We start from the raw sequence: 288358 nt of genomic DNA on the forward strand, positions 1-288358 counted from the left end.
AAAGTCTCATTGTCTCCTATCATCTCTGTATGGCGGAGTAAACATTTGTTTACCAAGCATCTGCTTTTCCATCTCCTTGTGAATTGTTTTCCATCCCTCTGAGGTACCAAACCGATACCCCCAACGTCTTCTTTTGTCTTTAGCTGAAGAGGGCATTTAAGGTGAGGGCTTCAGCCATTTTGGTGAGTCACTCATTTTTCCTGAGTCTCTCCCATTGTACTTTACTAGTTGTTGTTGTTGTTGTTTTCTCCTGTTGATCTTTCTCACATCAATTTAACTCTTAGACCACCCTGAAGAATCAAGATGGGTAGAGGGAAATTTCTTCATCCTCTACATGAACAAATTCAGGATATTTCACTTCTAAAATAAAGAATCCTTACCTAAGAAAAGTTAAATCAATCTTCAGATTATAATATGGGATCAAACTCTGCCTGAAAACAATTTAAAAGCAATGTAAATTTATTTCCTGTAACCTTGTGGCACATGTTTATTAACATTATTTTGTAGCTTTAGCTCCATTCATTTGCGTTAGAGAATTATAAGAGTTTAAACCCTTCAGTCAGCCCTTTGACTTAGTTAAAGCCCTGAAAGCAATTTCCTCAGGTTAAGCAATCTGTGTGACAGATTTGAACTTAACCTTTTTCCCCTTTAACACCTGTGCCTTTGTCTTCTTCAGTACTTAAGTCACCTGAAAGAGTGATAAAGGAGGTCAGGTTATGCAATCTCAATTGCCAATTGCATATTAATGGCAAAATTCAAACTGAATGTTAATACAAATAACATTTTGTTTTGTGGTCTCTTAAATTTAGTAAAAAAAAAATTTAAATAGCAATGAACAACTTTGCCTATTCACTTTATTTATGCATTAAAAAAAAAACTGAACTGGGTAAATGGTAAATGCACCTCATGGAGAATTTTACCATTAGTAGTAAGAAGAGCTCTTAGGTTGAATATTCTGTTTCTAAACAATCATAGTTAGAAATCAAAAAGAAAAAAGAAGTCATTTGTAAAATGCTTTTCCGGGATGCCTTTTTTTCTTTCTGTAGACGTCTGGTTTGATCGCCCATCTACCAGGTATTTCGTTAACTTTTTCAGTTTGTTTTCAGTTGGCATGATCTTTTAAAGAAAAGTATTATAGAATCAGAGCACATCTGCAATCAAGAGGAGTTTTGGTGGGGGGGGGGTGGGGTACGGAGGCTGGGAAAGGTATCCAGAAAACCAAGATTTCTCACCAACCTGCGCGCCAGAAGAGCATCTCTGGCCTTAGCAGGAAAACCCAGCAAGGGCGCCCGGCGGCGCCTCCTCTGTTGTCTCCCGCTTCCCTCGTTGACTAAAGAAGGGGTCACCAGACCCGCGCCAGGCTGCGATTGGACGCGCAGTCGTCAGGCACCCTCCAGAAACACAAACGTTTCTGCAAGTGAAGGGCTTTAGATTTTTTACGTCTCCCCGCGCTCCCCTCCGCTCTCCATGCCAGGTCTCTCTGGCTTGCTTGGGCTCGTTCGCGCGGCCTGAGAGTTAGCAATAACCTCGCTGCCGCCTGCGCCTAGCTCTAATTCCTGCCCCAGCCTCTCCACCTTCCCTGGAGCCCTCTGCTCCCGCCATGGGGCCAACTTGGGGCTCCTAAGAGTTGTCGCCTCTTAGCCGCGCGCTCTTGGGCCAAAGTCTCCGAAGGCGGGATATGGCTTAGGGCGCTAGAGGGGTCAGCACAGAGGTAACTGGAAGGGGAACGAGCGGCTATCTGGGAGAAACGAGGCCAAACGATGAGTTTCCATAAGGAGGACGGAGTGAGCAGCCTGTGCCAAAAGGCGCTGCACATCGTCACGGAGCTGTGCTTCGCGGGCCAGGTGGAGTGGGAGAAATGCTCGAGCATCTTCCCCCCGGACGGGGGCAACCAAGGCGGAAGTAACACAGGTAACTGGGGAGGGCTCCGCTCGCGACCTCGCAGTCCTAGGGCACTCGCGCTCTCGGTCCTAAGCTCCTGGGTCCTGCGCCTTCCGCGCGGCGCGGGGATTTCTAAAGGACGCCTAGCCTTCCTATCTTACCCGTCTCCTTTGGTTAGCTCCTGGCGACTTCCAGTGTGGACTGTTCCGGTTTTGTCTTCTTACCTCCATTTGTCCGGGTTCTTCCACTTCTCTGGTCCGCTTCGTACCCGCTGCAGCCGTTTCTCGCTCCTAGGCTCCTGTACCCTCTTTCTCTGAGCTCTCCCACGCCTCCCATCTCGCTCCCGGAGAGGAGAGGAGAGCGCGGGCCGCGGCGTCCAGATCATTAGCCATTTGCCACCGGGACTCTGCTGCCCTCGCTTTTGTCCCGCAGGTGGCGGGTCGCGGCTTGGGGAAGGGGCCAGGCCGAAGAATCCGTACTTAGATGCAAAAACAAAACAAAACAAGCAAACAGAAAAACGCCTTGGAAATGGGGCTGCGTTGGTCTCCGAGAACAGAAAGGAGCCCGGTAGGGATAACCCGCAACCAATGTCATGTTGGCATTTGACAGTGTGCAAAACCCTTTAATACATATGAAACTCTGGGGCTTCTTGACAACGTTGGGCCAACAGCGGGGATGATCAACCCCATTTTTCGAGGCAACAATTACGGCTTAGAGGACAGACAGATTTAAGTGGAATAAGGAAAGGTTTATAAATCCTTTCTACACATGTGCTCATATAGCCCTTATTACAGGCATCCTCTCTGCCCCCTCAACAAACTTGGGGGTAAAAAACGGGGTGGGATGGAGGAGGTACACGGACCTTTAGAAATCTGAAGGTGGAAAGAAGTCTCAGGTAACAGATTTTTTGCAAAAGGAATGTGGAGCATAGCAGAGCCACTCCGGGTGATGCCTGGAGGGAAAGGATTTGTAACCACCTGCGCTGTAAAGTTTGTGTAGCCTATTGTGCCATTGATGGGGTCTAGCTGGATTCCTGGAGTTGCAGGCCGAGTTAAGAGTGCCATGGGAGAGAGTCCACATAGTTTTGGGAGATGAACACAGGTTTGGGGATTTTCGTTATCGGGCTGGAAGATTATCATTCCTTCTGTAGGTTTTGTTTCTTTCCTTTTACTAGCCTGTCATTTTAGTCTTCTTGAGGGACCTCGTGGGTTGAGGGTAGTTAGGGCAACAGATGAGAGCTGGACCTTAGCTCAGCGTGGAACGTTAACAGTGGAGAACCCTGTATGCTAGGAAGGAGACAAGGAAGGCATAGTTAGTGGGCTCCCCATCCACTACCACCAAAGACAAAGAGAGAAAGGAGGGAGGTGGGGAACAAATGTGTTTTAACCTTTACAGTACCATTATTTAAGTGGAATATTTGTAGTTTTAAAAATTCTCTGATCATGGTAACAGGAACCAAGAGAGGCTTCTGTCTGCCCTTGGCAGAACCTGAGGAGATGTTGCTACTTGGGCCCTGGAGAGGAATGATACATAATTGCTGCTGTACTTATGCTAGAAACATAGACATTTTGTGAATTTTAATAAACACAGCAGAGTCTTTTCCATTTGTTCAGCAGGTGTTACATTTCTAGGAGTGTGTGAAATTCAACTACTAGTTGAAGGCACTGGCTGAATATTACATATGTGCTTGTCTTGTGTATAGTTGCTCATTATGAGGTAAACACTCAAAATATTTTGAACTTAAAGACTTCTGTGGTAATTGGATAAGTTGTTCTGAAATGTCTGATGATACACATGCTAAAGATAAGACTCGGAGATGGAAGTGCAGTGAAAGAAATGAGAGTATTTAAAAGATCTGAACTTTGGTCATTTAATAGTTGATGCTGTGGATAAAACTCCTGATTTCCACTCCACCCCCACCCCCACCCCTTGTGATCATACAGCAAATAGTGGTTTTCTGGTCCTCAGATTGGCTAGTAATGAGGAAAATCTGAAGACTGGAAGCCAAATACTAGCTTTTAAATCTTTATAGATACACAATTATGGCCTTCAGGTGGGCTTCCCAGGTGGCTTGGTGGATAAAGAATCTGCCTGCCGTGCAAGAGATTCTGGAAGATCCCCTGGAGGAGGGCACAGCAACCCACTCCAATATTCTTGCCTAGAGAATCCCATGGACAGAGAAGCCTCTTGGGCTACAGTCCCTAGGTCTCAAAGAGTCGGACATAACTGAAGCAACCTAGCTCAGCACAGCTTAAGGTAAAACACAGCATATGAATTGTAGAGAGAATTCTGAACTTGTTCTAAGCATTATAGGAAGTAATTGTAATCCTAATTCCTTTCAGATTTGTGCCTGGGAACAAAAATGGAGCAAAACAAAATCTCAAACAATGATGTGGGTATTTTTCTTCCTTTAAGTGAAAATATGTACTATTCACATTGGGTATTCAATTTAATATATGAATATTTATTGAATGATTACCACTGAAAAAGATATCCTTCTAGGTTGTGTATGAGATATAAGGATGCAGAAGCTTGTTTTACACTTTCCATTTGTAAATCCATACAACAATTAAAAGTAAAATAATCTGCAAATAAGCTCCTATTACTAATAGATATCTATGAAATGTATCAAAGATTAATTATAAAATCTTTAGCTATATTAATTAGCTACTCAGCCTCACCTTGTTCTTTGTAGTAGATTTTCTTATGCACTTGTTCTAGTAAGTGATACTTGACTCACTGTTTGTTTAATGAGAAACACATTATGGTAAGGGGACATGGACATTGAATAGAATGATGGTTTTTTACTTTCAGCACTGCCCAGATGGTGCCAGTTATTCTAAGGTTGCAACGACAATTGCAAGCTTCCAGACTGTGCATGATTTTAGATTCCTTAATGCAGGGGTTGGGGGAGAGAAGTTCAGGTACAGGGCTTTCTTGGTCTCCTTGGGGGATTGAATCCAGGAGGCCCCACAGATACCAAGATTTATGATGCTCAAGTTCCTTACATAAAATGCTGTAGTATTTGCTATAGCGCTTCCTCCCATATACTTTAAATAATCACTAGATTACCTTAATACCTAAATCATCAAGAGGTACTTCTAATACCTCTTCATCTTCTTGATGTATATAATACCTTCATCAAGGTATTATAAGTACCTCTTGATGGAAGTGAAAGAGGAGAGTGAAAAAATTTAAGCTGGCTTAAAATTCAACATTCAAAAACCTAAGATCATGGCATCTGGTCCCATCACTTCATGGCATGAAAAAATGAAATGAAAGTTGCTCAGTCATGTCTGACTGTTTGTGACCCCATGGACTCTACAGTCCGTGGAATTCTTCAGGCCAGAATACTGGAGTGGGTAGCCTTTCCTTTCTCCAGGGGCTCTTCCCAACCCAGGGATTGAACCCAAGTCTCCTGCATTGGAGGGGGATTCTTTACTAGCTGAGCCACCAGGGAAGCCCACTTCATGGCATATAGATGGGGAAATAGTAAAAGACTTTATTTTCTTGGGCTCCAAATCACTGCAGATGGTGACTGCATATATGAAATTATAAGATGCTTGTTCCTTGGAAGAAAAGCTATGACAAACCTAGACAGAGTATTAAAAAACAGAGACATTACTCTGCTGACAAAGGTCCATATAAAGTTATGATTTTTCCAGCACGTGAAAGTCACTCAGTCATGTCTGACTCTTTGCGACCCCATGGACTGTAGTCCATGAAATTTTCCAGGCCAGAATACTGAAGTGGGTAGCCTTTCCCTTCTCTAGGAGATTTTCTCAACCCAGGGATCAAACCAAGGTCTCCCACATTGTGGGTGGATTCTTTACCAGCTGAGCCACAAAGGAAGTCCAAGAATTCTGGAGTGGGTAGCCTAGCCTTCTTCAGCAGATCTTCCCAACCCAGGGATCAAACTGGGGTGTCCTGCATTGCAGGCAGATTCTTTACCAACTGAGCTATCAGGGAAGCCCTCACGTATGGCTGTGAGAGTTGGACCATAAAGGCTGATCGCTGAGGAAGTGATGCTTTTAAACTGTGGGGTTGGAGAAGACTCTTGAGCGTCGTTTGGACTGCAAGGAGAGCAAATCAGTCCATCCTAAAGGGAATCAATCCTGAATATTCTTTGGAAGGATTGATGCTGAAGCTGAAGCTCCAATACTTTGGCCATCTGATGTGAAGAGCTGACTTATTGGAAAAGACCCTAATGCTGGGAAAGATAGAAGATAAGAGGAGAAGAGAACAACACTGGATGAAATGGTTGGATAGCATCATCGACTCAATGGACCTGAGTTTGAGCAAGCTCTGGGAGATGGTAAAGGACAGGGAAGCCTGGCACTTGTAGTCCATGGGGTCACAAAGAATGAGACACGACTGAGTGACTGAACAACAATGTCTAAATCAAGGTAAATGATATGTCACTCATTCATTTGGTGCTCAGCCATGTCTGACTTTTTTTGATCCCATGGACTGTAGCCCTCCAGGCTCCTCTGTCCATAGGTTTTCTCAGGCAAGATTACTGAAGTGGGTTACCATTCCCTTTTCCAGAGGATCTTCCTGACCCAGGAATTGAACCTGGGTCTCCAGCGTTGCAGGCAGATTTTCTTCCATTTGAGCCACCAAGGAAGACCTATATAAAGGCAATGTAGATAGTTACCTGTTTGACAATCCAAATTTTTTTAAACTTCCTGAATTTTTAAAAATACTTTCAACCTGTGGGTGATTGATTGCATGGATGTGAAACATGGATACAGAAGACTGATTGTAAGCCTAAAGTTGCTGCTGCTGCTAAGTCGCTTCAGTCATGTCCGACTCTGTGTGACCCCATAGATGGCAGCCCACCAGGCTCCCCCCGCCCATGGGATTTTCCAGGCAAGAGTACTGGAGTGGGGTGCCATTGCCTTCTCCGAAGCCTAAAGTTACTCTACCTTAAAGAAGTCATGAATCACATATAGAAATAAAATATTCTTCTACTGTTTTTTTTTAAATACCAATAAAGAACAGGCATCACCATTCTCTTTACCATTTACTGCAATAGCAGTAGCAGAAGCGGTGATAATGTTATTGACTTGAGAATCAAGCAGTCAAGTTGACAGATTCTATATTTTAGTAAACTTTACCGTAACTTAACTGCAGATGGCAATACTGGTTAATTTACTCTTTTGACAAAGTTTTTTTCAGAGACATTATTGATGTCAACATTACTAGTACACTAGAAAGTTCATTGTGTGCAGTTTTTTAGAAAATCAGATTTTTGCAGTCTTTTTACCACTGATTCTCCCCCTCCAAAATAGACAGGTCACCCACTAAATTCATTAACATAAAATAGAACTTAATACTCTAATACTTAGGGAATATACAAAACAGCATATTGGCCTATTGCCTTAAATGTAATTTTTCATGTATACTGTGACTGAATATACATAATATTTTTTGAACTCGATTTGAGTTCATTTCTGGTCTTTAATTGCTGCTCCATATCCAAATGCTTGTGAGATTTTAGGAAATTTCATTACTTGAGATGACCTCATAACTGCAGCTAATCAAACCCCCTTAAACTCATAGTCACATCACAATTGTGCAGACCTAACCATAATTTGAAAATTTTATATAAACATTTAATTCCTCAATGTTTTAAGTTTTAAATTTACATTTTACACTTTTAATTTAGTACTAGAATTCTAAACTAAAAATGTAAACAAATTCTTCTAAATTCATATATGTGTTCTTCATTTTCTTAAGATGTGGGAACAAGTAGGTATTTATATGGCAAACACTTTCGTTGAAGTTACTTGACTAATAAAAACAGAGATGGCTAAGTAAAAAAATCAAAATAACATGATTTCCTCTGAGAATAAGGCATTTTAAGTCTGTCATAGTTTAAAATGAGTAAAAGGACTTTATAAGTTTTCTCTACAGATAGAAAGCAAATGATTACCCAATTAATTTAATTATTTTGTATCACTAGTAGTAATGAGTTTTGCATATTCTAATGATTATATAAAGAATTACAGTTTGGAAACATAGTAGGCAGGTTAGGATTAGTAGAAATCCTTGAGCGTGTAGGTTTCAAAAAGTAACTGAATCACAGTGAATTAAAACCTGTAGGCACATTTGAAAAAGGATGCACTAGAGGGTTTTTTCCTTCTCCATATTGATACTCCACTGAAGAATGGCCAGCTTCTACTATTTCTAATCTCATATTTACATGATCTTCAGCACATATTGTGCTTGGTCTCAGTTGCTTCTAGGCAAATGGATGACTACCTTGGCTTCAAAGGCCAAGCAGGTATCAGCAATCATCCAGTACTCTTCACTGTGAGATATAAATATTTTGGTAGTATTGTCATGATTTATTTTTTGCCTTAAACTTTTTTCCACTTTGAGACAAATTAAAATATGTGTTTCCTCTCTATATGAGCTGTGAATTTGAGAAATCTGATTCTTTCAAGAGCAATTTAATATACAGAGTATATAGCTGTCCATTCTATTCAAATCAGATTTTCTTTAAAATTTAATTATCATTGTAATCTTGTTCTGTGGAGGAAAATTGTCATTATTGGGAATATATCTGCATTTATTTACAAATTGCTTTTGTCTAAAAAGTTGTCAGAAAATGAACATTATCATAAATGTTTAATGGACTTTACAATTTCAATTTCAATAATCTATATTTTGAAAATATAATTATGTTTTTCCTGATCTACCTTTTATTCTGTTGACAACATTAATTGAATAGGCTGTAAACACTTTGGGGGCAGTGGGTTGTTTATTGTTTTATCCTCAGTGCCTAGAAAAAAAACTGTGGCTTGTTAAGAGTTTCAATAAATATTTATTGGATACTGAGAGAATGAATAATTGAATTAACAACTTTATCCTCAAGAAGCCTCAATATCCTTAAGTGTATAACAGTGGGTGCTATTTAATCACCTCCCAATCCCTTCTGAAACTCAGTCAGTTCAGTTCAGTCACTCAGTCGTGTCCGACTCTTTGTGACCTTGTGGACTGCAACACGCCAGGCTTCTCTGTCCATTACCAAATCCTGGAGCTTGCTCAAACTCACGTCCATCCAGTTGGTGATGCCATCCAATTATCTCATCCTCTGTTGTCCCCTTCTCCTCCCACCTTTAAACTTTCCCAGCATCAGGATCTTTTACAGTGAGTCAGTCCTTCATATCAGGTGGCCAAGGATCAGAGCTTTCAGCTTCAGCATCAGTCGTTCCAGTGAATATTCAGGACTGATTTCCTTTAGGATAGACTGGTTTGCTGTCCTTGCAGTCCAAGGGATTCTCAAGAGTCTGTTCCAACAGCATGGTTCAAAAGCATCAATTTTTGGTGCTTAGCTTTCTTTATGGTCCAACTCTTACATCCATACATGACTACTGGAAAAATCAAACCATAGCTTTGATTATAGGGGCCTTTGTCAGCAGAGTAATGTCTCTGCTTTTTAATACTCTGTCTAGGTTTGTCATAGTGTTTTGTCCAAGGAGCAGGTGTCTCTTAATTTCATGGCTGCAGTCACCATCTGCAGTGATTTTGGAGCCCCCCAAAATAAAGTTTCTCACTGTTTCCATTGTTTCCCCATCTATTTGCCATGAAGTGATGGGACTGAATGCCATGACCTTAGTTTTTGAATGTTGAGTTTTAAGCCAACTTCTTCACTCTCCTCTTTCACTTTCATCAAGAGGGTTCTTTAGTTCCTCTTCGCTTTCTGCCATAAGGGTGGTGTCATCAGCATATCTGAGGTTATTGGAATTTCTCCTAGCAATCTTGATTCCAGCTTCTGCTTCATCCAGCCTGGCATTTCACATGATGTACTTTGTATATAAGTCATTTTTTAACTTCAGTTTTGAATTTCTGAAACTAAGTTGTATATATTTGTGTCTTTGTGTCTATGGTGTCCAATACAATATTCTATGTAGATAATATACCACTTATTTAGTTTCATGATAATGGCAAAAATTAGAGTATTTAGGCATTTACAAGCTAGAATATGATAAGCAACATACTCAAAGTAACTGAACTTTGGATGTCCATTCACTTCCTGAGTGTATTCAGGTAGAACTATGACTCCATGGCTCAACTTATGTGTTACATAATAAATATATTGAATTTATTGAAGTTCTAGAAAAATGGGAATGTCTGTTTAGTATACCCATTCACAATAGTAAGAGGAAAGTCTGTTCATTTGCTTATGTAAAAAGTAGCATAGAAAAAATAATCATATTATTATTCAAACTGCTGTTAGTCATTCCAGTAAGAACTAGAAATCATCATTTTGCAGTTGTGAAAACTAAGGCAGGAAAAGTTAGCAACTTCCCCTCAATCACAACTAATTAATGATGTGGCTAGGATAACAATGCTGGGCTCTATAGATCCTGTCCTAGGCTCAACAAAAAGTAGTCATAAAAAGAGATCCTGGGGCCATCCATGGTGCTAAAGCACACTAGAACAACATCAATTTCCTCTGTTGATATAATACCCAATCCCTCACAATATTAAATATCCTAGTGACCACTGAAGCTGTAAGAGCTGATATATATATATATTTATATATATATAAATTCTTTCCTGGAATTGTGCTGTGATGACCTAAGAGCTAAAAGATAAAATCATCTAGAGGGAGTGGTGAGGGAAAAAGGAACTGATATTAACTTTTTTCCATTCAGATGGGTCCCAAAGTGTTATAATCTACTGTTAAATATTCTGTTATTGAATAGAGAACATGATAGCTTTTAAAAACTTGTAAGTTTGTCCATACTGCAAGGTTATTTTAATTTAACAATGAGGAACATTGTTTTCTCTTCAGTATCCATTGTTCCTTTCAGCTCAGTTCAGTCGCTCAGTCGTGTCCGACTCTTTGCGACCCCATGAATCACAGCACGCCAGGCCTCCCTGTCCATCACCAACTCCTGGAGTTCACTCAGATTCACATCCATCGAGTCAGTGATGCCATCCAGCCATCGCATCCTCGGTTGTCCCCTTCTCCTCCTGCCCCTAATCCCTCTCAGCATCAGAGTCTTTTCTAATGAGTCAACTCTTCACATGAGGTGGCCAAAGTACTGGAGCTTCAGCTTTAGCATCATTCCTTCCAAAGAAATCCCAGGGCTGATCTCCTTTAGAATGGACTGGTTGGATCTCCTTGCAGTCCAAGGGACTCTCAAGAGTCTTCTCCAACACCACAGTTCAAAAGCATCAGTTCTTTGGTGCTCAGCCTTCTTCACAGTCCAACTCTCACATCCATACATGACCACTGGAAAAACCATAGTCTTGACTAGACAGACCTTAGTCGGCGAAGTAATGTCTCTGCTTTTGAATATGCTATCTAGGTTGGTCATAACTTTTCTTCCAAGGAGTAAGCATCTTTTAATTTCATGGCTGCAACCACCATCTGCAGTGATTTTGGAGTCCAAAAAAATAAAGTCAGCCACTGTTTCTACTGTTTCCCCATCTATTTCCCATGAAGTGATGGGACCAGATGCCATTGTTCCTTTAGTTGTGTTTAAATAGTCACACATTTATAGGTATAGTGAACAAAACAATATTAAGTGATATATTATCATTTTGAATATATTATAATATGAGTTGTTAATATACGTGAGAGGTAGTTTTAGCATTATGCTTTTTTTCCACAAATATTTACTGAGCTCTTACTATGTGAAAGCCACTGTGCCAAACATTAAAATGTACGGGTACCATTAAATGTGCATAGTTTCTCAAGTTAACATAACTAATGTAGAGTTAGTATATAATAATAGATTATAAATTATTTACTCAATTATGAATATATGTAAAGATTTAAAAGTAAATTTGGCTAATTTAAGGATATTTGATACCATGCTTGATACTGTCAGGCAGGCTTATTTCTCTCCCTTGATTGTTGTCTCCTCATAACACAGATTTGGAATGCAGACTAATTAAAGCTCAAGCAGGCAGGATTTCCCAGCCCCTGTATCTTCATAGTAAGCATTCAAAACAATGATAAGGTTACAGCTCAGTTATAGCTCAAGCAGATAGGTTTTTTATTAAACAAACGAGGGATAGTACACTCCTGAGATGTGGGGACAAGCCAACCCTGAAGTAGTGGCCATGATCCCTCTTGGCTTTCCCTTTTTATATTTCCTATCTCCTCTTGGTTCTACCCTGTACAAAATGCAAATGGGCCAATCAGGGAAGGGGCAGTATCTGGTCACATGCATAATAGGGCTTTTATGTATTCATCTAGATGGGTGCAGACTGTTTTGATAGACAGTTGCAAGTTATATAACAACAGACTGTATTGTGCATGTCTTTCCCATAACTCAGTCTGTTATAATCAGATGAGTGTATGTATAGAATATTTTTGAATACCTAATGGACTCCTTGGACTGCAAGGAGATCCAACCAATCCATTCCAAAGGAGATCAGCCCTGGGATTTCTTTGGAAGGAATGATGCTAAAGCTGAAACTCCAGTACTTTGGCCACCTCATGCGAAGAGTTGACTCATTGGAAAAGACTCTGATGCTGGGAGGGATTGGGGGCAGGAGGAGAAGGGGACGACAGAGGATGAGATGGCTGGATGGCATCACTGACTTGATGGATGTGAGTCTGAGTGAACTCCGGGAGTTGGTGATGGACAGGGAGGCCTGGCGTGCTGCGATTCATGGGGTCGCAAAGAGTTGACACTCAGTCGGACAGACTGAGCGACTGAACTGAACGGACTCCTAGGAGCCTAAGGTCACTTAAGGAAGTCCCTGTGGTTAGTTTGTATCCATTGTGTGCCTAGGGTACCTGTGCAGGAGTTGGAAAAGTTCCTGGGGTTATTTTGTAGCATATCTGTGAGCTCTCCTGGGCCTGTCTGGAATGGGATTTAGAGATCAGCTTGCATTCTTTTCAGTTAGGCCGCCTCTTGTTGCTCATGCCTAACTTCCTACCTAACAATACCATTTCATTGAATTTAGGATGCTGTTGATTACAAGGCACACCATTATTTTATATTACACCAGGAAAATAAACAAAAGAGTACAAAAATTAAATTATGACTTGGTGCTTTTTCATCACATAGAATTTTTAGTTTACACCTGTGGAAAAATTTCTTTTAGAACACACATAAATTTTAAAAATCATATATTACTCCTGTACAAGTATAAAAAGGGAAACGAAACAACAACAAAAAGGAAAACATAAAAGACAAATAGATTAAAATAATTTAAAATGTAAAGTACTGAGTCTGATTCTTCTGAATGGTGATACTTTCATTTATCCACTCATTATTGGACTCTATGGCATCAAAAATACTGTCAAGAGTAATAATGATCCATTTTTTTTCCTTCTAGGAATTCATTATTGTGCTAAGTTGTTTCGGTCATGTCTCTTAGCAGTCCCATTGTAGCATGCCAGGCCCCTCTGCCTATGGGATTCTCCAGGCAAGAAAACTAGAGTGGGTTGCCATGCCCTTCTCCAGGGAATCTTCCTGACCCAGCGAATCTTCTTGACCCAGGGACTGAAGCTGTGTCTTGTCTCCTGCATTGGCAGGCAGGTTTTTTTTTTTTTTTCCACCACTAGCACCACCGCAAAGTCCCAGAGGAGTTCAAAAGGGATATAAATACTAGCACTGCTGTGCTCTAAAGCTAGCTAACAATACTTTCTGCTGGGCAGCGCGGAGCGGATGCAAAGCACAGCGGTCCAGCGGCATGTTGGTCAGTAGGAAGAGCTGGGCCACTCTGTCCAGGTGAGCCGGGGTCCTGACTGCTCTGGGGGCCACAGGGTCAGGGCCACACCACACAGCCCCCAGGGTTCCGGCCCTCCTTCCTCCTTGGGGACGCAGGCCCAAGCAGGCTGCCTGTGGAGGGCTGTCCAGCCTGGAGAGGCTGCTCTGGGGGCTGGGGAGGTGTTCAAGAGGTAAATGGCCAAGTCACAGCTTCTGAGCCACCCCTGACTGCTTGTCTTTCTTTGGAGAGTCTGAGAGTCACCTCCCGGGAGGAGGCGGCCACACTGCCTCTCAGGGTCAGCGAGTAGGCCGAGGGGGCAGGTGCCCTCCCAGGGATGAGGCTCAGGCTCTGGGTGCAGTGTTTTAGGGGTGCTGTCGGGGCTGGGAAACCTCACGCTTTGCACTCTCCCTCTCTGTGCTTCAGTCTTCACTAACGAGTGGGGCCTTCAAAAGGTTTGGGGACTAGGTGTCTCATCCTTGTCTGCTGGACATCTAGTCAGGGTCAGAGAAGCCTGGTGGATGGGTATCCAGGAGGCAGCACCCTTATATAATTGGAGTGCCAGGCTGCCTTGGCACAGGAGCGGCTGAGAGGAGCTACCCCACGTCCAAGGTCAGGGCAGCAGCTGAGAGGAGCTACCACATGCCCGAGGTCAGGGCAGCAGTTGAGAGGAGCTACTGCACGCCTGAGGTCAGGGCAGCAGCTGAGAGGACCTACCGCACGCCCGAGGTCAAGGCAGTGGCTGAGAGGAGCTACTACAGGCCTGAGGTCAGGGCAGCGGCTGAGAGGAGCTACTGCACACCCGAGGTCAGGGGCGATGGCCAAGAGGAGCTACTCCACGTCCAAGGTCAGGAGGGGTGGCCATGAGGAGATAACCCTCATCCAAGGTAAGGAGCAGTGGCTGTGCTTTGCTGGAGCAGCCATGAAGAGATACCCTACCACCAAGATAAGAGAAACCCAAGTAAGATGGTAGGTGTTGCAGAGGGCATCAGAAGGCAAACACACTGAAACCATAATCATGGAAAACTAGCCAACATGGACCACAGCCTTGTCTAACTCAATGAAACTGAGCCATGCCGTGTGGGGCCACCCAACGGGCAGGTCATGGTGGAGAGGTCTGACAGAATGTGGTCCATTGGAGAAAGGAATGGCAAACCACTTCAGTTTTCATGCCTTGAGAACCCCGTGAAAAGGCAAAATGATAAGATACTGAAAGGGGAACTCCCCGGGTCAGTAGGTGCCCAATATGCTACTGGAGATCAGTGGAGAAATAACTCCAGAAAGAATGAAGGGACAGAGCCAAAACAAACAAAAAAAATACCCAGTTGTGGATGTGACTGGTAACAGAAGCAAGGTCCGATGCTGCAAAGAGCAATATTGCATAGGAACCTGGAATGTCAGGTCCATGAATCAAGGCAAATTGGAAGTGGTCAAACAAGAGATGGCAAGAGTGAACGTTGACATTCTAGGAAGCAGCGAACTAAGATGGACTGGAATGGGTAAATTTAACTCAGATGACCATTATATCTACTACTGCGGGCAGGAATCCCTTAGAAGAAATGGAAGAGCCATCATGGTCAACAGAAGAGACCAGAATGCAGTACTTGGATGCAATCTCAAAAACAATAGAATGAATTCTGTTTGTTTCCAAGGCAAACCATGCAATATCATGGTAATCCAAGCCTATGCCCCAACCAGTAATGCTGAAGAAGCTGAAGTTGAACAGTTCTATGAAGACCTACAAGACCTTTTAGAACTAACACCCCCCAAAATTGTCCTTCTCATTATAGAGGACTGGAATGCAAAAGTAGGAGGTCAAGAAACACCTGGAGTAACAGACAAATTTGGCCTTGGAGTACAGAATGAAGCAGGTCAAAGGCTAATAGAGTTTTGCCAAGAGAACGCACTAGTCATAGCAAACATCCTCTTCCAAGAACACAAGAGAAGACTCTACACATGGATATCACCAGATGCTCAACACCGAAATCAGATTGATTATATTTTTTGCAAGCAAAGATGGAGAAACTCTATACAGTCAGCAAAAACAAGCCCAGGAGCTGACTGTAGCTCAGATTATGAACTCCTTATTGCCAAATTCAGACTGAAATTGAAGAAAGTAGGGAAAACCACTAGACCATTCAGGTATGACCTAAATCAAATCCCTTATGATTATACAGTGGAAGTGAGAAATAGATTTAATGGCCTAGATCTGATAGATAGAGTGCCTGACGAACTATGGCCTGAGATTCATGATGTTGTACAGGAGACAGGGATCAAGACCATCCCCATGGAAAAGAAATGCAAAAAAGCAAAATGGCTGTCTGGGGAGGCCTTACCAATAGCTGTAAAAGAAGAGAAGTGAAAAGCAAAGGAGAAAAGGAAAGATATAATCTGAATGCACAGTTCCAAAGAATAGCAAGGAGAGATAAGAAAGCCTACCTCAGTGATCAATGCAAAGAAAGAGAGAAAAACAACAGAATGGGCAAGACTAGAGATCTTTTTAAGAAAATTAGAGGTACCAAGGGAACATTTCAGGCAAAGATGGGCTCTATAAAGGACAGAAATTGTATGGACCTAACAGAAGCAGAAGATATTAAGAAGAGGTGGCAAGAATACACAGAAGAATGGTACAAAAAAGATCTTCATGACCCAGATAATCATGATGGTGTGATCACTCACCTAGAGCCAGACATCCTGGAATGTGAAGTCAAGTGGGCCTTAGAAAGCATCACTATGAACAAACTAGAAGAGGTGATGGAATTCCAATGGAGCTATTTCAAATCTTGAAAGATGATGCTGTGAAAGTGTTGCACTCAATATGCCAACAAATTTGGAAAACTCAGCAGAGGCCACAGGACTGGAAAAATGTCAATTTTCATTCCATTCCCGAAGAAAGGCAATGCCAAAGAATGCTCAAATTACTGCACAATTGCACTCATCTCACACGGTAGTAAAATAATGCTCAAAATTCTCCAAGCCAGGCTTCATCCACAGGTGAATCATTAACTTCAGATGTTCAAGCTGGTTTTACGAAAGGCAGAGGAACAAGAGATCAAATTGCCAACATTCACTGGATCATTGAAAAAGCAAGAGAGTTCCAGAAAAACATCTATTTCTGCTTTATTGACTATGTCAAAGCGTTTGACTGTGTGGATCACAATAAACTGTGGAAAATTCTGAAAGAGATGGGAATACCAGACCACCTGACCTGCCTCTTGAGAAACCTATATGCAGGTCAAGAAGCAATGGTTAGAACTGGACATGGAACAACAGATTGGTTCCAAATAGGAAAAGGAGTACGTCAAGGCTGTATATTGTCACCCTACTTATTTAAGTTATATGCAGGGTACATCATGAGAAACAGGGGCTGGAAGAAGCACAAGCTAGAATCAGATTGCCAGGAGAAATACCAATAACCTCAGATAGCAGATGACACCACCCTTATGGCAGAATGCGAAGAGGAATTTAAAAACCTCCTGATGAAAGTGAAAGAAGAGAGTGAAAAACTTTGCGAAAAGCTCAACATTCAGAAATCTAAGATCATGGCCTCTGTTCCCATCACTTCATGGGAAATAGATGGGGAAACAAGGAAACAGTGTCAGACTTTATTTTTCTAGGGCCAAAATCACTGCAGATGGTAATTGCAGCCATGAAATTTAAAGATGCTTAGTCCTTGTAAGGAAAGTTATGACCAACCTAGATAGCATATTCAAAAGCAGAGACATTTCTTTGCTGACTAAGGTCTGTCTAGTCAAGGCTATGGTTTCTCCAGTGGTCATATATGGATGTGAGAGTTTGACTGTGAAGAAGGCTGAGCACTGAAGAATTGATGCTTTTGAACTTTGGGGTTGGAGGAGACTCTTGAGAGTCCCTTGGACTGCAAGGAGATCCATCCAGTTCATCCTAAAGGAGATCTGTCCTTGGTGTTCATTGAAAGGACTGATGCTGAAGCTGAAACTCCAGTACTTTGGCCACCTCATGCGAAGAGTTGTCTCATTGGAAAAGACCCTGATGCTGGGAGGGATTGGGGGCAGGAGGAGAAGGGGATGACAGAGGATGCGATGGCTGGATGGCATCACTGGCTCGATGGACATGAGTTTCAGTGAACTCCGGGAGTTGGTGATGGACATGGAGGCCTACCATGCTGTGATTCATGGGGTCGCAGAGTCGGGCACGACTGAGTGACTAAACTGAGCTGAACTGAAAGCTAGCTGTAAAGTTATGTTAAATCTGACAATGTTGCCAAACTCATTTGACCCAGCAAAAATTTGGGTTATGAAGGTTATGTGTATGTTTCACTATTTTCTCAACACTCTCTTCCAAGCCATTTAGACTCATTCTTTGACTTCTGATGCTGATGCATTTGCTTTAGCATAAACAGAGTGAAAACTATGACACACTTACTTAATTACTACTAGTCTTGTAACAGGTCATTGATACTGATACATTCTGATTTCAAACACTTAAATGTCTAAAAATATGCATTTTATAAATCAATTAAATATGATAATGATATAAAGTTTCTATCACTTACTGAAATTCAAGAAAAAGGCAAAAGTCAATAACAATTAAAATGGGAATTTTGAGAGGCATTGTTGCAACAGTAATAGGTTGGTTGATTATGTATTGGATTTATGGTTGAGGAAGAGACTGATAGTTGTTTCCTCGTATTCATTTCCCCTTTCTATTTCACAGCATTAGAATCCTTTATTTTTAGTTTGGTATGTGGCAGCATTATTAAAAAAAAAACTTTAAAAAGGACAGCTTTTTTCAGCATACATAGGTTGGTACAATCGCATGACTAAATTATGATTGTTGGAATATTAGCAGCAGTGATGTGCACTACTTCTAGATTTTTCCCTTAACGTGAAAGGACACACCATTACCTTCCTTTATCCCTTGTTATTTTTCATCCAGCTGCCTGGAATGTAGACATGTAAGCTTGCATCTTGGACCTTAAGGAAGAGGCAAAAACCTTTGAATAGGAAAGCAAAAACATGGAAAAAACAGGATTCCAGATACCTTAAGCTGATGTGTTTACACTGACTTGCTTATACTGGACCAATTAATTAAATGAGGGAGAAATAAACTTCTATTTTGTTTGTTACTATTAGTTTGGTCCCTTGTTGTAGAAATCAGAATTATGTGGCATTATAATAATAACACCATACTGTTGTTGTTGCTTAGTCACTAAGTCTTGTCCAACTCTTTGCAACCCCATGAACAGCAGCATACCAGACTTGCCTGTCCTTCGGTGTATACCTGACTTTGCTCAAACTCATGTCCATTGAGTCAGTGATGCCATCTAACCATCTCATCCTCTGTCACCCCCTTCTTATCTTGCCCTTAATCTTTCCCAGAATCAGGGTCTTTTCCAATGAGTCAGTTCTTAACATCAGGTGGCCAAAGTATTGGAGCTTCAGCTTCAGCATCAGTCCTTCCAATGAATATTTAGGACTGATTTCCTTTAGGATTGACTGGTTTACTCTCCTTGCAATCCAAGGGACTCTCAAGAGTTTTCTCCAGCACAGTTTGAAAGCATCAATTCTTTGGTGCTCAGCCTTCTTTGTGGTTCAACTGTCACATCCATACATGACTATTGGAAAAACCATAGCTTTGACTATATGGACAATGAGGACAACCAAATGAGGTGGATGAAACTGGAGCCTATTATACAGAGTGAAGCAAGCCAGAAAGAAAAACACCAATACAATATACTAACACATATATATGGAATTTAGAAAGATGGTAATGATAACCCTGTATGCAAGACAGCAAAAGAGACACAGATGTATAGAACAGTCTTTTGGACTCTGTGGGAGAGGGAGAGGGTGGGATGATTTGGGAGAATGGCATTGAAACATGTATAATATCATATATGAAATGAATAGCCAGTCCAGCTTCGATACATGATACTGGATGCTTGGGGCTGGTGCACTGAGACGACCCAGAGGGATGGTACAGGGAGGGAGGAGGGAGGGAGGTTCAGGATGGGGAACACATGTATACCTGTGGTGGATTCATGTTGATGTATGGCAAAATCAATACAATATTGTAAAAAAAAAAAAGAAATAATTTCTGATTAATTGAGAAGTTACTTTTTTGTACATTTTGAGAAATTAAAGAACTAGAATTTTTAAATTTAAAAAGTGGTACAGTAGTAATTGGAATCGAGAGAATAGCAATTGGTCTATGATTTTCTGCATCATTGTAGCCATCTGCATGGATAATACATACTTAGTCCTAACAGTATTTGCAATTTATAGTAATTAAGACCATGAAAATGTTATAAATTAGCAAAATTCTGGTTTATTAAAAGCTTATGAGGGCTTAGCATGTTTTTGCTAATTATGTTTTCTGATGAGAGTGTGTGTGTGTTTTTTTTTTCAGAACTCTCTGACTTTATTTTGAGATATTAAGGCATGATAAAAGAGTAAGATCTTTATAGCTACATATGAGTCAGAGATGAAGAGTCAGCCAGCCAGACAGATAAATAAGTAGACACATAGTGGTAGAAGCAATAGTTATGCATATGTATGTAATCAAATCAGGGTTTGTGCAATGTTAAACCTGATTATCTTTGAGCCTAATTTAATTTTTGAAATTTCATTAACTTCAATTCTTACCAAGATATAATTGGATGAATGGTATATAATGGATTATTTTTAATTATCCAGAGACATTGAAAGTTTGAGCTATAGAGATCCTACTCATCAAGTTTATTCATTATACAATGGGTAACTTCAAAGTCTGTGTGGAGAAGGAAAACCATTCATATTCATCTCCCTACAGTGACCTCGTCTCCACCTTACTTCATTTATTTCATGATCATGACCAAACACTTGTCATTATGTTAAAAGTACTATTTTAGAATTATAAATCCAAATATTCCAAACCCCAACCAAAAGCTCCTATGCTTTCTTCTTTTGCACTTGGAAACTCCATTCAATTTTCTACCTCCAGGTGAATTCCCTGTCAATAAATATTACATCGTGTTTATGATACATCATGTAATCATTGCAATCACTTTCTCCTGTGAGGTTTATTACATTTTTCTGGGAGGATAGAAGATGCTCATTCATGGATAAATTCATCTGCTTCTCTATTCCTACACCAAAGAACCTGAATATTTAGATTTTAAAACCAGGCAGGCTGGTATCACTCTTAGTCTTCAGTTGCAAAAGAACCCTCAATTCTGACCAGATGTCCTATGTTTTCCTATTCAATTTTCTCCTATTCTCTAAAGTTCATATATCAAAATTTCCCTATTGTATTTAAATATTCCAAATTATTTTCCAACATCCCAAAATAACTGGCAGTTGACTCTAACTCCTATTTGGAGAGAAAACTATAAACAAGAGTTCTCTTGAATTCCTGCCTATACCTATAAAATTTGATTTCAGAACTATCCTCTTTTTCTTGAAAAGGAAGAAGTGATAGAAGTGATCTTTGCTTCAGATTCCATCCATCATCACCTTTTATGCGACTTTATTGTTAATTATTCACTCTGCTTGATTTTTTTTCTGTCCTTATCTGGTACTATTTTCCCATAAATTATAAACCATGCTGAAATATTGCACATTTTAATTAAAAACACCAATTAAAAACATCAATTTCACAAGTGATTCTTTCCTCCTTTCCTAAATACAATATCTTGAAAGAACTATCTATACTCACAGAATCCACATCTTCACTCTCATTCATTCATTCAACTACATTCATCTGGTTAACAGTCTCTGCTGCACTAGTCTTATTGAATTCACTGCAGACTTGTTTAAGTTAATGTTTACTTATCTACCTTAGTTTTGATTGAACTTATTTTAACTTCTTATACTACTTATCACTTTATAAATACTCTCCGAACTTCTATGAAAGCAACTTGACCTCATTTTTTTCATAAGTCTTCTACTCTTTCTCAGTCTTATATGCAGGCTCTTTGTTCTTTCTTCAGGATTCTGTTGAGGAGCTTTTACCTTCTTTGTCATGGATTCGTCTGTTTAAAGAAGTCCTTCAATTTTTTCTTCAGTTGCAGTCATATATGACCAACAGCTTACTCAAAATTTCTGCTTGCATGTTGAGTATTATTATTAATATATAGTCTAAACCCAACATAGCTGAAGTCATGGTCTTCCGTACTTCATCATCCTGTTTGTCTCCCAATGAATCACATTCTTGTTCTTCAATCTTCACACTCCTCACAAGCCCCTTGCCTTGTCAAATACCGCTAAAATGTGCTCTTTTTCCTATTTTAGCCACCCTCGTTCAGAAATACTCTCATCTCTTATGTGGATGACTACTCTAATCGGTAACTGATGACTACTCTAATCAGTAACTATTTTTTTTCTTCTCATCTGGTCTCCACTTTTATTTTCTCCCCAGACAGAGTGTTATTTATGAAATGCATATTTAACCCTTTCATACCTTGGCATAAAAATGCTTCTGGGACTACATATTTCAATTTGAACTAAGTCCAAACTCATAACATCCTTTATGTCATAGTTAAATGTTGAAAAACAATCATTAAAGAAATTTTTTAAAAACATTTTGATGACTTTACAAATTCTCACAAATCCTCCCTTAATCTTTTTTAAACTCCATTAATCTTTTGATAGTCAGAGTCTTTATCTTGTTTAACAAATTTTGTTGAAAAAAATGTCATCAAGACCTAATAATTAAACTCTTGGTTTTGTTTTTGAAATACTCTTATTTGTCATAATTGCAATAATAAGCAATATAAAAATATATAATGCAATAAGCTTGTTTTTATAATTTAGTATTGTTTTTCTCAAAGAAATTCTAATTAATGTAAATCCTTTCACTTTTTCTTGTTGTGGGAAGAGCCCTTTCCCCTCGTTTTGCATTTCTGGATGGAAGAAGCTACAAGATAAGATAATCATGGAATCTTAGCTTACTCTGTCCCTAAGACATGACTTATCTGTTTCCCTCTTCATTGATGGATATTCTCTACTGCTTCATGTAATAAATTTTATAAGGTCAAGTACTCATGGAGAATACTTGTGGTTGTCCAGCCAGGCTTCTGGCTGTATCTGAAAGTCTAATTAATTCAAGGTGATATGTTAGCAAGTCAACTTTCTAATACACCTAAGAAGAGTTGATTCTTTTGAACTGTGGTGTTGGAGAAGACTCTTGAGAGTCCCTTGTACTGCAAGGAGATCAGTCCTGGGTGTTCATTGGAAGGACTGATGTTGAAGTTGAAACTCCAATACTTTGGCCACCTGATGTGAGGAGCTGACTCATTTGAAAATATCCTGATGCTGGGAAAGATTGAGGGTAGGAGGAGAAGGGGATGACAGAGAATGAGATAGTTGGATGGCATCACTGACTCAATGGACATGAGTTTGGGTAAACTGTGGGAGTTAGTGATGGACAAGGAGGCCTTGCATGCATGGGGTTGCAAAGAATCAGACGTGACTGAACGACTGAACTAACTAAGCTTATACTCATTTTTATTATAATTGCTACCTGGTTGAACAGTTTCTCTGAGCACAACTGGGTAGGAAAATAGAATGTTATTTATTAGCTTCTTGAAAAAATAATTTTTACTTAGAAATTTTGGTCTCTAATATAAACAAATTCACTCCTTTTAGTACCAAATAGTATTGGAAGATGTTTCTCTTCTTACTAATCTGTGAATCACCATTCAATCCATACTCATTCCATACCTATGCCTCTTTTCCCCTAGGTACTCTTGTTTAAAGAAAAAAAAAAGTTAATAATAGTAACAACCCATTGTTGCCCTTACTATGTTGTTGTTACCCATAGTTGTTGCAAACTATGGCGATTAATAATTTACATACATTTCCTTATATAAAACTCAACAGCATTCCTATGAAACAAAAAGGTAAATTCCTCAATTTTACCAAGATTCTTAAAGTCTAAACAAGTTGCCCGAAGCCACACAGTGGTGGGGCTGACATTTGAACCCAGGTCAAAATGATTTCACAGTATAATTATACTACTTTCCTAGGATAAGAATTTCTGCATATTCCTTTCATATCACTCAACTCTTAGTTATCCAGCTGTCTTGAAGTACATAGGCATATCTTTTGAGATAACTCCCCAAATATGTTTCCAGAAGCTCCATAAATATTTTTTGACTGTATGATGTATACTAAACACTAAAAAAGGTAAATAAAGGAAGTGAGTTTATTTTTAGGATGGGAACACTAGGAGAAGTAAACTAAACACATATCCACAATCCCTTATCCACGATTATGAAACCTCCAAACCTCAAAAAACTGAAAATTATTTTGTAAATTGTCCAATTTGGCACCAACATCTTACCTAAATTGACATTAAGTTGCCTACAGTCTTCAGTGAGCCCATTCAGTGTGCCTAATTCATATATTTCATTCAGTTCAGTTCAGTTGCTCAGTCGTGGCTGACTCTCTGTGGCCCCATGAATCGTGGCACGCCAGGCCTCCCTGTTCATCACCATCTCCCGGAGTCCACTCAGACTCACATCCATCGAGTCCGTGACGCATTACATATCTATTAATGTATTTGGTTACTAGATGTTATTCCTGATAATGTTTACCATAATACCTTTCTAATATCCAAAAGAAAATAATTTTGAAACCATTGTATCCCAAGCATTTAGGATAAAAATTATAGGCCAAAAAATTATTTATGTTACAATACTAGTGCTGTGGTGGTGGGTGTGGTTTAAAAGCCATTAGGAACAGAGGAGGCAGAAAGAGTTTCAGGAAAAGATACTACTGGATCTGGTTATTGAAGCATGAATACAAATTTGCCAGGCAGACAGATAGGAGAAAACACTGGAGCCACTTGAAATAGACTGAACAGAAATCGTGAGAGAGTAATATGTGGCTTGGAGGAGGAGAATAGGCAATAGAGTGGCAGACAAATGAAGCTGGGTCAATAGCCAGGGGTCAAATCGCAAGATACTGTGGAATGTTATGCAAAGTTTTAATTTGACCCTGATTGGCTAAGGTGACCTGGGAGGATGCATTGGGATGACCCAGAGGGATGATACGGGGAGGGAGGAGGGAGGGGGGCTCCGGATGGGGAACACGTGTATACCTGTGGCGGATTGATGTTGATGTATGGCAAAACCAATACAATATTGTAAAATAATTAACCTCTAATTCAGTTCAGTTCAGTTCAGTTGCTCAGTCGTGTCCGACTCTTTGTGACGCCATGAATCGCAGCACGCCAGGCCTCCCTGTCCATCACTAACTGCCAGAGTTCACTCAGACTCACGGCCATCGAGTCAGTGATGCCATCCAGCTATCTCATCCTCTGTCATCCCCTTCTCCTCCTGCCCCCAATCCCTCCCAGCATCAGAGTCTGTTCCAATGAGTCAACTCTTCACATGAGGTGGCCAAAGTACTGGAGTTACAGCTTCAGCATCATTCCCTTCAAAGAAATCCCAGGGCTGATCTCCTTTAGAATGGACTGGTTGGATCTTCTTGCAGTCCAAGGGACTCTCAAGAGTCTTCTCCAACACCACAGTTCAAAAGCATCAATTCTTTGGTGCTCAGCCTTCTTCACAGTCCAACTCTCACATCCATACATGACCACTGGAGAAACCATAGCCTTAACTAGACGGACCTTAGTTGGCAAAGTAATGTCTCTGCTTTTGAATATGCTATCTAGGTTGGTCATAACTTTTCTTCCAAAGAGTAAGCGTCTTTTAATTTCATGGCTGCAATCACCATCTGCAGTGATTTTGAAGCCCCAAAAAGATTAAGTCTGACACTGTTTCCACTGTTTCCCCACCTATTTCCATGTAATGCTCAAAATTCTCCAAGCCAGGCTTCAGCAATACGTGAACTGTGAACCTCCAGATATTCAAGCTGGTTTTAGAAAAGGCACAGGAACCAGAGATCAAATTGCCAACATCCGCTGGATCATCAAAAAAGCAAGAGAGTTCCAGAAAAACACCTATTTCTGCTTTATTGACTATGCCAAAACTTTTGACTGTGTGGATCACAATAAACTGGAAAATTCTGAAACAGATGGGCATACCAGACCACCTGACCTACCTCTTGAGAAATCTGTATGCAGGCCAGGAAGCAACAGTTAGAACTGGACATGGAACAACAGACTGGTTCCAAATAGGAAAAGGAGTACGTCAAGGCTGTCTATTGTCACCCTGCTTATTTAACTTCTATGCAGAGTACATCATGAGAAACGTTGGGCTGGGAGAAGCACAAGCTGGAATCAAGATTGCTGGGAGAAATATCAGTCACCTCAGATATGCAGATAACACCACCCTTATGGCAGAAAGTGAAGAGGAACTAAAAAGCCTCTTGATTAAAGTGAAAGAGGAGAGTGAAAAAGTTGACTTAAAGCTCAACATTCAGAAAACGAAGATCATGGCACCTGGTCCCATCACTTCATGGGAAATAGATGGGGAAATCTTCAATTAAATAAATTTATATTTAATAAATAAATAAATTTATATTAAAAAAGAGGTAGGAGCACAGTTTATCTAAGTTGTGTAATAATATAATATATAAATTAATAATAATTTTATTCCTGCTATCCTGGTATTACTGATAGTATAGGCTGTTACTTTCAAAAGTGATTTGGTTTGGATGAAATACATGACCAAGAATAGTGAGAAGAGAGATGTGATATTTTGCATATATATTTAGTCTTTGTCCACAGTTCCTGGCTCACAGTTCCCCAAAACCTTAGAATTTCTTTAGTGGCTAGAGCCATAAAGGTGTCTTGTTAGGTTAATGACATGACTTTTGGATCCCAGCTAAGGTTGGGTACTGCTTTCCAGAAGATCAACCATGTGATTAGAGGATTGGGACTTTTGTTCCACCCCTGCTGAACTTCTGGGAGGGGAAAAGGGCTGGAAGTTGAATCAGTTGGAGGCTGAACCAATGGCCAGTTTTTTACTTAGCCATGCCGGTATCATGAAACCTCTGTAAAAACTCTTTCAGATTAAATGACATTTTTCTCTTCTGTATTTGCTCATCAATTTTAGTGCTGCAGCAATGGCTCTAGAAACAGGCCGATTTCTGACAGTCATGTGGCCCACATCATTTTTGGAATTTTCAGAAATGCTTATCACAACATTGGAAATGAAAGAGACTTCTCTCCTTGTCTTTGTGCTAAGGGTTCATTTGGAATCTATTAAATTGATGACTGAGGTAATACCTGTGCCCTTGGGATTATTACCAATAGTGACCTTAAACTGGCTCCACCAAAGCCTAATCTGTCGCCAGAGAGCAATGTCCTTTCTGCCCTTGTAGCCAACAGGACATGTGGGAATCAGAAGCTTGTACATAGATATTAGTGCATGGATCTTAGTCATCATACTTAGCAAACACTTTCCTAAAAAACCTGGTGCCAAACAATTCTTAAAATAAAAATGTACATGCTTCATTGATTCAAAGAAACAAAAAACAAACAAACAAACAAACAAAAAACCCAAAGGATGGGGTTTGAGAGCTTCTATGTTAAGCATGTAGAAATTTGAAAACAGTGTGCTCTGAGAGGGCATGGGAGCTTTCTCAATACTTTGCCCAATGAACTCTTCAATCTGGCTATTCCTGAGTTATATCTCCTTTTAATAAACTGGTAAATAAACAAGTTTCCTGAGTTCTATAGGCTTGTCTGGCAAATTAATCAAACCTAAGGAGTAGGTGGTGGGAACCTCCAATCTTTTGGCAGTTGGTCAGAATCCCACAGCTGACAACCTGTGTTTGCTACTGGCATCAGAAGGGAGAGGGACAGTGTGTTGGGACTGAGCCGTTAACCTGTGGAATTTGATGCCACCTCCAGGTAGTCAAACATCAGAATAGAGTTGAATTTTAAGAACACCCAGTTGGTATCCAGAAAATTGTTGGTGGTTTGTGAATCACATCTCCTCCCATACACACCTTGAAATTGGATAAAAGAACCTAAAAACAGGGGGTATTTTCAGTTATAGACTGAAAACTGTGTGTGTCCTTTCTCCTACCCTGCATTGTCCTGCAGTCTCCTTATACCTTGGCTTTGGCTCCAACTGAAGAGAACTTAGCCACTGGAGAAGTTAACTGGGTTAAAATATCCAGAAAAAATATATAAGTGGGGCTTAAAATATAAGAAGATTATGAAGCAAATCATAGGCTTCGTCATTTTAAAATTGTAGTTAATAATCAGGAAGAATATTGATTATATATATTTTCTCTTTTACTCAAGTTATAGTGCTAAAAATAAACTATAAAATATAAAATATGATCACACATTCCTCACCAATGGAATATAAATAGAAAATATAATCAATATAGCTTTAGCTTCAATTGAAAAACAAAGGAAAAATTAGTTTCTGTATATCATAGCATGTTAAAATTAATTTTCATTCATATAATTAAGAAGCAATAAAAACTTAGAATTATTTCAATTTCTGAATGGATTTTCATCAGCAACAGATTGAGAATTAAACCAGAACCATTTTACCTCACTAATTACAGAAAGATAAAACTACCAATCTCTTGTTTGACCACTTCCAATTTGCCTTGATTCATGGACCTGACATTCCAGGTTCCTATGCAATATTGCTCTCTACAGTATCGGACCTTGCTTTTATCACCAGTCACATCCACAGCTGGGTATTGTTTCTGCTTTGGCTTCATCCCTTCATTCTTTCTGGAGTTATTTCTCCCCTGATCTCCAGTAGCATATTGGGCACCTACCGACTAGGGGAGTTCATCTTTCAGTGGCCTATCTTTTTGCCTTTTCATACTGTTCATGGGGTTCTCAAGGCAAGAATACTGAAGTGGTTTGCCATTCCCTTCTCCAGTGGACCACATTCTGTCAGACCTCTCCACCACGACCCGCCTGTCTTGGGTTGCCCCGCGGGCGTGGCTTGGTTTTACTGAGTTAGACAAGGCTGTGGTCCTAGTGTGATTAGATTGACTAGTTTTCTGTGAGCATGGTTTCAGTGTGTCTGCCCTCTGATGCCCTCTTGCAACACCTACCATCTTACTTGGTTTTCTCTTACCTTGGGCGTGGGATATCTCTTCACGGCTGCTCCAGCAAAGCACAGCCACTGCTCCTTACCTTGGACGAGGGGTATCTCCTTGAGAAATCTGTATGCAGGTCAGGAAGCAGCAGTTAGAACTGGACATGGAACAACAGACTGGTTCCAAATACGAAAAGGAGTACATCAAGGCTGTATATTGTCACCCTGCTTATTGAACTTATATGCAGAGTACATCATGAGAAATGCTGGACTGGAAAAAACACAAGCTGGAATCAAGATTGCTGGGAGAAATATCAATAACCTCAGATATGCAGATGACACCACCCTTATGGCAGAAAATGAAGAGGAGCTAAAAAGCCTCTGGATGAAAGTGAAAGTGGAGAGTGAAAAAGTTGGCCTAAAGCTCAACATTCAGAAAACGAAGATCATGGCACCTGGTCCCATCACTTCATGGGAAATAGATGGGGAAACAGTGGAAACAGTGTCAGACTTTATTTTTGGGGGCTCCAAAATCACTGCAGATGGTGATTGCAGCCATGAAGTTAAAAGAAGCTTACTCCTTGGAAGAAAAGTTATGACCAGCCTAGATAGCATATTGAAAAGCAGAGCATTACTATGCCGACTAAGGTCCGTCTAGTCAAGGCTATGGTTTTTCCTGTGGTCATGTATGGATGTGAGAGTTGGACTGTGAAGAAGGCTGAGCACTGAAGAATTGATGCTTTTGAACTGTGGTGTTGGAGAAGACTGTTGAGAGCCCCTTGGACTGCACGGAGATCCAAGCAGTCCATTCTGAAGGAGATCAGCCCTGGGATTTCTTTGGAAGGAATGATGCTAAAGCTGAAGCTCCAGTACTTTGGCCACCTCATGTGAAGAGTTGACTCATTGGAACAGACTCTGATGCTGGGAGGGATTGAGGGCAGAAAGAGAAGGGGACGACAGAGGATGAGATGGCTGGATGGCATCACGGACTTGATAGACGCAAGTCTGAGTGAACTCCGGGAGTTGGTGATGGACAGGGAGGCCTGGTGTGCCGCGATTCATGGGGTCACAAAGAATCGGACACGACTGAGTGACTGAACTGAACTGAACTGAACTGAAAACTACCAATCATTTCCCTATCAGGTCAATAAAAATAAAAGTAAAATAATATTTCTCTGAAATTGTAGGAACTGGTAAATTTACATGATGTTTTGTTAGTGAGTCTGAGTTCTGTTTTGAAATATCTGTTGTTATTGTTGTTCAGTCATTAAGTCATGTCTGACTCTTCGAGAACCCATGAACTGAGGCAAACCAGGCTTCTCTGTCTATCACTATCTCCCTAAGTGTGCTTAAACTCATGTCCACTGAGCCAGTGATGCCATCCAACCATCTCCTCCTCTGTCACCCACTTCTCCTGCTGCCCTCAATCTTTCTCAGCATCAGGGTCTTTTCCAATGAGTCAGCTCTTCGCATCAGGTGGCCAAAGTACTGGAGCTTCAGCTTCAGCATCAGTCCTTCCAATGAATATTCAGGATGAATTTCCTTTAGGACTGACTGGTTTGGTCTTCTTGCTGCCCAAGGGACTCTCCAGAGTCTTTTCCAACACCACAGGTCTTAAGCACCAATTCTTCAGTGATCAGCCTTTATGATCCAACACTCGTGGTTCAACTCTTATGGTCCAGCTCATTCAAACATGACTGCGGGAAAAACCATAGCTTTGACTACACAGAATGTTGTCAGCAAAGTGATATCTCTGCTTTTTAATATACTGTCTAGCTTTGACATAGCTTTTCTTCCAAGGAGCAAGTGTCTTTTAATATGGATACAATCACCATCCACATTGATTTGGGAGCCCAAGAAAGTGAAATCTGATCCTGTTTCCACATTTCCCCCATCTATTTGCCATGAAGTGGTAGGACCTAGGTTTTTGATGTTAAGTTTTAAGTCAGCTTTTTCACTCTCCTTTTTCACCTTCGTCAAGAGGTTCTTTAGTTCCTCTTCACTTTCTGCCATTAAAGTGGTATCATCTGCATATCTGAGGTTGTGGTTATTTCTCCCAAACATCTCAATTCCAGCTTGTGATTCATCTAGCCTAGAATTTTCCGTGATGTACTCTGCGTATAAGTTAAATAAGAAAGTTAACAATGTGCAGCTTTGTTGTATTCCTTTCCCAATTTTGAACTGGCCAGTTTTTCCATACATGTGGGCTTCTCTTATGGCTCAGTATAAAGAATCTGCCTGCATGCAGGAGCCCCAGGAGATACAGATTTGATCCCTGGGTTGGGCAGATCCCCTGCAGGAGGGCATAGCAATCTACTCCAGTATTCTTTCCTGGAGAATCCCAAGGGCAGAGGAGCCTGGCAGGCTACAGTTTCAATAGGGTTTCAAAGAGTCAGACACAACTGATGCGACATAGCATGCACAAATACATGGAGTTGTTCCAGGCCCAGTTCTAACTGTTGCTTCTTGACCTGCATATGGGTTTCTCAGGAGACAGGTAAGGTGGTCTGATATACCCATATCTTTAAGAATTTTCCACAGTTCGTTGTGATCCACGTTGTCAAAGCCTTTAGTCAATGAAGCAGAAGTAGATGTTTTTCTGGAACCCCCATGCTTTCTCCACAATCCAACAAATGTTGGCAATTTGATCTCTGGTTCCTCTGCCTTTTCTAAATCCAGTTTGAACATCTGGAATTTCACAGTTCACATACTGTTGAAGCCTGGCTTGGAGAATTTTGAGCATTACTTTGCTAGCGTGTGAGATGCATGTGATTGTGCAGTAATTTGAATATTTTTTGACATTACCCTTCTTTAGGACTGGAATGAAATCAGACCTTTTCCAGCCCTATGGCCACTGCCGAGTTTTCCATATTTGGAAAAGTGCTACACTCATAGCACTTTAACAGCAACAACATCTTTTAAGGTTTTAAGTAGCTCAGCTGGAATTCTATCACCTCCACTAACTTTGTTCATAGTAAGGGTTCCTAAGGCCCACTTTACTTCCCACTCCAGGATTTCTGGCTCTAGATGAGTGATCAAACCACAGTACTTCTCTGGGTCATTAACACGTTTCTGAGTATTCTTGCCATTTCTTCTTAATCTTCTGCTTCTATTAAGTCCTTACCATTTCTCTCCTTTATTGTGCCCATTCTTGTATGAAATATTCCCTTTATATCTAATTTTCTTGAAGAGACCTCTCATCTTTCCCATTCCACTATTTCCCCCTATTTCTTTGAATCATTCATTTAGGAAGGTCTTCTTGTCTCACCTTGTTATTTTCTGGAATTCTGCATTCAATTGGGTATATCTTTCCCTTTCTCCTTTACCCTTCACTTCTGTTCTTTCCTGAGCTATTTGTAAAGCCTCCTCAGACAATCACTTTGTCTTCTTGCATTTCTTTTTCTCTGGAATAATTTGGCCACTGCCTCCTGTACAATATTACAAATCTTTGCATTATTCAGGCACTCTATCAGATCTACTCCCTTGAATCTATTTGTTACCTCCACTCTATATCACAAGGGATTTGACTTAGGTCATACCATGAGTGACTAACATTTTCACTGAATGATCTAGTGGTTTTCCTTACATTCTTCCATTTAAGCTTGAATTTTATAATAAGGAGCTCATGATTTGGGCCAACTCCAGTTCTTGTTTTAGCTGACTGTATATAGCTCTCCATTTTCAGCTGCAAAGAACATAATTTATCTGATTTCCATATCAACCACTTGGTGATGTCCATGTCTCTTAGTATGTTGGAAAAGGGTGTTTGCTATGACCAGTGTGTTCTCTTGGAAAAATTCTGTTAAACTTTGTCCTGCTTCATTTTATACTCATAGGCCTAACTTACTGGTTATTCTGGGTATCTCTTGACTTCCTACTTTTGCATTCCAGTCTGATATAATGAAAAGGACATCTTTTGCTTTCTGTTCTAGAAGGTGTGGTAGGTCTTCATAACCAGTCAGCATCAACTTCTTCACCATAAATGTTTGGGGCACAGACTTGGATTACTGTGATATTAAATGATTTGTCTTGGAAGTGAACTGAGATCATTCTCTCTGAGCTTGCACCCAAGTACTACATTTCAGAATCTTTTGTTGGCTATGAGGGCTACTCTATTTCTTCTAAGGGATTCTTGCCCACAATAGTAGATATAATGGTCATCTGTATTAAATTTTCCCATTCCTGTCCATTTCAGTTCACTGATTCCTAAGATATCAATGTTCACTCTTTCCCTCTCCTATTTGACCACTTCCAATTTACCTTGATTCATGGAGCTAACATTCCAGGTTCCCATGCAATATTGTTCTTTATAGCATTGGACTTTACTTTCACCACCAGGTGCATCCACAGCTGAGCATCATTTCTGCTTTGGCCCTGCCACTTCATTCTCTCTGGAGCTCTTAGTAATTGTTCTCTGCTCTTCCCCAGTAGCATATTGGACATCTTTTGATCTTGGGGGCTCATGTTATGGTATCACATCTTTTTGCCTTTTCATACTGTTCATGGGATTCTCTAGGCAAGAATACTGGAGTGGGTTATCATTTCTTCCTCCAGTGAAATTCTATATTTTATTCTATATTTAAAATTCTATACTTTATGATTACTTAAGAGATATTTTTGTTTATTAGTGCTTGGACTGGACAGATTCACACCAAACTGAGGTTACTGGTTGCTTTCGAGGAGTGGTGTTTTGCAATGGTGATTAAAAGAAATTAGATTTTTTCTTTAGTTTGCTAGGGCTTCCATAACCAAGTACCACAATGGGTCACTTAAACAACAGAAACTTACTCCTCAGTTTTGAAAAGTAGAAGTCTGAGATAAGCTGTCAGGAGGGTGGATTTCTTCTGAGTCCTCTCCCCATTGGCTTCTTGATGGTTACCTTCTCCCTGGCCCTTACATGGTCTTCCTTCTATGACTCTCTTTGTCTTAATCTCCTCTTCTTATAAGGACCTCAGATATATTGCATTAGGGCTCATTCATATGACCTCATTTTGTCTTAATTACTAATTTTAAAGGCCCATATCCAAATACAGTTATATTCTGAGGTCCTGGGTGTTAGGACTTTAACATATGAATTTGGAGGTGGTGGAGGGACAGACACAATTCAGTCTATGTTATATCCCTAACATCTTTTATTTAAAACAGAGAAACAAAAGAAATTGAGTTATATTTGACACTGATGCTAAACAAAGTTATGAAATAAAAGTATATGGTTATCTAAGTCTAGAAAAGTTCTTCGTGGGATATCTATTCAGTCTTCCAAACTTTAAGAGTTCTGCAGCACCAGATTGCTAACATTTGTAATTTTAAGAAGGTGAAAATGGAAATTTGTAGAGGGATATTCTTAACATGTTTCAATGAATTTTACTTTTTGAAACTGTTGTTGATGTACAGAAAGTTGCTCCATGCTCAGTTGCTCCTATCATTAACATTTTACATTAGTATGTGAAATACTAATGTATTTGGTTATAGTTGCTGAACTAGTATTGCTACATTGTTAACTGAAGTCCATACTTTATTCAGATTTCCTTTTTCATAATGTTCTTTATTTTTTATTCCAGGAGACTATCTAGGATAATTCCATCTAGATTACCATATCGCATTTAATTATCATATCTCCTTAGTCTCTCTGAGTTATGACAGTTGACAGTTTCTCAGACTTCCTTTTTTTTAACAACATTGGGTTTTGAAGAGTACTGGTCAGGTGTTTTGTAGAATGTCCCTATACTCGAATTTTCATATTTTTTTTTCACGATTAGATCTGGGTTATTAATTTGGGGAGAAAGGTCACAGAGATAACGTGCCATATTCATCACATCATATCAAGGCTATTGACATGATTTGTCACTGTTGATGTTCCCCTTGATCACCTGGATGAGGTTTGTATATTTCAGATGTCTCTTGTGTAAAACTATACCATTTTGCCCCTTTTCATACAAAAGGTACTCACTAGGTACTCAGCAGGAGGAAGTACTCATTAGGAGGAAGTCACTTTGTACATCCCACAGTTAAGGAGTGGAGAGCTGTTTTCCACTTCCTTGAGGGCAGAGTATCTACATAAACTCCTGGGCATGATTTTGCATGAGAGATATGTGACTTCTCTCCCATTTATTTATTTATATAATCTTATTAACTTTTTATTGTATTCCTTTTAATTATTTTACACATATATTAATTTTGTAATTATTTTAAAATAAGAATATTCTAAAATTCCTTAGCAAATTATTAACCAATTTTGGACTTCAGAAGTTAGGAGCACTCGACCTTATTAGAAAGGACCTATGGAGTTTGAAGAGGGGTTTCCCAGGTAGCACAGTGGTAAAGAATCTGCCTGCTAATGCAGGAAGTGCAAGAGGTTCATGCTGGTTTGATTCCTGGGTTGGGAAGATCCCTGGAGTAGGAAATGGCAACCTGCTCCAGTATTCTTTCCTGGAAAATTCCATGAACAAAAAGGCCTGGTGGGCCCATGGGGACACAAAGACTCCAACATAACTGAGCAACTGAGTGCACACACACACATGGAGTTTGAAAATACAACTAATTGTGTACTCATTCTCTATTAGTAATGTGTCCCAGGTGGTGCTAGTGGTAAAGATGCTGCTTGCCAGTGCAAGAGACATAGAGGCATGAGTTCAGTCCCTGGGTTGGGAAGGGTCCCTGGAGAGGGGCATGGCAACCCACTCCAGTATTCTTGCCTGGAGAATCCTATGGACAGAGGAGCCTGGCAGGCTATGATCCATAGGGTCACAAAGAGTCAGACATGGCTGAAGCTGCTTAGCACACACACATTCTCATGTAGACCACAGAAAGCAGCTTATACAAATATTTAACCTTATTACTGCTTAGAGAGTAAGAAGGTTGCATCTGTAGATCAAAGATGAAGCCAACAGAAGGCTTTCTTGTTATATACAGCCTTAAAGCATGTTAAGCTTCATGACTTCAAGGTAGGCTGCAAGGAGCTAACCTTCATTTTGCGAACTCTTGGACCCCCTTGTACTATGCTTGGAAATAATATGTATATATCGTGCATTTCTTGTATACAACTGGAAACTTCCTGGGATAAAATTTTTCAATTGTTTCCTTTGAAAAAAAATATATATCGTTGGAGTATAATTGCTTTACAATATTATGTTAGTTTCCTCTGTACAATGAAGTGAATGAACTATATGTAAATTACATATTTCCTCTCCCTCTTGGACCTCCTTCCCACCTCCCCCCATCCCACCCATCTATGTCATCAATGATATAGATGAACCTATTTCCAGGGCAGGAATGAGATGCAAACATAGAGAATAAACATAATTATTAATATTTCCTCCTTATAAAAGTACTTAAAAGTAGATTTTTGAAACTCTAAATCAGCATACTATTAATAATAACCATAATATCACATTATCCCACAATTACTGCTCTACTATATACATTATCAATGACTTAATATTTCTCCTACATTGTAATTTTTTTCCAGATATTTCAGTCAGCCTGTTAGCAGTTGTTGTCAGCTTTTGTGGCCTGGCCTTGTTGGTTGTTTCACTTTTTGTCTTCTGGAAGTTATGCTGGCCTTTCTGGAAGAGCAAACCTATGACTTCCAATGTCAGTACCCTTCCGCAGAGCATGTCAAGTGCTCCCACTGAAGTCTTTGAGACTGAAGAGAAAAAAGAGATTAAAGAAAATGGAGAACCAGCACTAAAAGTTATTGAGCCTGCAATAAAAATCAGCCACACTTCCCCTGATATCCCAGCCGAAGTCCAAACTGCTGTAAAAGAACATTTAATTAAACATGCACGTGTGCAAAGACAAACAACTGAGCCTACATCTTCATCCCGGTAAGGAAAGATCAAATAAACAAAACTATCTGGGCTGTGTGTGTGTCTGTATTTGTGTGTATTGTATGTGATTTTCTAAGGGAGAAAAACTGAGGTGGGAAAGGAGAAAAGACAAACAAGAGAAATGAGAAAGACAGAGGAAAATAAATAATAGAGTAAGGAGGGAATTGATAGGATAGAATAAATAGGGATGAAGAGAAAGAAATTGAGGACAAAGTCAGACAGAGAGTGGTACCATGAAAGGTAGAGGTTTCATGAAAATAATCTAATTAGATATTTATTTATTGACTTTTTCCTTTGAAATATTTTTGGTTGATTTCCAGTCTCTCGATTTAGTTTAATACAACCAATAAATAAGTCAGCCATTTGCCTTGTGTTCCATTAAATCATCTACAAGTTCACAATCAAAACTGAGTAACAGAGGCTAATGTTTAGTTTATACTTGTTTAGCATCTATACCGTAAACTGCTAGAAAATTTCATTGCTTATTGAAACTCATAGACCAGACTATTATGGTAAATTGCACAACAGCTTTGGTGAGTATCATGAGCATAGTAAGAGTGTACATGAAGGGAAGGCAGAGGGAAGCCTCCTTAGAGTGACACATTTTAAGGAGGTATATTTTAATTCAGCCTGGAAAAATCAGCAAAAGTTTACTTGAACAAAAATAATTTGCTATAGTGTATTTCAAATTGTGTTAACTGTAAATGGGAAAAAGATTCTTATGAAAAGATTTTTTTCTACTGCAACCCACTCCAGTACTCTTGCCTGGAAAATCCCATGGACAGAGGAGCCTGGTGGGCTGCAGTCCATGGAGTCGCGAAGAGTGGGACACAACTGAGTGACTTCACTTTCACTTTTCACTTTCATGCACTGGAGAAGGAAATGGCAACCCACTCCAGTATTCTTGCCTGGAGAATCCCAGGGATGGGGGAACCTGGTGGGCTGCTGTCTATGGGGTCGCAGAGAGTTGGACACGACTGAAGCTACTTAGCAGCAGCAGCAGCAGCAAGGTCTTCAGTCTTTAACATGAAAAACCAACATGTTACTGTAATAGTAGCAGTGTTTCTGATAATAATGGTCTAATAGTAGCAGTATTTCTCTGATTCCCAGACGTAACAGTTTTACCTTGCTGCTGCTGCTAAGTTATGTCCAACTCTCTGCAGTCCCTTAGACGGCAGCCCATAGGATCCTCTGTCCCTGGGATTCTGCAGGCAAGAATGCTGGAGTGGGTTGCCATTTCCTTTTCTAATGTATGAAAGTGAAAAGTGAAAGTGAAGTCGCTCTATCATGCCCAACTGTTAGAGACCCCATAGACTGCAGCCTACCAGGCCTGTCCGTCTGTGGGAGTTTCCAGGCAAGAGCACTGGAGTGGGTCGCCATTGCCTTCTCCAGTACCCTAGGGACACGGTAAAAATCAAAAGCAATTGGGGTAAGTGATGTTTTCTGCTAAACAATTGACTTCCTAATCTTACCTTCCTATCTCTCTAAATCAAAGATGCATTTATGCTTTCTGTATTTTTTTAAAATATAAATTTATTTATTTTAATTGGAGGTCAATTACTTTACAATATTGTATTGGTTTTGCTATACATCAACATGAATCTGCCACAAGTATTGACATGACATACTTTTTGTGGATTTGGAAATCTATCAAGTTGAAAAACTACAAGGGTCATGTTTGCTACTAGGATTGAAAGAATATTCAATATTTCTTTTGTAAAATTAAAAAAAAAAGGATTGTATCTATAAACAAACCATCTTCTTTCTGAGATAAATTCCAGTGAGATAAGTAAGAATAATTGTTACTTCAGGGATGAGGAACTTTGGGGTAAGGAAGATGGATGGAAGTATTATACTTTTCAAGCTGTTTAAAGTCTATAACCTAGATGTGCTTCGTGTTTACTTATTATGTTGACAGGTTTTCCTGAGCGCTGCATTCATGCAATTTTATGATCCAGTATGCATTAATTTAAATTTATTTATAGATAGTTAATTCTAAAATAATTATTACATATGCTTCTTCTTTATACTTATAGGAAAAAATGCTTTGTTTATTTCATGTGGTTACTTGATTATCATTACTATCAAAACTTCAAACTGTGGCCAAATATGATATTTAATAAAGCCTTAACAGACTCAGAAATTTCAGGGTAAAAATATTCAATTAATCTATAAGACATTTTTTAAAAATATTGATACTGTCTGTGACTATATATAAACTTAGTGTTCAGAATTATTCAAATCTTTTAGTGGATAAGTGCACCCCAAATAAGGACACTCAATTAATGAAGATAACTTGGGCTTCTCAGGTGATAATCTGCCTACCAATGCAGGAGACACAGAAATAGTGGGTTCATACCCTGGGTCAGGAAAATGTCTTGGAGTATGAAATGATAACCCACTTCAGTGTTCTTTCCTGGAAAATTCCATGGACAGAGTAGCCTGGCAGGCTGCAGTCCATGGGTTGCAGAGAGTTAGACACAACTGAATGACTGAGCGTGTACAATAAGAATAACTTGCCTTTCTTTGCTCAATTTTTTTGGAAACTTCAGAAAAATAAAACACTATCTCCAAAAGATTATCTGTTGAATGTAAACATACAACTTATCCAATTATCACTAGCTATCCAATTATCACTAGCTAGGGGAGAATGAAAGAATACATACTGAGAACACATGTTTGAAGAATTGGTTTTGGATGCAGAATTGCTGTCTAGAAATAAAATACAGTAGAGAGTGACAACATGTCATTTTAGCACTAAATTTCTCAGTCAGTGAGTCACCGAGTCATGTCTGACTCTTTGTGACCCCATGGACTGTAGCCCTTGAGGCTCCTGTCCATGGAATTTTCCAGGCAAGAATACGGGAGTGGGTTGCCATTTCATACTCCAGGAATTTCCCAGTAATTATAGGAAATTAAATCAGAAAAAAATCCTTGTTTCTCTTAATCTTAAAAAACAAAAAGATGGCATTGTACATATGTCTCATATTTTTTAAGAGAAAAAGTATAATACAGATTCATAGCTTTTCTATAAGCTTGATATCATTGACCTCTTTGAATTTCCTTGTTTATGAGAGGTTGGGGAAGGAAGAAAATAAGATATCAGTTTTGAGTGCTTGCAGTTTAGTCACCATACCAGCATCCTTCCTGCTAATCCTCCAGCAGCCTGCATGAAATTAATATTATTAATTGTTCCTATTGCTTATGAGTTAACTGAAACCCGGAGAGATTTTTAAAATTTCCTAAAGAAATGCAGCTGCTGAAAATTAGAACTCTCATTTATCCAGATTGATAAAACACATTTTTAGAGTTAAAGCCAAGGAGATATGTTTTTTCACAATCAAAGATGTTACAAACAAGGACCTGCTGTACAGCACATGGAACTCTGTTTAGTGTTATGTGACAGCTTGGACAGGAGAGGAGTCTGGGGGAGAATGGATACATGTATATGTATGGCTGAGTCCCTTCACTGTTCACCTGAAACTATCATGATATTGTTAATCAGCTCTACCCCAATACAAAATAAAAGTTTAACAGAAAAAAAGATGGTTACAAAGTCCACTGAGGACAGGTAGCTTGGAGGTTGGAGAATGAGGGCATCTTCCTGCTCACTCTGCTCAGTTAGAAATGTAAAATTATATGTGGTTATCATGAATAGCTAGTCATATAGCTAATCTGTTTGACCTTGGGATGAATTTCTTGCAGAAAACTTGATTATTTCTGTTTCTCAAAACTCCTCATATATGTTAATTACTTCTCATATTAATTACCTTTATATAGAGAGGAAGGGGAAATTGCTGTTTATTATACAGACAAAGAGCTTGAGGGCACATTATTATAAATTGGATTATTCTGCTCAAATGCTAACTTTTCATTGAAGTCTGGCAATATCAGGAACTATACCCCACCAACCCACACAGTAATTTAACTTTAATGCTTGGTTCCCTCACCTTATTAGGATATCCCAGCTCTAGTCTGGTATCATACTGTTCATGGGGTTCTCAAGGCAAGAATACTGAAGTGGCTTGCCATTCCCTTCTCCAGTGGACCACATTCTGTCAGACCTCTTCATCATGACCCGCCCATCTTGGGTTGCCCTGCAGGCATGGCTTGGTTTCACTGAGTTAGACAAGGCTGTGGTCCTAGTGTGATTAGATTGACTAGTTTTCTGTGAGTATGGTTTCAGTGTGTCTGCCCTCTGATGCCCTCTTGCAACACCTACCATCTTACTTGGGTTTCTCTTACCTTGGGCGTGGGGTATCTCTTCATGGCTGCTCCAGCAAAGTGCAGCTGCTGCTCCTTACCTTGGACGAGGGTATCTCCTTACCACCACCATTCCTGACCTTCAACGTGGGATAGCTCCTCTAGGCCCTCCTGTGCCTGCGCAGCCACCACTCCTTGGGTTGCCCTCCTGGCCACTGGCCCTGGCCTCGGGCTCGGGGTGGCTCCTCAGGGTCACTGCCCATGGCTTTGGGTGCGAGGTGGCTTCTCTTGGCCACCACTGGCCTCGGATGTGGGGTAGCTCCTCCCAGCCACCACCCTGACCTCAAACGCAGGTTGTTTCCTCCTGCCGCCACCCCTGACCACGGACGCAGGGTAGCTCCTCTCAGCCAAGCCTGGCATTCTAGGCTGCTGCCCCTGACCTCGGACGTGGGGTAGCTCCTCTCAGCCTCGCTCAGTGGGCCAGCTCACAGCTGCCTGCGCTAGGTGAGCCGGCTCACAGCCCAGTGGAGATATAACTCCAGAAAGAATGAAGGGATGGAGCCAAAGCAAAAACAATACCCAGTTGTGGATATGACTGGTGATAGAAGCAAGATCCGATGTTGTAAAGAGCAATATCGCATAGGAACCTGGAATGTCAGGTCCATGACTCAAGGAAATTGGAAGTGGTCAAACAAGAGATGGCAAGGGTGAACGTCGACATTCTAGGAATCAGCCAACTAAAATGGACTGGAATGGGTGAATTTAACTCAGATGACCATTATATCTACTGCTGCAGACAGGAATCCCTTAGAAGAAATGGAGTAGCCATCATGGTCAACAAAAGAGTCCGAAATGCAATACTTGGATGCAATTTCAAACACGACAGAATGATCTCTGTTCCTCTCTAAGGCAAACCATTCAATATCACAGTAATCCAAGTCTATGCCCCAACCAGTAATGCTGAAGAAACTGAAGCTGAATGGTTTTATGAAGAACTACAAGACCTTTTAGAACTAACACCCAAAAAAGATGTCCTTTTCATTATAGGGAACTGGAATGCAAAGTAGGAAGTCAAGAAACACCTGGAGTAACAGGCAAATTTGGCCTTGGAATGCAGAATGAAGCAGGGCCAAGACTAATAGAGTTTGCCAAGAAAATGCACTGGTCATAGCAAACACCCTCTTCCAACAACACAAGAGAAGACTACACATGGACATCACCAGATGGTCAACACCGAAATCAGATTGATTATATTCTTTGCAGCCAAAGATGGAGAAGCTCTATACAGCCAACAAAAACAAGACCAGGAGCTGACTGTGGCTCAGATCATGAACTCCTTATTGCCAAATTCAGATTTAAAATGAAGAAAAATAGGGAAAACCACTAGACCATTCAGGTATGACCATATCAAATCCCTTATGATAATACAGTGGAAGTGAGAAATAGATTTAAGGGCCTGGATTTGATAGATAGAGTGCCTGATGAACTATGGAATGAGGTTCGTAATATTGTACAGGAGACAGGGATCAAGACCATCCCCATGGTAAAGAAATGCAAAAAAGCAAAATGACTGTCTGGGGAGGCCTTACAAATAGCTGTGAAAAGAAGAGATGTGAAAAGCAAAGGAGAAAAGGAAAGATATAAGCATCTGAATGCAGAGTTCCAAAGAATAGCAAGAAGAGATAAGAAAGCCTTCTTCAGTGATCAATGCAAAGAAATAGAGGAAAACACCAGAATGGGAAAGACTAGAAATCTCTTCAAGAAAATTAGAGATACCAAGGGAACATTTCATGCAAAGATGGGCTCAATAAAGGACAGAAATGGTATGGACCTAACAGAAGCAGAAGATATTAAGAAGAGGTGGCAAGAATACACAGAAGAACTGTACAAAAAAGATCTTCACGACCCAGATAATCTTGATATGTGATCACTAATCTAGAGCCAGACATCTTGAAATGTGAATTCAAATGGGCCTTAGAAAGCATCACTATGAACAAAGCTAGTGGAGGTGATGGAATTCCAGTTGAGCTGTTTCAAATCCTGAAAGATGATGCTGTGAAAGTGCTGCACTCAATATGCCAGCAAATTTGGAAAACTCAGCAGTGGCCACAGGACTGGAAAAGGTGAGTTTTCATTCCAATCCCAAAGAAAGGCAATGCCAAAGAATGCTCACACTACTGCACAATTGCACTCATCTAACATGCTAGAAAAGTAATGCTCAAAATTCTCCAAGCCAGGCTTCAGCAATACGTGACCTGTGAACTCCCTGATGTTCAAGCTGGTTTTAGAAAAGGCAGAGGAACCAGAGATCAAATTGTCAACATCCCCTGGATCATGGAAAAAGCAAGACAGTTCCAGAAAAACATCTATGTCTGCTTTATTGACTATGCCAAAGCCTTTGACTGTGTGGATCACAATAAACTGTGGAAAATTCAGAAAGAGATGGGAATACCAGACCACCTAACCTGCCTCTTGAGAAATCTGTATTTAGGCCAGGAAGCAACAGTTAGAACTGGACATGGAACAACAGACTGGTTCCAAATAGGAAAAGGAGTATGTCAAGGCTGTATATTGTCACCCTGCTTATTTAACTTCTATGCAGAGTACGTCATGAGAAATGCCGGACTGGAAGAAACACAAGCTGGAATCAAGATTGCTGGGAGAAATATAAATAACCTCAGATATGCTAATGACACCACCCTTATGGCAGAAAGTGAGGAAGAACTGAAAAGCCTCTTGATGAAAGTGAAAGTGGAGAATGAAAAAGTTGGCTTAAACCTCAACATTAAGAAAACGAAGATCATGGCATCCAGTCCCACCACTTCATGGGAAAATAGATGGGGAAACAGTAGAAACAGTGTCAGACTTTATTTTGGGGGGCTCCAAAATCACTGCAGGTGGTGACTGCAGCCATGAAGTTAAAAGAAGCTTACTCACTGGAAGAAAAGTTATGACCAACCTAGACAGCATATTCAAAAGCAGAGACATTACTTTGCTGACTAAGGTCCATCTAGTCAAGGCTATGTTTTTTCCTGTGGTCATGTATGGATGGGAGAGTTGGACTGTGAAGAAGGCAGAGTGCCAAAGAATTGATTCTTTTGAACTGTGGTGTTGGAGAAGACTCTTGAGAGTCCCTTGGACTACAAGAAGATCCAACCAGTCCATTCTGAAGGAGATCAGCCCTGGGATTTCTTTGTAAGGAATGATGCTAAAGCTGAAGCTCCAATACTTTGGCCACCTCATGAGAAGAGTTGACTCATTGGAAAAGACTGATGCTGGGAGGGACTGGGGGCAGGAGGAGAAGTGGTGGACAGAGGATGAGATGGCTGGATGGCATCACGGACTCGATGGACATGAGTCTGAGCGAACTCTGGGAGCTGGTGATGGACAGGGAGTCCTGGCGTGCTGTGATTCCTGGGGTCACAAAGAATCGGACACGACTGAGCGACTGAACTGAACTGAACTGAAGTCTGGTATCAGGACTCCCTTTTATTTGGCTTAGACAATAGATGACAAGCATCATAGTCTCTCAACTTTTAGTTGTCTCTATTTTGTTAAATATAAATTTATTTATTTAAATTTAAATTTTTATTTTTACTGTATTTTACTTACAATACTGTGTTTTTAATTGGAGGTTAATTACTTTACAATATTGTATTGGTTTTGCCATACATCAACATTAATCCACCATAGGTATACCTATGTTCCCCATCCTGAACACCTCTCCCTCCTTAAGTGATATCCTAATTAGTTAACAGCATGCTAGAAACTATCACATTTCTCAAGTTCTCATCTTCCTTTTTAAATATTTGGGCATTTGACCCCATCAGCCTCCTGGTAGTCCAACAGCCTAACAGACGTCTGTGTATTTCTTATTATTAAAATTATTCTAGCATCTATCTTGATTGCTTTTTCATTTATCCAGTAGTCTTACTTAGTAGATATATTCAGTAGATATAACTTTTAAGTATGGTCAGAATATTCTGCATACTCTATCTGATCTGCAACTCTAGGGAACTGAGGAAAACATCCACAACATAATGCGGAAAGATAAGAAACATAAGAAATTACAATATTCAAAATTACAAGTACATACTGTGTGATGGAAAATGTGGACTTAAGAGAATAGAAAAATCATGCCAGTTGAGGTATGGCTCTGAGGCCAAAGGAAACTAGAAATTCACATAAATGGCAATTCGAAGAGGATATGAATTCCAGATGGAAACATTTTATATGGAAGGACACAGAATAGGAAATCTTGCTATGAAAACATCGGGTAAGTTACCTTGATCAGAAAATAGAGGTCTATTGAGGAATAATTGAAGATAAAGTCAGTTGGAATTAAAGTCTGAGAAGGCCTTGAAATCATGGACAAAATGTTCAAGGTCTGTCCTGTCAAAAATATTTGTGTCCGAAGAGTCTCATGGTTAAAGTGCTGTGTTTTAGTAAAATTAATTTGACAACATTTTGTAGGGCAGGCTGTAGAAAAAGACATCTATTTTGAAAGTAATATAGTAGTTCAGGCATGATAAAAATCAGGAAGTTGCAAACAACAACAAAATGAAAACTGAGAAATGTTATAAAGGAAAAATCTAAGATTTCATAAAAAGTATTAAGTGACACTTCTGTCATTCCAAGTCTAGTACAATCCTAGGCTAAAAGCTTGACATTCAAACTTTTGATGTTTGATGTATGTGTCTGATGATGCCAACCTGCCATTATAATATTTTAGGTCCATATTGCCCCACACATATAGCCCTGCCTTCTTAGGCAGAAGATCTGCTGATTTCACTTCTGCATTGCTCTTGAAACCTAGACAAAGCACTGTAGGAATTCAGGATATATTTGTTGAATTTAAAAAATCAGTAAAAGAATTTGATGACTTCATCTTATCTATCCAAATGGGCCTTTTATGGTTACCAGTTAGAAAGGTGCTTGGTCTTTTTATCATCCTCCTGTAGATCTCAACTTTATTCTGTGCTCATTTCCCTTGTCTAGAATGACAAACTCTCTTATTCACTATAAGATCTTTAAGGAAATGAATCTTTTTCTATCCAGTTGTCAGTTATTGTCCTTTAAAGTCATATCTACAGTCTAGCAATTGTTTATTGTCTTAATGTTGAGCTCTAGCTGATTGCCGTATCTAATAGGATAACTTCTCAGAGAACCAGTGTGTATATAACCTACTTTAATGTGCTCTTTTTTCCATCATTGAAAGACACTGAGAGTGTTAGTTGCTCAGTCATGTCTGACTCTTTGTGACCCCATGGACTATAGCCTGCCAGGCTCCTCTGTCCATGGAGTTCTTCAGGAAAGTATACTGGAGAGGGTAGCCATTCCCTTCTCCAGAGGATTTTCCCAACCCAGTGATTGAACCTAGGACACCTGCATTGCAGGTGGATCTTTACCATCTGAGCCACCGGGGGAGCCCCAATTTCCATCACTGGGTAAGTGCATAAAAAGCATCAAGTGAATGATTTTCATTGATTATCTCTCCACTTTCCTCCTTTAAAGACATCATCAGCTGGTGAGATAATAATGATGGTTAATCCTAGGTCAACTCCCTAGGATGAGTATAAGGAACAATTTTCTATGCATTCATTACTATTGTGAAATGAGGTGAATTGTAAGTGGCAAAATAATTTGTTGAGGATGAGAAATTATGTTGGTTAATCACTGTTAGGATTCTAAGTACCTTCTTAAAATAATTAAAGAAATCATTGACTTATATGTGCTGTTGAATTCACATTAGCCATGGTTTCTTAGAAAAGTAATTCTTAAAGTCATCACAAATAAAGTTAGAAAGAACACTCAGAAATAAATTATGTAAAAATATTTTTTAAATGTATAAAACTGGATTGCATAGTTTTCTTTAAGAGATTTTTAAACAATTAAATCCTTCTCAAAAGATAGCAAAAGTTGCAATTTTCATTCCAAGATACCGAGCAGAGTGGGAAACAAGATGTTACAGAAATGGAGAATTTAGAAGATATTTAACTAGCTAGGATATTGTGATCAGAACAGTACGAGAACCTCAGATCTGTTGTTCACTCACTCAGTGTGCTCAACTCTTTGTGACCCCATGGACTGCAGCACATCAGACTTCGCTGTCCTTCACTATCTGACGGAGTTTACTCAAACTCATGTCGATTGAATTGGTGATGCCATCCAACTATTTCATTGTCTTTTACCCACTTCTCCTCCTGCCCTCAACATTTCCCAGCATCAGAGTCTTTTCCAATAAGTCAGCTCTTTGGCATCAGGTGTCAAAGTATTGGAGGAAGCTTCAGTTTCAGCATCAGTCCTTCCAATGAAAATTCAAGGTGGATTTACTTTAGAATTGACTGGTTTGATATCCTTGATGTTCAAATGACTCTAAAGAGCCTTTTTCAGCATCATAGTTCTAAAGCATCAATTCTTTGGTGCTCAGCCTCCTTTATGGTCTAACTCTCATGCCCATACATGACTCCTGGAAAATCCATAGCTTTGACTATACAAATCTTTGTCGGCAAAGTGATGTCTCTACTTTTAAACATGCAGTCTAGGTTTGTCAAAGCTTTTCTTCAAAGGAACAAGTATCTTTGAACTTCATGGGTGCAGTCACCATATGCAGTGATTTTGGAGCCAAGTAAAATAAAGTCTGTCATTGTTTCCGCTTTTCCCCCATCTATTTGCCATGCTCAGTGGTAAAGAATCCACCTACAATGAAGGAGACCTGGGTTCAATCCCTGGGTTAGGAAGATCCCCTGGAGAAGGAAATGGCAACCCACTCCGTATTCTTGCCTGGAGAATCCCATGGACCTAAGAGCCAGGCGGGCTGCAACTGCTACTGCTAAGTCGCTTCAGTCGTGTCCGACTCTGTGCGATCCCATAGACGGCAGCCCACCAGGCTCCCTGCCATTCCTGGGATTCTCCAGGCAAGAACGCTGGAGTGGGTCGCCATTTCCTTCTCCAGTGCATGAAAGTGAAAAGTGAAAGTGAAGTCACTCAGTTGTGTCTGACTCTTAGCGACCCCATGGACTGCAGCCTACCAGGCTCCTCGATCCATGGGATTTTCCAGGCAAGAGTACTGGAGTGGGGTGCCATCGCCTTCTCCAGCAGGCTGCAAGAAGGGTCGCAAAGAGTCAGACACAACTGAAGCAACTTATCGTGCACACACAATGGGACTGGATACCATGATCTTTGTTTTTTGAGTGTTGAGTTTTAAGCCAATTTTTTCACTCTCCTCTTTCACCTTCAAGAGATTCTTTAGTTCCTCTTTGTTTTCTGCTATTAGGGTAGTGTTGTATGCATATCTGAGGTTATTGATATTTCTCCTTGCAGTCTTGATTCCAGCTTGTGATTCTTCCAGCCCAGTATTTTGCATGATTGTACTCTGCATATAAGGTAAATAAGCCATATCTAGCTCCTTGAAATAACAATTCATAAAATATAATGCACAGATGCTTGAGATGGTTAAATAATCTCCTTTAGGAAACATATGCTTTTGGTATATAATCTAACTTTTGAAATGGAGTGGCTCTTTGAACCAAGGTCAGAAATAAAACCTTATGAGTTATAAAAACTAGGAGATTTTGTTTAATGACACTGATAAATATTATCTCCTCTTTATAAGCACCAATTATAAATTGGTTAGGGCTTCCCTGGTAGCTTAGCTCATAAAGAATCTGATTGTAATGTAGGAGACTCCAGTTCAATTCCTGGATCAGGAAGATCTTCTAGAGAAGGGAAAGGCTACCCACTCCAGGATTCTTGGGCTTCCCTGGTGGCTCAGAGTGTAAAGAATCTGCCTGCAATGTAGGAGACCTGGGTTCAGTCCCTGGGTTGGGAAGATCCCTTGGAGGAGGGCGTGGCAACCCACTCCAGTATTCTTCCCTGAAGAGTTGCTATAGACAGAGGAGCCTGGGGGGCTACAGTCAGTAGGGTTGCAAAGAGTCAGATATGACTGAGTGACTAAGGACAGGACAGCACATAAATTGGTTAGGCCCTCTTCTTCATAATACAAATAATTCTTGGGAAGTTGACTTTTATTAGTCATAAGATCTTTTAGTAATCATTTCATACAAACTCCAACAGATATTTTCTGAATCCCAGCTTGTGATTATTATGAAATTCATGAGAAGATTAATAAAACTTATTTTCTGCTATTATAAAGAATACTAGTGGAAGGGTTGGGGAATGGTAGATATATCTGAAGGTAGATATTTCAATACACTCTTTGCAGTATGCTCAAGGAGATGTGAAGGTACAGGAGGGCCCCAGAGTGGTAGGTAAATTCATTTGAAGGATTTTAACAGTTTTCTTCAAATCCTAGCTGAGCTCACTAGGAGAGAGGCTCATGATAGACATCAACATACTTAAAATTAAGGGACAGCCTAAATGACATGTTGAGCATAGAAAGTTAAAGCTAAAATACATAATTATAAGGTCAAAAGACCTTATAGGGGATGTAGCAATACCAAACAAAATATTCTTGGTTTTATTATTCTGACAAGATGTTATTGTAAGATTTTTTTTTAATTTAGGGTTTTATATTGCTCCACTCTCTTAATATAAAATATTATGTTCTCAGAACTTTATTTGTAGATAAAAACTACCAAGAAAAATTTCCCAACCTAATTACTTCATATGCATTCCTTTAAATATATGATACATCAAAAGCAATTGCTTATCATCTCTTATTTTGATTTATAAACAGTTTTTAACATGATAAAAGGTCAAGGGACAAGTATTTTCTGAATACCATAATTCATTTTATTAATTTCTATTAAGAGGAGAGTAAAAAAGTTGGCTTAAAGCTCAACACTCAGAAAACTAAGATCATGGCATCTGGTCCCATCACTTCATGGCAAATAGATGGGGAAACAGTGGAAACTGTGTCAGACTTTATCTTTCGGGGCTCCAAAATCACTGCAGATGGTGACTGCAGCTATGAAATTAAAAGACACTTACTCCTTGGAAGAAAAGTTATGAGCAACCTAGATAGCATATTCAAAAGCAGAGACATTACTTTGCCAACAAAGGTCCGTCTAGTCAAGGCAATGGTTTTTCCAGTGGTCATGTATGGATGTGAGAGTTGGACTGTGAGGAAAGCTGAGCACTGAAGAATTGATGCTTTTGAACTGTGGAGAAGACTTCTGAGAGTCCCTTGGACTGCAAGGAGATCCAACCAGTCCATTCTAAAGATTAGCCCTGGGTGTTCTTTGGAGGGAATGATGCTAAAGCTGAAACTCCAGTACTTTGGCCACCCATGCGAAGAGTTGACTCATTGGGAAAGACTCTGATGCTGGGAGGGATTGGGGGCAGGAGGAAAAGGGGACGACAGAGGATGAGATGGCTGGATGGCATCACCGACTCAATGGATGTGAGTTTGAGTGAACTCCGGGAGCTGGTGATGGACAGGGAGGCCTGGCGTGCTGTGATTCATGGGGTCGCAAAGAGTCAGACACAACTGAGCGATTGAACTGAACTGAACTGAAAGAACAAATTTCCTTGAACAGAATAAAGATAAGTTACTCAAATTAATTTTAAGCATTATATCATATAATTGAGAAGAAAAACAATTTTTCCTCTCCAAACAGCTTTTATTATTATTGGATTGTTAACATATAGCTAAAGTTTTCAGGGGAAAATTTTAACTTATTTATTCAACAATATTTATAGAGCAGGGCTTCCCTAATGGCTCAGGGGTAAAGAATTCACCTTCCAATGCTGGAGACGTGAGTTTGATCCCTGGGTCAGGAACATACTCTGGAGTAGGAAATGGCAACACACTCCAGTCTTCCTGCATTCTTGCCTGGAAATTCCCATGGACAGAGGAGCCTGTTTGGCTACAGTACATGGGGTTGCAAAAGAATCAGACACGACTTGGCAACTAAACAACACCAACAATGGTATGTGCATCTGTGTGTGTGTGTGTGTGTGTGTGTGTGTGTGTGTGTGCGTGCGCGCTTTCAGTTCAGTTCAGTTGCTCAGTTGTGTCCGACTCTGTGACCCCATGGACTGCAGCACTCCAGACTTCCCTGCCTATCATCAACTCCCAGACCTCACTCAAACACATGTCCATCGAGTTGGTGATGCCATGCAACCATCTCATCCTCAGTCATCCCCTTCTCCTCCTGCCTTCAATTTTTCCCAGCATCAGGGTCTTTTCCAATGAGCCAGTTATTCACATAAGATGGCCAAAGTACTGGATTCTCAGTTTCAGCATCAGTCCTTCCAATAAATATTCAGGACTGATTTCCTTTAGGCTTAACTGTTTGGATCTCCTTGCAGTCCAAGGGACTCTCAAGAGTCTTCTCCAACACCACAGTTCAAAAGCATCAGTTCTTCAGCACTCAGCTTTCTTTATAGTCAACTCTCACATCCATATATGACTACTGGAAAAACCATAGCCTTGACTAGATGGACCTTTGTCAGCAAAGTAATGTCTCTGTTTTTTAATATACTGTCTAGGCTGGTCATAGCTTTTCTTCCTAAGAGCAACTGTCTTTTAATCTCATGACTGCAGTCACCATTTGCAGTGATTTTGGAGCCAAAGAAAATAAAGTCTGACACTGTTTCCATTGTTTTCCCATCTTTGCCATGAAGTGATGGGACCAGGTGTCATGATCTTAGTTTTCTGAACGTTGAGTTTTAAGTCAGCTGTTTCACTCTCCTCTCTCATTTTCATCAAGAGGCTCTTTAGTTTTTCGCTTTCTGCCATAAGGATGGTGTCATCTGTGTATCTGAGGTTATTGATATTTCTCCCAGAAATCTTGATTCCAGCTTGTGCTTCATCCAGTCTGGCATTTTACATGATGTACTCTGCGTATAAGTTAAATAAGGAAGGTGACAATATGCAACTTTGATGTACTCCTTTCCTGATTTGGAACCAGTCTGGTGTTCCATGTCTGCTTTCAAATGTTGCTTCTTGACCTGCATACAGATTTCTCAGGAGCCCAGGAAGGTGGTCTGGTATTCCCATTTCTTGAAGAATTTTCCACAGTTTGTTGTGATCCATACAGTCAAATGCTTTGGCATACTCAATAAAGCAGAAGTAGATGTTTTACTGGAACTCTTTTGCTTTTTTGATGTTCCAACAGATGTTGGCAATTTGATCTCTGGTTCCTTTGATTTTTTGAAATCCTTCTTGACCATCTGGAAAATCACAGTTTATGTTTTGTTGAAGGCTGGCTTGGAGAATTTTGCATATTACTTTGCTAGCGTGTGAGATGAGTGTAATTATACATTAGTTTGAACATTCTTTGGCATTGCCTTTTTTGGATTGGAATGAAAACTGATCTTTTCCAGTCCTGTGGCCACAGGTGAGTTTGCAGTTTGCTCAGCAGTGGCGAAACTCAGCAAACTATATATACATCTTCTGGCTGGATTCAGACTGTATTTTGAAGATAGAACAAACAGAATATGACACATTATCTTGGGCATATGAGTAAAAAGAGGAAGTCAAGACTGACTTCAATGTTTCAACCTGAGCATCTGGAAATATAAAATTGATAAAGATGAGACTGGGAATGGAGTGAGTCTGAGAGCCAAGAACAGGAAATATGGACCTGTTTTGTTTAAGGATTTTGTTTGAAATCTTAGTTGAAAAATTGAATGGGCAACTAGATAATGACTCTGAAACTCTGGAGAAATTTGTGTTATGTACTTAAATTTGGAATCCATATAGAGCTGATGTTCAAACTCAGGAGATATTATTATCAAAGAGGTGAGTGTATATAAGAAAGAGAAAACATGAATCCACCACGGGTGTACAAGTGTTCCCAATCCTGAACCCCCCTTCCACCTCCCTCCCCATACCATCCCTCTCAGTCATCCCAGTGCACCAGCCCCAAGCATCATGGCAAAACCAATACAATATTGTAAAGTAAAAAAAAAAAAATTAAAAAAGTTTTCTCCCCCCCAAAAAAATTTAAAAAAAAATTTCACCAAAAAAAAAAAAAAAGAAAGAAAGAGAAAACAAGGGATGAATCCCCAAAGTACTTCAATGTTAAGTCATCAGGAAAAACAGAGTAGACTGGGAAGTAAAGACTAGTAAAGCAGAAGGAAACCCAGGAGAGTACAGTCTGAAAGCCGTGTGAAGAGAATAGGTAAACAACCAAGGATTAAGCTGAGTTTAGTAACATGGAGGAGATATTATGGACATTTTCAAAAGCAGTTATGTCAGAACTGGTGTGTGAAAATCTAATTAACATGTGTTTGCACAGAATGGAAAGAGATAAATTGGATAGTGAACGAACTATCTTCAACTCTTTCAAGGAGTTTGGCTGCAAACATGTTAGAGAAACAGCAGTACAGACAGAGGAAGTGGGTTCAGAAAATTCCTTTAAGATAGCAGATATAACAGTATCCTCTTGTGCTGGTGGTTATAATCTGGTAAAGAGGCATTAATAATGCAGGAATCAAAGAGGAGCAATCTTTAAAATGACCTGAGAGAAAATGGGAATTAGTATACAAGTGGACAAACTGGCTTTAGATAACAGCATGGGTGTGATCTCTTACCTAGAGCCAGACATTCTGGAATGTCAAGTGGGCCTTAGGAAGCATCACTAAGAACAAAGCTAGTGGAGGTGATGGAATACCAGTTGAAATATTTCAAATCCTAAAAGATGATGCTGTTAAAGTACTGCACTCAATATGCCAGCAAGTTTAGAAAACTCAGCAGTGGCCACAGGACTGGAAAAGATCAATTTTATTCCAATCCCAAAGAAAGTCAATGCCAAAGAATGTTCAAACTACTGCACAATTTTACTCATCTCACACGCTAGCAAAGTAATATGCAAAATTCTCCAAGTCAGGCTTCAACAGAACATGAACAATGAACTTCCCAGTATTCAAGCTGGATTTCAAAAAAGCAGAAGAACCAGAGAGCAAATTGCCAACATTCATTGGACATCAAAAGAGCAACAACCTTACCTGCCTCCTGAGAAATCTGTATGCAGGTCAAGAAGCAACATTTGAAAGCAGACATGGAACACCAGACTGGTTCCAAATCAGGAAAGGAGTACATCAAAGTTGCATATTGTCACCTTCCTTATTTAACTTATATGCAGAGTGCATCATGCAGGATGCCAGACTGGATGAAGCACAAGCTGGAATCAAGATTTCTGGGAGAAATATCAATAACCTCAGATACACAGATGACACCACCCTTATGGCAGAAAACGAAGAACTAAAGAGCCTCTTGATGAAAATGAGAGAGGAGAGTGAAAAAGCTGACTTAAAACTCAACGTTCAGAAAATTAAGATCATGACACCTGGTCCAATCACTTCATGGCAAAGATGGGAAAACAATGGAAACAGTGTCAGACTTTATTTTCTTCGGCTCCAAAATCACTGCAAATGGTGACTGCAGCCATGAAATTGAAAGATGCTCCTTGGAAGAAAAGTTATGACCAGCTTAGACAGTATATTAAAAAACAGAGACATTACTTTGCTGACAAAGGTCCATCTAGTCAAGGCTATGGTTTTTCCAGTAGTCATATATGGATGTGAGAGTTGACTATAAAGAAAGCTGAGTGCCAAGGAACTGATGCTTTTGAACTGTGGTGTTGGAGAAGACTCCTGAGAGTCCCTTGGACTGCAAGGAGATCCAAACAGTTAAGCCTAAAGGAAATCAGTCCTGAAAATTTATTGGAAGGACTGATGCCGAAGCTGAAATTCCAATACTTTGGCTACCTAATGAGAAGAACTGACTCATTGGAAAAGACTCCGATGCTGGAAAAAATTGTAGGCAGGAGGAGAAGGGAAACACAGAGGATGAGATAGTTGGATGGGATCACCGACTCAATGAACATGAGTTTGAGCAAGCTCCAAGAGTTCGTTATTGATAGGGAAACCTGGTGTGCTGCAGTCCATGGGGTTGCAAGGAGTCAGACATGACTGAGTAACTAATCTGAACTGAACAACATGGATGATTAATCTTTTAGCAATCAGAAAGGTAGAATAATATATATACAGATACTGATAACAGAGTTGATGAGGTGAAAGGTTTCTGCTTTTTGCTTCAACTTCATTAGTGAAATGGGAATTAAGGCCCCATAGTGAAATGGGAAGTTAGTGAAATGGGAAGTGAGATTGGGAATAAGGATGGTGACACAAATTTGAATAAATGAGAAGGTGGAAATTGAGAGTGAGAATGTTTTGCTGTTCAGTGTTAGGGTCTAATGAGGAATGTGGTCATGAATTTAAAATGAACATTGAAAGCTGTTTATGTTTATCTTTAGCTTATTCATTTATACATGTACAGGTGTAGAAATGGTGGAAAGTTGAATTCAGCTAGGACTGTGGTTTTGCCCTACCACGAAGAAGATAGAGAGCAGCAAGAAAACTGAGAATATATGCATGAGAGTGACTCTAATGATTAACAATGGAATTGAGCTGAATAAAGAAGGGAACCACTGCACAGTGGGGCTCATTTCACATGCTAGCAAGGTAATGCTCAAAATCCTTGAAGCAACAGTATGAAAAGGCAAAAAGATAGGCCACTGAAAGGTGAACTCCCCCGATTGGTAGGTGCCCAATATGCTACTGGAGATCAGGGGAGAAATAACTCCAGAAAGAATAAAGGGATGAAGCCAAAGCAAAAACAACACTCAATTGGGGATGGGACTGGTGATAGAAGCAAGGTTCCATGCTGTAAACAGCAATATTGCTCTTTACAATAGGTTAGGTCCATGAATCAAGGCAAATTGGAAGTGATCAAACAGGAAATGACAAGAGTGAACATCGACATTCTAGGAATCAGCGAACTAAAATGGACTGGAATAGATGAATTTAACTCAGATGACCATTATATCTACTACTGTGGGCAGGAATCCCTTAGAAGAAATGGAGTAGCCATCATAGTCAACAAGAGAGTCTGAAATGCAGTACTTGGATGCAATCTCAAAAACGACAGAATGATCTCTGTTCATTTCCAAGGAAAACCATTCAATATCACAGTAATCCAAGTCTATGCCCCTACCAGTAATGCTGAAGAAGCTGAAGTTGAACGGTTCTATGAAGACCCACAGGACCTTCTAGAACTAACACCCCCCAAAAGATGTCCTTTTCATTATAGGGGACTGGAATGCAAAAGTAGGAAGTCAAGAAACACCTGGAGTAACAGACAAATTTGGCCCTGGAGTACATAATGAAGCAGGGCAAGGTTAATAGAGTTCTGGCAAGAGAACGCACTGGTCATAGCAAACACCCTCTTCCAACAACACAAGAGGAGACTCTACACATGGACATCACCAGATGGTCAACACCGAAATCAGATTGATTATATTCTTTGCAGCCAAAGATGGAGAAGCTCTATGCAGTCAGCAAAAACAAGACCAGGAGCTGACTGTGGCTCAGATCATGAACTTCTTATTACCAGATTCAGACTGAAGTTGAATAAAGTGGAGAAAAACACTAGACCATTCAGTTATGACCTAAATCAAATACCTTATGACTATACAGTGGAAGTGAGAAATAAGGACTAGATCTGATAGATAGAGTGCCTGATGAACTATGGACAGAGGTTCGTGGCATTGTACAGAAGACAGGAATCAAGACCCAAGAAAAAGAAATGCAAAAAAGTAAAATGGCTGTCTGAGGAGGCCTTACAAATGGCTGTGAAAAGAAGGGAAGCAAAAAGCAAAGGAGAAAAAGAAAGATATACACATTTGAATGCAGAATTCCAAGGAATAGCAAGGAGAGATAAGAAAGCCTTCCTCAGAGATCAATGCAAAGAAATAAAGAAAAATTATAGAATGGGAAAGATTAGAGATCGCTTCAAGAAAATTAGAGATGCCAAGGGAACATTTTATGCAAAGATGGGCTCAATAAAGGACAGAAATTGTATGGACCTAACAGAAGCAGAAGATGTTAAGAAGAGGTAGCAAGAATACAGAGAAGAATTATACAAAAAAGATCTTCACAACTCAAATAATCACAATGGTGTGATCACTCACCTAGAGCCAGCTATCCTGGAATGTGAAATCAAGTGGCCTTAGGAAGCATCACTACAAACACAGCTAGTGAAGGTGATGGAATTCCAGTTGAGCTATTTCAAATTCTGAAAGATGATGTTGTGAACGTGCTGCACTCAATAAGCCAGCAAATTTGGAAAACTCAGCAGTGGCCACAGGACTGAAAAAGGTCAGTTTTCATTCCAGTCCCAAAGAAAGGCAATGCCAAAGAATGCTTGGACTCATTTCACATGCTAGTATAGTAATACTTAAAATTCCCCAAGCCAGGCTTCATCAGTATGTGAACCATGAATTTCCTGATGTTCAAGCTGGTTTTAGAAAAGGCAGAGGAATCAGAGATCAAATTGCCAACATCTGCTGGATCATGGAAACAGCAAGAGAGTTCCAGAAAAACATCTATGTCTGCTTTGTTGACTATTCCAAAGCCTTTGACTGTGTGGATCACGATAAACTGTGGAAAATTCTTAAAGATGGGAATACCAGACCACTTGACCTGCTTCTTGAGAAATCTATATTTAGGTCAGGAAGCAACAGTTAGAACTGGACATGGAACAACAGACTGGTTCCAAATAGGAAAAGGAGTACATCAAGGCTGTATATTGTCACCCTGCTTATTTAACTTATATGCAGAGTACATCATGAGAAATGCTGGGCTGTAGGAAGCACAAACTGGAATCAAGATTGCCAGGAGAAATATCAATAACCTCAGATATGCAGATGACACCACCCTTATGGCAGAAAGTGAAGAAAAACCAAAGAGCCTCTTGATGAAAGTGAAAGTGTAGAGTGAAAAAGTTGCCTTGAAGCTCAAAATTCAGAAAACTAACATCATGACATCCGGTCCCATCATTTCATAGCAAATTGATAGGAAAACAGTGGAAACAGTGACTCACTTTATTTTTCTGGGCTCCAGAATCACTGCAGATGGTGATTGCAGCCATGAAATTAAAAGACGCTTAGTTCTTGGAAGGAAAGTTATGACCAACCTAGACAGCATATTAAAAAACAGAAACATTACTTTGTCAACAAAGGTCCGTCTAGTCAAGGCTATGGTTTTTCCAGTGGTCATGTATGGATGTGAGAGTTGGACTATAAAGAAAGCTGAGCACTGAAGAATTGATGCTTTTGAACTGTGGTGTTGGAGAAGACTCTTGAGAGTCCCTTGGACTGCAAGGAGATCCAACCAGTCCATCCTAAAGGAGAGCAGTCCTGGGTGTTCACTGGAAGGACTGATGTTGAAGCTGAAACTCCAATACTTTGGCCACCTGATGTGAAGAGCTGGAAAAGACCCTGATGCTGTGAAGGATTGAGGGCAGGAGGAGAAGGGGATGACAGAGGATGAGATTGTTGGATAGCATCACTGACTCAATGGACATTGGTTTGGGGCGACTGCAGGGTTTGGTGATGGATGGGGAGCCTGGCGTGCTGTGGTTCATGGGGTCATGAAGGGCTGGACAGTACTGATCGGCTGAACTGAACTGAGGCTTCAACAGTATGTAAACTGAGAAGTTCCACATGCTTAAGCTGAATTTAGAAAAGGCAGAGGAACCAAAGATCAAATTGCCAACATTTACTGGATCATAGAAAAAGCAAGCAAATCCAGGAAAACAACTACTTCTTCACTGACTACAATAAAGCCTTTCACTGTGTGGATCACAACAAACTGTGGAAAATTCTTAAAGAAATGAGAATAAAAGACCACCTTACCTACCTCCTGAGCAACTTGTATGCAGGCCAGGAAGTAACAGTTAGAACCAAATGTGGTACCATGGACTGGTTGAAAATTGCGACAGGAGTGCATCAAGGTTGTATATTGTCACCCTACTTACTTAACTGATACACAGAGTACCTGATGTGAAATGCCAGGCTGGATGAAATACAAACTGGAATCAAGGTTTTTGGGAGAAATAGCAATAACCTCAGATATGTAGATGACACCGTAGCAGCAGAAAGATAAATGGAACCTAAAAGGCCTTGATGAAGGTGAAATAGGAGAGCAAAAATGCTGACTTAAAACTCAACATTTAGAAAACTAAGATCATGGCATCTGGTCCCATCACTTCATGGCAAATAAATGGGCAAAACATGGAAACAGTGATATCCTTTATTTTCTTGGGCTCCAAAATCTCTGCGGATAGTGACTGCAGTAATGAAATTCAAAGATGTTTGCTCCTTGGAAGGAAAGTTATGACAAACCTAGACAGCATTTTTAAAAGCAGAGACATCACTTTGCTGACAAAGTCCCTATAGTCAAAGCTATGGTTTTTCCAACAGTCATGTACAGGTATGAAAGTTGGACGATAAAAAGGCTGAGCACTGAAGAATTAATGCTTTGAAATTGTGGTTCTGGAGAAGATTCTTGAGAGTTCCTTGAATAGCAAGGAGATCAAACCAGTCAATCCTAAAGGAAATCAACTCTGAATATTCCCTGGGAGGACTGATACTGATCTGCAGCTCCAACACTTCAGCCACCTGATGCAAAGACCTGACTCACTGGAAAAGACTCTGATGGTGGGAAATATTGACAGCAGGAAGAGATGGAGGTGACAGAGGATGAGATAGTTAGATGGATTCATCAACTCAATGGACATAAATTTGAGCTAGCTCCAGGTGTTGGTGATAGACAGGGAAGCCTGGTGTGCTACAGTCCATGGGGTCACAAAGAGTTGGACACAACTGAGTGACTGAACTGAAAATGACTCACAATAAGTGTTAATGGGGATATGATCTTTTTTTATATAAATTTATTTTAATTGGAGGCTAATTACTTTACAATATTATGGATATGATCTGTTGACTTGAACTTTTTAGAGCCTGGAGTGGTGTATTCAGGGGCATTGGTGTGAAAGTGATAATGGAAGACAAGAAAGAAGGGTTGTGTGCAGTTATGTTGTGTCTGCTATGGCTGCTGCACCAGTCAGGAGAGAATAAACAGGTCTACAGTTGCTAGACTCCTCACATTTTCTTCCAGTCTCTTAACTCTCGCCTTGCTTATCATGGTTTCAGCAAACAGTGTGCACAGTGAGATACAGCAAGACAATTGGCGCTGTGAGCAGGATGAAGAACAATACATTGTAAGAGACATGGGTTTGATACCTGGGTCGGGATTCCCTGGAGAGGAAATGGTAACCTACACCAGTATCCTTGCCTGGAGAACCCCATGGACAGAGGATCCTCGTGGGTGACAGGCCATAGTTTCTCAAAGAACCAGGCATGACTGAAAGCAACTGATCAGCAGCATGGATGAGGGAAATAAAGTTCAAAAGGTGAAGTGACTTGTCCAAAGTTGCTCACTTCATAGGAAAGCTGGGACCAAACTATTGTCTGATTTCAAGTGCAGCATTTTAAAAATCTCATCTCAGTGTAATCCTCTTCAAGTGCTTTTGCTTGGATAGTGGGAAATATTGGCATGGTTTCCAGTGGGATTCCAGGACTCTACTCACCTGTCACCCAAAGAGATTCTGTCCATACGTATTCAACTTCTGGTCTCTGATTTTGTTTGAAAGAAAAGAACTGTTGGTAAAATAATATTTTAAAATTGTCATATTGATTACATTTGTTCCTATTACATTATGTAATATTGACTATATTTAGTAGCTACCCTTGGATGTTCCAGGCAAGATGGGTAGAACTTTTCCTTCTCCATCTGGAGGGGTATTTATGTGGTGTCTTCTTAGGTTTGAACGTTAAGAGTGGGGTCTGTAGCAGTCTAATTGCTTGTACTTTAATTGGTTGGATATTTGTTTGAGACTAAATAGCCACTTACCTCTATCATTCCAAAGGAGAAAAAAAATGCGATGAAGAAGATCTGTGTGTCATGACAATGCTTTAACATTGTAATAATTAAAGCTTCTCCTAGCTGACTAGCTAAACTCTGACTTAGAACAGGCACTATTTGCTCTATAATTAGGGTACTGGCTTACTAGAATGAAAATCTTACTACTTTTTTGATTCCTGTTACAAGGGGCTTACAGCTGCACAGTTATATTCAGTGACATAAGAAACAAATAACTGATTTTTTAGGGGGAGGACAGAAGATTAAATTTTATTGAAAAGCATAAGGGAGGTGAAATTATGGATCAATTTATAAACAATAAGAAAAAAATTTGTGGGGGTTTTTGCTTGCAAAAATTAAAAAAACAATTAAATTGCTGCATAAGTGAAAGTGACTTTGGCAGAAACATTAGACTGTTTAGTAAGTATTCCAAATCTCTTAAGAATGTTGAATGTATAAAGTGGGCTATATTAGATCTATTTAATAATTCACAGCAATATATACTACCTGTATTCCTTTTAAAACTCTTATTATTTCCTGATGATTTGTGACCCTAATTTAAGCCCCTGATCTATCTGGAATAGAGTCAAGATTAAAATATATTTTATAGCGTGTTCAACGCATTAAAACGAGATCAATCTGAGGAAGCAGACCACTTCAAGCTTTAAGTCAGTCAGTAAAGACTTTTATATTTATACTCAAATACTGAAACTAAAATATTGAATTATTTTAGTTTTGAATTTAGTATAGTTTAATTAGGAGCAAATTTCCTCATCTGAGATAAAGTAGTCCTAGTTTGTTTTTGTATAGAAATAATTTTTCAATTTTGATCAAGTGAAAAAAGATATAATGACATGAGCAAAGGATCTTGACATAAGTGCTGGAGAGCTATTGAGTGTAAGAGAGAGCCGAAAGAAGGAAAGCCAAACTGAAGGCTACTGTAGAAAGCAAAGTATGAGGTGATAAGAATCTGGACTGAATAGCAATGGAAATGAAGCAGAATGGGCAATTATATGAGATGTCTCAAAGCAGCAGATCAACAGGAGTTAGAAAATTGAGCAAAGCCCATGAATTAAAGGAAAGGTGATTCAAAGCATACTGCAGGATTCCAAGCATAAATGATTGATAAAACTGTTAGAGCTGTTATAAGAGATTATAGAAGAGATAACAGATTTGAAAGAAAAATAGAGAAAATAATGAATTTGCTTGACTTTGGGGAAAAATTAGGACATTTGTTTAGAAATCCCCCTTGAAGACAAAGAGATATGGAACTAAATTTTTGTCTATATGAGGTATATCTATATCTCAGGAATCTCTGGGAATCATCAGATTTAACATAGTAATTGTAGCTCAGGAACTGATTATTAGTCTAATGGAGTGACTGAAAAAAGAACAGAAAACCTGGAACTAGACCTTAAGGAAACACAGAAGTTGACATAGCTCATGCTAGAAATCATGGAGAAAGTATGAGAATCAGATCTTAATGCAAGTCACAGTTAGGTGACAATTAATAAGCTGATATATATATATATATAATATATATATTGATAAATGATATATATGTCCTGGAAATGTTGATGAGATAAACAGTAACTGAGTATATGGAATTCAGTTTGAATTTAAAGAACTATTATTTAACCCCAAGTTCTAAAATTCTAATCTCAATTTAAGAGATTTAAGAGTTTCTGAAGCCACTCTATGTTGAAAAAAGTAAAATGTACTCATTTTGGCTGTCATAATTATATATATTTTGAAAAGTAAACATTAATTTGGTTAAATGTTAGAAATAACACAGTGTAAGAACACGTGGACTTATGTCTTTAATATTGACACTAAAATGAAAATTCATAGGACCAAAATATCCAGATGAAAGAAACCATTCATCTGAATGATTTGTTTACATAATGTGTACATCTTGATGCACCCAAGTAATTGACAACATTTATAACATTTTATATAATATTGAACTTTTTTTGGTAATCCTCTTTCTTTGTAATTGTGCTTATGATGGTAAGTAAAAATACCAAGAACTTGTAAATTGTTCATTTGTGTGTTTTAGGTGTTTCTATCATTTTAGGAGATTTTTTCTTTGACTACTTCATCCCTGGTTTTTCAAAAGTACTGTGTGTATATGTGTTTGTGTCCATCTGTTTATTGCTGTCGATAGAATACTTCATCATCATGGGTGTGGGGAAGAGTTTTTATGCCACTGTATATAACATTATTATCAAAACAATCTACCTAAATGATTTTTTTGTGTATATATATATGTATATGTATACAGACACAATTCCTTCAGAAGACACCTACCAAGGCAAATGCAGGTTTCCAGTGTTGATTTTGGCATGGGCACAGAACCCATTTTACAAAGAGGAGAAACAACAACCAGCATTGGGAGAATAAAACCAGAGCTCTACAAACAGAAATCAGTGGACTCTGAGGACAACAGGAAAGAAGATGTCAAAACCTGTGGAAAGCTTAATTTCACCCTCCAGTATGACTATGAAAATGAACTTCTAGTGGTGAAAATTATCAAAGCCTTAGATCTCCCTGCTAAAGACTTCATGGGAACTTCTGACCCTTATGTGAAGATGTATCTTCTTCCAGATAGGAAAAAGAAATTTCAGACTCGTGTGCACAGAAAGACTTTAAATCCTCTGTTTGACGAAACTTTTCAGTTTCCTGTAGCATATGATCAACTAAGCAACAGAAAACTACATTTCAGTGTGTATGATTTTGACAGATTTTCTAGACATGACATGATTGGGGAAGTGATTTTTGATAATTTGTTTGAAGCCTCTGATCTCTCCAGAGAAGCCACAGTATGGAAAGATATTCATTGTGCTACCACAGTAAGTTATAATTCTGCCAATATATTCCATTTATTTGACCTGCAGTGATATATAAACCTAATTTTTACCCAGATTAGTTTCAAAAAGTTAGGGAAATTTTGTCCTAAATACCTGCAAACAGTGTATGAATTACATATGTACATAAGTAATTCAGGCATTTAACACTATCTAGGTAATATTAGTGATCGTATACATAAAATATCTTTTCTTTTAATGTCTAACCTTTGTTTCTACACTTCTTGTTCTGAGGAAGTTCATTACTTCACCATACTGGACAGTTCCTCTAATTTGCCAAAAGTAATAGGACTTTTCACTTGTAAAATATTTATCTTTAACTTATTCTCTACAGTCAATTTCCAAATAGTTATTATTGATTTTAATTATTTAAGAAGATTTCATTCCTCAGGTTTAACCTAAAATGTACTTTGATGCCATTTGGAAAGGCCTTGATTGGGCTTAAAACAGCCCACTCCTTCAGAAGCTTTTGTGGAATTCATAAAATTATACCATTTGATATGGCAAATAATGAGGAAGTGATTGGTTTACATTCAGTTCAGTTCAGTTCAGTCACTCACTTGTGTCCGACTCTTTGCAATCCCATGGACTGCAGCACCCCAGGCCTCCCTGTCCACCACCAAATCCCGGAGATTACCCAAATTCATGTCCATTGAGTCGGTGATGCCATCCAACCATCTCATCCTTTGTTGTCTCCTTCTCCTCCTGCTCTCAATCTTTCCCAGCATCAGGGTCTTCTGGAATGAATCAGCTCTTTGCGTCAGGTGGCCAAAGTATTGGAGTTTCACCTTCAACATCAGTCCTTCCAATGAACACCCAGGACTGATCTCCTTTAGGATGGACTGGTTGGATCTCCTTGCAGTCCAAGGGACTCTCAAGAGTCTTCTCCAACACCACAGTTCAAAAGCATCAATTCTTCGGCACTCAGCTTTCTTCACAGTCCAACTCTCACATCCATACATGACTACTGGAAAAACCATAGCCTTGTCTAGATGGACCTTTGCTGGCAAAGTAATGTCTCTGCTTTTCAATATGCTGTCTAGGTTGGTCATAACTTTCCTTCCAGTGAGTAAGCATCTTTTAATTTCATGGCTGCAGTCACCATCTGCAGTGATTTTGGAGCCCCCAAAAATAAAGTCAGCCACTGTTTCCACGATTTCCCCATCTATTTCCCATGAAATGATGGGACCAGATGTCATGATCTTAGTTTTCTGAATGTTGAGCTTTAAGCAACTTTTTCACTCTCCTCTTTCACTTTCATCAAGAGGCTTTTTAGTTCTTCTTCACTTTCTGCCATAAGGGTGGTGTCATCTGCATAAATAAAGTTATTGATATTTCTCCTGGCAATCGTGATTCCAGCTTGTGCTTCTTCCAGACCAGTGTTTCTCAAGATGTACTCTGCATAGAAGTTAAATAACTGGGGTGACAATATACAGCCTTGACTTACTCTTTTTCCTATTTGGAACCAGTCTGTTGTTCCATGTCCAGTTCTAACTGTTGCTTCCTGACCTAAATATAGATTTCTCAAGAAGCAAGTCAAGTGGTCTGGTATTCCCATCTCTTTCAGAATTTTCCAGTTTATTGTGATCCACACAGTCAAAGGCTTTGGCATAGTCAATAAAGCAGACATAGATGTTTTTCTGGAACTCTCTTGCTTTTTCAATGACCCAGTGGATGTTGACAATTTGATCTTGGATTCCTCTGTCTTTTCTAAAACCAGATTGAACATCTGGAAGTTCATGGTTCATATATTGTTGAAGCCTGGCTTGGAAATTTTTGAGCATTATTTTACTAGCATGTGAGGTGAGTGCAATTGTGTGGTAGTTGTGTATTCTTTGGTATTGCTTTTCTTTGGGATTGGAATGAAAACTGACCTTTTCCATTCCTGTGGTCACTGCTGAGTTTTGCAAATTTGCTGGCATACTGAGTGCAGCACTTTCACAGCATCATCTTTTAGGATTTGATATAACTCAACTGGAATTGTTTACATTAGGATTTTCTTTTTCATTGTGAAATGATTTTTCTGATTCTAAAATAACATCAAAATTTGAAAAATATAATAAAAATATGCAATTAAATAGCCTGTAATGCCATGAATTAATATGTAAAACCTTGGCATATTGCTTTCTATTTGTTTTTCTATAAATGTTTGAAAGTAAAGTCAATATAAGTTTAAACTTTTCCATGCTTTTTTTCAGATGATATTTGTTTTAGTACATGATGTTCAAGATAGGATCCATTTTCCCTAGTGAATCTTTTATTGTTGGGCATTTAAATTAGCCCTAAATTTTGTTATACTAAAAATTATTGCATTCTTTTTACAGAAATTTCTTTTATATTCAAGAATATTTGTCCAGAATAGAACTGGATAAACAGAATTAGGGAACTGGTCTCCTAGGAGGTTAGATTGCTATTTTTTTTCATTTATCAGTTATTAAATGAAGGTATTTAATTTTTTACTGCCAGGCTGTCTTTATGTATTTAACATCTTTTATAAAAGTTTTACCACAAATTATAAACTTAAAAAGTTTAAGTTTTAGACAGAGACAGATGTTATTTAAAAAATAAGAAAACTTTTAAATTAGAAATAGTTCCTTTTGCAGTACACTAGTATTATATTGTCAGTTTATTGCATTACATCATCAAAGCATTTTAGCTATTGGGTTTTTATCCCATGGTCTCCATTGTGATTCTCTCTTAAGGAACAAACTAGATTATATTTCAAAGGAACATTGAAGCTTTTTTAATTTCATATCATTTTTTACCTTATTACTTATATTCCTATAGGAATAACAGTGGTGAAGAGGGAAATTTTACTGTTTTAGATATATGGCATATTCTAGAATTATAAAATGCAGATAACAATTAATTGTTGGGTTATTTCTCTTGATTCTCCAATCTTATTCCTTCTTTTATTTATTCAGCAACTATTTGCTGATTACCTACTCTATGTTTGACATGCTTTGAGTACTAGGAATGTGAAAAATGTTACCATAAAAAATTGTTTGACATACATTCTGTTCATATATTTGGGATCAGAGGTAAGTAACCCCTAAAAGAAGTATAAAAATTAGCATACTTTTATAGGTGACTGATAGTGGATTTTCTTTTTAACATTCATAGTTTTTGTGTTCCATAGTTGGTCCTTAAAAACATAGTAAGCATTCCTCATGGAAGCTTCAATTTTTGACTGTTTATAGAACATAAACTTTTTTGGTAAACATAAATGAACCCTTCAGTTTTATTTTTAATTCTCCCATATGCTTCAGGTATTACTTTTTTATTTCTCCTGTAAAACTTACCACAAATATAGTGTCTTAACACAAATTTATCACATCATATTTCTGTAGGTTAGAAGTCCAACATAGGTCTTATTGGACTGAACTCAAGGTGTTGGCAGGACTCTGTGCCTTTTTAGAGGCTCTAGGGGTGATGCATTTCCTTGCCTTTTCCAAATTTTAGCAGTCACAGGAATTCCTTTGTGTAGATTGAGCCCATGTGAGCAATCAAGGATAAGCTTCCCATCCCAAGGTTTATAATCTTAATCATATCTGCAAAGTCCTTTTTTGCCATGTAGGCAGCATACTCAGGCCTTGTAATTAGTATGCAGCCATCTTTAAGGAAGCCTTTATTTTGTCTGCCATGGCTTTAGACATTTTCATTTCAGTATTCTAGATATAAAAGAAAGTATGAGGATAATAATGTATTTTATTAAATTGTTCTAGTCAAATGACATTTCCCTTTAACTGAGCCACGCACTCTTCTAGATACTACTTATGACCTTTTTGTTGTGAAGATACTGACGAAACCTGTTTCCTGAATATGGAACCAAAGTTCTCAGTATGTACTAGTATCATCTTTTAGGTTAATGTAGTATTTAATTAAAAATTCTCTTTTGAGAATTTATTGAGAAATTATTAAGCATTTTTATATCCTCAGATTAATAAAAATGAAAAAAAGAACGAGTTAAAATTTGCTTAAGAAATTGTCTTTTCCTACTCATATATCTTTAATTTAAAAAAATTCACACAGAAATTATAGAGTTTTCTGGAAAGAAGGAGAAAGGAATGAAATAGTAATGTAGTTTAATGCCCTCACTAAATATTTGTTGAATAATTAACAGCCTATTTTCATATAAGGTCAAGTGAAAGAATGTATGTTAGTACAAATCTCTGAGGGGAGAAAATACAATGCAATGAAGTACTTTATTGATATGTTTGGTTATATTTGTTGCCATTAACTACTTTCTGTAGACAAAAAATTTAAAAATTATTGAGTGTGTACCACAAATTCATATGTGAAATAAGCCAGAAATACTAATATTTTAAATTTATTGTTAATAATCCTATCAGGTTGAAAAAAGAGACACATATCAGGTATAATTGTATTACTAATTATTTCTATACAAGTAGGATTAATATTTTTATCAGGAATTAGCAGGGTTTTTTTAAATTTCAGTTTGAATGACTAAGAAAACAGTAAAGTTGTATCTTTATTTTGTGCAAAAAATTAGTTTTCCCTTTAGAGCTCATCTCATTGCATGTTAAAAATATGGTAAGCCAATCAGCACTTCACCTAACATAGAAACATCTCCAATGCAGGAAAAAATCACATTGAAGGATAGTGTATACCCTATAACTCTACTTCTAAAATGGGAAAGAAAAATATATATTCACACTGAGTTATATATGCAATCAGTTCAGTTCAGTTCAGTTGCTCAGCCATGTCCGACTCTTTGCGACCCCATGAATCGCAGCACGCCAGGCCTCCCTATCTATCACCATCTCCCAGAGTTCACTCAGACTCATGTCCATCGAGTCAGTGATGCCATCCAGCCTTCTTATCCTCTGTTGTCCCCTTCTCCACCTGCCCCCAATCCCTCCCAGCATCACAGTCTTTTCCAATGAATCAACTCTTCACATGAGGTGGCCAAAGTACTGGAGTTTCAGCTTTAGCATCATTCCTTCCAAAGAAATCCCAGGGCTGATCTCCAGAATGGATTGGTTGGATCTCCTTGCAGTCCAGGGGACTCTCAAGAGTCTTCTCCAACACCACAGTTCAAAAGTATCAATTCTTTTGTGCTCAGCCTTCTTCACAGTCCAACTTTCACATCCATACAAGACCACTGGAAAAACCATAGCCTTGACTAGACGGACCTTAGTCGGCAGGGTAATGTCTCTGCTTTTGAATATGCTATCTAGGTTGCTCATAACTTTTCTTCCAAAGAGTAAGAGTCTTTTAATTTCATGGCTGCAATCACCACGTGCAGTGATTTTGGAGCCCAAAAGAATAAAGTCTGACACTGTTTACACTGTTTCCCCATCTATTTGCCATGAAGTGATGGGACCGGATGCCATGATCTTTGTTTTCTGAACGTTGAGCTTTAAGCCAACTTTTTCACTCTCCACTTTCACTTTCATCAAGAGGTTTTTTAAGGTCTTTATAAGGAGACATAAAATTTTAATAATAGTTATTGCATGTATCCTTGGTAGCTCAACTGGTAAAGAATCTGCCTGTAATGCAGGAGGCCCTAGTTGGATTCCTGGGTCGGGAAGATCCCCTGGAGAAGGGATAGGTTACCCACTCCACTATGCTTGGGCTTCCCCAGTGGCTCAGACAGCAGAGAATGCAATGCAGAAGACCTGGGTTCAATCCCCAAGTTGGGAAGATCCCCTGCAGGAGGGCATGATAACCCACTGCAGTATTCTTTCCTGGAGAATCTCATGGACGGAGGACCATGGCAGGTTATAGTCCCTAAGGTCACAAAGAGTAAGAAACAACTGAAGCAACTTAGCATGCACGCAGGCAATGTGCTTAGCTTCCCAGTCATGTTGGACTCTTTGTGACCCCATGGACTGTAGCCCATTAGGGTCCTCTGTCCATGAGATTCTCCAGGAAAGAATACTGGGGTGGGTTGCCATGCCCTCCTCCAGGGGATCTTTCTGACTCAGAGATGGAACCTGCATCTCTCTCTTACATCTCTTGCATTGGCAACTGAATTCTTTATAACTAGAAACACCTAAGAAGTCCAATAATAGTCATTACCTATTGGCAAAAATGGTCGAAACTGGATGAATATGGAAAAGGAATAATTTGTAATATGTTACTTTATTTACATTTTACGTTTCAGCAGTTCAGTTCAGTTCAGTCACTCAGTCGTGTCTGGCTCTTTGAGACCCCATGGACTACTGCACACCAGTCTTCCCTGTCCATCACCAACACCCAGAGTTTGCTCAAACTCATGTCGGTGATGCCATCCAACCATCTCAACCTCTGTTATCCCCTTCTCCACCTGCCTTCACTTTCATCAAAAGGCTCTTTAGTTTTTCACTTTCTGCCATCAGGGTGGTATCATCTGTGTATCTGAGGGTATTGATATTTCTCCCAGAAGTCCTGATTCCAGTTTGTGCTTCATCCAGTCCAGCATTTTGCATAATATACTCTACATATAAGTTAAATAAGCAGGGTGGCAATACATAGCCTTGACTACTTCTTTCCCAATTTGGAACCAGTTTGTTATTACATATCCAGTTCCAACTGTTGCTTTTTTTTTTTAATAGAATGTTGTTTATTTTTAAAAGTTTTATTATTATAGAAAATTTTAAGTAGTCACAACAATAAAGTTAAATAATGAACCTCCATGCATCCATCACCCACTTTCATCAATTATCAATATTTTTTATCTATGTACCCATTAAGAGTTTCCCCTGTATATTTTATTTTATTTTATTTTATTTTTAATTTTTTTTTAAATTTTAAAATCTTTAATTCTTACATGCGTTCCCAAACATGAACCCCCCTCCCACCTCCCTCCCCACAAAGCAACTGTTGCTTTTTGAACTACATACAGATTTCTCAGGATGGAGTACGGTGGTCTGGTATTCCCATCTCTTTCAGAATTTTCTGCAGTTTGTTGTGATCCACAGACTCAAAGTCTTTGTTGTAGTCAATAAACAGTAGATGTTTTTCTGGAACTCTCTTGCTGTTTTGATAATTCAGTGGATGTTGACAATTTGATCTCTGGTTCCTCTGCCTTTTTAAAATCCATCTTGAACATCTGGAAGTTCATGGTTCATGTACTGTTGAAGCCTGGCTTGGAGAATTTTGAGCATTACTTTGCTAGCATGTGAGATGAGTGCAATTGTGCGGTAGTTTGAACATTCTTTGGCATTGCCTTTCTTTGGGATTGGAATGAAAACTGACCTTTTCCAGTCCTGTGGCCACTGCTGAGTTTTCTAAATTTGCTGGCATATTACTGAACTGAACTGAACTACTGAAACATAAAATGTATATAAAGTAATATATTACAATGTGAGTAGAACACATTAACAAAGTCGTCTTTTAGGATTTGAAATATCTCAACTGGAATTCCATCACCTCCACTAGCTTTGTTCATAGTGATGCTCTCTAAGACCCACTTGACTTCGCATTCTGGGATGTCTGGCTCAGGTGAGTAATTACACAATCATGGGTATCTGGGTGGTGAAGATATTTTTCTATAGTTCTTCTGTGCATTCTTGCCACCTCCTCTTAATATCTTCTGCTTCTGTTAGGTCCATACCATCTCTGTCTCTTATTGTGCCCATCTTTGCATGAAATGTGCCCTTGGTATCACTAATTTTCTTGAAGAGATCACTAGTCTTTCTGATTCTATTGTTTTCCTCTATTTCTTTGCCCCGATCACTGAGGAAGACTTTCTTTCTTTCTTTTTTTGCTTTTAACAAGAATTCAAAGTGTGGATTTTTAAGTAGGCTGTATTTTTTGGAAGCAATACAGGTAGATAAAGTGAGAATAAATCAAAATACCATTTTTACCAAGACAGAGCTGCATTTCACTAATAACACAAATCAATTTTTTTTTCCGATAGGCTGGCATGTAATTTTATTTGTTTTTTTTTTTAATTTTTTTAAATTTAAAAATTTATTTTTACTTTATTTTATTTTACAATACTGTATTGGTTTTGGCATACGTTGACATGAATCCGCCACGGTGTACATGAGCTCCCAAACATGAACACCGCTCCCCCACCTCCCACCCCATATCATCCCTCCGGATCATCCCCGTGCACCAGTCCCAAGCATCCTGCATCCTGCATCGAACATAGACTGGTGATTCATTTCTTACATGATAGTATACATGTTTCAATGCCATTCTCCCAAATCATCCCACCCTCTCCCTCTCCCTCAGAGTCCAAAAGTCCGCTCTACACATCTGTGTCTCTTTTGCTGTCTTGCATACAGGGTCATCATTGCCATCTTTCTAAATTCCATATATATGTGTTAGTATACTGTATTGGTGTTTTTCTTTCTGACTTACTTCACTCTGTATAATAGACTCCAGTTTCATCCACCTCATTAGAACTGATTCAAATGTATTCTTTTTAATAGCTGAGTAATACTCCATTGTGTATATGTACCACAGCTTTCTTATCCATTCATCTGCTGATGGACATCTAGGTTTTTTCCATGTCCTGGCTATTATAAACAGTGCTGCGATGAACACTGGGGTACATGTGTCTCTTTCAATTCTGGTTTTGAGGAAGACTTTCTTATCTCTCCTTGCTATTCTTTTGAACTCTGCATTCAAATGGGTATATTTTTCCTTTTCTCCTATGCTTTTCGCTTCCCTTCTTTTCACAGCTATTTGTAAGGCCTCTTCAGACAGCCATTTTGCTTTTTTGCATTTCTTTTCCATGTGTGTGGAGAAGGCAATGGCACCCCACTCCAGTACTCTTGCCTGGAAAATCCCATGGATGGAGGAGCCTGGTAGGCTGCAGTCCATGGGGTAGCTAAGAGTCAGGCACGACTGAGCAACTTCATTTTCACTTTCCACTTTCATGCATTGGAGAAGGAAATGGCAACCCACTCCAGTGTTCTTGACTGGAGAATCCCAGGGACGGGGGAGCCTGGTGGGCTGCCATCTATGGGGTCACACAGAGTCGGACATGACTGAAGTGACTTAGCAGTAGCAATAGCAGTTCCATGGGGATGGTCTTGATCCCTGTCTCCTGTACAAAGTCACGAATCTCAGTCCATAGTTCATCAGACACTCTATCTATCAGATCTAGTCCCTTAAATCTATTTCTCACTTCCACTGTATAATCATAAGGAATTTGATTTAGATCATACCTGACTGGTCTAGTGGTTTTCCCTAGTTTCTTCAATTTCAGTCTGAATTTGGCAATAAGGAGTTCATGATCTGAGCCACAATCAGCTCCCAGTCTTGTTTTTGCTGACTGTATAGAGCTTCTCCATCTTTGGCTGCAAAGAATATAATCAATCTAATTTCAGTGTTGACCATCTGGTGATGTCCATGTGTAGAGTTTTCCCCTGTGTTGTTGGAAGAGGGTGTTTGCTATGACTAGTGCATTCTCTTGGAGAAACTGTATTAGCCTTTGCCCTGCTTCATTCCATATTCCAAGGCCAAATTTGCCTGTTACTCCAGGTGTTTCTTGACTTCTTACTTTTGCATTCCAGTCCCCTACAATGAAAAGGACATCTTTTTTGGGTGTTAGTTCTAAAAGGTCTTATAGGTCTTCATAGAACAGTTCAACTTCAGCTTCTTCAGCATTACTGGTTGGTGCATAGACTTGGATTACTGTGATATTGACTGGTTTGCCTTGGAAACGAACAGAGATCATTCTGTTGTTTTTGAGATTGCATCCAAGTACTGCATTAGACTCTTCTGTTGACCATGATGGCTACTCCATTTCTTCTAAGGGATTCCTGCCCACAGTCATAGATATAATGGTCATTTGAGTTAAATTCACCCATTCCAGTCCATTTTAGTTCGCTGATTCCTAGAATGTCAACGTTCACTCTTTCCATCTCCTGTTTGACCATTTCCAATTTGCCTTGATTCATGGACCTGACATTCCAGGTTCCTATGCAATATTGCTCTTTAGAGCATTGGACCTTGCTTGTATCACCAGTCACATCCACAACTGGGTATTGTTTGGGTTTATCATATATGATCTTTATTATGTTGAAGTATGCTCCTTCTATGCCCACTTTGTTGAGAGTTTTTATCATAAATTGATGTTGAACTTTATAAAATGCCTTTTCAACATCTGTTGGCATGAGGATATGACTTTTACTTTTTGTTTTGATCATATAATACATCATATTGATTGAATTTGTGGATATTGTACCATTCTTGCAACCTTGGAATGAATCCAAGTTGATCATTCTCTCTTTAACTTTTGCCATTTTAATTATAATATGCCTTGGTGTGGACCTTTTTAGGTTTATCTTGTTTAGGGCTGCCTTTGCTTTCTATACCTGGATGCCCACAATTTAGGGAAGTTTTCAACCATTATTTCTTCAGATATATTTTCTGTCTCTTTGTCTGTCTCTTATCATTTTGGGGACCCTGTAAATATTATAATGCTTGATTTTTTAGTGTATTTTTATGTCAGTTATTATAGTCTTCATTTCTGACTGATTCATTAATATATTTTCTAAGTCTTTGTGAAAGTTGTCACTGACAGAAAGTCACAAGGATACCCACCCAAATCAGAAAAAGAATGGAAGAATTCAGTGAGAACTTTGAAACAAACTGACCATGGATTTACATACTTACTAGGTCATTAATTTGCATATTTTTGAGCAAGTTACTAGATCTCTCTAAGTCTTAATTATCTTTTCTGCAAAATGGTGATTATGAGAACATTAATCATAGTTTGTTGAATAAACTAAATAAGATATGTGCTTAGCATAGATCCAGACCTTTTCTAAATGCTCACTATACATTAGCTGCTAAAAAGCATTGGCAGAATGATATCATTGGTATAATGTTTTGGTTTTTGTTATAGTTGACTTATTATATAAGAATGAAGATCTTGGTGCTAAAAGTAGCTTTGCCCTATTATTATACTGAAGATAGTTTTAGATCGTGTGTTTTTCTACTTAGACTGGAAAGTTTTGTGCAATAGATAATTCAAATCTATTTAGTTACTGTATGCCATGACTCAGTGAGTAGATACTACTTCTTCTTTTATGATATATACTGCTACCTAACATGCTTCTTATCTCCCACCTGATTTGACTCTTCCTTTTCCACTGGGCCCATCTCCTCCTCTTTTTCCCCTCACCAACCTCTGCATGCACTTATAATGTATATCTTATAAAACCTCAAGAGTTAGTGATTCTGGTTATCTTCAGTATGCTACTTTCCACTATTCTTCAACCTGTTTGAGGCATAAAGAGGTCGACTTGTTTGTCCACACACTCTAAGCTCTCTGAGTTCTGGCAAAAGATGTTAGGGCAGAAGGAGAATGCCATTTGGCTATGTAGTCTCTTTAGATCTTTCTATGAGAGGTTGTCTCAGGCTGGCTATGTGCTTTACCTGAGGGTACAGTTCCTTTCAAAGTAGGCTTTTCTTATTACACCTCTTTCTGAGATCTGGTAACTGTCCTCTCCCTTGTCCTTTCAGACCTGGGGGTCATTACTACCTCTACTCTTACCAGCAGCCAGGACATCACACTGTCTCTTGTGGTTTCCCTACTTCCTGCTTACAACCCTTAGATGCCCACCCCCCAATTAAAGCCTTTGGAATTACTCTGATTTGTGTGTGTCATTCAGTTTCTTCTTATATCCTGAAAGATATAACAAAGAGATAAAATGATTCCTGATTACAAACAGCTTAATTTCCTGTAAACTTCTAGGATCATGCATGTATGCATGCTTAGTTGCTCAGTCTGTCCAACTCTTTGCGACCCTATGGACTATGGCCTGCCAGGTTCCTCTGTCCATGGGATTTCCCAGGCAAAAATACTGGAGTGGGTTGCCATTTCCTTCTCCAGGGAATCTTTATGACCCAGTGATCAAACTCACATTTCCTGTATCTCTGGCATTGCAGGCAGATTCTTTATCCATTGAGCCATTGGGGACCATGCCACATGTGGAATATATTCCGCATATTTATTACTTTTAGGGAAGCTAAATTAGTCCTTTAAATGCTTGATATTAAGATAAGGTTTTCAACTATTAACAAGGCAAAATAGCTATGACATTGTTACAGTCTTCTAATCTTTTTTGTACAGAGAATTTCTTTTTTTTTTTTATTAGGTCCCATTTGTTTATTTTTGCTTTTATTAAATAAATGCTTTTGGTACATATAGTTGACACTGCAGCAACCATATTTCAAGTGGCTAATTACTACCACAAAACAGTATAACCATAGATACTGCATTAAAAAATCCTTGCCAATTATATAGGTTGAAAATGACATTTCCATGTTGATTTTAACTGTAGTCTAAATTACTAACAAAGCTGACTCTTTCCTCACATGTTCTATTTTGGGGAATATTAATGGATCTCAATTTGTTTGAGTTATCTCTATATTTACAATTTTAACCCTTTTAATGCCATATTTTAGAAAACATTCTTCCCTTTATCTTACATTTTCCGGAATTTTTAGTCCTAAATTTTGAAATTTCTATGGAAGCAAATTTATGTGTTTTTTCCTTGTGATTTCTTTCATTGATTGTTATACAGAGAATTTCAAAGGGCTTCCTTGTATCAGAATTTCACGTTTCATTGCAACTGAAAAAATCTGAATTTCTGTTTTTTAAAAAAATCAAGATTTCAGAATAAATAATACAGCCTTTATTTAGATAGTCTAAAAAATGACTCTTCTATGATAATTTTTTTAGATTTCAAAACATATATTTGTGTGCCAGTTTAGAAATATAATTTAAGAACACACACACACACACACACATATATATATATATATATCCCTACTTTTTCAATAGACACTACTGAATATAATTTAGCCTTTGCTTATCAGTGGTGATCTTTATGACCATTAATTATGATAGTAAATTTAAAAAGCAGACTTTTATTTTTGTCCTTTGTTCATCTATTACACTATTTTTTCTCCATATAAGTATACATGCTTCCTACATTCCTTACTTCTCCAATTTGTTCCTTTTAGGTTGTATAATAAAATATCTAAGTTGGACTATATATAAGTAAAATCAATATGTGTTAAATAATGATTTGAGATTTTTTTCTCATAATAAAGTGCATGAGGCTTATAACAGGAAAGAAGTCTTTTTACATTAACCTAAAAGCTCAAGGGTATGTTCTAAGTAGGTTTTGAAAGTCTGGATCTTATGGTCATATTATTTTAGAATTGGTAGGAATTCAAGTGATCCTTTTTTTTTTATAGTTTAGCAAATGGAGGTCCAATGATAAGAAAATTACCAGTTCACACTGCTGATTAACAGAAAGTTCAAAACTAGATTTTAAATCATTAATTAACTCTTGCTTCAGTGTTGTTTGCCCTGAACTGTTAGATTGCATGTTTGAAATATGCTAAAAAGAAATGAAAAAAAAAAAACCAAAACAATTTTTTAACATGGAATTTCACTTTTGGTTTACAAAATTAAAATCTCAAATTACTTACATAATTTGAATTGAATAAAAATTTAATATGATACTTTTGACAAAATATATGTAAAAAATTTAAAACTTATAACCCTGTCAAATTTATTTTTATAACATTAATCAAAAATGCATGAAGTACTAAGCAGTAATTTTTTGGCCTTATTCAGAACAGTAGTCAGAATAAATGCTATTTCAGGGAATGTCTAGGCTATTTTTCTTTCTTATATATTTGGTGAAAAATCCACACTAAAGTATAATTTGATTGTATTTATTGTTTGTGTCTTTCTATATTATAATGTTTGGAGGTTATAGGAAACAGAAAGAAACTTTTTATGCCCATGATGTTCTAGCAACATATGCAGGTCTGTTGCAAGATTTAGGAATTTAGTCTAATTCTACTGGTAGTATTGAATTAAAATTTTTCCTTTCTTGCATTTAACTAGTTTAATTATTAAGATTCTCTTATGCAGTGAAAAGAATATGCAGTTGATTTTTAAATATTCAAAATCTTCTCTTCTTCTATAATAGACTGCATTAAATAGTTTCCTAAAATTCAGTAACTGATTTTCTAATTTAAAAAATTTTTTTCAAAGAAATATAATATGTCACTCACTAGCTTTGAAATCTAAGTCCATGAAAACAATCCTGAATTTGTCCTTCTGGTTTGTAAAATGTGAAGCAGTATTTCCCTTGAAGAAAGTCACAGAGGAAAGCAGAAGACCACAGGAACTCAAAACGAGTGTCCTTTAATTACAATCCAGGATTTGTTACCACCTAGTCATATCATTTGGGGGAAACTGCTTATCATTTCTGAACTTGTTTATACAACCATTAAAGAAAGGTTTAAATAATATCAGCCCCATGGGAATAATTTTGAAAATAAAATAAGATAATAAAAGTACAGTTCTGTAAAATTTAGTTACTAAAATAAGTTGTGTCACTTATACCCAACATGCTATAATCTTGTAAATAAAGAAAACAGATACTTGTTATCTACTTGATTCAGTAGATAACAAGTAGATTCAGTAGAGAACTTGAGCGAGTTCAGTCGCTCAGTCGTGTCCAACTCTTTGCGACCCCATGAACCGCACTACACCATGCCTCCCTGTCCATCATCAACTCCTGGAGTCCACTCAAACCCATGTCCATTGAGTCGGTGATGCCATCCAACCGTCTTATCCTCTGTCATCTCCTTCTGTTCCCACCTTCAATCATTCCCAGCTTCAGGGTCTTTTTCAATGAGTCAGCTCTTCACATGAGGTGGCCAAAGTATTGGAGTTTCACCTTCAACATCAGTCCTTCCAATAAACACCCAGGACTGATCTCCTTTAGGATGGACTGGTTGGATCTCCTTGCAGTCCAAGGGACTCTCAAGAGTCTTCTCCAACACCACAGTTCAAAAGCATCAATTCTTTGGCACTCAGCTTTCTTTATAGTCCAACTCTCACATCCATACATCACCACTGGAAAAACAATAGCCTTGATTAGATGGACCTTTGTTGACAAAGTAATGTCTCTGCTTTTGAATATGCTGTCTAGGTTGGTTATAAGTTTCCTTCCAAGGAGTAACCATCTTTTAATTTCATGGCTGCAATCACCATCTGCAGTGATTTTGGAGCCCAAAAAATAAAGTCAGCCATTTTTTCCACTCTTTCCCTGTCTATTTGCCATGAAGTGATGGGACCAGATGCCATGATCTTAGTTTTTGGAATGTTGAGCTTTAAGCCAACTTTTTCACTCTCCCCTTTCACTTTCATCAAGAGGCTTTTTAGTTCTTCTTCACTTTCTGCCATAAGGCTGGTGTCATCTTCATATCTGAGGTTATTGATATTTCTGCTGGCAATCTTGATTCCAGCTTGTGCTTCTTCCAGTCCAGCGTTTCTCATGATGTACTCTGCATATAAGTTAAATAAGTAGGGTGACAATGTACAGCCCTGATTATTCTTGAATATCTTGAATATTTACTTGATTAGTAATATCTAATTCCCTCCATGTGTTAAATTTCTTACCTTAATATTTAACTTTCCTAAATGTATTACTGTCAAAAATGTTTTAAAAAATGAATGATATTATTTACTATTATCTTCAATCTTAAGTTGATTAAAACATGACACATTTAAAAGACTGTGCTTTGGCATACACTGCATTAAGTCTTTCTATAAATTTAATTAGTTCACTAAACCAATGTTTTACTTGGTTTTGTAAACTAAATTTTTACAAAAATTTTTCCAGTTTTAAACCATTCAATCACTGATTGAATAGCAATTTTATTTATATTTTTGGAATGCTTTTAATTTTTGTATATGCTACGCACAGTCCCACACGCCATAGTAAGTAATGGGATGCTTTACAAGTATAGGCATGTATGAAATAACAATCTAGGGAAAGCTTAGACACCCAGGAGAAGGAAATTATGTCTAAATAGGTTGCTACCATACCAAGTAGACTGCAGATGTTTCAATTTATAATTAGTTATTTATAGAGAAGCAACTATGATATAACTGATATGATGACTATAAAATATTGCCCACACAGTGAAAAATAATGACTCGGAGAACATTTTTATAACAGATGCCGGTTACCTGCTATGCCTATTTAGACCAAGGATCTTAATCTATCAGTTCAATAACTTCTATTTAGTTCTTCTATTTGCCAGGTATTCTTCTGGATGTTTTAGGATATAAAATGTCCCCAATCTAATAAGGCTTACTATGTAGAAACAGGTGATAGTGAAAGAAATATGAATATCTCCAGTGAATGGAAGTGCTATATGAAGCAAGGTAAGGGACAAGAAGTTGGTAGTGAGGCGGGGCCACTCTTCATAGTGTGGTCAGATAAAGCCTCTCTGATGTGAGTGGTAGATGAGGGCCAGGTCACTGAGAGCCTTTAGGTCATGGAAAGAACTTTGGGTTATATTCTGAGTGACATGTGAGACCGTTGATGGCTTTTGATTAGAAGTGAGCCATGACTTCATTTATTAGCTGTAAGATCTCTGGCTACTATGTGAAGAAAAAACTTTGGCAGAGGAAAGTGGAACCAATTAAACCAATTTCTTATTTTTTTAAATAGTGAAGCCAAATTCATCCAATTCAATATCTTCATATAGCAATAACTGAGAGGAATTCCTTCAATCAGGAATTTTGTAACGATATTTAAAGGCATCAAACATTCTAAGGAATGCTGTATACAGTTTACTATACAAGTTTCTATACCCCATCTATAAATAGTAATTAAGTTTTGAAAATAAGTCTCCAGTTCCTCTCAGCAAGAAACTTTGATATCTCTTAACCAGTAAGATGAAGAGTTCTTATCAGATTTGCATACTCTTATTGTGTTCCAAGTTCTTCTTATCTCAGTGTCTATATTAGCCTATCCCATTTGCTCTTTATGTAGATGGTTAAGACACTTCATTTGTTAAATCCAGGAAAGTTTGTTTCAGCTCTATCTCTTCAACCTGAGCATTCAATGACTCCTGGTAGCTAATCCAATGGCTGTATTGGATTGTATGAGTTAAACCATTGTGTCAGGTAGTTATTTCCTGCTTGAATTAAGGGCTGAAAATGATTCTCCTACTAAGACAAAACAGGGGCAATATTAAATAGCATCCTTGGCAATAATAGCTCTTGGCTGTGATCATTAAGCACTTAATGGTCAGTATGCTTTATAATGGTCCCATCTGTAACACTACCATGCTCTCTGCCCACTTCTGCCCTGACTTCAAATAAGTTTCATCTTTGTTCCATGACCAAGCACAATGCTTAATATTATATGCTTAATACAAAGGCATTCCTTTGTCCTTATGGAAATACTAGCAAGTCCTGCTAAAGGACACTAGGTGAGCCTTTTCTCTGTTTTTAATGGAGATGGTGGGAAAGAATCAGTAAAGAAAATGTGAGATAAAAATCCAGGAATGTAACTAGGTTTTCTGATAGGACCCTCCTTTGGTTGTTTCTTCCCCATCTTCATTCAACATGATGAAATCTAGTTTAATTGGAATCACTGACAGAAATAGGAAGGGCAGGGAGGAAGGGTTGTTCAAAAATTGTAGTTCTTTGAAGAAGAAGGAGGGAAATGAGCTAGAAACTGGAACAGGATTATAACGTTAATTATATTTCCTAATTGTATTCTGCCAGGCATCTTCTTCATCATTTTCCCTTGTCCCCATACTCACTAGACTGCTTGCTCTGGCTGAGTGGAAAAGATGGTCAGATGTACAAAAAAAAGAAGCAATTTGTCCACCTTAGGGATGTATTTATTTTGAAATTCCAGAGTGCTATAGAATTATAGCAAACATAATGCCAAATCACCCGAGAGTAAAGGGATCTATAAATAAATAGGTTCAATAAAACTAACAGATGTGTATCATGCAACTTCAGCTCCCCAAATCCTGTGTACCTTTAAATGACTCAAAAGTGTTTTGAGCCATACATGGCTATGCCCTTGCACACTTCTAGAGGGTTTCCTCATAAAGCCCTCAACCATCGTGAACAGTGTCTTAGCTCAGTTGCTCTCTGGTTAATGAGCAGTCTTCACATCTTCAAACGGAAGTGAAGTCCCTGCTGCCCTGACCTGGCTTGATGCTTTTATGATTTTTTTCATTCAGTATGCTTTTTATTGAGAATCAACACTATGATGCTCCTGAACAATAGAAATATTGTTATAAACAAGAAAAGAATAGTATTTCTTGAGCATCTGCAAATTGAACATACATTATCTTTGCATATTATCCCTTTTAAGTCTAAATGCAACCTCCACAGGAAATTATTATGAATATTAGTCATGAAAGTGGATCTCATCTTGAATGCAGAGAAATTCTGGGTTGATCTGAGTAAGTATTATTGAGAATGGTTCTTAACCCAGTGATCTTGTTTACACTCTGGTCATAGACACTTAAAAGCCTTACCTCACAACTTCTTTATATGATGCTTCCTCTATTTTAAATTTCCTTTACCATTAGTCATTCTTCAAGATTCAGTCACCCACTTCTGAAGTTCTCCTAGATCCTCATGAGAAGAATCAAGTATTTTTCATCTCTACTCTCATAATTAAAACCCAGGAATCCCTCTAAAAGGCTGTACAACACTGGATTTTAAAATGCACTTTAAAATTATGCAGACTTAAATATATTTTATTCCATTTTGTCTCTTAATTATGTGATGTTCTGAGAGGATATGTAACTTACACAAAATCCCATATAAGCCCTATGAGGAGAAAAATTTTGTCCTGATCATCAGTGTTCCCCTAATGACAAGAACAATGTTTTCCGTTTAGGCTGTTCTCAATAAACACAAGAATAGATGTTTAGAAATTGATGAGGTATTTGATAAAGCTAGAGTGGAGGGTTTGTTGTATCAGTTCAGCTCAGTTTAGTTCAGTCACTCGGTAATATCTGACTCTGTGACACCATGGACTGCAGCATGCCAGGCCTCCCTGTCCATCACCAACTCCCAGAGTTTACCCAAACTCATGTCCATTGAGTTGGATGGTGATGCCATCCAACCATCTTATCCTCTGTTGTCCCTTTCTTCTTCCACATTCAATCTTTCCCAGCATCAGGATCTTTTTAAATGAATCAGCTCTTCACATGAGGTGGCCAAAGTACTGGAGTTTCAGCTTCAACATCAGTCCTTCCAATTAACACTCAGGACTGATTTCCTTTTTGATAGAATGTTTGGATCTTCTTGCAGTCCAAGGGACTCTCAAGAGTCTTCTCCAACACCACAGTTCAAAAGCATCAATTCTTCTGCACTTAGCTTTCTTTATAGTCCAACTCTCACATCCATACATCACCACTGGAAAAACCATAGCCTTGACTAGATGGACTTTTGTTGACAAAGTAATGCCTCTGCTTTATAATATGCTGTCTAAGTTGGTCATAACTTTCCTTCTAAAGAGTAAGCATCTTTTAATTTCATGGCTGCAATCACCATCTGCAGTGATTTTGGAAAAGTCTGCCACTGTTTCCCAATCTATTTGCCATGAAGTGACAGGACCGGATGCCATGACCCTAGGTTTCTGAATGTTGAGCTTTAAGCCAACTTTTTCACCTTCCTCTTTTACTTTCATCAAGAGGCTCTTTAGTTCATCTTCACTTTCTGCCATAAGGGTGGTGTCATCTGCATATCTGAGGTTATTGATATTTCTCCTGGCAATCTCGATTCTAGCTTGTGCTTCATCCAGCCCAGCATTTCTCATGATGTACTCTCCATGTAAGTTAAATAAGCAGGGTGGTAATATACAACCTTGATGTACTCCTTTTCCTATTTGGAACCAGTCTGTTCCATGTCCAGTTCTAATTGTTGCTTTCCAACCTGTATACAGATTTCTCAGGAAGCAGATCAGGTGGTCTGATATTCCCATCTCTTTTAGAATTTTCCACGGTTTATTGTGATCCACACAGTCAAAGGCTTTGGCATAGTCAATAAAGCAGAAATAGATGTTTTTCTGGAACTGTCTTGCTTTTTCCATGATCCAGCGGATGTTGGCAATTTGATCTCTGGTTCCTCAGCCTTTTCTAAATCCAGCTTGAACTGGAAGTTCAAGGTTCACGTATTGCTGAAGCCTGGCTTGGAGAATGTTGAGCATTACTTTACTAGTGTGTGACCCACTATGACTAAATTAATGGAAAAAGGCATTAAAGTGATGTTTTCTCCCCATCCTTGCCCCACTTGGACCCTTGATTGGGATACATTTCCTGCAGCAGTGAGCCCAAAGGAAGGAGATACCCTGTGTCTAAGTTCAGAGAAACCCCAGTAAGACAGTAGGTGCTGGAGTGGCTGTGAAGAGATAGCCCATGTCCAAGGGCAAAGGAGACACCCTAGCAAGATGGTAGGAGGGGCAAATTTGTGTTTAGAATCAAACCCTATTCACACCAGAGACACTAAGAGACTGAAACAAAGCTTGTGTGCACCAGGTCCCAGGGACCCCATACAGACTGAGACAGAACTGTGTTTGAACATCTCCTGTGGAGGTATGGGTCAGCAGTGGACTGCCCCAGGGTCAGGGGCTCTGGGTGCAGCAGACTTGGGTATGGTATAAGCCCTCTTGGAGGAGGTCACCATTAACCCCATCATAGAGCTGCCAGAACTTACACAGGACTGGGAAATAGACTCTTGGAGGACACAAACAGAACCTTGTACACCAGGAGAAAGGAGAAGTGACCCCACAAGAGACTGACCCAGACTTGCCTGTGAGTGTCCAGGCGTCTCCTGCAGTGGCGTGGGTTCATGGTGGCCTGCTGCAGGGTTGGGGGCACTGAGTGTAGCAGTATATGCCTGGGATATTTTGAAGGAGGTCGCCATTATCTTTATTACCTCCACCATAGTTTGGCCCCAGGTAAATAACAGAGGGAACACAGCTCCACCAATCAACAGAAAATTGGATTAAAGATTTACTGAGCATGGCCCCTCCCATCAGAACAGGATCCAGTTTCCCCCTCAGTCAGTCTATCCCATCAGAAAGCTACCATAAGCCTCTTATCCTTCTCAGAGGCAGACAGACTGAAAGCCACAATCACTTTACAATATTGTATTGGTTTTGCCACACATCAACATGAATCCACCACGAGTGTACACATGTTCCCAATCCTGAACCCCCCTCCCACCTCCCTCCCCATACTGTCTCTCTGGGTAATCCCAGTGCAACAGCCCCAAGCATCCTGTATCCTGCATCGAACCTAGACTGGCGATTCGAAATAATAAAATTGTTAAAAAAAAAAAGAAAACCACAATCACAGAAAACTAACCAATGTGATCACAGGGACCACAAGCCTTGTCTCACTCAATGAAACTATGAGCCATGCCATGTAGGGCCACCCAAGACGGACAGGTCATGGTGAAGAGTTCTGACAAAATGTGGTCCACTGGAGAAGGGAATGGCAGACCACTTCAGTATTCCTGCCTTGAGAACCCCATGAATGTATACACCCGTGGTGGATTCATGTTGATGTATGGCAAAACCAATACAATGTTGTAAAGTTAAAAATAATAATAATCAAAAAAAGAAATTTGTAAATGACAGTAGAAAAAACATAGGAACCAGCTTGATAGGGACTGTGTCATGTTGAGGAGTATGGACTATATTGAAAGTCCTGTGTGTCCAACATGCATCAGAGAGTCAAATACTTGGAATTTTTAGCAGAGCTGGGAAACAATATAAATGACCCTGAATGTTACTTGTTCAACATGGTCTTTTCTCACAAATCCCTAACCAAATAAACCCTATGTTCTCTACCTTAAGGACTGGATCCTTCCTCATCTGAACCACATTGTCTGGGAATTTAATTGATGGCCATGTTTTATAACTGCTTATTCTTAAACTTGAAATCAAGCTATGAGCACCAACTGATCCTTTCTAGTCTTTCCAATGAGGTTTTGTTGGTTCTGTAGCACACAAAGACTAAAAGGGCCTGTCCATCCAGTCTAAACATACCTGAGCTATGTATATTATTTAGTCCTCATTTTACTAGCAATTAAGACACAAAATTTTAGAGCTGGAAAATCAACTAGTTTTTCTCTTTGAACACCTTCATTTTATACCAAAAAACACTAAGGCAAAATAGGGTTAAATGGATTGATTGAGGTTAAGTTCTATGATTTCCTCAGGTGTATGGGAGGTGTGGGTCAGAGAGATGTAAGTATTTTGCTGTAGTTTAAATTCAGTAGACCCTCTTTGGGTCTGCATTTCACTATAACTTCATTTCATGAAGTAAAATAGTAACTTCATGAAGACACTCATTTGATCCAATAACATATTTAACAAAGTGAGGAAAGCCATCTGTTTTCTTACCAAGCAGGAAATTTGGAAGGCAGGCTGCATTTAGGGTCCTAAGTGGATGTGATGACTGCTGTCACTATGGCAACAAGTTGTTCATTTAAAGATTTTTTAAAATAAGTCTTAATGATCCTTCCTAATATATCTGAATTCAAGCATGTCTGTAGCCAGCACTTCCCTATATCTGTTTACTTCAGTGATCCCTCTCTTTGGTCTTTTTAATCTAGCCTACTCAAAATAAATAAATGTTTTTAAACCATTATTTTCATTGGTATCATTACTTCTGAATGTCTATTCATGCCAGTCACTTTGTATGGATGATACCTACCTTGTGAGGCAGAGGTTATTATCCCCATTTACTTGTGATCAAACTGGAGTTAAAGGAGGTCATATTTTTGCCATGTGCTTGGGAACTAGTACATGGAAGATGTAGCTTTCAGCTCTGGCTTTTCCAATCCAGGAACCTATGCCCTTTTCATTCTGCTAAGTTCCCACTCTCTAGTGTTACCAAAACCTTTGGATCCCTGTTGCCCAGAGAAGTCACCAAACCAACTATATCTAGCCTTAAACCTCCTTCAACATGTTGCCAAACTCCATATTTCTCAACAAAAATTGTCCATTCTTATTTCTGAGTATTTATCATAGTACTCACCTGTAGCATTATTCTTTCTCTTTCCTGTAAAACTCAATTTCATTAATTCTTCAAACCCAACATAATGATGATTTCCCTCCAGGAGTGCTTCCCTTGGTTATTATACACACTAGTCATTGAGCCTTTAAACTGCCTCCTCTGCATATCTTGAGCTCGCTATTTCAGTTAGTCCTGAAATAAGATGTGCAGTGCAACTGTTTGTATATTGAATTATCTTTCCATGATTGCTGTTTTAATGACACAGTACACACAAAAACTTTATAACTGTGACTATGTTTCAGAGGTTGACTGTAGCCAGTCAATTATCTTGATCTCTCCAGCTCTATGTCTGTGGAACCAGGTAAAAGAAATCAAAGATACAGTGTCTAACCCAACCCTAATGTTAGCTTTTATTCATAAGCCCTTTATTCCAATGGATTAAGAAAATTATCATTGTGAATGTTTCACCAATTATGTGTGTGTGTATCAGAATTAAATTAAAGTTGTCCTATCTGAAAGAAAACTTATGGAACATGATATCCTAGACTTAATAGTAGGCTTTCAAATAATTATATGCATAAAGACACAAATGTTTTTCAAAGGTTAATATGAGGAGTTCATATTTATAGAGCATTACAGTAAATGAGATTACTCATAAATAAAATTTTCAGAAATTCAAGGCATTTCTCATTTTAAGCCAAAATTATTATTTTAAACATTTTAAGGTTTGGGGATAAAAATAACTCCAAAAAGTAGTGTGTACTTCTCTACTTTCTTAAACAAAACATAAAGGATAATTTTCCCTAGCTTGATGACTCAGAATCATCATTTTAAACTTTAATTACTCTTCAACTCTGTAATAAAATGACATTTTTAAGTTACTGAGGTATTATTAGTGTTAGTCCCCTTTGATACAAAATGATTCTAGATTGCTATCCTTTTTAGGATACAGTATTTGCTTCTTTTTTATATGCTTTGTATCTCTGCAGCTATCATTTATCTCTGCTTTGCTAGACCTAGTGTTGTTAGTTTTCCCAACTTTACATTTCATGTGTGATTTTTGACCTGTTATAGATCGATACACCAATTAAACATTCTTCTTAGAATTTTGTCTAAAATAATAGTAAATGAGTGTTGGATAGGGATGGTATAGCATCTTTATATAAGAGAGTTTTGCTGCATAACTATGTTATATTTATGCTGTATATTCAGAGACCTTTCAGTTTATTTCCTGGTCTTTTTCAGGGCCTGGGAAGTTCAGATTGTTGAAAGTGACTTTCCTTATAAACTGCATTGCTCTGGGGCAGACAGAGTCAAATAAAACTCAGTCTGGTCCCTGGAGATGGGCTGTCAACATAGGGACAGATTCAGTGGTGGGTACTGAGATCAATGCACATTGTACCTCAGAAGACTGTCACCAAAATCCAGAGATTTGATGCAATTTTGTTATGGGATCTTTTTATAGGCCATACAGCCATTTGCCTTTATCAAGTTCATTTCTCATAATTATCTCTTGTATTGCTTCCAGATTTAAAAAGCTGAAGAATATTGGTACTTACCCTAGAGAGTATTTTGCCCTTTTCTATATATAGACAGTTTTTCTTCTTTCAAATTCTCACTTCCAAAAGGAAAAATTTAGTCTTAATGAAGACTCAAATTTTGTACATTTATTATATATGCCTACAATACATTAATTTTCCCCACTCAGCTCATTCCAGTTTCCTTAAAACTCCTGACTATATGGAACTGACACATTTAAGTGGACTTCTTAGTACTGCAGTGAGCAAAAAGCCAACTAGCTTGTCATCAAAGTTTTCCTTTAAAAAGTGTTCCATATTCATTTCTTTCAGTTTCTTGGGCTAGTTCTTCGATCACTTGTCAAATTAACCTCTTCATATTTGCAATACCTATTGATAGTCAAAATTATGTTGCAACTCAATTCATAGATAAGGTCTTTCAGAGATGGCACCAAACACAGCAAACTTTCTTTGTTCCACCCTGTAAACATGTGATACATCAAAAGAAAAAGAAAAATTACTCTTACAGATTGTGTGATGTATAAAAGAAAAACCATCAGTCAGAGGTATGAAAATGTTTTATTAGTCTCTTTAGAAGTCTCTGTGTACTTTTTTTCTGCACAAGCAGAAAATGTGGTTCATTTCCTGTTGAATTCTAAGTATGTCATGTCTGAGATTATCTCTATTTCTTTCCTAATTTATCCATCACAATCCCCGACATGTTTCTTGGTGGCACTTGGTACCTTGTTCTGTATTTATAAAGGGATCCTTTAATTTTTGTTGTTGTTGTGCAGTCTCTCAGTCATATCTGACTCTTTGTGATCTCATGGACTGCAGCATGCCAGGCTTCTTTGTCTACCATCTCCCAGGGCTTGCTCAAACTCAAGTCCATTGAGTTGGTAATGCCATTCAACTATCTTTTCCTCTGTTATCCCCTTCTCCTGCTGCCTTCAATCTTTCCCAGCAACAGGGTCTTTTCTAATGAGTCAGCTCTTCCCATCCAGTGACCAAAGTACTAGAACTTCAACTTCAGCACCAGTCCTTCCAGTGAATATACAGGACTGATTTTCTTTAGAATTGACTAGTTTGATATCCTACAGTCCAAGAGACTCTCGAGTCCTCTCCAACACCTCAGCTCAAAAGCATCAATTCTTCAGTGCTCAACTTTCTTTACAGTCCAACTCTCACATCCATAAATGACTACTGGAAAAACTATAGCTTTGACTAGATGGGCCTTTGTTAGCAAAGTAATGTTTCTGCTTTTTAATATGCAGTCTAGGTTTGTCATTGCTTTTCTTCCAAGGAGCAAGGGTCTTTGAATTTCATGGCTGCAGTCACCATCTACAGTGATCTTGGAGCCTCAAAAATAGTCTGTTACTGTTTCCATTGTTTGTCCATCTATTTGCCATGAAGTGATGGGACCGGATGCCACAGTCTTAGTTTTTTGAATGTTGAGTTTAAGCCAGCTTTTTCACTGTCTTTTTCATCCTCATCGAATCTCTTTAGTTCTTCACTTTGTGCCATAAGAGTGATGTCAACTGCATGTCTGAGGTTGTTGATATTTCTCCCGGCAATCTTAATTCCAGCTTGTGATTCATCCAGCTCTGCATTTCTCATGATGTACTCTGCATATAAGTTAAACAAGCAGGGTGAAAATATACAGCCTTGACATAATCCTTTCCCAATTTTGAACCAGTTTGTTTTTCCATGTCCAGTTCTAACTGTTGCTTCTTGACCTGCATACAGATTTCTCAGGAGGCAGGTAAGGTGCTCTTTTATTCCCATCTCTTTAAAAATTTTCCTCATTTATTTTGATCCACACTATCAAAGACTTCCCTGGTGGCTCAGATGGTAAAGCGTCTGCCTACAATGCGGGAGACATGGGTTCGATCCCTGGGTTGGAAAGATCTCCTGGAGAAGGAAACGGCAGCCCACTCCAGTACTCTTGCCTGGAAAATTCCACGGATGGAGGAGCCTGGTAGGCTACAGTCCACGGGATCACAAAGAGTCGGATACGACTGAGCGACTTCAATTCAATGTCAAAGGTTTTAGCATAATCAATGAAGCAGAAGATGTTTTTCTGGAACTTTCAATTTTTCAGTGATTCGGTAGATGTTGACAATTTGATCCCTGGTTCCTTTGCCTTTTCTAAATCCAACTTGAACAGCTGGAAGTTCTCGGTTCATGTACTGTTGAAACCTAGCTTGAAGAATTTTGAGCATTACTTTGCTATCATGTGAAATGAGTGCAATTGTGTGGTAGTATGAACATTCTTTGGGATTGGATTGAAAACTGACCTTTTCCAGTCCTATGGCCACTTCTGAGTTTTCCAAATTTGCTGGCATATTGAGTACAGCAGTTTAACAGCACTTTAATTTTTTACCAGCTTTCAACAAAAAGCACTTACTCTGATTGATAGTTCCTGGGAGGCCAAACATCCAGAAGAGGAAAGAAGGATGGGCTATAGACAAAGAATTTTAACCCATTAACTGAGCCTAAAGAAATTCTTGGGAAAACAGAGAATAAGTAAAGAATCAGATAAATAAGTTCAGACTTATTTTATCAGCTGTTTATAGTCTTATACACTGACTTTCTCCTCAGCTGAGATCTTCGAGGGCAGAATCATGCAGAATCTTTTAGTATCTACAGCACCTGCCACTGTACCTAACAAATAATGCTCAATATTTTCTTGGTAGTGAAAAGAATGAGTCCTGTAGGAGGTTGTATCTTCCTGTTTTCCTCAGGCTTCTCCTTTTAGATCTTTCTTGCTATTTTAAGTGTGCAGCAAACAACCCAGAGGAGAGCCATTTGGATATACTTTTGTTTTTAAATAATTATTTTCTTAGTCTTTTAAAAAAATACTAATTCTTCTATTTATTTTTTTCACTTATCCAATATTTCTGAGCACCTGATATGTGTTAAGACATTGCTCCATGTGATAGCAATACAGCAATGAACAGAACAGCATGCCTTATCATATGCCAGACACTTTGTTAAATGCCTTGGACTTTATTTACATTATCTCAATTACTGATTAAAACCCCTGTGGGGAGGATATTTTCTTCAATCTGAAAATGAAATTTCTGAGATTCAAAGCTTAATTAGATTTCCTAGGATCTCACAGCTCAGAAGGAGAAAATAGGAGTCAATGCAACTTTAGCTGACTCTAATATTTATGCTCTTAATTGCTAGGCCTGATGGTTCAGATGGTAAAGAATCTGCCTGCAATGCAGGAACCCCAGGTTCTGTCCTTGGGTCAGGAAGATCCGCTGGAGAAGTGAATGGCTATCCACTCCATATTCTTGCCTGGATAATTCCATGAACTGAGGAGCCTGGTTGGCTACTGTGCACAGTCCATGGGGTAGAAAAGAGTCAGACATGACTGAGCAACTAACACTAATTCTAGACCATGAATAAAGAAATGGTAATTACATAGATCAGAACTTGAATTGTAGGAATTAGTCCAATAAATGTTAATAGTATTTCATGAAAATTTTTTAAGAACCAAGTTTTATGAACTTGAATGAATAGCAACCTGTTCTTCCCCATATTAAATCTTCCACAGATCTTCTTACCAGGAGTAATTCAATTTAAGTCCTGTAAACAACTCTTTGAGAAGCATGCAGAATGTGCATTGTTCACACTCATTTTCATTTGTCTACCATCTATGCAGACTTTGACAGCAAATTTATCTATACCAGGATACTATGGACAGTTTTACTTTACAAATGAAGCAAAGCTGTTCAGATTTTTATCCAGATTAATTAATAGTATTTTCATTCCTTCAAAAACTGCACTGAAAGTCAGCCATGTACCTTCATTAGGTTACAAAAATAAAATAGATAAGAACTATATTCCCTTAGACCTTACATATGGGAGTTGGGGAAATGAAAATGAATTTAAAAGATAATTCTGATGATGCTTAGTGGTGTGAAAATATGTGAAGAATCTGTGAGTAGGGTGGGTATAGGATAGGAAGGAGGAAGCCCTCACTGAAGAGATTTATTTTTTGAGCTAAGCCCTACATGGTGAGCTGAGTCAGCCATGTAAGGTTATGGGAGAGAAAAAGAAAATGCAAAAGTCAAAAGCACAAACATCATCTGATGAATAACTGAGAAAAAGGCTTTTGGCCTACGTGAGAGTGAACTGAGGAAGGGACAAGAGATTAACAGAGTGATACATGAGACCATACCACATGGGGCGTATGTGTATGACTTTGTAATACATTATCTAAACAAAGACATATTTAATAATAGAGATATTCTTAATAATTATACCAGGACAAAAGGTATTAATATGGAATTTCCTAGATATACCAGCTGTTTAGATGATTTTAAGCAGGAAAGTGAGATAATGTGATTTGCATTTCATAAGTCACCACACTGACTGCTTCTGATTAATCTTTGCAGTAATCCTGATAAGAAGTGAAAGTGGCATCCATGAGATTAATAGTAATAGAGCTACAAAGAATGTCAGTAATTTCAGATAAGTTTTATAGATAATGTAGACAAGATGTGGGTTGGATGTTTTAGGGGTGAGATAAAAAGAATAAAAGTAAGTGCTAAGTTTTTAACTGCAACCTCTAGATGAATTAAGGTACCATTTCCTGATTTTGGGAAGATGACAGAGGAATTGGTTTTAGTAAATGTTTGCAAGTAAGTAGAACCAGCAGTCTGATTCTGACTGTATTAAGTTTGAGATTCTGGTTAGAAATACAAGTAGATATATCAAAATACCACCTGGGATATACTCTCTTTTCTTATCTGTTTATTAGAGCATTTTTGCATTGTAACATATATCCTCAATAAAACGATTTAAAATGGGATTCAAATAGTCCATTAAAGTGATTTTTTTACTCAGCAGTAATTTTTTTTCACTATCTGGTATTTTAAATTGCTAATGTTACTTATTTCCTTTCTAGGAAAGTATAGATCTGGGTGAAATCATGTTTTCCCTTTGTTATTTGCCAACTGCTGGACGTATGACATTGACAGTCATCAAGTGCAGAAACCTGAAGGCTATGGATATCACTGGCTCATCAGGTATGCTCACAATTGGCTAATGGGGACATTCCCAAACAAACATGCCGTATAGCTGAAATTATGAATGGCTACTGAATTATTAAGTTCATTTGTCTGCTGTGGGGCACTATGTGCGAAGTCGCTTCAGTTGTGTCCAACTCTGCGAACCTATGGACTGTAGCCCGCCAGGCTCCTCTGTCCATGGGATTCTCCAGGCAAGAATACTGGAGTAGGTGCCATTTTCTTCTCCAGGGGATCTTCCCAACCCAGCGATTGAACCAGTGTCTCTATGTCTCTTGCATTGGGAGGTGTGTTCTTTACCACTAGCACCACCTGGGAAGCCTTGGGGCACTATGAAAGTAGAAAAAGAGATTACCAACTAAAATGTTCTAAACATCTCTTTAGTTTACATTATCACTATGGCATTTTTGAAAGGTATTATCAAGTAGATAGCCTTTGAACTTGGGTTTATATTTTAATTTCTTTCTCTCCTGATTTAGTTCTTTCACAAAAAATGTGTAACTTACCATACACTTCGGGGCTTCCCTTGTGGCTCAGCTGGTAAAGAATCCACCTGCAATGCGGGAGATCTGGGTTCGATCCCTGGGTTGGGAAGATCCTCTGGAGAAGGGAAAGGCTACCCACTCCAGTATTCTGGCCTGAAGAATTCCATGGACAAAGGAGCATGGAGGGTTATAGTCCATGGGGTCACAAAGAGTCGAGCACAACTGAAGTGACTGAGCATGCATGCATGCAGGAACAGAGAGATATAATAAAGTAAATGAACATGACTTAAAGTTTCTTAAAAACAGTGGAGGAAGTTTCTCTTGTTCTAGATTTGATAAAGAGGTAAAACCCCATCATTCTCTTTAATCCCTTCATTTAAATCAATACAGTTCTGGAGAGTTATTTGTAAGTTAATAGGGAACTTTGGCAATGATAAGGAAAAAATGATAAGGACAGAGTAGGGAGGTCAATAGCATTTCTTGAATTAAATAAATAATAAATAGTAATGCAGATTTACTAAAAGATGACATGGGGAGTGCAATCTATAACCTTTTGGTTCTTCAGAACAAAATAAACTAAATTTGCAACACAAAAATATTAAGGACTCCTCCAAATAAAATAAATAAATTTATATTAAAAAATAAAAATAAAAAAATAAAAACAAAACAAAACAGAAAAAGAACTCTAAAGTAGAAAGGATTCCAGGAAAAATTAACTGAATAAAAAATGATGTACAAGCATAAATATGGATATCATGCTCCTTTCGATATAAGAATGTGTAATATTAGAATATATACCATGTTGCTAATATTTGCATAAAGAAATACTTGAGTGATATACAAAAACTGAGGGGTGGAGAAGTATGGGAAAAGATGGGAAGGAGACTTCTCATTGCATGTCTTTCTCTGTCTCATCTTTTAAAATTTGTTATGAATTTTTATTCATTTTAAAAAATTTATAGTGCATAGTTGAAATGTAAAGATAGAAAGAAAGGAAATTAATTCTACATTCATTTTGGTGAAAAAGTCTTAAGTAAACAAATGTGGAAGAACTTAAGATAAACAATGTATTCTGCAAATTATTGTTTATTTTGCTCTTTCTACCATGTATTGAAAAAGAACCAAATTTCCAGACAAGCAAACAGCAAAGTTGTAATTAAGTTCAAGAATATTTTTTATTTAAATGAAGCTGCTCATCAGGGGAGTGCATGCTTTGAGAACATCACCTCATTAAGTCTCACAACAGCCTTGTGAATCAAGTAAGGAACCAGAAAATTATCTTTATCACTAATAGAGAAATGTCACCAGAGACATGATGGGGGTAGTAAATGATAAAATGGGCCTCATTCTCACTGTTAATAAGAGGCTTAGGCCTGGGGCTGATACCACAAAAGTGAATTTCTTCCTTAGAACATAGTTCCATTATAAAAAATTGAAAAATATATAGGAATATTTCTATTTTGCAAATAAGTTCATTTATATAATTTTTAGATTTGCATATAAGCAATACCATGCAGTATTTTTCTTTCTCTATCTGACTGATTTAACTCAGTATGACTTCTCTAGGTCCATCCATGTTACTGTGATGGCAATATTTCATTCTCTTTTAATAGCTGAATAATACTCCATCGTGTATGTGTGTGTCAGTTCAGTTCAGTCACTCAGTCGTGTCCGACTCTTTGCAACCCCGTGAATTGCAGCACGCCAGGCCTCCCTGTCCATCACCAACACCCGGAGTTCACTCAGACTCACATCTATCGAGTCAGTGATGCCATCCAGCCATCTCATACTCTGTCGTCCCCTTCTCCTCCTGCCCCCAATCCCTCCCAGCATCAGAGTCTTTTCCAATGAGTCAGTTCTTTGCATGAGGTGGCCAAAGTACTGGAATTTCAGCTTTAGGCTCATTCCTTCCAAAGAAATCCCAGGGCTGATCTCCTTCAGAATGGACTGGTTGGATCTCCTTGCAGTCCAAGGGACTCTCAAGAGTCTTCTCCAACACCACAGTTCAAAAGCATCAATTCTTTAGCACTCAGCCTTCTTCACAGTCCAACTCTCACATCCATACATGACCACAGGGAAAACCATAGCCTTAACTAGATGGACCTTAGTCAGCAAGGTATTGTCTCTGCTTTTAAATATACTATCTAGGTTGGTCATAACTTTTCTTCCAAGGAGTAAATGTCTTTTAACTTCATGGCTGCAATCACCATCTGCAGTGATTTTGGAGCCCCCAAGAATTAAGTCTGACACTGTTTCCACTGTTTCCCCATCTATTTGCCATGAAGTGATGGGACTAGATGCCATGATCGTTTTCTGAATGTTGAGCTTTAGGCCAACTTTTTCACTCTCCACTTTCACTTTCATCAAGAGGCTTTTTAGTTCCTCTTCATTTTCTGCCATAAGGGTGGTGTCATCTGCATATCTGAGGTTATTGATATTTCTCCCAGCAATCTTGATTCCAGCTTGTGTTTCTTCCAGTCCAGCGTTTCTCATGATGTACTCTGCATATAAGTTGAATAAGCAGGGTGACAATATACAGCCTTGATGTACTCCTTTTCCTATTTGGAATCAGTCTGTTGTTCCACGTCCAGTTCTAACTGCTGCTTCCTGACCTGCATACAGATTTCTCAAGAGGCAGGTCAGGTGGTCTGGTATTCCCATCTCTTGAAGAATTTTCCACAGTTTATTGTGATCCACACAGTCAAAGGCTTTGGCATAGTCAATAAAGCAGAAATAGATGTTTTTCTGGAACTCTCTTGCTTTTTTGATGATTCAGTGGATGTTGGCAATTTGATCTCTGGTTCCTCTGCCTTTTCTAAAACCAGCCTGAACATCAGGAAGTTCATGGTTCACGTATTGCTGAAGCCTGGCTTGGAGAATTTTGAGCATTACTTTAGCATGTGAGATGAGTGCAATTGTGCAGTAGTTTGAGCATTCTTTGGCATTGTCTTTCTTTGGGATTGGAATGAAAACTGACTTTTCCAGTCCTGTGGCCACTGCTGAGTTTTCCAAATTTGCTGGCATATTGAGTGCAGCTTTTCACAGCGTCATTTCTCAGGATTTGAAACACCTCAACTGGAATTCCATCTCCTCCACTAGCTTTGTTCATAGCGATGCTTTCCAAGGCCCACTTGACTTCACATTCCAGATTAGTGATCACACCATCATGATTATCTGGGTCGTGAAGATCTTTTTTGTACAGTTCTTCTGTGTATTCTTGCCACCTCTTCTTAATATCTTCTGCTTCTGTTAGGTCTATACCATTTCTGTCCTTTATCGAGCCCATCTTTGCATGAAATGTTCCCTTGGTATCTCTAATTTTCTTGAAGAGATCTCTATTCTTTCCCATTCTGTTGTTTTCCTCTATTTCTTTGCATTGATCACTGAAGAAGGCTTTCTTATCTCTTGCTATTCTCTGGAACTCTGCATTCACATGCTTATATCTTTCCTTTTCTCCTTTGCTTTTCGCCTCTCTTTTCACAGCTATTTGAAAGGCCTCCCCAGACAGCCATTTTGCTTTTTTGCATTTCTTTACCATGGGGATGGTCTTGATTCCTGTCTCCTGTACAGTGTCATGAACCTCATTCCATAGTTCATCAGGCACTCTATCTATCAGATCTCGGCCCTTAAATCTATTTCTCACTTCCACTGTTTAATCATAAGGTATTTGATTTAGGTCATACCTGAATGGTCTAGTGGTTTTCCCTATTTTCTTCAATTTCAGTCTGGATTTGGTGATAAGGAGTTCATGATCTGAGCCACAGTCAGCTCCTGGTCTTGTTTTTGTTGACTGTATAGAGCTTCTCCATCTTTGGCTGCAAAGAATATAATCAATCTGATTTCAGTGTTGACCATCTGGTGATGTCCATGTGTAGAGTCTTCTCTTGCATTGTTGGAATAGGGTGTTTGCTATGACCAGTGCATTTTTTGGCAAAACTCTATTAGTCTTTGCCCTGCTTCATTCCTCATTCCAAGGTCAAATTTGCCCGTTACTTCAGGTGTTTCTTGATTTCCTACTTTTGCATTCCAGTCCCCTATAATGAAAAGGACATCTTTTTTGGGTGTTTGTTAGTTCTAAAAGGTCTTGTAGGTCTTCATAAAACCGTTCAACTTTAGGTTCTTCAGTGTTACTGGTTGGGGCATAGACTTGGATAACTGTGATATTGAATGGTTTGCCTTGGAGACAAAGAGAGATCATTCTGTCATTATATATATATATACCACATCTTCTTTATCCATTCCACTATCAATGGACATTTAAGTTGCTTCCATGTCTTGGTTATTGTAAAACAGCGTTGCAGTGAACATTGGGATACACGTATACATTCAGACTATATTTTTCTCTGGGTATATGCCCAGGAATGGGATTGCAGTGTCATATGGTAGCTATATTTTTAGTTTTTGAAGTGAAGTGAAGTGTTAGTTGCTCAGTTGTGCCTGACTCTTTGTGACCCCATGGACTATAGCCTTCCAGGGTCCTCTGTCCATGGGATTTTCCAGGTGAGAATACTGGAATTCTTAAGGGAAAAAGAGAATGGGTAGACACTCCCTTCTCCAGGGGATCCTCCTAACCCATGGATCAAACCTGTGTCTCCAGCATGGTGGGCAGATTCTTTACTGTCTGAGCCACTAAGGAAGACCCAGTTTTTGAAGAAACCTTCATAGTGGCTATATCAATTTACATTTCCACCAACAGATTAGGAAGATTCCCTTCTTTCCACACCCTCTCCAGCCTATATGTTTTGACTTTTTTTGATAATAGCAATTCTGACCTGTGTGAGGTGATATCTTATTATAGTTTTGAATTGTATTTCTCTAAGTAATTAGCAATGTTGAGCATCTTTTCATATGCCTTCTGGCCATCTATATGTCTTCTTTGGAGAAATGTCTAGATCTTCAGCCCATTTTTTGATTCAGTTGTATTTTATAATTTTTATTTATTTCTTTATTATCTATATTTTTGCTGTGTTGGGTCTTTGTTGCTGCATGTGCTTGTCTCTAGCTGAGGTGTACGGGAGCTACTCTGCAGAGGCCATTTGGGTTTCTCAATGTTGTGGCTTCTATTGTTGTGGAGCACGGGCTCTAGGGCTCATGGGCTTCAGTAGTTGCTGCATGTGGGCTCAGTAGCTGTGGCTCCTGGGCTCTTGAATGTATAGGCTTAAGAGTAGTTGTGGCTTGTGGGCTTAGTTGCTCCATGGAAGTGGGATCTTCCCAGATCAGGGACGGACCCTATATCTCCTGCATTGGCAGGTGTATTCTTTACTACTGAGCAACCAGGGAAGCCCTGGGTTGTTTGTTTTGATGATGTTAAGCTGCATGCGCTGTTTGTAAATATTGAAAACAAACCCCTTGTCAGTCACATTGTTTGTAAATATTTTCTCCCTTTCTGTGGATTGTCTTTTAGTTTTGTTTATTGTTTCCTTTGCTATGCAAAAGCTTTTGAGTTTAATTAAGTCCCATTTGTTTATTTTTGCTTTTATTTCCAGTACTGTGAGAGACAGATAAAAAAAAATGTTGTTGCGATTTATGTCAGAGTCTTCTGCCTATGTCTTACTGTAAGAGGTTTTTTTTTTTTAAATTTATTTATTTATTTTAATTGGAGGCTAATTACTTTATAATATTGTAGTGGTTTTTGCCATACATTGACATGAATCATCCCTGGGAGCTCTTAGAGTTTTATAGTGTCTGGTCTCACATTTAGGCCTTTAATCCATTTTGAGCTTATTTTTGTGTATGCTGCTAAAGAATGTTCTAATTTCATTTTTCAAACATATAGCTGTCTAGTTTTCCCAGCACCATTTATTGAAGGGACTATCTTACCTCCATTGCTTCATTGTTTAGTTTTTCCCCTTTTGTTATAGATTAATTGACCATAGGTGCATGGGTTTATTTCTGGGTTTTCCATCCTGTTCCATTGATCAATATTTCTATTTAGACAAACTCATAGAGTTAGAGAACAAACTTATGGTTACCAGGGGGAATGGGTTGGGGGAAGGAATAGCCAGGGATTAGGGGACTGCTATTGATAATACAACCTGGGCTTCCCTCATAGCTAAGTCAGTAAAGAATCTGCCTGCAATTCAGGAGATCCAGTGTTCAATTCCTGGTCAGGAAGATCCTCTAGAGAAGGAAATGGCAACCCATTCCAGTATTCTTGCCTGGAGAATCCCATGGACAGAGGAGCCTGGCGGCTACAGTCTATGGGGTCGCAAGAGTCAGACATGCCTTAGCAACTAAACCACCACCACACCCTGCTATATTTAAAATGGATAACCAACATGCACCTACTCTATAGGGAAGATAACTCTGCTCAATACTGTAACAGCCTAAATGGGAAAAGAATTAGAAAAAGAATGAAGTGAAGTGAAGTGAAGTCGCTCGGTCGTGTCTGACTCTTTGTGACCCGATGGACTGTAGCCCACCAGGCTCCTTGGTCCATGGGATTTTTCAGGCATGAATACTGGAGTGGGTTGCCATTTCTTTCTCCAGGGGATATTCCCGACCCAGGGATCGAACCCAGGTCTCCCACATTGTAGCAGACGCTTTATCATCTGAGCTACCAGGGAAGCCCAGAAAAAGAATAGATGCATGTGTATGTATAACTGAACCACTTTGCTGTAAACCTAAAACTAACACAACATTGTTAATCAACTCTGTATGTGTGTTTGTTAGTCACTCAGCTGAGTTTGACAACTGTATGCCAATATAAAATTAAAAGCTAAAAAAAATACAAACAGTCATTGAATATTTCCCTTTTACCTTGTTTTCCTCTATATACCTTATTTCCAGCCACAAAATATGTTTTGGCCCCTTGGTATAAATGCTTATGAAATATACAGATACATTTTTCTAGAATCTAAAAAACATTCATTTCATTCATTTACCGAAATAAATTAATGTCACATTTTTGGCTTATTCTAAGGAAATAAGATCTATTATTACATTGATAGAGTCAAAAAAACTGTGGTGCTATAATTGGAGGGTTCAGTTCAGTTCAGTTCAGTCGCTCAGTCGTGTCCGAGTCTTTGCGACCCCATGAATCGCAGCACGCCAGGCCTCCCTGTCCATCACCATCTCCCGGAGTTCACTCAGACTCATGTCCATCAAGTCCATGATGCCATCCAGCCATCTCATCCTCGGTCGTCCCCTTCTTCTCCTGCCCCCAATCCCTCCCAGCATCAGAGTCTTTTCCAAAATTGGAGGGTAACTATAATAATAATTAAAAAAAAGAACAAATGAAAATAGAATAGACAGTTTTACCACATAGCAAACTCATCCCAAGGCCTATATCCTCTTCCAAAACCATGCTTCCTTTTTATAAAACGGTACAAAAAGCAAACTCTTAATAAATATTATATCAGTTCAGTTCAGTTCAGTCGCTCAGTCCTGTCTGACTCTTTGTGACCCCATGGATTGCTGCAAGCCAGGCTTCCCAGTCCATCACCAACTCCCCAAACTTGCTCAAACTCATGTATATTGAGTCAATGATGCCATCCAACCCTCTCATTCTCTGTCGCCCCCTTCTCCTCCTGCTTTCAATCTTTCCCACCATCAGGGTCTTTTCCAAGGAGTCAGTTCTTCCCATTAGCTGGCCAAAGAATTTGAGCTTCAGCTTCAGTCATTTCAATGACTATTGAGGACTGATTTCTTTTAGGATTGACTGGTTGGATCTCTTTGCAGTCCAAGGGACTCTCAAGAGTCTTCTCCAACACCACAGTTCAAAAGCATCAATTCAATGCTCAGCTTTCGTTATGGTCCAACTCTCATATCCATACATGACTACTGGAAAAAACATAGCTTTCACTAGACAGACTTTGTCAGCAAAGTAATGTTTCTGCTTTTTAATATCCTGTCTAGGTTGGTTATAGCTTTTCTTCCAAGGAGTAAGTGTCTTTTAATTTCATGGCTGCAGTCACCATCTCAGTGATTTTGGAGCCTAAGAAAATAAAGTCTGTCACTGTTTCCATTGCTTCCCCATCTATTTGCTATGAAGTGATGGGACCAGATGCCATGATCTTAGTTGTTTTTTTTTTTTTTTTAATGTTTTGGAGAAATAACTCCAGAAAGAATGAAGAGACAGAGCCAAAATGAAAACAGTGCCCAGTTGTGGATGTGACCAGTGATGGAAGTAAAGTCTGATGCTGTAAAGAACAATATTGCATAGGAAACTTGAATGTTAGGTCCATGAATCAAGGTAAATTGGAAGTGGTAAAGCAAGAGATGGCAAGAGTGAACATCATGATTTTAGGAATCAGTGAACTAAAATGGAATGGAATGGGCAAAATTAATTCAGGTGACCATTATATCTACTACTGTGGGCCACTATATCTACTACTATTCTTCTAAGAATCCCTTAGAAGAAATGGAGTAGCCCTCATAGTCAACGAAAGTCCGAAGTGCAGCACTTGGGTGCAATCTCAAAAGGATAGAATGATCTCTGTTCATTTCCAAGGTAAACAATTCAATATCAGAGTAATCCAAGAGTGTGTCCCAACCACTACTGCCAGATAAGCTGGCATTCATTGTTCTATAAAAACTTACAAGACCTTCTAGAACTAACATCCAAAAAAGTTGTCCTTTTCGTCATAGGGGACTGGAATGCAAAAGTAGGAAGTCAAAAGAAACTGAAAGAAAGTGAAAGTGAAAGTGAAGTCACTCAGTTGTGTCTGACTCTTTGTGACCCCATGGGCTGTAGTCTACCAAGCTCCTCTGTCCATGGGATTCTCCAGGCAAGGATACAGGAGTGGGTTGCCATTTCCCTCTCCAGGGGATCTTCCTGACCCAGGGATCGTACCCGAGTTTCCCACATTGGAGGCAGACACTTTAACCTCTGAGCCACCAGGGAAGCCCAGGAAGTCAAGAGAAACCTCTAGTAACAGGTAAGTTAAGGCTAACAGAGTTTTGCCAAGATAATGCAATGCTCATAGCAAACACCCTCTTCCAACCACACAAGAAATGACTCTACACATGGACATCACCAGATGGTCAATATCGAAATGAGATTGATTATTTTCTTTGCAACTGAAGATGGAGAAGCTCTAAACAGTCAGCAAAAACAAGACTAGGAGCTGACTGTGACTCAGATCATGAACTCCTTATTGCAAATATTGTATGATTTTCTGTAATATTGTGGCATTTTTTCTACTTAAGGTGATAGGAGTTAAGAGTGGAGATCAATCAGCTAGGGTAGAACTTGTTACCAATTATTTGTCTTCTTTGGCCCATAAAAATATAGCCTAAATGAAATTTTCTCTTCCCTATTGGCATCATACAGACAATACATTTGAGGAAACTTCCTTGAGAATATATATAAACCAAATATTACCTTTTTTCATTTTATATGGCTGAGCATTTAATAAATGCTTTGTAGTAATCATTCCTTCAATCCAAACTCTTTATCAAGCATGATGACTGAAACAGAACCTCTAAATTTAGTGCCTTTTCCAACAATTCAAGATAGTCCTAACAAGTATAGTTTTGCTAATTTCAATTCATTGTGATTATACATACTTATCTAGATACAATGTTGCTATTTCATAAATTTTAGTCTTCTAATTCTAAATCACTTTGAAGGAAATAAATACAATTTTTCCTATTGGGATTATATTCCTTAGATATCTCTTACAATAAAACATGTCCTCAAATAACTAAAAGACACATTATAATTTAGACTGGTTCTTGGTAAAATAGTGGGTTTTCTCTGTTGTATTAAACACAGTGATCAGCGAATTCTTTTCTAGCTCATTCAATAAGAAGTCTTATTCTGTTGCCCCCAGTTATGCTGTTTAATTATAAAACTAGTAATACAATAGGACATCAGTCAGTCAGTTCAGTTGTTCAGTCATGTCCAACTCTTTGGGACCCCATGGACTGCAGCATGCCAGGCTTCCCTGTCCATCACCAACAATGGAGTTTGCTCAAACTCATGTATATTGAGTTAATGAGGCCATCCAACCATCTCATCCTCTGTCATCCCCTTCTGCTCCTACCTTCAATCTTTCCCAGCGTCAAGGTCTTTCTAACAAGTCAGTTCTTCCCATCAGTGACTAAAGTATTGGAGCTTCAGCCTCAGCATCAGTCCTTCCAATGAATATTCAGGACTTATTTCTTTCAGGATAGACAGGATGGATCTCCTTGCAATCCAAGGGACTCTCAAGAGTCTTCTCCAGCACCACAGTTCAAAAACATCAATTCTTTGGTGCTCAGCTTTCCTTATAGTCCAACTTTCACATCCATATGTGACTACTGGAAAAACCATAGCTTCGACTAGACAGACCTTTGTCGGCAAAGCAATGTCTCTGCTTTTAAATATGCTGTCTATGTTGTTCATAGCTTTTCTTCCATGGAGAAAGTGTCTTTGAATTTCATGGCTGCAGTGATTTTGTAGCCCCCCGAAATAAAGTCTGACACTGTTTCCAATGTTCCCCCATCTATTTGCTGTGAAGTGATGGGACCAGATGCCATGATTTTTGTTTCTTCTATGTTGAGTTTTAAGTCAGCTTTTTCACTCTCCTCTTTCACTTTCATCAAGAGGCTCTTTAGTTTCTCTTCACTCTGCCATGAGGGTGGTGTCATCTGCATATCTGAGGTTATTGATATTTCTCCTGGCAATCTTGATTCCAGATTGTGCTTCATCCAGCCCAGCATTTCACATGATGTACTCTGCATATAAGTTAAATAAGCAGCATGACAATATACAGCCTTGATGTCCTCCTTTCCCAATTTGGAACCAGTCTTTTGTTCCATGTTCGATTCCAACTGTTGCTTCTTGACCTCCATACAGATTTGGGAGGTGGCAGATAAATTGGTCTGGTATTCCCATCTCTTAGAATTTTCCACTGTTTATTATGATCCATACAGTCAAAGGCTTTGGCATAGTCAATAAAGCAGAAGTAGATGTTTTTCTGGAACTTCCTTGCTTTTTGGATAATCCAGTGGATGTTGGCAATTTGATTTCCAGTTCCTCTGTCTTTTCAAAGTCCAGCTTAAACATCTGGAAGTTCTCAGTTCATGTACTGCTGAAGTCTGGCTTGTAGAATTTTGAGCATCACTTTGCTAGCACATGGGATGACTGCAATGGTGCAATAGTTTAAACAATCTTTGACGTTGCCTTTCTTTGGGATTGGAATGAAAACTGACCTTTTCCAGTCCTGTGGCCACTGCTGAGTTTTCCAAATTTGCTGGCATGCTGAGTGCAGCACTTTCACAGCATCATCTTTTAGGATTTGAAGTATCTCAACTGTAGTTCCATCACCTCCACTAGCTTTGTTCATTGTGATGCTTCCTCAGGCCTACTTTACTTCTCAATCCAGGATATATGGCTCTAGGTCAGTGATCATACCATTGTGGTTACCCTGGTCACTAAGATCTTTTTTGTATAGTTCTTCTGTGTATTCCTGCCACCTCTTAATATCTTCTGCTTCTGTTAGGTCATTAACTTTTCTGTCCTTTGCTGTGCCCATTTTTGCATGAAATGTTCCCTTGGTGTCTCTAATTTTCTTTAAGAGATAGCTAGTCTTTTACATTCTATTGTTTTCCTCTATTTCTTTGCATTGATCACTGGGAAAGGCTTTCTTATCTCTCCTTGTTATTTTTTGGAACTCTGTATTTAAATGGGTATATCTCCTTTTCTCCTTTGCCTTTAGCTTCTCTTTTTCTCTTAGCAATTTGTAAAGTCTTCTCAGGCAACCATTTTGCCTTTATTTTTCTTGAGGATGGTCCCAAGAAAAATGGTCTCAAGAGGATGGTCTCTTCTCTACAATGTCATGAACCTCTGTCCACAGTTTTCCATGTACTCTGTGTATAAGATTTAATCCCTTGAACTGTTTGTCACATCCACTGTATAATTAAGAGATTTGATTTAGGTCATACCTGAATGATCTAGTGGTTTTCCCTACTTTCTTCAGTTTTAGCCTAAATTTTGTAATAAGGATTTCATGATCTGAGCCACAGAAGATTGTTTTTGCTGACTGTATACAGCTTTTCTTCAGCTGTAAAGAAAATAATCAATCTCATTTCGATATTGATCATCTGGTGATGTTCATGTGTAGAGTTGCCTCTTGTGTTTTTGAAAGTGGATGTTTGCTATGAGCAGTGTGTTATCTTGGCAAAACTCTGTTAGCCTTTGCCCTGCTTCGTTTTGTACTCCAAGACTAAACTTGCCTGTTACTCCAGCTATCTCTTGACTTCCTATTTTTGCATTCCTGTCCCTTATGATGAAAAGTACTTTTTTTTTTTTGATGCTAGTTCTAAAAGATCTTGTAGATCATCATAGAACTGTTCAGCTTCTTTAGCATAAGTTGTTGGACATAGACTTGGGTTATTCTGATATTGAATGATTTGCCTTGTAAATGAATAGAGATCATTCTTTCATTTTTGAAATTGCACACAAGTACTGCATTTCAGACTCTTTTGTTGACTATGAGGGCTACTCCATTGTTTCTAAGCGATTCTTGCCCACAGTAGTAGATATAATAAACATCTGAATTAAATTCACCCATTCTGGTTCATTTTAGTTCACTGATTCATAAAATGTCAATGGTCACTGTTGCCATCTCCTGTTTGACCACTTCCAATTTACCTTGATTCATATACCTAACATTCCAGTTTCCAATGCAATATTGTTTATAGGAAGGCATCAGACATTGCTTCCATCACCAGTCACATTCACATCTGGGCATTGTTTTCACTTTGGCTCTGTCTCTCTATCTTTCTGGAGTTCAGTTCAGTTCAGTTCAGTTCAGTCCAGTCCAGTTCAGTTCAGTCGCTCAGTCGTGTCCGACTCTTTGCGATCCCATGAATCGCAGCACGCCAGTCCTCCCTGTCAATCACCATCTCCCGGAGTTCACTCAGACTCACATCCATCCAGTCGGTGATGCCATCCAGCCATCTCATCCTCTTCGTCCCCTTTTCCTCCTGCCCCCAATCCCTCCCAGCATCAGAGTCTTTTCCAATGAGTCAACTCTTCGCATGAGGTGGCCAAAGTACTGGAGTTTCAGCTTTAGCATCATTTCTTCCAAAGAACACCCAAGGTTGATCTCCTTTAGAATGGACTGGTTGAATCTCCTTGCAGTCCAGGGCACTCTCAAGAGTCTTCTCCAACACCACAGTTCAAAAGCATCAATTCTTTGGCGCTCAGCTTTCTTCAGAGTCCAACTCTCACATCCATACATGACCACTGGAGAAGCCATAGCCTTGACTAGGTGGACCTTTGTTGGCAATGTAATGTCTGTGCTTTTGAATATGCTATCTAGGTTGGTCATAACTTTCTTTCCAAGGAGTAAGCATCTTTTAATTTCATGGCTGCAGTCACCATCTGCAGTGATTTTGGAGCCCCCAAAATAAAGTCTGACACTGTTTCCACTGTTTCCCCATCTATTTCCCATGAAGTGATGGGACCAGATGCCATGATCTTAGTTTTTGGAATGTTGAGCTTAAGCCAACTTTTTCATTCTCATCTTTCACTTTCATCAAGAGGCTTTTTAGTTCCTCTTCACTTTCTGCCATAAGGGTGGTGTCACCTGCATATATGAGGTTATTGATATTTCTCCTGGCAGTCTTGACTCCAGATTGTGCTTCTTCTAGCCCCGCGTTTCTCATGATATACTCTGCATATAAGTTAAATAAGCAGAGTGACAATATACAGCTTTGATGCACTCCTTTTCCTATTTGGAACCAGTCTGTTGTTCCATGTCCAGTTCTGTTGCTTCCTGACCTGCATATAGGTTTCTCAAGAGTTATTTCTCCACTATTCCAGTAGTATATTGGGCTCCTACCTATCTGAGGAGTTCATCTTTCAGTGTCTTATCCTTTTGCCTTTTCATGCTGTTCACGGGGTTCTCAAGGCAAGAATACTGAAGTGGTTTGCCATTCCCTTCTCCAGTGGACCACGTTTTGTCAGATCTCTACACCATGATCCATCCATCTTGGGTGGCCCTACATGGCATGGCTCAAAGTTTCATTTAGTTAGACAAGGCTGTATTCTATGTGATCAGTTTGGTTAGTTTTCTGTGATTGTGGTTTTCATTCTATCTGCTTTCTGATGGAGAAGGATAAGAGGCTTATGAAAGCTTCCTGATGGGAGAGACTGACTGTGGGGGAATCTATTTCTTGTTCTGATAGGTGGTACCATGCTCAGTATATCTTTAATCCAATTTTTTGTTGGTGAGTGGGGCTGTGTTCCCTTCCTGTTGTTTAGCTGAAGGCAAACTATGGTAGAGGTAATGGTGATAATGGAGACTTCCTTCAAAAGAACTTCTGCCTGCACTGTTGTACTCAGTGTCCCTGACTCCACAGCAGGCCACTGTTGACTGATGCTTTCTCCACAGACTCTTGGACACACACATGCAGGTCTGGCTCAGTCTCCTGTGGGGACACTGCTCCTTTCTCTTGGATCCTGGTGGGCACAAGGTGTTGTTTGTGCCCTCCAAGAGTCTCTTTCCCCAGTCCAGCAGAAGTTCTGTAATCAAATCCCACTGGCCTCCAAAGTCAAAGTCCCTGGGAGTTCTCAGTCCTTTTGCCGGATCCCCAGGTTGGGAAATCTTTTGTAGGTCCTAGAACTTTCTTAACAGTGCAAGAATTTCTTTGGTATAATGGAAACTATAGGACATAATATACCATTATAGGACATAATATACCACTTTCCTTATTTAATAAAATTAACCACAGTTTTTATTTATGCTTTGTACTACTATTTGCATTTTATTAAAACTACCTTTCTATTGCTAGATCCTTATGTCAAAGTGTCTCTTATGTGTGAGGGTAGAAGATTAAAAAAGAAGAAGACGACCACGAAGAAAAACACTCTAAACCCTGTGTACAATGAGGCAATTATTTTCGACATCCCTCCAGAGAACGTGGACCAGGTCAGCCTTTCCATTGCAGTCATGGATTATGATAGGTATGTTTATTTTTCTACTCACAGAGTAATTGCTACATTTAGTCATATGTGGACCGAATTCAGCTTTTTGGGTTATTTTCTGCTATAAGAATTTTAATTTAAATTGGAAAATGGAAAAATTATTCATTCAAAATTTACTTTATTCTATGCTATAACATTTCATTTTTCTTTTCCAAAGGACATGATTCTGAAGTTGAAGGACAGGTTACCTGAGTATTGTGACATAATGGGTGTGGAAGTTGTATGGGATACATTATAGGAAACACTTTTGTGAAGTTTTTTTTCTTTTTTTTAAATAGTAACAGCATAAATTACAATCAATGGATTTTGCTTTTCCAAGTGGGCTGGAATATGAATATCATGATGCTTACCTGAGCTCTATCATTAGTTAGCTGTGTAAAGGGCAAGTTTTCTCTTAGATATTCACTTTTCCATTTTTAAAACATTAGTATAATGTGGGATTGTGAACAGTGAGTACTAAGAGTTGAAGGTGAATATTGTCCATATTGTTATTACCTTGAAGGTTTCACACTAATCTTAAATCATTGCTTTATGGATAGTTCTTCTAGCTCACACACTTTGATTACTTCTCCTTTCATAAAATCAATAGGTAACTCCTGAGTAAAGCACTAAATCTTCTTCCTGTTGCAGCACCTACTCCTTTCTTATCTGAAATGTTGCCCCGCTCAGTTTATCTCATTCCATTCATGGTTCACAGCTCTGCTTGAGTCACCACTTCTGCGTCTTTCTTGGCTAACCAATCTCTTCTTCCTCTGAACTTGTGTTCCACTGAAGTTCTTTGCTATATAATTCTTCTTATTGTTTTCTTTTTATATTTATAAGGCTTTCAAAAATGAATCTTGTATATTTAAGCTACAAAATTATCAGCACATAGATAGTGTCTTATTTTGTTCTAGAGATAACACAAGTGGTACAGAATAAACATACATAAATATTCAGAGTGTCCATTTTGTATTATTATGCAAACGGTAGTAGCCAGGACCCTATAACAGAGACATTAAAAATGTATACTCTGGATGACAGCTAGAAAAATGAAGTACTGAAAGATAAGATGATTTGTACTATTAGTTTAAATCACAGTTTATAGAAAAGCCTACACTGTTTAAAGAGAGAGAGAGAAATCTTAAATTTCTAGTTGAAATGGCAAACTCTAAAAATATTACTGTGTTTCTATCATAACCCCTTCTTCCACTTTATCAAAAAATTACTCCCATTGATTTTTCACAGCAAAGACTGTAGGTAGATACAACTGAGCATTTGTCACCCAAATAACTTTAGGGAAGTGGACCCTGAAAATCTGTAAAATGAATTTTGAAAGTTATTTATAAAAATATACTTTTGAGGGGCTTCATTTTTAGGGGAAAGATACTAAGCATCAGTTCAGTTCAGTCACTCAGTCGTGTCTGACTCTTGTGACTCCATGGACTGCAGCACACAGGCTTCCCTGTCCATCATCAACTACCAGAGTTTGCTCAAACTGTGTTTTTTCTTATCTACCTTTTAGTCTGCTAATGACATTAATTCAATAGGTTGTAAACTCTTTGAGGGCAATGACTTGTTTGTTGTTTTATCCCCAGTGTCTAGGAAAAAACCTGTGGCTCCTTTAAGAATCTCAATAAATATTTGTTGCATACTGAGAAAGTGAATAATTGAATTAAGGAATTTATACTCAAGAATCCTGAATATCCTTAATTGTATAACAGTGGACACTATGATTAAATATCATCTTCCAATCCCTTCTGAAATTCAGTCAGTTCAGCTCAGTCGTTCAGCAGTGTCTTATTCTTTGTGACCCCATGGACCACAGCATGCCAGGCTTCCCTGTCCATCACCAACTCCCAGACCTTGCTCAAACTCATGTCCATCGAGTTGGTGATGCCATCCAACCATCTCATCCTCTATTGTCTCCTTCTCCTCCTGCCTTTGAGCCTTCTCAGCATCAGTATCTTTTCTAATGAGTCAGCTCTTCACATCAGGTGGCCAAAGTATTAGAGTTTCAGCTTCAGCATCAGTCTTTCCATATTCAGGACTGATTTCCTTTAGGATGGACTGGTTGGATCTTCTTGCTGTCCAAGGGACTCTCAACACCACAGTTCAAAAGCATCAATTCTTTGGCGCTCAGCTTTCATTATGGTCCAACTTGCACATTCATTCATGACTACTGGAAAAACCATTGCTTCGACTAGACAGACCTTTGTCGGAAAAGTAAGGTCTCTGCTTTTTAATATGCTGTCTAGGTTGTTCATCAGAGAAGGCAATGACACCCCACTCCAGTACTCTTGCCTGGAAAACCCCATGGACAGAGGAGCCTGGTAGGCTGCAGTCCATGGGGTCGCTACGAGTTGGACACGACTGAGTGACTTCACTTTCACTTTTCACTTGCATGCATTGGAGAAGGAAACGGCAACCCACTCCAGTGTTTTTGCCTGCAGAATCCCAGGGACGGGGAGCCTGGTGGGCTGCTGTCTCTGGGGTCGCATGGAGTCGGACACAACTGAAGCGACTTAGCAGCAGTAGCAGCTAGGTTGTTCATAGCTTTTCTTCCAAGGAGCAATTGTCTTCTAATTCCATGGCTGCAGTCACCAGATACAGTGATTTTGGAGCACCCCAAAATAAAGTCTGTCACTGTTTCCATTATTTCCCTATCTATTTGTCATGACATGATGGGACCAGATGCCATGATCTTTAGTTTTTTGAATGTTGAGTTTTAAGCCAGCTTTTTCACTCTCCTCTTTCACTTTCATTAAGAGGCTCTTTGGTTCCTCTTTGCTTTCTGCCATAATACATCAATTAATTACTACATCACTAATTAATTGTACAAGTAATACATCAGTGACAGTGAGAAATGTCCAAAAATCATCTCAAAAATCTCCTTAGAGTTTATGTCAAAATAATGCTAGAAAAAATGCCTTTAACTTGCATTCTGTTCTTGAGAAGCAGCTTACCCCATGTGTGTTTGGGTCAACTCTTTTGATTCAAGTCTTCTATCTCTTACTAAGTGTACAAAGGTAGGCAGGTCCCTTCTGAGTTTTTAACTTCTTTGTCTGCAAAATGAGTTGATAATAATGATATTCATGGTCATGATGTAAAGATTAAGTGAGTCAGTAGATTTAAATTACTTAGAAAAGTGTCTCACACATAATAAGCTCTCAAAAACATTAACTATCATTATTATTTTGATTTATTGTTATGAAAACAAGGCAGGAATAGAAAACAAGAATGTTCCCTATGCTCTGATGCTATGTAGTAAGTTAAATGCCATGGTTCAAAATGTAGCCCTTCCCTGTTTATTTATTATACCAGTGGTAACATTCACTGACATATCATTTAAAATCAATTAATTATGGTCATTTATACAAGCTCATTTATATTGAACTCTTTGTGAGTAATTTATGCATTATTATAAAACATTAAGCCCTTTGGGAAAAGGAGATTAGAGTTACATCACTTAAAGTTAATAGGTCTGCTTCCAAGAAAGAAACTCATCATATAGGTAAGGACCAACTGGCATTTCTCATTCACACTCCTATTATTGTGAAATGTGCTTAATTTACAGATTAAAATAAAGCACTAAAATAGTTGTGTATAGTCCTTTTACAAATTCATTTTTGAATGCTGATCCTGCTCAGTCATTTCAGTTGTGTCCTACTCTTTGCGACCCTATTGACTGTAGCCCACCAGGCTCCTCTGTCCAAGGGATTCTCTAGGCAAGACCAGTGAAGTGGGTTGCCATGACCAATTCCAGGGGATCTTCCTGACCTAGGAATCGAACCTGTGTATTTCATATCTCCTGTGTTGGCAGTTGGGTTTACCACTAGAACCATCTGGGAAGCCCAATCTTGTTTAGTAAGTTTTAACTTACTTAAGACTCTTCATTAGACCTGAAGTAGTTTAATATGTAAAATTATCTAGAACTTATCACAAAATCTACTGCTTTAATTGTGCTTAAAATTCTGTTAAGGTGTGTGAAACTTATCTTTGAATATTGGAATGAAAGTAAAATATTCTCCAAATCACAGGGTAGGACACAATGAGGTCATAGGAGTGTGTAGAACAGGACTGGACGCTGAGGGTCTTGGGCGAGACCACTGGAATGAAATGTTGACCTATCACCGAAAACCAATAACGCATTGGCACCCCTTGCTGGAGGTAAGCTCTGCACCTCTCTCGCATCTACTTTCTTCTTTATCTCTTATTTAAATATTGTTTATCTGCTAACATTTCATTAACATTTTACATATTCACCTTTTTTTAAAAAAATAGCTATTTGCTCTTGTTTTTGTCCCACAGACCCTCTTATCCAGTATGCAAAGTTCTGTATGTCTTGTTGGTTTTTAAAAATAACTAAATTTTCTGAGTTTGATATTCCTTTAGAATAAGTCCATAAAAACTGCAAATCTGTTATTTTCTCTACATAGTCTGAAAATTTGTGTCATTAAGTGGTGGAGCAATGAAGGAAATTTATTATTACCTGCAAACTGAATTTTTTTGCTTCTCTTGTGAAAACAGCCACCTCACCTAAACTTCCCAAGAATCCCTAAATAAAGATGTCACTTAACATGTAACGGGGCAGGTATAGAGTTACTGGCTCTGTTCAGGAAGTAAAAAGTCTCACAGATTGTTTTTAAAAATATTGAGGCATCCATTTGCCTAAGTTGAAAACCTGGCTCTGCTGTGTGACCACATATTGGGCAAGATATAAACCTAAGTTTCTGTCATTACTACTTACTAGCAGTAAACTTAGAGTAAAACTAGATGAACTGCTGACTATGAAGTACTTAACACAGCTTAGCACAATGTTGTTCTAAATATAACTAATACTAATAGTTATATTAACTAGAAGTGATATCAATACCAGTTTCTATCAGAATTTTTAGCCATGAAAGCAGTTGTCGGTCTATTCAATACATTGAATGTTGCTAGGTGAAGTGATTTTATTTTCCAAAGACTGGGATATCTTGAAGAACCTCAAAATAAATTATTTATATGACCTAATTAATTGTGAGTTGATAAGAGGTGGACTTTATGCAATCCATTACAAAAATTTATGATAACCACACAGTAATAATAAGTGACATGTACATTGCCATCTCTCCCATGGATAAGATTCTGCTTCTTATTCTATCACTAAGCATAGGTTGAATAGGAGAGACAGAGCAGTATAATTAACTAAATGTCACTGAGCCCTCGTTCTATTCTCAGCTTGGTCACAAAAGTGTGACTTTGGCTGTGTTACTCAAGACATTATGGGGAAAATTCCATGAATACTATATAAACAGTACATGCTCCGACATAGGAGGTGAAATGTCATGTTAGACAAATTATCTGCTTTATTACATTAATGTTCCAAATCTTTAACTCACTTCATCATTTATTGTAAATTGTAAAAGACAGACATGCTATGCAAATGCACATTCACACAGCACTTTCCCCTAAATTATAACTCAATAAGTCCTGAGAAGGTTTTTACATTTCAACAACGTATATTATCTGAAGTACATGCTGCTGCTTAACTATTATTTTCCTGATTCTCATTTTTGTTTTTACTTAGTTTAAAAAGTGATTAGAATCTAGACATAAGAGCAGAGTTTGCTGGGCAGAGTACTACACTGAAGGCAGAACTGAGTTCTAACCCTTGTCCCTCTGACTGTCTAATCCTGCAGATCACGTGCTTTATCTGCTGCTACATTTCTCTATATTTAGAAAATAGAGATGCACACCTCTGGGACTTCCCTGATTGTCCAGTGACTAAGACTCTGCATTCCCAACACAGGGGCCCCAGGTTTGATCCCTGGTCAGGGAACTAGGCTTTAAATGTTGCAACTAAGCATCCTCATTCCACAATCAAAGATCCTGTATGCCACAATGAAGACCCAGCACAGCCAAAAAATTAATAAATATTTTAAAAAGAGAAATACACACTCTTACAGAGTTTATAGGAATGATGTAGGGATAAGTGAGATAATGTGATCAACAACTTTTAACTAATGAAAGACAGATGTTTTATGACCCAAAGCATATTATAATTGCTTATGACTAGTAAGTTGCATGCAGCGGTCCATGGGGTTGCAAAGAATTGAACATGACTGTTTGCTGTTTAGGGCAACTGAACAACAATAAGCAGTTACACATTTATATGATGAGGAAAAACTATGAAATAGGCATGAATTTGTGTGTGAAAACATGGGGGAACTTTTCAGTCATTGTAGATTATATAGGAAGGAAAAACATCAGAAGAAGATCCCAGATAACATTTTCTAGTTGCTCACTAGCAGAGGACAAGAGGGCTGAAAAGATTATGCAGAGGTACTTTCTCCAGCAAATAGCTCACTTTTTCTGACTTCTGCTCCTGCATTCACTGGTCAAACAGAACATAGGGACTATAGACCTAAGAACTGGCTGGGTTTTAAATTATGGGAAAGTGCTGTGTGTGGAATTATGTGTTTTGTTGCCACAGCAGGGATTAAAATGAGAGGGAACAATTACTCAAGAGCTGAGTAAATTGGTAAGAAAGAGACTAAAACATCACTTGGAAAATCTGTCTACTTCTACCTGAATATAAAAGTTTATCCTATTGTAATTAAACCTTTAAAATATACATAACATTTAGGGACTAGAAGAAATTATTCTTTATCCCTTGTGGCTCCTATTTTCCAAACTCAGTCCTTCTCATTAATTGCTTCTATAAAAATCACCTCCTGCCTTAAAGCAAATGGAATGCAGTTTCTTGTGTCTTGAACCTTCTTGCTTTTACCCAACCTTAGAATGAAAGTGTTAGTTGCTCAGTTGTTTCCCATGATTCTTTGTGACCCCTTGGACTGTAGCCCACCAGGCTCCACTGTCCATGGAATTCTCCAAGCAAGAATACTGGAGTGGATAGCCATTCCCTTTGCCAGGGATCTTCCCAACCCAGGGATCTCCTACGTTGGAGGCAGATTCTTTGCCATCTGAGCCATCAGGAAATAAAAACTAATAGTCTGTGATAGAATGTGAAATGAATCTGTAGTTTCCCTGAATGTCATCTATATACCATGCTCTGCTTACATTTTAAAAAAATTTTTTTATTTTACTTTACAATACTGTATTGGTTTTGCCATACATTGACATGAATTTAGAAAGATGGTAATGATAACCCTATCTGCATACGTTTTTGTGAGATGTTTGTGTCCCCTCACACCACCTGAGAAGGTGAGTTATGAAGGTCATGGGGAGTTATGTATATTTTCTGTTCAGAGACTAGCATATCATGGGTGTGAATATTCACTATTAAAAGGTAACAGCAATTACCCACTTTATTATTTTTTTGGACATTATAAAATTATTATCTTTCAGTTACCTGGCCGGGCGACCAGTTTTGATAGTCAAGGATCTTGTCCATCTCCCAAGCCAACTTCCACACCATAATGCATCCAAAATAATGCCTTTATAATGAGGACCCAAGACCATGTACTCACCAAATCAGAAAAAAAAAAAAGTGGAAGATTTGATTTCTTCATTTGAAATACATCCTGATAACAAACAAAATATTGTGTAAATTTTATTTGCCTTTATTGTCTGTTTACTAACTTTGAACATCTTAATATATTTTACTTGAATACAAATGATCTTTACTTACATAAGGCATTTTATTATTTGTGTCATATGCCAATTAGAAGAAAAACTGTTTTTAATAAATTGTAAATTCTATGAATAAGCAAATAATAAATTTTTAAAAATAATCCATACTTATCTAAAATTAAATATAGTTAATGCTGCTATTGTATAAAGTAGCACATGTCACATATGTATGGTTTTGACTTTGTTAAAACTATGTTCATTTTCGTTGTGTATATGGTTCTATATAAACCTTAATGGAAAATGTGAGCTTTACTCACTGCATTAAATAATCAAATTAATATAATTTATTTATTTATTTATTGTTTATTCTTTCATTTTCAACAAAATCTTTTCTTGGTGAAGTTTGGTTTTTGCTAAACTCTAAACTTTTTCTTTCAAGCGTATTCTTTAAGATATAGAGAAAGCTCTATAATTTGAAGATCCTCTCTGAGTATAAATTTAAGAATATTTAGTAGATGGAAAATGGAGATTGAGCCATTTGGGCTACTATTTTATACTGTGTTAAAGTTACTAGTTCAAATATCTGTAGCACTGTTTGATATTTTAAAAATTCTATTATTCATATTCTCAAATGTAACATTAGTATTCCTGAATGAATAGAATCAGAACTCATGAGGTTCTCAAGTACTACAACATGTTTATTTTGTGACATAAAGTTATCACATGGATCCTGTATTCCTGATAGACATACTGACACCAAAGTTACAATAAATCTCTGTGCTTATTGCCATTTGGATTGTACACAGTGATAGTGACTTTTAAACTCAAACAGAAGCTAATCTTTTATCTAATCTTAGAAATGGGTATTTTCTTAAAGAAAAAAAATTACTTATTTTTCAGCAAATTATAAAATTATAAATAATTCAACTTCAACATCTAATAAAAAACAAATAATTCTTAAGGCACAGACCCACGGTCTTTTGTGAAAGGCTTTGCCCTCATAGGAGAAGGCAATGGCAACCCACTCCAGTACTCTTGCCTGGAAAATCCCATGGACGGAGGAGCCTAGTAGGCTGCAGTCCATGGGTCGCAAAGAGTCGGACACGACTGAGCGACTTCACTTTCACGCATTGGAGAAGGAAATGGCAACCCACTCCAGTATTCTTGCCTGGAGAGTCCCAGGGTCGGGGGAGCCTGGTGGGCTGCCGTCTCTGGGGTTGCACAGAGTTGGACACGACTGAAGTGACTTAGCAGCAGCAGTTGCCCTTATAAGAATCAAGAATCAGGCCGCTAGTAGTAAAAACAATGCAAATGTTTTTGCAGAACTTTCCTTTAAATCATGTCAACTTTTCATTGTCATGTTTCTGGGCCCTATTAGAAAGTATCTATATTGAACTACCCTAACCTTACTTTTGAGATGTGTATTGTGCATGTTTCAGGCTTATCCAAAGATAGAAGGTTAAATCCCAATCTTCTCTGCCCCCCACCCCGCCCCACCAAAAAACCAAAAAGCAAGAAAATCTGCAGTTAGGCTATAAAAATGGATTCATCAGAATGAGAAAATTTTATCAGCAATTGCAAAATTTTGATTTTAGTAAAATCCCTTATTTCTAAATATTAAAATTAGGTTTCTTTTTTTTTAATTTTTATTTTTACTTTATTTTACTTTACAATACTGTATTGGTTTTGCCATACATTGATATGAATCCACCACGGGTGTACATGTGTTCCCAAACATGAACCCCCCTCCCACCTCCCTCCCCATAACATCTCTCTGGGTCATCCCCGTGCACCAGCCCCAAGCATGCTGTATCCTGCATCGGACATACATAGACTGGCGATTCGACTTTGAGATTTTGTATGTTGGCACCTCTCATATGATGGCATTACCTTAATTAAGATGTAACTATTTTACAAATTAATATTTTAAAATTATACCTAATTCCCTAAAATTTTTCAAAACTACTTGTGGCATCTCAATGAAAACAAGTATTCCTGGCTAACATTTTCTGATTTAAAACTAAAGAAACTTTACCAAGCCTAAAAGAACCACTTGCTATAGACAATATGACTGAAGGTGACACTTCTGTTTTTTTTTTTTTTTACCCTAAGTATTTTATTTTATTTTTTAAAATATAAATTTACACTTCTATTTTGTAATTCTTTGTTTTATTGGAAAATAAAATTGTCAAATGAGAAGACTCTTAATAAAAATAACATGTTCAGAGACAATTGTTTATAGGCATAGCTGCAACTTACAATTGATTAGTAACTATATTTCCTTAGTATAATAATTTTTTTCACCTAAAACATACTTAAGGATTTTTATTCATGCTTTTCTTTGCTTCCTATGTAGAAATAGTCAATGTTTACAGTAAAAAACACAAACAACCAGCCAACTAGGAGACTTTAATATGGCTATTATAGACTAAAAGTTAAAGATTAAAAAATAAATAAATAAATAAAAATAAAATTTTAAGATAATTTTTTTTTAAAATTATTGTTTCCTAGGGATTAGAATAAACATATCAGGACTGACAATTTGCTAGCCCTTGAGAGAGTAAAGGGAGAAAATTCATAACATATTTTAAATGCATGATTTAAAATGGTGTGAAAGTATTAGTTGCTCAGTCATGTCCGACTCTTTGCAACCCCGTTGACTATAGCCCCCCAGGCTTCTCTGTCCATGGAATTCTGCACGCAAAATTACTGGAGTGGGTTGCCTTTCCCTTCTCCAGGGACTCTTCCTGACCCAGAGACTGAATCCAGGTCTCCTGCACTGCAGGCAGATTCTTCAATGTCTGAGCCACCGTAGGATTTTCAGTACAGTACATCCTACTCTGCACAGTCACACATCCATACAAACATAACTTATCCTCTTTCTACTTATGATTAAAGATGGAATGTTTTTCATTTCAATATTTAAAGTAAGGTTTGCTGTTACAGATAATTTCCACTAATTTGTGTGAAAGACCACATTTCAACAACCGCACTGACGCATGATGAAGTTGCAGTTTAGGTATATAATGGATACCTAATTCCAGGGACTTGCCAAACATAAATCTAAGAAAAAGAAACGTGTTGATTAGTTAGCATAACAACACTGATGTTCTTTTTGTTTTTTATTTTTATTTTGTTTATTCATTTGCTTATTTTACGCTAAATAATCAGGGGAATGGGGAAATTGAGTATAAAAAAGCACAGATGTTTGTGGAATATATAATCATTCTCTTGCAAAATTCTGAACAGTTGATGATTTTTTTAACCACAGTTTCTTAACATTTTTATTGACCATTTAAATTTTTTGTCAGGCCAGTCCTATTTCTGCACTTTATTTTACACATAAAACTTATGATGTTAATACATTAACAATTCATTTAAAAAGCTCATCAGGACTAATGACAGGGAACTAGGGACAGAACACAGAACCAAGCACCCACTATCTTATGCAATTTTTGAGAGTTTATGTACATTCTAGTTACTGCAGGGAGCTCACAACTGATTGATAACTGACTCAGGTATTAGATATAAAATATATATATTTGAATCTATCTGATTGTGACATTTAATTGACACTTGTGCTTATTCTCCTGTAATGTTTGCTATTTTAAAATTTGCATAATACAAACTAAAAAAACACCAAATTCTGTCTCATAACCACAATGCTAGAGTCATTATTGTTTTTAGAATTGCTAGTTGTGAGCCACTAAGATGACTTTGTAATCCACTCATGAGACACAATCCACAAAAAAAAAAAAAAAAAAATGCCATCCAGCCATCTCATCCTCGGTCGTAATAGTATCATGATATCATGAACTTAAAAAGAAAGCATAAAGGGCTGAGGTGGGGCTTAAGGATTTATTGAATGCAAACATTTTGGATATTAGAAATAGTGACTGAAAAATAAGTAGATGATATAAAGGAGAAGATAGGCTTCTTCATGCTTGAAATGATTTAAATACACTCTTATAAGAAGACTTGATTACACTAATCCTATTTTGTTTATTCTGAAACACTGGAAATGACTTGTATTCAATGGATCTAAATGTGCAAACAGTAATTGCATGGAAATGTTTTAACCTCAAATTGACAGTGATTTCTTTTAAGCTCAACTGGGTCATGAATGCCTTCTCCAAAGAACAAACTATGCCTGATTTTGTCATAAAAGGATAAAAATGGACCACTGTCTTCAGAAATTTTGTTATGAGTTGCATCAGCTATACGCAGAATCTATTAACTGTATGGGATGCTGAATTTCAATTTTTGAGATCATAATTGTGTTTCCTCAAAAACAATGTATGGGATAACAGTGCACATTATAAAAATGAGTCAAAAATTGTTCAGAGAAATAATGCCCAATGCTGAAAAGTTAATGCATTGGATTTTCATTTTTGTTATCTTTTCAAAATTGTTTTATTATTTTCCCAACCTAAACATCCATACAGAATTATATTTGACTATGACTTTGCTATAGAATAAAGTTTGTGAACCTAAAAAAACAACCTAAGGCTATATACAAAGTGGTCAAAGAATCATTCCCCATGAAAATTGCATGGTTTATTCTATTTGTATCCATATAGATCACTTTGCTAATTTTATTATATATATTTTGTTTTTTTTTTTTAAAGACCCTTTAAGCTTTCCATATAGAAGCATAGTAATCCCCAATGTGAATAGCTTCTATCACAGCATAAGAAAGAAGCAGGTAGACCAACTCTAAAATACAAGATATTTACATTTAAAATTTTTATAAACAAAACATTCAACTCAAATTTGCATTAACTTTTTGGACTTTTCCAACTGAGAGAAATAATTGGGTTCATCTGCAAAATCTAGATAAATTTTGGAACACATGAAGTGAGATCTTCATTGAAGAATGAAGTAGTCAATATAGAAAATAAATTTCTCACATTGTAAATACAATGATTCCACTAATGAGCAGTCCAAGATAATTTGCCAGTTATCCTAAGCTGGCAGAAGACATGAAACTTCTTCATTTCATATATGTCATTGAATAATTTATATCCATTATATTTGACATTTTTTGTATCCTTCAGTCATTGTTGATGTGGTGGCTTTTTAACTGAAGTTTGTGATATAATACGTAGCTATTGTTCAAATAGATTTCTCTGAGTCTGTATAATAGAACAAAAATTTTAAAATCTTTTGAAATTCATGTTTCTGGCTTTTGTATATGGTAACCAGCCATTTGTGAAACTTAGCATATAATTGTATTACTTAGAACAAATGTTTTGGAACCACCTTTAAAAGATGTTACATAGTTCAGTAGTTTTACAATGTCTTCTTTAAAATGTGTGAACATATTTGTCAGGTTCAGATGAATTATGAAACAATGAAACCTCAAAGCTGTTGTAAAGTCTATGATTACTTTTATAAAAGAAAATGGAAAAGCACTTGAAATATAATTTTATTGTTTCATATGTATTTTGAAAAATAAAGTGATTAGAAATTATTTTTTCTTGATATTGAAGAAAATGTCTTTTTCAGATTTATTTTTGAGACCTTTAAATTGCTGTCTTTCTTTAACAGTCATTATTTTTGGCATTCATTAGAGAGCAGAGTAATTAATTTATCAATAATCCAGTAGCTGAAGCAACTTAATGTCTTTAAAACCTCACTTAATTCACATCATTATTTTAATAAAATTATGAACTTAAGATCTTGGATTATTTCCATATGGAATAATGAAAAAAACATGAATCAGGAGGTAAATGCCATTTATACGTACTAGCTACATTTGTTTCATCTGCAAAATATCCCTATAAATACATTATCAGATGATCTAGTAGTTGGGGAATACCAGTTATTTTGTTTCTCTTTACTTCATATTTTCATAAATAATATTTTCATAAGGAATGTATGTATAGCAACAAATTTTAGGCAATCAACACAGCACTGACTCAAAGGAAATTATAAACCAAATGTTCTATATTTGGTTTTGTTTAAAACAAAACTTAGTCAAATGGCCACTCTTAAAGATATTTTGTGTTTCTAAATGTCTCCCCAGGAAGTTTTTATATTTACTTTTGGACTGAATTACAATTTATATTTCCACTAACAATATACGAGAATTTCCAATTAACCTTGTCAATACAAGATGTAATTATTATTTGAAGCTTTGCCAATTTAAACACAACTAAATGATATTTCATCATTGTTTTAATTTTATTTCTTTTTTAATCAGGTGGTATTCATCATTTTTCATAAATTTTGATTGGAAATTTGAATTTTATTGCTTAATATTTCCTCATTCTTTTGTTGAAATTAACTTCCTCATTCAATTTTAGAGGCTTTTTTCCCCCTTAATGTAGACATATTCTTCATATGACCACATCTTAAATTAATTTCCATTCTGCAGAGCTGAAGGCATTTAATACTAGATTATAATCTGTAAAGGCAGTTTATACAAGCTATACAAGTGAAAAATATATAGTAAAATATATGAGAAATTAAAAGTGCAATCAAAAGTTGCTGGGGTCCAGCCCTGGTGGATCCAGGGTAATTTGAAGCAGGGATGGCATGGTGAGGAAAACTTATTTATTTAGAAATATAAAAGAAATTAAGAAGAAATAGTATAGTAGGAAAATTTAGTGGAGAAAAGAGGCTGAATAACTTGCTTTTACGTGGAAAACCAATAAAGTTCCAAGACAAGGAACTTGCACCATCTACATTAGGCCACCGGTGTCCTCTTGAACAGCGGGGGGTGCCCCACCTTGGGCTCCCTCTCACGTGGATCTTAAAAGCCGGGGCAAGTAAGTAGACATGGCGAGCCTCCACACCCCAGATGGGAATTCAGCCATAAAACAGAGTAAAGAAGACATGGGGGAAACCAGCCCTTCCAGTGACTGGCCCATCCTCTATTGTTGTAAAGGCCTTTTATACCTTTTTTTGTACATAGAGATTAATGGATAATATAAAATTATGCAGCATCAGTGGCCCTCTTATCGAGACCAGGCTTTCTCTGTGCATACCTAGTTGTATACACAAGTCTTAGGTGATTTACATCATCTTCTGGCCAGAAGGCCAATTAACATTTTACGGCCCTTTTCTGATAAGGGTTTGTCAACCAGAAGACTTATTTGTCTTAAAGTGTTGTTCTTCCCAAAGTCTGCTGCCACTCTCAGAAAGCACTAAATAAAGTTACATTCTTACATAGCAAAGACACAACAATTTATAACAATGAAGGAAGTACAGTGATTTATAACAAAGAGAAAAGTAATTAACTCAAAAGTCTAGTGTTGCTAACATCAAAACTACTATATTCCCTTTTCTGTATCCCAATTACATTGATAAATATCCTTCAGGTGCCTAAAAGATAAAGAATATGGAGGCCGGGCAGCAGTCATTGACTCAACAGTGAAACTCGTCACCAATATAATTTTTAGCTTTTTAGAAAAGGCTCTGTATCTTTAAGATGTTTTGAGCTTCGTGCCTCTCACAGTTGGGGGCTGTAAACAATCCACAAGTTGTAAAGCAGATCGGTCAGATAGGTTAGAAAGCCATCAAAGGGGTTTTAAGCTGAGACATTCTTTTTATGTGCAGGAGATTGTTAACTGAAGCTCTGAATTAACTCTTTCCAGAGAAAAGGTGGTAATGTCAGAAGAGTATAGTATAGCAGACAGTAAACAGACAGATTTTGGTTTCGGGGTAGATGCTCAGACAGAGGACCCCTTGAGACCTGACTCGCCTTGCCCATCAGGCCTCTCTGCATGACCTTGTCATGGGTAGGATCTCCCATGCTGGCTCCCGGCAAATAGTCACCATGTTTTTATTATAAAGCATGAGATATTATGTTGACAATGTTCTAGATCATTTTGTGCTGTCACTGCCAGTGTTTCTAAAAGAATTTGAAGGCATCCATTTTATGGATAAACCATTATTTCTTATATTTTAACTAATTTTTGTGCTGGGTTTGGACAGTTTCAAAACTATCCACTTTCATAAATTAATATAGAACAAGGGACAATATATCCATTAATGTCTACAGAAAATTAAACAGAAAATCTGAACAGTAACTACGAAAACGCACAACAGTTTACCTGTTTTTTTAAACTCAGTTTTCCTTCAAATGAAAAAAATATCATCCAGATTTCCACCTACAAGTATACATTATGTAGATGGAGTCAATTCCTACTATGAATTCACTTAACGAGTCTAATTGTTTAGCTTGTATGCATTTCATGAGCAACATTTGTGTGTGGGGGTAAAGCTTGTTTGTTTTTTATAATTTTCAGAACATATATGACTGAAAATTGTACCGTTTCAGCCTTGAGTCACTAGAATTGAGTCAGTGACAGGAACTTAAACCAAAGAGAAAAGAAACTAATAAATAATCATACAGATAGCTGATAAACACATGAAAAGATGCTCAACAACACTCATTATTCAGTTCAGTTCAATTCAGTCTCTCGGTCGTGTCCAACTCTGCGACCCTGTGGACTGCAGCATGCTGAGACTCCTTGTCCATCAGCAACTCCCAGAGTTTACTCAAACACATGTGCATGGAGTCAGTGATGCCATCCAACCATCTTCTCCTCTGTCATCCCCTTCTCCATCCACCTTCAATCTTTCCCAGCATCAGTCAGTCAGCCAGTTCAGTCACTCAGTCATGCCCGACTCTTTGTGACCCTATGAACCACAGCATGCCAGGCCTCATTGTCCATCACCAACTCCCAGAGTTTGCCCAAACTCAGGTCCATTGAGTCAGTGATGGTATCAACCATCTCATCCTCTGTTGTCCACTTCTCCTCCGGCCTTCAATCTTTCCCAACATCAGGGTCTTTACAAATGAGTCAATTCTTCGCATCAGGTGGCCAAAATATTGGAGTTTCAGCTTCAACATCAGTCCTTCCAATGAACACCCAGGACTGATTTCTTTTAGGATGGACTGGTTGGATCTCCTTGCAGTCCAAGGGACTCTCAAGAGTCTTCTCCAACACCACAGTTCAAAAGCATCAATTCTTCAGCATTCAGCTTTCTTTATAGTCCAACTCACATCTATACATGACTACTGGAAAAACCATAGCCTCCACTAGATGGATCTTTGTTGACAAAGTTATATCTCTGCTTTTTAATATGCTGTCTACGTTGGTCATAACTTTCCTTCCAAGGAGTAAGTATCTTTTAATTTCATGGCTGCAATCACCATCTGCAGTGATTTTGGAGCCCAGAAAAATAAAGTCTTTCACTGTTTCCATTGTTTCCCTATATATTTGCCATGAAGTGATGGGACCAGATGCATGATCTTAGTTTTCTGAATGTTGAGCTTTAAGCCAACTTTTTCACTCTCTTCTTTCACTTTCATCAAGAGGCTGTTTAGTTCTTCACTTTCTGCCATAAGTGTGGCAGCGGTAACTGCGTATCTGAGGTTATTGATATTTCTCCCATAAATCTTGACTCCACCTTGTGTTTCATCCAGTCCAGCATTTCTCATGATGTACTCTGCATATAATTTATATAAGCAAGGTGACAGTTTACAGCCTTGACATACTACTTTCCAAATTTGGAACCAGTCTGTTTTTCCATGTCCAGTTCTAACTGTTGCTTCCAGAACTTCCCCCTCAGAAATCTTCCATACAGATTTCTGAGGGGGAAGGTCAGGTGGTCTGGTATTCCCATCTTTTGAAGAATTTTCCAGTTCATTATGATCCACAGAGTCAAAGGCTTTTGCATAGTCAATAAAGCAGAAATAGATGTTTTTCAGGGACTCTCTTACTTACTTACTTACTTTTTGATGATCTAGCGGATGTTGGCAATTTGATGTCTGGTTCCTTTGCCTTTTCTAAATCCAACTCAAACATCTGCAAGTTCACAGTTTACATACTGATGAAGCCTGGCTTGGAGAATATTGAACATTACTTTGCTAGCATGTGAGATGAGTACAATTGTGCAGTCATTTGTGAATTACTTGGCATTGCCTTTCTTTGGGATTGGAATGAATACTGACCTTTTCCAGTCCTGTGGCCACTGCTGAGTTTTCCAAATTTTCTGGCATATTGAGTGCAGCACTTTCACAGCATCATCGTTCATGATTTGAAATAGCTCAACTGGAATTCCATCACCTCCACTAGCTTTGTTCGTAGTGATGCTTTCTAAGGCCCACTTGACTTCGCATTCCAGGATGTCTGGCTCTAGGTGAGTGATCACACCATCGTGATTATCTGGGTCATGAAGATCTTTTTTGTACAGTTCTTCTGTGTATTCTTGCCACCTCTTAATATCTTCTGCTTCTGTTAAGTCCATACAGTTTCTGTCTTTTATTGAATCATCTTTGCGTGAAATGTTCGCTTGGTATCTCTAATTTTCTTGAAGAGATCTCTAGTCTTTTCCATTTTGTTGTTTTCCTGTATTTCTTTGCATTGATCACTGAGGAAGGCTTTCATATGTTTCCTTGCTATTCCTTGGAACTCTGCATTCAGATGCTTATATCTTTCCTTTTCTCCTTTGCTTTTCACTTCCCTTCTTTTCACAGGTATTTGTAAGGCCTCCTGAGACAGCCATTTTGCTTTTTTGCATTTCTTTAGGAGAAATGCAAATCAAAACCACAGTGAGGTATCATCTAACACCTTTCAGAATGGCCATCATCAAAAGGTTACAAACAACAAGGCTGAAAATGGTGTAGAGAAAAGGGAACACTGTTGCACTGTAGATGGGAATGTAGACTGGTACCAACACTATGGAGAAAAGCGTGGAGATTCCTTTAAAAATCTGGGAACATTTTACAATATTGTATTGGTTTTGCCATACATCAACAAGAAAAAAAAAATCTGGGACTAGAACTGCCGTTCCGTTCCGTTCAGTTCAGTCGCTCAGTCGTGTCCGACTCTTTGCGACCCCATGAATCGCAGCACGCCAGGCCTCCCTGTCAATCACCACCTCCCGGAGTGCACTCAGACTCATGCCCATAGAGTCAGTGATGCCATCCAGCCTTTTCATCGTCTGTCGTCCCCTTTTTCTCACTCCGCCAATCCCTCCCAGCATCAAAGTCTTTTCCAATGAGTCAACCCTTCGCATGAGGTGGCCAAAGTACTGGAGTTTCAGCTTTAGCATCATTCCTTCCAAAGAAATCCCAGGGTTGATCTCCTTCAGAATGGGCTGATTGGATCTCCTTGTAGTCCAAGGGACTCTCAAGAGTCTTCTCCAACACCACAGTTCAAAAGCATCAATTCTTCAGTGCTCAGCCTTCTTCACAGTCCAACTCTCACATCCATACATGACTACTGGAAAAACCATAGCCTTGACTAGACGGACCTTAGCCAGCAAAGTAATGTCTCTGCTTTTGAATATACTATCTAGGTTGGTCATACCTTTCCTTCCAAGGTGTAAGCGTCTTTTAATTTCATGGCTGCAGTCACCATCTGCAGTGATTTTGGAGCTCCCAAAAATAAAGTCTGACATTGTTTCTACTTTTTCCCCATCTATTGCCCATGAGGTTATGGGACCAGATGCCATGATCTTCATTTTCCGAATGTTGAGCTTTGAGCATACTTTTTCACTCTCCTCTCTTGCTTTCATCAAGAGGCTCTTTAGTTCCTCTTCACTTTCTGCCATAAGGGTGGTGTCATCTGCATATCTGAGATTATTGATATTTCTCCTGGCAATCTTAATCCCAGCTTGTGTTTCTTCCAGTCCAGTGTTTCTCATGAAGTACTCTGCATATAAATTAAATAAGCAGGGTGACAATATACAGCCTTGACGTACTCCTTTTCCTATTTGGAACCAGTTTGTTGTTCCATGTCCAGTTCTAACTATTGCTTCCTGAACTGCATACAGATTTCTCAAGAGGCGGGTCAAGTGGTCTGGTATTCCCATCTCTCTCAGAATTTTCCACAGTTTATTGTGATCCACACAGTCAAAGGCTTTGGCATAGTCAATAAAGCAGAAAGAAATGCTTTTCTGGGACTCTCTTGCTTTTTCCATGATCCAGCAGATGTTGGCAATTTGATCTCTGGTTCCTCTGACTTTTCTAAAACCAGCTGGAACATCTGGAAGTTCATGGTTCATGTATTGCTGAAGCCTGGCTTGGAGAATTTTGAGCATTACTTTACTAGCATGTGAGATGAGTGCAATTGTGCAGTAGTTTGAGCATTCTTTGGCATTGCCTTTCTTTGGGATTGGAATGAAAACTGACTTTTCCAGTCCTGTGGCCACTGCTGAGTTTTCCAAATTTGCTGGCATATTGAGTGCACCACTTCCACAGCATCGTCTTTCAGGATTTGAAATAGCTCCACTGGAATTCCATCACCTCCACTAGCTTTGCTTGTAGTTATGCTTCCTAAGGCCCATTTGACTTCACATTCCAGGATGTCTGGCTCTAGATGAGTGATCACACCATTGTGATTATCCAGGCCATGAAGATCTTTTTTTGTACAATTCTTTTGTATATTCTTGCCACCTCTTCTTAATATCTCCTGCTTCTGTTAGGTCCATACCATTTCTGTCCTTTATCGAGCCCATCTTTGCATGAAATGTTCCCTTGGTATCTCTATTTTTCTTGAAGAGATCTCTAGTCTTTCCCATTCTGTTGTTTTCCTCTATTTCTTTGCATTGATCACTGAAGAAGTCTTTCTTATCTCTTCTTGCTGTTCTTTGGAACTCTGCATTCAGATGCTTATATCTTTCCCTTTCTCCTTTGCTTTTCACTTCTCTTCTTCTCACAGGTATTTGTAAGGCCTCCCCAGACAGCCATTTTGCGTTTTTGCATTTATTTTCCATGGGGATGGTCTTGATCCCTGTCTCCTGTACAATGTCATGAACCTCGTTCCATAGTTCATCAGGAACTCTATCTATCAGATCTAGGCCCTTAAATCTATTTCTCACTTCCACTGTATAATCATAAGGGATATTATTTAGGTCATACCTGAATGGTCTAGCGGTTTTCCCTACTTTCTTCAATTTCAGTCTGAATTTGGCAATAAGGAGTTCATGATCTGAGCCACAGTCAGCTCCTGGTCTTGTTTTTGTTGACTGTATAGAGCTTCTCCATCTTTGGCTGTGAAGAATATAATCAATCTGATTTCAGTGTTGACCATCTGGTGATGTTCATGTGTAGAGTCTTCTCTTGTGTTGTTGGAAGAGGGTGTTTGCTATGACCAGAGCATTTTTTTGGCAAAACTCTATTAGTCTTTGCCCTACTTCATTCTGCATTCCAAGGCCAAATTTGCTTGTTACTCCAGGTGTTTCTTGACTTCCTACTTTTGCATTCCAGTCCCCTATAATGAAAAGGACATCTTTTGGGGGTGTTAGTTCTAAAAGGTCTTATAGGTCTTCATAGAACCGTTCAACTTCAGCTTCTTCAGTGTTACTGGTTGGGGAATAGACTTGGATAACTGTGATATTGAATGGTTTGCCTTGGAGACGAACAGAGATGATTCTGTCGTTTTTGCGATTGCATCCAAGTACTGCATTTCAGACTCTTTTGTTGATCATGATGGCTATTCCATTTCTTCTGAGGGATTCCTACCCGCATTAGTACATATAATGGTCATCTGATTTAAATTCACCCATTCCAGTCTATTTTAGTTCACTGATCCCTAGAATGTCGATGTTTACTCTTGCCATCTCTTGTTTGACCACTTCCAGCTTGCATTGATCATGGACCTGACGTTCCAGGTTCCCATGCAATATTGTTCTTTACAGCATCAGACTTTGCTTCTATCACCAGTCACATCCACAACTGGGTATTGTTTTTACTTTGGCTCCATCCCTTCATTCTTTCTGGAGTTATTTCTCCACTGATCTCCAGTGGCATATTGGGATACTACTGACCTGGGGAGTCTCTCTTTCAGTATCCTATCACTTTTCCTTTTCATACTGTTCATTGGGTTCTCAAGGCAAGAATACTGAAGTGGTTTGAAATTCCCTTCTCCAGTGGACCACATTCTGTCAGACCTCTCCACCATGACCCGCCCATCTTGGTTTGACCCGTGGGCATGGCTTAGTTTCATTGAGTTAGACAAGGCTGTAGTCCTAGTGTGATTAGATTGACTAGTTTTCTGTGAGTTAGGTTTCAGTGTGTCTGCCCCTGATGCCCTCTGCAACACCTACCATCTTACTTGGGTTTCTCTTACCTTGGGCATGGGGTATCTCTTCATGGTTGCTCCAGCAAAGTGCAGCCGCTGCTTCTTACCTTGGATGAGGGGTGTCTCCCCGCTCCCTTGACCTTCAATGTGTGAAGGCTCCTCTAGGCCCTCCTGCACCCATGCAGCCACCACTCTTGGACGTGGGGTTGCTCCTCCTGGACGCTGCCCCTGGCGTCGGGCGCCACTCCTGGCCTCAGTTGCGGGGTAGCTCCTCTCGGTGCTTAGTGCGCCGGCCGCGGCCACCTGTGCTTAGTGCCATATAACCCAGCACTCCCATTGCTGGGCATATTCTCTGAAGAAACCATAATTGAAAGAGACACGTGTACCCTAATATTCGTTTCAGCACTATTTACAATAGCTAGGACATGGAAGCAACGTAGATATTCATCAGCAGTTGAATGGATAAAGAAGTAGTTGTACATATACACAGTGGACTATTACTTAACTATAGAAAGGAACTCATCTGAGTCAGTTCTAATGAGGTGGAATAACCTGGAGCCTGTTATATAGAATAAACTAAGCCAGAAAGAGAAAGACAAATACTGTATATTGACACATATATATGGAATTTAGAAAGATGGTACTGACAATCCTACACGCAGGGCAGCAAAGGAGACACAGATGTAAAGAACAGACTTTTGGACTCAGTGGGATAAGTTGAGGATGGGATGATATGAGAAAATAGCACTGAAACATGTACATTACCATATGCAAGCTAGATGACCAGTACAAGTTTCATCCATGAATCAGGGCACCCAAAGTCAGGGTTCTGAGACAACCCAGAGGAATACAGTGGGGAGGGAGGTGGGAGGAGATTCAGGATTGGGGGAACACATGTATACCTGTGGCCAATTCATGTTGATGTATGCCAAAAATCAGCACAATATTATAATTATTTTGCGATTAAAACAAATAAATTAATTTTTTAAAAAGAATTATATTTGAGAACACAAACAGGTCACCTAATTACACAAGTTCTAGAGGGATTGATCACACTCCCATGAACCTAACCCCTTAAATTAGTGAATAAAAGACAGAAGCATGTTGAAAGCTATAGAGGTACCTTAACTAGCAAAAGTAATTACAAGCTAGAGTCAGGAATTAGGGTGATTTTTTTTTTTCAATAGTGGAGCACAGCTCTGAACACAAGGTAAACTCATTCTTAAATCTGAGATTTTATTCTCTACATATCATGAAATATAAAATCTAATATTTAAACTTTAAAAAAATGTAACTGTGTTGGATCTCAGTTGTAGCACATGGGACATTTGTTGAGGCACTTGGGATCTTTCACTAGGCTTGAGGGCTGTCCAGTTTGGCATGCAGGCTTAGTTGCCTCATGGCATGTGGGATCTCAGTTCCCAAACCAGGGAATGAATCTGCATCCCTTGCATTGCAAGGCAGATTGTTAACCACTATACCACCAGGGAAGTCCGTATACAATTTTAAAACACTTTCACATTTGCACTTTCTTGATTCTTTTCCAAGTCATGTGGGTTTTATCACTCCCATTTAACAAAGATGGCAATTGTGGTTAAAAGAAATTACAAGAAATCCCAAGGTCACATAGTAGATGGTGGAACTGGGCCTCAAATCTAGATCTTTGGCCCTTAAGCTAGAAGTATAAGCAAACTGATGTTTTTTCAGTTTAACACTAAAAATACAGCTAATTGGATTTTTTTGCCTCTTTAGATAAATCACCAGGACCAAAGATGTGTAAACTTTCTTGACCTTTACTCATCTCTATATTGAGATCAGTTGTATCTGCCTGATATACCAATTAGTTAATGTTTCTGTCATCCTTACAACATGTAAATCACTATGAACATCAGTAGGTACTAGTTTTCTCGCCAACATCATTCTGATCATTAACACCTATAACCATGGATAGGGTAAATATTTTTAAGAAGATTAGACAGGAATATGTGGGGATCAATTTGTTAAAGAAGAGGAACTCCCTTCAGATATTGAATCAACCCTGACCTGACAATAAAAGAGCAAAGAAAGGAAGAAAAGAGCATAGACTCCTACTAAAAATATTTCAGGCTTCTCAGGTGGCTCAGAGGTATAGAATCTGTCTGCCAATGCAGGAGACATGAGTTTGATCCCTGGGTTGGGAAGATCTTCTAGAAAAGGAAATGGCAGCCCACTCCAGTATTCTTGACTTGGAAGTCCCATGGACAGAAGAGCCTGGTGTGCTACCAGCCATGGGACTGCAAAAGAGTCAAACGTGACTTAGTGACTAAACAACAGTAATAATATCTCATTTAAAAAGTATTTTTTACCATTGATATGATTCTGATTTTGGCCATGAGCCCTCTTATCTGCACTTTATAAATCTTGATAATTGGTTTAGAAGCCTCCAGATTCTCATAGTTAGTGGGGGGATGGGGTGGGGAGGAAACATCATGTATGTGTACTGTTGAGAATAATAGTGTAAAAAAAGAAAGCATAATACACGGGAGGGATATAGAATTCCTAAAGCAATGACTCCACATGAGTAGAGGTTTAATATACCCATGAACGTTTTGGAGCACAGGGAATTTAGGAAAGAGCACAAGTAGCTAAATTTGCTGTCAGATCTTTTAGCTACAGGTGATGGTCAGTTGGTAGATGTGGTGCTGGTATCTGGGAAAATTCTCCCTTGAATTTCAGTGTTCTCAGTGAATAAGAAAGCAAGGGTGTCAGCTGAGAGAGAAGGCCACAGGGAAGTCTGAGAATGGAAGATGTGAGAAAATCTTCAAGGATAGTGTAGGGTTGAGCAACCTAGTAAAATGTACTGATTACTAGGCATAATTAAGGGACTACCTTTAAGTTGTGGCATGAATTTAATAGAAACAGTGAATGTGGGTATGTTTTTTTTCTCCAGACATGTTCAGTTTCAGAACTATAGGAGCAAAACGTTAATGAAATAGTAATAATATGAATGATCTGGAAAGGCAGGAGATAGTGATCCAAGAGTAGAGCGCATAAAAGTTATATAATAGAAGAGTTGCAGTTATTCATGTCTTTTGTGAGGAAAAAAAATCATAGAAAAATAAATTTTGACCACTTAAGGTCAAAATAAAGATGAAATAACTACAGTCTGTAAAACATAGTAAACAGATTGATTTAAAAATAATTCATTCAGTTTTCTCCCATGGATGTTATTAAGAACCTTCAAAACAGGCCCAGACCCTACCATTATGGGGCTTAAGTTGAGGATAAGGAAGAGTTATTAATAATTTTAATTGAGATATGCACATTTTTAAAACTGTGTAATAGGAAGACCTAACCTAGTCTGTTGGAGAGCTTGGTCCTTAGAGACTTTGTTGGAAGAAGGCATATTCTTGAGATGTGAAGAATGAGGCATAAGGTGAATTGGAGAGAAAACAGTAGAAAAAATGAAAAATGCTAACTATGGGGGAACAAAAAATTGGCAGTCTGAGGAGTAATACAAGATGAGTCTGGAGATATAGCTAGTTAAGAGCCAGCCCATGCAGTAATATGTCTACTACTCATTTGTTCTATCTAATAGGGGGATGAGAAAAAAATTAATACTGCATATTTTTTCAATATTAAGAAAATGGATTAGAGGCATGCAAGAGTGAAATAAAGATAGAGAACAATGAAGAAGGGACATTTTTGACAGAGAAGGAGTGGTTCAAAAATAGTTTTCCATATATTGACTTTGAAGTGACTAAGACATCTAAATGTCTATGGTGAGTGGTCCAAACCATTTGCTGAGAATGATAATGATAATGATGGTCGGTGTTGGGTTTGTGGCCTCTGAAGATTTCACTCAGGGACCAAAGATGCAGTCTAAGCCACTCAGAGCTTTATGCACCAGAGACTTAAAAGGGAAAGGATAGGGAAAGCTTCTGACATAGACATCAGAAGGCGGCAGAAAGAGTACCCACCCTCACTAGTTTAAGCAGGACATTATATACTTTTCAACTGGCTGCTGATAATAGATAAAAAGGATACCTCAAGGTTTTAAAAGTTCCACCAGACCCTTTCCCAAGGCCTACATCCTGAGATAACTTCCGTATAAGATTAGCCAGGAAGAACAAGATCTGGGCAAAATGTATCTGGGTGAGATATATTGCTGTAGTGTAATCAAGGGTACAGACCTTGAGAAACAGGTTCCCAGGAAAGATTTGTTACAATCATAATCATTAACATAGAGCCTAAGAAAAGCATACCCATAAGTAAGATAGATTATTGTGCTATGTAATCATTAGCTCCAGACCTAAAGAAAGGCCAGATCCCAAGCAAGATACACCGTTGCAATATCAGCACAAGGCTTAAAAGAAACATGTCCTATGTGACTAGAGCAAAAGTATGTACAAAAGAATGTTTGCCCCCTCCTACTTTAAGGGGCTTGGACTGTCTATCAACCTGCCTAAGCTTTAGGAAACAGAAAACTGGGTAGTGTAGAAGAAATGAAAAATGCTAATTATGGGGGAACAAAAAATTGGCAGCCTGAGGAGTAATACAAGATGAGGTTGGAGAGATAGCTAGTTAAGAGCCAGCCCATGCAGTAATATGTCTACTACTCATTTGTTCTATCTAATAGGGGAATGAGATGCCAACAGACAAGAAAACTTTTTAATACTGCATATTTTTTTAATATGGAGAAAGTGGATTAGAAGCACATGATAGTGAAATAGGAACATTGAAGAAAGGGCATTTTTGACAGAGAAGGAGTGGTTCAAAAATAATTTTCCACATATTGACTTTGAAGTGACTAAGACCTCTAAATGTCGATGTTGAGTGGTCCAAACCATTTGCTGAGAATAAAAAGAAGTACTTCTATAAGGATAAAGAGAAAATCTCTAAGGTAGTTATTTAAAAGCATGAAAAAGCTACATGAGTCGACATTTACAATGAAGCACAAAAATAAAGCAATTATGCCACAACATGGATGGACATTGAAGGTATTAAGCTAAGTGAAATGTCAGACAGAGAAAAACACTCTATGATCTCTTTTATATGCATAGAATCTAAAAACATTGAAGTCATAGAAACAGATAGCAGAATGGAGGTTGCCAGGAACAGGTGGGCAGTGAGGGGAATTGGGAGATGTTGGTCAAAGGATACAAACTTCCAGTTATAAGATGAATAATTTCCAGGGACCTAATATATAGCATAGGAATATAGTTAATGATATCATATTCTATACTTGAAAATTGCTATGAGAGTAGAACTTTAATGTACTCATCATAAAAATAAAAACAAAATGGCAATTTGGGCAATTTTATGAGGTAAAAAATGTATTAACTAACCTTACTGTGGTAAACAATTCATTATATATATATATATATATATATATATATATATATATACACACACACACATACCAAATCATCAATTTGTATATTTTAAACTTACACAAACATCAATTTTATCCCAATTAAGCAGGGAAAAACCCAATTGTGCCAATAGGTTATATAAGCCAACAAGAAATATGTTTGTAGACTTATAGTGAAATGTTTGAGTTAGGGATCTTAAAGTGGGACAGCTTTGGGTGCCAAAAGGTACTGGTTCCCTGGTAGCTCACTGGTTCCCTCGTAGCTCAATTGGTAAAGATCTGCCTGCAATGCAGGAGATCCTGGTTCAATGCCTGGGTCAGGAAGATCCCCTGGAGAAGAGCATGGCAATCCTCTCCAGTATTCTTGCTTGGAGAATCCCCATGGACAAAGGAACCTGGAGGGCTATAGTCCATGGGGTCTCAAAAAGTTGGACATGACTTAGCAACTAAACACAGCACAAGAGGTACAGGATACACTGATGGAAATGAGAACCTTAGGTTGATGGGGGATACCAGTTCATGAGGTGGTCAGGGCATTAGTAGTCTAAGTGCTGTATATGATCTGACCCCAGAAATGAGAAGGGTGTGAGCAGGTAGGCAACCACTGCTTGAGTGATGCTAAAGGAGGAGGTCAGGTTAAGGCAAACCTGTGGAAGATGCTGAGACTATATAAGAGTGTTTGATCATGGATCAGGAATAGCAAATTGCAGAGTCAAAGGATTAAGGAGAATTTAGAAGGAGTGAGAGACTGGAACAGTGGAGAAGAGCCTGAGGATTAGGAGAATGTGAATTGGAGAGTTTTTGGATGACCACAGTGTCTGAGGACAGCAGAAATGCCAAGTGACAAATTTCACTTCATAGCCTTAGTGGGCTCTCAGCTTCCAGGGCTGCTGAAGTCTGAAAAAGATGCTCAGTGTTTCATTATGGGACAGGGATAAATCTTCCTTGATCTCTTTGAAAGACAGCTGTGGGAAGCTCTCAGGGAACATTTATTAAATTGTATTATTAAACAGTTCAGTTGTACTTCAGTTCTGTGAAAAGTTAAGATTACCAAAAAGAAAAAGAAAAGAAAGAAAGATAATAGCTTTTAGTGAGGATTGGAAGCATGGGTTGCTTTATCCCCAGTGAACACCTCCATGTCCTATAGGCTGATCCAGAAAGCAAGCTCCTTAATGTAAATGTAATGTAAAAAAAAAAAGTGTGAATTTTCATTTTCTACTTCTTCATGACACTTCACTTTGAATACAGCGATATGAAACTCTACCATAAATGAAGACTCTTTGGCTGAAGTATTATGAAGTCTTTAGTTAACTGATTCTTTCATTCCCAGTTGTTTTAATAAAGGTCAATATATGAAAACCCATTTTTTGCTAAGTGAATAATTCCCATATCCTCACAAGTTGTATCTACATCATGGAAGCAATGAATAAATTATTTGAAAATCTCTTTACATAATGTGAATTTTCATCTTGATTTAAAAAGATTTTTGCATTCAAGATTTTCATTAACTGTCACATGTGGACTGTACCAAATGCAGAATCTATTTTGATCTTCTAAAGGGAAGCAACACCAAAAGAAAGCTTCAGTCAAATGTTTCTTATTTGAATTGCTACCCTGAATTTCTGCCTCATTTATACCTTAGTAAATGTGTGTGTGTGTGTGCACTCAGTCACTTCAGTCACATCTTTGAGAATCTGTGGACTGTAATCTGCCAGGCTCCTCAGTCCTTTGGATTTTCCAGGCAAGAATACTGGAGTGGGTTGCCATGCCCTCCTCCAGGGGAGCTTCCAGATCCAGAAATTGAACCTGTGTCTCTTATGTCTCTTGCATTGGCAGGTGGGTTCTTTACCACTAACACCACCTGGGAAACCCACCTTAGTGAATAGTTTTAGAAAATTTAGGAATAAATAACAGGTTTACTTTAAGCTTACTCTTTTTGAGCCAAAAGCACTGAGCAGGGCCTTGGGAGACAAATGACACTTCTTCATTCTGGTTCCTCATTCCCCAAAATTAAAGACTCATCTCAAATGGTAGGTATTCCCTTCGATGACTGGGAGAAAGACTGAGAGCAAGATCCTTCCAAAACTGCAACCTGGAAAGGCCCACAAAACTTCAAATGACCATAAATTTTCCTTTGCTCTCTGATTTTCGTAATCTGTTTTATTCAATTAGGAAATCTAGTAATCTTAATAATCCTAACAGATATTGAATGCTTACTTGCAACTATTTATTGGTAACTGGTTATGTTCTTGGCAGGAGTATTTTCAACTCTAATTTGCTAAAAGTTTAAAAAAAATAACTGAGCCATGGAACTTTTCAATAGCCTTCCCTTAATCACAGAATTTTTTGAATAGTGGGGCCATGTTTTTATACAGGAAACCTAACACCAAAGACTTAGATTTTAAACTTGTGCTCTACCACCTTAAGGAGGCTGAAAGAGGGGTGTACTGAAATAGTCAGCTACCTTCCCTCCCAGAATATAAGATTTTGTTTTCAGTTCAGTTCAGTTCAGTTCAGTTGCTCAGTCATGTCTGACTCTGCGACCCCATGAATTGCAGCACAGCAGGCTTCCCTGTCCATCACCAACTTCCGGAGTTCACTCAAACTCATGTCCATCGAGTTGGTGATGCCATCCAGCCATCTTATCCTCTGTCATCCGCTTCTCCTCCTGCCACCAAAGTTATGACCAACCTAGATAGCATATTGAAAAACAAAGACATTACTTTGCCAACAAAGGTCCATCTAGTCAAGGCTATGGTTTTTCCAGTGGTCATGTATGGATGTGAGAGTTGGATTGCGAACAAAGCTGAGTGTGGAAGAATTGATGCTTTTGAACTGTGGTGTTGGAGATGCCTCTTGAGAGTTCCTTGGACGGCAAGGAGATCCAACCAGTCCATCCTAAAGGAGATCAGTCCTGGGTGTTCATTGGAAGGACTAATGCTGAAGCTGAAGCTGTAATACTTTGGCCTTCTCATGCGAAGAGTTGACTCATTGGAAAAGACCCTGATGCTGGGAGGGATTGGGGGCAGGGGGAGAAGAGGACGACAGAGGATGAGATGGCTGGATGGCATCACCGACTCGATGCACATGAGTTTGAGTGAACTCCGGGAGTTTGTGGTGGACAGGGAGGTCTGGCATGCTGTGATTCATGGGGTCACAGAGGGTCGGACATGACTGAGTGACTGAAGTGAACTGAAGTTTATTATTTAGTTTTTTACTCAAAATATATCCAGATAAAATTGTGACTGAAGTAGAGGAGATAAGAACACTCTTGGAGAGGATGGTGACTCACAAGATACTACATTTCCACAAAGGAGAAAAAAATAATTTTATTTTTATTGGTACAAGGGATAGTTGATATATTATGTGGGAGCAGATATTATTTATTCACTAATTCATTAACTTTTATTAACAAATCACTTACTCTATGCTAGATATAGTTCTAGGCATTGTGGAATCATAGTTAATGAGATATGACTTTGTTCTACATCTTAATATGGAGAGAAGACAGTAAACACCATAAATAAATAATATGTATAGTTTCCAGAATAGTGCTGAGTGTAATCTAGGGTAGAAAAGAAGAACTAGGAATTACAAAGGGAGAGAGATTGAGGAGGATGAAGTTTAAGGAAGCTCTTCAGGAAAGATCTCATTGACTGGGTGATATTTGAAATACCGTATGCCGAAGAATATTAGAGAAGAACCCGCATAAATATCAGGAGAGGACATTCCCGTCAGAGTTACCAGCAAAGTCCTGAGGTGGCATATTAAAAGAACTGCTGGGATAACTTGACTTGAAAGTATGGAGCAGTGGCTGCTGCTGCTAAGTCACGTCAGTCGTGTCCGACTCTGTGTGACCCCATAGGTGGGAGCCCACCAGGCTCCTGTCCCTGCATTTCTCCAGGCAAGAATATTGGAGTGGGTTGCCATTTCCTTCTCCAGTGCATGAAAGTGAATAGTGAAAGTGAAGTCACTCAGTCGTGTCCGAATCTTCATGACCCCAGGGACTGTAGCCTACCAGGCTCCTCCATCCATGGGATTTCCCAGGCAAAAGCACTGGAATGGGTTGCCATTGCCTTCTCCATGGAGAAGTGGAGGCAGTAATTATCTAAGAAAGCTAGTTCAAAGAATGAAAGAAGAGCCCGAATGTCACTTGTTAGCTGCTCTGATGACTTTGGATTTAAATGGGAAGAACAGTAACAGAGTTCTAAGTAGAGAATTTATTGCTATTCTTCAAAGTTAATGGTAAAAATTATACATGTTGATGTTGCCAGAAAGATAGGCCAATGTGGATTCCATAGAGTGACTCAACATCTTTCTAATCACTTTTTATTGTACTTTTTGTATATTAAAAGGCTGAAATCTACACTTTCTCACTAAGGTATTCCCATAGTTCTGCTTTTGGATGTGGTTTAATTTATGCCAATCAGATACACAGATACACTTGTGGAAAGATTAATTTTGGAACTGTGTACTGTATAATGTGGGAGGCTGTGACACCACAGATGTCCACTACAGATTTCAGCAGGTGCTACACTGCTCTGGAGAGATGTCTCTAGACATTGCTATGAAAATTACTTCATTTTATTTAAGGCCATATCTTCTATCAGAAAACAGTCTTGACAGTGGCTTCCTGATTTCCAGATAACAGCTAAGATAGGGTGATTGTGAAGGCAATTGTTGGAGATCAGTTTCTCATAGCCTCAGCTCCCTACTCTTGAGAGCAGCTCCTTGGACAGACCTTTGTGATGTGTTCCTAGGAGTTATTCCTAGAAACTCCTCCTAGCATCTGCCCTTCCATTTCTTAAATGATTTTTGGAACCATTTAATTCCTTTTGGCTGTTATAGAAAGGAGTTCTCTGTTGCTTCAAATGTAACTCTGGATGATACAGGGAAATTGAGGTGTCATCTGGATCTGTGTACTTTGAAACCAACTCAAATTCCTTTTCCTTAAAGGAAAAAGAAAACAGAAACTTCCATAGAGGTGGAATATTGTAATTTGAGTACGTGGTATAGCATATAATGCTGTGCTATGCTTAGTCATTCAGTCGAGTCTGACTCTTTGTGACCCCATGGACTGTAGCCCTCCCGGCTCCTCTGTCCATGGGATTCTCCAGGTAAGAATACTGGAGTGGGTTGCCATGCCCTCCTCCAGGGATAGCATGATAATATATAGAATCAAAACTGGTGGGAGAGAAAAACTATTCAATTAACAAACTCTGATTTCAGAGCAACAACAACAATAAAGCCATCTCATCAGCATGAATTCATGAGCTTCAGGACAAAAGGGAGCATTTTTTCCCCCTATGCTGCAATGTTGTCTACTTTGTTGTCCAGATTTTTGTCTTAGTATTCTTTAATAGAATCAAAGGTTTTTAAGAATAGATGGTTCCATTTTTAGGATATGAATATTCAACATCAGTTCAGATCAGTTAAGTCACTCGGTAGTGTCCTACTCTTTACGATCCCATGAACCACAGCATGCCAGGCCTCCCTGTCCATCACCAACTCCTGGAGTTTACCCAAACTCATGATGCCATCTAACCATCTCATTGTCTGTTGTCCCCTTCTCCTCCTGCCTTCAATCTTTCCCAACATCATGGTCTTTTCAAATGAGTCAGCTCTTCGCATCAGGTGGCCATAGTATTCGAGTTTAAACATCAACATCAGTCCTTCCAATGAACACTCAGGACTGATCTCATTTAGGATGGACTGGATGGATCTCCTTGCAGTCCAAGAGACTCTCAAGAGTCTTCTCCAACACCTCAGTTCAAAAGCATCAATTCTGCATTTAGCCTTCTTCACAGTCCAACTCTCACATCCACATGACCACTGGAAAAACCATAGCCTTGACTAGACGGACCTTTGTTGGCAAAGTAATGTCTCTGCTTTTGAATATACTATCTAGGTTGGTCATAACTTTCCTTCCAAGGAGTAAGCATCTTTTAATTTCATGGCTGCAATCACCATCTGCAGTGATTTTGGAGCCCAGAAAAATAAAGTTTGACAATGTTTCCACTGTTTCCCCATCTATTTGCCATGAAGTGATGGGACCTGAAACCATGATCTTCGTTTTCTGAATGTTGAGCTTTAAGTCAACTTTTTCACTCACCTCTTTCACTGTCATCAAGAGGCTCTTTGGTTCTTCTTCACTTTCTGATAAGGGTGGTATCATCTGCATATCTAAGGTTATTGATATTTCTCCCAGCAATCTTGATTCCAGCTGTCTTCCAGCCCAGTGTTTCTCATGATGTACTCTGCATATAAGTTAAATAAGCAGGGTGACAACATGCAGCCTTGATGTATTCCTTTTCCTATTTGGAACCAGCCTGTTGTTCCATATCCTGTTCTAACTGTTGCTTTCTGCCCTGCATATAGGGTTCTCAAGGGGCAGGTCAGGTGGTCTGGTATTCCCATCTCTCTCAAAATCTTCCACAGTTTATTGTGATCCACACAGTCAAAGGCTTTGGCACAGTCAATAAAGCAGAAATAGATGTTTTTCTGGAACTCTCTTGCTTTTTCCATGATCCAGCAAATGTTGGCAATTTGATCTCTGGTTCCTCTGCCTTTTCTAAAACCAGCTTGAACATCAGGGAGTTCAAGGTTCACGTATTGCTGAAGCTTGGCTTGGAGAATTTTGAGCATTATTTTGGTAGTGTGTAAGATGAGTGCAATCATGCAGTAGTTTGAGTTTGAGTAGTTTGAGCATTCTTTGGCATTGCCTTTCTTTGGGACTGGAATGAAAACTGACCTTTTCCAGTCCTGTGGTCACTGCTGAGTTTTCCAAATTTGCTGCCATATTGAGTGCAGCACTTTCACAGCATCATCTTTCAGGATTTGAAATAGCTCCACTGGAATTCCATCACATCCACTAGCTGTGTTCGTAGTGATGCTTTCTAAGGCCCACTTGACTTCACATTCCAGGATGTCTGGCTCTAGGCCAGTGATCACACCATCGTGATTATCTGGGTCTTGAAGATAAGCCTACAATATCTTATCATTGCCAAAAACAGAAATTCTTTCATAATTACTTTTGGGTAGTATGTGAGGGATAAAAATACAAGTCTCAGGAAGAACTGCTAGAAGATAAGTGACAAATCAAAGATCAAAGAAGAAAACAGTGATTAAAGTAGAGCTAGTTTTATTTGTAAGATGCTCATGATGATACTTAAAGACAACAACTGTATTAGAGGAAATCTGTCAAGAACTGTGAAGATTCTGAGACTTATCCCGTTGTTAGCTTGGCACAGTTTCAGAGATACTGGCAGAAGACAGATTCCTGGGACTGATTCAAAGGACTTTGTTACTCATGGCACATGATTTTCATGTTTGCATTGGTTCTTCTTGCTCATCCCCCAAAATTCCATGATGGCAATGCAGACGCAAGCCTAGATGGATTCTGCACACAGTTTGTTTGTGCCACAACTGCGGAACCCTTAGATTAAGAAGATCTAATCCTTTAAAGGAGGAGCTAGCAAATCTTCCCAACTCACCCCACAACCCCATACAGAAAAATCATCTTAATTATCTTGGTCAGGAATCAGATCTGTCCTCTGCCCTAAAGGCAGGCATATTTCTATCTTTCAAGTCTTTTTTTTCAATACAGTCATCACTACAGGATTGATTCTGAATGAAACCTCATATGAGACATGCAAAAATATCATGGAGAATTGTCTTCTAACAAAGTCCAACCTGAAAATGTGAATACATTGATTGGTGAGTGATTTCCTACAAGGCTGCAAAAAAGTCAGCTTATTCAATTGTTAAAGAAAGGTGATATTCTTTGCTCTATTTGTCTGATATAAGCCCCTCCTCTCTTTGCATAGTTCAGTATTTGTTCAAGTGTACTTGATATATAAGTTGAGTTGTTGCTGAGTTGTTACTATGAAAATATGAAATTTCAATTTGGGAGAGAATTAGGAATTGACTTCAGTAACGTCTGATTTTTGAACTGCTAAAGGGTATTGCCTGGAAACTGGCCTTGACCTCACTCAATCAAAAAGTAAAAATTCAGGTAAGTTGTGAGTTTATAGTCTACCACAGAACTACATGGTAGAAGGGTGACATGATTATGGAGTCTTGGGGAAGTCAGTGGAGATGTATGAAACATTTGGCATAAGACCAAATTTGAAAGTGTGAAGCACCCACAAGAATGGCAAAGTGAGCTCTTGCACTTGATAGAATCATTCCTCTGTCACTCCACACAGGTGATAGTATTTAAATCTCTACCAACCTATGAGTATTTGGGGCCTGGCAAGTCTGCATTTCCCTCTTCTGAGAATTCCTTCTATTTTCTGCTTTATTTAATCACTACTGTAATTTCCATATTATTTGCTATTTAGTCACAGGAAAATCTCATTGTTTTATGCTCCCCCCACAGTTGAGCTATTTCAAATCCTGAAAGGTGATGCTGTGAAAGTGCTGCACTCAATATGCCAGCAAATTTGGAAAACTCAGCAGTGGCCACAGGACTGGAAAAGTCAGTTTTCATTCCAATCCCAAAGAAAGGCAATGCTAAAAAACGCTCAAACTACTGCACAATTGCACTCATCTCACATGCTAGTAAAGTAATGCTCAAAATTCTCCAAGCCAGGCTTCAGCAATACATGAACCGTGAACTCCCAGATATTCAAGCTGGTTTTAGAAAAGGCAGAGGAACCAGAGATCAAATTGCCAACATTTGCTGGATCATGGAAAAAGCAAGAGAGTTCCAGAAAAACATCTATTTCTGCTTTATTGACTGTGCCAAAGCCTTTGACTGTATGGATCACAATAAACTGGAAAATTCTGAAAGAGATGGGAATACCAGACCACCTGACCTGCCTCTTGAGAACCCTATATGCAGGGCAGAAAGCAACAGTTAGAACAGGATATGGAACAACAGGCTGGTTCCAAATAGGAAAAGGAGTACATCAAGGCTGCATGTTGTCACCCTGCTTATTTAACTTATACGCAGAGTACATCATGAGAAATGCTGGGCTGGAAGAAACACAAACTGGAATCACAATTGCCAGGAGAAATATCAACAACCTCAGATATGCAGATGACACCACCCTTATGGCAGAAATTGAAGAAGAACTAAAAAGCCTCTTGATGAAAGTGAAAGAGGAGAGTGAAAAAGTTGACTTAAAGCTTAACATTCAGAAAATGAAGATCATGGCATCTGGTCCCATCACTTGATGGGAAATAGATGTGGAAACATTGTCAGACTTTATTTTTGGGGGCTCCAAAATCACTGCAGATGGTGACTGTAGCCATGAAATTAAAAGATGCTTACTCCTTGGAAGGAAAATTATGACCAACCCAGATAGCATATTGAAAAGCAGAGACATTACTTTGCTAACAAAGGTCTGTCTAGTCAAGGCTATGGTTTTTCCAGTGGTCATGTATGGATGTGAGAGTTGGATTGTGAACAAAGCTGAGCACCAAAGAATTGATGCTTTTGAATTGAGGTGTTGGAGAAGACTCTTGAGAGTTCCTTGGACTGCAAGGAGATCCAACCAGTCCATTCTAAAGGAGATCAGCCCTGGGATTTCTTTGGAAGGAATGATGCTAAAGCTGAAACTCCAGTACTTGGGCCACCTCATGCGAAGAGTTGACTCATTGGAACAGACTGTGATTCTGGGAGAGATTGGGGGCAGGAGGAAAAGGGGATGACAGAGGATGAGATGGCTGGGTGGCATCACCGACTCGATGAACGTGAGTTTGAGTGAACTCTGGGAGTTGGTGATGGACAGGGAGGCCTGGTGTGCTGCCATTGATGAGGTCACAAAGAGTCAGACATGACTGATCGACTGAACTGAACTAACTCTGTTTTAAACTATTTGTAGTTCTATGCATATTCCTTGCTTTTTTATACCTCCCTTCTATCATTCATGCAATAATCCCTTCCTCTCTCAATATCAGGATATTGGATCTCATGTAGGACCCTACCATGGACTTCTTGAGAAATACCAGAGGAGAAAGAATAGAAATATCATGACTAATTTGCTGATAAAGTAGCAGGTGTAACCCAGGAGTATTAATTATTTAGAAGGTTAATTTTAATATTACTTTATTTTTATTTCAAGTTGAAGAGCCTTGTAGACATAAGAGCCACATATTAGCAATTCATGTGAAAGTTTAAGAATACTATATATCTCAAATAACAGTAATTTTCACCAATCATGATACAATGATAAAAATGGTGTTAAATGGATAATAATTATATAATCACAATAGTAAAATATATTTACCAGTTTTCACAAATAATAGCCAGGGAAAAAATTAAAAAGATAATTATAATTGCAAGCCACAATGGAAATATGATTACCATAACAATATAAAATAATTATATACAATTTGGAAGGTTAAGAAGAATGATGCGGTAAGTGGAAGTGTATACATGCACAAGCTATCATCCACCTAGCTAGTTTCTGTCCTTTGATTGGTGCATTTAATCCATTTACGTTTAAGGTAATTATCCATATGTATGATCATATTGCCATTTGCCTAGTTGTTTGAGGTTTACTTTTTTTGTAGGATTTTTCCTTCTCTTGTGTGTCCTGCCTAGAGAAGTTCCTTTAGCATTTGTTGTAAAACTGGTTTGATGGTGCTGAATTCTCTTGCTTGTCTGGAAAGCTTTTGTGATTTCTCTATCAAATCTGAATGAGAGTCTTGCTGGGTAGAGTATTCTTGGTTGTAGGTTGTCCCCCTTCATCACTTTAATATATTGTGCCATTCTCCTTCTGACTTGTAGAGTTTCTGTTGATAAACCAGTTGATAAACCTTATGGATGTTCCCTTGTATGTTATTTGTCATTTTTCCCTTGCTGCTTTTAATATTTTCTCTTTAACTTGTCAGTTTGATTACTATGTGTCTTGGTGTGTTCTTCCTTGGATTTAACCTGCCTGGGCCTCTCTTCACTTCCTGGACATGATTCCCCTTCCCGAGTTAGGGAAGTTTTCAGCTATTATTTCTTTAAATTCTTCTCCTTCTGGGACCCTTATAATGTGAATGTTGGTACATTTAATGTTGTCTCAGAGGTGTCAGGCTGTCTTCATTTTTTTCATTATTTTTTCTGTATTCTTTTCTGGAATAGTGATTTCCACCATCTATCTTCCAGGTCATTTATCCATTCTTCTGCCTCTGTTATTCTGCTATTGAGTCCTTCTAGTGTATTGTTCATCTCTGTCTGGTTGTTCTTTAATTCTGCTAGGTCTTTGGTAAACATTTCTTGCATCTTGCCCATTTTTCCCCCAAGATCCAGGATCATCCTCACTATCATTATTCTAAATTCTTTTTCTGAAAATTGCCTTTATCTTCACTTAATTTAGTTGTTTTTCTTTGCCTTTTCATTTTGATTAACTTTCTGTGATGTGGTTTTCATTCTGGTGGCCGCAGGATTGTAGTTCTTCTTCTTGCTTCTTCTGTCTGCTCTCTGGTGGATAAGGCTAAGATGCTTACATAGACTTCCTGATCAGAGGGACTGGTGATCAGGAAAAATAGGGTCTCGCTCTGGGGATCAGGGCCATGTTTAGTGAAACTTTAATCCTGTGGTCTGTTGATGGGTGGCTGTGTTCCCCCCATGTTAGTTGCTTGGCCTTACCCAGCCCTGGAGCCTACAGGTTCTATGGTAGGGCTAATGGCAACCTCCAGGAGAGTTTGGGTTAATGGATACTTCCTAGAATTTCTGCCGCCAGTGCTCCTGTCCTTGCAGTGAGAATGCATATTTAAGATTTCCCTCATGTTAAATTACATATAAAATGATCAACTTGATCCATTTGGAAGGTCTCTTCTTATAGACAATAGAAATTTATGTATAAAATGTCTCTATAGCCTAAGTACTCAAGGCAAGCTCATGGGGGAAAAAAAAAAAAACACAAACATTAAATGTGTAAGTAAACACAATACAGTACCAAGCAGCTCTGTCTGTAACCTTATGAGAATGTTTTAGGACGTTGGTTTATGCAGATATGGAGTCCTTGTGCCCACTAGAGCATAGAATATCAGGTTTGAGCACAGGCTTTTAGTATTTATGAGTTGAGAGTAGCATCTAATAGATCTACTTCTCAGGATTATCATTACTCACACAAATCCAGTCATTAAAAAGCTGAATTATGAGAGTGAGAATGGTTCACTGCATCCATAAATTTTGAAAAGTAGAGAGTTGAGTTGGAAGTAGTTAGGAATACAGCAAGCTGGTGAGGCACCACCTTATGGGCCTTTACTCAACAAGATGGCTATCAGTCTTAAGAGAAAGAGTGATACATAGAATGGGCATAGTGGAAAATGGAAAGCAGGGACACTTTCTTGGAATAAGCTTGTCTACAGGCTTATTATTTTGCCATCCTTGTGATTTGTCATCCATTAAATTACCAATATCTCTCCCTCCTGGCATTACAAAGACTTCAGAGTATCTTGTCCTTACTTAATGTATTTATTTTCCAAAATCCTTTCTTCCCACCTTGTCAGTAAGTATAAAATATTCCTTAATTAAGATGGTCTTCCAAATATCTCAATGCTTTATCTTCATTCTCCAACCCTTGTTCAGTTCAGTTCAGTTCAGTTCATTCGCTCAGTCGTGTCCAACTCTTTGCGACCCCATGAATCGCAGCACGCCAGGCCTCCCTGTCCATCACCAACTCCCGGAGTTCACTCAGACTCACGGCCATCGAGTCAGTGATGCCATCCAGCCATCTCATCCTCTGTCTTCCCCTTCTCCTCCTGCCCCCAATCCCTCCCAGCATGAGTCTTTTCCAATGAGTCAACACTTCGCATGTTGTGGCCAAAGTACTGAAGTTTCAGCTTTAGCATCATTCCTTCCAAAGAAATCCCAGGGCTGATCTCCTTCAAAATGGACTGGTTGGATCTCCTTGCAGTCCAAGGGACTCCAACCCTTGATATTTTGTCAAATAGTGTATTGGAATTGTCCTTCCCTACTGCCAGGTGGCGCTAGTGGTAAAGAACCCGCCTGCCAATGGAGGAGACGGAAACGGCTATAGTTCATCAGGTCACAAAGGGACGTGGATTCAATCCCTGGGTTGGGAAGGTATCCTGGAAGAGAGCAAGGCAACCCACTGCAATATTCTTGCCTGGAACATCCCACAGACAGAGGAGCCTGGCGGGCTGTAGTCCATGGGGTTGCAAAGAGTCAGACATGACTGGAGCGACTTAGCACACATGCTGCCACAGCATGCCAGATGCCAGATATCCAGAGTTCTTTTATATGGTAACATTCAAGGAAACTACACACTTGGTATTTGAGTGGTAGGCTATAGACTCATGTATATTTTTATTACAAACTCTGGGAGGTTAGTCTTGTTAGGAATATACCTTATTTCCACCCCAGTCTTCAAGGTTACAGTCCATAGGATCACAGTGTTATTCAAATCTTAGGAAGATGACTTTTTGACTTCTTCACTTTGCTAATTGCTACAAGATAAGGATCCAAAACAACAACATGTAGCACAAGTGAGAGGAGTGTCTCGGTCATACTCCAAGGATGGCTCAAACAAACTATTACTTTGACAAATAATATATGTGAGCTAATATTTTATACAATCTGTAGTATAAAACTTGGCTGATGCTTTATAGGCTTCTCCTTCTCTTAGATCCACCCCTGTCTGTGACTTCATACTCTGAAAATCTGTTCCTGCTCCAACAGTCATAACAAAATAAATGAAGCATGATGCTGTGAGTAAATACTTCTTTGTTGATGGCAGGGGTTGAATTCCTTTTCTATACAGATGACTAATACGGAGGTGGTTAGGTAGTGCTTGTGGTGAAGAACCCACCTGCCAATGCAGGAGACATAAGAGATGTAGGTTCAATCGCTGGGTTGGGATGATTCCCTGGAGGAGAGCATGGCAGCCCATTCCAATGTTCTTGCCTGAAGGATCCCATGGACAGAGAATTCTGGTGGGCTATAGTCCATCGGGTCACAAAGGGTCAGTCATAACCAAAGCAACTGAGCCCTGAGCATATGGTTATGAAAAGGCCATAATGAAAAGCACTCTGGGACACCAGATAGCATGGAATCCTGTGTGGCAAGATGGGGTGGCAATGTGGGTAATACAATTTAGGATTTGAAAAATATATTGAAGAATAAAGTTTCCTAATTCATTGACATTTTAGGTAGTTGTACATTATTAGGTACCAGTTTAGGTACCTGTCCACATTATTTGAGAGCTTACAATATTCATGTTTTATGTCTCAACATACCTTAATATTATGAAAGTAGAAGTCCACTTATCATACAGATTTTCATATCTTCTAATGGAAATATAAGAGAATAAAAGAGAGAATAGGATGTTGGCATAGGTTCAAAATAAATGGAAATAATTTGAAAATGCACCAGCAAGGACTTCTGTGGGGCTCTAGATATGATGACTGCAGAATTCTTTCTCTGTAGCCCAACTACCTCCCTCACCTTCCCTTGACCCTAGGAAAAATATGGATTCCAATACTATAAACAACAGCACTCAAGGACTGTCTTTTCAATTATTTCTTACCTACTATGAGAACTATAAACAAGCATTCATACTAGGTTCTTTTATTTCTTTTCTTTTAGGGGCAAAGAAGCAAGGCTGCCCGGATATGTTATAGATATGGTTTTGGTATTCACTTAGTGAAACATTCAATCAGGAAGCCATTTTGGATATAACAGGTAAAGACAAACAACATTTCCTAAATACAAAGATTTTGCAGCAAAAGAGGATATAATTTATGTAAAGAAGACATTTATATCTGGTTCTGTTTCAAGAAAGGGAAAAAGAAAAGAGCCAGTAACTTCTACCTCAGTATATACTTAAAATTCTTTTGTAATTGTCTTTAGAAAAAGACAAGTCCTTTAAAAAAGATGGGGGGGGGGGGAAGCAGAAACAAACATTCTACCTCACTGCACCACAAGGGTCAGCTTCAAGTTCCTGTGGTGGCCAGCAGTTTGTTCCCTGTGGTCTTTGATTACAGGGCATTAACATGACCTAATAAACAAGAAGTGCTTTGAGTAGTGGTTGGTATTCTTATTATGCTCAGTGCACAATACAGGGTTTGGAACATTGTTGAAAACTGGTGTGTATTAATTAAATTAGTATTTCAAAAGATGCTAGGTTCACACAGTACAGATGTTCAAATTATGTGTTTTGGCTTGCAGTTGTGCAATCACAGAAATTAATGAAGGAATAAGATTGCTCAAGTCTTTCATTGTTAACATATAGAGTCTGCAAAGATGAAGTGAAAGTGAAAATTGAGAATTTAGAGTTTTTCTGTGTTGAAAGTTTTAGCTCTGTTGGGATGAGAAAGATGCAAATAGTTGTAAGATAACATATGAAACATGTAAAGAACAGAATTATGTATGTTTGACTTTACAGGTGAATAGCCTAGTTGAGAAACATAAGAGAAATAGGGCAGTAAAGTCAAGATATATGTACACATATGTATTAACTTGATGTATGCGATGTAATTGTGATGTGTGCTGTGTTTTTAAATGCTCCAGAGATGGCAAAATTTATTAACTATACAGAGTATGGGGAAGATTGGAAAATTCTGGTGGTAACAGGAAAAAAATAAATTGAGGTCAATATAATTACAAGAAAGAAGTCTTATTTTCAAAGGTCATACATGATGAGAGTTAAAAAATATCAAATGAAAAAATTCTCAAGAAAAACTGTAAAATATGAAGTTTAAAGAGCAAAATTTGACAATTTTTACTGAAAGCTCAATTAATTAAATTATAGATTGAGAAACTAAATGTGAAGGGATTGAGACAAAAAATAGCAAAGTCAAATAAGAAAAGAATAACTTTGTAGATATGTTTAAGTTATGGTCATAGCAGATCAAGTAAGACTAAATATACTTTCCACATAGATATAATCTTTGATGATTGCTTAGGATAATTTTGGGGGTCAATAAAATATGATAATATAGTAAAACTATAAAAATTTTCACAAAAAAGAAATAGAATAACTAATAATAAATAATGATACTTTAGAAAATGGAAAGAGAAAATATTTTTTAAAATAGCAGGGTAGCAAGATTTTATGCAAGAATTTTTTTTTGTAGAGGTCAACAAAATAGCCCAAATTATGAGCAACCAAGGTATAGCAATATATATAATAAACCAAAAATAAATGACTTTCATAGGAATTTAAGGAAAATGGATCAAAAGAAGGGATGAAAGGAATATTTATGTTTAGTTCACTAAAGCACTAAAGTTCAATAAGTCGTGTTAATGGAAAACTAGGTTTTATTTAATAAATTAATCACTATGTTACTTTAACAGACAAGGTAACATTAAATAAGCATGAATTTTGTGTTTTAAAACATCAGGTTTCAATTTCCACTTCTAACAAATTTTAGGTATATGTGAGTGTGCCACTATGTGACTTTGGGCTAGTTAATTTTTGTTGAGATTATACCTTTTCATTTGGATAAAGAGAACAATATCAATAACAATATTTCATTTTATGAAGAATAGAGATAAAATACACAAAATAAGTAGCACAGAATCTGTGTAAGACATTCAATAATTTGTTCTTTCCTCTCTTTCAAACTGAAAATTTTTCTTTTCCTTCTTTCTGAAATTGAGATGAAACTTTTAAATGTTAAAAGAAACTTGCTTTTCTCCACACCCTCTCCAGCATTTATTGCTTGCAGACTTTTGGATCGCAGCCATTCTGACTGGTGTGAAATGGTACCTTATTGTGGTTTTGATTTACATTTCTCTGATAATGAGTGATGTTGAGCATCTTTTCATGTGTTTGTTAGCCATCTGTATGTCTTCTTTGGAGAAATGTCTATTTAATTCTTTGGCCCATTTTTTGATTGGGTCGTTTATTTTTCTGGAATTGAGCTGCATAAGTTGCTTGTATATTTGTGAGATTAGTTGTTTGTCAGTTGCTTCATTTGCTATTATTTTTTCCCATTTAGAAGGCTATCTTTTCACCTTGCTTATAGTTTCCTTTATTGTGCAGAAGCTTGTAATTTTAATTAGATCCCAAGTGCAAATAGAACTGCCATTTGACCCAGCAATCCCACTGCTGGGCATACACACCAAGGAAACCAGAATAGAAAGAGACACATGTACCCCAATGTTCATCGCAGCACTGTTTCTAATAGCCAGGACATGGAAACAACCTAGATGTCCATGAGCAGATGAATGGATAAGAAAGCTGTGGTACATATACACAATGGAGTATTACTCAGCCATTAAAAAGAATACATGTGAATCAGTTCTAATGAGATGGATGAAACTGGAGCCAATTATACAGAGTGAAGTAAGCCAGAAAGAAAAACACCAATACAGTATACTAACACATATATATGGAATTTAGAAAAATGGTAATAATAACCCTGTATTTGAGACAGCAAAAGAGACACAGATGTATAGAATGGACTTTTGGACTCTGAGGGAGAGGGAGAGGGTGGGATGATTTGAGAGAATGGCATTGAAACATGTATACTATCATGTAAGAAACGAATCGCCAGTCTTGGTTTGATACAGGATACAGCATGCTTGGGGCTGGTGCATGGGGATGATCTAGAGAGATGATATGGGGTAGGAGGTGGGAGGGGGGTTCAGGATTGGGAACTCATGTACACCCGTGGTGGATTCATGTCAGTGTATGGCAAAACCAATACAGTATTGTAAAGTAAAATAAAGTAAAATAAAATTTAAAAATAAAAATAATAAAAGATGAAGCCAGGAAAAAAAAAAAAGAAAGAAAGAAAGAAAGAAACTTGCTGGCCATAAGGAAAAGAGGCAAGTTTTTATTGCCTTTGCTTGTGAGAGCTCAGGTTTTTTTAAAATAGATGTTCCTTTTGTTTTCACTTCAGTAGAGATACCTACATTAATAATTCCATAGGCAATTGAATTTTAAGTGAATTTTGGGTTTATAATCCTGCTAAAAATATTTTTAAAAGATTACATTATGATGCAGGCATTAAAATGTAGAACTGCATAGTGTACAGAAGATTACCTGTCACAAGTCAAGTAATTTAAAGACAAAAGAAATTGTCAAATCTCTCAGAATAAAACATAGAATTTTTCAAAGCTAGGAGAGGCTCGAGTGACTGATTAGTGTGTCATAAAAAAGCTATGTCACCGAGGTGCCTATCAACGATCTGTTAGAAACTTTTAGATGACTAACAAGAGAAGCATCTACATTCTATTGATATATAATTCAACTGAAGATTTAAGAAATTGAGATAACCTAATAGGAATTGTAAGAAAAAAAAAAAATTTTCTTTCATATGCTTTACTGTCAAGTCAAAAAGACATGGACACTTGAAAAACAGGAGCTACAATAACTATAAAAATCTGTAGTTGACATGAAGACTTGCACGTTTTTATATACTATTTTCATTTATCTATTTTTGAAGTGGAGGATAATTGCCTTAAAATGTTGTTAGTTTCTTCTGTATAACTATGCAGAGTTCCCTGAATTAAATAGCAGCTTCCCGCTATCTATCTATTTTACACATGGTAAAGTATATATATGGCCCAAGGAATGGTGGCTGCATGGGCACAGGAGGGCCTAGAGGAGCTATCCCAAATTGAAGGTCAGGAAGGGTGGCGGTGAGGAGATACCCCTCATCCAAGGTAAGAAGCAGCGGCTGCACTTTGCTGGAGCAGAAGCGATGAGATATCCTACGCCCAAGGTAAGAGAAACCCAAGTAAGATGGTAGATGTTGCAAGAGGGCCTCAGAGGGCAGACACATTGCCTTGAGAACCCCATGAACAATATGAAAAGGCAAAATGATAGGATACTGAAAGAGGAGCTCCCCAGGTCAGTAGGTGCCCAACACGCTACTGGAGATCAGTAGAGAAATAACTGCAGAAAGAATGAAGGGATGGAGCCAAAGCAAAAACAATACCCAGCTGTGCATGTGACTAGTGATAGAAGCAAGGTCTGATGCTGTAAAGAGCAATATTGCATAGGAACCTGGAATGTTAGGTCCATGAATCAAGGCAAATTGGAAGTAGTCAAACAAGAGATGACAAGAGTGAACGTCGACATTCTAGGAATCAGCAAACTAAAATGGACTGGAATGGGTGAATTTAACTCTGAAGACCATTATATCTACTACTGTGGACAGGAATCCCTTAGAAGAAATGGAGTAGCCATCACGGTCAACAAAAAGTAGAAAATACAGTACTTGCATGCAGTCTCAAAAACGACAGAATGATCTCTGTTCGTTTCCAAGGCAAACCATTCAATATCACAGTAATCCAACTCTGTGCCCCAACCAGTAATCCTGAAGAAGCTGAACGGTTCTATGAAGACCTCCAAGACCTTTTAGAGCTAACACCCAAAAAAGATGTCCTTTTCATTATAAGGGATTGGAATGCAAAAGTAGAAAGTCAAGAAACGCCTGGGGTAACAGGCAAATTTGGCATTGGCACACGGAATGAAGCAGGGCAAAGACTAACAGAGTTTTGCCAAAAAATGCACTGGTCATAGCAAACACCCTTTTCCAACAACACAAGAGAAGACTCTACACATGGGCATCCCAGATGGTCCACACGGAAATCAGATTGATTATATTCTTTGTAGCCAAAGATGGAGAAGCTCTATACAGTCAGCAAAAACAAGACCAGGAGCTGACTGTGGCTCAGATCATGAACTCCTCATTGCCAAATTCAGAAGTCAATTGAAGAAAGTAGGGAAAACCACTAGACCATTCAGGTATGACCTAAATCAAATCCCTTATGACTATACAGTGGAAGTGAGAAATAGATTTATGGGCCTAGATCTGATAGATAGACTGCCTGATGAGCTATGGAATGAGGTTCGTGACATTGTACAGGAGACAGGGATCAAGACCATCCCCACGGAAAAGAAATGCGAAAAAGTAAAATGGCTGTCCGGGGAGGCCTTACAAATAGCTGTGAAAAGAAGAGAGGAGAAAAACCAAGGAGAAAAGGAAAGATGCAAGCGTCTGAATGCAGAGTTCCAAAGAACAGCAAGAAGAGATAAGAAAGCCTTCTTCAGCGAACAATGCAAACAAATAGAGGAAAACAACAGAATGGGAAAGACTAGAGATCTCGTCAAGAAAATAAGAGATATCAAGGGAACATTTCATGCAAAGATGGGCTCGATAAAGGACAGAAATGGTCTGGACCTAACAGAAGCAGAAGATATTAAGTAGAGGTGGCAAGAATACACAGAACAACTGTACAAAAAAGATCTTCATGACCCAGATAATCACAATGGTGTGATCACTCACCTAGAGCCAGACATCCTGGAATGTTTAGTCAAGTGGGCCTTAGAAAGTATCACTATGAACAAAGCTAGTGGAGGTGATGGAATTCCAGTTGAGCTATTTCAATTCCTGAAAGATGATGCTGTGAAAGTGCTGCACTCAATATGCCAGCAAATTTGGAAAACTCAGCAGTGACCACAGGACTGGAAAAGGTCAGTTTTAATTCCAATCCCAAAGAAAGGCAATGACAAAGAATGCTCAAACTACTGCACAGTTCACTCATCTCACATGTTAGTAAAGTAATGCTCAAAATTCTCCAAGCCAGGCTTCAGCAATACTTGAACCATAAACTTCCAGGTGTTCAAGCTGGTTTTAGAAAAGGCAGAGGAACCGGAGATCAAATTGCCAACATCCGCTGGATCATGGAAAAAGCAAGAGAGTTCCAGAAAAACATCTATTTCTGCTTTATGGACTACGCCAAAGCCTTTGACTGTGTGGATCACAATAAACTGTGGAAAATTCTGAAAGAGATGGGCATACCAGACCACCTGACCTGCCTCTTGAGAAATCTATATGCAGGTCAGGAAGCAGCAGTTAGAACTGGACATGGAACAATGGACTGGGTTCAAATAGGAAAAGGAGTACGTCAAGGCTGTATATTGTCACCCTGCTTATTTAACTTATATGCAGAGTACATCATGAGACACGCGGGGCTGGAAGAAGCACAAGCTGGAATCAAGATTGCCAGGAGAAATACCAACAACCTCAGATATGCAGATGACACCACCCTTATGGCAGAAAGTGAAGAGGAGCTAAAAAGCCTCTTGGTGAAAGTGAAAGAGGAGAGTGAAAAAGTTGACTTAAAGCTCAACATTCAGAAAATGAAGATCATGGCATCTGGTCCCATCACTTCATGGGAAATAGATGGGAGTCAGTGGAAACAGTGTCAGACTTTATTTTGGGGGGCTCCAAAATCACTGCAGATGGTGATTACAGCCATGAAATTAAAAGACACTTACTCCTTGGAAGAAAAGTTATGACCAACCTAGATAACATATTCAAAAGCGGAGACATTACTTTGCCGACTAAGGTCCATCTAGTCAAGGCTATGTTTTTTTCTTGTGGTCATGTATGGATGTGAGAATTGGACTGTGAAGAAGGCTGAGAGCTGAAGAATTGATGCTTTTGATCTGTGGTGTTGGAGAAGACTCTTGAGAGTCCCTTGGACTGCAAGGAGATCCAACCAGTCCATTCTGAAGGAGATCAGCCCTGGGATTTCTTTGGAAGGAATGATGCTAAAGCTGGTACTCCAATACTTTGGCCACCTGATGCGAAGAGTTGACTCATTGGAAAAGACTCTGATGCTGGGAGGGATTGGGGACAGGAGGAGAAGGGGACGACAGAGGATGAGACGGCTGGATGGGATCACTGACTCGATGGCCATGTGTCTGAGTGAACTCCGGAAGTTGGTGATGGACAGGGAGGCCTGGCCTGCTGCGATTAATGGGGTCACAAAGAGACACGACTGAGCGACTGAACTGAGTATATATGTCAATATTACTCTCTCAATTTGCTTACCTATTGATTAAAAAAATTAAATTAGATGTATAACACTATAAGTCAAATACTTCTAAATGTTAACAAATACAGGTACACACTTTTAATAAATTAACTCATTTAATTCATATAAATTAATTCAGTTAGTAAATGTTAACTCACCTAATTCTTGCAAACTGATGAGGTAAGAACTCCTTTCGCATCCATTTTACAAATGAAGATGTTGATGGATAGAAAAGTTAAATGAAAGGTCACAGAATAAGTAAATGGTAGAGCTTGAGTTCAAATAGCCCAGATCTATGTTCTTAATCTTTAACTCTGCTATTTCTGAGATTTTGCATGTAGAAAACCTTAGTCTCAGCCTACCTTGAAGTGCTCTGTTTAAATTTATTTTATTTTATTTTATTTTATTTTTTTTTATTTTATGTTTATTTATTTATTTTTTTTTTCTTACATGCGTTCCCAAACATGAACCCCCCTCCCACCTCCCTCCCCACAACATCTCTCTGGGTCATCCCCATGCACCTGCCCCAAGCAAGCTGCACCCTACGTCAGACATGGACTGGCGATTCAATTCTTACATGACAGTATACATGTTAGAATTCCCATTCTCCCAAATCGTCCCACCCTCTCCCTCTCCCTCTGAGTCCAAAAGTCCGTTATACACATCTGTGTCTTTTTTCCTGTCTTGCATACAGGGTCGTCATTGCCATCTTCCTAAATTCCATATATATGTGTTAGTATACTGTATTGGTGTTTTTCTTTCTGGCTTACTTCACTCTGTATAATTGGCTCCAGTTTCATCCATCTCATCAGAACTGATTCAAATGAATTCTTTTTAACGGCTGAGTAATACTCCATTGTGTATATGTACCACAGCTTTCTTATCCATTCATCTGCTGATGGACATCTAGGTTGTTTCCATGTCCTGACTATTATAAACAGTGCTGCGATGAACATTGGGGTACATGTGTCTCTTTCAATTCTGGTTTCCTCCGTGTGTATGCCCAGCAGTGGGATTGCTGGGTCATAAGGTAGTTCTATTTGCAATTTTTTAAGGAATCTCCACACTGTTCTCCATAGTGGCTGTACTAGTTTGCATTCCCACCAACAGTGTAGGAGGGTTCCCTTTTCTCCACACCCTCTCCAGCATTTATTGCTTGCAGATTTTTGGATCACAGCCATTCTGACTGGTGTGAAGTGGTACCTCATTGTGGTTTTGATTTGCATTTCTCTAATAATGAGTGATGTTGAGCATCTTTTCATGTGTTTGTTAGCCATCCGTATGTCTTCTTTGGAGAAATGTCTATTTAGTTCTTTGGCCCATTTTTTGATTGGGTCGTTTATTTTTCTGGAATTGAGCTGCAGAAGTTGCTTGTATATTTTTGAGATTAGTTGTTTGTCAGTTGTTTCATTTGCTATTATTTTCTCCCATTCAGAAGGCTGTCTTTTCACCTTGCTTATATTTTCCTTTGTTGTACAGAAGCTTTTAATTTTAATTAGATCCCATTTGTTTATTTTTGCTTTTATTTCCAGAATTCTGGGAGGTGGATCATAGAGGATCCTGCTGTGATTTATGTCTGAGAGTGTTTTGCCTATGTTCTCCTCTAGGAGTTTTATAGTTTCTGATCTTACATTTAGATCTTTAATCCATTTTGAGTTTATTTTTGTGTACGGTGTTAGAAAGTGATCTAGTTTCATTCTTTTACAAGTGGTTGACCAGTTTTCCCAGCACCACTTGTTAAAGAGATTGTCTTTACTCCATTGTATATTCTTGCCTCCTTTGTCAAAGATAAGGTGTCCATATGTGTGTGGATTTATCTCTGGGTTTTCTATTTTGTTCCATTGATCTATATGTCTGTCTTTGTGCCAGTACCATACTGTCTTGATGACTGTGGCTTTGTAGTAGAGCCTGAAGTCAGGCAAGTTGATTCCTCCAGTTCCATTCTTCTTTCTCAAGATTGCTTTGGCTATTCGAGGTTTTTTGTGTTTCCATACAAATCTTGAAATTATTTGTTCTAGTTCTGTGAAAAATGTGGCTGGTAGCTTGACAGGGATTGCATTAAATTTGTAAATTGCTTTGGGTAGTATACTCATTTTCACTATATTGATTCTTCCGATCCATGAACATGGTATATTTCTCCATCTATTAGTGTCCTCTTTGATTTCTTTCATCAGTGTTTTATAGTTTTCTATATATAGGTCTTTAGTTTCTTTAGGTAGATATATTCCTAAGTATTTTATTCTTTTCGTTGCAATGGTGAATGGAATTGTTTCCTTAATTTCTTTTTCTACTTTCTCATTATTCGTGTATAGGAATGCAAGGGATTTCTGTGTGTTGATTTTATATCCTGCAACTTTACTATATTCATTGATTAGGTCTAGTAATTTTCTGGTGGAGTCTTTAGGGTTTTCCATGTAGAGGATCATGTCATCTGCAAACAGTGAGAGTTTTACTTCTTCTTTTCCAATTTGGATTCCTTTTATTTCTTTTTCTGCTCTGATTGCTGTGGCCAAAACTTCCAGAACTATGTTGAATAGTAGCGGTGAAAGTGGACACCCTTGTCTTGTTCCTGACTTTAGGGGGAATGCTTTCAATTTTTCACCATTGAGGATAATGTTTGCTGTGGGTTTGTCATATATTGCTTTTATTATGTTGAGGTATGTTCCTTCTATTCCTGCTTTCTGGAGAGTTTTTATCATAAATGGATGTTGAATTTTGTCAAAGGCTTTCTCTGCATCTATTGAGATAATCATATGGTTTTTATTTTTCAATTTGTTAATGTGGTGAATTACATTGATTGATTTGCGGATATTGAAGAATCCTTGCATCCCTGGGATAAAGCCCACTTGGTCATGGTGTATGATCTTTTTAATGTGTTGTTGGATTCTGATTGCTAGAATTTTGTTGAGGATTTTTGCATCTATGTTCATCAGTGATATTGGCCTGTAGTTTTCCTTTTTTGTGACATCTTTGTCAGGTTTTGGTATTAGGGTGATGGTGGCCTCATAGAATGAGTTTGGAAGTTTACCTTCCTCTGCAATTTTCTGGAAGAGTTTGAGGAGGATAGGTGTTAGCTCTTCTCGAAATTTTTGGTAGAATTCAGCTGTGAAGCCGTCTGGACCTGGGCTTTTATTTGCTGGAAGATTTCTGATTACCATTTCAATTTCTGTGCTTGTGATGGGTCTGTTAAGATTTTCTATTTCTTCCTGGTTCAGTTTTGGAAAATTGTACTTTTCTAAGAATTTGTCCATTTCTTCCACGTTGTCCATTTTATTGGCATACAACTGCTGATAGTAGTCTCTTATGATCCTTTGTATTTCTGTGTTGTCTGTTGTGATCTCTCCATTTTCATTTCTAATTTTATTGATTTGATTTTTCTCTCTTTGCTTCTTGATGAGTCTGGCTAATGGTTTGTCAATTTTATTTATCCTTTCAAAGAACCAGCTTTTGGCTTTGTTAATTTTTGCTATGGTCTCTTTTGTTTCTTTTGCATTTATTTCTGCCCTAATTTTTAAGATTTCTTTCCTTCTACTAACTCTGGGGTTCTCCAACTCTTCCTTTTCTAGTTGCTTTAGTTGCAGAGTTAGGTTATTCATTTGACTTTTTTCTTGTTTCTTGAGGTATGCCTGTATTGCTATGAACTTTCCTCTTAGCACTGCTTTTATAGTGTCCCACAGGTTTTGGGTTGTTGTGTTTTCATTTTCATTAGTTTCTATGCATATTTTGATTTCTTTTTTGATTTCTTCTGTGATTTGTTGGTTTTTCAGAAGTGTGTTGTTCAACCTCCATATGTTGGAATTTTTAATAGTTTTTCTCCTGTAATTGAGATCTAATCTTAATGCATTATGGTCAGAAAAGATGCTTGGAATGATTTCGATTTTTTTGAATTTATCAAGTTTAGATTTATGGCCCAGGATGTGATCTATCCTGGAGAAGGTTCCATGAGCACTTGAAAAAAAAGTGAAATTCATTGTTTTGGGGTGAAATGTCCTATAGATATCAATTAGGTCTAACTGATCTAATGTATCATTTAAAGTTTGCGTTTCTTTGTTAATTTTCTGTTTAGTTGATCTGTCCATAGGTGTGAGTGGGGTATTAAAGTCTCCCACTATTATTGTGTTATTGTTGATTTCCCCTTTCATACTTGTTAGCATTTGTCTTACATATTGCGGGGCTCCTATATTGGGGGCATATATATTTATAATTGTTATATCTTCTTCTTGGATTGTTCCTTTGATCATTATGTAGTGGCCTTCTTTGTCTCTTTTCACAGCTTTTGTTTTAAAGTCTATTTTATCGGATATGAGTATTGCCACTCCTGCTTTCTTTTGGTCTCTATTTGCGTGGTATATCTTTTTCCAGCCCTTCACTTTCAGTCTGTATGTGTCCCTTGTTTTGAGGTGGGTCTCTTGTAAGCAGCATATAGAGGGGTCTTGTTTTTGTATCCATTCGGCCAGTCTCTGTCTTTTGGTTGGGGCGTTCAACCCATTTACGTTTAAGGTAATTATTGAAACCCAGCTCCACCCACCAAAACTCCAACACAAGCCTCCCTAACCAGGAAACCTTGACAAGCCACTGATAGAACCCCACCCAAAGTGAGGAAGCTCCATAATAAAGAGAACTCCACAAATTCCCAGAATATAAAAAGGCCACCCCAAACGCAGCAATATAACCAAGATGAAGAGACAGAGGAATACACAGCAGGTAAAGGAACAGGAGAGTTGCCCACCAAACCAAACAAAAGTGGAAGAAGTAGGGAATCTACCGGAGAAGGAATTCCGAATATTGATAGTGAAAATGATCCAAAATCTTGAAATCAAAATGGAATCACAGATAAATAGGCTAGAGACAAGGATTGAGAAGATGCAAGAAAGGTTTAACAAGGACCTAGAAGAAATAAAAAAGAGTCAAAATATAATGAATAATGCAATAAATGAGATCAGAAACACTCTGGAGGCAACAATTAGTAGAATAACGGAGGCAGAAGATAGGATTAGTGAAATAGAAGATAGAATGGTAGAAATAAATGAATCAGAGAGGAAACAAGAACAACGAATTAAAAGAAATGAGGACAATCTCAGAGACCTCCAGGACAATATGAAACGCTCCAACATTCGAATTATAGGAGTCCCAGAAGAAGAAGACAGAAAGAAAGATCATGAGAAAATCCTTGAGGAGATAATAGTTGAAAACTTCCCTAAAATGGGGAAGGAAATAATCACCCAAGTACAAGAAACACAGAGAGTTCCAAATAGGATAAACCCAAGGCGAAACACCCCAAGACACATATTAATCAAATTAACAAAGATCAAACACAAAGAACAAATATTAAAAGCAGCAAGGGAAAAACAACAAATAACACACAAGGGGATTCCTATTAGGATAACAGCTGATCTTTCAATAGAAACTCTTCAGGCCAGGAGGGAATGGCAAGACATACTTAAAGTGATGAAAGACAATAACCTACAGCCCAGAATACTGTACCCAGCAAGGATCTCATTCAAATACGAAGGAGAAATCAAAAGCTTTACAGACAAGCAAAAGCTGAGAGAATTCAGCACCACCAAACCAGCTCTCCAACAAATTCTAAAGGATATTCTCTAGACAGGAAACACGAAAAGGGTGTATAAACTCGAACCCAAAACAATAAAGTAAATGGTAACGGGATCACACTTATCAATAATTACCTTAAATTTATTTTAAATAAATGCATTTATATCTTACACACTCAGGAATTGGACACAATTTCTGATAGCCAGAAAGAGGTGAGGTAAGTTGATGACTAAGCTGCAATTTCTGCTGAAGCAGTATGGTTTCAGAGAATGCACACCTGGCTTCTCTTAGCTATTAGGCACATGCTTCTGAACTGTAAAGCAGTTTCAAAAACTTAGTCCAGGATGCAATTTATCCAATTATTTCCTTGTTCTTTCAGCAATCAGTCATCCATTCCTTGCTATTTTATTCACTGTCAACTACCTATAAATATATATGTGTGTATATATATACATATGTATATGTACATATGCATAATCCTTTGAAGCTGGGGGTGGGGAGAAAGAGCAGATAAAATCTTGGAAATGTAATGAAGATAACTCTGAAACACTGCCCTGATGGAGGACTTCAGACACAGCCTTTATTTAGTTCAGTTGCTCAGTCGTGTCCGACTCTTTGCGACCCCATGAATTGTAGCACACTGGTCCTCCCTGTCCATCACCAACTCCCAGAATTCACTCAAACTCATGTACATCGAGTTGGTGATGCCATCCAGCCATCTCATCATTGTCGTCCCCTTCTCCTCCTGTCCCCAGTCACACCCAGTATCAGAGTCTTTTCCAATGAGTCAACCCTTTGCTTGAGGTGGCCAAAGTATTGGAGTATCAGCTTTAACATCAGTCATTCCAAAGAACACCCAGGATTGATCTCCTTTAGAAGGGACAGGTTGGATCTCCTTGCAGTGCAAGGGACTCTCAAGAGTCTTCTCCAACACCACAGATCAAAAGCATCAATTTTTCAGCGCTCAGCTTTCTTCATAGACCAACTCTCACGTTCATACATGACCACAAGAAAAAACATAGCCTTGACTAGATGGACTTTTGTTGGCAAAGTAATGTCTCTGCTCTTGAATATGCTATCTAGGTTGGTCATAACTTTCCTTCCAAGGAGTAAGCGTCTTTTAATTTCATGGCTGCAATCACTATCTGCAGTGATTTTGGAGCCCCCAAAAAATAAAGTCTGACACTGTTTCCACTGACTCCCCATCTATTTCCCATGAAGTGATGGGACCAGATGCCATGATCTTCGTTTTCTGAATGTTGAGCTTTAAGTCAACTTTTTCACTCTCCTCTTTCACTTTCATCAAGAGGCTTTTTAGTTCCTCTTCACTTTCTGCCATAAGGGTGGTGTCATCTGCATATCTGAGGTTGTTGGTATTTCTCCTGGCAATCTTGATTCTAGCTTGTGCTTCTTCCAGCCCAGTGTTTCTCATGATGTACTCTGCATATAAGTTAAATAAGCAGGGTGACAATATACAGCCTTGACGTACTCCTTTTCCTATGGGGAACCAGTCCATTGTTCCATGTCCAGTTTTAACTGCTGCCTCCTGACCTGCATATAGATTTCTCAAGAGGCAGGTCAGGTGGTCTGGTATGCCCATCTCTCAGAATTTCTACAGTTTATTGTGATCCACACAGTCAAAGGCTTTGGCGTAGTCCATAAAGCAGAAATAGATGTTTTTCTGGAACTCTCTTGCTTTTTTCCATGATCCAGCGGATGTTGGCAATTTGATCTCTGGTTCCTCTGCCTTTTCTAAAACCAGCTTGAACACCTGGAAGTTTATGGTTCAAGTATTGCTGAAGCCTGGCTTGGAGAATTTTGAGCATTACTTTACTAGCACGTGAGAGGAGTGCAATTGTGCGGTAGTGTGAGCATTCTTTGGCATTGCCTTTCTTTGGGACTGGAATGAAAACTGACCTTTCCCAGTCCTGTGGCCACTGCTGAGTTTTCCGAATTTGCTGGCATATTGAGTGCAGCACTTTCACAGCATCATCTTTCAGGATTTGAAATAGCTCAACTGAAATTCCATCACCTCCACTAGTTTTGTTTGTAGTGACGCTTTCTAAGGCCCACTTGACTAAACATTCCAGGATGTCTGGCTCTAGGTGAGTGATCACACCATCGTGATTATCTGGGTCGTGAAGATCTTTTTTGTACAGTTCTTCTGTGTATTCTTGCCACCTCTTCTTAATATCTTCTGCTTCTGTTAGGTCCAGACCATTTCTGCCCTTTATCGAGCCCATCTCTGCATAAAATGTTCCCTTGGTATCTCTAATTTTCTTGACGAGATCTCTAGTCTCTCCCATTCTGTTCTTTTCCTCTATTTCTTTACTTTGATTGCTGAGAAAGGCTTTCTTATCTTTCCTTGCTATTCTTTGGAACTCTGCATTCAGACGCTTACATCTTTCCTTTCTCCTTTGCTTTTCACTTCTCTTCTTTTCACAGCTATTTGTAAGGCCTCCCAAGGTAGCCATTTTGCTTTTTTGCATTTGTTTTCCATGGGGATGGTCTTGATCCCTGTCTCCTGTACAATGTTATGAACCTCATTCCATAGTTCATCATGCACTCTATCTATCAGATCTAGGCCCTTAAATCTATTTCTCACTTCCACTGTATAATCATAAGGGATTTGATTTAGGTCATACCTGAATGGTCTAGCAGTTTTCCCTACTTTCTTCAATTGAATTCTGAATTTGGCAATGAGGAGTTCATGATCTGAGCCACAGTCAGCTCCTGGTCTTGTTTTTGCTGGCTGTATAGAACTTCTCTATCTTTGGCTGCAAAGAATATAATCAGTCTGATTTCAGTGTGAACCACCTGATGATGTTCATGTGTAGAGTCTTCTCTTGTGTTGTTGGAAGTGGGTGTTTGCTATGACCAGTGTGTTCTCTTGGCAAAACTCTATTAGCCTTTGCCCTGCTTCATTCCATATTACAAGGCCAAATTTGCCTGTCACCCCAAGTGTTTCTTGACTTCCTACTTTTGCATTCCAGTCCCCTATAATGAAAAGGACATCTTTTTTTGAGTGTTAGTTCTAAAATGTCTTGGAGGTCTTCATAGAACCATTCAACTTCAGCTTCTTCAGCGTTGCTTGTTGAGGCATAGACTTGGATAACTGTGATATTGAATGGTTTGCCTTGGAAACGAACAGAGATCATTCTGTTGTTTTTGAGATTGCATCCATGTACTGCATTTTCTACTTTTTGTTGACCATGATGGCTACTCCATTTCTTCTGAGGGATTCCTGCCCACAGTAGTAGATATAATGGTCATCTGAATTAAATTCACCCATTCCAGTCCATTTTAGTTCGCTGATTCCTAGAATGTCGACGTTCACTCTTGCCATCTCTTATTTGACTACTTCCAATTTGCCTTGATTCATGGACCTAACATTCCAGGTTCCTATGCAATATTGCTCTTTACAGCATTGGACCTTGCTTCTATCATCAGTCACATGCACAGCTGGGTATTGTTTTTGCTTTGGCTCCATCCCTTCATTCTTTCTGCAGTTATTTCTCCACTGATCTCAAGTAGCATATTGGGCACCTACCGACCTGGGGAGCTCCTCTTTCAGTATCCTATCATTTTGCCTTTTCATACTGTTCATGGGAGTCTCAAGGCAAGAATTCCAAAGTGGTTTGCCATTCCCTTCTCCTATTCTATTAGCGTATATTTTTAAACTCAGTCAAAAAAAAGTATACTAAATATTTTTAAATGCTCTTAGTTATCATTTGATTTTCCAGTTTCTCATCGTCTATTCTAATCACATCCTGTTTACATTAATTTAGTCACAGACTTAAATTAAAAGTGAGACCTTTCAGTTTTAAGTTCCAGCTTTTGTTTTCTCTGATATACTTTTAACAAAAAGCACTTCTTGTAAGGGGTCTGACAGTGTGGGTAGTAACACTCTATTATAAAGCCTGCAGGAGTACTTAGTAAGGGCTCTGGCCCCAAGTCATAGGAAAATTTTAATATATGGAAAAATATCTTAATTTAAATTAAAGGCATTTTTAAAATGCTGAAGTAACAACATTATGAGATAAATATATAATAATGTAATTTTTTAATGTAAGAAAAGTTGTTGAAAGTCAAATTTGTTTCCTCAGTCTAAAACACCAAGCCCTCTGCCAAAATTACTCAATTACTGAAGACCTCTGAGTTCTTTTTAAGACTACAATTTTACATTATAACTTTTCCTTCCTTTCCTTCTCAGATCTATTATTTTGAATGCAAAAAATTTTCAACATTTAGGGTATAAAGTTCAGAACAGGTTTTGTTATTTTGTTTTGTTTTTACTGTGTTAAAGAATCTGACTCCCTATTTGAGCTTTGATTGCTTGTATTTTCAAGATCACTCTTCTCTACTCCCTACTTGAGACACATTTGGACATGCTGATTAAAAAAAGAAACCTGAAGCCCCCTGATTGGGCACAGATGGGGAATTTCAAACAATGCAAGCTTGCTCCCCTTTCTGTACCCTGCAAACCATATTAAAATCCTGGAACAAAAAAATTTCAGTTCTCCCTTCACTTAAGCTATTTGGAACCAACTTTGGTGCCTGTTCTGCTCTCTCCTGAAAGTCTCATGTGCAAATAATAAACCTTTTAATATTCATGATGCATGTATGACATCATCAACCACAGTGTCTGATACACCTATATGTGTGTGTGAGGAGTGGGGGCAGTTGAACTTGCCATGTGGCAACAGCAGTTATGCATGTGTTTATGATAATTCTGTCAGCCCATTCAAGGACACCTTGTTCACAAGTATGTTCATTCATTCTCCAAGTTAGAATTTAACATTTTCTTCTGTATTTGAATCTATGTCTATATCTGATTCAAACTGAATTTCAAGTTTCTTTGGCCAATGAAAAGTGATCTTTATAAAGACAAAGATAATGTTGCATGCAAAGCAATGTGTGGGTTTCCTGCAATCTTGGAGGACAGGATAGTCTTCTTCTAGAGCAAAGAACAGGTATGCTTACTATCCATTACAGTACAAATGAATTCCTTTTCAGAAGCAAAAGCCAGATATGCCTGTTACCCATGATAAAAACTTTCTGGGTCAGGAAGTCCCCCTGGAGAAAGAATAGGCTCCCCACTCCAGTATTCCTGGCTTCCCTGGTAGTTCAGATGGTAAGGACTCCACCTGCAATGTGGGATACCTGAGTTTGATCCAGGTTGGGAAGATCCCCTAAGGGAGGGCATGGCAAACCACTCCATTATTCTTGCCGGAAGAATCCCCATGGATAGAGAAGCCTGGCAGGCCACAGTCCATGGGGTCAAAAAGGGTTGGACATGACTGCATGACTAAGCACAGAACAACATATATGTTAAGATTCTGCCTTTATTGTTTTTGTTGTTCAATCGCACAATCATGTTCAACTCTTTGCAACCCCATGGACTGCAGCACACCATGCCTCTCTGTCCTTCACCATCTCCTCGAGTTTGTCCAAGTTCATGTTCATTGCATCGATGATGCTGTCCAGCCATCTCATCTTATGACACCCTCTTCTCCTTCTGCTCTCAATATCCTTCTGCCTTTATTATTGCTTACCTATACTTTTCAACAGTTTCTTCTACGTCTCCTTGCCTGTCATACTGCTTCCCTTAAATTCATCCTCCACACAGCTATCCACCATTTTCATCACAACCCTTCAATGTCAGAGGAATCAGAGATCAAACTGATAACATATGCTGGATCATAGGAAAAGCAAGGGAATTCCAAAAAGAAAAAATCTACTCCTGCTTCATTGACTACACCAAAGCCCTTGACTGTGTGGATCACAACTGTGGAAAACTCTTAAAGACACAAGAATACCAGATCACCTTACCTGCCTCCTGAGCAACCTGTATGCAGGACAAGAGGCAGCAGTTAGAACCAGACATGGAACAAAATTGGGAAAAGGAGTAACATCAAGGCTGTATATTTTGTCGCTCTACTTATTTAACTTCTACATCAGAATAAAAGTATATCATTTCACAGAGTATATTGCATGAAATGACGGGCTGGATGACTCACAAGCTGGAATCAAAATTGCCAGGAGAAATATCAACAATCTAAGATATGCAGATGATACCACTTTAATGGCATAAAGTGAAGAGAAACTAAAGAGCCTCTTGATGAAGGTGAAACAGGGGAGTGAAAAAGCTGGCTTAAAATTTAACATTCCAAAAACTAAGATCATGACATCCAGTCCCATCACTTCATGGCAGAAAAAGTGACAAGTTACATTTTCTTGGGATCCAAAATCACTGCAAATGGTGACTGCAGCCACCTAAATTAAAAGATGCTTGTTCCTTGGAAGAAAAGCTTTGAAAAACCCAGACAGCTTATTAAAAAGCAGAGACATCACTTTGACAACCAAGGTCCATATAGTCAAAACTGGTTTTTCCAATAGTCATGTACAGATGTGAGAGTTGGACCATAAAAAAGACTGAGTGCTGAAGGATTGAAACTTTAAAACTGAGGTGCTGGAGAAGACTCTTGAGAGTCCCTCAGACAGTAAGGATATGAAACCAGTCATTCCTAAAGGAAATATTCATTGGTTTTGAAGCAGAAGCTCAAATACTTTGGCCACCTGATGTGAAGAGATGACTCAATGGGAAAGATGCTGGAAAAGATTGAGGAAGGCAAGAGCAGAAGTGGGTGACAGAGGGTGAGATGGTTGGATGACATCACTGACTCAATGGACATGAGTTTGTGCAAACTTAGGGGGATGGTGAAGCATAGGGAAACCTGGCGTGCTGCAGTTCATGGGTGTGCAAAGAGTTGGACATGACTTAGCAACTGAAAAACAACAGCAATGGCTCACTACTGTCTTGTATAAATCCAATTTTCTTAACATGACCAAAAATGCTCTCTAACCTGATCATACCTTCCAATAAAGTCACAGTTCTGGGTTTCCTTATCCCAAGCTTTATGAATTACTAATACTCCTCTTCCTGTATTGGGTCACACACTCTATTCCCTTCTTTTTTCTCCCTCTGTTGGCCTTCATCTGCTTCGCCAACCTCATCTCATACTCCTCTTTGTCCTCCATCAACATGTTTCCACCACAGTTGCTTTGGTGAGTTATGGGTTGTCGAGGCCGCAGAGACTTTAGGCTGGAGATGCCAGCCTACAAGAGATTCCAGATTGGAAAAAAAACTTAAAGAGTTTTACTGTTGAATAATGTTGGAAGCCTAAAATATTATAACTAGTGAATTAACACTGTTTGTAACATAAAGTAACTATAGATTTTTCTATACCTATTGTATTGCATGGGACTTCCCTGGTGGTTCAGACAGTAAAGAATCTGCCTGCAATGCAGGAGATGTGGGTTCAATCCCTGGGTCAAAAAGACCTGTTGGAGAAGGAAATGGCAAGCTACTCCAGTATTCTTGCCTGGAGAATCCCATGGTCAGAGAAGCCTAGCAGGCTACAGTCCACAGAGTGGAAAGTGTCAGACATTACTGAGAGACTAACACTAGTGTTTTTTATGGTTACTATTACTAATTGAACGGGGGAAGAAAGAAGGAACTAATCTAAGTAATTTATGAATGCAATGTTTCATTGAATACTCACAGTCTTCAGTGTTATGGGTATATATGTAAACATGTACATCATAAATATAAGGGAAAATTTTTAAATTTTATTATTTATTTATTACTTTACAATATTGTATTGGTTTTGCCATACATCAACATGAATCCGCCACAGGTGTACACGTGTTCCCAATCCTGAACCCCCCTCCCACCTCGATATTTGCAGAGTCTTAAGTGTATACCACAGATGGCTTGCAATTTACTAGAGAAAAAATAGCAATTATATTAAAGAGAAACTTAACAATAACCTGACTGGTGATCAAAATAGACATTACCAGTGAGGGACACATAAATAATATGTACCTCAGACGGGATACTCAGAGAAAGACATAACATTATTTGTGTAGTGTTCTGGCCTGGAATGTATATTTAAATATATTAGAGAGGAAACATCAGACAAACCCCAACTGAGAAACATTCTATTAATTTTTTAAAGGACTGTATTTTTAATGCCAACATAATGAAAAATAGAGGGAAACTGAAGACATTATGGATTAAAATAAAATAGATATATAACCAAATATGATTCTTATTCCTACATTAGATCATAGATTGGAAAAGGAAAAAAGTTTCAAATAAGTAATTGTTGAACCAAATGTCAAATAGGAATATATGTGGTAAATTCAATTAAATAATATATCAATGTTTAATTTACTGAATGTGATAAATATGCCATACATTTGAGAACTGCACTGAGGCTGTATGAGAATCTGTCCTACTGATAACAATGATAATTGCACTATGGATATAGGAATTCTTACTCTTAAGAAGTAGTCACTGAAGAATTTAAGACTAAAGAGCCACAATGTCTTAATATTAAATTGTTCAAAAATATTATATATATATATGTAGAAAAAAAATAAATGGTAAAGCAAATGTGATAAAATGTTAATAATGCATGGTATATAGGTGTTCTTTGTACTGTTGTTATTCTTGCAATTTTTCAGTAATGATTTTTCTCATTGAATATTTTAAAAAACTTCTTTATTTTTTTAATAACATTTTCAGAATGTAGCATTTTAATGTGGCCACCATGCTATCAAATATGCCTGAACCTAATAATTTAATTTTTAAATTTAACTATTAAAGTGTCCTCATTTGGAACCTCTCTGGTCTTCCCCATTGAAGTAAATTATACAGCCAAAGGAAATGAACTGTGTGAAAGCAATGGCAGTTGTGCAGATGCTGTTTATTCAGTCATGGAAAGATATCTCCTCATCTATGTGTGTTTATTATATCAACAGAAGATATAAGTACAGCTATGCTCATTTGAGATCTTTGAATGTTTAACTGTAAAAGGTAGTCTAATCTAGATTAACATTAAGCTAACTAAACATACATTATTAAGTATGAATTCTACTGCTCACTTATCACTTAGGCAACCTATGAAAATGAATTTACACGTATTAATTTTCTCATTTGAAAAATGAGTTTGAATAACATTTTCATTCAGTTCTTTTATTTTTTTAATTTTTTTTTTATTTTTTAAATTTTAAAATCTTTAATTCTTACATGCGTTCCCAAACATGAACCCCCCTCCCACCTCCCTCCCCACAACATCTCTCTGGGTCATCCCCATGCACCAGCCCCAAGCAAGCTGCACCCTACGTCAGACATGGACTGGCGATTCAATTCTTACATGACAGTATACATGTTAGAATTCCCATTCTCCCAAATCATCCCACCCTCTCCCTCTCCCTCTGAGTCCAAAAGTCCGGTATACACATCTGTGTCTTTTTTCCTGTCTTGCATACAGGGTCGTCATTGCCATCTTCCTAAATTCCATATATATGTGTTAGTATACTGTATTGGTGTTTTTCTTTCTGGCTTACTTCACTCTGTATAATTGGCTCCAGTTTCATCCATCTCATCAGAACTGATTCAAATGAATTCTTTTTAACGGCTGAGTAATATTCCATTGTGTATATGTACCACAGCTTTCTTATCCATTCATCTGCTGATGGACATCTAGGTTGTTTCCATGTCCTGGCTATTATAAACAGTGCTGCGATGAACATTGGGGTACATGTGTCTCTTTCAATTCTGGTTTCCTCAGTGTGTATGCCCAGCAGTGGGATTGCTGGGTCATAAGGTAGTTCTATTTGCAATTTTTTAAGTAATCTCCACACTGTTCTCCATAGTGGCTGTACTAGTTTGCATTCCCACCAACAGTGTAGGAGGGTTCCCTTTTCTCCATACCCTCTCCAGCATTTATTGCTTGCAGATTTTGGATCGCAGCCATTCTGACTGGTGTGAAGTGGTACCTCATTGCGGTTTTGATTTGCATTTCTCTAATAATGAGTGATGTTGAGCATCTTTTCATGTGTTTGTTAGCCATCCGTATGTCTTCTTTTAAATTAAGTGACTCAGTTCAGTCCCTCAGTCATGGCTGACTCTTTGTGACCCGCCCTGGGCTGCAGCATGACTGGCTTCCCTGTCCACCACCAACTTCCAGACCTTGATCAAACTCATGTCCATCAAGTCAGTGATGCCATCCTACCATCTCATCCTCTGTCATCTCCTTTTCCTCCTGCGTTCAGTCTTTCATAGTATCAGGGTCTTTTCTAATGAGTCAGTTCTTCACATCACATGGCCAAAGTATTGGAGCTTCAGCTTCAGCCTCAGTCCTTCCAATGAATATTCAGGATTGATTTCCTTTAGGATGGACTGGTTTGAGCGTCCAAGGGACTCTCAAGAGTTGGCTCCAACAACACAGTTCAAAAGCATCAGTTCTTCAGTGCTCAGCTTTTTTTATGATCCAACTCTCACATACATACACGACTACTGGAAAAACCATAGCTTTGACTAGACAGAACTTTGTCAGCAAAGTAATGTTATTGCTTTTTAATATGCTGTCTAGCTTGGTCATAGCTTTTCTTCCAGAGAGCAAGCATCTTTTAATTCCATGGCTGCAGTCACCATCTGCAGTGATTTTGGAGCCCCTGAAAAAAATAAAGTCCATCACTATTTCCAGTGTTTTCCCATCTATTTGCCATGAAGTGATGGAACCAGATGCCATGATCTTCATTTTTTAAATGTTGAGTTTTAAGCCAACTTTTTCACTCTCTTCTTTCACTTTCAGCAAGAGGCTCTTTAGCTCTTCTTCACTTTCTGCCGTAAGGGTAGTGTCATCTGCATATCTGAGGTTATTGAAGTTTCTCCCAGCAATCTTGATTCCAGCTTGCACTTCATCCTGCCTGGCATTTTGCATGATATACTCTGCATGTAAGTTAAATAAACAGGGTGACAATATACAGCTTGACACACTCCTTTCCCAATTTTGAACCAGTCTGTTGCTCCATGTTCGGTTCTAACTGTTGCTTCTTGACTTGCATGCAGATTTCTCAGTAGGCAGGCAAAGTGGTCTGGTATTCCCATCTCTTCAAGAATTTTCCCACAGTTTGTTTTGATCCACACAAAGACCTTGGCATAGGCAATATTTACTACAATTATTGACTATACCAAAGCTTCATATAGTAAAATGGAAATCAGAATGTGTCAGGCAAGATGAATATGGACATTGAAAAAAGTATAGCAATGACTTTAAACTTTTAGTGAAATTATACCCAAACTAGACTTCTATACCTAACCCAAAAATCAATCATGTCTGAGTACAGAATGAAGACAACTTCAGGCCTGCAAAATCTCAAAAATTTTACCTCCTGGACACCAGGGAACAGAAAATATAATATATAAGGTTTCTAGGATGATAGCAAAATTGAGTATTATGTTAGTAGGATACAAGTTTTCGAGAACTAGTCCAAATTAGTAGATGATGAATATTTGAAACTAAAGATCATTTGTTGTTTTGAATATTAAGGACACAGTTCTGGTGTAGAAATAGGGGTGTACTATGAGTGGTAAGTACAGTTAAAGAAGTAAATGCCAAAAACAATTGTTATTAATTTCTTTAAAAAAAAAAGTAAAACAAAACATATTGCTCAAAGATGGAAATGTAATCATGTCATATATCTCATATGGCTCTGGTTAGATGAACATTTATTTAATCCTTATAATATAAAGTGTATTTTTTTTAATTGTGCAGATGATCAGAGAGGAACAGAGCTAAATCTTTGTCTTCTTTACTTAGGAATCAATAAGTAATCTCTAGAACTGAAAATTTTAAAAAGAATAGTGGCATGTGCATATTATTTAGAAACTAAGTAAGTAAAGTTACTCAGTCGTGTCCGACTCTTTGTGACCCCATGGACTGCAGCCCACCAGGCTCCTCAGTCCATGGGATTCTCCAGGCAAGAATACTGGAGTGGGTTGCCATTTCCTTCTCCAGGGGATCTTCCCAACCCAGGGATTGAACCTGGGTCTCCTGCATTGGAGGCAGATGCTTTAACCTCTGAGCCACCAGGGAAGCCCATTTAGAAACTAGGAGAACTAAAGAAATAACTAAAAACTATGAGATAATTTCCTATGAAGAGGCAGAGCCAGGGGTAGACACAGCTGAAACAGAGGTCTTTTTGTTTCCAGGATAAGTCCATTGACTTTTTCCAAAACTATGTGCACAAAAATATATAACCAACAAAAGTTAAATAGAAATAAAAATAAACACTGGTTTTATTATTTTGTAGGACTTTTAAAATTCATTTTTGTCTTATTATGATATGATTGCATCTACATATAGTAGAATATATATATATATTTTTCTTCAGTCTAGAGAAAAAATGATTTATTTACATAATGGATTTACACAACTTTAGCACTTCCCAAGAATCCAGAGCTCACAAGTTTGGAAACATTATTTTAAATCTTAAATCGTAGATGAGTGGACTCTAATTGAAAAGAAGTCACAGTGATTGATCACAGGAAAAATTTATGAAGTGCACAATTTCTTATTTTTTGGTGAGGGTAATATAACAAAATCTAGAGTAATGAAGGTGGTGATTTTCAGAGGGTTTGTGAGTAACAGACATAAATGTCTAAAATCAACCCAATCTTTTTCATTCCACTTCCAAGAATAAAGGGAAGTATCTCAGAAACAAACAAAAAATAGAAAAGAAAAAATATTTCTTTCTTTTTCTGTATGCAAAGAACAAACCTGAAAAATTACCTGCTCTGTAAAGTAGCTGACTATCTGTCATGTTGCTAAGGCATTTAATTGTTTAGATTATGCCACATGTTAGCTAATCCTATGGAGAAAACAGAGGATAACAGTTTAAAACTAATCTTCACCTTTTTCAAACTTACAATATAAAGATAACTAGTAAGAACATATCCATTCAAATGAAAAACCAAAACATCTAATTCTTCCATCCGTATTAGAAACTATTGCTAAAGATATTGAGCCCAGAAAATATTAATACTTTTTATATTGAAAAGACATGTCTCCAGAATCTTTTGCTTTGGAAATTGTCCTATAATTGGACTAGAGGTACAATGAATGTCTAGATTACATTTTTAGAGTCTCAGAAAACTTTTTAAAAAATATTTTCTACTGTCCTGTTATAAAGTTACCATTCACTAAACAAGCATTTATTTAATACTCTCTTCACTTAAAAATTAATAGAAAGGCGAGAACATCATAAAACGATCAAAAAATTGTGTGCAATCTGGACTCAAAAGACATTGTTGCCCTTCTCCTGCTGCAGGCAACACTTTCTTTCATGCGATAAAAGTTCTGACCTATTGAGTCTTTGGCGTCCTCGCAGTGCTCACAGATCCTTCACTCTTCTGTTTTGCCGCATGCTGCACTTCAAACCACTAATCATTTTGGAGCCTCCAAATTGTGGCCATTTAACAGGTTGGTGTCCTTCTTAAGTAGAACAAAATGTCTCTGGAAATGTTATCATTTTGAGGGACTAAAAAGGATAATCAGTTATTTTAAATAAATTTATTTATTTTAATTGGAGGTTATTTTACAATATTGTATTGGTTTTGCAATACATCAACATGAACCTGCCACAGGTATACATGTGTTCCCCATTGTGAACCCCCCTCCCACCTCCTTCCCCATACAATCCCTCTGGGTCATCCCAGTGCACCAGCCCCAAGCATCCTGTATCATGCATCAAACCTGGACTGGCGATTCATTTCATATATGATATTAGGTAAAATATGGGTTTGAAAGTAGTTTCTCATTTAGATTTAGGCTTCTTGGTGCTTTCATCTGTCTCAAGCATAATTTGTTTCCATTTGCCATTTGCCATGATTGAAAAATAAAATGATAAATGGCTCCCCCAAAGGACTGCTGAATGAATTTAATATTCATGAAAATTACTATTAAATGTCAGCCTTGTTCTTATTATGTGGTTTCAACACTTGTGAAAGTCCTACAGTTCTCATAGGTAGGCTCTCTGCAATTAATACTTCCTGGCACTAAAAATATTCCTTAAATCAAGCCAAAGCTATTTCACAGCAAAATAACTCCAAAGAAATCCAAGAGAAGTTTTAAAGCAATTCAGAACCCTTTGAAGTGAACACTGTTCAAGTAATGAATTTCTTACATTACTTTGCAGGTTGCCAGTTAGACCACATCAAAACAAAGCCTGAAGGAACATATCTGTATCAGAGAAAATCAAATAAAGAGCCACAACTCTGCTGATATATATTATATATAATATACTAGGATGCAGCTGAAGAATGAAGCTGAGACTTCAATATGAACAAAAGCGGGTGGATGTTTAAAGTTTCAAGTTCTTAAAATATCAGTAATAATTTCATACCAATGGGGTCACATGTTCCTTTCTCCTGGGTCCTGGTGCCCTAGAAGAAACTGTTTCCCTAGTCTGTGGAAGTTCTGTCATCAAATCCCCCTGGCCTTCAAAGTTAAATTCCCTGGGAGTTCTCAGTCCCTTTGCCAGATCCCCAGGCTGGAAAATCTGTTGGGGGCCCTAGAACTTTTGCAACAGTACAAGAACTTCTTTGGTATAATTTTTCTCCAGTTTGTCAGTTATCTGTTCAGAGGCTCTGCAGTAGAGCTAACGGTGACCTCTTCCAAGAGAATGTATGCCATATGCCATGTCTCCCAGGTCTGCTGCAGCCAGAGCCCCTGTCTTTGCAGCAGGCCACTGCTGACACATGCCACCACAGGAGACACTCAAACATCAAAGGCAAGTCAGGCTCAGTGTTTTTTTGAGGTCCCTGCTCCTTTCCCTGGGTCCTGGTGCACATGAGATTTTGTTTGCACCCTTTGAGTGTCTCTGATATGTATGAGATTTGATTTTGAATATTATTGAGCCACTCCTACCATCCTATTGGGACCCTACTGGGATCCTTTGCCCTTAGACATGGGATATCTTTCTTTGGTGGGACCCAACATTCTCCTGTCAATGGTTGTTCAGTAGCTAATTGCAACCTTGGTGTTTTCACATGAGGAGATGAATGTATGTCCTTCTATTCCACCATCCTGTGTAATGAGTTTCTATTTACTACACAATGAATAGAAGACTCTTGAGAGTCCTTTGGACTGCAAGGAGACCAAACCCATCAGTCCTAAAGGAAATCAACCCTGAATATTCACTGGAGAGACTGATGCTGAGGCGGAAGCTCCAGTATTTTGGCCAGTTGATGCAAAAAATTGACTCACTGGGAAAGATCCTGATGCTGGGAAAGATTGAAGGCAGGAGGAAAAGGGGATGACAGAGGATGAGATGGTTGGATGGCATCACTGACTTGATGGACATGAGTTTGATCAAGCTCTGGGAGTTGGTGAAGGACAGGGGAGCCTGGTGTGCTGCAGTACGTGGGGTCACAAAGTGTTGGACATGACTTAGTGACTGAACAACAACAAGTTATCCTTGGAACATGGAAAATTATCATTCATTAAGTAACCTTAACTGCTGTGGATGTATTAAATTCCTCTGTTTGACCCACTTCAGTGCAAAGCTACTTCCTGCCACTCACTTGAGTGCTTGTATGCCCCAATCAGTTTTTCCTCTAGGTTGGTGTAGATTGTTAGGACAAAACTTGGAGATTTTTCTGAAAAAAAAAAAATATATATATACAATAGCAAACTAAGCTTTGTTTGCCTGTTGACTTGAATATACTGAGAAGCATTGTTGTTCAATTGCTAAGTCATGTCTGACTCTTTGCAGCCTTATGAACTGCAGCACACTAGACTTCCCTGTCCTTCACCATCTCCTGGAGCTTGATCAGACTCATGTGCATTGAGTTGGTGATGCCATCCAACCATCTCATCCTCTGTCACCCACTTCTCCTCCTGCCTTCAATCTTTCCTGGCATCAAGGTATTTTCTAATGAGTCAGCTCTTTGCATCAGGTGGCCAAAGTATTGGAGCTTCAGCTACAGCATTAGTCCTTCTAGTGCATATTCAGGGTTGACTTCCTTTAGGATTGACTGGTTTGATCTCCTTGCAATCCAAGAGACTCTCAAGAGTCTTCTCAAACATCACAGTTCAAAAGCATTAATTCTTTGTTCCTCAGCCTTCTTTATGGTCCAACTCTCACATCCATACATGACTACTGGAAATACCATAGCTTTGACTGTATAGATCTTTGTTGGCAATGTCATGAGTCTGTTTCCACAGCTTACTAGAGCATAGGAAAATTTGGACAGGTTTTATCAGGCTGTTGTCTGCAGTAACGAAAGGACAGTCCCACTATGACTTCCTACTCTGTATTTATCCAAGGAAAGAACTACAAAGCTGACATAGTTTCAAGGATGAGTAAGAAATCATGATTCTGAGCTCGAATGCTATTTTGATTATTTTCAGCCTCGTGTATGAGGACTCCGTGCTACAGAGTCTTGAGACAATAGGCTCTCCAGTCAAGAAATACCACAAGCTTTCTCTCTTCATGGTTTCATAAACAAGGATTGCACTGGCGTCTCAAGGGACTAGCCTCCAAGCCAGTGTGAAGAGAGTGGAGGCAGAATAGAACATAGACCAAAGTTTCCTCAATTTAAGGGCTATCTCATAACATTTATGCCAACAGTGTGATGTTCAAGTTTCTTCATGGTCTGACCTCAGCTTAAAGCGTCTGTCCTCTTAGACATGCTATGTGATTTACAGTCCATTCTCATTAACTGTCACACTATACGTGCCATAAACCCTGTACTCTTCCAACTTATTACGTAGCAGAATTAAAACAGTATGAGTTCACCTGTGTAAACTAGACATGTAGAAAACAAACAATGAAAGGATATACACTAAATGATAAAAAGTGGTCACCAACAGAGCACTGTTTCTTCTTTTGCCAAATATGATTAAATGAACATGCATTTTTATTTCATGAGCAGAAAACATCATTTATAAGTCTTTCTATGAATATAGAATCATTTTTTTTCCTGCCCGCACAGTCAGGCGTTTAATATATTTTTCTAGTAAAGCTTGTGCAAAATATAACACAGTGAGTCAGCAACTAAATTTTCTTTCTGTTTTTCTATTTAACCACATTTATCTTTGTTATATTTGACATATAAATTATATAGCAAAAATAATATTTTTCCTTAGTGTAGTTTGTGGTGATGATGGAAGGGGAGAGGGTGGGATAGAATCATAGAAAAGCTGGGTTTTATTTTTTTAATGTTTTGCCTACTTTAGTAAGAAAAATTCTATGATTCTAAATTCTTTCTGTATTCAGTCTCTTACCAATTTTACTTGACACTCTGCATTTGATATTTGAATATTTCTACTTGCTTGTCTGTTTTGATTCAACTTTTCCATAAATCTTATCTACACTCTACTAGCATTGAGTTAGTTCAACTTTTTAAAGTTGTTAAAAGTCAGCTAGTAAAATCATCTCATGCTTAGTAACATTATATTTAGCAGCATGTACTTATATTAACTTGTCTTCCATCCTGAAATTTTGGTGTTCAATATTTCTTCCATATCTCTAGAAGAATTATTTTGAAATTGTGATATGTGACAGGTTTTTGAGTTGTATGTCTTCATAATGCTAGGGGAGTTTTGACAAATTTATTTATAAAATTTCTAGGGTAAATATATAAAAGCATTACATTGGAAGATATGAGTTCTGTAGAATTCAGACCTTTTGAATAGCAATGTGTCTACTCATGATGCATTTATTTAGAGTTCATAAAAGGTAAATAAATAAATATCTGAGGCATAGTTTAACTGTCTGATCAAAAGTCTAAAAGTAAATTCAAAACAGAAAAAAGGCATGCTGAATTATCTATCTGGACATTTTAAAAAATTTAATATTTTTTGAGCTATATTTTGTACTGAGCACAATGCAGTAACAACAGAGGTTGCAGGAAGTATGATGTGTGTTTTTCCCATTCCTCTAAGAAATTCTCTGACATGAGCTGGGGCATCCTTTTTCTAACCTATCTACTAGGAGATAGCATCAGATCCCACAGCTTAATGGGTCAGTCCTATAAGACTACCACACCCCTGACTTCAGAAGCCTATCACAAATCCATACTGTAAGTTAGAGGTTCCCACAACCTCCACCTTAGGTTGGATTAATTTGCTGGAACAACTCACAGAACAAAGGAAACAGTTTACTTATGAAAATATGATATGAACATCCAAATGAAAGTGCCCCTGGGAAGGAACACAAAGCTTCCATGCCCTCTCGTGGAGACCACTATCCCAGCACTTCCACATGTTGACCAATCAGAAGCTTTCTAACCTTGTCCTTTTGAGTTTTTATGGAGACTTCATTATATAATTGATTAGAGCATTGGGTATTGGTGATTAATTCAACCTCTAACTCCCTGCCTTAAGTACAGAATATACAGGGATATCAAAAAAGACAGTAATCAAGGGAAATAATATCTATTCTGAAAATTTGTGATAAAGTATCAAAATGTAAATCCTATAACATGCTATATACTAATATATAATTATACATTATATTATTTATACCAAGCACAGCTCTTTGCTGCAGAAAATGCTTAATGAATGTGTCAATAGAATCATCTGGGATACAATCAGCAAAGCAGAGTTACAACTGCACTGATAAATATTTTATATATTGCTATATATTATATATACTTATAATATATACTCTGATACATTTGTATATATTTACACATATTATACTCTGATATATATGATGGCACTAGTGGTAAAGAACTCACCTGACAATGCAGGAAACATGAGAGACATAGAGATGTGGGTTCAATCCTGGGTCAGAAAGATCCCTGGAAGAGGGCATGTAACCCACTCCAGTATTCTTGCCTAGAGATCCCATGGACAGAGAATCCTGATGGGCTACAGTCCATAGGGTCACAAAGTGTCAGACATGATTGAAGTGACTCAGTATAGCACATATATGTATGTTACATATATAGATATATTAGGAGAAATTGCTGAGGGAGGTAAAAGATTAAACCAACAGTAATTGGCCAGTAAAATTTCCAGACTGCAAAAGAGTTCTGACACTTATGAAAGGAGATGAGAAATGAAAAGAATGCTGGAAGAAAAAGCCTTGCCTCTGAGAAGGTAGGTCTCAATCAGCCCAGGGTGGGGCTTACCACAAAGACTTTTGTTAGAAGACACTTGGCAGGTGTGGTGAGCCTTATAATACCACTGTGCTCAGTCATCACCTGGGAATTGCCAGGAAGAACATGACCTTGGATCTAAAGCTCAGATGATCCTGAAAAAAATTCACAGCAGGACGCTGTCAGCTAAGTACACCCGCAGCAGCAGTTTCTCTCTTCAAGGGACATCAGAGTCATGCACCTCACTGACTACCATTAAGACTACCTAGTAAGGTTAATAATAGAAAGGTGGGGGAAGGGGAGAAGTTGGCTAGTAATAAGAGCTTTTAGTTCACATTTATTTTTGAACTAATGAAAAATCTTTAAAAATGATTTTCCAATTAAATGGCTATCACATGTATAATTGCATTGTGAAAACATAACCTACTTGTATTAAAACTCTAGAGGAATCACAAAAAAATAAAGAGCCTGTAGGGCTTGGTCTCTGAAAAAAAAAAAAAGCCTGTAGGGCTTCCCTGGTATCTCAGTTGTAAAGAATCCAATGCAGGGGACCCGGGTTCAATCCCTGGTCCAGGAAGATTTCACATGCAGCAGGACAATTAAGCCCATGGGCTGTGTGCCACAACTACTGAGCTGGTGCTCTAGAGCTCATAAGCCACAGCTATTGAGCCCATGTGGTGCCATTACTGAAGCACGTGTGCTAGAGTTCATGCTCCACAAAAGGACCCATTGCAATAAGAAGCCTGTGCACCTCAACTAGACAGTCTATCCTGCTTGCCACACTGTAGAAGTATGTTAACAGTAATGAAGACCCAGCACAGCCATAAGTAAATACAATGAATAAAGATATATTATTTTTTAAAAAAAGGCTTTAAAACTAGGTTTTAGTGAACATATTGACAATACTTAAATTTTTAATCAAGGAGAGAAATATATCTGTACACAAGTGTTACAGATTTTATATTATTTTATAATTCTGTTGTTGTTCAGTCACTCAGTCATGTCTGACTCTTTGTGAACCCATGGACTGCAGTATGCCAGGCTTCCCTGTCCTTCACCATCTCTCAGAACTTGCTCAAACTCATGTCCATTGAGTCAGTAATGCCATCCAACAATTTCACCCTTCGTCGTCCCCTTCTCCTCCTGCCTTCAATCTTTCCCAGTATCAGGGGCTTTTCTAATGAGTTAGCTCTTCACATCAGGTTTCCAAAGTTATTGGAGCTTCAGCTTCAGCCTCAGTTCTTCCAATGAATATTCAGGATTGATTTCTTTTAGGATTGATTGGTTGGATCTCCTTGTAGCCCAAGGGACTCTCAAGAGTCTTCTCCAACACCGTAACTCAAAAACATCAATTCTTCAGTGTTCAGCTTTTTTTATTGGTCCAATTTTCACATCCATACATGGCTACTGAAAAAATCATAGCTTTGACTAGATGGACTTTGTCGGTAATGTCTCTGCTTTTTGATATGCTATTTATGGACTTCCCTGGTGGCTCAGACAGTAAAGCATCTATCTACAATGTGGGAGACCTGGATTCCATCCCTGGGTTGGGAAGATCCGCTGGAGAAGGAAGTGGCAATCCACTCCAGTACTATTGTCTGGAAAATCCCATGGACAGAGGAGCCTGGTAGGCTACAGTCCATGGGGTCACAAAGAGTCGGACACGACTGAGTGACTTCACTTTCACTTAGATTTGTCGTAACTTCAAAGAACCAAATGTCTTTTAATTTCTTGGCTGAAGTCACCATCTGCAATGATTTTGGAGCCCCCTAAAATAGTCTGTCACTGTTTCCATTGTTTCCCCATCTATTTGCCATGAAGTGATAGGACCAGATGCCATGATCCTTTTTTTTTTTTTTGAATGCTGAGTTTAAGCCAGCTTTTTCACGTTCCTCTTTTCACTTTCATCAAGAGGCTCTTTAGTTCCTCTTCGCTTTCTGCCCTAAGGTTGGTGTCATCTGTGTATCTGAGGTTATTGATATTTCTCCCGACAATCTTGATTCCAGTTTGTTCTTCATTCAGCCTGGCATTTCATATGATGCACTCTGCATATAAGCTAAATAAGCAGGGTAACAATATACATCCTTGACGTACTCCTTTCTCAATTTGGAAATAGTCTATTGTTCCATGTCCTGTTCTAACTATTGCTTCTTGATCCGCTTACAGACTTCTGAGGAGGCAGCTGGGGTGGCTTGGTATTCCCATATCTTGAAGAATTTTCCACAGTCTTTTGTGATACACACAGTTAAAGGCTTTAGTGTAGTCAATGCAGCAGAAGTAGATGTTTCTCTAGAATTCTCTTGGCTTTTCTATGATCCAACAGATATTGGCAATTTGATCTCTGGTTCCTCTGCTTTTTCTAAATCCAGCTTGAACATCTGGAAGTTCTTGGTTCAGGTACTGTTGAAGCCTGGCTTGGAGAATTTGGGGCATTTATTTGCTAGAATGTGAAATGAGTGCAACTGTGTGATAGTTTGAACATTCTTTGGCATTGCCGTTCTTTGGGATTGGAATGAAAACTGACCTTTTCCAGTCCTGTGGCCACTGCTAATGTATTTTTTTCTTGATGTGAAAAAACAGATATAACTGTTCAGTGTCTCTTAAAATGTCTTACAATGGTTTTGAAGGGTGATGCAAAAAATATAGGGACAAATCTCTTTTTGTCTGAAGGTACTTCATTTAGATTAAGATATTTTCTCCCTAGAAGTCAAATTTCATTAGTAGCATATAGTCTAAAAGAAACAAGACTGACTTTTATTTGAAAATCCAAGCAGAACTTGTTCACAATTTTGACACATATTTAAATATTATATACGTTTACTGTGCAGTTCATAACTTCTCATTTGCTTTAAATTTTATGAGGTACTGGAATAAATGTCAAAGTTGTAGTTTAATTATATCTCACTCTCATGTGAGAGCTTTGAGCTTCAGTTTTATCTGAGGAATTTCTGAAGACTATAGCCCAGAGACAGCCTCTCAGATAGCTCTGAAGAAATACTCCAAAGAGGTAAGGAGAGAGGTATATATATATGCATATATACATGCAATTAAGCATACATTTCATAGAAGGTTGCTGCTTCTCTGGAGGAACAGATATCAGTTAATGATTTTGTAGCATGGTAAGATATTAGAAATAAAATTCATAAAAAATTTATTCTGAAATATTTCTGATTATATAAGGGTCTGTTTGGCCGGTTTTCTCACAGAACAGAAGGCCTCATCCTAATTTTTGCCCTGAAATCCTTTCAGAGTATATTGTAGGTCAGTGGTTACAGCTACTAAGGACTTGATTTTTACGGAACTGATGGTGGGCAACAGTCTTTTTTTTTTTTAATTTAAACAAACAGGGTAAATTATGTAACTAATAAAAAGATTTATTTCAAAATGCATTATTACATTTTTGTATAACAAACCTAGGTATCAATATCCATTATGCAATATTTTAATGTAGGTTAAAGTTTGAATAAAGTAGGTGTTAGTGGAACCACGGACCAAAACCACCCACCATGGCCAGGCATAATAGTAACCACTTTCATGAGTTATCTCAGAACAGGAAGTCCTAGTAAAGAATGTGGAACTAACAAAATATTACCAACAGGAAGAATTCAGGAAAGATTTAAAAGGAGAGAGGAGACACCTGTCCATCTATACTACCAACTTCCCAGAATCTTCTCACTGGAATCCATCTTGACTGAGTAATAATGCGCACACCACTGGGAAGAACCTAAAGTCAAAATGATAGTTTCTAGAGACAACCTAGAAACTAACCCCATTACCATAAAACCTGAGACTGAAAAATGACATGACAGAACAGTTCTCCTGGGTTCCCTTACGCTCCTACTCACCACCTAGGTTCCCCGTCCCAATAAAGTCTCTTGCTTTGACAGCACATGTGTCTCCTCAGATAATTCATTTCCAAATGTCAAGAGCCCACTCTTGGGCTGTGGAAACGGTCCCCCTTCCTTTAGCTTTAGGATAAAATAAATCTTGGATGAAAACAGAATGTTTTATGATATTGTTCTTATAATACTTAAATGAAGGAAATCTTTCTAAGTATGATGCAAACTCAGGGAGCATAAAGAAAGTTTTGAATACATAAAATTTGAAACCTATATACCATAAAAAATTTAAATATTTTTTAAAAACTAGAAAAAGTATATCATAGATTACATATCTGATAATAAGATCCTTAACATTTTTAAAAACTCTTGTAAATCAGTATATCATTTAAAGAAAGTTATCTCGAAACAAAAGTGAAACAACAGATATTGTTGATTGAATTGCAATATAGGAAACAGTTTTGAATAAAACCAAAAGAGCACTCTGGGGAAAAGAAAGAGTCAAGGGCTTATAAAGGAAAAAGTCATGAGGCTGTACTCTAACATAAGAAAGGAAATATTTGTCCTTAATGGTTCAGTTCAGTTCAGTTCAGTCACTCAGTCGTGTGTGACTCTTTTCGACCCCATGGGCTGCAGCATGCCAGGTCTCCCTGTCCATCACCAACTCCCGGAGTTTACCCAAACTCATGCCCATTGAGTCAGTGATGCTATTCAACCAACTCATCCTCTGTTGTCCCCTTCTTCTCCCACCTTCAATCTTTCCCAGCATCAGTGTCTTTTCAAATGAGTCAGCTCTTCGCATCAGGTGGCCAAAGTACTGGAGTTTCAGCTTCAACATCAGTCCTTCCAATGAACACTCAGGACTGATCTCCTTTAGGATGAATTGGTTGGATCTCCTTGCAGTCCAGGGGACTCTCAGATAGGCTGTCCCAAATTATTTAGTATAAGAGTCCTGTGGAAAACAAAATCTGCTACCCCCAAATAAGCCTTTTAGCATATCAATTATTTTAAGCTGATTGCTTTCTAAGAAACAGTAGAAAAGGAGATAACTTTGAAAATCAAAAAGGATTTACCATTTTATAAGAAATAATTACATTTTTAAGGGAAATCACCATTTGTAAGAGGGTCTCCCTCACTGTACCAAGAAGAGGAGAATGACCAACACTCTAGAAACTCTTTATCAATGGGGAAGGCACTGACTTAAATCTGCATAATGACCTTATATTTGTCCATTGTGCTTTTTCTGGTCACCTCCTATAACTGACTCTTTTTAGCCAGAATAGCCTACAAAGGTAGAGGAAATTGTCTTCCTCCTCAATAAATAGACAGACTACGAGTTATTTTAGGATAAGGCTCTTGTGAACTTCAAAAAAAATATATTCACAACCTAAAAGTTGAGAATTAGGTTTTAATCAGTGGGAATATTTTAAGACTTCAGCCCCAGGAGATAGCATCTCAAGTAAACCTGAGAGAAACTACTCTGAGGTGAGGGGAGGAGCCAAGTTTTACAAAAGTTTTGCAACAAAGTGCAAGTAGTTTGAACATCAAAGATTACTGTTGATCAAAGAAGAACAGTTAATCCAAGTTAAGGAATTTAATCCTTTCCTATGTATGAGAAGATGCCAAAGTCTGGGCTCACTGAAATCATTCCTTTGATATGCACCTCAGCTATTTAGGGCCAGTTTCCTGTGTTTTTCCTCAGGGCTCACCATAAGAAGTGGCTGCAGTCTGATGGCTGCTAGATGGGAGGTATTCTTTCCTTCTTGAGTTTCCTCAGGGCTCACCAGCTCACCATCCATCGTAGATACACTTGCTGATAACTGTCATATACTTGTTTACTGATATGGTAGGAAATATCCAATTTCCCAGTCTGATATATATTTTTAGTTTTTGGAACACTGGGCATGTTCTAGCTGCACCATACATCATGTGAGATCTTAGTTTTCCAACCTGTATCCCCTGCATTGGAAGCATGGAGTCTTAATCACTGGATTGCCAGGGAAGTCCTGAGACGAGATGTGTATATCACACTTCCTCAATAGACTCCTAGTTTCATTTTAGAGAGTTCTCTTGGCAACACCAACTCTATTTTGATTTTCCAATGCAAATGGCAATAAACGTCAATATGCAAACAATCTCACAAATAATTTTAAAATGCATATTTAACACACTATATATCCAACAACATGGATGGTCCTCTAGGTTATCATACTAAAGTGATATAAGTCAAATTGAGAAAGACAAACATCATATGATATCACTTACATGTATAATCTAAAATATGATACAAATGAACTTATCTATGAAATGAACTCACATTCAGAGAACAAACTTGAGGTTGCCAAGAGGGAAGAGGGGTGAGTAAAGAATGGATTGAGAGTATGGGGCTAACAAACTATAATACATAGCGCAGAAAACTGTTCTCAATGTCCTGTGATAAACCATAATGGAAAAGAATATGAAAAAGAATGTGTATATATATATATATATATATATATATATATAATATATATATAACTGAATCACTTTGCTGTACAGAAGAAATTAACAAAACATTGTAAATCAACCATTCTTGAATAACAGAATTAAGAAAAAAACAGTATAATATTTTCCTTATGAAATAAAAAGCCTGAAAGAATGATGATGCCAAGGACTGATGAGGAGGAAATAAAAGTAAATTAGAGGGGTAGTCCCAAGATGGCAGAGGAATTGGATGGGGAGACCACTTTCTCCCCCACAAATTCATCAAAAGATCATTTGAGTGTTGAGCAACTTCCACAAAACAACTTCTGAACGCTGGCAGAGGACACCAGGCACCCATAAAGACAGCCAAGTCTCTTCAAAAGGAGGTGGGACAAAATATAAAAGAAGAAAACAGAGACAAGAGATTTAAGGATGGCGATCCATCCTGGGGAGGGAGTGGCGAAGGAGGAGAAGTTTCTGCACAATAGGAAACTCTCACAGGCGTGTGTGTGGGGGGTGGGGGTGGGGGGGGGAGCTTTGTAATCTCAGAGGGCAATATAACTGGGAGGGAAAAAAAGAAAAAAAAAAATGCGCCTAACCGTGACTAGCAGCTCAGACGCTTGCTCCCACCAGCAGCGAGTGGGGGCTGGGCAGGGAGGTGTGGGCTGCATCATTGGTCCTTAGGGTAAAGATCAGGCTTGAATGCCCTGAGGATAATCTGAGGGAACTAATGTGACATAGCAACCCAAACTGTAGGATCACCAGAGAGACCAAAAAAAAGCCCTTTCCCACAAGACACTAATGCTTTAATGCCATGCAGTGAATCATGGTACACTCACAGGACAAAGGATTGTAACAAATAACAAAGGAGAGCAAGCCAGCTACTGTTTAGGGACCTCCCACCCCAGAGGCAGAGAGGCAGGTGTCTGACAGCAAAAGCCGGAAAGCAAGGGGTTGCTGCAATCTAAGCCACACAGAGCTCATCATTCAATAAACTGTGAGCAGGCTGCCAGTTGCTAACCATGTCCTCCTGGGATCTTGGACAGTTCACATCTGCCAGGAGTGTCACAGCCTGAGATTAACTCCCCAGAAAACACACACAGCACACGTGGGACTGTGCCCTTGAGGCACACCTGGGAAACTAAGCAGCTGGAACAGGGGAGGTGCATAAAATGTACGGCCCACCTGGGACAGTGATCTCGCCAAGAGTGGGTTGGACCCGGGAATAGCACAAAATGCACAGCCCATCCGGGTCTGTGCCCCTATGGAGCACCCAAGAACCCTAGCAGCTTAGACCTGGGAAAGGCAGATAACAGAGGGCCCACTTGAGACTATTCCCTTGCAAAGCACCCTGGAGCCTGAGCAGTGTGGTCCTGGGAAATACACTTTGCCTTGGGCTGTGGCAAACCCAGTGTGGTCCATCTAGTAGAGCACTCCCCACACACGCCAGCAGTATTTGTTTGCAATGTCCCTCCCTCTCCGCAGCACAACTGAACATGTAAACCTAAATAAGTGACCACCTTTGCCCCCTTGTGTCAGGGCAGAAATTAGACACTGAAGAGACGTGCAAACAGAGAAAGTCAAATAAACAAAAAAGGGGGAACTGCTCTGGAAGTGACAGGTGTTATTAAAACCCTGCAGTTAGTGCTGAGATTATGCATTTGAAAGACAACTATAGACTTTGAGAACAAGTACAAGCCAGCACAAGGGACTATCTGACACTGAACTGACCTCACACTGCCTACAACAGCTCCAGAGAAATTCCTAGATATATTTTTACCATTGACACTTTTTAATTAAAAAAAAAAAATTAGTTCTTTGTTACACCTTTAACTTTCATTTCTATAGCCTAGTATTACATTCCAACAAAAACCTTAATTTTAAAAAACAAATGACATGTATATTTTTTAATTTTTGTGATCGTTTGATTTCCATTTTTTATATTGTATTTTTGAGACTCTAACCTCTGTTCTAGGTTTTTAATCTTTGCTTTTTGATATTTGTTATCAATTTTGTACCTTTACGAATATAATCCTCAGTATCCCTTCTCACTTAGAGATTTGATTACTGGCTTAATTGCTCTCTCACCTTTTGACTCTCCCTTTTCTGTTCCTGGTCACCTCTATCTCCATCCTCCCTGTTCTCTTCTTTATATAACTGTGTGAATCTCTGGGTGTCCCTGCCTGTGGAGAGCTGTTTCAACATTATCTTAGGGGTTTTATCTTCTATGCTGTATGGATGGAAAAGTTGTGAGGCTACTGTAGAGAAGGCTCAAAACCTAAAGGCAGGAGGCTTAACTTCAGAAGTTTAGAATATCAGAAAACTCCAGACTCCAGGGAACATTATTAGATAAGAGCTCACCCAAAGTCTCCATACCTACACTGAGGCCAAGCTCCACCCAACAGCCAACAGTTCCAGTGCAAGACACACCACACAAATTCTCCAGCAACAGAAACATAATCCTAAACATTAAAAGATGGGCTGCCGAAAGCCATGCCAAACCCAAAGACTCTGCAAAACACCACTGAAGACTTCATTGCACTCCTGAGAAAAGAGATCGAGCAACACCCACCAGAACACAGACACAAGGTCCCCCAACCAGGAAATCTTGACAAGCCACTATTCCAATCCCACTCATAGGGAGTAGATAGCACAATTAAGAAGAACCATGAATTTCCAGTCTTCAGAAAGGGCACACCAAACACAAGAATCTAAATAAACTGAAAAGGCAAATAAATATTTAGCAGGTGAAGGAATATGATAAAAAACCACCAAACCAAGCAAAAGAGGAGGAGATAGTCTACCTGGAAAAGAATTCAAAATAATGATAGTAAAGATGATATAAAATCTTGAAAACAAAATGGAGTTATAGAAAAATAGACTAGAGACAAGGATAGAGAAATATAAGAAATAAAAAGAGTCAATTAATAATTAACAAAGCAATAAGTGATATTTAAAAGCACGCTGGAGGGAACCAACAGTAGAATAACTAAAGCAGAAGAGAGGGTAAGTGAGGTGGATGATAGAATGGTGGAAATAAATGAAGAAGAGAGGAATAAAGAAAAAAATTAAAATAAATGAGGATAACATCAGAGACCTATGTAACAACGTTAAATGCCCCAATGTTTGAATCTTAGGTGTCCCAGAAGAAGAAGACCAAAAAAGGGGCATGAGAAAATACTTGACATAATGAGCTGTTTCAAATCCTGAAAGATGATGCTGTGAAAGTGCTGCACTCAATATGCCAGCAAGTTTGGAAAACTCCGCAGTGGCTACAGGACTGGAAAAGGTCAGTTTTCATTCCAATTCCAAAGAAAGGCAATGCCAAAGAACGCTCAAACTACCACACAATTGCACTCATCTCACATGCTAGTAAAGTAATGCTCAAAATTCTCCAAGCCAGGCTTCAGCAATATGTGAACCATGAACTTCCAGATGTTCAAGCTGGTTTTAGAAAAGGCAGAGGAACCAGAGATCAAATTGCCAACATCCACTGGATCATGGAAAAAGCAAGAGAGTTCCAGAAAAACATCTATTTCTGCTTTATTGACTATGCCAAAGCCTTTGACTGTGTGGATCACAATAAACTGTGGAAAATTCTGAAACAGATGGGCATACCAGAGCACCTGACCTGCCTCTTGAGAAATCTGTATACAGGTCAGGAAGCAACAGTTAGAACTAGACATGGAACAACAGACTGGTTCCAAATAGGAAAAGGAGTACGTCAAGGCCGTATATTGTCACCCTGCTTATTTAACTTCTATGCAGAGTACATCATGAGAAACGCTGGACTGAAAGAAACGCAAACTGGAGTCAAGATTGCCAGGAGAAATATCAATAACCTCAGATATGCAGATGACACCACCCTTATGACAGAAAGTGAAGAGGAACTGAAAAGCCTCTTGATGAACGTGAAAGAGGAGAGCGAAAAAGTTGGCTTAAGCTCAACATTCAGAAAACGAAGATCATGGCATCCGGTCCCATTACTTCATGGGAAATAGATGGGGAAACAGTAGAAACAGTGTCAGACTTTATTTTGGGGGGCTCCAAAATCACTGCAGATGGTGACTGCAGCCATGAAATTAAAAGACGCTTACTCCTTGGAAGAAAAGTTGTGACCAACCTAGACAGTATTTTCAAAAGCAGAGACATTACTTTGCTGACTAAGGTCCGTCTAGTCAAGGCTATAATTTTTCCTGTGGTCATGTATGGTTGTGAGAGTTGGACTGTGAAGAAGGCTGAGTGCCGAAGAATTGATGCTTTTGAATTGTGGTGTTGGAGAAGACTCTTGAGAGTCCCTTGGACTTCAAGGAGATCCAACCAGTCCATTCTAAAGGAGATCAGCCCTGGGATTCCTTTAGAAGGAATGATGCTAAAGCTGAAGCTCCAGTACTTTGGCCACCTCATGCAAAGAGTTGACTCATTGGAAAAGACTTTGATTCTGGGAGGGATTGAGGGCAGGAGGAGAAGGGGACAACAGAGGATGAGATGGCTGGATGGCATTACGGACTCAATGGACATGAGTCTGAGTGAACTCCAGGAGATGATGATGGACAGGGAGGCCTGGTGTGCTGCGATTCATGGGGTCGCAAATAGTCGGACACGACTGAGTGACTGAACTGAACTGAACTGAATAGTCGAAAACTTCCCTAAAATAGGGAAGGAAATAGCCATCCAAGTCCAAGAAACCCAGAGTCCCAAACAGGATAAACCCAAAGGGAAACACCGTGAGATGTATATTTAAACTAACAAAAATTAAACACAACGAGTAATTGTAAAATAATTAGCCCCCAATAAAAAAAATATATATACATATATATATTTTTTTAAGCAGCAAGGGAGAAACATCAAATAACACACAAGATTTTCATAAGGATAACAGCTGATCTTTCAATAGTTAAAATCAATGAACATACTTAAAAGTCATGAAAGAGAAAAACCTGCAACCAAGATTCCTCTACCCAGCAAGGATCTTACTCACATATGAAGGAGAAATCAAAAGCTTTACAGACAAGCAAAAGTAAGAGAATTCAGCACCACTAAACCACCTTCAGCAAATGCTAAAGGATCTTCTTTAACAGGAAGCACGGAAAAGGCTTACAAAAATGAACCCAAAACAACAAAGTAAATGGAAACAGGATTATCAGTTCAGTTCAGTTCAGTCGCTCAGTCGTGTCTGACCTCTTTGTGACCCCATGAATCGCAGCACGCCAGGCCTATCTGTCCATCAATAACTCCCGGAGTTCACTCAAACTCACGTCCATTGAGTCAGTGATGCCATCCAGCCATCTCATCCTCTGTCGTCCCCTTCTCCTCCTGCCCCCAATCCCTCCCAGTACCAGGGTCTTTTCCAATGAGTCAACCCTTTGCATGAAGTGGCCAAAGTACTGGAATTTCAGCTTCAGCATCAGTCCTTCCAATGAACACCCAGGACCGATCTCCTTCAGAATGGACTGGTTGGATCTCCTTGAAGTCCAAGGGACTCTCAAGAGTCTTCTCCAACATCACAGTTCAAAAGCATCAATTCTTCGGCACTCATCTTTCTTCACAGTCCAACTCTCCCATCCATACATGACCACTGGAAAAACCATAGCCTTGACTAGATGGACATTTGTTGGCAAAGCAATGTCTCTGCTTTTCAATATGCTATCTAGGTTGGTCATAACTTTCCTTTCAAGGAGTAAGCGTCTTTTAATTTCATGGCTGCAATCACCATCTGCCATGATTTTGGAGCCCATACTTATCAGTAATTACCTTTATTTTTTTTTAATTTTTATTTTTACTTTATTTTACTTTACAATACTGTATTGGTTTTGCCATACATTGACATGAATCCACCATGGGTGTACATGCAATCCCAAACATGAACCCCCCCCTCCCACCTCCCTCCCCACAACATCCCTCTCGGTCATCCCTGTGCACCAGCACCAAGCATGCTGTATCCTGCATCGGACATAGACTGGTGATTCGATTCTTACATGATAGTATACATGTTTCAATGCCATTCTCCCAAATCATCCTGCCCTCTCCCTCTCCCTCTGAGTCCAAAAGTCCGCTATACACATCTGTGTCTTTTTGGCTGTCTTGCATACAGGGTCATCATTGCCATCTTTCTAAATTCCATATCTATGTGTTAGTATATTGTATTGGTGTTTTTCTTTCTGGCTTACTTTACTCTGTATAATCGGCTCCAGTTTCATCCATCTCATCAGAACTGATTCAAATGTATTCTTTTTAATGGCTGAGTAATACTCCATTGTGTATATGTACCACAGCTTTCTTATCCATTCATCTGCTCATGGACATCTAGGTTGTTTCCATGTCCTGGCTATTATAAACAGTGCTGCGATGAACATTGGGGTACATGTGTCTCTTTCAATTCTGGTTTCCTCAGTGTGTATGCCCAGCAGTGGGATTGCTGGGTCATATGGCAGTTCTATTTGCAATTTTTTAAGGAATCTCCAAACTGTTTTCCACAGTGGCTGTACTAGTTTGCATTCCCACCAACAGTGTAGGAGGGTTCCCTTTTCTCCACACCCTCTCCAGCATTTATTGCTTGCAGATGGGTGTGGAGAAAAGGGAACCCTCCTACACTGTTGGTGGGAATGCAAACTAGTACAGCCACTATGGAAAACAGTGTGGAGATTCCTTAAAAAACTGCAAATAGAACTGCCATATGACCCAGCAATCCCACTGCTGGGCATACACACCGAGGAAACCAGATACAAACTCTCCAGAAAGCAGGAATAGAAGGAACATACCTCAACATAATAAAAGCTATATATGACAAACCCACAGCAAACATTATCCTCAATGGTGAAAAATTGAAAGCATTTCCCCTAAAGTTAGGAACAAGATAAGGGTGTCCACTTTCACTGCTACTATTCAACATAGTTCTGGAAGTTTTGGCCACAGCAATCAGAGCAGAAAAAGAAATAAAAGGAATCCAAATTGGAAAAGAAGAAGTAAAACTCTCATTGTTTGCAGATGACATGATCCTCTACATAGAAAACCCTAAAGACTCCACCAGAAAATTACTAGAGCTAATCAATGAATATAGTAAAGTTGCAGGATATAAAATCAACACACAGAAATCCCTTGTATTCCTATACACTAATAATGAGAAAGTAGAAAAAGAAATTAAGGAAACAATTCTATTCTCCATTGCAATGAAAAGAATAAAATACTTAGGAATATATCTACCTAAAGAAACTAAAGACCTATATATAGAAAACTATAAAACACTGATGAAAGAAATCAAAGAGGACACTAATAGATGGAGAAATATACCATGTTTGTGGATCGGAAGAATCAATATAGTGAAAATGAGTATACTACCCAAAGTAATTACCTTTAAATGTAAATGGTTTAAATGCTCCAATCAAAAGACAAAGACTGGCCAAATGGATACAAAAACAAATCCGCTATATGTGTTGTCTACAAGAGACCCATCTCATATCTAGAGACACATACAGATTGAAAGTGAGGGGCTGGACAAAGATATTTTGTGTAAATGAAGACCAAAAGAAAGCAGGAATAGCAATACTTATAGTGTATAAAATAGAATTTGATAAAGACTAAGATAAGAGACAAAGGAAAATACATAATGATTAAAGGATCAATCCAAGAAGAAGATATAGCAAATATAATACGTATGCACTCAACACGGTAACAACTCAATATATAAGGTAAATGCTAACAAGTATTAAATGGGAAATTAACACTAACAATAATAATGGAGAACTTTAATACCCAACTCACACCTATGGATAGATCCACCAAACAGAAAATTAGCAAGGAAATACAAGCTTTAAGTGATACAATGAAAAAGTTAGACCTAACTGATATCTACAGGGCATTTCACCCTAAAACAGTGGATTTTATCTTTATCTCATGTACACATGGAGCATTCTCCAAGATAGATCACATCCCGGGTCAAAATCTAACCTTGGTAAATTTTTAAAAATTGAAATCATTTCAAGCATCTTTTCTGATGACAATATGGTAAGATTAGATGCAAACAACAGGGGAAAAAACGATTAAAAAAAAAACAGAAATATATGGAGGCTAAACAACACTCTTCTAAATAACCAACAGGTCACAAAAGAAATCAGAAAGGAAATCCAAATATGCATAGAATAAATGAAAATGAAAACACAACAACCCAAAACCTATGGCATTCTGTAAAAGCAGGGCTAACAGGGAGGTTCATAACAATAAAAGCGTACCTCAAGAAACAAGAGAAACATCAAATAAAAAATCTAACTTAATACCTAAAGCAATTAAAAGAAGAAGGAAAGAAGAACCCCAAAGTTAGTAGAAGGAAGGATATCATAAAATCAGACCTGAAAAAAATAAAAAAGAAACGAAGGAGACTATAGCAAAGATAAACAACACTAGAAGCTGATTCTTTGAGAAGATAATAAAAAAAGACAAACTGTAAGCCAGATTCATCAAGAATAAAAGGGAGAATAATCAAATCAATAAAATTAGAAATGAAAATAGAAAAATCAGAACAGACAAAACAGAAATACAAAAGGTAATAAGAGACCTCTGTGAGCAATGACTGTGTGGATCACAGCAAGCTGTGGAAAATTCTTCAAGAGATGGGAATACCAGACCACTTGACCTGCCTCCTGAGAAACCTGTATGAAGGTCAAGAAGCAACAATTAAACTGGACATGGAACAACAGACTGGTTCCAAATCATGAAAGGAGTACATCAAGGCTGTATATCATCACTCCGCTTGTTTAACTTATATGCAGAGTACATCATCAGAAATGCTGGACTGGATGAAGCACAAACTGGAATCAAGATTTCTAGGAGAAATATCAATAACCTCATATATGCAGATGGCACCACCATTATGGCAGAAAGTAAAGAACTAAAGAGCCTCTTGATGAAAAGTAAAAGAGGAGGGTGAAAAAGCTGGCTTAAAACCCAACATTCAGAAAACTAAGATCATGGCATCCAGCCCTATCACTTCATGGCAAATAGATGGGGAAACAGTGGAAATAGTGACAGACTTTATTTTGGAGGGCTCCAGAATCACTGCAGATAGTGACTGCAGCCATGAAATTAAAAGCCACTTGCTCCCTGGAAGAAAAGTTATGACCAACCTAGACAGCATATTAAAAAGTAGAGATATTACTTGGCCAACAAAGTCCATCTAGTCAAAGCTATGGTTTTTCCAGTGGTCATGTATGGATGCGAGAGTTGGACTATAAAGAAAGCTGGTGCTTTTGAACTGTGGTGTTGGAGAAGACTCTTGATAGTCTCTTGGATTGCAAGGAGAACAAACCAGTCCATCCTAAAGGAGATCAGTCCTGAATATTCATTGGAGGACTGATGTTAAAGCTGAAACTCCAATACTTTTGTCACCTGATGCAAAGAACTGACTCATTAGAAAAGCCCCTGATGCTGGGAAAGAATGAAGGCAGGCATAGAAGGGGACAACAGAAGATGAGATGGTTGGGTGGCATCACCAAATCAATGGACATGAGTTTATGGAAACTCCATGAGTTGGTGATGGACAGGGAGGCTGGGCATGCTGCAGTCCATGGGGTCTCAAAGAGTCAGATACATTGAGCAACTGAACGGAACTGAACTAATGAGCAATGATATACCAATAAAATGGACAACTTGGAGGAAATGGACGAATTCTAAGAAAAGTATAACCTTCCAAATATGAACCAAAAAATAGTAACAGATCCTTCACAAGCATGGAAATCTAAACTGTGATCAAGAATATTCCAACATAAAAAAGACCAGGACCAGATGGCTTCACCTGTGAATTGTACAAAAAATTTAGAGAAGAACTAACAGCTACCCTACTCAAAATCTTCCAGAAAATTACAGAGGACGGTAAACTCCAAAACTCATTCTATGAGGCCACCATCACCCTGATACACAAACCAGAAAAAGATGCCACGACAAAGAAAACTACAGGCCAATATCACTGATGATATAGATGCAAAAATCCTCAACAAAATTCTAGCAAACAGAAACTAACAACATACTAGATCATGTATCATGGCCAAGTGGACTTCATTCCAGGGATGCAAGGATTTTTCAGTATTGCAAATCAATCAATGTGATGCACCATATTAATAAATATAAAAAACATATGATTATCTCAACAGATGCAGAGAAAACCTTTGACAAAATTCAATACTTTTTTATGATAAAAACTCTCCAGAAAGCAGGCATATAATTAATATACCTGAACATAGTAAAAGCCATATATGACAAACCCATGGCAAATGTTATCTTCAAAGACAAAAAACTGAAAGCATTTCCTCTAAAATCAGTAACAAGAAAAGGGTACCCACTCTCACCACTACTATTCAACATTGTTTTGAAAGTCCTAGCCATTGCCATCAGAGAAGAGAAAGAAATGAGAGGAATCCAGATTAAAAAAGAAGATGCAAAACCCTCACAGTTTGCGGATGGCATAATCCTCTACACAAAAAATCCCACAGATACCACCAGAAAATGATTAGAGCTAATCAATGAATATAGTTAATTTTTAGGACATAAAATTAATATACAGAAATCCCTTAAATCCTATACATTGACAATGAAAAAAACAGAAAGAGAAATTATGTAAACAATCACATTTACCAGTGCAACTAAAAGAATAAAATACCTAGGAATAAATTAACCTAAAGAAACAAAATATCTATATCTAGAAAATTATAAAACCACTGATGAAAGAAATCAAAGATGACACGAATAGATGAAATATATTATGTTCTTGGATTGAATCAATATAGTGAAAATAAATATTCTACCCAAAGCAATTGCTAGATTCAACACTATTCATAAAAGACATTTTTTCACAGAACTAGAATAAATAATTTCACAGTTTGTATGGAAACAAAAATAACCTTGAAGAGCCAAAGTAATCATGAGAAAGAAGAATGGAACTGGAGAAATCAACCTGCTAGAATTCAGACTAAACTACAAAGCTACAGTCATCAAGACAGTATGGTATGGGCACAAAGACAGAAATATGGATCAACGGAACAAAATAGAAAGCCCAGAAATGAATCCAGGCACCTCTGCACACCTTATCTTTGACAAAGGAAGCAGAAATATTTAATGGAGAAAAGACAATCTGTTTAACAAGTGGTGCTGGGAAAACTTGTCAACCACCTGTAAAAGAATGAAACTAGCACACTTTCTAACACTACACACAAAAAATAACCTCAAAATGGACTGAAGATCTAAATGTAAGACCAGAAACTATAAAACTCCTAGAGAAAATCATAGAACACTCTGACGCAAATCACAGCATGATCCTCTATGACCCACCTCCCAGAGGAATGGAAATAAAAAGAAAAATAAAGAAATGGGACCTAATTAAACTTAAAAGCCTTTGCACAAGGAAGGAATCTTCAAGCAAGGTGAAGAAACAGCCTTCAGAACGGGAGAAAATAAAAGCAAACAAAGCAACTGATAAAGAACTAATCTTTAAAATATACAAGCAGCTCATGCAACTCAATACAAGAAGAAAATATAACCCAATCAAAAAGTGGGCCAAAGAACTAAACAGACGTTTTTCCAAAGAAGACACAGAGATGGTTAATAAACATGGGAAAAGATGCTCAACAGTAGTCATTATTAGAGAAATGCAAATCAAAACCACAATGAGGTATCATCTCACACTGGTTAGAATGGTTGCCATCAAAAAGTTTACCAAAATTAAATGCTGGAAAGGGTGTGGAGTAAAGAGAACACTCTTGCACTGTTAGAGGAAATGCAAACTAGTACAGAAACTATGGAGAACAGTGTGGCGATTCCTTAAAAAACTGGGAATAGAACTTCCATATGACCCAGCAATCTCACTGCTGGGAATACACATCAAGGAAACCAGAACTGAAAGACACATGTACCCCAACGTTCATTGCAGCACTGCTCACAAAAGCTAAGACATAGAAGCAACCTAGATGTTCATCGGCAGATGGATGGATAAGAAAGTTGTGGTACACATACACAATAGAGTATTCAGTCAGTTCAGTTCAGTCGCTCAGTCGTGTCCGACTCTTTGCGATCCCATGAATTGCAGCACGCCAGGCCTCCCTGTCCATCACCAACTCCCGGAGTTCACTCAGACTCATGCCCATCAAGTCAGTGATGTCATCCAGCCATCTCATCCTCTGTCGTCCCCTTCTCCTCCTGCCCCCAATCCCTCGCAGCATCAGGGTTTTTTCCAATGAGTCAACTCTTCGCATTAGGTGGCCAAAGTACTGGAGTTTCAGCTTCAGCATCAGTCCTTCCAATGAACACCCAGGACTGATCTCCTTTAGGATGGACTGGTTGGATCTCCTTGCAGCCCAAGGGACTCTCAAGAATCTTCTCCAATACCACAGTTCAAAAACACCAATTCTTCAGTGCTCTGCTTTCTTCACAGTCCAACTCTCACATCCGTACATGACCACTGGAAAAACCCATAGCTTTGACTAGATGGACCTTTGTTGGCAAAGTAATATCTGTGCTTTTGAATATGGTATCTAGGTTGGTCATAACTTTTCTTCCAAGGAGTAAGCATCTTTTAATTTCATGGCTGCAGTCACCATCTGCAGTGATTTTGGAGCCCCCCCAAAATAAAGTCTGACACTGTTTCCACTGTTTCTCCATCTATTTGCATTGAAGTGATGGGACCAGATGCCATGATCTTAGTTTTCTGAATATTGAGCTTTAAGCCAACTTTTTCACTCTCCTCTTTCACTTTCATCAAGAGGCTTTTTAGTCGCTCTTCACTTTCTGCCATAATGGTGGTGTCATCTGCACATCTGAGGTTATTGATATTTCTCCTGGCAATCTTGATTCCAGCTTGTGCTTCTTCCAGCCCAGTGTTTCTCATGATGTACTCTGCATATAAGTTAAATAAGGAGGGCAAATTAGGGCCGCGAGGAGCTACTCCATGTTCAAGGTCAGGAAGGGCAGCTGTGAGGAGACACCTAAAATAGAAGGGTTCAAAAAGACAAAATACAAAAGAATAGGCAAAGGATTACTGTAAGAGTAATAAAGAACCTGTGATCTCCATATTGGACAATGTAGAATTTGGGCCAAAAATCATTAATTGAGATTAAAATTATCTTATAATGGTTAATGCTACAGTTTACAGTGAAGAAACACAAAAACCAGCAACCACCTATATAAAGCCAAAAATTCAAGAAATACAAGAAAAAAATAATAATATGTTAATAGTAAAACACACATTCAGTAAGAGAGATTAAATGGAGCAAAAAATAAATAAATGAATATAAATATGTAGAAGAGCTAAACTGAATAGGCAATAAGGTTGGCCTTATGGATATATGTTAAAACTGCAATGTGCTTCTTAATGTACATGAAATATTCATAAAATGATTTCACTGGCATTAAATTTCCTTAATTTTACAATTGCACTATGACTATGATAGTGAATATCTTTGTTAATAGTAAATATACACTGATGTGTTAAAAGGAAATGTGGAATATGGGTAAGGGTATATGAGAATTTTTCTATGACTTCAACTGTTCTGCAAATTGGACATTATGTCTTTAAAAAGTTATAATAGAACTGTTGCATTTGCTTGGTGGTTTGTAGCTGACAAATGCATTTCTGCATCTTCTCCCAGGCTATGAAACACAGGGCCCAGGATCCAACATGCCAAGATAATCAGATGCTTTCTTCTCAAGCTACTACTTCAGTACTGGGAAGGTGCACTGTGTTGTGTTTTGCGTTTTATGCTAAAACCTTTACATCTGCTTTAGTTTTCTGTAACTCAGAGTGGGTATCAACAATAGAATATGTCCATGCCTAGCTTCCATTTATCCAGTACTAATTATCTTTCCCTTAAAGTGACCCTGCATGCAAAAGCCAAATTCCATGGTTTTACAACAAGAAGAAACAAGCTTCCATCCTCCTTTCTAGAAGGATCATTAAAGGCTCTCTTATGGAGTGGAGAACACTGTAGACATTTAGTAAATGTATTTTAATATGGATTATACTGTATGGTGCTTCTGTGCTGAGAGCCTTTAATGATCACCAGGCAGACCATAACCTTATGAACATGCAGCAGAAAATCTTAGCCATTTCTCTTTCCAAGATCATATTGCAGCTCTTGGAAAAGCAACTAAAAATACAAGACAGAGTAGCATAAAGCTAATCAAAATTTTAGTTTGAGAACATAGCACACAGGAGGACTAGACAAAGTATAGCTTTGGGAAATACAGGAACCCAGCATAACTCACAAGAGTTACAGATTCAAAGCCTGATTATAAAGAAAGAATGATTAGAGAAAGACAAAAAGGCTTCCTGAGGGAAACTAATACTAAACCTCAATAAATGGAGTAGCTACAGCTGCCTAAATGCTTATTGTCAGAAAGTCTGGCTGAAAAGCTATAGGAGTCAGAGGCCAGGAAGATAAAACACTAAAACATTTTCTCTAATTTTCTTTGAGGAAGCATCAATTTGAAAGGCAAATTGATTTCTAAGAACATCTGTATCTTCTGAAATAGAATGTAATTGGGTATGTTTTTCTCAATTAAATATCAATATTTAAAATGCTTTAGTCTTGATTTCCCAAGGATATCTTACATTTCTTTTCATGTCAACATAAACGATAGGAAAATACTGGAACAATAACAAATACATCTTGCTGAGGAAGCAATCTACAGATACAGCTCTCACGATATCCACAAGCAAATATAATACAGGAAGCTTTGAGTTAATTAAAAAATCTCTGTGTAAGAAATACAAAGGATCATATGAGACTACTATCAGCAACTATATGCCAATAAAATGGACAACTTGGAAGAAATGGACAAATTCTTAGAAAAGTATAACCTTCCAAAACTGAACCAGGAAGAAATAGAAAATTTTAATAGACACATCACAAGCATGGAAATAGAAATTGTAATCAAAAATCTTCCAACAAACAAAAGGCCAGGACCAGATAGTTTCACAGATGGATTTTACCAAAAATTTAGAAACAAAATAATACCTATCCTACTCAAACTCTTCCAGAAAATTGCAGAGGAAGGTAAACTCCCAAACTCATTCTATGAGGCAACCATCACCCTAAAAAAGAAAACTACAGGCTAATATCACTGATGAACATAGATGCAAAAATCCTCAACAAAATTCTAGCAAACAGAATCCAACAGCTTATTTTAAAAATCATACATCATGACCAAGTGGGCTTTATCCCAAGGATGGAAGGATGCTTCAGTATTCACAAATCAATCCATGTGATACACCACATTAACAAATTGAAAGATAAAAACCATGTTGTTTGCAGTCCCACATACGGAGAGAGAGGAGGGAGGAGGGTTCAGGATGGGGAACGCGTGTACACCCGTGGCAGATTCATGTTGATGTATGGCAAAACCAATACAATATTGTAAAGTAATTAACCTCCAATTAAAATAAATAAATTTATATTTAAAAAATAAAAACCAAAACAAACAAACCAAAACACCATGTGATTATCTCAATAGATGCAAAGAAAGCCTTTGACAAAATTCAACATCCATTTATGTTAAAAAAAGAGAAAACTCTCCAGAAAAGCAGGCACAGAAGGAACATAACTCAACATAATAAAAGCCATCTACAATAAACCCACAGCAAACATTATCCTCAATGGCAAAAAATTAAAAGCAAACATGCATAATATCATATATGAAATGAATCACCAGTCCAGGTTAGATGCATGATACTGGATGCTTGGGGCCGGTGCACTGGGACGACCCAGAAGGATGATACAGGGAGGGAGGAGGGAGGGGGGTTCAGGATGGGGAACACGTGTATACCTGTGGAGGATTCATGTTGTTATATGGCAGAACCAATACAATATTGTAAAGTAATTAATCTCCAATTAAAATAAATAAATTTATATTTAAAATAAATAAAAAATTAAATTTTTTAAAAAGTAAAAAAAAAAAATTCCTCTAAAGTCAGGAATAAGACAAAGTTGCCAACACTCACCACTACTACTCAACATAGTTTTGGAAGTCTTAGCCACAGCAATTGGAGAAGAAAAAAAATAAAATGAATCCAAATTGGTAAAAAAAAAAAAAAAAAAAAAAGAGTAAAACTCTCACTGTTTACAGTTGACATGATCCTCTACATAGAAAACCCTGAAGACACCACCAGAAAATGACTAGAGCTAATTAATGAATATAGCAAAGTTGCAGGATATAAAATTAATACACAGAAATCCCTTGCATTCCTATGCACTAACCCAGAGAAAACAAGAAGAGAAATTAAGGAAACAGTCCCATTCACCTTTGCAACAGCAACAAAAATATAAAATAAAATATCTAGGAATAAATTTACCTAAAGGAACAAAAGACCTTTATATAGAAAGCTATACAACACTGATGAAAGAAGCCAAAGATGTCACAAATAGATGGAGGAACATACCATGTACATGGATTAGAAGAATCAATATAGTGAAAATGAGTATACTACCCAAAGCAATCTATAGATTCAATGCAATCCCTATCAAGATACCAATGGTATTTTTCACAGAACTGGAACAAATAATTTCAAAATTTGTATGGAAACACAAAAAGCCTCAAATAGCCACAGCAATCTTGAGAAAGAAGAATGGAACTAGAGGAATCAACCTGCTAGAATTCAGACTAAACTACAAAGCTACAGTCATCAAGACAGTATGGTACTGGCACAAAGACAGAAATATAGATCAATGGAACAAAATAGAAAGCCCAGAAATGAATCCAGGCACCTCTGGACACCTTATCTTTGACAAAGGAAAAGACAATCTGTTTAACAAGTGGTGCTGGGAAAACTTGTTAACCACCTGTAAAAGGATGAAACTAGCGCACTGTCTAACACTATACACAAAAATAACCTCAAAATGGACTGACGATCTAAATGTAAGAGGAGAAATTATAAAACTCCTAGAGGAGAACATAGGCAGAACACTCTCTGACAAATCACACCAAGATCCTCTATGACCCACCTCTCAGAATAATGGAAATAAAAGCAAAAATAAAGAAATGGAACCTAATTAAACTTAAAGGCTTTTGCACAACAAAAGAAACTATAAGCAAGGTGAAAAGTCAGCCTTCAGAATGGGAGAAAATAATAGCAAATGAAACAACTGACAAAGAACTAATCTCCAAATTATACAAGCAGCTCAAGAAGCTCAATACCAGAAAAGTAAATGACCCAATCAAAAAGTGGGCCAAAGAACTAAACAGACATTTCTCCAAAGAAGACATACAGACAGTTAATAAACACATGAAAAGATGCTCAACATTACTCATTATCAGAGAAATGCAAATCACAACCACAATGAAGTACCATCTCACACCAGTAAGAATCAGTTCAGTTCAGTCGCTGAGTCGTGTCTGACTCTTTGTGACCCCATGAATCGCAGCACGTCAGGCCTCCCTGTCCATCACCAACTCCCGGAGTTTGAATAGCTGCAATCAAAAAGTCTGCAAACAGTAAATGCTGGAGAGGGTGCAGAGAAAATGGAACTCTCTTACACTGTTGGTGGGAATGCAAACTAGTACAGCCACTATGTAGAGATTCCTTAAAAAATTGAAAATAGAACTGCCATAAGACCCAGAATTCCCACTGCTAGGCATACATATGGAGAAAACCAGAACTGAAAGAGACCCGTGTAACTGCAATGTTCATTGCAGCACTGTTGCAATAGCTAGGACATGGAAGCAACCTATATGTCCATGGGCAGATGAATACATAAGAAAGTTGTGGTACATATACACAATGGAATATTATTCAGCTATATAAAAGACTGCATTTGAATCAGTTCTAATGAAGTGGATAATACTGGAGCCTATTATACAGAGTGAAATAAGTCAGAAAGAAAAATACCACTACAGTGCATTAATGCATATATATGGAATTTAGAAAGATGGTAATGATGATCCTATATGCAAGACAGAATAAGAGATACAGATGTAAAGAACAGATTTTTGGACTCTTTGGGAGAAGGCAAGGATGGGATGATTTGAGAGAATAGCATTGAAACATGTATATTACCATATGTGAAATAGATGACCAGTCCAAGTTCAATGCATGAAACAAAGCACTCAAAGCCTGTACACTATGACAACTTAGAGGGATGAGATGGGGAGGGAGGTGGGAGAGGGATTCAGGATGGGAGGGATACATGTACACATGTACAGTGTGTAAATATATGGCAAAAACCACCACAGTATTGTAATTAGCCTCCAATTAAAATAATTTTTTTAAAAATTTCTGTGTAAAATGTTTCTATTTTCTGCTAGAGATAAAAAAAATAAACTCACTTTCCCTTTCCTGTTACTAAATAGCTAAATATTTGTAGATTCCTTCCACTCCTATCAGCCAGATAGCAATTGTCAGTCAGAAATATACTAAGCAGTGATTACACTCAATATTTCATTTTGTCAGGGAATGTAGAAAGTGGATGTCACTTTAATGCTAATAGTTACTATCTCCTGACAAAAACTTCTCCTTTTTGTGGGAAAGATTGAAGGCAAAAGGAGAAAAGGGTGGCAGAGGATAAGATGGTTAGATGGCATCACTGACATAATGGACGTGAATTTGAGCAAACTCCAGGAGATAGTGGAGGACAGAGGAGCCTGGCATGCTACAGTCCATAGGGTCACAAATAGTTGGACACAAGTTGGCAGAACAACAAAAAGATTTATAGATTCTCTGCACTCCTACCAGGCAGATAACAATTTCTATTGTCAGAAATATGCTACCCAATGTTTCATTTTGTCAGGAAATTTGGAAAGTGGATACCACTTTATTTTTAATTGTTACCATCTCCTAGAAAAAACAAAATGAGAGAATTAGAAAGAGAACTGTTTGTAGTATCAAGGAGCACTCTTGACTTAGCTGAATAATTTTAAGCATGTTTCCACTGCCTCTGTCTTTGGCTCAGTTTCTTAATCTTTACAATAAGGGGGGATAACAAATATCTCAGGTGCCTTTCGCCTGTGACTTTCTGAGATGCTTCCTAATAAGTAGAGATTGCCTATGAAACAAAACTTCAGATCACAGATGAGACACAGAAGCCACTCTAAATGCCTATAGTTGAAAATCATAGAAGAAATTCATTCATGATCTAGGCAAGAAAATAAAGTACCTCACAAATGAATTTTTACCACCACCATTCACAAAGCCATAATTGCCATTAGTGAAAGGTAGCAGTACATACGGAGAAGGCAATGGCACCCCCCTCCAGTACTCTTGCCTGGAAAATCCCATGGACAGAGGAGCCTAGTGGGCTGCAGTCCATGGGATCGCTAAGAGTCGGACATGACTGAGCGACTTCACTTTCACTTTTCACTTTTATGCATTGGAGAAGGAAATGGCAACCCACTCCAGTGTTCATGCCTGAAGAATCCCAGGGATGAGGGAGCCTGGTGGGCTGCCGTCTATGGGGTCGCACAGGGTCGGACACGACTGAAGCAACTTAGCAGCAGCAGCAGCAGCAGCAGCAATATGTAAAGTAGTCCTCCCAAAATAAAACTTTCTATTTTTCAAAATAATTTCAATCATGAAAAAATTTTTGGTAGTATCTACTTTTTATTTTTTAATTTATTTATTGTTTGCTTTTCTTTTTTATATAAATTTATTTTAATTGGAGGCTAATTACTTTATATTGTAGTGTTTTTGCCATACACTGGCATGAATCTGCCACGAGTGTATTTTTTTTTAATTGGAGGATAATTACAATATTGTGTTGGCTTCTGCCATACAATAACATGAATCTGCCATAAGTATACATAAGCCCCTCTACCTTGAACATCCCCCCCAACCTCTACCCAATCCCACCCTTTTAGGTTGTCTCATTGATCTCCCTGTGATATAGCAAGTTCCTATTAGCTATCTACTTTGCTTATTGTAACATATATATTTCAATGACACTCTGTCAATTGGTCCCACCTTCACCTTCTCCCACCATGTCCAAATCTGTTTTCTATGCCTGTGTTTCTATTCCTGCCAGGCAAATAGGTTCATCAGTACCATTTTTCTTGATTCCATATATCTGCACTAATATATGATATCTGTTTTTCTCTCTCTGACTTACTACACTCTGCATAACAGGCTATAAGTCTTTCCATTTCACTGGAACTAAAATGCAATCTTTTTTATGGCTGAGTAACATGTACCACATCTTTATCAATTCATCTGTCAATGGACATGTAGGTTGATTCCATGTCCTAGCTTTTGTAAATAGTAATGCATTGAACATTGAGGCTTGTATGTCTTTTTAAATTATTGTTTTTTTCAATTAGGGTATATGCCTAGTAGTGAGGTTGCTGGGTCATATGGTAGTTTCATTTCTACTTTTTAAAGGAATCTCCATAGTGCTAGCCATAGTGGTTGTATCAATTTACATTCCCACCAACAGTGTAAGAAGTTTCCCTTTTCCACATTCTCTCCAGCATTTACCATTTGTAGTTTTTTGATGAGATACATTCTGCCCATATGAGGTGATACCTAAATGTAGTTTTGATTTGCCTTTCTTTAAAATGGCTGGTGTTGAGCATCTTTTCATGTGTTTCCTGGACATCTGTATGTATTCTTTGGAGAAATGTCTGTTTAGATTTTCTGCCCAATTTTTTATTGTGTTGATTGGTTTCCTGGTATTGAACTTCTTGTATATAGGAGATTAATCCTTTGTCTGTTTTTTTTCATTTTCAGTTATTTTTTTTCTCATTCTGAGAGGTTTTTTTCATCTTATTTATAGTTTCTTTTGGTGTGCAAAAACCTTTTAAGTTTAGTTTATTTACTTTTAAAATTTTCATTACTCTGGGAGGTGAGTCAAAGAGGATATTGCTGTGTTTTGTGTCAGAGTATTTTGTCTCTAAGTTCTGTCAGAGTATTTTGCCTCTAAGAGTTTCATAGTTTCTGGCCTTACATTTAAGTCTTTAATCCATTTTCAGTTTACTTTGTGCATGGTGTGAGGAAGTGTTCTAATTTTATTCTTTACCATGGGCTGTCCAGTATTCACAGCATCACTTATTGAAGAGGCTGCCTTTTCTCAATTGTATTTTCTTGCCTCCTTTGTCAAAGATAAGGTACCTGTAGGTATGTGGCTTTATATCTGGGCTTTCTATCTTGTTCCATTGATCTATATTTCTTTCTTTTTTTTTTCTACTAGTACTGAAAGGTTGTTGCTGAGCTGTGAAAAGATGCTGAGATTCTTGGCCTCTGGATGAGAGGAATTCAATCTGGAGGCAGTGATGAGGCTTGATCTCTCAGAGCTTTTGGGTAATAAAGTTTGATTAAAGTAAAAAATAAAAAAGACATAGAAAGCTTCTGACATAGATATCAGAAGGGAGATGAAAGAGTACCCCCCTGCTAGTCTTTAGCAGTATGTTATGTACCTATCAGCCAGCTGTTAATTAGAGAAAGGAGATGTCTCAAAACTCAGAGTGGCACCAGACCCCCTCAACCACAACATGCATTTTGAGATAACATTGGCACCATGCGAGTCACCTGGGCCATAAAATGATTGACATGAATCTTGAACAAAGGCAGGTTTCCAAGTAAATACATAGTTTCATTAGTGTAGATTAGGGGAACAATATATGAGTAAAACACAGGTTTGTCAAGTCGGTTCTGAGTCTTGGGCAGAACCAGCTTGAAGAAAGACAGAGTCTACGGTAAATACATAACTCATTAACATAGTTTAAGACAAACATTTCCATAAGAAAAACACATTGTTTACCGCAAGGTTTTAGAAAAGTTAAGTTCGGGTGGAGCCAGGAGTCGTCATGGCAACACAGAATTTTAAGAGAAACCTACTTTTAAATTTGTATAGAAAAGGGGGGAAATTCTAACACTTGTTTGTTTCCTCCTGCCACTTAACAGAGATAAAAAAATGTCTGACACTTGCAGCCTATTTCCTCCATTTGGAGACCCCTGACCTTGCTGCCTGTTAACCTCTCAGTACCATACTATCTTGATGTCTGTAGCTTTGTAGTATAGTCTGAAGTCAAGAAGATTTATTCCTCCAGCTCCATTCTTTCGCAAGATTGCTTTGGCTATTCAGGGTCTTTTGTATTGTCATACAAATTGTGAAAAATTTTTGTCCTTGTTCTGTGAAAATACCATTGATAATTTGATAGGGATTGCACTAAAGTTGTAGATTGCTTTGGGTAGTATAGTCATTTTCTCAATGTTTGGTAATTTTCTGGTGGTATCTTACAGTTTTCTATGTATAGTATCATGTCATCTGCAAACAGTGAGAGTTTTACTTATTTTCCAACCTGGATCATTTTATTTCTTTTTCTTCTCTGATTGTTGTGGATAAGACTTCCAAAACTACTTTGAACAATAGTGGTGAGAGTCAGCACCTTTATCTTATTACTTATCTTGTAGGAAATGCTTTCAGTTTTTCACCACTGAGAATAATATTTACTGTGGGCTTATCATATATGGTTTTTATTATGTTGGGGTAGATTCCCTTTATGCCCATTTTCTATTATCTTAAATGGTTGTTGAAATTTGTTAAAAGATTTTTTTCTGCATTTTCTGAAATTATCATATGGTTTCTACTTTTCAGTTTGTTTATATGGTGTATCACATTGACTGATTTGCATGTATTGAAGAATACTGGCATCACTGTGATAAATCCCACTTGATCATGGTGTGTTATTGTTGTTCAGTGACTAGTTGTTTCCAACTCTTTGCAATCCTATGGACTACAGCACAACAGGCCTCAATGTCCCTCACCAACTCCCGAAGTTTGCCCAAGTTCATGTTCATTGAATCAGTGATGTCATCCAGCCATCTCATCCTCTGATGCCCTCTTCTGCCCTTGATCTTTTGCAGCATCAGGGACTTTTCTTTGCATCAGATTACCGAAATACTGGAGCATCAGTTTCTGCAAGTGTATATTCAGGGTTGATCTCCCTTAAGATTGATTGGTTTGATCTCCTTGCTGTGTAAAGCACTTTCAGGGGTCTTCTCCAGCAGGACAGCTCAAAGGAATCAATTCTTTGGCATTCTGCCTTCTTTAAAGTCCATCTCTCACAACTGTACGTGATCACTGGGAAGACCATATGGACCTTTGTTGGCAGAATAATGTCTCTGCTTTTCAACACACTTCCTAGGTTTTTCATCACTTTCTGCCAAGAAAAACATCCATTGTGTATGACCCTTTTAATGTGTTGTTGGATTCTGTTTGCTAGTATTTTGTTCAGGATTTTCCCATCTATTTTCCTCAGTGATATTGGCTCACAATTTTCTCTCTTTGTGTGTGATGTTTTTGTCTAGTTTTGATATCAGGGTGATGATGGCCTTGTGGAATTAGTCTGGACTGTTCCCCCCATTGCAATTTCTTGGAAAAATTTGAGAAGGATAGGTATTAGTTCTTCCCTAAATATTTGATAGAATTCATCTGTGAAGCCTTTTAGGCTTGATTTTTTTTTTTTTTTGGAAGATTTTTTATCATAGTGTTTCTATTTAAGTGCTTCTGATTGGTCTGCTCTTGATTCCTATTTCTTTTTTGTTCAGTTTTGGAAGGTTATACTTTTCTAAGGATTTGTCTGTTTCTTCCAAGATGTCCATTTTCTTGGCATATAGTTACTCATAGTAGTCTATTATGATTCTTTGTATTTCTTCATTGTCTATTGTAACATCTCCTTTTTCATTTCTAATTTTATTGATCTGTTTTCTCTTTGTTTTCCTTGATGAGTTTGACTAATGGTTTGTCAACTTTGTCTTCTCAAGAAACAGCTTTTAGTTTTATTGATCTTTGTTATTATTTCCTTCATTTCTTTTTCATTTATTTCTCCTCTGGTATTTATGGTTCCTTCCCATCTACTAACTTTGGACGTTTTGTTCTTCTTTTCCTAGTTGCTTCATGTGTAAGGTTAAGTTGTTTATCTGATGTTTTTCTTGCTTCTTGAGGTAGGCTTGTATTGCTATAATCTTCCTTCTTAGAACTTCTTTTGCTCTATCCCAGAGATTTTGGGTAATTGTGTTTTCATCATCATTTGGTTCTAGGTATGTTTTTATTTTATTTTTTATTTCTTCAGTGACTTCTTGGTTATTTAGAAGCATGTTGTTTAGCCTCCATGTTTTTGTATTTTTTAAATAATTTTTTCCCTGTAATTGATATATAATCTTAAAGCACTATGTTCAGAAAAGATGCTTGATATGATTTCATTTTTCTTAAATTTATTAAGGCTTGATTTGTGATCCAAAATGTGATCTACTCTGGCTAATCTTCTATGTGCACTTGAGAAAAAAAGTGTATCCCACTGTTTTTGGATGGAATACCCTAAAGACATCAATTTAATTCATATGGTCTAGTGTATGATTTAAGACTGTGTTTCCTAATTAATTTTCTGAGTGAATGATCTGTCTGATGGTGTAAGTAGGTTGTTAATGTCTCCTACTGTTATTGCGTTACTGCTGATTTCTTGTTTTTTGGTTGTTAGCATATGCTTCATGTATTGAGATGCTCCTATGTTGGGTGCATAAATATTTATAATTGCTATATCTTCTTCTTGGATTGATCCCTTGATTATCATGTAGTGTCCTTCCTTATCTCTTGTAACTGTTTTTATTTCAAAATATATTTTTTTCTGATATGAATATTGGTATTCCTGCTTTCTTTTGATTCGCATTTTCAAGGAATATCTTTTCCCATCCCTTGAATTTCAGTCTGTATGTGTTCTTAGGTCTGAACTGTCTCTTGTAGTTAACATATACATGGATCCTATTTCTCTATGTGTACAGCCAGTCTGTGTCTTTTGGTTGGGGCATTTAATCCATTTACATTTAAGATAGCTATTGATATGTATGTTCTTATTGCCATTTTCTTAATTGTTTGAGAGGTTTTTTTTTTTTTACATGTGTGGTCTTTTTCTTGTGTTTTCTACCTTGAGAATTTCCTTTAGCATTTTTTAAAATATAAATTTATTTATTTTAATTGGAGGCTAATTACTTTACAATATTGTATTGGTTTTGCTATACATCAACATAAATCCGCCATGGGTGTACATGTGTTCCCCATCCTGAGCCCCCCTCCCGCCTCCTTCCCCATACCATCCCTCTGGGTTATCCCAGTGGACCAGCCCCGAGCATCCTGTATCATGCATTGAACCTGGACTGGCAATTTGTTTCACATATGATATTATACATCTTTCAATAGCATTCTCCCAAATCATCCCACCCTAGCCCTCTCCCACAGAGTCCATAAGACTGTTCTATACATCTGTGTCTCTTTTGCTGTCTCACATACAGGGTTATCATTACCATCTTTCTAAATTCCATATATATCCATTAGCATTTGTTTTAAGGCTTCTTGGTGTTGAATTCTCTTAGCTTTCATATGTCTGTAAAGCTTTTGATATCACCATCAAATGTGAATGAGATCCTTGCTGGGTAGAGTAATCTTGGCTATAGGTTTTTGTCTTTCATCATTTTAAATATATGCTGCCACTCTTTTCTGGCCTGCAGTGCTTCTGCTGAAAAATAGCTATTAGCTTTATGGGGATTCCTTTGTGTGTTACTTTCTGCTTTTCCTTTGCTGCTTTTAATACTTTTTCCTTTCTGTTTAATTTTTGTTAGTTTGATTAATATGTGTCTTGGTGTATTTCTCTTTGCTTTTATCCTGTATGGGACTCTGGGCTTCCTGAACTTGGATGGCTATTTCCTTTCCCATATTAAGGAAGATTTTGACTATAGTCTCCTGCAATATTTTCTCATAGCCTTAAAGAAAGTTATTTCTTCTTCTTCTGGGATCCCTGTAATTTGGATGTTAGTGCATTTAATTTTGTTCCAGAGGTCTCTGAGACTCTCCTCAGTTCTGTTCATTCTTTTTTTTTAATTATTATTCTGCTCCTTGGGATGTATTTCTATCATTCTATCTTTCAGTTCACTTATCCATTCCTCTGTCTCAGTTATTCTACTATTGATTCTTTCTAGAGTATTTTTAATTTCAGTACTTGTGTTGTTCACTGCTGTTTTTTATATTCTTTATTTATTCCAGGTCTTTGTTAATGTCTCTTGCATTTTCTCCATTCTATATTCAATATTTTGAAACTCCTTTACTATCATTACTCTAAATCCTTTCTCAGATAGATTTCCTATTTCCTTTCCATTTATTTGGTCTTGTAGCTTTTTACCTGGTGCCTTTGTCTGTATCATAATTTTTCTTGTTTTCATTTGTTTGTTTTGATGGGTGGCACAATGTTTCTGTTTTACTACTTCTTTGGCCTGAGCTTTCCACCAGTGGAGTTTGCAGGCAGTTGAGTAGAGCCAGGTCTTGGTGTTGAAATGTGGACTTCTGTGATACCTCACTCTGATTAATATTCCCTGGGGCCTGACATTCTCTGTTACTCTAGCAGTTCAAACTAGCACTCTCACCACAGGGCTTAGGCCTGTACTGTGGCCCATGAATCAGGATCCCACAAACCAAGGGATGCAGGAAAAAGAAAAAAGTAAGCAGAACAATAATAAACAATAAAAATATATAGTAAATTTAGAACAGTAACAGATATATTAGAAAAAATAATAATATATTTGAAACAATCCTTGGAGGGTAAACTCAAACTCCAAATAGCAAATAGAAGAAACATAAATATATAAACACTATATATATATAATAAAAATTAAAAGTAAGAAGGTACAGAATAATTGCAAGGAATAAAAAATAAAATGTTAAGAAAACTAACAGGAATAGTAAAGAAAATAAGAACATATACGAAACAACCACTGGAGGGTAAGACTGAACTCCACTGGGAAAAATTTTTTTTAATGCAAAATAAACAAACAAAAAACCTAAAATAAGCAGAAAAATACCTTGGCTGTGAAGATAAGATTTAGGTGAGATTAAGGCAGGAGAGGGGTCCTGATTCAGAATCTATGTCTCCAGAAAAGGCCCTGGGTGGGGGTGGGGACAACTTAGGTTCTACCCAGTTAAGGGGGTCTTCTGCTGTGCCTCTGTCTTCAGGGTGTGAAGAACTAGGCCCAGGTCCTCAGGTGGCTCCCCAGGGTCAAGTTGATGGGGGAGTACCAGACTGGTTCTCCACTCCTCCGCACTAGAGAGACTCTCCCCCAACTGCCTTGTCTCCATCTCCACAGGACCTACATGAGCAGAGGGTGCCCTCAGAGGGGGCCTTGGATGACAGGGATGACCCAGGTGGGAGTAGGTGAATCCATAGAGGGTGGAGGGCTCAGCCTGGAGAGTGGAGTAGGGCCCCGAGGAAGAAGGGGGTCCCTGGAGGATAGAAGAGGACCCTGGAAAGAGAAGAGATCCATAGGGATGAAAGAAACCCCAAAAGAGGGGTAAAATTTTACCCAGAGTAGGGTAAAAATATTTGCACAGAGGATGGGGTTCCTGGAGAAGGAGAAAACTAGAGGGCAGAGGGGGACCCCAGATGGTGAAGGGTTCAGCCTTGAGGGAGAAGCGGGCCCTGAAGAGAGAAGAAGCCCTGGAGGGCAGAAAGGGGCCCCAGAGTGCAGAGGGGGCCCCAGAGGGCCTAGTCCAGATGGCAGACCAGGGTCCCCAGAGGGATGAGGGTACCCCAGAGGATGGAGCCCCAGAGTGAGGAGTAGACTGGAGAGTGGAGGGTAGCCCAGAGGTTGGAGGGGGCCCCTAGAGGGCAGAGGGGGTCCCAAAGAGTGGAGAGCTCCAGCTGGGGCCTCAGAAAGGTCCACAGAGCCATGTGTGTGGAGGCCCATCAGGCAGTTCCCTCTCCTGAAGACCTACAGGAGCTTCCCCCAGCCACCTTTTTTTCCTCCTCCCTCCCTCTCACATCCACAAGACACACCCAGCCAAGTAAGCTCTGAAGGACAGAGAGGGCCCTGGAGGGCCAAGGGGGCCCAGAATACAGAGGCAGTCTCAAAGGACAAATGTAGAGCTGAAAGGCAGGAAGGGTTCTCAGCTAGAGGGCTCCTCGGAATGAATGGGCAGGGGAATACCACACAATTCCTGGCTCCCCAAACCCTAAAGGAACCTCCCTGGCTGGCCTGGCTTTTTCTCCTCCTCTCTCCCTCTCATGCCCACAGGACCCACCTGAGCCCTGAAGAGCAGAGGATGCCCTGGAGGGCTCAGCCTGGAGGTAGAAGAGGGCCCCAGAGGTCAGAAAAACCCCCAAGGGTGGAGGACCAGGCTGGGGACCTCTGGAGGCTCCCCAGGGCCAAGTGTAAAGGGAACCTCTGGGGCTTCCCCTAATGAACTTTCAGATCCCAGGGGATCCCTCCCTTTCCCTTTGGAGCAAGTGCACCTATCCTGGGTGAAACCACTTCCCCTTCCCCAGCAGCCCCTCAATAGTGCTGGTCCCCCAGCCTTGGTATTCCCTACTCCTTCCTACATGGTACCTGGTTGTCCCCAGGACTCCTCCCATCAGCCTGGCCATGGGAAATCCCCCATGAGTGTTTGGAGACTATCTTAGGTGTGAGGAGACATGGAATGTCTTCCCTTGGCACCACCTTGGCTCCACTCCTTTTAAATCACTGAATTTTTAAATCATGCAAGTCATGAGTAACAACTTTTTCAACCAATGTATAAGTATTTACACATTATTCATATCACAGATTCACTACTCTCAATTTGACATTAGTAAAGCTTCCTTTGTTTTGCCGTTGCTTAGTCATTCAGGTGTATTGGACTCTTTGCAACCTCATGGACTGCAGCACACCAGGATTCCCTGTCCTTCATCATCTCCCAGAACTTGTTCAAATCTTTTCTTAGATGTGCATAAAAATAAATGTGCTGTAACACTTTCACCTATCTCTCACTTTGAAGACTACTGTCTAAAATAACTGTAGTAACTTGCACTGTTTTCATCAGTAGGTCTCAGATTGCTCCTTAACTCAACTTTTAATTCTCAGGCTAAATTCAGGCACTATTTTATCTCCTATGTGGTTTTGAGACTTGCTCAAATTAGGAGCATAAAGAGATTCACTTTCATTGTAGTGTTGCCAGAAGGGGTGCCCCTATCAGAGCCTAAGAGTGGGCTCTTGTCTAACACTCAGAAATGAATTGTCCTAGAAGACATACATACTGACGAAGAAAAAAAAATTATCAGAAAAGAGTTCTTGAGCCTTTGTTCAAGAGCAGCAGGATAAGAGAACCTTGGAGAACTGCTTTGCCATGTGGCTCACAGTCTCAGAATTTTTGGTAATGATTTAACTTACTGATTGTTTCTAGCCAATAATATTGCTTATTCCGATATTTGGTCTGACTCAGGGTCCTTCCTGGTGGCACACACGTCTCTCAGCCATCTCTCCAAGCCAAGATGGATTCCAGTGTGAGAGTTTCTGGAAGGTTGGAAAGACATATAAGCTGCATCTTTTCCCTCCTGTTGGCCCCTCCCAAATTCTCCCAGTTACTTTTCCATGGCAGCACCATGTTCCTTATTGATGCCTCCTGTTGTGAGACAGCTCAAGCAAGTGATTATTATGGCATTTGGCCAAGGCAAGTGGTTTCAGTCAATGGTTTCCTAATAGTAGGGTAAAAATATTTGCACTTTATCAACAACTATAAGCAGAGCAAGCCTTCCTCAATTCTCTAGTTAACTACATATTATACAAAGAATTTTGTCTTTTAATTCTCTTACTTTCTTAGAATCTGGATAACTCTTGACATGCAGGTTCCACAAAGCAGAGTCAATTTTTCTAGAAAAAACTTCATGGATTATAGAGACAAATTTTGTAGATCAAGAACAACCATTGGCCAAGCATTGATTTCACATTCTTTCTGTAAATTCCATAACTCCTAGAAGCCCCTCATTTCTACTGAATCATAAACTCATGGATAGCAGATATTGTTTATTTTCCCTTACCTGTAACAACAATCTGCATCCATTAACATTTTCTGCAAAATATTTTCTGCCTTGTAGACCAGACTAGTTTATGACAAAATTATGAAGGGAAAATTATGTGTTGAGTACCCCAGTGACCTTGCAGGTACCCATTCCCCACCATAGCCTATTCCACTTTGGCGATTCGTCCCTTTCTTGTTTAAATGCTCAAACAGTGCTCAAAATCTCAGGAAACAAAACTTTTCCTTTCATGCAAGTATTTGCACTTTAAGCTTTGGAGGAGTGTGGATGCTGTTTTGGGGGGCTGGGGAGCAGTGTGAGTTACTTATTACTAGTAAAAAAAGTGAATTATTTTGGATGGAAATAAAATTATTTATACCTGTGAAAATATACTAAATGTATGGTCACCTACATGGTAAGCCAGACCAGACTCAGAGCAGGAAAACTGATAAATGATATTGGCAAAAGTTAATCAGTTTTAAAACTCCCCAGATGATTATGTTGATGAAAAAAGCAAGCAAGAGTCAATCTAAGAAAGAAATAGAAAGCTTTTTTGAGCCAGACATCCTGGAATGTTTAGTCAAGTGGACCTTAGAAAGCAACACTATGAACAAAGCTAGTGGAGGTGATGGAATTCCAGTTGAGCTATTTCAAATCCTGAAAGATGATGCTGTGAAAGTGCTGCACTCTTTGGCCACCTCATGCGAAGAGTTGACTCATTGGAAAAGACTCTGATGCTGGGAGGGATTGGGGGCAGGAGAAGAAGGGGACGACAGAGGATGAGATGGCTGGATGGCATCACGGACTTGATGGACGTGAGTCTGCGTGAACCCTGGGAGTTGGTGATGGACAGGGAGGCCTGGCATGCTGCGATTCATGGGGTCGCAGAGTCAGACACGACTGAGTGACTGAACTGAACTGAACTGAACTGTGGATTATAACCTGGGAGACAATCTCTTAGAAAACTCTGAGGACTGTTCCATCCATTAAAGGTCAAAGGAGTTGGTCAAATGATTGGGAGAATTCATCCGTGAAATTATCCAGGTCTAGAGTTTCCTTTGTAAAAATGTAATTAAAAATTAAATACGTTTAATATATAAAGACACTGAACTTTTTGTTTTCTTATGTGTCAGTTCTGATAATGTATATATATCAAAGAACTTCTCCATTTTATCAGATATGTCAAATTTACTGTCATAAAGTTGTTCACACTGGGTTCTTATATGATTACTATCTGTAGAATCTAAGGCAATAAAATCTCTTTCATTACTGTTATTACAGTCTATTTCTTCTTATTATTTTTTGATAAGTCTTAACTAATCACATTTATTTATTTGTCATTTTTAAATTTTATTGTTTTCTTCTATTATCATGCTAGCTATTTCCTCTGTTTATTTGGGATTTAATTTGCTCATCTTATTCTAGGTTCTTAAAGTTGAAATATAAATCATTTGCTTTCAATTAGTCTTTTTTTTCCAGTATAAGCATTTTTTAATTGTACATTTCTCTTTAAGTATTGCTATAGCTGCATTCCACAAATTTTAATTTGTTTTAAATGTTCAGTTTTAATTATCATTCAGTTTGAAATATTTCCTAATTCTTTTCACAATATTTTTTCACCTTGCAGGTTGTTTAGAATTCTTGAATTCTGCATGTTATGGAATTATCCAGATATCCTCTTTATCTAAGCTTTGTTAAATTTCATTATTTTATTATTTATCGAGAATTTTATGTACAATATTTAGACTATATGTTTCATCTGTACTTTAAAAGAGTCTGTATTTTGAAGTTACTGTATGTAACACTCTCTAAACATCTATTAGATTAAGATGATTGCAATGATTTTCAAATCTTTTATATAGTTACTTAATTACTCTACATGGTCTATCAATCACTGTGAGAAGTTTGTTAAAATATTCTATTTTAATGGTAACCTTGTTTAGTTAATCATTTAGGTTTTATTTTATGAATTTTGATGTTATTGCATCCATTCACATTTACTAAGATTATTGGTATTGTTAGGTTTAAGCTTATCATCTGACTACTTCTTATTTTTCCTTTTTTATTATTTTCCTTCCTTTGCAACTTTTTCACATTACTTGTGATTAACCAAATATACTTTAGTATTCCATTTTACTTCTTATTCATTTTATTTATATACTGGATTGCTACATGTATCTCAATTTATTATTATCTTAGTATTGGCTCTAGGGCTAACACTTTGCATTCGTATTTTGTCAGAGACTAGAATTAATACATTCCCTCTTCAGATGTCACACTTCACATCTGATATTTCACAGTTCCTGATTCACCTTTCCCCTTCTCTCATATCTATCCAAGGAACAGAGATTAGAAGTTCATTTCCATAAAGTTAGAGGGCGCTGGGAATGTTGATTTTTTTCCACTTCAAATCTGTGTTACTTTCTGATTTCTGCTACAGAAAATTACAAAAAAAATTGAGTTTTAAAAAACACAAAGTTAAGATCTTATAGTTTTGGAAATTAGAAGTGTGAAGTTGAGAGGAAGGAGCAAGATGGTGGTGTAAGAGGACATGGAGGTGTGACATCCCTCGATGGAAACACCAAAAATACATCCATGTATGAAAACTTCCCATTGAAAAACTAACTGGAAACTGGTAGGGGATGCGGGCCTCTATACAAGCAAGACAGTAATAAAGTTACACGTGTAATCAGGTAGGAAGGGGGAAAAAGCAGTTGAGTTGGAACCTGTGCTTCTGGGTGGCAACTCAGAGGAAAAGGGAATTATATTATATGTGTGGACACCTGAAAACTGAAAAGATCAGTTTTCATTCAAATCCCCCAAAGATGCAATGCCAAAGAATGTTCAAACCACCATAAAACTGCACTCATTTCACATAATAGCAAGGTAATGCTAAAAATCCTTCAAGCTAGGCTTCAACAATATGTAAACTGAAAATTTTCAGATGTACAAGTTGGGTTTAGAAAAGGCAGGGGAACCAGAGATCAAATTGCCAACATTCACTGAATCAAAGAAAAAGCAAGAGGATTCCAAAAATACTTCTACTTATGCTTCATTGACTACACTAAAGATTTTGACTGTGTGGATCACAAAAAACTGAGGACAATTCTTAGAGATGGGAATACGAGACCACCTTATCTACTTCCTGAGAAACCTACACGTAGGTCAAGAAGCAACAGTTAGAACTGGACGTGGAACAACAGACCTATAAAACACTGGTGAAAGAAATCAAAGAGGACACTAATAGATGGAGAAACATACCATGTTCATGGATCAGAAGAATCAATATAGTGAAGATGAGTATACAAGCCAAAACAATCTATAGATTCAATGCAATTGCTATCAAGCTACCAACGGTATTTTTCACAAAGCTAGAACAAATAATTTCACAATTTGTATGGAAATTAAAAAAAAAAAAACTCAAATAGCCAAAGCAGTCTTGAGAAAGAAAAATGGAACTGGAGAAATCAACTTACCTGACTTCAGGATCTACTACAAAGCCACAGTCATCAAGACAATATGGTACTGGCACAAAGACAGAAATATAGATCAACGGAACAAAATAGAAAGCCCAGAGATAAATCCACGCACCTATGGACAACTTATCTTTGACAAAGGAGGAAAGGATATACAATAGAGAAAAGGCAATCTCTTTAACAAGTGGTGCTGGGAAAACTGGTCAACCACTTGTAAAGGAATGAAACTAGAACACTTTCTAACACCATACACAAAAATAAACTCAAAATGGATTAAAGATCTAAATGTAAGACCGAAAACTATAAAACTCCTAGAGGAGAACATAGGCAAAACACTCTCCGACATAAATCACAGCAGGATCCTCTGCGACCCACCTCCCAGAATATTGAAAATAAAAGCAAAAATAAACAACTGGGACCTAATTAAAATTAAAAGCTTCTGCACAACAAAGGAAACTATAAGCAAGGTGAAAAGACAGCCTTCTGAATGGGAGAAAATAATAGAAAATGAAGCAACTGACAAAGAACTAATCTCAAAAATATACAAGCAACTTATGCAGCTCAATTCCAGAAAAATAAATGACCCAGTCAAAAAATGGGCCAATGAACTAAATAGACATTTCTCCAAAGAAGACATAAAGATGGCTAACAAACACATGAAAAGATGCTCAACATCACTCATTATCAGAGAAATGCAAATCAAAACCACAATGAGGTATCATTTCACACTAGTCAGAATGGCTGCTATCCAAAAGTCTACAAGCAATAAATCCTGGAGAGGGTGTGGAGAAAAGAGAACCCTCTTACACTGTTGGTGGGAATCCAAACTAGTACAGCCACTATGGAGAACAGTGTGGAGATTCCTTAAAAACTGGAAATAGAACTTCCTTATGACCCAGCAATCCCACTGCTGGGCATACAAACCAGGAAACCAGAATTGAAAGAGACATGTGTACCCCAATGTTCATTGCAGCACTCTTTATAATAGCCAGGACATGGAAGCAACCTGGATGTCCATCAGCAGATGAATGGATAAGAAAGCTGTGGTACATATTCACAATGGAGTATTACTCAGCCATTAAAAAGAATACATTTGAATCAGTTCTAATGAAGTGGATGAAACTGGAGCCTATTATACAGAGTGAAGTAAGCCAGAAAGAAAAACACCAATACAGTATACTAACACATATATGTGGAATTTAGAAAGATGGTAATGATAACCCTGTATGCAAGACAGCAAAAGAAACATAGATGTATAGAACAGTCTGTTGGACTCTGTGGGAGAGGGAAAGGGTGGGATGATTTGGGAGAATGGCATTGAAACATGTATAATATCATATATGAAACGAATCGCCAGTCCAGGTTTGATGCAGGTTACAGGATGCTTGGGGCTGGTGCACTGGGATGACCCAGAGGGATGGTATGAGGAGGGAAGAAGGAGGGGGGTTCAGGATGGGGAACACGTGTACACCCATGGTGGATTCATGTTGATGTATGGCAAAACCAATACAATATTGTAAAGTAATTAGTCTCCAATTAAATTAAATAAATTTATATTAAAATATAAGTGAAATAAAATAAAATTAATGAAAAAGAAAAAACAGGAAAGGAGTACAACAAGGCTGTATATTGTCACCCTGCTTATTTAACTTATATGCAGAGTACATCATGTGAAATACTGGGCTGGAAGATTCACACTTGGAATCAAGATTTCCAGGAGAAATATCTTTAACCTCATACATGCAGATGATACCACCTTAATGACAGAAAGTGAAGAGGAACTAAAGAGCCTCTTGATGAGGGTGAAAAAGGAGAATGAAAAAGTTGCCTTAAAACTCACCACTCAAAAAACTGAGATCAAGGCATCTGGTTTTATCACTTCATGGAAAATAGATGGGGTATAAGTGGAAACAGTACAAGTTTTATTTTCTCAGACTCCAAAATCACTTTGGACAATGACTTCAGCCACAAAATTAAAAGACACTTGCTCCTTGGAAGAAAAGCTATGACAAACATAGACCATGCATTAAAAAGCAGAGACATCACTTTGTCAACAAAGGTCCATATAGTCAAAGTTATGGTTTTTCCACTAATCATGCACAGGTGTGAAAGTTGGACCATAAAGAAGGCTGATGCTTTTGAATTGTGGTGCTGGAGAAGACTCTTGAGGCAGCAAGAATGTCAAACTAGTCAATCTTAAAGGAAATCAACCCTGAATATTCACTGGAAGGACAGATTATGAAGCTGAAGCTCCAATACTTTGGCCACCTGATGGGAAGATCTGACTCACTGGAAAAGATCCTGATACTAGAAAATATTGAGAGCAAGGGGAGAAGGGGGCAACAGAGGATAAGACGGTTAGATGGCATCACCACTTCAGGGGACATGAGCTTGAGCAAACTCTGGGAGATAGTGAGGGACAGGGAAGCCTGGCATGTTGCAGTTCATGGGATTGCAAACAGTGAGACATGACTTAGCAACTGAAGTATGAGAACAACAGCTGCCCTGGTGAGTGTACAGCTTGAACCATAGTCTAGATGCCCAAGTCCTGGGTTTCTACTCAAGGGAGACAAGCCCCTTTTGCTATTTGGAGGATGGCTGGGAGACCCATACAGAATATATGCATGCTTGCCCTGAAGCTGAGCAGGGAGATGTCTGCTCTAGTGATTACCAAATTTCTCATGCTTCCCTCACCATACACTGCATCCTGAGCTGAGTGAACACTCTAGACCTGCTTACTCCATGTCGCAATGTGGCACCAGATTAGGGGCAGTTAAGATGGGGAAAATACTTGATTGTGGAATGCAGAGACAATCTTCTCCCAGGGCGGAACCTGCTGGGAAGCCACAGCCATTGTTGGCTTTTATTCAAGCAGTACCTCAGAAATAGTCTTGACCTCTGATGGTTGTTGTTCCACCATAGCTCACACTCCAATATATGGTGAGAGTCCACATGGTCTCTGCTTGCTTTGTGAAGCACTTTCAGAGCAGGGAAGGAGAAAAAGAAGTTGGAGGTAGATTGACCATGAGGGACAAAGAGGAGTAGCACCTGAGGATCTATGGAAGTTCTGTCTGTATATAAATCCTCTTTGCTTTAGGACTCCCTCCATCTCTTGGGCAAGAATCCAGTGTAAGAAAAGGGAGAAAGACAAACGTAAAGGGGAAAGTGTCAGCTCAGAACGAACCTCAGAACTTCTGTTCCAGCAATTTATGATCAGACCCCATTCCTGAAAGGGTGGTGATGGCCACTGAGCAAGTAAGAAGTCTATCTTTAGCCCCACTTCCTACCAAGGTGAAAGCTACCAGTAAACCCTGAGGAAAGACATGAATGGCATCAACATCAAATCTGACATGCAGTTTGTATAGGGATGCTGCCACACACAAATATCCATTCAGGACCACAATAAACAATTGTTTCACCTAAATTCGTAAAGGCAGAGCTAGTTAAGCACAATGAAAATGTGGAAGAACTACTCTCAATTGAAACAGCAAGAGAAAGCCCCCTAAAATAAATAATGAAACAGAAATCAATAATCTACTAAATTCAAAATATCAGTAACAAAATTATTAACTGAATTAAGAAAAAGACTGATATAAGCAGCGAATACTTCAGCAAGACTAGAAAATATAAAAAAGATTCAATCAGAAATGAAGAATTCAATAGCAGAAATTAAAACATACACATTAGAAACATGAGTACCAAGCTAAGTAATATAGAAGAACACATAAGAAACCTGGAAAATAGAAAAATGAAAATCGCCCAAACAGAATAGCAAAAAGAAAAACAAATTAAAAATATTCAAAACAATTTAAGAGCTCTCAGGGATAACATTAAGCATATCAACATTCACATTATAGAACTCCCAAAATAAAAAGAGAGAAAGAAAGGGGATGAAAATGTATTTGAGGAAATTATGGCTGAAAACTTCCCAAAGCTAAAGAGGGAAATTTAAATTCAGGTACAGGAATAAGGGAGGGTACCAAGCAAAGATGCACCCAAATAGATCCACAATAAGAAATACGATCATTAGAATGGCAAAAGTTAAAGAGAGAATTCTAAACACAGCAAGACAAAAAGAATCACATACTAGGGAACCACCATAAGGCTATCAACTAATTTCTCAGTAGAAACTTTATAGGCCAGAAAGGAATGGCACACTACATTCAAAGTGAGGAAAGGGAAAAACCATCAATGTAGGATAGTCTACTCAGCAAGATTATCATTTAGAATAGAAGGACAGATTAAATAAACTTCTCAGACATCAAAAATTAAGGGGATTCATCAATACAAATCCTACCCTAAAAGAAATGTTGAAGGATCTTGTCTAAGTGGAAAAGAAGTAAGAATCTATAGAAAAGGGGGAAATCTACTAGGAAAGGCAAGGACAGAGGATCAAACACTTAAATAAGCCAACATGAAGATTAAAAGACAAAATTTGTAAAAGTTAAGCGATAAACATGAAAATGTAAAATATGACATCAAACACATGAAACAGGGGGTAAAAGAGTAAAATATGAAGGTCTTTTAGAAGATGTTTGAATATAAATGACTACAAATCATTATTTTAAAAATAATAATAAGTAGAGAGCACTGAAATTGCAACCAGCTATTGAACAAACATCGACAAGAGGACTCTGGAGCTCACCAAAAAATGATACCCAATGTCCAAAACAGAGAAGCTGCAGTGAGATGATAGGAGGGGCACAGTCACAATAAAATCAAATCCCATACCCTCTGGGTAAGCAACCCACAAACTGGAGAACAATAATACTAAAGAAGTTCTCCCACTGCTGTGAAGGTTCTGAACCTCACATCAGGCTTCCCAGCCTGGGTATCTGGCAAAGGGACCAGAAATCCCTATGGAATCTGACTTTGAAGGCCAGGGAATTACAGGATTTCCACAGGACTGGGGGAAACAGAGACTCCATTCTTGGAGGGCACAAATAAAATTTTATGTGCACCAAGACTCAGGGGGAAGGAGCAGTGACCCCACGGGAGACTGGACCAGATCTACCTGCTAGTGTTGGAGGGTCTCCTGTGGAGGTATGGGTTGATAGTAGCTTACAACTACAGGGATGGGGGCGCTGTCAGCAGTAGTACTGAAAGGTTAGGGTTAGGGATAGGGTTAGGTTAGGCATGAACTCTCTAGGAGGTTGCCATTAACCCTACCACGGAGCCCTAGATTCCGGGCTGGGTCACCTCAGGCTAAAGAGCAGATAGATAATTATATCAGCAGATAATTGGATTAAAGTTTTACTGAGCACAGCCCTACCCACCAGAGCATGACACAGTTTTTCCCACCACTAGTTCCCTATCAGGAAGCTTACACAAGTTTCTTAGCCTTTTCCACCAGAGGGCAGACAGAAAAACAAGAAGACCCAAAATCCTTCAGCAGATACAATGAAAACTACATCTCAGAAAGTTAATCAGTGAAAAACCAGGAGGTTATAGCCCAGATGAAGGGACAAGGTAAAACCCCAGAAAAACAACTAAGTGAAGTGAAGATAAGAAACCTTCCAGAAAGAATTCAGAATAGTGATAGTGAAAATGATTGAGGATCTCGGAATAATAATGGAGAAGATGCAAGAAATGTTCACCAAGGACGAGAAGGCTGAGAGTCAAAGAACTGACGCTTTTGATTTGTGGTGCTAGAGAAGATTCCTGGAGAAGATTCTTGAGAGTCCCTCGGACTGCAAGGAGATCAAACCAGTCAATCCTAAAAGAAATCAACCCTGAATATTCATTGGAAGGACTGATGCTGAAGCTGAAGCTACAATACTTTGGTCATCTGATACAAAGAACCAACTCATTGGAAAAGACCCTGATGTTTGGAGAGACTGAGGATAGACGGAAAAGAGGACAACAGAGCATGAGATCATTGGATGGCATCACCAATTCAATGGACATGAGTTTGAGCAAACTCTGGAGATAGTGAAAGACAGGGAAGTCTGGCTTGATGCAGTCCATGGGGTCGCAAAGATTTGGATATGACTTAACAACCAAACAACAACAACAACAACAAAGAAGAACTAGAGAGCAAAGAAACAGAGATTAACAATACACTAGAAGGAATAACTAGCAGAATAATTGTGTCAGAAGGACAGATAAGTGACATGGAAGACAGAATAGTGGAAATCATGCCACAGAACAGAACACAGAAAAAAGAATTTTTTTAAAAAAAGGAAAACAATCTAAGAGATTTCTGAGACAGCATTAAAGGTACCAAAATTTGCATTACAGGGATCCCAGAAGGAGAAGAGAGAGAAAAGGAACTTGGAAAAAAAAATATTTGAAGAAATAATAGCTGAAAAATTCTTTAACATGGGAAAGGAAATAGTCAACCATGTCCAGGAAGCAGAGAGTACCAGGCAGGATTAACCCAAGGAGGAACACACCAACACATAGTAATTAAACTGACAAAAATTAAAGACAAAGATAAAATATTGAAGTCGACAAGGGAAAAATGACAAGGGGAAAAAAAATGACAAAGGAAAAATATACAAGCTTATACAAGCTTGTGGGAACTCCCACAAGCTTATCAGCTGATTTATCAACATAAACTATACAAGCCAGAAGGAATGGCAGAATATATTTAAAGTGATGAAAGGGAAGAACCTATAACCAAGAATATTCTACTGAGAAAGACTTTTGATGGAGAAATCAAAAGCTTTCCAGACAAAAAAGTTAAGAGAATTCAGTACTACCAAACCTCCTTTACCGTAAATGCTAAAGGAAATTCTCTAGGCAGGAAACACAAGAGAAGAAGATCTTCTCCTTTAAACAATTAAGCAAATGGTAATAGGATCATACATATCAATTACCACCATAGATGTAAATGGATTAAATGGCCAACAAAAAGATATAGACTGGCTGGGTGAATGAAAACGTGCATGTATACATTTCTACTTAGGACATCACTCTACTTAAATGCCCAAATTGTATGTAATTATTTTATACTGTTAGGTTAATCATGTTTCCACTATAGCTTGCAATTATAATTATCTTTTTTTTTTTTTTGGTCTGGCTATTGATTGTGAAAACTGATAAACATCTTTTACTATTCAGTTCAATCACTCAGTCATATCTGACTGTGACCCCATGTACTGCCAGGATTCACTGTCTATCACCAGCTCCCGGACCTTGATCAAACTCATGTCCATCGAGTCAGTGATGCCATCCAACCATCTCATGCTCTGCCAGCTCCTTCTCCTCCTACCTTCAATCTTTCCCAGCATTAAGGTCTTTTCCAATGAGTCAGTTCTCACAAAGTGGCCAAATTATTGGAGTTTCAGTTTCAGCATCAGTACTTCCAATGAATATTCAGGGTTGATTTCTTTTAGGATTAACTGGTTTGATATCCTTGCAGTCCAAAGGACTCTCAAGAGTCTTCAGAAACACAGTTAAAAAGGATCAATTCTTTGGCACTCAGACTTCTTTGTAGACCAACTCTCACATCCATACATGTGGATGTATGGGAAAACCATGGTTTTGAATAGATGAAACTTTGTGGGCAAATGATGTCTCTGCTTTTTAATATGCTGTCTAGGTTGGTCATAGGTTTTCTTTGAAGGAGCAAGAGTCTTTTATTTCTTGCTGCAGTCACCATCTGCAGTGGTTTTGGAGCCCCAGAAAAACAGTCTGCCACTGTTTTCCACTGTTTCCCCATCTATTTGCCATGAAGTGATGGGACCAGATGCCATGATCTTAGTTTTCTAAATGTTGAGCTTTAAGCCAACTTTTTCACTCTCCTCTTTCACTTCATCAAGAGACTCTTCAGTTCTTCTCCTTTCTGCCATAAGAATGATGTCATCTCTGTATCTGAGTTTATTGATATTTCTCCAGGCAAACTTGATTTCAGATTGTGCTTCATCCAGTCTGGCATTTCTCATGATGTACTCTGCATATAAGTTAAATAAGCCGGGTGATAATATACAGCCTTGATGTAATCCTTTCCCATTTAGAATCAGTCTTTTGTTCGATGTTCAGTTCTAACTGTTGCTTCTTGAACTGCGTACAGATTTCTCAGGAGGCAGGTAAGGTGGTCTGGTATTCCCATCTCTTTCAGAATTTTCTAGTTTGTTGTGATCCACACAGTCAAAGGCTTTGGCATAGTCAATAAAGCAGAAATAGATGTTTTTCTGGAATTCTCTTGCCTTTTCAATGATCTGGCGGATGTTGGCAATTTGATCTCTGGTTCCTCTGCCTTTTCTAAAATCAGCTTGAACATCTGGAAGTTCACAGTTCATGTACTGATGAAGCCTGTCTTGGAGAATTTTGAAAATTACTTTGCTAGTGTGTGAGATGAGTGCAGTTGTGCAGTAGTCTGAACATTCTTTGGCATTGCCTTTCTTTGGGAAATGGAATGAAAACTGACTGGAAAATTTTTCCAGTCCTGTGGCCACCACAGAGTTTTCCAAATTTGCTGGCATATTGAGTGCAGCACTTTAACAGCATCATCTTTTAGGATTTGAAATAGCTCAGCTGAAATTCCATCATCTCCACTAGCTTTGCTTGTAGTGATTCTTCCTAAGGCCCACTTGCCTTTGCATTCCAGGATGCGATGACCATCCCCAAGAAAAAGAAATGCAAAAAGGCAAAATTGTTGTCTTAGGAGGCCTTAAAAATAGTTGAGAAAAGAAGAGAAGCTAAGGGCAAAAAAAAAAAAAAAAAAGGAAAGATATACCCATTTGAATGTTGAGTTCCAAAGAATAGCAGGGAGAGATAAGGAAACCTTCTTCAGTGATCAATGCAAAGAAATAAAGGAAAACAATAGAATGGGAAAGACTAGAGATCTCTTCCAGAAAATTAGAGCTACCAAGGGAACATTTCATACAAAATAGGCGCAATAAAGGACATAAATGATATGGACCTAACAGAAACAGAAGATATTAAGAAGAGGTTGCAAGAATATCAAGAATAATTATTGTGATTATGTAGCTTTTATTTGGAAGGATTAATGGTGAAGCTGAAGCTCCACTGCTTTGGCCACCTGATGCGAAGAACTGACTCATTACAAAAGACCCTAATGCTGGGAAAGGTTGAAGGCAGGAGAAGGGGACTATAGAGGATGAGATGGTTGGATGGCATCAGTGACTCAATGGATATGAGTTTGAACAAGCTTCAGAAGTTGTTGATGGTCAGGAAAGCCTGGTGTGCTGCAGTCCAAGGATTCACAAAGAGTCAGACACAACTGAGTGACTGAACTGAACTGAACTATTATCTGCTTTATTAATATTTATCTATTACATTATAATTGGTCAACAGAAAATGATAGAATTCTATATAATTAAAACTAACATTTAATAGAACAACCTGTAATCACTTTTTAAAATCTAGATGCATATAAGAATTATCTTGAAATTTTTTTTAAAAAATGCAAATTCCCAGGTATTTTTTTTCTTCAATGATCATATATGTTTCTAATGAGCATCCATGTTTAAAAATAACTGGCCTATAGGATTATATTTTTACTTTTATCTAGCTTGTTTCATTTTTCTCTTTCATTGTCAAAGCTCTGATTTAATTTAGTTTATGTTTTCCAATTCCTCTCTTTTTTGTTGTTGTTTTTCTCAAGCCTTTATCAAGCTATCAACCAACTGTAGCTGAAAAACTTTTTCACACACACACATATAAACAGCATGTATAGTATAACATATATTTTAGAAAGCATGAATTTTTTTCCTAGCTAAAAAATTTATAACATTTTGATTATACTTGTTTGGCTTAATATGAATATAATGCTAGATTGCTAATTTATATTCACTTCAAACTTTGATATAGTTTCATGTATTTTGACGTCTCATATTACTGCTAAAAGCCCAGAAAGTTTATTATCTTAGTGATTTTTTTTAAATTGGAATGAAGCTTGACTCTTCCAATCCAATGCTGAGAATATAAAGAAATACTTGTAAACCAGGAACAGGAAATTCACATGGTTTACTGTGTTATTAATAAGGTACAGATTTTGTTCAAATTTTACAAAATTTTATGCTGGTTTTCATTATTATAAAGTATAAGGTTTTCATACTTTATTTAATGTTGCACATTATATTTAGTTGCATTGATCAGGTTCAGCTGCATGCAAAAAAATCTGATAAATTCTTTTTACATTTTTATTCATTTATATTTTTAATTTAATTTTATATTCCTAATTTCCCTTAGTCAAAACTATTATTTTTTCGGTAGTCATGTACAGATGTGAGAGTTGAACCATAAAAATGTCTGAGCACTGAAGAACTGATGCTTTCAAATTTTGGTGTTGCAGAAGACTCCTGAGAGTCCCTTGGACAGCAAGATTGAATGAGTTAATCCTAAAGGAAATCAACTGAGTATTCATTGGAAGGACTGATGCTGAAGCTGAAGCTTCGATACTTTGGCCATCTGATGCAAAGAGCCAACTCATTGGAAAAGACCCTTATGCTGGGAAAAATTGAAGGCAGATTAAAAAATGCCAGTGAAACCAAGGGAAAAAATTACTGGATATTGTGATATCACAGCCCACTGACTAATTTTTGGTATGTGTTAAAAGCTACTTGACAATCATGTTGCTCAATGACTGGCAGTAATCATACTTCTCAAATAAATGTGGCTCAAATTAAATTGCCTTGACACAATCTGCTCCATAAGTTTACTTTTTTTTTTGTTTAAAGTTATCAACTTCAAAAGGAGTAGTGGGAAAACCATAATATAAAAAGATACATGCACCTCAATGTTCACTGAAGCACAATTTCCAATAGCCAGGACATGAAAACAACCTAAATATCCATCAACAGAGGAATGGATAAAAAAGATATGGTACATATATGCTATGGGATATTAGTCACAAAAAAAGAACAAAATAATGCCATTTACAGCAACATAGATGAACTTAGGGATTGTCATACTCAGTGAAGTAAGTCAGACACAGAAAGACAAGTATCATATGATATTGCTTACAAGTGGAAACTTAAAAGAGGTAAATGAACTTATGTATAAAACAGAAGTAGAGTCACTAATGCAGAACTCAAACATGTTTACCAGAGGATAAAGGGGGAAGGATATTAATAAATTGGGAGATTGGGACTGACATATACACACTACTATATATAGAATAGATAACTAATAAAATCTGCTGTATAGCATAGGGAACTCTAGTCGATACTCTGTAATAGACTATATAGGTAAAGAATCTGAAAAATAAAAAATGTGGATATATGTACATGTATCTGATTCACTTTGCCATACACCTAACACAACTGTAAATCAACTATACTCCAATAATTTTGTAAAAAGTTATTATGGGAGAGGAGTGTTAAAAATAGTAATTGATCATATTTTAAGAAAATATAGTATTTAATTTCAGGAAATTATTCCCTGATGGTTCAGATGGTAAAGAATCCACCTGCAATCCAGGAGACATTGGTTTGATCCCTGGGTCAGGAAGATTCCCCTGGAGAAGCAAATGGCTACCAACTCCAGTATTCTTCCAATGGACAAAGAAGCCTACAGTCCATGGGATCACAAAGAGTCAGATACGACTAAGCAACTAACACTTAACTAACACTCTTCTTCAAACATCAATAATTTGGTGCTCTCACTTTATATGAATAAAGAAAATAATTAGTATAATGTGTTCCAGTAATATAATTTGCTTCCAGAAACTGGAGCCAAAAATGACAAAGTACCAAAAGAAACTCAACATGTAGAACACATTTATTTATTTAATTGTCTTTGTCAGACACTGCTTTGGTGCTAAGAATATATCAATCAGAAAACAAAATGTTGCTGTGCTCACAGAGATAGAAAGAAAGAGAGAGATAATAAAAATAGATAAACAAAAAGATAATGCCAAACTGTGATAAATGGCAACCAAAAAATAAATAAGATGAAGCAGAAACAAGTAGACTTACTTTGAATAAGATAATCAAAGACCTTTTAGAAAATCACACATTTAAGTGAAGCCTAAAAGATGAGAAATGAACAAATCAAAGGATGGAACAAGACAAAACCAGCAAGAGAACATATGCTAATACACTGTGCAACAAAGAAAATGATATGTTGAAGGAATCTGAAGGAGACAGGGCAAATTATCACCTTAAAATGTCCCTATTCTCTACCTCGTGATGTGAGCTGCTTCCAAGGCTTCAATATAGATGTCCAAAATCTGAAAGAAACCTACAAGTGTGCATGATGCAAAATTAATGGGATAGAGTAATATAAGATTAGGCAGGTGCTACAATGGGGGAGGATGTGATGCAATGACAGCTCCTAAAAAGGAGTTTCAATATTACTCAAGTGCAATAGGGATCCATCAATTTAGTTCAGTCACATGGGGTCACAATTCTTCGGTGTTCAGCTTTCTTTATAGTCTAACTATCACATCCACACATGACTTCTGGAAAAAACATAGCTTTGACTAGATGGACCTTTGTTGGCAAAGTAATGTCTCTGCCTTTTAATATGCTGTCTAAGTTGGTCATAGCTTTTCTTCCAAGGAGCAAGTGTCTTTTAATTTTATGGCTGCAGTCACCATCTGCAGTGATTTTGGAGCCCAGGAAAATAAACTCTGTCACTGGTTCCATTGTTTTCCCATCTATTTGTCATGAAGTGATCAGACCATGATCTTAATTTTTTCAATGTTGAGCTTTAAGCCAGCTTTTTCACTCTCCTCTTTCACTTTCATCAAGAGGCTCTTCAATTCCTCTTCACTTTCTGACATAAGTATAGTGTCATCTGCACATCTGATGTTATTGATATTTTTCCCAGAAATCTTGATTCCAGCTTGTGCTTCATCCAGCTTGGCATTTCTCATGATGTACTCTGCATATAAGTTAAATATGGGGATCCATATAATTATGAAGATCTATGGCAACCCACTCCAGTGTTCTTGCCTGGAGAATCCCAGGGATGGGGGAGCCTGGTGGGCTGCCGTCTTTGGGGTCACACAGAGTCAGACACGACTGAAGCGACTTAGCAGCAGCAGCAGTAGCAGCAGCACAGAAGGCCATTATTCAAGATCATGATATAAAGTCATTTGTATTGACTTCTGTACTTCTTTTTTACTTCTAACGGATCCATTCTTAGTTCAGCTCAGTTCAGTCGCTCAGTCATGTCCAACCCTTTACGACCCCATGAATCACAGCATGCCAGGCCTCCCTGTCCATCACCAACTCCCGAAGTTCACTCAGACTCACATCCATCGAGTCAGTGATGCCATCCAGCCATCTCATCCTCTGTCGTCCCCTTCTTCTCCTACCCCTAATCCCTCCCAGCATCAGAGTCTTTTCCAATGAGTCAACTCTTTGCATGAAGTGGCCAAAGTACTGGAGTTTCAGCTTTAGCATCATTCCTTCCAAAGAAATCCCAGGGTTGATCTCCTTCAGAATGGACTGGTTGGATCTCCTTGCAATCCAAGGTGACTCTTAAGAGTCTTCTCCAACACCACAGTTCAAAAGCATCAATTCTTTAGCACTCAGCCTTCTTCACAGTCCAACTCTCACACCCATACATGATTAATGGAAAAACCATAGCCTTGACTAGATAGACCTTAGTTGGCAAAGTAATGTCTCTGCTTTTGAATATGCTGTCTAGGTTGGTCATAACTTTTCTTCCAAGGTGTAAGCATCTTTTAATTTCGTGGCTGAAATCACCATCTGCAGTGATTTTGGAGCCCCCAAAATAAAGTCTGACACTGTTTCCACTGTTTCCCCATCTATTTCCCATGGAGTGATGGGACTGGATGCCATGATCTTCATTTTCAGAATGTTGAGCTTTAAGCCAACTTTTTCACTCTCCTCTTTTACTTCCATCAAGAGGCTTTTTAGTTCTTCTTCACTTTCTGCCATAAGGGTGGTGTCATCTGCATATCTGAGGTTAATAGAAGTGAAAAAGTGAACTAATTGCCAGTTGAATAAACAACATAAACTCCATGAGTCTGCCCTTGGTCTCATACGTGAATACCTTGCCTAAATAAGAACACTACTATTTCATTATAACTGCTAAGTCCCTAGGACTAAAAGGATTGCAGATTTCACACTAGCCCTGCTGAGTTTTCAGAGGTTTATCAAATTATCACAGTAATTTTTGAGAAGTTCAGTCAGTCAGTCATTTTTCCTATGAAATATCACCACACAGCAGGGAGCAAGGTGAAGGAGCCACAATAGGTTGTTTGGGGTTCTATGTGTCCTTTGAAAGCAATTATCACCTTGACATGGCCCTGTTCTCTACCTCCTGAAACAGGCTGCTTCTAAGCCTTTAATATAAAATGCAGAAGTATGTCAATGAGATCCAGGAAGGCAGTGTAAATGACTGAAACAGATATACTGAACACTGAGGTAAAATTCAAATCATGTACCCTATTAAAAGAAATCAGCAACTACTTAGTTACAGTGTATTGTTGCATTGTATATCCATGTTTTAAAGAAAATCTTCCATATTCTAAAAATAAGTTTAAAAATCTGATAAACTAATTGAAAATTTTATAAATCATATATAGGTCAAACTCTAAAAAAAAATAAAGGAATCTGTAGTCTTGCAGCTTGAATCTGACCTGTCAGTAACAAGACTGTTAATTCTCCCTTTAGGTAATTTTGAAAGCTCACACCAATTTGAGGATGAAAAAGTTGGTTTAAAATTCAACATTCAAAAAATGAAGATCATGGCAACCAGTCCCATCACTTCATGGCAAATAGATGAGGAAATAATGGAAATAATGACAGACTTTATTTTGGGGGGCGCCAAAATCACTGCAGATGGTAACTGCAGCCATGAAACTAAAAGATGCTTGCTCCTTAGAAGAAAAGCTATGACAAACCTAGACAGCATATTAAAAAGCAGAGACATTACTTTGCCCACAAAGGTTCATCTAGTCAAAGCTATGGCTTTACAAGTAGTCATGTATGGATGTGAGAGTTGGGCCAATAAAAAGGGTTGAACACTGAAGAATTGATGGTTTTGAGCTATGGTGTTGGAGAAGACTCTTGAGAGTCCCTTGGACTGCCAGAAGATCAAACCAGTCAATCCTAAAGGGAATCAATCCTGAATATTCATTTAAGGAATGATGCTGAAGCTGAAATTCCAATACTTTTGCCTCCTGGTGCAAAGAACTGATTCCTTAGGGAAGACCCTGATGCTGGGAAAGATTGAAGGCAGGAGGACAAGGGGATGACAGAGGATGAGATGGTTGAATGGCATCACCTACTCAATAGACATGAGTTTGAGCAAGCTCCAGGAGATGGTGGTGGACAGGGAAGCCTGGAGTGCTGCAGTCCATGGGGTTACAAAGAGCTGGACAGACTGAGTGACTGAACAAAAACTGCAATATATAAAGCAAATACTGAGACAAAAAAGGAAAAATTGAAGGTTTATCTGGTGGCTCAGTGGTAAAGAATCTGCCTCCCAATGCAGGAGATGTAGATTTTATCCCTGGTCTAGGAAGATCCCACATGCTGGGGAGCAGCTAAGGTCATATGCCACACTATTGAGTCTATGCTGTAGGGCCCTGAAGTGTAACTTCTGAAGCCCGTGTGCCTAGAGCATGTGCTCCACAACAAAACATAACACCACAATGAGAAGCCTGCGCATAGCAACTAGAGAGTAGTCTTCACTCTCCAGAACTAGAGAAAAGCCCATGCAGCAACAAAGACCCAGCACAGCCAAAAATGAATTAATTAATTAAATTATAAAAAAGGAAAAGTTGACAGTAATACAATAAAGTAGGAAATTTTAACTCCCTACTCACAAAAATAGACAAAGAAATATCAATTAGGCAACAGTGATCTTAAATGACACAGTACTCAACATAATAAAGGCCATGAATGACAAATCCACAGCTAACATCATACTCAACAATGAAAAAGTGAAAGCCTTTCCTCTACAGTCTGGAACAAGACAAGGATGTCCACTCACACCACTTCTAGTTAACATAGTATTAGAAGTCCTAGCCACAGCAATCATACAAGTAAAATGAAAACTGCATACAAGTTGTAAGGGAAAAAGGAAAAATATCACTGTTCGCAGATGACATGACACTTTATATAGAAAACTGTAAAGTCTCCACCCCAAAACTATTAGAACTAACAAGTGAATTCAACAGTTTCAGTATACAAGATTAATAGACAGAAATCTGTTGCTTTTCTATATACTAATTATGAACTATCAGAAAGAGAAAGCCAGAAAACAATCCCATTTAAAATCACACCAAAGAGAACAAAATACCTAGGAATGAACTTGACCAAGGAGGTGAAAGACCTATACTCTGAAAACTACAAAAGACTGATGAAGGAAATTTGAGGTGATGCAAGTAAATGGAAAGATAGCCAATTCTCTTGGATTGGGAAAATTAATATTGTTAAAGTGGCCATATTACCCAAAGCATTCTATAGATTTAGTGAAATCCTTATCAAAATACCAATGAACTAGAACTAGAATAAATAAAAAATAAATAAAATAAAAAAAAATAAAATAAATAAATAAATAAATAAAAATAAAATAAATTAAATAAAATTAAAAAATAAAATAAATAAAATAAATAAAAAATAAATAAAATAAAAATAAAAATAAATAAAAAAAATAAATAAATAATTCACAGAACTAGAATAAATAATCCTACAATTCATATGGAACCACAAAAGAACCCAAACTACCAAATTAATCTTCAGTTCGGTTCAGTTCAGTCGCTCAGTCATGTCCGACTCTTTGCAACCCCATGAATCTCAGCACGCCAGGCCTCCCTGTCCATCACCAACTCCCCGAGTTCACTCAGACTCACATCCATCGAGTCAGTGATGCCATCCAGCCATCTCATCCTTGGTCGTCCCCTTCTCCTCCTGCCCCCAATCCCTCCCAGCATCAGAGTCTTTTCCAATGAGTCAACTGTTTTTGCATGAGATGGCCAAAGTACTGGAGCTTCAGCTTTAGCATCATTCCTTCCAAAGCAATCCCAGGGTTGATCTCCTTCAGAATGGACTGGTTGGGGGGAAAAAAAAAACACAAAGCTGGAGGTATTACTCTGTCAGACTTCAGACTATTCTACAAAGTTGGAGTAATCAGAGCAGCATGGTACTTGCACAAAACCCACCACATAAGTAAGTGGAACAAAACAGAGAGCCCAGAAATAAACGTTCACACCTATGGTCAATTAATCTATGACAAAAGAGGCAAAAATATAAAAGGGGAAAAAAGAAAACCAGTCTCTTCAATAAATGATGCTGGGAAAACTGGACAACAGCATATAAAACATGAGATTAAGACATTTCCTCACATCATATACAAAGCTGGACTCAAAATGAATTAATGACCATAAAGTTCCTGAAAGAGAAAACAAGCTTTACACTGACAACATAATGCAGCAATATTTTTTTTTAAATCTGTCTCCAAAGGAAAAGAAACAAAAGCAAAAATAAACAGCTGGGACTTAATTAAAAGCTTTTGCACAGCAACAAAACAATTGACAAAAGAAAAGTCACCCTATGGTACTGGAGAAAATATTCACAAATGAAATTACCAATAAGGGATTAATATCCAAAATATATATTAATGAACAGGTCATACAATTCAGTATCCAAAAAAAAAAAAAATCCAACAAAACATGAGCAGAACACCTAACTAGACATTTTTCCAAAGCAATACATGCAGATGGCTAACACACACATGAAAAGATGCTCAATATCACTAATTCAGTTCGGTTCAGTCGCTCAGTCATGTCTGACTCTTTGAGACCCCATGGATTATTAGAGAAATGCAAATCAAAACAACTAGATATCACCTCAAGCCTTTCAGAATGCTTATCATGAAAAACTCTACAAATAACAATATTGGAAAGAATGTAGAGAGAAGGGGATAATTCTATGTTGTTGGGAATGTAAACTGGTGCAGTCACTATGGAAAAAATATGGAAATTCCTCATAAAACTAAAAATAGAACTACCATGTGATTCAGAAATTTCACTTCTGAGTATATATTCAGAAAAAGTAAAAATATTAATTTGAAAAGATACACACTCCAATGTTCATTATAATATTATTTACAATAGCAAAGACATGGAAACAACACAATTGTCCACCAGGAGATGATTGGATTAATATCTCACATATGTATATATCTGTGTGTGTGTGTATTTTGTGTGTCTATACACACACACTGGAATATTATTTGGCTATAAAATGAATGAAATAGTGCCATTTTCAGCAAAGTGGATAGATGTTGAAAATGCTACACTTAATGAAAAAAGTCAGAGAAAGACAAATACTGTATGAAATCACTTATATGTATGATCTAAAAAATAATACAAATGAATGTATACAGCAAAACCGAAACAGACTCACAGATATAGGAAACAAACTAGAGATTATTTGTGGAAAGGGGGAAGGGGAGAAGGGCAAACTAGGGGTAGGGGATTATGAGATATAAACTACTATGTACAAAATAAATAAGCAGAAAGGTTATATTGTGGAGCACAGGGAATTATGTGAAAATGGAAATCTTAGTTGCTCAGTTGTGTCTGGCTTTTGCAACCCAATGGACTGTAGCCCACCAGTCTCCTCTGTCCATGGAATTTTCCAAGCAAGAATACTGGAGTCATTTCCTTCTCCAGGGGATCTTTCTGACCTAAGGATCAAATCCTTGGTCTCCTGTATTACAAGCAGATTCTTTACTGTCGATTTGCAGGACACCATGGTTAGGCACTGTCAATTTAATTTTTTTTTCACATATTGTGTTTTCTGATACATAAAAACAGTATATTTGGGAGCAAATGTTTTTATTGTTTTGTTCTAAGACATTATGTTGTAAGTGGTAGAAAATCAGTAAGAAAAAAGAAACAAGGAAGTGAAAAATGTGTATGAGACATCCATGCAGAGCACTCAGCTGGGGTTGATGGCTGTATTTTTCAATCTATATCCAGCATTTATGGTTTGGTATGTGTTGCTTAGTTATAATTGTATACTTTGTGAATTTAACATGAAATGAACTGACTAAACAAGTTGTTCTCCACCAGTCTAAAAAGAGGTTTAAGCCATTAGAATTAAAATTTCTAATTAAGAATGCTTGTTAGACGTCTTTGAAAAATGTACTGTTATCATTAAAGGTCCGCAATGAAGATTGGACCAGGAGTTCCAGGAGATTTAATACAATTTAACTCTTCTTCATTGCTAAAGCAAACATAAATACTGCAAGAATAAAAGAATGGCTAACCAGCAGGTAAAGATAGTTCTCACTAATTCTGTATCACTAAATTACTCAGTGATAAAAAGCAAATGTCAATGAGATATAGCTTGGTTTGTGACACCTCTGATGGAATATTTCTTCATATTTTACAGAAGAGAGAAAATGCAAAAATACTTCCTCTCACCAAATTTCATCATGATGATCTATCAGCATCTCTATTTCCCCAGTCAGTAAAAGCCTATACAATGTAAACTAAACTCTGGAGATGCTAATGACACAGCAAACTGACAGATGGCTACTAAGAACAAGGCCAACTGGTAATATGGGCTAGAGTTTTAAAGCTGAAAAAAGGGAAGCAGTTTGGAGTTATTAGTATTAAATAAGACTAGAGTATCAAAGGGCTTCCCTGATAGCTCAGAATCCACCTGCAATGCAGAAGACTCTGGTTCGGTTTGATTCCTAGGGCGGGAAGATATGCTGGAGAAGGGATAGGCTACCCACTCCAGTATTCTTGGGCTTCCCTTGTGGCTTAGCTGGTAAAGAATAAGACCGCAATGCGGGAGACCTGGGTTTGATCCCTGGGTTGGGAAGATCCCCTGGAGAGGGGAAAGGCTACCCACTCCAGTATTCTGGGCTGGAGAATCCCATGGACTGTATAGTCTATGTAGTCGCGAAGAGTTGGGCATGACTGAGAGACTTTCACTTTCTCTTTTTCAGTGTATCAAAAAAACCTGAGATCAACTTTTCAAAAAATGTTTAGCGTTTCAGGCAGCTTTCTTTCTTTATTTCTTTTTTTAAAGCTGAAATGCCCTGGGAAAGTGAGAGTTTACAAACTTAAACATACTTCAGAATCATCTGAAGAACTTGTTAAAACAAAGATTTCTGGACACCACCCCAAGAGTTTTTTACTCAATAAGCTTGAGGTAGGGCCCAAGAATTTGTATGTTATACAAATTCACAGGTGATATTGACTCTACTGGTTCAGGAACCACATTTTAAAGGAACTAGGAATGCAAAAGAGTAGTGATTTCATCCAAGTTAGGGTCTCAACATGTTGTAGAAAAGAGGAAACTAGTTGACGTGAGATAAGCTCAGTGCAAAAATCTTGGACTGGGGAAAGCCACTGTGGTGGATACACAAAGTAAAATAGTTTCTGGAAAGAAAATTCAGTTTAAAAAAGCACTTAACTGCTGCCAGAGGAAAATAAAATCATAAGATCTGGGACTCAGCAATAGAGTTCTCACTAGAAGATGCCTAGAAATAAATAATTAATATTCCCTTGGGAAATAGTGAAAGTTAGCTAACATATCTAAGAATAAACCTGAAAATGTACAGTAAAAACCTGATCATTGTGTATACTTATTTCCTTGTGGAACAGTGAAAGTCACCACTGAGGAGCATTTTGTTTCAGATAACTAGAAAGACGCCAGAAGATGAACATCATAGGGCTTCCCTGGTGGTTCAGTAGTGTAGAGTCTGCCAGTGCAGAAGAGATCCAGGAAGATGTCACATGCTATAGAGCAACTTGGCCTGTGTGTCATAACTATTGAGCTTGTGCTTTAGAGCCCACAAGCCACAACTACTGAGCTCACATGTTGCAACTACTAAAGCCCAAGCTCTGCAACAAGATAAGCCACTGCAATGAGAAGCCCACATACCACAACTAGAGAAAAGTCCTTGCAAAAATGAAGATCCAGCACAGTCAAAAATAAATAAATAATTTTTTTTAAAGAAACCTCACAGCACCACCCCAAACCAGGTAATTGATTAGAATTTAATAATTGCAAAGTTAGCAGGAAAGAAAGACACAGAGGGACAGAGAATAAAATTTAAAAATGGGTAGAGGAATCACACAGGAAAAAGAAATATAACATCTAATTTGTAAAGGAAGAACTGTTAGCTCTTGCAGATGATGTGATATGACACATAGAAAATTTTTAAGATGGACATGAATTGGTACAGCCACTATGGAAAACAGTTTAGCAGTGATTCAAAAAATTGAATAAAACTACCGTATACTCCAGCAATTCTAATTCTGTGATATCATTTTGTCAAAGAGATATGACAGGTTCATCTTCATGTTTATTGTAGCACTATTGAAAGTAGCCAAGACATGGAAACAATCTAAGCATCCATTGATAAATGGATAGTGAAAATGGATAGAAGAAAAACATATATAATACTATGCAACCATTAAAAAGAGGGAAATCCTGTCATTTGCAACAATATGGATGAACTTTGAGGGCATTGTGCTAATTAAGATGTCAGACAGAGAAAAATAAATGCTACATTATCTAATTTGTTTGAGCAATCTAAGATAATAAAATCACAGAAACAGAGGTTAAGTTTTTGGTTACCAAAGGTGGGGAGTGGGAATGGAGAAATGTTGAATGTAATCAAAAGGTTAGTTCAGTCAGTTCAGTCACTCAGTCGTGTCCAACTCTGCGACCACATGGACTGCAGCATGCCAGGCTTCCCTGTCCATCACCAATTCCCGGAGTTTTCTCAAATTTATGTCCATTGAGTCAGTGATGCCATCAAACCATTTCATTCTCTGTCGTCCCCTTCTCCTCCCACCTTCAATCTTTCCCAGCAGTCTCTTCCAAGGAGTCAGTTCTTTGCATCAGGTGGCCAAAGTATTGGAGTTTCAGCTTCAACATCACTCTTTCCAATGAACACCCAGGACTGATTTTCTTTAGGATGGACTGGTTTGATCTCCTTGCAGTCCAAGGGATTCTCAAGAGTCTTCTCCAGCATCACAGTTCAAAAACATCAATTCTTTAGTGCTCAGCTTTCTTTATAGTCCAACTCTCACATCCATACATGACTACTGGAAAAACCATAGCTTTGACTAGATGGATCTTTGTTGGCAAAATAACATCTCTGCCTTTTAATATGCTGTCTAGGTTGGTCATAGCTTTTCTTCCAAGGAGCAAGCGTCTTTTAACTTCATGGCTGCAGTCACCATATGCAGTGGTTTTGGAGCCCCCAAAATAAAGTCTGTTACTGTTTCGATTGTTTCCCTATCTATTTGTCATGAAGTGATGGGACCGGATGCCATGATCTTAGTTTTCTGAATGCTGAGCTTTAAGCCAACTTTTTCACTCTCTTCTTTCACTTTCATCAAGAGGCTCTTTAATTTTTCTTCACTTTCTGCCCTAAGGGTGATGTCATCTGCATATCTGAGATTATTGATATTTCTCCCAGAAATCTTGACTACACCTTGTGTTTCATTCAGTCCAGCATGCTCATGATGTACTCTGCATATAAGTTAAATAAGCAGGGTGACAATAGAGCCTTGATGTACTCCTTTCCCGATTTGGAATCAGTTTTTTGGTTCATGTCCAATTTTAACTGCTGCTTCTTGACCTGCATACAGATTTCTCAGGAGGCAGGTAAAGTGGTCTGGTATTCCCATCTCTTTAAGAATTTTCCACAATACATACTTCCAATTATAAGGAAAATAAATTCTGGACATGTAATGTACAATATGATAACTATGCTCCTACTGTACTGTATGTTTGAAAGTTGCTAAAAGAGTAAATCTTAGAAGTTCTCTTACAAGAAAAACGCTGTGACTATATGAGGTGATAGATGTTAACTAAACTTGTTATGTAATCATTTTGCAATGCATAAGTGAAAGTGAAGTTGCTCAGTCGTGTCCAACTCTTTGTGACCCCATGAACTGTAGCCAACCAGGCTTCTCCATCCATGGGATTTTCCAGGCAAGAGTACTGGAGTGGGTTGCCATTTCATTCTCCAGGGGATCTTCCGGACCCAGGGATCAAACTTGTTTCCTGCATTTTGGGCAGACGCTTTACCCTCTGAGTCACCAGGGAAGCCCAATCCAACCATTGTGTTGGACATACACCTTAAACTTATGCAATTATGTCCATTATATCTCACTAAAACTAGAAAAATAATTGTAAAATGATACATTCTGGGTCTAATTTTAACTTTGAAAATTCCTAGCCATGTGAAGCTTATTCAAATATTTTATTCCAAGCCTTTGTTTGCTTACCTGCAGAACCTGAAGATAAAATGCAAATAAGCAAATCTTTTGGCAACTCTTTGCAAATGTTAATTGCTAATGTTATTATAAACTCATATGAGAGCAATGTGTTTATTGATGATATTATATATAAATATATATTATATTTATATATAATATTTAATATTAATAAATTTTATATAATATATATTTATATAATGTAAATAAATATTATATAAATATTTATATATTATACAAATATTGAAGATATTATATAAACTGGAAAAGAAAGCAAAGATCCTACTACAATGAAAGACATGGAAAGAGGGAAGGAAGGAAGTGGGGGAGGGAGGAAAGTACTCAACAGAATGAAGCTAATGTGAAATTGTTGATAAACAGAGGCTAGGCTAGGCAGAGTAGAATTTCTGGCTCTCACTAACATTTAAACTATGAATCTAAAGACTTTGTGTCTCTGCTGCTCATATAATTTCAGCATTCTTTTATTTGTGAGATTAAAAACATTTGAAACCCTGACGGGGCCCCTGCCAAAACTGTCTCCAGTTGGAAAGACGAACTAGGGAATTACACATATAGATGTCTTCTTTCTAAGGAGTGTGTGTAACATGGTTCTTTGATTTGGAGAGGGGTGATGTCAAAAATAAAAGAGCCAGGACTTCCCTCATGGACCAGTGGTTATGAATATGCCTTCCAATGAAGCTGACATAGGTTTGATCCTACAAGCTATGGGGCAACTAAGCCCATGCACCACAACTATCAAGCCTCTGTGCTGCAAACTAAAGTGCCCACACACTCTGGAACCTGCACACCACAACTGGAGAGAAGCCCACATGCCATAATGAAAAATCCCACAGCAAGGATACAGTGTGCTGAAATTAAGACCAGAGGCATCCAAAAATTAAAAGAAAGAAAGAAAGAGCCAAAGAGCCCTCCATATGATTTTCACCAACTCAGCTTCTGCCACATTTTACTGAAGCAATCATTAAGGTTACCTAAACTTACAAGGCTATTTTGACACTTTTTTCCAGTGGTGGCTATGTCAAAAGTATGTACAAAATAGGTGCCTAAATGTGTGGTAGTGGCAGTTGCAGCAACAGCAAGAGAGGGTCACACAGCTTTGGAAGGCACCAAAATGTTTAGAAAAAGGCAACTCTTCCTTTAGTTCACCAAGTTTGATTCTGAGACAGTCAAGATCCTAGGCTTCTGTTTCCGTGTGCATTCAATAATGGCCATATCTGGAAAAATGGCAGTATGTAATATTATATATGAGATATGTAGTGATATATTACAGTCTAGAATGTTCAGTGTCCATAAATAAAGAGTGGTACATGAAGGCAAAGTTGGAAACTATCTGGTAGCAGTGAATATTGGAAATTATGGCATTTTGTTCATGTCATCTCATCTGTTCAGATAGTGAAGGTAGATCATCTTATTTTAGGCTATAAAAGCTAAAATGAATGAAAGACTGTCAGATACTAAGCCAGGAGCTAGCCCAGTTCTACAGCCTTCCAGCTGTAGAATGAGTAAGGAATTGATTCAGCCAACTAGCCAAAAGGGCACCCAAGGCAATTCATTGGTATGCTCGGCAAAACCACTGCATTGGCATATTAACATGCTCTATAGATTTGTTAGTAAGGATGAGCAAAACAAAAACACCAAATGATACAGACAGGGAGAGGAGAACCAAAAGAGAACACGTATAGAAGATTTTAGAGAAGTATTTGGCATCCTCAATTGAATCAGCAAATATATAGCCTGCTTGAAACAGGAGGACCAGAAAGCCTTAAAGAAAGAAAATGAAAATCATGCAGCATTAGATCAATAGGAGATAGATGAGATGCAGGGTTATAGCATAGTAGAAACACTTTCCTTGTCTGAATTGTATGGCAAGTCGTTACCTCTTTCTAATATATGTGAAATCTATTTTAAAAATATAAATAAAATATTATTTCTAAAATCAGCTAATCAAATAGTTGAGTCAGCGCTGAGGTTTTTCTTAAATTTCTGTGCAAACATTTAAAATTTTCAAGTATTTGGGGGAAAAGTCTGTTTCTCTTTAATAAAATGCTATTAACAGAGAAAATCAAGATAGAATAAAACCTTTTCCCAGGTTGTCATTCTACCTATTTTGTAAAGTGTATAAATTCATTTTTCAGCTCTTAGAGACAAGGTGGTGAACAGGACTTGGGAAGACTCCTCAGTCACATGCTCCTCCATAAGACCTGCATTTGTTCTTCTGCTACTGCCTGTGGAAGGTATGAATCTTTGCAAGATTAACGGATCATGTTGGTAGATATGGGCCTTTGCTACTACTGATTTTATAACTGTTTGCGTTTTCTATTTTTTTTTCCTTGCCTTGCGAACTTTAAATTTTGTATGTACCAGTGGATAGAGTGAAGGAGAGTAAATGTTTGCTGGTTTAAGCAGTGACCACAGGATTCTTTGTCAAGTATCTTCTAGGTCCAAACTAAAAACTCGTGAATTCATAAAAGTTTGCCCCAAAAAACACACTGCAAAGAAATTATAGATACAATAATGAAATTAAATACTTCTAAAGAGTGAACAAAAAATAAAATTGATACTGCAAAAAAATTTTAATTGTGCCATAGAGGGAAAATTTTCTCCTATAAATAGTAAAACTAACAGAAAAAAAATCAGTGAAGCTTAATTGTGACAATCCCAGACCATGGGTCTAAATAGTACATCCAATTATTGAGAAAAAAAAAGATGAATAGAAGAACAAAAAACTGAATAGAAGAAAAATCCCCCTGTGATGAAATTTCTGTATATAAGTAAGTGAAGAAGGAATGAAATCACTGAATTCCAGTCAAATTTAATCTTAAAGACCAAATTTCAAAGTATACTGGCAATTTGTTATATATTTCTAGATAAAGAAAATTCTGTGTATTCAAGCCAAAAACTAGCACAGACACACAGAAGTGTAAAAATTGTATGAAATTTATCCTTTCCAAGAAGTCAATATAAGATATGTAAAATTTTAAATAACATTATGATTAAGCAAAATAAAGTAAAAATAAAAAATTAAAATAAAATAAAACCAAAAAGATAAATTTTTATATATAAAAAAATTGGCTTTGTATTATTTTCATACTTGCAAACATTCTCAATAGTATAGAAATTCAGAAAATATACCATATAACCATTATAAAAAATTATTTTAGTTGACCAAAAAAATTATCAAGCATAAATGCTGTAGAAGTAAACCATCACCTGAAAATAAGCTAGAAATACTTTTCTGAGCATTATTACAGTTAAAACAGGATAATGTTGGGAAAATAGCATGATTTATTCCAAAAGCAAAAAAATTATGTCATGAGAGTTGGCACTGAACCTGATCTCCACCATTATCCACAGGTAGATTTCCTGTGATCTTTAGTTTCTTTAATTTTGCCAAAATGTTAGACATAAAATAATAGAATCCACATTGAGACTTTATAAAGTATTATTTAAAATGTTTTGTTACTTATGGGTTCACAATATTCAGCAGAATAAATACTGTTTTGCATTGATTATCTATAGTCATATTGAATTTCTCCCCATGCTACAACTAAAAAACAATTGTATTTGAAATAATATTATTTTATTGGTGAAAAGGACATTGCTCATAAAAACTAAAAATGTAAAGAAAGAAAATTTGAAGGAAATAAGAACATATATTGATAAATCAAACTCTTGATCTGTGGTCTAAATCCAGTTCTGCAATCTTTCTCATCTTGGTAAATTGTAACTTCACTTATCTGGTTGTTCAGACCAAATCTTGAGACATACTAATTGACTTCACTTAATCCTCTGGATATCTTGTTGATTCCACCGTCAACATACATCTAATATCCAAACACTTCTCATCACCTCCAAGCTACAGCCCTACTCAAGAGCCATTAAATTGGTTTCTCTGACTTCATTCTTTCCCTGTGTCTGTTCTCACAGAGCAGCCAAAGTGATCCTTTTAAAAGTTAACTCTTTAAAGAAAGTCATATATTACATATAATTATGAGAGATTTTCAACTCTTGTCTATGATGCTGTCCTATTCAGACACACTTTTTGACAAATGTAAATTTTAAAAGTTTATCTGATGGTTAAAGTGTAAAAATTAACATCATTTTAGGCACTTCCTGCTCTATTGAGCCACTGTGGCCACTGTCCAACCACGGTGCAGCTAAAGGCCACTTTGGGCCACCCCCAGCACTTCAGAATTGAGAAGGAAATGGCATCCCACTCCAGTACTCTTGCCTGGAAAATCCTATGGATGGAGGAGCCTGGTAGGCTGCAGTCCCTAGGGTCATGAAGAGTCGGACATGACTAAGCGACTTCACTTTCACCTTTCACTTTCATGCACTGGAGAAGGAAATGGCAGCCCGCTCCAGTGTTCTTGCCTGGAGAATCCCAGGGATGGGGGAGCCTAGTGGGCTGCCATCTATGGGGTCACACAGAGTCGGACACGACTGAAGTGACTTAGCAGACCTGCAGCAAGGGCAGGAGGAGCTGGTCTGAGCCCGGTGTGGGCCCGAGGCCACAAAGTCTGGATCCCCAGCAGGCAGCGATTTCAAACCCTGTGTGGGAACCCTGCCTGGTGACACAGGTGTGGCTCTGAGGCCTCTTATGGCCAGGCACCAGAGATCAAATCCTGAGCTTTTGGAGTGGGTGCACTGACTCCAAGACACTAGACTACCAGAGAACCAACCCTAGGGAGTATCAAATAGTGAGAACTCACACAAAGAAAACCATCTCAATACAAGACGAAGCATCACCCAACCACCAGTAGCATACCATGCAAGATGCCTCATCTAAACAAAAAACAACAACAACAAAAAAACAAACCCAATCATCAACAGACAGGAGTACCTGTCTCACCTCACTCAGCCTTGCCCATCAGAGGAAAAACCAACAAACAAACAAAAACTAAGCAACAAATCTCACCCTACACGAAGCTCATGCAAACCTCTGGACCAACCTTAAGAGGACAGAAGCCAAAAGGAAGAAAGAATTCAACCTTCTTCAAGGAAATCATTCAACTTTTCTTGAAGCCTGGGAAAAAGAGACCTCAAACACAATAACTTAAAAAAAAAAAAAAAAAGAAAAGTCAAAGAAATACTGCACAAATGAAGGAACAAACTAGAAACACAAAAATACAAATAAATGAAGAGGAAAATTACCTGAAATAGAATTTAGAATAATCACAGTAAAGATCAAAAACCTTGAAAACAAAATGGAGAAAATGCAAGAATCAATTAATAAAGATCTAGAAGAATTAAAGAATAAACACACAGAGACAAACAATGCAATTACTGAAATTAAAGAAACTCTAGAAGAAATCAATAGCAGAATATCTGAGGCAGAACAAATCTTTGAGCTGGAAGATAAAGTGGTGGAAATAACTTCTGAAGAGCAGAATAAAGTAAAAAGAATGAAAAGAACTGAGGATAGTCTCACAGACCTTTGGGACAATATCAAATGCATCAACATTCCAATTATAGGGTTCCTAGAAGAAGAAGAGAGAAAGAAAGGGTATGACAAAGATTTTGAATAGATTATAGTTGAAAATTTCCCCAACATGGAAAAGAAAAGAGCCAATCAAATCAAAGACACACAGAGTCCCAAACAGGATAAACCCAAGGAGAAACATGCTAAGACACATACTAATCAAACTAACAAAGACTAAACACAAGGAAAGAATATTAAAAGCACCAAGGGAGAAGCAACAAGTAACATGCAAGGGAAATCCCATATGTTTAACAGCTGATCTTTCAGCAGAAACTCTGCAGGCCAGAAGGGAATGGTAGGATATATTTAAAGTACTGAAAGGGAAAAATCTACAATCAAGATTACTGTACCCAGTAAGGATCTCACTCAAAATTGATGGAGAAATAAATAGCCGTTCAGACAAGCAAAAGTTAAGAGAATTCAGTACCATCAAACCAGGCTTACAACAAACGTTAAACTAACTTCTGTAGTCAAGAAATACAAGAGAAGAAAAATGATCTACAAAATCAACCCCAAGTGATTGGAAAATGGCAATCGGAGCATATATATCAATAATTTAAATGTAAATGTATTAAATGCTCTGACTAAAACACACAGACTGGCTGAATGGATACAAAAACAAGACCCATATATATGCTGTCTACAAGAAACCCACTTCAGACCCCAAGACACATACAGACTGAAAGTGAGAGGATGGAAAAATAAATTCCATGCAAACGGGAAGCAAAAGATAGCTGGAGTAGCAATCCTCACAACAAACAAATAATCTTCTTTAAAATAAAGAAGGGATAAGGAAGGACACTACATAATGATCAGGGATCAATCCAAGAAGAAGACATAACAATTGTAAATATCTATGCACCCAACACAGGAGCACCTAGATACATAAGACAAACACTAACAGATATAAAAGGAGAAATTGACAGTAACACAATAATAGTAGGAGACTTTAACACCCTACTCACACCAATGGACAGATTATCAAAACAGAAAATTAATAAGGAAATGCAAGTCTTAAATGATACATTAGATGAGATGGATTTCATTGATATCTTCAAGACATTCCATCCAAATGCAAAAGAATACACATTCTTTCCAAGTGCACATGGAACATTCTCCAGGATAGACCACATCTTGGATCACAAATCAAACCTCAGTAAATTTAAGAAAATTTAAATCATATTAGCCATCTTCTCCCACCACAAGACCATGATACTAGATATCAGTTACAAAAAAAAAAAAACTGTAAGAAACACACACACATGGAGATTGAACAAGATGTTTCTAAATAACAAACAAGTTACTGAAGAAATCAAAGGGAAATAAAAAATATTTTAGAACAAATGACAATGAGAAAATGACAACTCCAAACCTGTGGGATGCAGCAAAAACGGTTCTAAAAGGGGGAAATTTATTGCAATACAATCCTACTTCAAGAAACAAGAAAAACATCAGAGACGACCTAACTTTACATGTAAAGCAAATGGGAAAAGAAGGAAAAAAAAATTAGTGGAAGGAAAGAAATCATAAAGATCCAAGAAGAAATAAATGAAAAAGAAATGAAAGAAACAATAGTAAAAATTAATAAAACAAAAGCTGGTTCTTTGAGAAGATAAAATCGACAAACCCTTAGCCAGGCTCATCAAGAATAAAAGAGAAGAATCAAATCAACAAAATTAGAAATGAAAAAGGAGAGATTACAAAAGACAATTCAGAAATACAAAGGATTATAAGAGACTATTATGAACAACTGTATGGCAATAAAGTATATAACATGGAAGAAATTGACAGATTCTTAGAAAAGTTCAATCTTCCAAGACTGAATCAGGAAGAAATAGAAATTATGAACAACCCAATTACAAGCACTGAAATTGAAGCTGTGATCAAAAATCTCCCAAAAAACAAAAGCTTGGGACTAGATGGTTTCACAGGAGAATTCTATCAAACATTAGGGAAGAGCTAGTGCCTATCCTTCTAAAATACTTTCAAAAAGTTGCAGAGGAAGGAACACTTCCAAATTCATTCTATGAGGCCACCATCACCCTGATAACAAAACCAAAGACAACACAAAAAAAGAAAACTGCAGGCCAATATACCTGATGAACATAGATGCAAAAATCCTCAACAAAATTTTAGCAAACAGTATTCAGCAACACATCAAAAAGCTCATACACCATGATCAAGTTGGGTTTCTTCCAGGGAGTCAAGGATTCTTCAATATACACACATCAATCAATGTGACACACTACATTAAAACATTGAAAGAGAAAAACTATATGATCATCTCAATAGATGCAGAAAAAGCCTTTGACAAAATTCAGCACCTATTTATGATTAAAACTCTTCAAAAAATGGGCATGGAAGGAATCTACCTTAACATAGTAAAGGCTATATATGATAAGCCAACAGCAAACATTATTCTCAGTGGTGAAAAATTGAAAGCATTCCCCCTAAGATCAGAAACAAGACAAGGGTGTCCACTTTTGCCACTATTATTCAACATAGTTCTGGAAGTTCTAGCTACAGTAATCAGAGAAGAAAAAGAAACAAAGGAATCCAGATTGGAAAAGAAGTAAAGCTCTCACTGTTTGCAGATGACATGATACTGTACATAGAAAAACCTAAAGATACTATCAGAAAATTACTAGAGCTAATCAGTGAATTTAACAAAGTTGCAGGATACAAAATCAATACACAGAAATCACTTACATTTCTATATACTAACAATGAAAAATCAGAAAGAGCAATTAAGGGACTCAATCCCATTCACCATTACAACCAAAAGAATTAAATATCTAGGAATAAACTTATCCAAGGAGACGAAAGAATTGTACACAGAAAATTATAAGACACTAATGAAAGAAATCAAAGATAACATAAACACATGTAGAAATATTCCATGTTCCTGGGTGGGAAGAATCAATATTGTGAAAATGTCTATACTACCAAATGCAGTCTACAGATTCAATGCGATCCCTATGAAATTACCAATGGCATTTTTCACAGAACTAAAACAAAAAAGTTCACAATTCATATGGAGACACAAAAGACCCTGAATAGCTAAAGCAGTGTTGAAAAAGAAGAACAGAGCTGGAGGAATCAAGCTTCCTGACTTTAGGTTATACTACAAAAATACAGTCATCAAGACAGTATAGTACTGGCACAAAAACAGAAGTATAGACCAATGGAACGAGATAGAAAGCCCAGAAATAAACCCATACATCTATAGGTATCTTACTTTTGACAAAGGAGGCAAGAATATAGAATGGGGCAAAGACAACCTCTTCAATAAATGGTGCTGGGAAAATTGGACAGCTACATGTAAAAGAATGAAATTAGAACACTTCCTAACACCATACACAAAGATAAACTCAAAATGGATTAAAGACCTAATTGTAAGATGAGATACTATAAAACTCTTAAAGGAAAACATAAGCAGAACACTTGATGAAATAAATCAAAGCAAGATCCCCTATGACCCATCTCCTAGAGTAATGGAAATAAAAATAAACAAGTTGGACCTGATTAAATTTAAAAGCTTTTGCACAATAAAGGAAACTATAAACAAAGTGAAAAGAAAACCTTCAAAATGGGAGAAAATAATAGCAAATGAAACAACTGACAAAGGATTAATTTCAAAAATATACAAGCAGTTAATACAACTCAATGTCAGAAAAGCAAACAACCCAATCAAATGTGGGAAAAAGACCAAAGAAGACATACAAATGGCTAACAAACACATGAAAAGATGCTCAACATCACTCATTATTAGAGAAATGCAAATCAAAAATACAATGAGATATTACCTCAGACCAGTCAGAATAGCCATCATCAATAAGTCTACAAACAATAAATGGTGGAGAGGGTGTGGAGAAAAGGGAACACTCTTGCACTATTGGTGGGAATGTAAATTGATACAGCCACTGTGGAAGACAGTATGGAGATTCCTTGAAAAACTAGGAATAAAACCACCATATGACCCAGAAATCCCACTCCTAGGCATATACCCTGAGGAAATCAAAACTTAAAGAGACACTTGTATCCCATGGTTCTTTGCAGCACTATATACAATAGCTAGAACATGGAAGCAACCTAGATATCCATTGACAGATGAATGGATAAAAAAGTTGTGGTATACATACACAATGAACTAAGCCATAAAAAGGAATGCATCTGAGTCAGTTCTAATGAAGTGGAAGAATTGATGCTTTTGAACTGTGGTGTTAGAGAAGACTCTTGAGAGTCCCTTGGACTGCAAGGAGATCCAACCAGTCCATTCTGAAGGAGAACAGCCCTGGGATTTCTTTGGAAGGAATGATGCTAAAGCTGAAACTCCAGGACTTTGGCCACCTCATGTGAAGAGTTGACTCATTGGAAAAGACTCTGATGCTGGGAGGGATTGGGGACAGGAAGAGAAGGGGATGACAGAGGATGAGATGGCTGGATGGCATCACTGACTCGATGGACGTGAGTCTGAATGAACTCCGGGAGTTGGTGATGGACAGGGAGGCCTGGCGTGCTGCGATTCATGGGGTCGCAAAGAGTCAGACACGACTGAGCAAATGAACTGAACTGAACTGAATGAAGTGGATGAAACTATTTTGCAGAGGAAAGTGAGTCAGAAAGAGAAAGATAAGTATCGTATTCTAACACATATTCAGAATCTAGAAAAATTGCACTGAGGAATTTATTTACAGGGCAACAGTGGAGAAACAGACATAGAAAATAGACTTATGGACATGGAGAGAGGGGAGGAGAGAGTGAGATGTATGGAAAGAGTAACATGAAAACTTACATTATCATATGTAAAATAGATAGCCAACGGGAATTTGCTGTATGGCTCAGGAAACTCAAACAGGGGCTCTGTATCAACCTAGAGTGGTGGGATGAGAACGGAGATGGGAGGGAGCTTCAAAAGGGAGGAGATAAATGTATGCCTATGGCTGATTCATGTTGAGTTTTGACAGAAATCAGCAAAACTCTGTAAAGCAATTTTCCTTCAATAAAAAAATTAATTTAAAAAGTATTTTTAAAAATTAACATCATTTTAGTTGGTAAAGAATAAGATAGTAAGATAAAATTTCTACAACTAGCAAACAAGCCAATGACCCATCCCTAAGCCTAACTCTTATGGATTAAAGAAGCTATCAACAACGTCAATTTCTAGTAGCAATAACTTACTGAGTGAAAGAGCTTTAGGATGGAAACAGCACAAAATTAAATTTGTTTCCTTGATGTTTGATTTAAACTGAGATAACTTTATTTATGGTGGAAGGTTTTTAATTTGTCTCCTCACCAACCCTTGTTTTTCCTTAGCAAAAATAACCCAGGGGCTGAGGTTGCCTTTAAAAGTTAATTTGTTTGCTTTTTCCTTACCATCAATCAGTTATACCTGCATGTGGTAAAACAAGCAAGAGAACACTGAGTTTTCATATAAATCAAAGCAGGAGAATTGATTACTTTTCAATTATGGAGCTCACCGAGGAACAGATTACCTGGCGTGGGTTTAGTCACATATGGTGTTCTTTAGCTGATGGTCAAAGTACTAAAAATCCTCTGATGGGAACATACTGCTTTGCCCTTTAGTTCTAGCCTTCAGACACTGTTTTGCAGCTCTCTGGCCAGTTGCCCATCTCAGAGAAGTCCCTGACCATGAAATCCATTCCTTTTCATCTCACCATGATGCCTTTTCTATTCACTTAATGGTTCTGTTCTCATGATTAATCTTGCAGGTGAATATTTATTGATGTTTGGGTTGTGTGGAATCTAATATATATTACCTCTCTGCTTTGCCTGTGTTATAAACCAATTTCAAGTTAGGCCAAAAACATTAATAATTAAATATTTCCCCGTTAGCATGAACTGTGATCAGTGATTTGTTTCCAACAATTACATTATGAAAAGAAGAAGTAGAAAGAGTAACTTAACAGTTTGGCTAAACCTGCAAACACTACTTGGCCAGGTTATCAAGTTTATATCAGTGATAAGTCATGTTGATAGCATGTGCCCCAATCTAGTGTGATGAAGGAAGCACTTCACCTCTGTGGTATTCTTCTTCAAATCCATAATCCTATTCTAACTGTGACAGAAACATCAGACACACTCAAACCAACCCTTCTACAAAGTACCTGACCATCTCAAAACTGTAAAGGTTATGAAAAACAAGTAATGTCTGATTGTTCTAGACTAACTGATGATAAAGAAACAAAACCCAAGATAGTGGAGTAGAAGGACGTGCACTCATCTTCTCTGAGAACTCCAAAACTGCAACTTGCTGTTGAACAACCATTAACGGGAGAAACTTGGATCACACCAAAAAGATACCCCACATCAAAGAGCAAAGGAGAAGACCCAACAAGATGGTAGGAGTGGCTAAATCACATTAGAATCAAACCCCATACTGGCCAGAGACGTTCAGAAGGCTCAAACAAAACTCTGTGCAGACAGACACTCTGTGCCCACAGAGACTGAGTCAGACCTGCTTTTGAGTAATTAAGTGTCTTCTGTGGAGGCACATGGAGAAGGCAATGGCACCCCACTGCAGTACTCTTGCCTGGAAAATCCCATGGATGGAGGAGCCTGGTGGGCTGCAGTCCATGGGGTTGCTAAGAGTTGGACACGACTGAGTGATTTCACTTTCACTTTTCACTTTCATGCATTGGAGAAGGAAATGACAACTCACTCCAGTGTTCTTACCTGGAGAATCCCAGGGACGGGGGAGCCTGGTGGGCTACCGTCTATGGGGTTACACAGAGTCGGACACGACTGAAGTGACTTAGCAGCAGCAGCAGCAGTGGAGACACAGGTCAGCAGTGGCCTGCTGCAGGGACAAGGGCTCTGACTGCAGCAGACTTGGATCACGCAGCATTACCCACCATAGAACCGAGCAGATGACCCACAAACTGCAGAACAATTATACCAAAAAAATTCTTGCACTGTTAAGAAAGTTCTAGGACCCACAACAAATTTCCCAACTCAGAGACCCACAAAGGCACTGAGAACCACCTGGGAATTTGACTTCGGAGGCCAGTGGGATTTGATTACAGACTTCCACAGGACTGGGAAAACAGACTTTGGGAGGGCACAAACAAAACCTGGTGCACACAGGAACCAGGACAAGGGAGCAGTGTCCCCACAAGAGATTGACTCAGACTTGCCTGTCAGCATCCAGGAGTCTCTGGTGGAGGCATGAATTTGGCCCCAGACCAAAAAACAGGAAGGGAACACAGCCCCACACATCAACAGAAAATTGGATTAAAGATTTACTGAGCATGACCCTGCCCATCAGAACAAGAACCAGTTTTCCCCACAGTCAGTCTCTCCCACCAGGAAGCTTCCATAAGCCTCTTATCCTTATTTATCAGAGGGCAGACAGAATGAAAATCACAATCATAGAAAAATAACCAAACTGATCACATGGATCACACCATTGTCTAACTCAATGAAACTATGAGTATGCCATGTAGGGCCACCCAAGGTGGACGGGTCATGGTGTAGAGTTCTGACAAAATGTGGTCCATTGGAGAAAGGAATGACAAACCACTGCAGTATTCTTGCCTTGAGAATCCCATGAACAGAATGGAAAGTCCGAAAAATAAGACCCTGAAAGATGAATGCCCAAGGTCAGTAGGTGCCCAATATGCTACTAGAGAAGTGGGAGAAATGAATCCAGAAAGAATGAAGAGACAGAGCCAAAATGAAAACAATGTCCAGTTGTGGATGTGACTTGTGATGGAAGTAAGTCTGATGCTCTAAAGAATAATATTGCATAGGAAGCTGGAATGTTAGGTTCATGAGTCAAGGTAAACTGGAAGTGGTTAAACAGGAGATGGCAAGAGTGAATATCGACATTTTAGGAATCAATGAACTAAAATGGACAGGAATGGGCAAATTTAATTCAGATGACCATGACATCTATTACTTTGGGCAAGAATCCTTCAGAAAAAAATGGTAGCCCTCATAGTTCTATGATGACCCACAAGACCTTCTAGAACTGACACCCTAAAAAGATGTTCTTTTTATCATAGGGGACTAGAATGCAAAAGAAGAAAGTCAAGAGATACCTGGAGTAACTAACAAGTTTGGCCTTGGCGTACAAAATGAAAGAATGCAAAGGCTAACAGAGTTTTGCCGAAAGGACGCATTGGTCATAGCAAACACCCTCTTCCAACAACAGGAGACAACTCTGCACATGGACATCACCAGAAGACAACTCTGCACATGGACATCACCAGAAGATCAATAGTGAAATAAGATTCATTATATTCTTTGCTCTTGAAGATGAAGAAGCTCTATAAAGTCAGCAAAACAAGACCAGCAGCTGACTGTGGCTCAGATCATGAACTCCTTATTGCAAAATTCAGACTTAAATTGAAAAAAGCAGGGAAACCCACTAGACCATTCAGGTGTAACCTAAATCAAATCCCTAATGATTATACAGTGGAAGTGACAAATAGATTCAAGGGATTAGATCTGATAGAGAGAGTGCCAGAAGAACTACGGACAGAGATACGTAGCATTGTACAAGAGGCAATGATCAAGACCATCCCCAAGAAAAAGAAATGAAAAAGGCAAAAAGGTTGTCTGAGGAGGCCTTACAAATAGCTGTGAAAAGAAGAGAAGCTAAAGGCAAAGGAGAAAAGGAAATATATACCCACCTGAAAGCAGAATTCCAAGGATTAGCAAGGAGAGATAAGAAAGCCTTCCTCAGTAATCAATGCAAAGAAATATGAGAAAACAATAGAATGGAAAAAACTAGAGATCTCTACAAGAAAATGAGAGATACTAAGGGAACGTTTCATGCAAAGATGGGCACAAATAAAGGACAGAAATGGTATGGACCTAACTGAAGCAGAAGATATTAAGAAGAGGAGGCAAGAATACACAAAAGAACTATACAAAAGAGATCTTCAAGACCCAGATGACCATGATGGTGTCATCACTCACCTAGAGCCAGACATCCTGGAGTTCAAAGTCAAGTGGGTCTTAGGAATCATCACTATGAACAAAGCTAGTGGAGGTAATGGAATTCCAGTGGAGCTATTTCAAATCCTGAAAGATGATGCTGTAAAAGTGCTGCACTCAATATGCCAGCACATTTGGAAAACTCAGCAGTGGCCACAGGACTGGAAAAGGTCAGTTTTCATTCCAGTCCCAAATAAAGGCAATGCCAAAGAATGGCCAAACTACCATACAATTGAACTCATCTCACACTCTATCTAGTAAAGTAATGCTCAAAATTCTCCAAGCCAGGCTTCAGCAATACATGAACCATGAACTTCCTGATGTTCAAGATGGTTTTAGAAAAGGCAGAGGAACCAGAGATCGAATTGCCAACATCCACAGGATCATGGAAAAAGCAAGAGAGTACCAGAAAAACATCTATTTCTACTTTATTGACTATGCCAAAGCCTTTGACTGTGTGGATCACAATACACTGTGGAAAATTCTGAAAGAGATGGGAATACCAGACCACCTGACTCGCCTCTTAAGAAATCTGTATGCAGGTCAGGAAGCAGCAGTTAGAACTGGACGTGGAACAACAGACTGGTTCCAAATAGGAAAAGGAGTACATCAAGGCTGTATATTGTCACTCTGCTTATTTAATTTATCTACAGAGTAGTACATCATGAGAAACGCTGGGCTGGAGGAAGCACAAGCTGGAATCAAGATTGCTGGGAGAAATATCAGTAACCTTAGATATGCAAATGACACCACCATTATGGCAGAAAATGAAGAAGAACTAAAGAGCTTCTTGAAGAAAGTGAAGGAGGAGAGTGAAAAAGTTGGCTTAAAGCTCAACATTCATAAAACTAAGATCATGGCATCCGGTTCCATCACTTAATGGCAAATAGATGGGGAAACAGTGGCTGACTTTTTTGGGGGAGGCTCCAAAATCACTGCAGATAATGATTGCAGCCATGAAATTAAAAGATGCTTACTCCTTGGAAGGAAAGCTATGACCAACCTAGATAGCACAATAATGCACAGTATGGTGATTATGGACAAAAACATTGTATTATAAACATCAAACTTGCAAAGAGAGTAAATGCTAAACATGCCAAATCCCCAAAGAAATAATAATTTGTGACTGATAGAAAGGAAAAGCTATGACCAACCTAGACGGCATATTCAAAAACAGACACATTACTTGACCAACAAAGGTCCATCTTGTCAAAGCTATGGTTTTTCCAATAGTCATGAATGGATGTGAGAGTTGGACTATAAAGAAAGCTGAGCACTGAAGAATTGATGCTTTTGAACTGTAGTGTTGGAGAAGACTCTTGAGAGTCCCTTTAGACTGCAAGGAGATCCAACTAGTCCATCCTAAAGGAAATCAGTCCTGGGTATTCATTGGAAGGATTGATGTTGAAGCTGAAACTCCAATACTTTGGCCAGCTGATGTGAAGAGCTAACTCACTGGAAAAGACCCTGATGCTGGAAAGATTGGGGGCAGGAGGAGAAGGGGACAACAGAGGCTGAGATGGTTGGATGGCATCACCGACTCAATGGGCATGGGTTTGGGTAGACTCCGGCAGTTGGTGATGGACAGGGAGGCCAGGCATGCTGTGATTCATGGGATCGCAAAGAGTCGGTCACGACTGAGTAACTGAACTGACTGAACTGAAGCATTTGACTGTGTGGATCACTGTGTTGATCGGAGATAACAAACTTTGGAAAATTCTCCAAGAGATGGGAATACCAGACCACTTTACCTGCCTCCTGAGAAATCTGTTTGCAGATGAAGAAGCAACAGTTAGAACCGGACATAGAACAACGGGCTGGTTCAAAATTGGGAAAGCGAACATCAAGACTGAATTGTCACCCTGTTTATTTAGCTTAATTCAGAGTACATCATGCGAAATGCTGGCCTGGAGGAAAAACAAGCTGGAATCAAGATTGCCAGGAGAAATATCAATAACCTCAGATATGCAGATGACACCACCCTAATGACAGAAAGTGAAGAGTAACTAAAGAGCTTCTTGATGAAGGCAAAAGAGGAGCGTGAAAAAGCTATTTAAAACTCAACATTCAAAAACTAAGATTATGGCATCTGGTCCCATCACTTCATGGCAAGTAGATGGGGAAACAGTGGCTGACTATTTTTCTGGGCTCCAAAATCACTGCAGATGGTGATTGCAGCCATGAAATTAAAAGACGCTTGCTCCTTGGAAGAAAAGTTATGACAAACCTAGAGAGCACATTAAAAAGCAGAGACACTACCTTCTCAACAAAGGTCCATCTAGTCAAAACTATGGTCTTTCCAGTAGTCATGTATGGATGTGAGAGTTTTACCATAAAGAAGGCTGAGCGCTGAAGGATTGATGCTTTTGAACTGTAGTGTTGGAGATGACTCTTGAGGGTCCCTTGGACAGCAAGGAGATCAAACCAGTCAATTCTAAAGGAAATCCGTCCTGAAAATTCATTGGAAGGACTGAAAGTGAAGCTGAAGCTCCAATACTTTGGCCATCTGATGCGAAGAACTAATTCAATGTCAAAGATCCTGATACTGGGAAACACTGAAGGCAGGAGAAGGGGACGACAGAGGATGAGATGGTTGGATGGCATCACCGAGTCAATGAACATGAGTTTGAGTAAGCTCTGGGAGTTGGCGATGGACAGAGAAGCCTGTTGTCCTGCAGTCCGTGGTTTTACAACGAGTCAGGCTCGACTGAGTGAGTGAACTGAACTGAATTTATGATAAATTCATGCCGAAACAATTAAAGGGCTTTAGACTGAAAAAAAAAACTAATGAAATTTGAAAGATGCCTAGATCATAATTACTAATTATGCACCAATGTTTGTTTCTTAGTTATGACAAATTTACCATGGTAATGTAAGATGTTAAGAATAGGGACAACTTGGTGGTTGTAGGAACTCTATACTATCTGTTCAAATTTTCTGTAATTCTAAAGCTATTTGGAAATAAAGTCTATTAAAAATAAGTCAGTCAAATGAAAACCAAAATATTCCTTTTATTATTGGTAAAGCCTAGGTTGTATGAGATGGCTTAGGAGTGAAAGGATATAGAATTTTTAATTACAAGACCAAAATTAGGCAAAGTTAGCAGAGTTTCAGAGTTACACAGGACACTGTAGGCTTCACCAGGTGGGGCCTGACTCTGTAAACAATTTAGAAAGGCAGAACAGAATGGGTACGATTTACAGGTAACTGATTTCCAAGAATAGTAAACGGAGTGAGCTATGCATGCCCAGTTCCTCTCCCAAACTCAAGGGTAAATCATTCTTCCAGCTCTGGAGAAGAGTGAGAAAGTGAAGATAGAGAGTATAAATCTAATGGAGCTGCTGGGAAAGAAACAGGAATAGTGAATAAATGCCCCTCCTAATATTTCCCCAGTTTTTAATGTCTTAGCCATTTAAATGTAATGATCAAGATGATGGTCCTGCAAGGTATAATATCTCATTTTTAAGGAGAAGATCAGAATTTTCTTTGAATAATCCTGCTTCCACCTTCATGTTGCTACTGCTGATGCAAAAGTTTTGTTAAGATCAACCTGATAGTGTTGATTTTGCCTCAAACTGCTCTGAAATACTTACAAGCAGCACCTTCATTAAAACAAATCTGAGACTGCATTTTCCAATATTGAAAATCCTCTCCCCATTTATTTCTCACCTCATACTCATGAGTATCCATGTTACCTATGAAAGGCTATCAGAGGGACTTCCTGTTTCAGCTCTAAAGTGTAAAAGATCTTGGAAGTCATCACAACTGTCTTACAATAAGAAAAACCTGAACAATTGGAAATAAATGACTTTTCTGACTAATCTGAGAACTGAGGTCACAAGGAAAATCACCACCTTGAAATCTAGGGACACGAAAGAATCCAAGATTCATAGATGAAATGAGATATGCAAACTAGACCAGAACTATAAAGTAGAAGGTACAGATAATAATTCTGACAGATTGTTGTAAACTGAAGAGCATAGATTACTGTAACAGTGAGAAAATCCTGGGGGCTTTACCACCAGGAATCCAGGTACTCATGGTCATGGTGAAGAGTTGAGAAAGATCCTCTCTGAGTCTAGCTAGGAAAGGAAAGATACTCACTATAAAACACATTCAGCCCATTCTCCCTAAGGAAGGACTATTCTCCCGTTAGAAAGACCTTCCCACAATCCTATTTCACTTGGACTTAAGGCATTTAAACCCCTCTAGTCCCCTGTAGCCTTTCTGTCTCACTGAAGAGAGGGAAATGACTATAAAACACTTGTTAAGACCCAGGAACACAGTCCCACTAAAAATGGAGATTTAACTAAAAGATTATAAAATGTTTCTCTTTTCCATAACTTTTCACCACACACTTACAGGACTCCAATGTTATAACAGGGGATTACACCTGAAAGAGCTGCAACACACAGACTGTCTCTGAGGAAGAGTCTTAGAGAAGCCCAAAGTCAACAGGAAAGATAAATAGAAGGACACATGAGGAATTGGAAGTCTCTGGCAACTAGATTTACAGAAAAAATTAAACATAGCCAAACTCCTTGTCAGATTAACATAAAGTCTCACATGCTTGTGGGCTTGTGGGCTTCCCTGATAGCTCGGTTGGTAAAGAATCCTCCTGTAATGCAGGAGACCTTGGTTCAATTCCTGGGTTGGAAAGATCTGCTGGACAAAGGACAGGCTACCCACTCCAGCGTTGTTGCCTGGATAATCCCCACGGACAGAGGAGCAAGCCCCTTTTCAGATTAACATAAAGTCTCACATGCTTGTGTTCTCAGTGGTGTCCAACTGTTTGCAACCTTGTGGACTGTAGCCCACCATGCTTCTTGGCAAGAATACTAGAATGGATTGCCATTTCCTCCTCCAGGGGCTCTTTCTGACTCAGGGATTGATCCTGCAACTCCTGCATTTGCAGGCAGATTCTTTACCACTTGAGTCAGCTGGGAAGTCCATAATATCCCTCACTAATGGCCTGTTTACCTGTTTGTGTCACCCAACATATCACGTCTATCTTCCAACAAAACATTATATGACTTGCTAAAAGGAAAGAAAAAACACAGTCTAAAGAGAAAACAAGCAGTAGAACTAGATTGAGGTATGATACAGATATTAGAATTATTGCTTTCCTTAGTCATTCAATTGCGTCTGACTCTTTGTGACCTCGTGGACTACAGCCTGCCAGGCTCCTCTGTCCATGGGATTATCCAGGCAACAATTCTGGAGTGGGTTGCCCTGCCCTTATCTAGGGCATCTTCCCAACCCAGGGATTGAACCTAGGTCTCCTGCATTGCCAGCAGATTCTTTATCATTTGAGCCACCAGGGAAGCCCAAGAACACTGAAGTGGGTAGCCTATCCCTTCTCCAGGGGATCTTAACTGGGGTATCCTGCATTGCTGGCAGATTCTTTACCAGCTGGGCTACCAGGGAAATTAGACTTATTAGAAAGATAATTTTAAAAATCTATGATTAAATTTAAGGGCTTCAATGAAAAAAAGTAGGCAACATACAAGAACAGATGTATAGTTTAAGCAAAGAGATGGAGATTCTAATAAAGACTCAAAAGCAAATACTCTAAATCAAAAGCACTGTAATGACAGTTTAAAATGCCTTTGATGGGTTTGTAACACTGAGGCAAGAAATTAGTGTGTTTGAAGATAGTCAATAGGAACTTCCCAAACTGAAATGTAAAGAGACAGAATGAAAAGAAACTGAACACAGCAACAAAGAATTGCAAACAATTTTAAAACGAGTAAAACAGGTATGATTGGAATACTAGAAAATAAGAGAAAGAGAGGAAATATTTGAGGTAATGAGTTTTTTGTATTACTGACAGAAAACAAACCACAGATCCAGAAAATTCAGAGAACACCAAGTAACAAAAATATCAAAAACCTACACCTAAGCCATTTCATATTAAAACTACAGAAAACTGAGAAAAAAGTCTTGGGTGAAGCCAGAAGAAAATTATGATTCACAGATCCATGATCCATGAAAGAAACAATTGATAAGTTACACTTTGTTAAAATTAAATGTTTCTGTTCTGTGAAAGACAATAACAAGAAAATGAGAAGACAAGCCATAGATTAGGAGAAAATATTTGCAAAAACATATGATGAAGAACTTTATATATACAAAATATACAAAGAAATCTTAAAACTCAACAATAAGAAAACAATCGGATTAAAAAGTGGGCAAAAATCTGAACAGACACTTCACCCAAGAAGATAAGCAAATGACGAATAAGCATAAGCATATGAAAAGATGCTCTACGTCAGGACATCAGAGGGGTGCAAATTAATATAACAAAGAGATACTACTACATAATTATTAGAATGCCAAAAATCCAAAACACTAACAATATCAAATGCTGACAGGAATGTGGAGCAACAGGAATTCTCATTTGTTTCTGGTGGTAATGGAAAAATGGTATCTCCACTTTGGAAGACAACATAGTAGTTTCTCATAACTAAGCATTTTCTTACCATACAAGCCAGCAGTTACACTCCTTTGTACTTACTCAAATGAGCTAAAAACTTATGTCCACACAAAAACCTGTACATAGATGTTTATACAGCTTTATTCACAATGGCTGAAACTAGGAAGCAACTAAGACATCCTTCAGTAGGTGAATGGATAAACTATCTCCATGAAATATGACTCAGCACTAAAATAAAATGAGTTATCAGCCATGAAAAGACTTAGAGGGATTTTAAATGCATATAACTAAGTAAAAGATTCCAATTTGAAAAGGCTACATATGTCCAACAAAATGACATTCTGCAAAAGGAAAAACTGTGGGAACAATAAAAAGATCAGTAGTTGCCAGGGATGAAGGAAAGAGAACGACTAGGTAGAGTGTAGAAGATTTTTAGGGCAGTGAAAGTATTTTACATGATACTGTAATGATATAAACATATGGTTATACATATGCTCAAACCCATAAAATATGCAATACCAAGAGTGAACCTTGATGTAACTGTGGAGTTTGAGTAATTAAGAATGTGTCATTGTAGGTTCATCAGTTGTAGCAAATCTCTTTGATCAAAATGTTGACAATAAGAGAGGCTGTGCATGCATAGGGACAGGGCATATACAGGAAATAAGTGTACCATACTTATTTTTAGGATTTCCTTGTAGCTCTAAGGGTAAAGAATCTGCCTGCAATGCAGGAGATCTGGGTTTGATCCCTGGGTTGAGAAGATCCTCTGGAGAAGGGAATAGCAATCCACTCCAGTATTCTTGCCTGGAGAATCCCATAGACAGAGAAGCCTGGCAGGCTATAATCCATGGGGTTGCAAAAAGTCAGACACTACCAAGGGACTAACACTTCACTAACACTTAACTAATTTTGCCCTGAATCTAAAACTTCTCTGAGAAATAAATTCTATTTTAAATATAAAGATAAATTCTATATATTTCTAAATAAAATATATTGTATTTGTTAGAAAAACGTATTTGTGTTACCCTTTCAGGTGGCCAACCAGTCTGCCAGATATCTGAAGTCTATAAACACCAGACAGTTTGAACTATAAACTTAAACTTTCTTTGGGTTAAATACCTGCCATCAACTACAATGCTACATTCATCAAGACAGTATGCTACTGGTACAAAGACAGAAGTATAGATCAATGGAACAAAATAGAAAGCCCAGAGATAAATCCATGCACCTATAGAAACCTTATCTTCAATGAAGAAGGCAAAAATATTTAATGGAGAAAAGACAATCTCTTTAACAAGTGGTGCTGGGAAAACCAGTCAACCACCTGTAAAAGAATGAAACTTGAACACTTTCTAACATCATGCACAAAAATAAACTCAAAATGGATTAAAGATCTAAATGTAAGACCAGAAACTATACAACTCCTAGAGGAGAACATAGGTGGAACACTCTCTGACATAAATCACAGCAAGATCCTCTATGACCCACCTCGTAAAGTAATGGAAATAAAAACAAAAATAAACAAATGGGACCTAATTAAACTTAAAAGCTTTTGTACAATGAAGGAAACTATAAGCAAGATGAAAAGACAGCCTTCAGAATGGGAGAAAATAATAGCAAATGAAACAACTGACATAGAACTAATCTCCAAAATGTACAAGCAGCTCATGCAGCTCAATACCAGAAAAATAAATGACCCAATCAAAAAGTGGACCAAAGGAGACTAAACAGATATTTCTCCAAAGAAGACATACAGATGGCTAACAAACACATGAAAAGGTGTTCAACATCACTCATTATCCGAGAAAAGCAAATAAAAACCACAATGAGGTACCATTTCACGCTGGTCAGAATGGCTGCCCTCAAAAAGCCTACAAAAAATAAATGCTGGAGAGTGTGTGGAGAAAAGGGAACCCTCTTACACTGTTGATGGGAATGCAAACTAGTATAGCCACTATGGATAACAGTGTAGAGATTCCTTAAAAAACTGGAACTAGAACTGCCATATGACCCAGCAATCCCAACACTGCTAGGTATACACACCGAGGAAACCAGAATTGAAAGAGACACATGTACCCCAATGTTCATTGCAGCACTGTTTACAATAGCTAGGAAAAGGAAGCAACCTAGATGTCCATTAGCAGATGAATGGATAAGGAAGTGTAGTACATATACACAATGGAATTTTACTCAGTCTTAAAAGGGAATGCATTCGAGTCAATTCTAATGAGGTGGATGAAACTGGAGCCTATTTTACAGAGTGAAGCAAGTCAGAAAGAGAAACATCAATACAGTATATTAATACATATATATGGAATTTAGAAAAACAGTAACAATGACCCAGTATGCAAGACAGCAAAAGAGACACAGATGTAAAGAACAGACTTTTGGCCTATGTGGGAGAAAGTGAGGATGGGATGATTTGAGAGAACGGCATTGAAACATGTATATTACCATATGTAAAATAGATGACCAGTACAAGTTCGATGCATGAAGCAGGGCACTCAAAGCCAGTGCTCTGGGACAACCCAGAGGGATGGGGTGGGAAGAGACATGGGAGGGGGATTCAGGATCAGGGGGGCCATATGTACACCCATGGTTGATTCATGTTGATGTACGGCAAAAACCTCAATATTGTAACGTAATTAGCCTCCAATTAAAATAAATTAATGAAAAATAAATGTCTGCCTTTCTTTTACTTTCTCTTTCAATTCTAGCTGGTATTTGTTTTCCTGTGATATCCATCCAAAGTTTGTCTTTCAGATACACCATCTTCAGAAAGATGAAATCAGTAACTTCAAGATCTGTGAAAAGAAAACTTTGTTCACAAAATCTTGTCAGCTTTCATTCTTCTGAGATGGATAATACCATCCATCCAGCAATCGTTTCCCTTAGTCTACCCCTCCCCTGTTACAACCATTTATTTAGGCTGTACCGTCTACCTGGATCTATTGAGGCACTCTTGGTGTTCCATGTATGAACCCAGGTAGTTTAAGGTCAAAATGCAACAACCTGCACTCTAAGACCCACCAATTGAGCATCTTCTGAGACTTTCACTCTTACTTAAGTGAAAGTGAAAGCGAAAGTCTCTCAGTCATGTCTGACTCTTACTTAAGGTATTTAGTATTGAAAAATCACTACTCAGTCCTCAGTTCAGTTCGGTTCAGTCACTCAGTCGCGTCCAACTCTTTGCGACCCCATGAATCGCAGCATGCCAGGCCTCCCTGTCCATCACCAACTCCCAGAGTTCACTCAGACTCACATCCATCGAGTCAGTGATGCCATCCAGCCATCTCATCCTCTGTCGCGCCCTTCTCCTCCTGCACCCAATCCCTCCCAGCATCAAAGTCTTCTCCAATGAGTCAACATTTCGCGTGAGGTGGCGAAAATACTGGAGTTTCAGCTTGAGCATTATTCCTTCCAAAGAAATCCCAGGGCTGATCTCCTTCAGAATGGACTGGTAGGATCTTCTTGCAGTCCAAGGGACTCTCAAGAGTCTTCTCCAACACCACAGTTCAAAAGCATCAATTCTTCGGCGTTCAGCCGTTTTCTGAATGTTGAGCTTTAAGCCAACTTTTTCACTCTCCTCTTTCACTTTCATCAAGAGGCTTTTTAGTTCCTCTTCACTTTCTGTAATCCTCAGTCTATATTTATTTCAATTGGAAAAGTTGGAAAGTTCCACCCACACTCACCAAACTTACATGAAGCTTGCACATCCAGTTCAGTTCAGTTCAGTCGCTCAGTCGTGTCCAACTCTTTGCGACCCCACGAATCGCAGCACACCAGGCCTCCCTGTCCATCACCAACTCCTGGAGTTCACTCAGATTCACGTCCATGGAGTCAGTGATGCCATCCAGCCATCTCATCCTCTGTCATCCCCTTCTCCTTCTGCCCCCAATCCCTCCCATTAGGTTCCAACAATTAAATGAACTCTTGTGAGATTGAATAAATGAACATAAGGCAGAAGACAGCTTCTTATAGCTCTTAGCCAGTGTTTCTTGAAAAAAAAAAAAAAAGTTTGGAAATGGCAATTTCCTCGGGGAGAATTTCAGTGTCTGGTTTCTAGTCTCCTTAGTATGAAAAGTGGTGTTAGTGCCAATAGTTTCTTGCTTTAATATAAGTTTAAGTATAATATCAGTGGTAGTATATTGTCTTATAAATTTTTTCAGGAGACCCAACTGAGAACTTTTAGTTCTGTTTGAATGTCCAATAATCTTCAAAGCACTTATATATTACATCAATTCTAAAATCTATCTTTTCTTATTTCTACTTTTTTGAATTTGGGGTACATATATAACCAATGGCATTACTATAATCACTATTAACCATGTAACATTCATGACATAATTTTTTTTAAAGTTCTTCCATTGACAACTTCTTTTAAGATCAAGAAAACACCAGAATCAACACATCTTGGATAATCTCAAATATAAATCTCAACATATTTGAGGTTTGTAGGCTATCCTGTGTCTTCTGCACTAAATCATAATTGGAAAGAGTAGGTGAGACTCATGTGAAAAGTTGTTGCTATATCACAAAAAGACACTGGGATTCTTGGCCTCCAGAGGAAAAGAATTCAATCAGGGCCAGAGACAAGGCTTGATTGCTCAGAGATTTTGTGCAATTAAGTTTTATTAAAGTATAAAGGAGATAGACAAAGTTTCTGACATATATCAGAAGGGGGCAGAAAGAGTACCCCCCTTGTTAGCGTTAGCAATAGAGTTATATACTCTTTATTTAGTTATTACAGTGAATCAAAAGAATATCTGGAGGTTATAAAGACCTCACAAGGTCAAACAGGATACGGCGAGAGTGGATGTCGACATTCTAGGAATCAGCAAACTAAAATGAACTGGAATGGGTGAATTTAACTCAGATGACCATTATATCTGCTACTGTGGACAGGAATCCCTTAGAAGAAATGGAGTAGCCATCATGGTCAACAAAGAGTCTGAAGTGCAGTACTTGGATGGAATTTCAAAAATGACAGAATGATCTCTGTTCATTTCCAAGGCAACCCGTTCAATATAACAGTAATCCAAGTCTGTGCCCCAACCAGTAACACTGAAGAGGCTGAAGTTGAATGGTTCTATGAAGACCTACAAGAACTTTTAGAACTAACACTCAAAAAGATATCTTTTTCATTATAGGGGACTGGAATACAAAAGTAGGAAGTCAAGAAAAACCTGGAGTAACAGGCAAATTTGGCCTTGGAGTATTGAATGAAGCAGGGCAAAGACTAATTTAGTATTGCCAAGAGAACGCACTAGTCATAGCAAACACCCTCTTCCAACAACACAAGAGAAGACTCTATACATGGACATCACCAGATGGTCAACACTGAAATCCGATTGATTATATTCTTTGCAGCCAAAGATGGAGAAGCTCTATACAGTCAACAAAAACTAGACCACGAGCTGACTGTGGCTCAGATCATGACTCTTTATTACCAAATTTAGACGGAAATTGAAGAAAGTAGGGAAAACCACTAGAACATTCAGGTATGACCTAAATCAAATCCATTATGATTATACAGTGGAAGTGAGAAATAGATTTAAGGGCCTAGATCTGATAGATAGAGTGCCTGATGAACTATGGACTGAGGTTCATGACATTGTACAGGAGACAGGGATCAAGACCATCCCCATGGGAAAGAAATGCAAAAAAGCAAAATGTCTGTCTGAGGAGGCCTTACAAATAGCTGTGAAAAGAAGAGAAGCAAAAAGCAAAGGAGAAAAGAAAAGATATAAGTATCTGAATGCAGAGTTCCAAAGAATAGCAAGCAGAGATAAGAAAGCCTTCCTCAGTGATCTATGTAAAGAAATAGAAGAAAAGAACAGAAAGGGAAAGACGAGAGATCTCTAAGAGAAAATTAGAGATACCAAGGGACAATTTCATACAAAGATGGGCTCGATAAAGGACAAAAATGCCATGGTGCTAACAGAAGCAGAAGATATTAAAAAGAGGTGGCAAGAATACACAGAAGAACAGTACAAAAAAGATCTTCACGACCAAGATAATCACGATGGTGTGATCACTCACCTGGAGCCAGACATCCTGGAATGTGAAGTCAAGTGGGCCTTAGAAAGCATCACTACGAACAAAGCTAGTGGAGGTGATGGAATTCCAGTTGAGCTAGTTCAAATCCTGAAAGATGATGCTGTGAAAGTGCTGCACTCAATAGGCCAGCAAATTTGGAAAACTCAGCAGTGGCCACAGGACTGGAAAAGATCAGTTTTCATTCCAATCACAAAGAAAGGCAATGCCAAAGAATGCTCAAACTACTGCACAACTGCACTCATCTCACACACTAGTAAATTAATGCTCAAAATTCTCCAAGCCAGGCTTCAGCAATACGTGAACCATGAACTTCCAGATGTTCAAGCTGGATTTAGAAAAGGCAGAGGAACCAGAGATCAAATTGCCAAAATCCGCTGGATCATGGAAAAAGCAAGAGTTCCAGAAAACATTTACTTCAGCTTTATTGACTATGCCAAAGCCTTTGACTGTGTGGATCACAATAAACTGTGGAAAATTTTGAAAGAGATGGGAATACCAGACCACCTGACCTGCCTCTTGAGAATCCTATATGCAGGTCAGGAAGCAACAGTTAGAACTGGACATGGAACAACAGATTGGTTCCAAATAGGAAAAGGAGTACGTCAAGGCTGTATATTGTCACCCTACTTATTCAACTTATATGCAGAGTACATCATGAGAAACGCTGGACTGGAAGAAGCACAAGCTGGAATCAGCATTTCTGGGAGAAATATCAATAACCTCAGATATGCAGATGACACCACTGTTATGGCAGAAAGTGAAGAGGAACTGAAAAGCCTCTTGATGAAAGTGAAAGTGAGGAGTGAAAAAGTTGGCTTAAAGCTCAACATTCAGAAAACGAAGATCATGGCTTCTGGTCCCATCACTTCATGGGAAGTAGATGGGGAAACAGTAGAAACAGTCTCAGACTTTATTTTTGGGGGCTCAAAAATCACTGCAGATGGTGACTGCAGCCATGAAATTAAAAGATGCTTACTCCTTGAAAGGAAAGTTATGACCAACCTAGATAGCATATTGAAAAGCAGAGACATTATTTTGCCAACTAAGTTCCGTCTAGTCGAGGCTATGGTTTTTCCTGTGGTCATGTATGGATGTGAGAGTTGGACTGTGAGGAAAGCTGAGTGTGGAAGAATTGATGCTTTTGAACTGTGGTGTTGGAGAAGACTCTTGAGAGTCCCTTGGACTGCAAGGAGATCCAACCTGTCCATTCTGAAGGAGATCAGCCCCGGGATTTCTTTGGAGGGAATGATGCTATAGCTGAAACTCCAGTACTTTGGCCACCTCATGAGAAGAGTTGACTCATTGGAAAAGCCTTTGGTGCTGGGAAGGATTTGGGGGCAGGAGGAGAAGGGGAGGACAGACGATGAGATGGCTGGATTCATCACTGACTCGATGGACGTGAGTCTGAGTGAACCCCAGGAGTTGGTGATGGACACGGAGGTCTGGTGTGCTGCTATCATGGGGTCGTAAAGATTTGAACACGACTGAGTGACTGAACTGAACTGAACTGATGCGGAGTACATTATGAGAAAAGCTGGGCTGGAAGAAGCACAAGCTGGAATCAAGATTGCCAGGAGAAATATCAATCACCTCAGATATGCAGATGACAACACCCTTATGGCAGAAAGTGAGGAGGAACTAAAAAGCCTCTTGATGAAAGTGAAAGGGGAAAGTGAAAAAGTTGGCTTAAAGCTCAACATTCAGAAAACGAAGATCATGGCACTGGTCCCATCACTTCATGGGAAATAGATGGGGAAACAGTGGAAACAGTGTCAGACTTTATTTTGGGGGGCCCCAAAATCACTGCAGATTGTGACTGCAGTCATGAAATTAAAAGATGCTTACTCTTGGAATAAAAGTTATGACCAACCTATATAGCATGTTGAAAAGCAGAGACATCACTTTGCCAACAAAGGTCCGTCTAGTCGAGGCTATGGTTTTTCCAGTGGTCTTGTATGGATGTGAGAGTTGGGCTGTGAAGAAAGCTGAGTGTGGAAGAATTGATGTTTTTGAACTGTGGTGTTGGAGAAGACTCTTGAGAATCCCTTGGACTGCAAGGAGATCCAACCAGTCCATTCTGAAGGAGATTAACCCTGGGATTTCTTTGGAAGGAATGATGCTAAAGCTGATACTCCAGTACTTTGGCCACCTCATGCGAAGAGTTGACTCATTGGAAAAGACTTATGCTGGGAGAGATTGGGGGCAGGAGGAGAAGGGGAGGACAGAGGATGAGATGGCTGGATAGCATCACTGACTCGATGGACGTGAGTCTGAGTGAACTTCAGAAGTCGGTGATGGACAGGGAGGACTGGCGAGCTGCATTTCATGGGGTCACAAAGAGTGGGACAGGACTGAGCTACTGAACTGAGACCTACTCCCATAATTTACATTTTAAGAAAACAGGATTAGCCATAAGGTTTTTTCCAGAGACTCTCCTCAAGCAGGGTACATTATTGTTATATAATCCTAAGGCATGTAGAGGGGAAAAAAGTTTGTCCTTTCTTCCTTCTTGAGAATTCCAGACCCCTCTCTCCTTGGGAACCCTTGGATTTCTTATCAATCTGCCTAGGAATTGACTCTCTCACATGGACCACTTGCTCAAGTATTAAGAATATTGGTCTATCTCTATAAGCTGGAAAAGGCTCCTTGTTTGGGGTAAAGTCTTAAGTTGTAGTGTCTTGCCATTGTGAAAATCCAGTATCAGGGCAAAGTTCAAAAACCCAGTTTGAAGAAGCAGCATCAAACTGAAAATAACCTAGTGAAGGTTTTGTTGTTTTTTTTTTTTCATCAAAATTAGGTTTACCTGATGATATTCTTGACACATTCACTAGAATATGGTGTCTTAAGGGGGCTAATAAATAGCATCCTTTTCTTTGCCCAAGTTCCACATAATTGGAGAAACAAGACCCAGAAAAAACTTTTAAACAGATACATAAAGATGAAAATATCAATGTCACTAATAGTTTTGCTGAAACATTGCTTAGGCATGTAACAGAAATGGTCTTCCTAGACCATACTAAAACCTAGAATAGACAGATTGACCATTCACTACAGATAGCACTGAAGAATCCCATTCCTTCACACAAGGTGGGTGCTCTGTGCCTTAAAGAGGTAGTGTGAAATGTCTTTTCTCTAGGCTGAAGCCTCCCAGGAGAAGGGAAGAAAGGTGAGGTGAGTTCACATGCCCATTTTCTCCCCAAATCCCAACAACATTCACAAAATTAAAAAAGAGGAAAAGTAATAAATAAGAAAAACTTTGCCTGCAGTCTCAAAAAGGCTTTGTTCTAGAAACTAATCATAAAGGCAGGGACTTTGTCTTCTTTAATGCTAGTTCTTGGCAGCTAAACCACTTCTTGGCACTTAGTGAAACTCAATATTATTAATTGAATACTTATAGAAGCTAAAAAAAAAGTAGATTTATGTTAGCTTAATTTTCCCTAAAATAAGGCTAAAAATTCAGAATAAATAAGAAAATTGTTTAGTCATGTCATTTTCCTCAAGAAAAATATCACCAGCAAGTAGCATTATTTAACCAGAGATGGTGTACTCAGCTCAGTCTCTTTTTTATGTCCTACCTCTACCTGCTTCAAATAAACATCATTGAGCCCAAGAATATCCAAAGGATACTCTTTCATAAAGCTTTCTTCTAGCTCAAAGGACTCCCAGATGTTTCTACCTGGTCCCAGGTTCACTGCAGATTTAGCCGTTACAAAAGTGTAATTAAACAGATTGTTTGATCACAAACAGGAACAAAAACTACAGACAATGAAAAGGAATTAGAAGTAAAGTCTCTCATTGCACAGATTCTAAAGGACTTGAAGAAATTATAATTATAAACCTTTATATATATAAACTACACTACAAATCTCCCATGGTTAGATATGTCCTAAAAGGTTGATACTCCCAGAAAAGGTAAAAACTCTCATTCAAAAGTTGCATGCACCTCAGTCTTCATAGCAGTACTATTTACAATAGCTAAAACATGGAAACAATCTAAGTGTCCACCAATAAATGAATGGATAAAAAAGATGTGGTATGCAATAGAATATTACTCAGACATAAAAAGCAATGAAATAATGTAATTTGCAGCAACATGGATGAACTTAGAGATTGTCATACTAAGTGAAGTATATCAGAGAAAAACAAATATATGATATCACTTATATGTGGAATCTTAAAAAATGATGCAAATGAACTTATTTATGAAACAGAAACAGATTCATAGACATAGAAAACAAACTTATGGTTACTATAGGGGAAAGTGTGATAGCGGCAAATTAGGAGTTTGGGATTAATAGATACACGTACTATATAAAAAATAAACAACAATGACCTACTGTATAGCACAGGGAACAATAGTCAGTATCTTGTAATAATCTGTAATGGAAAGAAAAGAATCTGAACAAAAGGTGTGTGTGTGTGTGTATATATATACTAAATCACTTTGCTCTACAATTGAAACTGTTACAACATGTGAATCAACTATACTTCAATTTTTTTAATAGTTAGATGATAATCTTCACATTGTTTGCAAAAAATGCCAGGATGTAATTAAACATTAAAGGTCTCTACAAACAGGCCCTGGATAGGGAGTTTGTCTTCTACAGGAACAAACAGTTTAACCTCCTCTCTTTTTGAAACTTATTTTGCCAATTTTCAGCTAAAATTTAGTTTGAAATCTATGATAACTTAATTTAAAAGTTACTATGACATTTGTCTAGATTTGTTATAGCTTTCCTTTCAAAGAGCAAGCATCTTCTAATTTCATGGCTGCAGTCACTGTCTGCAGTGATTTTGGAGCCCAAGAAAATAAAATCTGCACTGCTTCCATTGTTTTCCCTTCTATTTGCCATGAATTGATGGGACCAGATGCCATGATCCTAATCTTTTAAATGTTAAGTTTCAAGCCAACTTTTTCACTCTCCTCTTTCACCTTCATCACTAAGTTTTTCCATTTCTCTTCACTTTCTGCCATTAGCATAGTATCATCTGCATATCTGAGGTTGCTGGTATTTGTTACAGGTCCTATTGCAAATCCAAAACTTAGTACTTTTAACTTAATTGCATTTAAAACTAAAATGGTAAAACTTTAGTGGACTTTCAAAGGTCCTCTAAAGACTTTATAACACTATACTTCGTAGATGACTATTATTTAATATGTTTGGGTTTCCCTCATAGCTCAGTCAGTAAAGAATCTGCCTGCAATGCAGGAGACCCAGGTTTGCTTCCTGGGTCAGGAAGATCCCCTGGAGAAAGAAATGGCAACCCACTTCAATATTCTTGCCTAGAGAATCCCATGGACAGAGGATTACCATGGGGTGGCTAGAGTTAGACACAACTTAACGGCTAAACCACCATCATTATTTAATATGAGGAATAATGAATTCAAGATTTCCAAAGTGGTCAATTTAGTATTCTCAAGACATAGAAAAGTCTCCCTAAATATCCAACACAGAAAACCTGCTTGAACTCCAGACCTATATTTGCAACTGCACCCTGAATCTCTCCCCAAACCAACATGCCTACAATGTTTTTGTTTGTTTGTTTGTTTTAAAAAGCCCCTATAACCTGCAAAATCAACCTGGCTACCAGCAACAAGGTTAGGATAGAGACACTGAAGATAAAGATACAGGCCTCATATATGTAAAGTTGTGTGTGTCTATGTGTGCTCAGTTGTGTCTGACTCTTTGCAACCCCATGGACTATAGCCTGCCAGGCTCCTCTATCTATAGGATTTTCCAAGCAAGAATACTGGAGTAAGTTGTCATTTCCTCCTCCAGATCTTTCTGATCCAGGGGAAGTGATCTACCCTCATATAGCTCACATCCACTTAGACTTCTCTGGTGGCTCGGATGGTAGAGAATCTTCCTGCAGTGCAGGAGCTGCTGCTGCTAAGTTGCCTCAGTCATGTCCGACTCTGTGCAACCCCATAGATGGCAGCCCACCAGGCTCCGCCATCCCTGGAATTCTCCAGGCAAAAACACTGGAGTGGGTTGCCATTTCCTTCTCCAGTGCATGAAAGTGAAAAGTAAAGAAGTTACTCAGTCGTGTCCGACTCTTTGCGACCCCATGGACTGCAGCCTACCAGGCTCCTCCGTCCATGGGATTTTCCAGGCAAGAGTACTGGAGTGGGTGGCCATTGCCTTCTCCAGGAGACTCAGGTTCAATCCATCAGTCAGGAAGATCCCCTGGAGAGGGAATGGCAACCCATTCCAGTATTCTTGCCTGAAGAATTCCTTGGACAGAGGAGCCTAGCAAGCTACAGTCCACCGGGTTGCAAAGAGTCAGACAAGATGGAGCGATTAACAGTTTCACTTGTGATCATGTTAAGGGTCACAATACAAGATTTTTAAGGTTGTCTGATGCTCAATTCAAAACCGACTTACTCGTCTCAATTTACTAGAAGCTGGACAGGCCCTTGCACATGCTCAGATCTGTCCATGGACCATGTGGCAAGAATTAATTCATACACATCACAGAATTTATAGTCTTTGCCTCTTTCTAATTCCTTTTTCAAGTTAATTTCCTAAAGTCACATGCAGACTCAGGCTAGCTGGGCAGTAATGATGTAGGGGAAGGAGTCTTCTAGCATTATATTACATGCAATTTACTACATACTATATTTCTGCTGCATCATACCCGATCTGATAAACCTAAATACATCTATTGTTTTGGTAATTCTGAGTTGCTGTAGTATTTTTCCTTAAGCAACACAACAGGTAGAAAATTCAATTCATATTATCTGGAGGCTTAGGAAAGCTTTTGAAAAAAGGCCTCTCAAAGAGCAGTGGATTAGAACATCCTCCCTCAAAAGTACTCCTCTTCCTGCAGTCCCTAAATTAATAAAAGACACAGTATACCAATCTGCAAAGCTGCAAGTCATCTGAAATTGCTACTTCTCTCTTACATATGCATGTGATTAAGGATTAAAATTTATTTAGGGTTACTTCCTAAATAACAGTAAAATTCATTTCCTCACTACCATCACCAGCATTTCTGCCTCTCAGGTCTGAGTTGCTTAGATACTCTGCTAACAGGATAACATCCTTTTCTTCAGCCATTCTAAGCTACTTGCATTTCCTCAAACATACCACACTCATATTTGTTTAGACTGAGCTACCCCACACTCACTGAACTTAAAATTACTTTAATACTTAAACTAGGATTAAACCTTCAAGAAAGACACTCTAAAAATTCTAAGACTCTCCCAACAAAGCCCAATCCTAATTTATGTCATGTATGACTCTCTTCAAGCGTTCCACCAACCTTGCTTCTGGGGACTGGTGCAATGAATCACTCTTCCTGAGTATTTTTTTAACTCTTAATAGAGGGGCATACCTAACTGTTCTTACGCAGTAGTTTTAGATGTGTCATAGTGTTTATACAATACTCTTATTTCTCAGACCATGATTTTCAAGGTGCAGAATAGGTTTTGAATATTACTGATTTTTATTTTAACCTAGAAGTACAACTTACTAAGCTAATTGCAAGACTGAAGAAAAATATGAGATGCAGTATATCGCTATATAAAAGTAAGTCTCTCCTGGAAGTTTGGTGCCAATATGATTATTATTTCTGCTACCAATGCTGCAGTTGAGTCCCACCTTCTGCTTTTTCTGCATTCAGTATTCCTGCAACTCCCAGTGGTCTTTGCTACTGATCTCATCCTTAGATAGCAAAGCCAATCTGTGCCTCTCCCATCCAGGACACTGTACACTAGATTTGAGATTTTAAAAACTCTCAAATCTCTGGTCCTCTCCCGGTCTTAAGGACACACACACTTTTTCCTTATATCAAGACATCTTTGCTTCTTCTTACCTTATTCTTGTCCCTTTTCTCTATTTCTAGAGGTTCTTTTCTCATCAAAAATTTAAATAAAACTCATCTTCTGAGATCCTATTAAATGCAGAGCTAGGAAAAATTATGTCTGGCTCTTTTGACTCCTCTATAGCAGCTAAAACAAAATATCAAAACACCATAATTTGCTCTTCCACATAGACTTGCAGGGTATAGTCATTTATTGAACACATACCATGTTCAAGCAAAGCACTACACACTTATCCAGTTAAAAAAAATAGAGAGAGAGATCTTTATCCTGGGCACATGAAAGTAATATTGAAAGTTTTCTGTCTTTATCATGCAATTCTTAGAGTTAAAAGGACAAGAATTTTAACCAATGCATCCAAAGTACACCAGACATAATTGTCAGTCTTGTTTTATATAAAATTCAGAATTATTATCTCCAATGACATTCTAATGAAATTAAACACATTTGAAATTCTGATTTATTTAGAATTAATAACTCCTTTCAATGGCATGACACATTTATTTCATCCAAAACATCTGTGACAAAAATGAAGCTATCAAGAAGCTTCTCTACCAAGAAGGAGCGAAAACATCCTTAAAGGAGCTGCCAGTGCAGTTAGGGTATCTGTCTATTAAAAAGGAGATGACATTTGGGGTGAGCCTCAGGCATAAATCCTAAGTAGATGACATGTGCCATCTAGCATTTTTAGCTTTCCTGACTTAGGGCTTTTAACTTTTTCAGTGTCCTAGTCTCCTTCTTCAGGCACCCAAGATACTAAAGCTTTATCCAACCACCCTATATCTCCTGTCAAAACTCTTGGGAAATGTCCTAATTAATTCAGCTATACTCAAGTGTAAATATGATTGATGCTGTTTAAATTGGAAAATATGGTAGTTTTTATTTCCAGGCCTGACAGGTAGTACTGGGTGTATAAGGATTATGTGTGGGCAGAAGGACTATTCAGCCCCTGATAATCACACTGATGTATCCATGCCAAAAGCACTTCAAGTGAAATGTTTATTTGTATATGTTTTGGAAAAGGCCCAACATCAGTTCCGTTGAGTTCAGTTCAGTTGCTCAGTCATGTCCGACTCTAGTATCCTTTAAAATCTCACCTAGGAAAACTATGGTCAGAGCCAAATGAGATTATATATGCAAAAGCATTTTTAGGTCAATATTAATAGGGTGTGTACTGATACTAAACCCTATTCTATTAGCTTTATCTGAATACTTTATTTATTCTTTACAATAGTCTTAGGGAATTAGTATTATCATTCTTATTTCACAAAGGAAAAAAATAGAAACAATGAGAAGCTAAATAGTTTTCCTAAGGTCAAAAATCCATAAAGTGGTCCTGCTTGTAAACTATAACCTTTCATTATAATCATTATCAATGTTATTCTCATACTTCATCCAGTGAAGGATGGAAAATGAGAGGAAAAAAATAGCTTACTGTTACACTGTGTTACTTATTTTTAGAAAAATATAGACAACACAATTATTGCAGCTAACACTTGGTAAACCTTTTCTATGACCTAAGTAGCCTTTGGCCACCTGATGTGTAGAGCCAATTCATTAGAAAAGACCCTGATACTGGGAAAGATTGAAGGTGGTAGGAGAAGGGGATGACAGAGAATGAGATGGTTGGATGTCATCACTGACTCAATGGACATGAGTTTAAGCAGGCTCCAGGAGTTGGCGATGGACAGGGAAGCCTGGCATGCTGCTGTCCATGGGGTCATAAAGAGTCAGACACGACTGAGTGACTGAGCTGAACTGAAGTAACCTTGTGAGAGTTGAGTGCATATCATCTGATGTATTGTTCCCAACAGCCCTGGAAACAAGGTCCTCTTAGCTCCCATCAATTAACAGATAAGAAAATCATGGTGTACAAGACACACACACAGGGACACAGAGATCCAGCCCTCAGCCTCCTGTGAGCTGCTCCAGCCATAAATCCTCCCAATGACTGCACAGTCAACTGGGCAGAAAGCCTGTCACAGCAACACAAAGTCTATCACATGCAGCAAAAGTGGTCTTAAGAGGCTTTATATTGATACAAGCCTACTTTGGGAAGCAATAAAATTCTCAAATAAATAACCTAACATTGGACATAAAGAAAAAAAAAGAACAAGCAAAACTCAAAGTTAGTTGTGACTATATTATATCCTGGCTTCATGACTGCTCCAGCAAAGCAGAGCCACTGCTCCTGACCTTGGATGTGGGGTATCTCCTCTTGGCCACTTGCTACTCCAGCGCCAGCCAACTGCTGCTCACTGTTCCAGCACCACACAGCCACTGCTGAAGCCGTGAAGAGATACCCCACATCCAAGGTTTTTCTGAGAAACCCAAGTAATATGGTAGGCACTGAGAGAGGGGATCAGAGGGTAGACAGACTGAAATTACAAGCACAGACCTAGCCAATCTGATCACATGGACCACAGACTTGTGTAACTCAAAGAAACTAAGCCAGGCCATGTAGGGCCACCCAAGACAGACTGGTCATGGTGAAGAGTTCTGACAAAAAGTGGACAACTGGAGAAGGGAATGGCAAACCACTTCAATATTCTTACCTTGAGAACCCCATGGACAGTATGAAAAGGCAAAATGATAGGACACTGAGAGATGAACTCCCCAGGTTAGTAGGTGTGTAATATTCTACTGGAGATCAGTGGAGAAATAACTCCAGAAAGAGTGAAGGGATGGAGCCAAAGCAAAAAAATAAGAAAATAAAAAAATCTGGCTGTGGATGTGACTGGTGATAGAAGCATGGTCTGATGCTGTAAAGAGAAATGTTTCATAGGAACCTGGAATGTTAGGTCCATGAATCAAGGCAAATTGGAAGTGGTCAAACAAGAGATAGCAAGGGTAAACATCGACATTCTAGGAATCAGCAAACTAAGATGGACTGGAACGGGTGAATTTAATTCAGATGACCATTATATCTACTACTGTGGGCAAAAATCCATTAGAAGAAATGGAGTAGCCATCATAGTCAACAAGAGTCTGAAATGCAGTACTAGAATGCAATCTCAAAAACGACAGAATGATCTCTGTTCATTTCCAAGGCAAACCATTCAATATCACAGTAATCCAAGTCTATGTCCCGAACACTAACACTGAAGATGCTGAAGTCGAACGGTTCTATGAAGACCTACAAGACCTTTTAGAACTACCACCCCCAAAAAATGTCCTTTCATTATAGGGGACTGGAATCCAAAAGTAGGAAGTCACCTGGAGTAACAGACAAATTTTGTCTTGAACTACAGAATGAAGCAGGGCAAAGGATAATACAATTCCACCAAGAGAATGCACTAGTCATAGCAAACACCCTCTTCCAACAGCACAAGAGAAGACTCTACACATGGACATCAGCACATGGTCAACACCAAAATCAGATTGATTATATTCTTTGCATCCAAAGATGGAGAAGTTCTATACAGTCAGCAAAAACAAGACCAGCAACTGACTGTGGCTCCGATCATGAACTCTTTATTACCAAATTCAGACTTAAATTGAAGAAAATGGGGAAAACCACTAGACCAATCAGGTATGACCTTAATCAAATCTTTTACGATTATACAGTGGAAGTGAGAAATAGATTCAAGGGACTAGATATGATACACAGAGTGCCTGAAGAACTATGGAGAGAGGTTCATGATATTGTACAGGAGACAGGGATAGAAACCATCCCCAAGAAATAGAAATGCAAAAAAGCAAAATGTCTGTCTGAGGAGGCCTTACAAATAGCTGTGAAAAGAAGAGAAGTGAAAAGCAAAGGAGTAAAGGAAAGATATACCCATTTGAAAGCAGAGTTCCAAAGAATAGCAAGGAGAGATAACAAAGCCTTCCTCAGTGATCAGTGCAAGAGGAAAATAATAGAATGGGCAAGACTAGAGATCTCTTCAAGAAAATTAGAGATACCAAGGGAATATTTCAGGCAAAGATGGGCTCAATAAAGGAGATAAATTATTTAGATCTAACAGAAGCAAAAGATATTAAGAAGAGGTGGCAAGAATGCACAGAACTGTACAAAAAAGGTCTTCACGACCCAGGTAATCACGATGGTGTATTCACTCACCTAGAGCCAGACATCCTGGAATGTGAAGTCAAGTGGGCCTTAGCAAGCATCAGTACAAACAAAGCTAGTGGATGTAATGGAATTCCAGTGGAGTTATTTCAAATCCTGAAAGATGATGCTGTGAAAGTGGTGCACTCAATATGGCAGAAAATTTGGAAAACTCAGCAGTGGCCACAGGACTGGAAAAAGTCAGTTTTCATTCCAATCCCAAAGAAAGGCAATGCCAAAGAATGCTCAAACTCCTGCACAATTGTACTCATCTCCACACTAGCAAAGTGACTGCAGCCATGAAATTAAAAGATGCTTGCTCCTTGGAAGGAATGCTATGACCAGTCTAGACAGTGTATTAGAAACCAGAGACATATTTTGTCAACAAAGATCCATCTAGTCAAGTCCATGGTTTTCCAGTAGTCATGTATGGATGTGAGAGTTGGACTATAAAGAAGGCTGAGCATTGAAGAATTGATGCTTCTGAACTGTGGTGTTGGAGAAGACTCTTGAGAGTCCCTTGGACTTCAAGGAGATCCAACCAGTCCATCCTAAAGGAGATCATCCTGTGTATTCATGGAAGGACTAACGTTGAAGCTGAAGCACCAATCAATATTTTGGCCTCCTTATGTGAAGAGCTGACTCATTTGAAAAGAGCCTGATGCTGGGAAAGATTGAGGGCAAGAAGAGAATGGGACGACACAGGATGAGATGGTATGGCATTGGCATCACTGACTCAATGGAAATGTCTTTGGGTAAACTCTGGGAGTTGGTGATGGACAGGGAGGCCTGCCATGCTGCATTCCATGGGGTCACAAAGAGTCGAACATGACAGAGCGACTGAACTGAACTGAACTGATATTCTCACTTACCAAATTAAGTTATTATTATTATTGCAAACATAATTTTATTCACAAAATTGTTTGTGAGAATAACGTTTTGAGGATGAAGATGATGCAATTTTCTTCTAAGAAAGATTTGTGTTTTTCCTTACTAGGCACCTGGGGACACTAGCAAATTGAGGTGACCCTCAATCCAGTTCCCATAAATTTAGATAAATCTAAACTGAGCCAAAAAATTGATGCTTTTGAACTGTGGTGTTGGAGAGGACTCTTGAGAGTCCCTTGGACTGCAAGGAGATCCAACCAGTCCATCCTAAAGGAGATCAGTCCTGGGTGTTCATTGGAAGGATTAATGCTGAAGCTGAAACTCCAATACTTTAGCCACATCATGCAAAGAGTTGACTCATTGGAAACAACCCTAATGCTGGGAAGGATTGAGAGCAGGAGGAGAAGGGGACGACAGAGGATGTGATGGTGGGATGACATCACCGACTCGATGGACATGAGTTTGAGTGAACTCCAGAAGTTGGTGATAGACAGGGAGGCCTGGCGTGCTGTGATTCATGGGGTCACAAAGAATTGGACACGACCGAACGACTGAACTGAACTGAACTGAACTGAAACTGAGTCCTCTGAGAGAACCATGGTTACCTTTTGTTCATCTTTTCTGGGGCCACTGAAAGCAAGGACTTTTGCAATTCTTCCCCCCAGGGATCCTAAACACCAGTGGCAATCCACTGACTTTAGTGAGACTGTCACAGTTATGCTCAGCCTATTGGTCTTTCACCACGTGCAGAACCCAGAGGAAAGGAGACCACAAATGCTCATCTTACACTTTGGGTTTCTGTCCTTCTCTGTTCTATCCCGTTCATTCTATGCAACACTGTTTGTTTTCCAATGCCTTTAAATAGTTTTATTTTTTTAATTGAAATACATTTATCATATAACATTGGTAAGTTTAAGATGTACACATATTGATTTGATACATTTGCTTATTGAAATATGATTGCCATTGTAGTGTTAGTCAGTTCAGTTCAGTCACTCAGTCGTGTCCAACTCTTTGTGAACCCAGGGACTGCAGCATGCCAGGCTTCATCGGAATATTTTCCAAGGAGTCAGTTCTTCTCATCAGGTAGCCAAAGTACTGAAGTTTCAGCTTCAACATCAGTCCTTCCAATGAATATTCAGACTCAGGACTGATTTTCTTTAGGATGGACTGGTTTGATCTCCTTGCAGTCCAAGGGACTCTCAAGAGTCCTCTCCAACACCACAGTTCAAAAGCATCAGTTCTTCAGTGCTCAGCTTTCTTTATAGTCCAACTCGCATGTCCATTCATGACTATTGGAAAAACCATAGCTTTGACAAGATGGACCTTTGCTGGCAAAGTAATGTCTCTGCTTTTTAATATGCTGTCTAGGTTGGTCATAGCTTTTCTTTTCTATCTGTCACAAATTATTATTTCTTTGGGGATTTGGCATGTTTAGCATTTACTCTCTTAGCAAGTTTGATGTTTATAATACAATGTTTTTGTCTATAATCACTATACTGTGTATTAGATCTCTGGGACTTTTTATCTGCTAGTTACAAGTTTGTACCCTTAAACTACTTCTCTCCAGTTCTGCTATATCCTGGTCCCTCAGAACCACAATTCTATTTTCTGTTTTTACAAGTTTGACTTTTTTAGATTCCATGTATAAGCAGTATTATACAGTATCAGTCTTTCTGTGTCTGACATTTCACTTAACATAATGTCCTCAGGATCCATTTCTGCTGTCACAAATAACAGGATTTCTTTGTTTATCAGTTTATCATGGTGGTTTAGTCACTAGGTCTTGTCCAACTCTTGTGACACCATGGACTGTAGCCTACCAGGCTCCTCTGTCCATGGGATTCACCAGGCAAGAATACTGGAGTGGGTTGCCATTTCCTTCTCCAGGCGATCTTCCCAACCCAGAGGTCAAACCCAGGTCTCCTGCATTGCATGCAGACTCTGTCATGGATGAATACTATTCCTGTGCGTGTGTGTGTGTGTGTGTGTGTGTGTGTGTGCATGTATCTTCTTTATCCATTTATCTCCTGACAGGCATTGATGTTGTTTTCATATCTTTGCTAGTATGAATAATGATGCAATAAACATGGAAGTGTGTATTATCTCTTTAATATCATGTTTTCATTATCTTTAGATATATACCCAGAAGTAGAATTGCTGAATCATATGGTAGTTCTATTTTTATTTCTTGAGGAACCTCTATACTGTTTTTTGTAATGGATCTACCAGTTTACATTTCTACCAACAGTGCACAAGGGTTTCCTTTTCTCTATGTCCTTTCCAATATTTATCTCTTGTCTTCTTGATAATAGTCATTCTAACAGTTGTGCGGTTATGTCTCATTGTGGGTTTTTCTAATTGAAGTGTAATTGATTTACATCATTGTATCAGTTTCAGGTGTACTGCAAAGTGGCTATCAGTTCAGTTCAGGCACTCAGTCGTGTCTGACTCTTTGCGACCCCATGAATCGCAACACGCCATGCCCTCCCTGTCCATCACCAACTCCCGGAGTTCACTCAGACTCACGTCCATCGAGTCACTGATGCCATCCAGCCATCTCATCCCCTGTAGCCCCCTTCTCTTCCTGCCTCCAATCCCTCCCAGCATCAGAGTCTTTTCCAATGAGTCAACTCTTCGCATGAGGTGGCCAAAGTACTGGAGTTTCAGCTTGAGCATCATTCCTTCCAAAGAAATCCCAGGGCTGATCTCCTTCAGAATGGACTGCTTGGATCTCCTTGCAGTCTAAGGGACTCTCAAGAGTCTTCTCCAACACCACACTTCAAAAGCATCAATTCTTCAGCGCTCAGCTTTCTTCACAGTCCAACTCTCACATCCATACATGACCACAGGAAAAACCATAGCCTTGACTAGATGGACCTTAGTTGGCAAAGTAATGTCTCTGCTTTTCAGTATGCTATCTAGGTTGGTCAATTTCATGGCTGCAGTCACCATCTGCAGTGATTTTGGAGCCCATAAAAATAAAGTCTGACACTGTTTCCACAGTTTCCCCATCTATTTCCCATGAAGTGATGGGACCAGGTGCCATGATCTTCGTTTTCTAAATGTTGAGCTTTAAGCCAACTTTTTCACTCTCCACTTTCACTTTCATCAAGAGGCTTTTTAGTTCTTCTTCACTTTCTGCCATAAGGGTGTTGTCATCTGCATATCTGAGGTTATTGATATTTTTCCTGGCAATCTTTAGTTATATATTTATATATTCTTTTTTCAGATTCTTTCCCCTTATAGATTATTATAAAACACTGAGTATAGTTCTTTGTGCTACATAGAAGGTCCTTGTTGCTATCTATTTTATATATAATAGTATGTATATGTTAATCCCAAATTCCTAATTGCACTGCGGTTTTGATTTGCATTTCTCTAATAATTAGTGAGCACATTTTCATGTACTTGTTGGCCATCTGTTTGTCTTCTTTGAAAAAATGTTTATTTAGCCCCTCTGCCCAATTTTTAATTGGATTGCTTGAGGTTTTCATTTTGATTGAATTGTATAACTTCTTTATATATTTTGGATATAAACCCCTTCTTCAGTATGCAGTTTGGAAATATTTTCTCCCATTCTATAGGTTGCCTTTTCATTTTGTTGATTCTTTCTTTTGCTATGCAGTGGCTCTTGGGTTTGATCTAGTCTTCCTTGTTAAATTTGCTTTTTTTGGTTTTTGTCATTTCCAAAAAAATCAATGTCAAAACATCAAACAATTTCTTCTATGATATTTTTCTAGGCATTTTACAATATCAGGTCTTATGTTTAAGTCTAAGTAGTTTCTAAATAATTATTTTCCCCTGGCTTGTTTCCTTTGGCAGATGAATGGTCTGAATTGTGTAAGCTGCCACTACCAAAGGTAGAATTCAAATTAAGGCTTTAATTTTGGTTTAATTTTAGAGCTGTAAGAGTCATTACCTTATAAAATAAAATAATGTTGACAAGGGAAGTCATATAGAACTCATATTAAAATCCAATACAATTCTAATGTAGCACTGATTTGATTATGTCTGGTTATTATTAATGTGTTAAATGTAATTATGGCCAGGACATCTATATTGCTAAAGTTTTAGACCTCTTTTTCTTACAAAGCCCTCAAGCTACCAAATAAGTAAAGAATATTCTGCTTTACAGATTTTCTACTATAATTACAGTTAAGGACTAAAGCATTAAGTATAATTAGCATCAAGTGTACTTTTACATAACAGAAAATGGTTTGTATAATTATAGACTTAGGACGTCTGCTGCTATAAAATTAAGTTTAAATATTCAAGCAAATTCTGTATTGTAGTTAATATATATTCATAAGCATATAGTATATTGCCCATAAACCCAAATGAGATTGTAAAGTTTACATAGAAGATCTACTTTTATTTCTTCTGATATCAAACTCTTAAATTTTACTTGTTATAAGTCACATTTTGCTTTCCATAATTTGTCATGCATGCAAGCACGCTCAGTCACTTCAGTCATGTCTGACTCTGCTACTTCATGGACTGTAGCCCACCAGACTCCACTGTCCATGGGATTTTTCCAGCAAGAATACTGGAGTGGGTTGCCACGCCCTCCTCCAGGGGATCTTTCTGATCCAGGGATCAAACCCAGACCTCCTGCATTGCAGAAAGCCCCGTAATATGTTATCAGTTCAGCTCAGTTCAGTTGCTCAGTAGTGTCCAACTCTTTGCGACCCCATGAATCGCAACACGCCAGGCCTCCCTGTCCATCACCAACTCCCGGAGTTCACTCAGACTCACGTCCATCAAGTCACTGGTGCCATCCAGCCATCATCCTC

General features: G+C 38.3%; 1 protein-coding gene and 1 non-coding gene across 2 annotated transcripts; one reads left to right on the plus strand and one right to left on the minus strand.

Annotated features, from left to right (window-relative positions):
• On the plus strand, positions 1453-115877 carry SYT10 (synaptotagmin 10). The gene is made up of 7 exons (XM_005680681.3): positions 1453-1911; positions 35985-36342; positions 62570-63137; positions 92388-92508; positions 107721-107892; positions 111933-112062; positions 115246-115877. Exons 1-7 carry the CDS (start codon positions 1761-1763, stop codon positions 115315-115317), a joined length of 1572 nt encoding a protein of 523 aa, XP_005680738.1. The 5' UTR covers positions 1453-1760; the 3' UTR covers positions 115318-115877.
• On the minus strand, positions 174043-174114 carry TRNAW-CCA. The gene has a single exon. It is a non-coding gene; the product is annotated as a tRNA-Trp (tRNA).

The sequence above is a fragment of the Capra hircus genome, chromosome 5 (assembly GCF_001704415.2).
Source record: "Capra hircus breed San Clemente chromosome 5, ASM170441v1, whole genome shotgun sequence".
In the NCBI taxonomy this organism is placed as follows: Eukaryota; Metazoa; Chordata; class Mammalia; order Artiodactyla; family Bovidae; genus Capra; species Capra hircus.

What these genes read in the sequence shown, in the direction of transcription:
- SYT10 (XM_005680681.3), top strand. Translation starts at nt 1,761, where the DNA reads ATGAGTTTCCATAAGGAGGACGGAGTGAGCAGCCTGTGCCAAAAGGCG. An exon ending in GAGCCTACATCTTCATCCCG is followed by an intron (nt 36,343 to 62,569) that starts GTAAGGAAAGAT and finishes ATATGTATACAG; the next exon opens with ACACAATTCCTTCAGAAGAC. An exon ending in GCAGTCATGGATTATGATAG is followed by an intron (nt 107,893 to 111,932) that starts GTATGTTTATTT and finishes TCCAAATCACAG; the next exon opens with GGTAGGACACAATGAGGTCA.